The sequence below is a fragment of the Falco cherrug genome, chromosome 1, assembly GCF_023634085.1.
Source record: "Falco cherrug isolate bFalChe1 chromosome 1, bFalChe1.pri, whole genome shotgun sequence".
Classification (NCBI taxonomy): domain Eukaryota; kingdom Metazoa; phylum Chordata; class Aves; order Falconiformes; family Falconidae; genus Falco; species Falco cherrug.
Genome location: NC_073697.1, coordinates 11,184,995 through 11,473,352, shown reverse-complemented (window position 1 = coordinate 11,473,352; position 288,358 = coordinate 11,184,995).

The window sequence follows — 288,358 nt, the reverse complement described above, 5'->3', positions numbered from 1 at the left end:
CTGGGTGCTGCCCATGACTTTGTTCAGTTGCCCACACAAAGGGATCTAGTGAAAACAGAGAACAAAAGGACACCAGTCACCTGTACACCCTGTACGTCTCTGCCAGTTGCACGCAGAAATCTTAGGTACCTTGAAATAGCTCAGGTGGTGTTAGGCTCCCATGTTTAGGCAAATGAATTGAGTTTTCAGTGTAAATCAGAAAGCTTTTTTCACTGATGTAACTTCTCACCCCATCAAGCCAGGAATGTGAAGTATAGCTTTTAATGAAATAGCACTTGAAACATCCTGGAGTGGGCTGGTAATCAGGACTCCAGGATGTTCTGCAGTGACAGATTGAGCTGGCAAAATGCCATATATAACCCCAAGCTTATAGATTCCCCTAGATGCCTATAAACACTGGGTGGTATACTGTCATTTTAGTAGCTATGAAATTATAGCAATAGTAGCATGTTTCTATTATTTTTTTTTTGTAATTCCGCATATAACTGTTGGGTTTAAGTGTCTTTTGCTTTCCTGCTTATAGATCAATTATACCAAGACAAGAGAGGTGAAAATGTCAATTCTTTAGAGTATATACAATAAGAATAAAAGTGCACTCGTATGGGATTTTAGTAAACACTATTTTCTGGCAGAATGAAATTGTCACAATATTCTTACCTAAAGATCAGAAGCATGACACTTTACACTTTGGTAAAAGTATGTCCTGATAAGATTATTTCTTGCATATACTGAAAGGTCAGTCTCTCTCATTTTTCAGAGTAAAGTGCCTTGTATCACCTGTATACCCCACAGCTTTCTACTTCATGTTACCTTTCTATTTTCACATCTATGGGAATGGAATCTGCTTTTCAGTATTCAGCAAACACGCTTCCTGCTGTTTCTGCTGCTGCCTTTGACTTAGGCCCGAGTTACCATGTCTTCTTCAGTGATGCTGAACCACTGTAAGTGTGCTTTGCACTCTGGAAATTCCAGCACAGTTCCCCCTAAAATGAGTTATCTCGCTGTCGTCTTCCCAATTCATTTCTCACTGGAGTTTCAGGTTTGCATAGGACCGTTCAAATTATCGTTGAATACACCAGGATAACTCTGCTCAACTCAGTGCAGTTTATATTCATGCAAAGATGATCAGACTAGAGCTCAGTAAGTTGTTTGTTTGGTTTTTTTGTTGATTTTTTTTTTTTTTTTTGTGGAAAAAACAAGCTGAAGCCAAGTTGGAAGTTGGTTTTTTTTTTTTCCTATGACTGACAAGGATGCTCTACTTCTATGACATCTCCTAACTAATTATTCCTGTTATAACACTGATAACATTCCTCCTTCATTTCATCTTTTATAGGTCAGAGATACTTTTGTTTATCCTCTATCCTCAGTACCTTCTGATAACATGTGCAGAATAACTGTCTGTTTGATTCTTAATGCGCTTGGTAGTTACAGTGTCACTAAGGACTAAACCCTACATACGGAAGATCAGAACAAAGTCTAAATTTTCAGTGAATCAGAGTCGTGCTTTGCTAATGTCAAGGAAGAGAAATGATTGCTCTGTTTTAGATATACTGAAGGAAGATTATAGTTTCAGAATTGCTGTCTCCAGCTGTCTCCCGTTTACAGTCTGTTTTGTTCTTTATTATCTGTATGTTCTGAGTGTTTTTCTCCCTTGCTTTCAATTTTAAACATGGTGCAGACAGCTTACAGCACATTGTTGGATGTGGAGCTTTAAACTGACAAATTTGTTCTTTTTATATCCTCTCCAACGCTTTCATTGGATTTCATGCTTTACCTTTGCAAATATTTGTGAAGATCATAAAGAGATCAGGGAGACAAGTGTTCCAGACAAATGAGACCAGTAAATTTTTTTTTCCAGTGTATGATTTGTTCTTGGTGTAGTCACCGTACATTTTACGAAAAGGAAGGAAGTCTGTACGTTATGGAGCTTACACAGAAGCCAGGATATATAATTTTAGGAAACTTGGTACTGACTGAAGTTACCAAACAATGAATTTGATGAAAAGCGACCACCTGGGAAAGGATCAGTGGGTGATAGAGAGCAGGAAATTAAAACCACTGGTACACTAATTAGAAGCTGTTAGCGCTAAATGATAAGGACAGTTCAGTATGACACTGTAAACGGGTCTGCTGTGATAACACAAGAAAATCTGTGATCGTTGGGTTTGAACCCAAACCTATCTCTGCATCTTGGACCAATTTTTGCTAAACGTTTTCCTTTGTGAAACATATGATGAAATATGATGCTTGATGCAATAGGCTGTATACTTCTGTTCCTTATAAAGGTTACAAACACAGAGCTAATGAAATAAAAGGAAACTGTCTCAGAAAAGAGAGTTATATGGGAACTTCATAAATAAGATGTATAGGCTGGGTTGTTCAGTTTAACAAATTCATTTAACACAAGATTTTCTGTAAGACGGAACCAAAGCAGTCAGGAAGCAGGACTGCAAAATTCCCAGTGGGTAGGGGAGTGACGACAAAGCTGGTGAAGGTGACTTTGTCGGAAGCTGTTGTATCTCAGGGAGGAAAAGAGATCACAAAAGGGAAAAAAACACTGAGGAGCATGGTACTGCATGAAAGATCCAGGGCTGTATGGCAAGGGATGGCCTCAGACAACCAACGGTATAAGAGTTACAGGTTTAAATTCATACTCCTTCCTTTCTTTTCCTTATTCTTGTATTAAGGAAGGCAAAATTTTCTCTAGAAAAAGAATGATATTGGGGGATTTCTTTTAAGATGAAGCTTTTTTAAAGTCCAGGGCATTAAAAAAAGTTTATTTATTAAAATCAATGTACATAAAAAAAAAATAATGTTTATTTCAACTCCAAAATGTAACTGTAAATCTATAAAAATTAGAAAGGCCAAAAGAGAGAGGTTAGAATGGTGGTTCAGGTAAAAGTTTCTGTATTCTACAGTATATGGGAAAGTGCACAGGCAGATGATAAGCTGCGAGGGAAACACAAATGAATTTAGGTTTAAAAACCCTAGGCATTAAAAGTGTTCTGGAAGGAATTCTTTCCACTAAGAATGATAAACGTGTGGAGAAAGTACAACCTACCCTTATACCTGCAGTGAAGTAGACACACGACACTTATCACAGAATTTCAGAACTACACACCACTTTTGTGGTATAAATAAAGAGATAATTCACTTTAACCAAGGAGAAAGGGGAAGAGAGGTAGTTCAGCTGCTGTCTCAATAACTGTAAGAAACTGGCAGCTGAAAAGAGAGGATCTATTTAACAGTTACACCATTGAACAGTAAATTAATCGATCATGGTTAGTCACCTTGCAGCAGTCTGCAAAATGCCTTTGGCCCATCGCTTATGTAGCCACATTGAGATATATTAACCAACAGTAGGCTTGCATGAAATTGTATTATACTGGGAAATCAAAAAACAAAACCTGCTTAAATCAGCTCAGATGACTACCTCTTAACATGAATGAAAAAACAATCAGAAGTCTAAAACTAAAAGGCTGTGTGCCTTTGTTTAGTGACCTCTCGAATTAAAAAAAAAAAACCACAACAAAACCCACCAAAAAACCCTAAGAAAGCAGAGACAAATCTAAATAAAGAAAACAAAAAAGGAGGATGGATTGAAGTTACTTTTTTTTTTTTTTTTAATTCCTTTATTTCATGCAAAAATTTCATGGGACTGCTAGTCTTGTGATTCTTTACTGTAAAACAAATGCCCATAACTATTAAGAACACCTGTGTTGTTGTTTATGATAATACTACTACTAATAATAAAAATAAAAATAATAAGATTAATCCTCTTAAAGTTACAAACAGGTAGCACCTCATTCCTTTCAGGAAAACACACTTAAGTGGAAAAGATACTGAAGTCATGCTGCTACATGCTTATGCTGTGTACTTTTATGCATTCATGTTCTGAAGAAGCTGAAATTTTATTATTTAAAGGACCATCTTTGGAACAAGAAGTACATAAGCCTGTTTTCTAAACTGTTTAACTTTTTGTGACAAAAAGGTACGGTGCTTTTTTTTTTTTTTTTCCTGTCTAAGTGTGGCTTTTAGGGGATCATGACTGCAATCAGAGACCATGAATGTCTGTGGACAGAAAACAGGACCAGCTGGTGCCATTGCCTGGTACTTTTTACATTTTCTTTAGGGTGCTGTTTGGGAGGGGGGTTGGTGGAGACCTACGCATAGAAGACAAGAAACAGAAGTTGTGACTGGAAAAAGACTCAGAATTGGCTACAGCAGCACTCCACCAGCTGCCATTACAATGTGTATTGTGTACATTTGCACGGTGTAGAATCTAATTCAGTTTTACAGTTGGAAAAGAATAGGAGGCAATCACCAAGCATCCATCACCAAACAGCATGATAAATAAGCTGTTGTTTGGATCATGTATTTAACCCAGTCAAGAGATTTGGCCTGGAAAAAAGCGGACAGAAAAGGCAAGATCAAAAAAACAAAAAACCCTCCTATGAAATAAAACAGAAAGACAAAGAAGTATCTTCCCTGCTTCTTTGGGCCACAAACACTGACAGCTATATAGAAGTAATACATGATTATTGTTTATGAGTTTAATCTGAGACTTAAAACTGCAGTAGTGTGAAAGCAAAAGAAAAAAAACCCACCAGTTTTGTGAGGGTTCTTCGACAAGTTTCCAGGAAGGTTCTTAATGTTTGGAATAGTGAAATACTTGCTTATTGGTAATACTTTGAAAATCATCCTGCATTTAAGCAAAGATACAGAGGGACATAAACGTCTGAAGAAAATGAGTCTATTTTTCAAAAGTAACTTCTGCACTTATGGCCAATTTTAATGACATTAGACCTTGACAGATTCAGAGAGGTTGCTGGGTAAGTGTTTCAAAATCATCTATAAAGCTAGCTCCTAAAGGATATGAGGTGCTTATGCATTTTTCTTTTTGTTTTGTGGTACATCTTCATTTGCAGACATTTAAACAAAACTTTACTAATCTAGTCCTATGCACACAAATAGCAGCCAAGCTGTCTTTTAAAATGGCTAAACATTGCACTCCTCTAATATACCCTTACAGAATTTTCAAATAATCCATTTGCTTTTACAGCACACCAATGCCTTTCAATATCTTGCCCTTGATAGCCTAGCTGAGGGTTCAGTTGCAAAGCCGATTACATCAAAAATCACTATATCTGATTTTAGACATATGACTTACGCATACTCCTGGCATGTCACAAATTTTAAGAAACATTAGCCTCTTTTACTGTTAGCTTCTTTTACTGTTATTCAAGTTAGCACACATTACATTACACATGCTGTGATCTAGAAAAAAAAAAAAAAAGCGTATGATTAATCACACAACTCATGTGTTGCATAAAAATGTCAGAGCCCAGAGGGTGCTTATAGGACTCCCTGGCACCTGGGGTGCCTGCTCACTCCTCTTCCCGTGGGCCCAGGAGCCCCACGTAAGCTCAGCCTACAACGTAGGAGTGTTGGTTTCTAGACCTGCTTCCCAGCGTGGTGGGCGTGTGGGTGGGGTGAAGGGGCGCTGGGGTGCAGAGGCGCATGAAACTGTTCCTACCAACTATCTGCTCCACCTATAGGTTTGCAAATACTGCCATTTTTAGTTCTGTAGGCAAAAGAAAAGAAACCTCAAACCTTTTTGGAGGGTGGAAGGAAGCTTTCTGATTCAAAATGATTTCTTCAACTTGAAGTATTTAATAATAATTTCAGAAAAATCATATCTTTGTAAAAAATAGTGCATCTAAAAATTGAAAGGACCACTCTGAAAAAAAAAATAATTAGGTTGTCAAAATACTCTTGGGTTTGCCTATGTGTAATTTCTGAACTGAAGTAATTCTCCAGTCTGAACTTGACAATGATTTTGCTGCTTCTTCTGAAGCTACATTCTTCAACAAACCTGCAATATTTACTGTCACTTTTAGCTGTCTCCCTGATGCGGTTGGGTGTGGTTAGAATGCATTCTTTCCATTATTAAAAGAAACTGCAAAATACGGAGAGATAATTCTCTACTATCATTAGTCTGAAACGAAGGAAATACATCAGATGCTTTCAGCCTTGTGTTTTTTATAAGCCATTACAGCAACACCATGCTGATGGTGAATGTGGCTCTGAGGTTTACAATGGAGGGTGTGTATCATAATCCACATGTCAAAGAAAGTTCTTCAGGATGAATGTCACCAGGTTTTGACTTTAGGAATCTATCTCCAGCTATACCATTGCAGACTCTGAACCCCTCTATATAAAGGCTTTCTATAAGGCACATATGTATATATATAAAATAACTACCGAAATTCTAAGACAAAAAAGAAGGGACTGAGGTTGTAAAGCTGTAAATCTATCTCCTACTCTTATACCATTTGTGTCCCAGATCCCAATCCTTTCCCTTTATCTCGGGGCTTAAGCACCCAGCATTTCCTATCCTACCTGTCCCTGTTATGCCCTCTTTCTCATCCTCATTCCAGTACCTTCCCACACAAACTTTCCCAGCTCGGGCTTCCTTCTCACCAGCGTGCTTGTGAGCTCTTAAATCTCCCCTCGCTCTTTAGCACTTCCTTCCTGTATTTTTGTCCCGTATTTCCTCCCACTCTAACTGCATCCTTTCTCAGTTTACAGCTTTGAAACCTGCTGCAGTTATTTGCTTCCTCCTGTTCTTGCAGGCTGTGTGTAGCTGTTATTCCTTCAGCCTTTTGCTAGCAACACTCTCTGCAAGGGCACTTCTTCCCATGGCCTTTGAGCCAGCCAAATTCTCCTTTCTACTTGGCTCTCAGAAAGCATGCTCATCGCCTGCTCTCCTGGGTTTTTTAGAAATCCAGGCATATTTGATGCTTATGCAAAACACAGGACAGGACTCTGAGGGCAGTAATAGGGAAAATGTCAGTCGGAAGTGGGTCTATGAAGGCTTTAAAACCAGTGAAACTTTGAATTCTTTATCATACAACATCTGCGAATTAGCTGGGTTTTTTTTGTCTCAACAATAATTTGGAAACAAGATAAAACTTCAGGTTGTTAATGATGAATTCCTTTTAATTAAAACCACACTGCTTTTTTTTTTTTTTTTTTTTTTAGCCAGTTTGACGTTCTAATGAATATTGCTGCTATCAAACATGTTCAATAGAATAGATTGTTTACATCAAAAATTAAGATTCATGCAAATGTGAAAACTTTTAATGGAAAATATTCTAAGTATGTCTCGGTCTCCTTCTAGCTATTGGTTATTAGGGATGTTACAGGGAGGATGGGGCTGTCTCAGCCTCGCTGGCTGCTGCTCCTTCTAGGGTCTAACTATTGCAGCAAAAATCTACGGATGTACTCATTGGAGGGTAAGAATAGCACTGGGAAAATCCCTTCTTTCCCCGAGCTTTCTGCTATGGCACGGAACGCTTTGAAAGGACTTGGGAAACTTTGTTTCAATTGCATTAAATTGCATGATGTGGCCCTACCGTTGTAGCCGTTAGGAAGGCGGCAGGCGGTGCCGCCGTGCCCTTACCCCCGGGGCGGGGCGGCTGGGGCCGGGCAGCTGCCGCGGGGGGCGACACCTGGTGGCCGGGGCGAGGAAAGGCCGAGCCCGGCTGAGCCGCGCAGTCCCAGCGCGTATTTCCACCAGCTGCAGAGCAAGGGCAATGGCATGTAGCACAGACTGGGCTGTAAAACGTTTTTTAACACCTTTTCACTAAAGGAGTTACTGAACTTTTTAGTGGGGTGGGTGCTCTTTTTGTTTGGGGGTGACAACCTCTCTGGCATTTGATATAATAAAGTCACAAAATTAATTATATGGTGGAAGAAGGAGGAGTTAGACTGAAATGAGGTGTGTAGCCGATGAAGTCAAGTGTACATATATGTATGTTTTCAAGGCAACTGTCAAACCCACAGGAAAAGGTGTAAGACTGCGAAAAAGTGAAGCAAAGAAAGAAAGACTTAGTTGAAAATTGTTCTTAGGAAAATAAGCACCTTTATTAGAAATTAGAAGTAACTTAAAACCAGAATGATATTTCTCTGAGAAACATAGTTTTCAACATTTTGAAATCTGATAGTTCAAGATTTCTCCAGACTCAGATTCTAATGAAGAAAACAGAAATACCTGAAATTATTAAAGCATTCCACTTCAAGAACTGGAAGATTAAAAAATATATTAAAATATATATTATATAATATATGTAACATTTATCAATATACATTATAAAATATTTTACATATGAAATGTAAGACTGTACAATATATAATATATGAAAATAAGTATAAAAGTACTAAATACTTTATTAAATACAAGGTAAAAATAGAATATTCAAAAGTGAAAAAATACAACTATAAAGTGTATACTTTGTCTCCAATTCCAGATGTTTGCATTTCCTTCAGTTTATATATCAACTTATTTGCAGAGCAGATTGGAAGCACCCATTTATGCCCTACAATGCTTCAATGTTAATAATATGTAAAATGTACAGAGTTATGTGATCTTAGGTATACTCAATACCTATCTGGCTGTGCTCCAAACTTTATAAACTCATCTATATAGAAAAATACCACAGACAGTAATAGTGCTGATCAAATAGCGTCCAATTAATTTAATAATGATCTTTTTTTGTAGTCTAATTCAGCTGTCTATATAGCCAGTTTGATAACGTTTCTTTGATACTTTATTTCACTGAGGATGTTACTGACTGATAGTGTAATCCCTTTATGGTTTTGGGGGTTTTCTGGATAGAAGCTTGTTTGTTATTAATTTTTGTTAATAGATAAATGGCTAGCCAAAGGAAAGTACACATCATGCAATTACAGTATGTTTATTTCTCTGTATTGAGGGTAGTTATGCCACATAATTATCTACATTAGGTGTTTGTAGGACAGTGCCTTTACAGTCCTAATAAAGTAGTCTTAATCTCTTAGATTTATATATTGTATTTGTTACTTTCCCAACACTTAACCACTGACTGCATTGCTGTTTCTATAGTGAAAGCTCCAGTTCGCGAGGATGTATGGCAACTGAGTGCAAATACCAGGCCTCATGTTCCGAGGACAAGTCTATACGACTTTTGTTCTAAGTACGTTCTTTAGATTTGATTCATTGACAGATGTTATATCACAGAACATGATTCAGAGCAAATGACAGCAACTCCATTTCTCTTGACTACTAAAACTATGGGATCAAAGGACAGCACCTCCTCAACCTATAGAGGATGGCATGCTGTTGTTTTCCCTCTCCCTACTTGTTCAATCCTATATTACCAAGCAAATTCATTTTAGATGTCTCCTTATAGTGGAGAAATAAGTTTCTCTATCCTTAGTCGTAATCTTTAACCTTTTTGCCAACTTCTGCAAAGGAAGTATCAGTCTGAATGGTGTTGAGGTTCCCCAAATCAGGTCAATTAACATGAAATACTAGTAGCCAGTATTGCTACTTATGCAAAGTAGCACTACACAGAAATTGCTCCAAACCAAGATACTGAACTATTTCGGTCAGGAAATACTTGGTGTAATCTCTTTGATAAGACCTAAAAATAAATCTTTGGGGATAATTTAGCATATGATTGAGAAACAAAGAAAAAAAAGAAGGGTATTTGGAAATTACTTTTATTATTGTTCATTACTGCAGTTTTCTCTAAGGTATTGACACTTACGATATGTCAGTCGCATTGACTAGTACATGAGTATATTTAGCTGAAGTGATTTTGTAGCAAAAGTGGACCATAACCTCATAGCTTTCATAAATTGTTATCTCCGGTGCTTGAGTGATATCAAATTGAGGTTTATGGTAAACTGGGAACTAGAAACTCCCAGGAAAATACTAATCCTAAATGATGAACTAAAATGATGAACTAAATGCTAAAAGAATAGTTGAGCATATGGAGGCACAATCTTTCACAGAAAAATGCAGGTGTGTGGAGGTGCACAAAATCCTTCCTGGTGGAGAGGTACTAGCCGAAAAGCTGAACTGAATCTGGTTAATTACCAGGTATTTCTCACTTTCAGCACTTACAATGTAGATCACTTCTACTTGCTGAAGGGAAGACTTACAACATTCTGTAGTCTGGGCAGGTAAGAACTCTCCGGTGGATGGACTGGCAGTGGGTTGATGACCTTTTTATATACAAAGACATCCTAAGGACATAGGTGTGTCTCGTATGCATGCCCTACTCCCAAATTTCTATCCTTCGAGCTGCCATCCAATCATGATCCAAAAGTTGAAATTCCTCATCTGTGTAGTTGTTTGAATTCCACCTTGCCACCAAATGTCAACAGGTGTCTGAAGTTCTGGTTCTGAACAATACCTTCTCTCTGACTGACCTAAACAACTTGCGATTTGACTGACATTGCCATTCACAGATTGAACTTCCCCCATTTATCAAAGAAATGTTCTTTTCATCGCAGTTAATATTTATGGGAGCTGGAATGTAATCAAGTTCCCATAGCTGAGGAAATATAAGTTTAAAGACTGTGCAGGGCATGTCTAGGATCTAGCTGCATGGATAGCAAATGTTAGAAAAATTGAATAGTGCTGAAGGCACTGAGAAATGAGGCAGACAAAAAATCAGAACATGCTGAACATGAACATTATTTCAGAAAGGTTTTAAAACAATGGTGATAGTTCAGTAACATAGTTTTTATCCTCACTGTGTGGTAAGGTGTATACATCGTAGCACTAACATAGACCAATCTGACAAGGCACAAGCAAACTTCAGTCTGAAACCATCATCAAACTAGCACACAAACCAATGAACTGTTCAGTGTTTGCTAAAGTACTGTCTGTTGTGGACTACTCACCCCCATGTACTCTGACGACTTAGTAAAGAAAGTTTCCAGTATGTGTCCCCTAGTGATACAGGGATTTGACAGAGAACAAGTAATTGAAATTGAAGACTGGTGTTAGCATCCATTAATCTTCTAAGACAAGTACTGAGCTTTTTTGGAATGTCTTTCTACTTGTATGAAATCAAGTATTTTATTCTGTAATTGGCTATAAATTGTATAATGCATACCCACTTCTCCTAGTTTTTCTAAAAAGATAATCCAAATACTATGCAGTCTAAAAAAATTACCAAGCAAGGCTAAAGAGTACATAATGAGAAAAGACTAAATAATACTCTCATATTCTTGTATTTAAGAGGTAGATGTAGAAAGCAAAGTGGACAAATGGAAGCACTTTTTCTAAATGCAAATATTGATGCTTCCAAAGAGGTTGGTGGAGGAAAATCAACAAGAACCTAGTCATCGGGTATGAAAATTGACAGAATAGATCACTTTATAAGAATTGTATTTTATCTTTTAAAAAAAATCATACAAAACCAACCAACCAACAAACAAACAAATAACAACCAGAGGACTATATTTATTATATCATTAAAGTACTATAAACCCACTTCAGATTGGAATGTCATGCGCTGGGAGGGCAGGGAATAGCACTGGGGCTTTCCAACTAATTTTGTAAGAAGTACCGAAAACTATGGAAAATAAGAGGAAAATTCTGCTATATTATTACCACATAAAAGGTGACTTCAGCTAAGTGTAAGTAGACTAGAACTAGTGTTAGAAAAGTATGTAATGCATAGGCTAACACTTTTATTCATCATAAACTTGTACATTAGGAGCAACTAATGAGGGAATTCTAAAGTGGGAAAGCATTTCTCGTTTAAGCCCTGGATGAATATATACTAACGAAAAGCCATTCTAAATGTGGTTGTAAAGTATTCAAATTCAACACTTTTGTGGAAACAAAAAATTCCACCTGATAATTATTCCAAGTGAAAATGGGAACTACATCAAAATGAGAGTATTTATGAATAGAAAATTAAAGGATCAGCTAAAGTAGTTAATTTTGGCAGGTGTCATGCAGACTGTCCAGGGGGATACAGCAAGTGAATTACTGGGGAGACATTCTGTACAAACAAAAGGGAGGTAATTAAATTGTCATTGGCAAAGAAAGCTGTGGTCACCAAAAATATAAATGTACTGAAACAGTGCCTAGTCAAAATGCATGGGAAAAGTTGTTAATCAAGGGCTATTAAACAGTCATCTGGATATGAAATCTATCTAAAAAAAATCAGAATCATTATTTCTCAGCAGTATCAGTAGAAACAGGAGAAACTGATAAATGATTAGTTACAAATTGCTAGACCTGAATGGTGTTCACACAGAGGTTCTACAGCTGACAATATATCCTGAAGTACACTACTTTCTCCGTAATACAAGGGCCTTTTTCATTACAGATCTGTTTGTATAGCAGTGTGCGTGGTTAAAGGGTGTTGAGATCAAATCTGCCTCCTGTAGGCTTCTAGGATATGCCTAGAGAATAGATTTCGCTGTATGCTTCTGTCTTCACTCAGCATCTGGGAGCAAGATGCTTATAATTTTTCCCCCATCACCTCCACACACACTCTTTTAGTAAAATGGTTCCTTTGTAGAAAGATCAGCAAAAATGAACACTACTTAAATTAGACTGGGCTGAAAGTGTTGGAACAGACCAGAGGTGTGCTGCATCCCTTTTTGCATGCAGTCTTAAGAATAAGGTTTACAGGTACATGAAGCTTAATTTATGAAAGTACTTTGCAGATTAGTATTTCACCAAATCACTGACTTTTTTTATAGATACATAATGGATTGTGCTGAGCATCTTTCAACAATACTTTAATATTTTTGTTACTAAATATTTGCTTTAATGTATCATGTACATTAAACAGTGAATGTTTATCACTGGTAATAGAACCTTTATACTTTACTTAAACACATTTTGACCTGTGAATAAGAGAATCTAAGCTAAGTGACAGGCGAGAATCTAAGCTAAGTGACAGGCGAGCTCTCCTTTCGCCCAGCCAGGAACTTATGTAGTGCTTAGTTAATTAATACACACTCACTTTTTTCCCTTGAAGTGCTAATTAGTAAGTGCCAATGTCCCTATTAAAAAGAAGCATACAGCAGTGACTATGGAAGCCCAGAAGAGGCGTGACTGCTGGAGCCCAAATAAAGAGGACAATGACATGAGAACACATATCCTTAGTTCTCCAGGTGGTGGCAGAACCTTTAGAAGTAGTTTTGCATTGCAGAGCAACTCTGTCCCCTCAAATTATATATATTCGCTGGAAAGATTGTTTCTTAAACTTGAAAATAGATCTAGTGTTCTCTCCCTAAAACCTACTAAGAATATCGAGTGCTTGTTGTGACAGAAGCTGTATCAAGTCCTCTGACTTATTCTTCATTTTAAGCCATCTAATTTTTGAAGAATTGTAACATGTTAGATTAATTCGGCTTTGAACTAAAGGAATTTGATTATGAATGGTTTGAAATGGGGGAGGGAAGGAATAACGAAGAGGGAAATTCCTTTATGTGGTAAAGGATACATTCATCAATAAAAGGTTTGTCTTTTCATGTTAGGAGATGTAATAACTTGATGGCAAATTACTTCAGGGCGATATGTAAAACAGTTTCAAGATAAACCTTGCCTTATTAAATTTTGTTCAGTGTCTGAAAGGCAGGAGTTTCTAAAGTATGCAATGTATGCATAACATGCAGACAAGCTTTTGCTTAGTACAGATTATCTGGAAAGACTTTAAAAGGCACACAGGTCTGCAGCAGCTCCTGTTGACTTTTCATACAATTTAACATGCAGTAAGTCTCTAAAATTAGCAAGGCTTGTTAAGATTGATAGAGATACTTCATAAATCTGTTCATATTTGGGGACTTTGCTGCATTCTGAGGCAGCTGAAAAGCTTTGGCATCATTTCCAGACCTCTTCACATGTCTCTTAGTGCTGCATGGTTCTTAATCTGAGCCTTAGAAATTCTCACTTTCTAAGGATTTTTTTTTTTTTTTTTTGTAGGCACAAATAAAATACAAAAATAAATACATTATTTGCCTATTAATAAAATATTATCCATATTATTCTTCTCTGTATGAAAATCTCATTCTCTGTTACTACAGACTTTTAATTGTTGATACATGTTTCTTGCTGAGTAAGTGTAAATTCCAGTTTGGGGCCAAGTAGTTCAAGGAGCGTGAATTGAACTTTAATCATCTTCCCATTTTCAGTCTGCTACAGTATGTAAGTGTTAGCTATTTCAGCATTATTTAAGATAATGAAGTAGGAAGGTTATGCTTGATGTTTGAGCTAGTTTCAAATAACCCTGATAAAAGGAATTTATCAGATGTGGACAACAAATCCCACATTTTAGATTTGTTTTTCCAAAGGATTAATTCAAAAAAGAAAATGATCCAAATAAAAAATTAAACTAATTTCCTTCCTTTAATGCTAGACATAAAAACTGAATCAGTTCTTCCTTTTGGACTTCCCTTGTAGCTCTTAACACTATTTTAAAAGTGTTTTTCAATTATAGCCAACATCATACTGCCAGAACTGATGTTGACAGCTGGATAGCTTTGCACTGGTATCATAAAATATATATCACTAAGTAATAGGCTATAAAAATAAATTGCTATTCATCTTGCAAAAAGATCAGGCACCAGTGAAGATTTCTATACCATGTTCTGTAGAAACTTTACTTATTTATTGTAGACATTACACCATATAAGAACATGAAGTAATATAAAAAGGGGAGAGGTGTGGGTATTTAGAAGGAGTTCTTCCCAGGAGCAAGCTAGAATGTACTATCCATTCATTTTGAATACATATAAGCAGATTTTTATCTAAGTCAGAAAAAAGGGAATTGAATGAGTGGAAATCCAAAATGAAGCAGATCTGAAAGGTTATTAACTAGATGAATAAGGAGAAAAGTCATATTTAAGTAAAAAAATTACTTTTCCCCATTTCTCTAATACTTCTGACTGCAAAATATATTTTTCACAGGACATTTTCCCACACATTGATTTAAATTTAATCTGTATTTGGTTTTCCAGCAAGGCAAAGATTGTGGTAAAAGTCCAAAATTGTTATAACACCGTTTCTGCCTGACAGGTATTCTGCGATCATTAATTGCATGCCTTTGAAGTAAGTTCCAGCCTGATAGGTGCATTTGAGGAGTTAATTGCACAAATGCAAGAGGTAATTTTTGTTGTCCTTTTTTTTCGGTTGCAAAAATGCAAGAACTGGCTCAGGGAAAAACAATTAGTGTGGATAGGAACAGGAAACAAGATAGTTTTGTTGCTATAGAAACATTACCTTTACTTGCAGCTCCCTTTTCTGTGAATATCCCATGACAGTTTTTTGTTATGAAATAAGAGGAGAAGTTCTCATCTGAGTACATGAAGGATATATCCCTACATTGCAGCTCGTTTGTACAGAAAGTTTCTAGCTATAGAAATGATAAAGTAAACTTTAAACCAGTTTTATTCTAATCAGAAGACTTGTATGCACTTTAAATAACTTTATATTTTCACGCCACTGAAGAAGAGAAGTTTCTCATAAGATACGCTAAGAATTAGGTTACTTTATTACAGACATCCATAGGTTCAGGATCTAAAATCTTGAATCAGTTCACAAGCCTTTTAAAATATCCTGCTCAGATTCAGAACCAAAATATCAACAGTGTTTATATTACTGCCTGAGACAGTTTTTAGAAAAACAGCAACCTATTCAGTTACTACAAGATAACCACCTTCGGTGTATAATGGAACCGAAGATACTACCATTGCTATCTACCTTGAATAAGGGCATTTATATAACACTATAATAAGACTGGAAAGAGCATGTTACCTTTTACAGTATTTATTGTTTGCATATACGGTCACTTTTCCTTATGAAAAAAAGCTGCAGAAATATGACATCTTTTCACTTTTACATGAGATGAAGAATGTGATAGAAACATTAATAGCATTTTTTTTCTGAAAAGGAGAGGGGGTAAAACAAAGTCATCATCTGGATTCCGCTAAATACAATGAAGTAACTGTGTTCTCAGCACATACAAACTGGTATCATAGTATATCACATTATATCATACTATGTCCTAGACTAACCTGTTTGTTAAGATCTTTACCAGAAAGTAGCAGTAAGTGTATCTGCCTTCCTCTGTCTTCCTCCCCCTCCCACCCCCCCTTATTTTTTAATTCCAGAAGTCTGTCTTGACTTCTCAGCTCTCAGTTCTTTCCCTATGCCCTTTATTCAGATGCTGGTTGTTAAAGGGCACAAGAACGTTAATTAAATAACCCTCGCCCACAAGGTTTTAATGTTGCTGTTGTTTGTCTTTTGACTTTTGAGAGCAGTGCTGTAAGATTGTTATCAGAATGGCCTTGTTTTTTCTGCTGGAAAATGCCAGTTTGAAATAGAGGTTTCCCAGGAGGACGTTTGTAGAGATGAAGGCTGGCTTGTGAAATGAAGACCACGATAACCCATGGGACCGTGACCCTACTCTTCCATGGGGAACTGTACTATTAAGTGGGAGTAATTGCCTGTGTGACTCTATTGGCAGTGCCACCATCATGCTGCTTATTGGAAAACTGAAATCTGCTTTTTAGAGTGTCAGGCAAAGGGCTGTACTCTTGGGCTTGAAAGGGTAGTTTCCTCAGAGTTTCAAGGGACAGTTGCTGTGTCTCCTGCTCCCCATTAACTGCATGTGCTGCACCTGCCTCTTGACGCCATTTCCAGGGCTGGGGGGAGTGGTGATAGGCACGGGGCTCTAGCTAGCAGGTAACAAGTGAAGAAAATTAAAGCTCCTGGTTCTCCCAGCTCCTCGTTTCTCATTCTTTCTGCTTACTTTTAAAGTGTGTTCTCTTTTCTGCTAAAAAAATCGGTACAATTTGGACAAATCAGTGTTTTACTCTGCCTGTTGGGGCCGCAGGGCTGCTCCGTGAGGGGGAACCAGCTGGGAGAGGAGGCCAGCTCCAGCACGGCCGTGGCCTTGCCTGCTGCCCCATGCTGCCACACACACACACAGGGTGGGAAGAGAGGTGATGGTGGCCATGGTGCCCACACGGCCCTGGCACCCTCAGGGGATGGGCCCAGCCTGTGGATGCAGGGGCACACTTATGGCCTGCTGGTGCCTGCAGGGCCATGAGCTGTCCCTCCAAACATCGTTGGTAAGGAGGAATAAGCAGACAAGTAGTCTCAGTGTGGTAGAAAGGCCAAAAAAGCCAAACGGTAAATAAGGCCTTTTGGCTTACGATGCTCCATGAAGTCGCTGCCCCATCGTGGTGCTAGCCCTCCCTGTGCTGCCATTTCAGCTGCCATGCAGACATTTGTCTGCCCTGAAACAGAGTCCTGTTAATTCATAACACTAACCAGACATTTATCAACCAGCTAGAGCTAGACAATGTGACCTAATCAAACTTTCAGGCTAGCATGGAAAAGTCAGAGCGAAATGTAATTATTCTAAACATCGCACACGGTATGGGTGTTCTTCCAGAAATAATGAAAGTTATTTTTCTTCAGGAAATGAAAAGACAGTGGACTCCCTCAGACCTCAGTAACAATGGATTGAAATAGCAAACACGGTGTTTAGTGATGAACACAGAGTTATAAGAACTCTTTCTATCTACTACCTGAGTAAAGAAGTAAGTATAAATATTTTCAATATCAAAAAGGAGGGAAAAGAATGTTTCAAGGCTACAAAAGAGATGTTACAGTTTCTTTTAGTAATAATCTGTAAGTATGTTGTTTGTTTTTACAACTGTGAATATTTATGTACACATTTTTCTGAAAAAGGTTTCAATGTGGATTTTTTTCACATTTCTTTTCTGGTTAACACTTGCAGACTTCTCAGATAATTCTGTGTTCACTGAAAGAGCTTTTACTATGACACACATATTATTTTCAGTAAACTTATGAAGCTTTGTAAACTAGAAATGTTAATTATGTAATTGTTAAGCAACATTACACAAGGCAAAATTACGCTAGGCAAACTTCTAGAGAAGCTTCATCAAAGCATGAAAAAGGGAAAACATTAAATAAGTAAAACTGAGTAAATAATATGTCTTTTTGAAAAACCAGCCCCCCCAAACCCTATCAAGATGTCAAAAAATGGGGACAAAATAAAAATTTCATTTAAAAAAATCACTTACAAAGGAATCCAAAAAGAACTTGGTTTGTTAAATACTTAGGGGAATTATTCTTACTTTTCAATGTTTCAGGAGCTTGAAGTTCTTTGTATCTATTCATCGGCATTGTAGTAATAATAAGGCAATTTTAAATTACAGAAAATATCCAGGTTTTTCTTTTGTTCAAGGAAAATTTTTCTTTTGTTCAAGGAAAATTTAGTTATGAGTTATGTTAGGAGGACAAAAAATGCTTACTATGTAATTAAGATTATCTTGATAATGGGTTTCTAGAAACTCATGGTTTCTATGGCTATTTTCATGACTATATCCCACAACAAAAGTATACAATCTCTTGCATATTAGGCATCTAATGTGGGACTTCAGTGTTTACATTCAGAATATTCTTCCTTTTGGGGATTTTACATAAATAAGGAGAAAAATGTATAGGAAGGTACAGGCTGCCATTCTGGTTTCAAAACAAAACAATCACATGAAAAATATTTTAGCTAGGACCATGAAATACAACCATACAAAATAGTACAGCATTTTCAAGAGGAATCACCCTCAAGCCCATGTGTGAGACTGAGATAACTCCAATAATTCTAGGACCTGAAGGTATAAATTAGCTTTACTTTCTGCTTACCGTTTTACCCAGTATTTCCTACTGCCTAATGGTCACATGCAAATAACTTATGTTTATGCCTGGAATTACAGAAGAGATGATATCTAGAATGAAACTATACCCTATACGACAGATTGCTTAAGTAACAAAATTTACTATGCTGAAAAGTTAGCTATTTCACAGGAACGCACATTGCCACTGCCTCAGAGAGCTGCTGGAGTTAAGCATTTTGTAATGTATCTGCTTTGGAAGAGGCTTTCTCTTTGGGTTCGACAAAGTCTGAATCTTTTACACCATGGTTGCCTGCAACTTTAAAACTGCTCCAGTCATACTCTCATGTCTCAGTTTTGTTATCTACTTTCAGGGAGCGATATGAGAGTAAGCTGAGTGGGAAGATTAGCGTCTGTCAACTCCATAACCTAATCCAGTTATTTAGAAGACATCTTTATTCTCTTGAACAGAAGTAAGTGGCATACTAGCAATCTGTGTCACCAGTTCAGGACAGGCTCTAAAAAGTTTGACTGTGCTGTTTTATTTGTAGCTTTCACTGTAAAAGCTGTGCTGTTCCAAATAAAGCAATTGTTGGGCTGCCTAGTCCAGCAGCACAATTGCTGATGTAGTAAGACAATATGGGGTAAAGCCTTAATTGGTGGGGTTCCCTCTTGCTTAAGGACAAGAAATATTTAATTTCAAGGACTGCAACAAGTTTTGCTTGATATTATATGTATTTTGTAGAGCGTTCAGCAAGGATTTTCATTAACATATTTTGTGCCTTACCATAAAAACAAGTATTACACGCTCCTTTCAAAAACAATTCTCAATCTGCTGCCTACTAACCTGTACCAAGAGAAGTCCCCTGTGATGCTTCTTGTGCTGTCAGCATGAACACTGCTATAGACCCAAACATGCCTGAGCACAACATCTTTGAGTTGCGCACCCTGACGTGGGCATGACATAATCCCTGTCTCTACCTCACTGCACATGAATGATCTGTTTTCTTCTCACTATTAAAGACATATGCCAACGGTGCCTTCTGCGTATGAAAAGTGGCTGGCTGGCTGGCTAAAAGAGTGAGGGGAAGTTCAGTGAATGTTTTGCTTAGTCCAACACTAGCTTTAACCACTTGTACATGGCCCAGTAAACTAATTTCAACTAAATGTGTGTCCAAAGTGTGAGACTTTTGCTCTGTATTCCTGTCTTTCCTGGAACAGACAAGTTCTGGGAACCTGCGGCAAGACCCTTTTTTTCCACTCACAACACATTAACAGAATTTTTAATAAGTCTAATTATCAAACTGGGTTCATTTAGAATGCTGAAACTTGAGGCAGGACACTAAGCATGTTTTTAATCCTAGGATGACTTTAAGATCATTTTCATAAGCAAGATGTTTATACACAGCTGCTAGTGGCTAAAAAGAAAGTCAGAAAGAAGTTCCTTGTGTATTCTGGCACAACCAGAATATCTTTGTATTTTTTTCAGTATGAGTAGGTTAGTGGCTTGCACTGCTAAAAACGTCAGCAGAGTGTAAGCAGACAGTCTCGCGTTTTGGGAAATATTTTTGTTAGACGTGAGTGTGAAATTAGAATAATAGAGGATTTATGAGCTTGTAGGGAGAGTAAAAAGCAAAGTCAAACAATTGCTGTGGTAATTGTGCAGTATAGAAAAGGAAATACAGAAATGACGGAAGTATCAAATGCAGCTACATAAAATTTGGAACGTATCTTTTGTATGCAGTGTATGACTGGTTTGAACAGAGTTAGCAAATTACAGGAGACATTTACCCTTAGCAGCATAGCTAACTTTGAAATCAAGATGAGAAAAGATGGTATCATGCATGTCTCAGGAAGAAAATTAAACAATGTCTTATTTCAGTGTTTTATAATGGATTCAGTACTTACGGTATATGATTGCATTTGTGATAGAGTCTGCCCAGTTTTGAAAGTGTCCTAAACTGCAAATGGTGATTTAAGATGCCTTTAGTTTTAGATAAAACACATCATCAAGGCACAGGGAGATTATGAAGTGTAGTATATAGATAGGAAGTAACTTCAATGCCAGAATGGGTCTAGCCTTGAGCTTTTAAAGGATTTTGGGGGTAAAATGGCATCCTTGGAGGGGTTTTTTTCTACTGTGCTTTGGGAAGGTGTTTGGAATGTGCTGTGATTCAGACCCACACTGCAGACTATGTGCTTTAGGACAGGGCAGCTCCCCAAGGGCTAATTCTTGCCAAAGCTGCGTCACGAATCAAGAGAAACCTTAGCTAGTGTGTCCTTTTTGCTATTCCACTGCAAGAACAGGTAGCATAAAAATAGTTCTAAAGCTTGGTGTTAATACCATAGTGTAAGTGACTTTCAAAAGCCAACAAAACCAGGCATCTAGAGACATTTTTTCATGATACGTTTTGCAAGATGTTTTCTTAAACTGTAGTATTAAGCATGGAAAATAGGAATAATTGATTTCTACACCTGCAACGATCTGTACACTTATACATCTGCTGTTACCGCATACTATATTACTACATTGCCACCGAATGTAGAAGTAGAGCAGGAAGGTATGACAAGCATACAGAACACCTATTCTGGGATTTATTCCCTTGTCTAACATTTTCTCATTTCTAACACAAGATGTTAAAGAAATAAAACTGTCAAACACATGATTAATAGCACACTATTTGCCTTCCACACAGAGATTATTAAAAAAATATATATAAAACAAAGAACCATATATCTTAACCAATGTTAGAAAAATCACCCTCTGGTACTCAACACTTTGAGAGACATTTAGAAAAAAAAACATTAGAACATTGCTCAGTCATCAAAATTGGTTGTTTTTATGACAGTGACACCATTGAAGGAATGGCAAAAGCTAGGTAGGGTTACATTACAATGTGCTTGTGAATAAAGAGGTTTCTGGCTTCATGCCTGACTGTCCCTTTATGCTGTCTGCCTAATTCTTTCTGATTTTTTGAAGAAAACCTTTTCAACGTAGTTTTCTCTTACTCCATGATTTACAGAGCAGCCCCTCAGAGTAAGAACATTAGGAAACTCAGGGCCTCAGTATCCATGATTTTAGGAAAACATACAAGTCAAGGGTGGATGTTTCGATTCACTTAATGAAGAATGCATTTTGTCCTAGGGCAAAGGGTTGAAAGTTCCAGTGGTTCTTTGACTTATTTCCTGGACTGAATAAAACCAAAATCTTAAACATAAAAATTCTGTGGAAACAGCATGCGTTCTTCTACATGAGTTTTGCAACACTGTACACGCTAATGAAGAAAATACCTCAGAAACTGGCATATTCCACATGTCTGAACCTTTAGTTTTGTATTCCTTAAAATGTAAGTATTCCTTTGATTTATATATGGTCTGTTTCATGTATTTAATTTTTTTTCTCAGACGTCATTTTGTTTTTAAACTATAAAGAGAAGCATGATTCACATGTATTGTATGAATAAAAAGATGGGATGCTTCAGGAGAGTTTTGATCAGATGTTTACATGCTCAGTATTGTGTGCCTAAATGTATATCCAGTTAATTCAAACTCGAAGATCAGGTTGTACACATGCAGCCACTGTGTTTCTTGGTCTCACCACTTAAAAAATCAGGGAAATAAGGCGTCTGTCTCTGGCCACCATGCCAAACAAAAGATTCTCTGGGTTTTGACTCTGTATCAGCTGCATCTCTTGTGAGACCAGTGGCAAGTCTTTTGACAACTTCTATACTTTGGAATTAATATTGTAATAATTTTCCTACAAAACTTTTGAGTTGCGCTCGTCTATGTTAGGGCTCCATGAACAGCAGCCAGTGATTCATACTGAGGGCCAGCAGGAGTAAACTGCCATCATTTTCCCCAGGCAGCTCTTTTCAGATGTTCTAAAATGCCCATAGGAGGAAAGGCGTGACCAAGTACACATCATTATTTCTGTTTCTGGCCTGCCTACATTCAAGTTACTGTTCAGCTGCTCCTACCTCAATAGGGTTATTAAAAGTGCTGTTGTTAGTCATTAGGTTTGTAATGCGACATCTGAGATTAATGCTTGGCACATCTGGCACTTGAAAGCAATTACACATTTTTTGTATGTGTGCATTCCTTTTGAAAATTTTTAATACCTGTCACTATCAACATTTCATGACAAAGAAAAATATGAAAACCCACTATATTGAATGCATCTGGTTTGTTCCTTGTGACAGGTCAAAACTGGCAAAGGGAATTGTGTACGAAAGCTTTTTCTTTTTCTTCATAAAACAAGCAAATAAACAAAGCGTCTTTCTCTCTGAAAGCTTTTCTTCCATAAATGTTTTTGAAGGAAAGTCATGTTTTTCCTCATATAAGGCAGGGTATTAGCACCAGTTTGATATGTCATGAAAGCAAATAAACAGAGATTACTTGTTCCTAAAGAGAGATTTCTCTACCCCTCCAGGTATTTCAAAATTAGTGGCATCTTCCCTGCTCATATGTCAGATCTCTGGGCAGCATTTGCAGCTGCCCTGGACATGGCGCTTCCCAGCCTGTAACACCGCTTCACCTATAGTATCCTACAGATAACAACATCTGGGCTTGGTCCCTAACCTAGAGGGACTGGTTTTCATAACCCTCCAAAAGAGAAACTGCTACACTGAAGAACCAGATTTCTCCAAGTGGCTATTTCATTTTTCCTGCTTGGTTTTTATTTTTTGTTTGTTTGGTTGGTTTTGTCTGTTTGTTGGTGGTTTTTTTTTTAATGGGATTATACATCTTAAAGTTTAGCATGTTGGTTTTCACATGACTGGAGATTGTGTTTGTTGAGGTAGCCAACAGTTACACATGGCATATCAAATGTTGTTTCAAAATTTTAGTCATCATGTGTTGGTGGGGCTGGCCTGTAGCCCATGCAGTCACCAGTGGCACCACCCTACAACTACCCCTGGGCAGATCATGCCTGTCACAGAGATAAGGCTGCAGGCTGGCGGCACTGCCAGGCCACAGAGCTGCTTATGGGTGTGCTGCAGCAATGGCCCTCACTTCTGGGCTGGGTCCAGAGCATGGTCCCCAGGCCCTCAGCCATGGGGTAGGTGGCCAGGTGGGCTGCCCCAGCCTCATGGTCCTGCCCTTATGGTGGGCTATATAGGCCTGGCCACTGCCTCTAGTACTGCAGGACACTGACAGCCCTCACTATGCATGGACAAGTAAGTACCTCATGGAGGAACCCTTACTGCTAATGGCTGACGACCTACCATCGTTGTTAGTGCACCAATTATAACCATCAGTTTAGTAAAAACCTCATAAACGGCAATTTGAGTACCTGTATGTACTCATGGAAGCAAAAGTAGATGCCATTTCTGTTGTGCTGAGAAGTTTTATTAGCTCTTCTAAGTGTTCAAGAATGCACAGTGGGGTCCCGAAAATGCTCAGCATTCACAATTTGCTCTCCCCATTTCAAATTCTTCATGTCAGTGTCAGCCATTTTTAGTAGCTTCATCCTGCAGAAGTGGAGCAATGCCAAAGCCAAACAATTCCTGTAGATTAAAATTGAAGTGGCATATTAGTATGATAAGAAAAACATTGCCATTACACCATACTTTGCATTTTGTTCAAAAAGGTATTTAGACAGAACATTTCCAGAGTCTGCTCTTTAAGCAAGTATATTTTTAGGACACGTGTTGAAGACTTCTTTTGAGTTGTGAGTCTGGCCTGGGTTTTATGCTATATATAGAGGAATTATAGAACAGATAACCAAGGGTAGGAAGATTATCTTTCAGGAGTTAAGCTTGGTATCTTGCAGGCATCAAAGAGTCAAGGACTGACCAAATATGCAAAGCATTTGTCTACCAGTGCTCCACATTTCAAAACTCTGGTGCCTGGGGACCTTGAGCAGTGAAAAATGGAGGGCTCGTAGACCTAAATTAACACGTTCCACCCAATTTCTCCTTTGAGAGCCCAAGGTTAAACCCAGAAGTTTACTGCAAAATTTCATCTGATTTTTTTTTCACTGTTTTCACCAAGCATCTTATCAGAAGCTCTCAATACCCATGGCTTACCTTTAGGGAAGCTTTTTTTGTTCTAGTTCACCAGTGGTAAAAGATGGGTGTGTATTTATGGGGAGATGCTGAGGTTAAATAGTCCCCAAGAAAAGCTGTTATAGACACAAAGGTAAGTGGACAGCAACACTTCCTTTAGCTTTATTTCTCCAATGCCTTTCATAATGCCTTTCATGTTTCTGTCTTAAAGCCATCAGTGATTTAATAGCAACAGGGGGAAAAAAAAGGAGTATCAGTCTGCAAAGTCAAAGAACATGCCTTAAGTAAAGAACAGGGAAAGTTCCAGAGTCCTTCGATCTCACTATGGTCTTTGTTGTACTTGATTTTACTTGATTGTCATTTAAATACCGTGGTGACTGTTGATAATATAAGACTCAATGTAACAGGTAAATACTTTAGATGTTTCCAACTGCAGATAAATTTAGATTATACGTTTTGTTTCAGGTCTCAGTTTTCTTTTAAACAATGGGAAAGAAAATGTTTTAATGCATTTGCAATTAAATAAAATGCAAATGTTTTAATCCCAACTTAAGAATTCAACTTAAAGATAGTAATATTTCTCAGGAAAGCATATTAAATTATTTGGGTTTAAGATTTCTAATGTTTCTTGAGAAAGTAGGATTTATTTTACAAGAAAATCTTTTGTTGTATTCAAATGGAGCATTTTTTCAAGATAGATTGTAAAATTCACTGGTCACAGTGAAAGCAAAATTGAGCTCCTGGCTCTGGCTGCTAGGCTGAGAGCTGTAGGAGTTAACTCTGTTGATGATAATGAGACTGAGCAGGCAGCAGATGCTCACGTGCCTTTACAATCCAAATCTACCAAAAAAATTCCTCTCACAGAAAATTTGAGGAATGTCTGGCACCCTGGAGATAGTGACAGACTTGGTATAAGCCATATGCCACCTGCTAGAACCATTGTTAAACAAACCACAGGATTTTACAGCACTACATGAAGTTTCTTATTCACAATGAGACTTTGTCCCAGTCCAAATTTTATCATCTTCCCTTACAACAACTTTTTAAACCACAAGTCAGGCTAAGCTGTAAAAATAATGAATCTATTACAAAACTATTAAATTTATTTAAGACTATTTTTTAAGAATTTCTATTTACAACCACCCATGTATAGAAACATAGTGTGTGCTGTGCTGTGTTATTGTTCCTGTAAAAGTTCATATACTATGCGTCTACTGTTTCACATTTACAATTTTAACTTCTGTTTCCTTAAAAGTTTTGCAAGGCTCTGTTGCTGTTTTCATGCATTAACATATCTGATGTGGTTCTGAGCCAAAAATCTATTCTGTAAAATATGCAAGTTCTTAATTGTCAAAAGTTGCAAAAGAATGATGTCTCACTGTAAAGAGGAACACTTTTGAGACATACAGATGTATCATGTATATCTGTGATGCTTTGCATAGTAAAAAAACCCCAAACAACAAAAAGTGTATTTTTCGTGCAGTCTGCAGTTCTGGATTAAGTTGGTATAGGTAAACAAAAAAAAATATCACTGTCCAAAATGCTCAGAAATAACTGATCCTTTCTGAAAAGGGGTATCTTAAGTTATGAGCTTGGAAGCTTCCCTCAGAGACTGTCATTGAAAATTTGGCCAAACATACTCTTAAACAATTAGTACATATTCCTGGGCATGTATGTTTTTAAAAAAAAAACAAAAAACAAAACAACAACAACAAAAAAAAACCAGGAAAAAATATTAGGTGAAGGAAATAAAATACCATTCATAAAAAGAAGAAATATCTTTACAAATAAGACCGTTAATTCCTGTGACAAGATCTAAGAAACTCTTTTGGTTTCTATTGGGCAAGTATAGGGATCTTCAAATATGCACTCTAGTCACCATTTAGGGGAGTGCTTAGAGAGAACCCAAGAATGAAATGGAGACTCAAAAAGTTACGATAGAATTTCACAGTTTACAATAGAGAAACTCATAAGACATGTGGCTTCAGATGATCCAACAGTCCAGTGACATTAAGAGGCAGAAAAGGTTTGAATCTCAGAACTGTGCAGCAAAGGCTCATTAAAAAAAACAAGAGAAAATATCATTTGGAATCACTATGGGAGTCTAGGAGAGTGAAAATTTGGGTTTGCTTCCAAATGGAAGCAAAAAAAAAAAAAAATGCTCAACCGAAGTGGAAGTTCAGAATGTCTCTGATATGGAAAGTCAGGCTAGGGCTAGGGTTTAGTGCCAAGAACACTTCAGCATTAGTGGCAAGCTCGTAAGGTCTTTCAAAGAACTAAACTACACATAGCTGTTTATTATAAATTTAAAGCTTCAGCCAGTTCTGAGTTACCTTAACTAAAAGAATAAACAAAATACTTTGTCATGCAACCACTTTAATTCTTTCCTCAAAGGGTCATGAAACTGAGGTGTAGCACTTGGTAAATACAGATATTTAATTTATCCTCATTTCCCTTATTTAGTGTGCTGTATTAACCTCCCTTTCTATAGCTGAGATGCTGAAGTTTGTTAGAATATCTTTTGCAGGATTTTTTGCCCTGGGGTAACTCATTCAGATTCAGGCTCAGATTCATTTCAGTAGGAAAAGACTGAGGCTTACATATTTTAGAGTTTTAGCTCCAGCATGAAAAACAACCAGTTTTTTTTATAGACATGTTCCAGTCTCAGGGATTTTTTAGTGGTGAGCAGAGAGAAAACTGGAATGAATGAAAATGGGGGGGGGGGGGGGGGGGGGGGAAGTATTTATCTCTGGATTTATTCTCATTTTGAATACTCTGTCAACTTCTTACACAAACATTCTAAGAAGCTTCAGCCCTTGCAAGGGGCTTTTCTTTCTGTGCATGCTTTTTTTTCTTTCTTTTCCGAATAAAAGTGGTCACAATTCTTCTGTTAGAGAAGTTTATTTTGAAAAATGCAGAAGTATAAAAACGTTTATTCTTAGCACTGACTCTATTTCTGAAACATATATTCATGACTATTGCCAACTCCATCTCCAGTTACACAGTTCAGCAAAATGATAACTAAGAAGTGAGAGTGGCTCACTGTAAATAAACCATAGAGCTTATAGCCAGGAAGCACAATGTGGTCAGAAATATGAGTGGATAGTTTTTGAATATATTTAGACTGGCAATGAGAGGATACTATAATAATATTCCTAACCATCAATACAACCAGTTACAATGCAGTCTTTCAGTAGAATAGTTAGGGGGAGAACTCCGCTTATTAAAGATAAAATTGATGTGTTTTTGAAAAGGTTTACATGGTGCATTACCTGAGATAATAAGGTTCTGTTCATTAAGAGACAGAAAGCTCCTCCTAATCCTGTATTTCTAAATACACTTGTGTTTCCTTGTAATCATTCTCTGTTTATGCTAAACAGCAACTACAAAGAATGCGTTTTGCCTTTTGAGTATTGAGGTAGCTGCTGCTCCAAAAGCTTATCATATTCACTTCAGAACATGCAAAGTGATACACACAGCACAGAACTGCAAATCCTATATGTCCATTGGTAAGCAGTGAGTACTTCTGTTGTTAAAAAGTCTTGAGAGACCCATTTTCTAAGGTTTGCTCAGCTGCAAGACAGCCAGATAGGTGCTGACACTAGCTCTCTAGTTTTACTCTAATGGAGATGTTCTGCTCTGCAAAACGTCATTATTGCTTCCATTATATCTCTTCACCTTATACCTACTGTGCAGAATGACTGATTCAGGAAAATTGAACTGTTGCATGAACAGGAAAATTTTTCACTTGTTACCTTCACATCTGGTCATTCACTATAATACCTACACAAAAGAATGTAAAGTTAAGATTACAACTTCAGGATTCAGTAGTGATCTGAGTTGCTATTTTATTCTGAATGCTCGTTCCGCTATGCAGAAAACAGAAAACTATTTCTGGCCTCATTTCAGAAAGCTGGGATTCAGCGCATCAGTTCTTGTCTTGGGGACTGCAAGAAGCCACTCCAGTTCCTCCAGGGAGAAGAGAAATCCTTGGTTAGCAGGGTAGCCTCGTAAATTATCTTCCTCCCATTTTCTTTTCTTTATTCTCTCACGCATTCACAAGATCCTCCCACATTGTTGCTGTTCTAGTGTAGTCCCTGTTTCCCAACTATGGTATCTAGACCCTTTGTTTCTGTAACCACAAGTGATTCTTCCTTTCTGGAGGTCCATAGGGGACTAAACAAGATAAATATAAGTGGGAGAACTAATACAAGAAATTATTTTTCTGCTCAATATGTTTGCTATACATGGTCTTTTAAATAGAAGTGCCAAACATTCTTTTGAATCAGATTTTTTAACATCCAGACGCTGAATTTGCCTGTGATGAATCTATTCACCTTACTTCTGGACTGTGTGAAGTGTAATAAAATAATAAACATTGAATGTTGTATTTCCTTATAATATTCTAGAAGATTTCATATAGTAAGTGGAAACATAGAAGATGTTTATTAAAATGTCTCAACTTTGGGGTATGGTTTCAGTAATTTTGCCTTGATTTATATCTTTTTATCTTAATATGCTTTATTCTGAGTTATTCGCTCCTTCAGAAACTGTGAAATTAATTTTTTTTTCTTTCAGTTGAAGCTATGACAGTATAAAACCTGTTTAAATCAACTGATTTTTTAACTTTTTCTTCCATTTGCAATTACAAAAGCGGTAAATTATTCTTTTTTTAGGCAAGGATATTGAGAAGGGATATTTACCACAGTTTTAACAAAAGCTTTGAGTGATAGAATATAATTGTATTATCTTTGAAACATCTTTTCAGTTGGTTACTAATTCCCTTTTTTATTTTCTTTATCTTTGCAAAGTTTCACTGAAAATACTGAATTGACAATATTGCCTCAGATAAGTAGATGCAGCTTTCAAAAGCCCTCATTTTTCATGTGAGACTTACTTGTCTGAATTTTGAATTGCAGGATCAGGAACTAAAAAGTGCCAGAAAAAAATATATTCATAGCACAGGGTTCCTTTTGGTGGTTTTTTTGTTTGTTTGTTTGTTTTTGTACCAGGAAACTTTTAACTGACTGGAGGACTCTCTGCTGTCTTATGTATTCCTGCCTTTTAAATGGATTCTGGTTTAACTTAATAAAAAGAAGTTTATGTATTTCATTTCTTTTGCAGTAAGACTAATTAATTACTTTAATTCTAAGTCATAGTCTGTACAATAGCCCTTAACAGCTTAATAATTTAAGATTAAAGAATAGGCAGTTGAGTCTAGCTATTCAACGTGTTTGTCGCGGCTGTCATAAGACATCCCTTGAGTGACAGATACATTGCACAACTTCTCTGGCTTTCACGCTTGTTTACAGACTGTCTGTGTAGGGGCTCGGAAAACAGTGAGACAGAGAATGCTCGCTATTAGATTCCATAGGAAATTGTGCAGCAAATAAAGTGTCAAATTCTACTCAGCAGAAACCTGTAGAATGTTACCTAAGAAGACCTGAAGAGTCTGTGTATGTGTCTATACATGAGTAGGGGAAAGAGATGACAATACTGAAATAGGAATTACATTTTTCAACACACTCAGGCTGATGTGAAATTATAGAAATAGTTTCTGATTTTCTGTTAAAGGAGCAACACATCTGTCTGAGACGATAAAATGAAAAAAAATCCACAGAAAAATATTTTCATAATTCTAATCCTAGTTAGCTAAGTTGATTTAGCAACTTCATAAAATTATCTTTTTTTTCCCCAAGATTGAAAAGTTCCTTTTTTTTTTTTTTTTTAATAATGATTGTCTTCATAGGTTATAGTTATAAATATATGCCATTATGTAATATATGTCATAGAATGGCGAGTCTGAATCTCTTCTCTGAATTGTAAGTAGCTATTTCAGCTGCTCCAGCTATGACACAGTGTATCATCTACAGAACATCTTGACTATTCCCTTTCATTGCAGATCTGGGCTTCTGCTAAATTTGCAGTAAAAGCATGTTGAAAATGGATGGATACCTGTTTTCAAAGATAATGAATTCTTACTGACCCCAAAATACTATTTTCAGTAAAAGGAATTCAGAAGTAATGTTCTTACTGATAAAGAAGCACAAAAGGTTTAGTTTGCATATTGCACTGATTAATTCTTGCAACATCATTTAATTCCTTTGGACAAAACCATGAGTTGAAGAGGAAAGTTTTTTTTTCTGTCATCATTGTGCTTTCGCAATCATAATTTTACATTTAAAAGTGCTGTACTACTTCTTTTTAAACCTTCTTATGCTGTTTATTTCAAGCATAAAGTATAATTTTGTTTCTCAGTAAACCAACTATAGTGATAAGAGGAAGACTGACAGGAAAAGATGTGTCCGTCTTACAGATGGTATATACTTCATAATTGAGGGGGGGAATAAAAAGGTTTCCAAGAAGCACAGGAAAGCTTAAGGAAATTAATTCTGCATAAATTAAAAAAAAAATTATTTGTATTTCAAATTTTATTGTAAGAGCCATTATAAAAAATTATCTAAGCAATTGCTATTCACCTTCAGGCAGAGCTAGACATAGCTGATTTAAGTTCAAGAGTTAAAGATAAAACAACATTGCAAGTTCTTGCTAATGCATAAATTCAAAGGCACAAAAAACTTTTCTACGTTATGACCCCACATAGTGGATGGCAACCAGTTTGTTTTTACAGGTTTCTATCATCATTACAGCGCTGTTCAGCTAATAAACAAATGGTATTTGGCTTCAGAAGTGTATTCTCAGTGGATAAACTGGGACAGAACAGTGAGGCTAAGGTCCTTGGGGTTAAACCAAACCACAAGAGAACTAAAATCTCTTATGTCAGAAGGAATACTATAGTTCCTCTTACTGTGGAGGTAGATTACAGACCAGTACTTCCAGTAAACTGTTATTATTTAGAAAATGAGAGTTCCAGCCTTCATGTATCTTTTTGAGAACATACTTTGAAACATACTTTGTACAAACATACTTTGACTTGTTTTTAGACTGCTTAGGTATTGCAAAGACTATAATATCCTTTCTCCATTGCCTTTTTATGCACACACCAGCATAAAGACATATATAAAGAAACTTCAGTGCTGTTCAAAAGAAACACTGACAACCATAATTGAGCAGAGATAGACAAACAGCTTTTTTTGCCACAGGGGCATATTGCTGGCTTGTGTTCACCTGATGCCTCAGCTTTTGGGTTAGATGCTTATTTGTTCCTTGGTCTGGCTGATAAGGTTCTGCATAAAATATAGAAGTGGTAAAGAGTTCAGCTGACTGAGCAGAGCTGTAAGCAGTTACTGTGGAGAACAGCATTGCTAAAACAGGTTTGTTTGGGCATTTTAAGAAAGTTTTTACAGTTGATGGTGAAATATGGATTGCCAGAGGATATTTGAAACTAGGAAAACTTTCAGAGGATGCTGCTAACAAGTTAACATCATGTGATTATTTCATTTCTTCTTTTCTTGCTCACTGGAAGATTGCACGGAGGATCACGAGAACAGTCCCAAATCTGATGTTTTGATTCTAACTGCTTCCTTCTCTTCATTGTTCTCTTATCAAATATGATCCATTATGCCATAAAAGACAGGTCTACATTTCACAAACAGGACCAAACTTAGAAGTTAGCTTCAAATGCAAAGGAGAGTTATGTGTCTGAATTTGCATAGATAGCTGACTTCCTCCAGGTATCTAATACATGCCACCATCAACACTAAAAGTCAAAAGATTAATTGAATTGTAAAATGAAAAACTGGAAAGTTAGGAGATGTCAGATCTAATTTAAAATCTTCTATTACCACATAATGCTTTATTTTGTTCACAATAGGATGCCATAAGCTAGTCTTTGACATCACTGCACCATGTGGGTGCTGTTTTTACCGCCTGAGGGTCATAGTTCTGGCTGTACAGCAGTAACTGGCTGTATGATCCCCTTACTGATTGTTCTGACAGGAGTACATTTTTGCTGAAGATTATGATCAACAGAAGGGGTACAACAAATTTTAACGCCAGGAAATGCTTGTCAGAAGAGGTGTTTCTATACCCTGAAGGCATTCGCAGCCACCACTACTTGCTATCAACAACAGTTCTTAAAGTTTTTCCAGGGAACAGGGTAATCTTTCCTAAAGGAAAGTAGCAGGCAAATTATATCAAATTATATCAGGCTCCTGGTATGTTTTGGAATATTATGTAGTGGAATCATAAACTGCAGCTGTTACAAATTGAGTATCAACGTTAAGAGGACATGATTTCAGACCACAGGAGGCCTGGATTAAAACTGTTTTTTCAAATCAGGTGTCTAATTTTATCAGTCATGGCAAAAGTATCACCCCAAACTTAAAATAATACTTCACTAACATTCATGCTTGTTCATATCTGTGGCTTGATGAATATCTGAATGCTTTTGTTTCAGAGTGATTTAACAGTAGTATTCTTGGTAAATACTGCATACAACTTTTATTTATTGAGCAACCATGAAATGATATAACAGTATGCAGTAACAAATAGCTGTCTTGTTATATATCATAATATATTTCATAGGAATTTGTGTCTTGTAGTAAGCACACAGGAAAAGCTTACAATTTCAACACTCAAAGTAAAAATATCACAGTACGTTATTAACCCTACTTATAGCCGATGAACTATTCCTGAATTTGAAACTAGAAAAAAACTAGAGAGGAGTAGTAATACTTATTTGTATTGAGAAATAACAATTTCTTTGGAGAAAAGTCTTGTCCAATAAGGACATGATCAATAAAAGCAAGGAAGCCTATTTTTCTGTTTATTGTTATGGCCCCAATTACCCGCTGTTCCTCTCATGTTCCTTATTTGTGTATCTGGGCCAGCACATACTTTCTGTCATTCACAGCTATGCAAATATTGACTTGCTAGTCAGTTCAAGCATGCAGAAATGAAATGTAAGACTACTTTAAAGAACATGTTTTTGCATTGGTCTGCCAAATTACAGTCTTCACATTTAATGAGCATACATTTTGCCCTCCTGCAAGTTAACCTTGTAAAAGGGCAGAATCTTCGAGTTGCTTTGTCTTTTTCTTTTTTTTTTCTTTTTTTTTAACTTTTCCTTTTCTGAAGGTCAAGAATGAAATGGACAGACTTTTCAGATCACTTTAATTACAGCTTATCAGTGAGACCTGAAAATGCTGAGTGGCTTTAAAACAGGCCTCTTTACTTACCTTGAGTTTGAAAGACCAACCAGCAATTTTGTTTAGAACAGCCTCTGTAATGCCAGGTTGTAGTACATATTCCAGTTTTCTTATATGGTTGTATGTTTTAATAATCAAGCTTATTTTTACTATTTTTCTGGTGGATGTTTGAAACTGTAGAAAGATGTCAAATGCCATTTTAAATGAAACTTATCATAGGTTACCATGCTTTTAGCTAAGGGAGTGGGGTTTTTTCCTTTTCTGTGGTAGAACTTTCTACTGAAGTAGCTTGTGTTTCTTACAGCTTTATGATTTGATTTCATAGCTTGCTGATTGATCAACATATATCACTTACCGGTACTGCTTTTCAAAATGGTTTGTTCTGTGTAGTAACTTGGTAATGAGATTAAGCGTTTTGTTAACTGACCAGCTATAAGGTTTATCGTTCGAGTGTATTTTGCTAATTCAGCTCTATTTTTTAAGATTTGGGTTTCATTCTTACAGACTGGTTTCTTTATTCAAGCTTTTAACTCTGAGTTATTTAAAAAGCAACTAGAATACTATAATAGTTGAATTTTCAGATGTTTCTCTCTGACAGTATCATATACTTAACTGATTAAGAGGCTAATCTGAAGTACTTGGCTGGTGCTATTTTACATAATTTTTTAACTGAGGTATATATTTAAGCTGAAGACTTTGACATTTCAATAGTCAAGCATCTAGGAAAATAATTTATGAATAAAGACTCAAAGGTTTCTTGAGTGAAATCTCTTTTGTGTATTGATTATATGTTGTGTTGAGAAGTGTTCAGAAAACACAGTCGTACAGTTTCTAATATTAAAATACAAATAACATTTGTAAAAGTACATTTCATAAATTAATTTTTCTATATTAAAACTTTAGAAACAGGCAGAACAGATAAAAGTGATAGAAGAATGACAAGACACTTATAGCTGTTGCTGGGGAGGCAGTTAAGATTTCATTGTATTGAAGAATATTGCCCAAACATAGACCAAATGCAACTAAATATAAAGAAATAATTTTCTCCAAAATATATTCTCCAGACAGCTGGTACTGGGGTTTTTTGCTTCTTTTGTCCTGCTTGTTTCTTAAAACATTTACTTATTTATTCTTTTCATGACGTTAACATCCAAATCAACTGCATCTCACCAATTTGGCTATAAAGATAGCATGGAAGACTGGCAAAGACCTCACTATTGTAATGGTGAACTATATATGTTGCATGTCCTTTATCCGTAAACCACTTGTCTCATCACAGGCGTTAGGCAACATTTGACCTTGGTAAATCCATGTTAGCTGTTCTGAACCATCACTTATTTACATACATGGATATGTAAATATCCAGGGGACTAAGGCAAGGCTGATCCACCTGTAGATCCCTGCATCATCTTTTTTGCCGTTCTCCAAGACAGGCATAAAGTTTGTCCTTCCCCCATTCTCAGGAGTCCCCATCACTGTGACCTTGCAAAAATGATGGAGAAAAGTGTGACAATAACATTAATGAGCTCTCTTAATGTGTTCACATGCACCCTATCCGGTCATGTGGACTCATGTAGTTTACATTACCAAGGTGTAGAGGACTGAAGGCAGTGGGATGATTAACATTGATAACATGCAGCTGTGGCCTTGCCTCAGAGGCAGTGGGTTGATTGACATGGACGATGTGCAGCTGTAGCTCATTCTGCTAAGTGGTTAAATAGCCCTGAGGATGGGGGCAGAGGTGGCTGGATGGGGGAGCAGTGTGGTCTGGCCTGTGGAGGAAGGAGCTACAGCACAGACAGTAGAATCTGACCAAAGGTAAAGCCTTGTTGCAGTCTACTAGTTTGATTGTGCTGCAACACCAGGGTATATAATATCAGAGCTAGGATGCAACATCTCTAGTACACAATTATTGTGCTCTAGGGGGCTGGATTTTCACAAGGCTACAGCAAATCTTTTCCTATAAATAGGTGATAGTGCCTTACTGGCCCTTCAGGTTTTAGAAGTGTATGGTAATTTTGTATTAGATACATGTAGAATGATGTAATGTAATGACATAATTTATGTCTGTGGATGTTGGTATGTGATGGGATAGTCTGGTATTGTAGTTGAGTCTGGAATGAAATTTATCAATAGAGGGTATGTCATGATTGCTTTCTGCTTCTTTTACTGAGTGATGAACTGGCAGTAGCTCTAAATTCAAGGAAAATGTAAGGCATTACTGGTGTACAGGCTATGCCATGGAAATCAATTTTCAATTCTTCGCCTTTTCAACATTATCTGTTAAAACTTCTACAACTCAGTTCCAAGTAAATCCTTATTCTCTAGGAATATTTTTAAGATCTATACATTAAATCATTTCACATATTTGATATATGATTATATGTCACAGCACTTTCAAAACTATCAAGCTGCAACAAGGTCTTTTACCACCACATACCAGCATATCTTCATACCAGTCCCTCTGCTGTCTTTTCCTAGTCTCACCTCAACCAGGGTGCTTGTTCTCTCTCTTCCTTGGCTACCCAACTGCTTAACAGAACCAGCCACAGCTGCACCTTATCTACATCAGCCAACTCACTGCCCCTGAAGCCAGCCCACAGCTGTATGTTATCAATATTAATTAACCCAGCTTCATTCCTCTACAATTATATACAGATGCAGAGCATTTTTAGGATTAATGCTTTCTATTTTATTTCTGTTTGTTTTTGTGTTGTTTTTTTTTTTTGTTTCGAGACAATTGCTCTGACTGGGCCATCTCCCAACAGATATGTGATTATATGCAGGAACTACAATGAGCACAGTATTGAATACGGTAATGAGGTAAACTTGTGGAAAGCTGTTTTTATGACAAGTGCAATTGCAGAAGTATAAAGGAAGACTGAACCTTGTGTACAGTGTCCTAGAGTTAACTGAGATGTAGAGCTAACCAACTAATGGGACAGAATGGCCATCCTAAAGCACGTGCAGGAAGATGAGCTGCAGGGAGATTAGTTTGGTATAAGCTTTATTATTAGCTACTTGGTTTGAGATGTTTTCACATCGCTCCTGGGGGTTTTTAGCAGTTTCAAAAATATTTTTTGTTTTGCTGTTCTGGAAAACCTTAAGTAGCACCACAAAATTCTCTCTCTCATTGTTATTAAATCTTTATAAATACATATAGTTTATTTTTCTCAGGGAATATACAATAATCTTTTCAGTGTCACTATGTAAAATAAATTCCTAGATACAAGCTCTAATAAGTATTAAGGATACCACAAATTAGGTTTACATTGGTGTATGTAGCTTTTATGATTATAGAAGCTACAGAGCTGAAGAATGTAGAGTACTGATGCTTCTTTAAAAACATAAGGTTTACGTACACTGTAAATTACATATTACTTATGTATTTCTGAGGTCTTGTCCTTGTATCAGATGCTGCTTGCACAGTAACGTGCATTTAGATATTTTGACAAAAGAGGAATCTGATTCCCTTGATCTTTCTAGTTTGATACCAAATCTACAGAATGCATACATGAATTATTTATTCAGCAGAGAATTATGATTTATTTTGGTAGGATGTTTCAGGATGTCAGAGAATGACGTAGAGAACTGAGACACAGCAATTGTCATTTTTAATGTAATGTGCCAGGATATGTAGAAATAGGGCAAATAAATACTGAAATGGTAGTACAATCACAAGGGGCATATTGCAAATGGGAAATACGATATTCAACGGGCTTGAATAATTTGAGTGCACAGTGAATGACAGTATCATCTGGTATCTTGATAGTAAAGATGCAGTAATTCAGTGTTGGCTGCACTGTGCTTACTGATAACATTTCAAATCAGACACTGTGTGGCATTTAAGTATCTACGCGCAGGGATTTTCCATCAAGCAATGAAGACAAGCAGAGAAAATCTATAGAAATCTTGCACTGATATAATGGAACTATTCGGCACAAGAGTTCTATAGATTTTTCTATAAAAAAGCATTTATATTCTATTTTTTCCTGTATCTCTCTTTTAAATGTCCACATTTCATGTTTTCAGAATAAACCGAGAGTTTTAATATCTGAAACATGTTGGCATATACTGCTTGAAATATACAGGGCTTTCATATATGCGGCCCCTTGGAATCATCATTGAGATTGGGAAAGAGAAGAACGTGTAATGACTTCAGTGCAAGTGTGCTTGACAGCAACAGCTCTTCAGACACTACAGCTGTTTACCTGGATTCCTACTGTATGTAGGTAAAGGTACTTACCATAAACATACAACAGTTCCCAGCCAATGAAATATTAAGTAAATAGTAATGTGAACACAATGTTAAAATATTATAGATCTCATATACCACACTCCTTGTCAAAGGCCCGTTGTGACAGGGTTAAGTACACATTTACAGGATAGGAGCCTGGGGACTAGTTGCCATATTAGCACGAGCTGGGATGGTCTGTACTTGCTGTTAAATCACACCAAATAATAAACTATCTGAAGCACCTGACTTTTTAAAGGTATCAGTCATATTTTCACAGGAAAGAGATGTAGAGCTTACATCAAGATTGTTGTTGGCAGGTAAACAGTCAACATTATCACAGATTGGTTCTGTCACATAATGTTAAAACCTAGCACATTGAAAAACATATTTTTTCACGAGTAAAATCTGTTCTATCTGTACTTCAGACATAAAATTTTTGAAGCACCATGTTCTCCTTCAGGCAAATGATTTTTCTTGTCTCATTCATTTAAAGTGAGTTAGAAGAATAGCTCATTTATTAATTATTAAAACTATCGGTGAATCCAGACTGGGGAACCAGCAAGGTCTGTGTAAAAGACATAAGTGACTTGAGGCTGGGAATCAGGATGGAATGAAGGGGGTATCCAATGAAGGAAAACTGAAGAAAATTACAGAGAGAGGAAAAGCCAGAACCTGTATATTCTTTTATATAAATAAATCTACCTTAAAGGTACGTTGAAGTATCTGATCATTTTCACTATTATTTTTTAACTTCCCAGCTTTAAGGGATGTGTACTAATGGTGTAGAAATGTAGACGCTGGAGTTAGTCTTCCTCTCAGAGAATTTTTTGTCGGGGAGGATAAGTGTTTTTACTGAATGTTTTCAGTCTACAGAGCTCTTGCCATTAAGTTATGCTATCTTCCATCCACACTTAATCACAGATAAGTATGAGAAGTAATCCATATGTAAATTTTCTGGACTTTCTCCATGCTTCTAGAATCAGTAAATACAAGTCTTGGTGGTTTGGGGTAGGTTTTGGGGTGGTTTTTATTTTTGTTGTTTTTAATAGTGTGAGAAGAAGGAACAGAAAGCATAGAAACACAGGAAAATAGTGTATGTAGGCTATCTATTTTTTCCTCTTTTTAGAAAATATTTTCCCGCTTGTTTTAAAACATACTTGGCATTACAAAATTGAGAATGTGGAAAGCAAAAAAGGGCAGAAGGGAAGAGCTGATATATATTTGGCTTTTACGAAATTTTTTAAGGTTTGAGCACAAAGCAAAATCCTCTTGGCAGGTTACTTTGAAAAAGTTGTACTTCAGTACTAAACATAATGTTTTTATCAGTCCATTATTTCATCTTTTTTGTGTGTGCATACTTGTGCCTGAGGCTTATCTCCTTTTTATCTCATCCCTGATAGAACTGTCAACACTGATCAAGTTTCCTAAACACACAGGAAAATTGACTTGTTCTCAGCTCCACCACTATTGCTTTTCAATACTTACGTATTGTCTGTTTGCTCAGTTACAAGTGCTCTGTCTTCATGGCAGTTTTTGTAAATCCAAGTTGAGTACAGCAAATCTGTAAGGTAGCAAAGAGTATCATCATTCATTCAAGCTTGTCTAGCCAGTTGTGAAAGTCCATCTGCATAAGCTGTGGAGCTTAACTCTGGATCAGCCGGTGTCACGGCCTCCAGCTCATCTCTCCTTATGTCCAGTTTCAGAGCATGATGGAAAGTGACACTGATTCTGTGTCCCTTTGTGTTCTACCAAACCCTGACTTGAACCAGCTGCTTGATTTTCCAGCAGTGTTGTGGTATGGAAAGATTCTTCCTGTGTAGCTCTTACAATTGCAACTGGGATAAATTGTTGGCCTCCCACCCTGCATCTCCCCCCGCCCCAGTACATAGGATGCATTAAGTATTTTCCTTTATTCTGAATAGGTTCTCAGCCTGTTCCATTACCATAGAATCCCAACACCTAAGCCACTTAATGCTATAATACCTTCAAATGGCGTTTTTCTAAGGATTTTTCTGCTAATGCTTATGTAGCAACAGAGATTCTTACGCTCCATGGAAAATAACTGTGACATATGTGCAGGAAAGTGGGGAGAAGGTATCGGACACCATGAGAAATAACAAGTGAAACTCACCTAGAACTTCTTGGTTATATGTAGTAAGGCAATGACTTTTTTCTATAGCTGGATAAGAGAATTCTTACAAGCACAGCAGTGTGAATCTTTCAAATGAAAAATTATTTTATGGAAAGAAAATGAGCAACAGTGTAGTAACATCCTTTTGCTAAGGGCTAGAAAGTACAACTGCATTACATGCTATATCTATATTTGGTATTAAAAAGAACTCGAAGATCCTCCTTAAAGCCTTTTTTCTGACAAGATTTTCATTAAAACCCAGTTCTTGTTATTAAGCACACTATTACACAGTTAAAATTAAATGTCTTGGGGGAAAGTAATAATTTGACAAAAAACCCACCCTTGATTAAATTTCTTTTTTTGCTTTGAATGGGTTCTTTCAAAAGAGAGATTCACTCTGAGAAATAGCATTGTAAGTTAAGCGTGTTTTCATTATCTTACTTTTTTTTTTAATTTATATACTCAGAGGTACCACATGGATATAGTAATTTGAAAAAATCTTTAAATTATTAAAAAAACCATTTGCCCAAAGCTTGTATGCCTTCCTATAACCACAGTGTGTTGTCATCTAATATTCAAGGAATAGATTATAGCAATTGGTCTTTGGCTTGCTAACATTGCCTTTGTTGATAGTTGTATTGACTTTTTTTAAAAAAAAACGAAGACATTAGGATTTAATTAACATTTTCAAAATGTCTTGAAATATCACATAATGTTAGAAAACCAGGTACATTGGACTTCAAAGCTTTTCTTCACTACACACAGCTCTAAAATATTAGACTCAGGGTGTAGAGAGGGGAAACTAACTGAATATAGACTGCCTACTTTAGGCTTACAAGATAGCTTTAAGACGTCATTCTACACCTGAAATGATGGCCAGTCTTGAACTTTCAGAGTAGTCCACATTTATAAGGTGCATCCCTTCAGAGACATTCCAAAGACCTCTCAAAGATATACCAGACTATGTTTGATGTGAGGTTATGCATTCCAAAACCATACAGCACTTTGTAAATCAACGCTTACCTCAATTGTTTCCTTTATGTAAGGTCAAATGTGTTTACACAACCTTACTCATCGAGATTAGGTTTCTTGTTTGTTTTCCAAACCATTGGTCTACAGGGTTTTTTAAGTCTTTCTTAGCTATGTCTTTTTGTTTGTTTGATGGTGGTGGTTGGGCTTTTTTTAGCCTTTCTTGCTACCTATCTTGAAAACAACAGGAACCATGCTGATACTTTTTGTGAAGTGAAACAAAACTTCACAGTTTCAATCTGTTCAGACATTAGATAGTGAATGTAATCCTTTCTGGAAAAAGATAATAAATCTGACTGTAAACTTTTTCAGAAAACGAGATGAATATCCAATGATGATTTTCCTCCAACACAGCTTTATTGTATCTCACCAAACAGAAAATGTGTTTTGTCCCACATGCAGAAAAATAACCATTATAATCTATTAGTGTTGTGCTGCAGTCTTGTTCTGCTACAGAATAATGGAACTTTGTTGCAGAAAATTCCTGTACCAGATGATAATCCTGGTCCATGGTAGATCACTTGCCTAAATTTCAATTTTCGTTCTTACTATTGGTTGTCTGTTAACCTACCTGATTGGAAGACTGTGTGCACTCACACACATACACACACACACACACATGTTCCCTATCTCATGTAAAGTAAAAAAAAGAAGAATAAGAATAGGTGTAGCTCAAATGATCAAGATGCTATGTGGAGATACTGGGTCATTCATAGTAGTCACTGACAGTAGTCACTGATCACGTGAGCCGGGTTTTGCCTTTTTTTCTTTACGACTGTGGTTGGAAAACTTTTTGTGTTCAAAGAAAAAAAACGGTATGTAGTACTACACCAAGCTTCATTCAGAAAGTGGGGTTTGCTGCAGAAACAACAAGCAGATCATGGTCTTTATCCTGAAGATTCTCATGGTTTTAGAAAATTCTTATGGAGTGCCTTGTAGGAGCTTTTCATGTGCCATATGAAAAAAACAGTAGAACAGAAAAGTTGGGTTGCCTAAATATGTAATTCTAACATAGTGAAGGATAGCTGCACTACTTTTACTGTACGGCACAACTTATCTTATGTGCTCTTTGTGGAGCTTGATAGTTCATAGACCAGAAAAAAACCAAACCCCAAACCTAAAAAACCCCATTCAGATTATGAAATATTTGGAACAAGAAAGCTTAAATTCAAATTGCTTTTTCTGCTTTGCATGATTCTTTCTATAGCAAGTATGGGGTGCAGACTTACCTGTGGTGTTTACTGTTCCATACGCTAAATATCATAGAATAACAACCCCCTTTTCTCCTAGCTATGATTAATATCTGACAATCAAATATAAATACAGTTTTGTAATGTTTTGTGGCAAGATACTGTTATGTCAATGAGACTATGACACTTGCAGACATAAATTATTAGGAAAAATACTTGTTCTGCAGGCAAAGCTACTTCTCCTGGAGACTCTACAGCAATTTAATAATTTCCTCCTGTTTGACAAGGGGAATTTTAATTCAAAATGGATAGAAACAGAACGTTTCATAGTCAAGTATCAGATCTGATACTTCAGACTTCAATGCAACCTGAAGGGTTGTGTTGAAAATTAGTAATATTTGGCATACTATCTATTGAAATTAAAACTCAGATTTTGTTAGAAACCGGTGATACTAGCTCTTTGTATCATCTTTACGGATTAGTAGTCTTATAAAAGATGTACTGAACTGATCAACATGATGATCATAGTTAAGAATTACAAGAAGCTCTTGAGATGTGTGAGATCTGAGAAGGATCAGGAATAATGTAAAGTAAATAAGCATAAGCTCTTCCCGTATTGGCCCGAGTATCAGGGAGAGGAAATCAATTCATGAAATTTATCACAAAGGTAGATTGCAGCTCTGGTAAACAGTGTGCAGTGTTTTGCACTACTACAATGAAAGTGGTGTGAAGGAAATTTCACAGTTCCAAGTGTGCATATTGCTAACAGACTTGCCACTGGCAAGCATTAAAGCACTCCCGACCAGCAACAGTGGAAACTAACCATTTGGTCTTTAACATTTTTCCTGACAAGAGCTTACAACCTCGTCACTTCTTCCAAGATGAAAAAATGATTGCCTCCAGAGGATCTGGTTACTTAATTTTTAAAAGTGTCTCACTCAGTTTAAGTCAACGACAGCAAATGCTGTTCGTTCTTATCACGTCCCAGTAAAGCACATTTTTTTTCTTTTTCCTTTTTTTTTTCCTGGAGACTCAGAAACATTGAGACTACAGCTATTACTATTAACAGATAGTTGCTATCTGTTAAGTCTTACTACAATAACTATCCCTCCTTAATGGAAGGCAATGCTAAAATTCTGAAATGTTTGAGTAGCTTTTCAAGACAACGGAAAACTGTTCAAAACTAATGGATTATCTGATGTTTTCTGCCTTATCGTATTTCCAGGTACCAACTTTCTCTTTAAAAAGTTTTAGTGTGCTTTAGTTTTGACAAAGGTCTCACTTCTAGATATATACATATCTCTCTCTAGAGAGAGAATACAATTGCAGTCTAATTGTATTATTCTGTTTACAACATTTATATAATATGTTTATATTTAATATTCAATTGACGAGGTACGGCTGATCATACAAACAGTATTTTTTCTCTTAGCTGCTTGAATATGCAGTGTTGGACAGCATGTAACGGGATGCATCTCCCTGTTTAGAGTTACTCTGTGGCTTTTGGCCACTCTGAAATTATCTTGAACTTTTAGAACCACTGACAAAAGAAAAAAACAAAACAAAACACCCCCCACCTCCCAATTTAAAATTTGCATTACAGTAATTATTTTCTTATTTTACGATGTTAAATGGGGACAAAAACCCCCAGTCAATTATCATATTTTGCTATCAAAAGAACTCAGGAAATGCTACTTCTCCGGTTTCATTTGAAGTTTTACAAGGTTAGTTTAAATCCATCTAAAACTCCTTTTCAACTACCCCAACTCTACAGAATTCTGCAAAGTGACTTCAGAGAATGACACAGAGTAGGACTCTGGATTAGCCTGTGGCCAGTCTACCTAAGGGATGGGCTTTGGAGCTCAACCGTGTGTCCTTGGAGGAAACAAACAGCAAGAGTTTTATAGAAACCTATCTAATGGGACTTGGAGGTCAACATCTTTGCAGCAGATCAGGCATGCTATACTGAGGTTGTAAAATCCTTCTCTCGGAGCCCTTTGTAACCCTGGTTTTAACCAAAGGATATTTCCTAAGCGTTGTTGCAAGGGTCTTTAGAAGCCAAAGTGCAGCTAGAGCCAGGCTTCCCCATGTTTCTAGGTGGATGGATGCAGAGCTAAGGACTTGACTTGTGAGACAAGCTTCTAGGAACCATGACCAAAGGGCAGTCCATGCGTGGTAGCTCTGAGAGATGCAGGTTCCAGGAGACATCCTGGAAAACATGAGTGATAGCATGCAACAACAACTCAAGAATATCTTTCTTCAGCGTAACTGTGACTATATACGCTTTGTGTTTAAGTGAATTTAGCCTGTGTTATTTAATTTGAAAAGCTTAAAACACATGTATATGAAAAATGAAACAAACTTATTGGAACATCTTAGGAAACCTGAGGTTTCATAACCCTTCAAACCCTTCTTCATTCTTCAGCTGATAAATGTGTGACATAATCACATATATGTGATCTTGGAGGAAAAATAAATCATAGCACTATGATGACTACACATTAATTTGCAGTATTGTAGCCAAGTTCATAGCAGAGAGAAGCACATGCCTCTTAGAGGAAGTGAAGGGCTGATTAAGTCAACATTAATGTTATTAACCTACATAAGGCTACTTTATAATCCAGTGACAAGTTCTATTTCACTATAAAACTACAGAATCAATACCAGTTTCAATAACCTGTCAAAAATTCTTAATTGTTACAGATAAATTAAGCAAAAAAAACCCCAAAAGAACCAAACAGAAAAACCCCAAAACAAAACCAACCAACCAATCAAAAACTCCAAAGACCAGCTCAGTCCCCACCAGTGCAGATTTTAGGAAGGTAACAATTTATGGCAATCTGATATTTTTATTAAGAACTGTCACATTTTAACATTTTCATTATGTATTTTCAGTGACTATTTAGCTCTACAGGCACAAGCATAGATATGTTTCTACATAGTGCACGCAGACAAGAACTGAAACAACAGGTATTCAGACAGGATAGAAGGAAAAGCCTTCTCACTTTGGGTACAGCCAAGGAGTGTAGCAAGGAGAGCTTGTGCATTCTTTATCCTTTTGGGTTTTCAAGATAAAGCCCCGAGCAATTTGGTCAGCCTCAAAGGTCACCCTGCTGTGAGCAGGAGGTTGGAGGTGACACCTCCTGACATTCCTTCCAACTTGAATTATTCTGTGATGCTAAGATATATTTTTTTTTAAATGAGATGGCTTGAGTGCTGAGAATATGACACCTGAAAATTTACAGTCCTAAACTTCCTTTGCTAAATCTTCCTATTTGGGCTACATCTTTAAACCAGGACATTTTGAAAGAGTTAGACCTGATGAAAAGCAGAGACAGCATCATACACTCTTGCATGTGTTTGTAGTTTGCATGTTGCCTATCTTTAAGCATATCAAGGACAGCAACCATCTATTCTCACAGATGTCTTCTGTGAGAAGACACAAAATACTTTGCTGGATAGTTAGGCACACCAACTAGTATTTTAGCTTCTTAGAACATAGTGGTGTCTTAATATATAGAAGAAACCCACACATCCAGTTTATACCATTAAGCCTGGAATGCTACAAAAGAATAGTTGTCATGTGATTGCAGTGAAGCTCTCTACTATAGACTACATTGATAATTCTGGAATCACAAACAATTGCAACCAAAAGTGTCAGCTGTTACTCCTTTTACAAATTAGAATACCTGCGATTTTTCAAGCACAAAGAAATGTACAAAACTAATGAAATAAGCATAATGTCTGGGCAGGTCTGATTTTCAGGGAAGCTGATGCAGTCAGCTCAGAAGTTCAATGGGTCTATTCAGCAAGGAGAAAAAGAACTTCCAGAACAGAGGGATTTTGGCTGAGGTAATCCCAGTCTGAGTCATTTGTGACTTTGTAATGTTGCTGTAGTGCTAACTTGGTGACATGGGCTATAAATTAAGGTAGTTCAGATTGTGCTGGAATTATGATGAGGCTATATCATGTCTGTTGTTTTAGGCATATCATCCCAAGTTACCTTGGGACAGAGGCAAGAGAGGGTAAATATCTCTAGCAATTTCCCATACTTTTGTGCTTTTACAATATGCCAAGAAACCTTAGAGAAGCTTCTTGTTTTTCCTTATTTCTTTATATGTAAGCACAGGCCAGGCTACATTCTAACCTTCTGTGAATGGAAAGCACTTTAAAACTGAAAAAGGCTGTGAAAGTCACACACAGTTATTTTGAGTCACAGAGTATAATATTCACAAGCTAGATTAACTTCTTTTTCCTTTCTGGTCCTAACTGTTTAACTCAATATGTTCAACTCTAATTTCATTTAGAGCAAAGCTTTGGTGGGTTCTTACGTTAACTTATTTTCTTGGTCTTCTTTACCTATGTGGCAGTTAGATGTAAGTGAAATTCCACTTTAAGACAAAAATTAAGAAAACATATCTCAATCTTGGGTATGGCCACCGTGGGTCCTCAATTCATCTTATTTGCTACAGTTCAGAACCTAGTGTCTTATTTGAAGGTACAGCCTATACTGTTGTATCTTGTTCCCTGTCTCTGGATAACAATACAAAAGTAAAATCTTGGTTCATACAACATCTTGGTGCACAAGCAAAACAACATTTAAAAAATCCAAATACAATACAACATTTTTCTATATTACTTTCTTTGTACTACTACTCTCTTTTAACTGTAGAGTTAAATGAGATCGTGAACTAGAAAGAATGTGGTTTTATTTAAAAACTTTTAAAAATATTTAGTTCATATTTAACGTGATTTTTTGTCTGTCTTTAAAAAAATAAAAAGCATATATGATAAAGTAAACCTCCTGTCTTTATAAAATCTCCAAAATAAGCACCAATATAGCTTGCTCTAAGCTTAAAGCATGTTCTTTAATACTTCTAAGTAAGGGTAACTAGACTGTATCATAAGGAATACGCCATTACTTTTTAGAAATCATTTTTATTATGAAAAGTGGAGAGTGCTGCAGCTTTTCAGTATACAATGCCACTACCGCAGTGCTGAAAAAGTTGACTTCTTCCAAACAGAGGCTTAGGAAAGAAAATTTCTGTACAAGTGCTGTTGGCTCCCTCCAATGGTAGGAGGTAACTATTGCTGCCGCCACGGGTTTTCTAGAGAAAAACCTGTTATAGATGGAAACGGCTACGTAAAGTACCAACTTTATAACTCCGGGAAATGCTTCATCGGCTTCCTTATTATGCCCTACTTTAAAAAAAAAAATCTTGTGGATTTATGACTTAAAGAGGAAAAAAAGTCATGAACTGGGGATTCTTTTTCTATTTTAAATAAAATCCATTTGAGTGTGAGGAGAAATACATTGATGAAATGTGGTTTTCCACCATCACAGGTGAATAATTTAGAGCATATCTAATGATGAAGTTGAAATTGTGTCTGTTCTATAGTAGATCACTATTACAAAGATAATCTTTTTTCTGTATTTTTTTTAGTCAGTTAAGATAGGACAGTTATTTGCCACCTGTGTGAGAGAGAACTTGAAAAGCAACTTATCAGATCGTTTCATTAAATACTAAGCACGGTGTACAAACTCACTCAAATGTTCTTTGTTACTGTTGTAAGAAATATTTGCAATGCAGTTCATGCTACACAAGATAGAGGGCTTTCCTCATCTCTAAATTTAGCCTCTGGTCAAAGTCAGAATATCAAGCAACTTAATGCCATTCTAAAATGTGAGAACTAAAATCTATATTATTTTCAAAGAACCTCTTTGCTGACAATAGGGGACAGCACTTTATACCACTGAATGTGACTGATGCTACTAAGAAAATACCAGGTAAAATGAGAAAAACATCACAAACCCAATCAGACAAGTGAAGAATCATTTTAGGTAAAGATGATTTTTCTCTCTCTTCAGGAGAGCCTTGCACTACTTGCAATGCATTAATCTTCTCCAAAACTGAACATATTCTATTTAACTTATCAACTCTTGATTAGTATTATGACACAAATTCCTGCTGAGTAGCTAAAATGTGCATTTCTTTATTTATATAAAGGTCTGTGGAACAAGAGATTCCTGAACTGAGAGTATACCTGACTTCTAGTTATCAATATGTAAAAAGTTATATAATCAACTTCTTAACTTACAGGCCTTTAGTACTTTTTCTTTTTTTTTTTTCTCTCTTTTAAATATAATTTTCTTACAGTTGTATGAGTGCTAATATTTGACTGAGGTGTATAGACCATGGTACTTCTGACAGACTCCCAGATGATCTTTTTTGGACGCATATTAAGACCTTGTTAAGCATTGATTACTTTTGTTTGTCTTCGGTTTTGAAGGTTGTAGTGCTATCTTCTGGCTCTCACCGTTCTATTCCAGACTTTTCTCCTGTATACCTTGGATGTTACTGCTCTCATCTGTTTCATCTCCTGACCTCTGAAGGATAGCTACCAACAGATATTTTGTGGGATACTCAAAATAGTGGACTTCATAATAAATGCTAAAATTTGAGTGCTAAGTAATTTACTGTAATATTACTTGATTCCCCTGACCCTTCAATATTTCTTTTAGAAGTTAGTCTTTTCATGCATATTGTTTTTTCAGCTTTTCTTTAGTTAAACTTGCTCTGTTACCCACCAAAGGATGTCAGCTATTGTATTGCCAGCTTATCCAAACGAACAGACTGATGAAAGTGATTCTTACCCCTTCTTCCATATGCTCTTCTCTGCAACAGATAGATGTTTTCTGGCTAGTGTGTTGGGTTAGGGTTTTTATTTTGCTTTTCCTTTGCACAAACATGTTAATGAATTAACCTAGTATATGAAGTCTCACATTTTGCTCTTCAGTTCAGACTGTACCACAAAAGCTTTAACCTTTGTTTCTCAGGCTACATCTTCTCGAAGTCCTTTAGTAGGTTGATTTTCTTCATAGAATCATTTAGGTTGGAAAAGACCTTGTAAGATCATCAATTCCAACTGTTAACCCAGGACTGCCATGTCCACCACTAAATCATCTTGCTAAGCATGCCATCCACGCATTTTTTAAACACCTCCAGGGTCGGTGATTCTGTCACCTCTCTAGGCAGCCTGTTCCAATGTTTCTCCTACTAGTCTTTAATGGTTGGATCTTTTTTTTTTCTTCTATACTGGAAGAACCATAAAAATATTTACTTTTTCCAACTAGGGAAGAAATCCGCTGTCATTACTCATGGTTTTATTGACCTCTTCCTTTTCACAACTGGCATTGCATGTTTACTGAGGAGAGAAATATATAGGATTTATATTAGTATGTTTAAGGGAACAAAAAAAGTTAACTATTCACAGAATCCCTCCAGGAAATAGCTTTCTCTCCTGAAGCTGGACAGAACATAAGATTGATTGCCTTGGATGTCTTGAATTACTTACTCAGCCAAATAATAAAGCTCATAAACCAAATACTGCTGATGACCTGTGTACCTCATACTCAAATTTACTTCAGTTAATGTAGTACAATTTACAAAGCATTTCTGAATGTAAGGAAAAACAAGCAGACAGCCAAAAATCCCTATATTAACAGATCACTAATGAAAGTTGCACACTTCCATGATAATAGAAGCACTACTACAATATGAAGTGTAAGGGTTATTTCTACTGTGTAAATTCCCAAAGACTTATCCTATTAATCACTGTACAGCCATAAAGTAACAGACAATCCTTGCACAAGAAACTACTGTCTAATGTTCCAACAGTGCTGAGGTGGACAGCATCTCTTCAAATGTATCAGCTGTCCCGATCTCTTCAAGCAGCTAGGTATTACTGCCTTCATACTCGAGCTCTTCCTGATGTTCTTCGTGGCAACATCATGCCTTATGCTAAATGCTCTACATTAAGTGTATCTGGTTTTAAAAAATAATATGGGTGATCTCTTTGCTTTTAATGGGTCACATGCCTTTCTGAAATAGTCGATATCAAACTTCTGGGTCCTGCATCTGCATTTGTTCTCCATTTTTAAAACAGTTCCTGGGGTTTTCTGCTCTGCCAGTGTTCCCAGATTCACTGCTGCCTTCTAAAATGTGTTTGAGTCTCCTTCCTTGTTGCTGCCTTCTGTTTTGGAAATTCCCTGAATGTAACCCAAAGGGTTACTGTCTCTCTGATCTCAGATCGTAATTCCAAGACACATTACAGTTACTATGATTCAATTATTAAAAATAAGTATATCCTACTGAGTTTTCTCCCCACAAACTAGCTGATGCTTTGTTCACAGGGTCAATACAGATCTTAACCTCTTTGCCTTGGAAACCTTTGAACAAAGATTATTGGCAGAGTTGTATATACTCACAGCATCTATCACAATGAGAAGAAATGATTGCACATAAGTAAAAAAAGTTAAAATCTTGTTATACAATGGAACACTTTTAAAATCTTCTGACAACATCTTTGCTGGAACAATCACTTTAGTGGGGATTGAATTGCTTAAAAATTGCACAATATAAACACACCTGGGCAGCTGAAAACCCTGATGCAATCTAAAAGCAGTAAAGTTGATGACTTCTTAAAACTGTTGTGAATACTACGCATACTATTACATGAGTCTGTTCACAGAATTAAGAATTCCTCATTTTGGTATATTCATGAATTTATATAACAAAGTGAACATAAGCTCTTCTTTTTTAAATACTTAGTTTCTTAATTTTTAGTTTCTTCAGTTTTCAGTATGATATGAGCAAATTTATTATTGATTGTCAGACTCGATAACCTGTTTATAGTCGTAAGCTTTTACAAAAAAAAAAAAAAAAAAAAGAAAAGATGTATACATTCATTACAGGCAGAATTTTCCAGTTACTAATGAATAGTATAATTCTGTGAACTCATGCACACTGTAGTAGTACTATGATTTTTTTAAATTATTTTAATTTTGCAAACATGAGGTTGCTTGTTAATGGAAATTGCTAAAATTGTTCTCCTACATCACTAAAATTGTGGAACTTCCTGGTAGACTTTTGGAAACAGACAAGAATGTTTTTCTGCATAGGTGTAGTATTCCTCACAGTGTAAAATGCCAAGCTGAGATAACATCGAGATTAATTTCTGCCCTTCTTGCAGCTTCCTTGGAAAAGCATGTTCAGATGATTAAAGAAATTGAAAGACAGATCTATCAAAATTTACTTACAGTTTTAGAAGATATAACAGTTTAGTAGAGAGCTTTCTAGTGAAATTTGATGTTGAAAAGTGAAAACCTTCAAACATTAAATGTTCTGTATGTTCTAAATTTCATGGGAGAGAAAAAAAAAGGTGTTTTAAGTGTTGCATGGAGGTTATTTTGAAATTTTAAACAATAAAAATCCACGGAGTGCTACACTATGTACATCTAAGAGAAGCAGAACTAATGCTTCTGAAACTTAAATGGGCTTTTTGTGGATCAGACAGTTTACTTTTGCTTTTTTTTAAAAAAAGCCAACAGAGCTTTGAGAAGCAAATGTTATGACTTAGTGTTTGTGCAGAATTCCTGAGGAATAACTGTCTTAGATTAGAAAGGGGCTTAGAAGACATCACAGTTTATAATTTCGAGAAAACTTTGTATGTGGGGAAATGACAAAGTTTTGAAGGTCCAGGACTGGCAGATTATTATGGATCATTATGCAGGAAATGCGGTTCTCAGGACAGAAACAGGGCAACTCTTGGTTTCTTCTGTAAAAACTATCAACTAGCACCTATTTCCATATTATTTCACTGCCTATTATTCAGAAGAAGCGGCAAGCAAATTAATAATTCTCAGAATAAAGAATTGCTATGTGTCAGAAAGCTACAGCTACGGAAAGACACGTCTTTGAGAACAGGCACACACAGTTTACTGAGAAAATTCTGTCTTCTGCACATAGCTTAGTAAGGAGTAGAACTAGGGTCCAAGCAGCAGTATAGAGTTGACAAGACATCTCAAAAACCTGCTATTACTTTAACATAAATACACTATTTATAAAGCTATTAAAACTGTTCAAGCTGCAATGTAAAAGTAGGCTCACCTAATTTTTCCGTATCTTTGTAATGATTGTGGTAGCCTAAATAAAAAATAATGAAATCAAATGCCACCTTCTGTTCTTATCTTTGCAGAAGCTGTGACTGCAACAAAGTTGGTTTTGCAGTTCTCTGCTATTCTTTGTATTTGGCTGCCTTAGCAACTACCTGTTCTGCCAAGTTGCTTGTGCTGATAATGTGGAGTGGTTACTGAAGGCCTTAAAAAGGGCTTTAGAATCAGAAATGCCTTTGAGGAGTTGCGGGTATTTTATTTATTAATTTATTTGCTTTAATCTATCCATAGGCAAAGACTTGACTCTGAATGTAAAATTGGTGTGAGGTACTGAGGAGGCTCTAAGATCCTTCCAGGCAAAGGAAGCAACTTATTTCTTTTGAGTTGCCTTGGATTTTTTTGTTATTATTTTCAGAATCTATTCCTTAGATAGATAAGATTTTTTATATGTTCAATTATGATATTAAAAATACAAAAAAATAATACAAAGTCAATCAGGAAAGGTACTCAACAGCCAGCATGCAGGCTTCTAGACAAGAGATGACAGCAAAGGTACAGGTGGAAGGCAGCTGTACCTATCCTGAAAATGCATCTACATTCAAATTTTAGTAAACAAATTCTTCTATGGTTAGCTGGATCATAATACTTTAAATCAGAAATAATTTTTTTGGAGGGAAAAAATCATCAACCACAAAAGGAAAAAAAAACCCACCACCAGCCCAGGTGTGGCCAATGTCAGAGTTTAAAAGCTAATATTTCTGGCATCTGGTGTTAACAGCCATCTTTCTACATCACCAAATTCAACCATTTCTAGCTGAATGTTAAGAGCTATGATTATCTGAATTCTAAGGACAGAATGTAAAATGTTCCTGCTTGTGCAATGCTGATGTTAGCTAATGCTACAGTATAAATCTCTCTCCCTCTCTTTGGCTTCTGTAAATTACTAGGAGAGCTAAATTCTCATGACAGCACTGTCAGAGTCAGACCTGGTGCCAGCAGACCTTTCTCATGCAGTTCTTCAGTCTCACCTTCCAAATGCCATTGCTGCAGAGATGTCACTGAGCTAAAATGCGATATGCAGAGACCTCTAGAGACTGGAAAGCTGAACTACACCTAACAACATGCAGGCACGTTCAGTGGCGTGGAGTAACCAAGTCACTTGAGGAGCTGTAAAACAGACTACAATGAGGATAAGGGAAGGTTCAGACTGTTTTAACCTGTGTGGTAAAACCTGTGTTCTTGAAAGTGATATAGTTTAGCTTATTTTCTTAAAAAGCCAACAAAGGTAAAATATATCTCATTTTTATGATTTAAAAACCCCAAACGAACAAACCCTAAATGCATTAAATTCTTTATGTAAAAATACAAAGTAAAATAAAAGGATCTTCAAAATAGCTGTGACTTCAATTACTATGCTGCAAGCTCCTGAAATTTGGAATTAATTTGTTAACTTATTGATAAATAAGTCTGTGCTTGTTTTTCATTTGCCTGAAGTCTGTTTAGAGGCTGCATTTCTTAACATCGCCTGAGAGATGCCACAAGGTTCTGGTTGAGTTCAGAGGTAATTACAACTCTGAAAGAGACCTTTGCAGGATTGTCATTAGGCATGCTTATAATTCAGACCAATGTGTTACCTCATTCATTTTCCCAGTGGGCAGCTCTTGCTATGTTTGACCATGGAAAAATGTGTTCACCTTGAAGTACACTGAAGCTTGCAGCTAGAGCTGCAGCTTAACCTCTGTGTTGCTGCTTCTGTACTTTTTAGTGATATTCAATTTCTCCAAGCCCTCAGCCATGTGCTGGATAGAAGTAATTGCTTCAGCAGGTCCTTTTTCATGTCTGTCTGACCACAGGGAATTTGACCTGGAAATGGAGAACCTATCTTTGGCCCAAAGTGGTCTTTCACACAATTGTGACGATGTATCCCCTAGGTTTTTTCTTAGGCCTCGATTGTGGATGTACTGCTAATACCAGGTACTGGGCATTTGAAAGTTCTGATTCTGTAGAGGCAGGGCACAGAGAAATTCGTGGGTTTGCTGGTTGCTGAAAGACCATCGTAAAGATCCAAAACTATAACACAGCTACTTTTTTTGCCATTTTCACTATACCCATTAAAGACATGTGCATGTCTAATGCCTGTGATTGCATTATACCTACAATGAAACTTTGAATGTTTATTCTTTGAAACTCTTTGTCCTTTGATCTATTACATGGGGGTTTTAAGCCAAGGATTCTACATTCACTTAAGAAATCAACACACATGTCTAAGGAATGTCCAAGGGAACTAGGAAATTAAAAGTCTTGTTTTTAAAACTGTATAACAAAAAGAGAATTTCACTTTATGATACTTAGCACTTTGTGAATTAAAACTTTATCTTTGTGAATTAAAACTTCATCTTTTTGTCTAGAGAACAGAAGAAATAAGAAGCAGGCCTATTAATGTGTCCTCAATTTCCCCTATGAACAGAATTTCTAAAACTTCTCTCAAAAGAACCTACCTAGAAAATTATCTTGCCAAATAAATGTTGACGATAAAATACATGTGGGAGGAAAACTAATCTGCTGGACTATGTCTAAAATAGTTCACTAGAGTTCAGTGGACCTTTTTCTCCCAGAAGATTTAAGCCTCGCTGAGGGCAGGCTGGTAAGTACTTTGTGGAGGTTGTCTGCCTTGAAATGTGTGAACATAGACACTGCAAAGAGGTAATTTTCATAGGCTTTCAAAATGCATTTCAAGAAATTGTGTGTGTACTGACATCCAAACTTTCAGGGTCACTTCTCTGAGAACACTCGTTTCATACTACCAGTCTTCCTGAACAACAGCACTGTCCTTCAGGAGAGAAACTAGTGTGTTTGATACATGCTTGTAGTGATTAATTGTAAGGTGCATTGACTTTAGCTTTGCTTTGAGCATCCAGCTAAAGGTACCGAAAAATGTGCTCATTATTTTGCACATTTCATCTCAGTACTGATCTTGTGGTTGGTGTGTCACTATCTTTCAGTTCTTGTGTTCACCTATGGTTTCGCCTGTAATGAACTTTAATTAGATGCACTGGGGCTTAAACAAGTTTGGGGTTTTTTTTTAAAGTCTAATCACATGACCCAAAGTTTTAAACTTTTCCCATAAAGTTGACAAAAGATGCACTTGTGGGAATAAGAGGAATTGATTTCCACCCTCCCTCCTTTCCTGCCATTAAAACATCTTTTTGGGGTCTTCGTTTCTGTAAGTTAAAAACAGGCAAGAGTTCAGACTTCAGAGTAGGAAGGGAAGATATCTGCTAAATTGATATTTTTCTATCCTGGTGTTAGCTTTTATGAAATATGAAGGTCTATGGTATAAAAGTAAAAAGTCTGGTAACTCTAAAGTATGGTTATTAAATTTCTTAAAGAAAAAAAAAAAGTATTGTGGGGTTCTTTCTGGTTTGTTTCAGTTGATTCTTCAGAGTTAATTGTCAGGAATAGATAGAGAGTTAAAAAAAAACAGATGAGTTAAAAAAATTAACTAGTGAGAAAGTTAGAAAAAAATGTAAGTACTCATAATCCTGAAAAAAATTAAATGAATGAAACCAATGAATTTTTGACTGGTTTCAGTTCAGGATCAGTTACTGTCCATGTCAAGTCTTTAATAGTTACACAGGGGCTATCCTGCTGGGTGCTCTGAACACCTCATCTGGCAGATGATAAAAATTTTGCAACCAAAAATAAGAAAAAAAGAAATTGAGCTTATCTGTCCCATTTTCTCCAGGTTTCCAGGCCACTGTTTTAAAGTATTTTAAGACAATATCTGCTTTTCTTTCTTCTTGAAAATATAATACTGAAGTTGAAAGTCCTGGTTGCACTTTGTGAAGAGACTAAAGTATCTACCACACTTCTGATTCTTTGTCAAGAAAGTCTTGTGTAGATTAGGAAGAACGGAGTAGGAGTTTCACTTCCTTGTTTAGTCTTTATTTTATACCTTATGTGATTGTTTAAGTAAGACCCAGACTGTAAATAATGTATAGTTTTGGTAAAGAAATCCACAGATCAGTATTTAACCAAGTCACACTCTGCTTGTCTAGGCGGCTTGGACATGCATACATATGCAGGAGCACCTGAATTGATCTGTGCATCTATCTTTTGCCTATATTTCCTCACAATCACTAATTTAAGAAGAAAAGAGGGCATCCTTAATCACCAGCCTATGCTGGCAGAGCAGATCAGAGAGGGGAGCACACTATGACAAAGTGGTGCGAGGGTTTATGAACAGCGAGCAACAGAGGTATGTACGCCTCTAACGTCTGCTGGTAGGATCAGTCAAGACTGAAAGAGGTTAAATTCCCATTCCACTCTTTACTGATTTTCACATTGGGTTAGGCAGACATTGAATAAAATGTGACAAAAAATGCAAGGTGGAGGAAGAAGGGAGCCTTATTCCTTATATTAATAATTAATCCCTAGTCACTAGTCTCAGCAAGTTTACGCGGCTTGTACTACTTCTAGTCCAAAGTCCACTATGTAAAAGGCAAATATTTCTACTGCCACTGCCATCTATCTCTGTCCAGGGAGGCCACAGCATTCTTTTTTGCCAATCCATGCCTTCTAATTTTCTGTGATGATGTATTGCACAGATTTTACTTAATTTAGAAGTTAACAAAGATCTCACTTTATTAAAGAATGAAAATTGACAGTATCACTGAGCAGCAAGAAGTGGGGTTTTTTCAGTAAAAAGCTGTAGATAATGAGAAAATACTGTTTGAAATTTTATAGGTTAATACCTTAAATGCATGAAGTCCATTGGCTTTTGGAACTTCTCTAGAACAAAATTGATCGATTACCTGTATTGGTGGTTCAATTTTTAAGAACGATGAAATTCAATGAATGAGCTGAGGATGAGCACTGTTGGCTTTCAGACAGTCTTTTTGAGAGTTGCTGAAAATAAATCAAGACATAGGTCATTTGGCTTGGTAAGTTTAATGAAGGAGCAGAATTAAAATAAACAGCTCCTGATACATCCAAAATGATGTACTACATGTTTGGCTAGAGTTATGGTGATATAAGCAAAGTCTAATATTGCGGTAATCACGCAGTAAGATGATCATGAGCCCAGTTCTGGGTTTATAGCTAAATGACAAGTCAGCAGGATTGTAAGTTGAACACTGAAAGCTGACTAACACCTATGTCCAAAGTCAAAATGAAAGGGTTAATGTACTGATTATAAGATGGTCACCTCCTTAGGCTGTTGGCATGTCTGGGATGAAAACCATAACTGCTGAGCTAAGGTAGAATATGTTCTTCTCCATCCCAAATATATTTCTCTTAAAGAAACTAAAAGTAAATCTTTCTGTTACTGTTCTATGGCATCACATTATAACCTTTTTTGTAGCCTTTTGGTGATTCTGAACTAGGTTTCTATAAATGTGTTATTTCTTTAAAGCTCAGGAAGAGGAAAATAAATACAAAATACCCTGTGTCTCAGGTAACCATTATGCTATATTTTCAATTAGCATCTCTAAGAGGATTCAGTTCTCAGTTTTAGAAAAGGGATCTTTTCAAGCAAGAAATGCTTTGTTGCAATATTTCTGACTTGCACAAGATTTATTGCTGTTGTATTCTATTCAGATACAGATTCACTGATTTTCATGACTTCAGAAGGTCTTAAGAATTTAAAATGAAAGAAGTTAAATATTTGCAGTGAAATTTCAGGCAAATATCTTAAATGTTTGAGTAGACTGTATTGTAAATGTACCTGAACTAAATGGAATTACACTGTTGGTAGAAAGACATAGCTGTGAATTCAGGTCTACTACTTCATTGTGCTAACAGTTGTCCCAAGCAATTCATCGTAACCTACAAGCAATGTACAAAGGCAAGCCATCAGCAGGTATAAACATAAGTTGTAGTCTTATTGATTGAAGGTTAGGAACTTTTAACGTTAACTATTTTATAGCAGCTCTAAACCCCCAAGATAAATACTTTCAGACACTATGCTGCAGAATGCAAGCTACCTTGTTGGCCACAATACAACACAATTTTTCCCTGTTTTCCCCCTCCACTCTGGTTTCACCTTATAATTTTTTCATTAACACAGGCCGCAAAATAAGCCTGTTTAGTTTGAAACTAAGTCAAAAAATCCCACATGCCATATAGTAAGCACACTGTACCAGCAAAAAGTGAGGTCTGTAAGGCCTTGTGTAACAGCAGTATGGCAGTGACAGCTTGGATGGTCCTTGCTGCCTTGAACCTGTACGCCTTGAGTTCCACACATTTTGCAAGCATAAGACACAGCAACTGCTAGAAGTATCTGCTATGTAATTCCACTCCTGTCCTCTCCTCTTATGCTTATGTCCACAGTGGCCATCCCTTAAGACAAACCTAAGTGCTTGCAATGCCACACTATAGAGAAAGCTATCAGGGGTTTTTTTGGGTAAACTAGTAAGACAAGGGTGTAAGGGTTGATGGAAATATGACCTACTTCTGTTAGCAGGGATGCATGAGGGGTGACCTTTGTTGCTTATAATATTACAAAGTGAATGCACAAGCCAGTCTTCAGGAAAATGATAATGTCTAAATATTTGCAATGATGTAAATGGAAACATAAGATGGGTGATAACGAAGTGGATTTTCCCCAGTGAAAAGCTATTGTGTTCCTTTGGCAGCAGTTGGTGGAGACAGCTTCTTACAAGATACAGACTGGCAGAGATGCTTTCTTCTGGATAAGCTTTTTATATATTTCCTTTTGACATAAAAGTTCTGTCACAAAGTGTGGAGTGGTCCTCCAAGGGTAATTTTGATTTATTTTGATCCAAAAGAATAATCTCAGCATACAGAAATCCATTACTCCCATAGCAGTTAGATTTGATGCCATTTGAAAAACAAACAATTAAGCTAACAAATCATAGAAATGAAACATAATTGTGTGCACTAGGGTTGTCCGCATGATATTATATAGCTGTGGACTTGTACTGTGTTTTGCAAGTCCGTTCCTCATGACAAAAACCAGAGTAGATGAAAATTTTTCAGTTGTATGTACGACTAGGGAAAAGCAGATGCTGCTAAAGCTGTGCACTTTCATGCATGGTCCTTCAGTGTTCTGCAGTAGTAACCCAGAAACATTTAATATTCACAAGGGAGAAATTAACTGAAGTGGAGAAAACACTGATTGGCATATTAATTGTAAGGTTGTAAGGAACTGGATGAATTAGACTTAGCAAATGGTTGCATTGAAAGGCAAGAGTATCAGGCTGCAGGAATGTTACTGGTATAAATCTTAAGTCATTTAATTAGTTATCTTGGCACACAAGAAGAAGGATGGTGTAAATGAAATTTACTAATGACACAAAGCTGGAAGGCCTTGCCTTGTCAGAAGAGAATGAAAATGTCAAATAAAAAACCCTAGAGGAATTGAGTAAGAAAAGTGGGATGAAGTTAAATACTATAAATATAGACTGCAGTTGTATTACAGGTGAGTATCATTCATTCTGCCATGACAGTGACCAATTTAATTTGATTGGAGAAATAAAACATGGTAAGTCTAAAATTCCAAACTTACTGCTTAGGATGGATGTCTAACATTACCTCTCTTTCCAGGCACTCACTTTCCTGGAATTCCTTCCAAATGTTTTCCTATACCCCCTGGGAAAGGGCTTCTTAAGGGTAAAGTGCTGTTCTGTCAGGTGTCTGCTGGGTGGCTGTGGACATATTCGAAGCTTTTAAAGACTAATGGTGGTGGATAAAATCTCTAAGTCTTCCTGCCTACCCAAAACAAATCTAGTTTTGCACTACTGTATGTTGTCTATTCCTCTCACCCTATCTATTCAGTGTTTTCCAATCCAGAAGTGTTTAGCAGTCAGTCATATGGGGACCAAAACTGTATGGCCTCTAGCAGGCTTAAAACGCAAAGAAAAAGTTCTATTTCTTTCTAAAGATGACTAGGTCTTAGGACCACAGCGAGATCTAAATCAACAACCTCTGTGCACCCCTCCACAGCCTAGATGACTTCTGGCAGAACCAGCACAGGTTAATTAATTGAACTGGAGGCTAATTAATTGAACTGGAGAAAACACTGATAAGCATGTCAATTATAAGATAGTGAGGAACAGGATGAATTTTTCTTTAGAAAGTATTAGAAAAAAGGCTCCAAAGTTAACTTGGAAACACCCAAACTTTTTTTTTTTATTTCCCCCTAGAAACAAGTTTTCATTAAAATCAAAGGTACAACAAAACAATTTTTTAAAATGCTATTGTTTATTTATAGATTTTTCCTTAAATAGCTTTGATTTTTTTTACGGACATATATAAAACAAAATGTTTCCATATAGAAACATAAAGATAGTAGAATCAAAGTTCTCAAAACTTGGAAGTGTAACATTTTAGAAATTATATAGATAATACTTCCTGAAAAGAAAAAATTCATGTTATTTCTTGCTAAAAATTTCTTTCTCCCCCTCTGCATTTTACGATCATTCCAAATAATAGCTTACAATTATGTGAAGGTTGTTTTAATGATACTTCATTTCATTACATCACACATTTACATGGAATATGAAGTATGGGGTGGGGGATTGCTGAATGGCTTAGTTTTAGCATCACAGATATTTCTGAAGTGTTGCGTTTCATGTTGTGGGTAAAAACCTGAATGAGAAATATTTACTGCTAAGGTTTGATGAGGATTTTTAAAGAAGAGGGGCATTCATAGCACTGTTAATATGTTGAAATAGTACTACAGAGTACAAAGTATAATAATCCTGTTTACCAAAAAGGAATGCAGAATGTGTAGTAGAGAGGCAGATGCCAGCAGTATTGTAATAATGGGCATTAGGAATAAGCGTGTCTTTTTCTAGTGTGAAACATTTTAGTTTCGTTCTTCAGAACCTGTTATTAAAAGTGTTCCATGAATACCAAAACACTGTCTTCAGTCACTTTTGTTTTCCACTTTTCAATTTATATACTTCACAGGAATTGATTTCCTTCTTAATGAGTCAATTGTAATCAATACTTGCAATGAATTATAGCTGTGTTCTTCAACATTGCTCCACAGAGAGATCTACAGCACACAGAACAGTCTGTTGAGCACCCAAATTGTTTGCAATAGATTACTGAGTACTGTGAACTTACTCCTGTGTGCTTAAGGTCAAACAGTTAAAAACATGAGCTTCACTCTCACTAAGGATTGTAAGGTGACTTTTAGATAACTTCTTATTATACAAACCCGCTATCATAAGTGACACAATGGCTGTCATTTTGAGGTTGGAGAATTAACTGTAAACTTGTAATCACCTCAGCTACCAAGTTTCGAGTGCCTTTGTCCGTTAGCAGGACTTCAGTGCAGCAGCAAAAAAAAATAAAAATTAAAATACCACCACCAACTAAACCAGAACTGTACTGACATTAAGGTCATTCAACAAAATTTCTATTACTTTTAGATCATGTTTTTAAATACTTTAAGATGAAGTAATGTATTTTCTATTGTTTATTTATCTGTCTTGTCAGGGCTCTACTGGAATGGAAATAATGAGACCTTTTCTTTACCTGCTAATGAGAATTATTTGTTCATATGAACTCAATTGCTTTCAGCATCCTTATCAACAATTACCTCTGCATAAGGGCATCTTTCCATTAGGGCCTTTCTTTATTTGTCATCCTAATTAGACTTTTCTCTTCAGAAGGCTTCTAAAAGATGAAAGAATGACATTGACATAATTATCAGTCTATTTCTTTTTAAGAGGCTGCCTTACCCACTAGGTAAATTCAGGTTAACATACCTATTAGTTATTACATATGGAAGCACTAAGACTCCAGGTTTATGTCAGCAAATTGTTGCAGAAATTATTAATATTGTGCAATTAACTCTGATCATTGTTTTCCTAAGACTGTATCTGACAAGTAGAAAATATAGTCTCCTTATTTGCTGATTATTTTCAAAATTGTCAGAAGTTTGACTTCAGATAGCATACAGTGTTTTAGAAGCAGGATATCCCAATCTTGTCCTGTATAAAACCTCTACCATGAGTTAGCAAAGCAATCTCAAAATTTTAAGTATTTTGTCCAGGAAGAAGCATACAGGATGAAAATAGATGAGGACAGAAAACAGTATGAAAAATGCACGCTGAAATTTTGTTTTCTCTGAAGCCAATAGGGAGCAGCCAGTTATTTGATGGCCAGGCCTGTGGAACTCAAGGGAGAATGAAAATGTCGGTGAATCCAGTCATTGGTTGAAGGCCCAGGTAGGTATTTCTTTTTGCAAAATAAATAATCCAGTGGCTTTCAGTAATTTGTCTGGGATTGCCATCAAGCATGCTGTTTTTCTTCATCTTTTGTTCCATTGGAAAGAAACATTCAGGCTGATTTCTCTCTCTGAGACAGGACTCTTAAAAAGACCCTCAAAAATTTAGTAATGTTTTAACCTTGGCAGTGTTGGCTTAACTCCCCAAACCTCCCAAAGGAAATTCTTCCAACTGCTAGACATATTACTGTAGCAGTAACTTAACATACCTGTTGCGTAATCTGTAAAATGCCACAGACCTGTAAAATGCAAACAACGCTCCTGTTTTGAAAAGAAGTAAGAGTACAGTTGGCCTTTTGGAGAATGCCAAACATATCTCCAAATTATTTCCTTTGTGTTATTTAAATACTGTAATCTTTCTAATGTCCCATGGTGTACTACCCCTCTTTTCTTCCACACAGTCAGTTTCTAAAACTCAAAGCATCTCAGCAGCCAGATCTGTCAATACTAATGGACTTTCTGTGTTTTTCTGGGTACCTTCAGCTACCATATAGTTCTGTTTAATTTTTCTACCTTGATAACAGGCATATAAATTAAATATGTAAGCAAACATACAAGTAAAAAAATCCCACTTAATCATATATTATTCATTTAATAGTAATAAGCTTTCATTAGAAACAGATTTCTTTTTTCTTAGTCTGTTAATTATTAATTTGAGCACTTACAGAAATAACTTGAAAAATTATCTAATATTGATTTGTTTCCATAGTCTGCAGAATGTGAATTTGAAATCTGATGCTTTATGAATCGGAATTTAGTAATTTTCCTGATTTTCTTCAGAGCCAATACTAAAATAATACATAACACTGTATTTTCTCATACTTGAACAACTGTAAATACTCTTGAATTGTAGAGTGCCAGTGTCCTATGAAGTCACATAGGAGACCCATACCAAGAGACATAGGTATGTACGAGCCATACTGAGTATGATTACTCAGTATACAATATTTGCTGCCATCATCAAACAATTGGAAGCAAACATGGTCATTCAAAGCGCATAGAACATAGGTAATTTTGGCATGGAAATTTGAGACCTGTAAATGCATATTAGCAGACAGTCCTCCATTCTTCTCTCCACAAACTGTTTTTCTCAAAGACAATAAATATTGTGCACATACCCCATCAAACTCCATGCTATCCTCTTCCTTTCCAGGAAATGTGGACAAAATTTAAACCAGCTTGAAGCTGAGCCTCATTCCTGATTGGATCCTAGGCAATTTAATTTTACAGAGTAATTCCACCCTTTTTGCAGCCAAAGCGTAGTGCAGCTAGCTCTTAAGTCAAAAAGGGGATCCGAAATCATACCTTCCGTCTTACCTTTCCTAAGTTAAGTACATTCAAGGAAGGCATGTATGTAAATTCAGGAAGAGGTTGTTAGATTAGATTGTATATAAAACAGTTCTGCCTCCTCTGAAGATCAACAATTTCACTCGGTTTCTAAGCACTGGGAAAAGCTATTCAGCTTTTGTTGAATTTATAAGTATTGGATACAATTGATAGGTAGTTCAAGATTAAGAACACACAGATCATGTTTAACTTGTCTTTTGAATCATTAAAAAAAAACAAACCAAAGAAAGAAACCAAGTTATTCTGTAATCTCTTGGGATACTTTGATTAGTTCTGCTGACAACTTTTCAACAGCAAAATTGCCCACTTCATAATATTTCTTATCTGAAATTATAGTTTAACATACATAGAATATGATGTAAGATTTATACTGTATGGAGGATGAAGCTATAGAAGTTTAATATTTAATCATAGTTTGATAAATCAAAGTAGCATCATATGTTCATTGTATATATTTATACATGGTCATAAAATACTTTATACTTAATACTGTCTGACTGCTCATATCTTATAACTCTTAAATGACTAAGAAATGGAAAGCATACTATGAACTAATCAGCAGATAAAAACGGAGGTTCCTGTAATATTCTGTTCTGCTATCGTAACAGTTCTATAAAGGTAACTTACCACCTTTTTAAGGAAAATGAGCCCACACATTGAGGCTCATATACTTTATAAGCACCCAGCTTACCTGGACACAACACTTCAACTGTGTTGGCAGAGCTCTAAGCCAATTTAAGGTAGTCCAAGGTACTGCCAGTAAAACCTTCAAAGCATATAAGGCTCTCACATGCTGAAGTGTTTAACCCAAATTTTTAGATGCTCATGTCAGTTATTCATCATGAACCCAACTATACAACCATAGAAAATTAAAGGACAAGAAAGCAAATGTTGCAGCAGTAGCAGAGAATTTTAAAGTCCTTTTTATTTTCCATAGGTAACAGATAGATGAGATATTAACTGTTGCTAGTGAAAGACTAGCTTTTAAAAGGAAGCATATACACTGAGGATATATTTCAGTAAAGATGTATGAGAGCTATGAGTTGGATCCAGTCTCAGGTGTAATAGAGTAGAAAGCAGATGTCAACAGATGCAACTGAAGCATGTGGAAAAAATAGTGATTCTCATAAAAAGAGCAATTTGATGACCCCATACATTTCTCAACATATGTATGTTAAAAAAAAAAATCTACAAAAACTTACCATTGCAACTGTTCCAAATTGCCACCTCCAAATCTTGTCACTAAAAATCCATTTTATTTTCTGTTATTAATTATACTGTATTTAAGACAACTCTTTTGTTTATATTACTTAAAAAGCTCTGGAAAGAGCGCTAAGAGATGTCTGTTTTCTGCTGACCCAGGCTGATATAAAAAATATTATTTGGCAGGAGATTCATATAATATTTTACATCACTCTAAAGGTTGGAAAATTACCATTTTTTCAAAGCAATTCAAATCACATGGCTGATCATTACTAGGGTTGTAAAGTTAATATTACTTTTGAATGAGTGAAGAAGAGGTATATATGTATTACAAATGTATGCCTGCAGTCTTTTCAGTAAGAGTTAAAAACCACTCAGTCCCATAAAAGTGATTTAAACAACAACAACAAAAACGAACAAAAAACCCACCATACTTAGAGTTTTCATTTGAGGTGTGAAATTGAAAGGATTAGCAGGAGGAAGAGAGCAACAGAAGGTATAACTGGGTCACTTTGTACTCAATTATTTTGCTATGTAGGAACAAAACCATGGGATTTCTCAACACCTTTTGCATTTGAGGCCTCCATTGGTGATAAATAGAGGAAGCTGAGAGCAGACAGCTTCATGATGAAGAAAGGGAGCTTTGTCCTTCAAGCAGCACATCACAGATTTCTGGTACTTCTTGCCAAAGCAGCTGCAGATGGATAAAGTCTATATGACTTCAGGAGAAGAATGGACAGTCACTTACAAAAAGGTTTCTAAATGGAAAAAAAACAAAAATATGATCATCAGATTCCTAGAGATGAAGATGATTGGAGGTTAGGGGAATATCAGAGGGGAGGTATTATATATTCTTGCTACCTTCATATTCTTTCCTGTGTTCTGATATTTTTATGATGCAAAAGCCATAAACAGACTTAGTGCATCTTGTACCACCCCTAAAATCTTCCCAGCTGTGTGTGTGCAAAGTGATCAAGCCTGTGTTTAGCAGAATGGAGTTTTACCCCTTTGATTAGATGTAATGTAATCTAGCATTCAGTACAGCTAGGAACACAGATAAATCTTACCTCATAGAATAATAGAATAGCACAGGTTGAAAGGGACCTTGAAAGATCATCTGGTCAAACTTTTCATGGGAAAGGAAGCCCAGATGAGATTACCTAGCACCCTGTCCAACTGCATCTTGAAAACCTTCAGTGATGGGGACTCTAGTGATGGAGCTCCCCAGGGCTCCATCAGGTCCCTCCTGCCCAGCTCTCCAGCCTGCCCAGCTCTCGCTGCATGGCAGCGCAGCCTCTGGGGCATCAGCCGCTCCTCCCGCCTTTGTACCAGCCACCAGCCTGCTGAGGGGACGCTCTGTGCCTTCGCCCAGGTCACCGGTGAATCAGCTGAACGGGACTGGGCCCAGCGCTGAGCCCTGGGCAGCACCGCTGGCCACAGGCCTCCAGCTGGGCTCTGCGCTGCTGGTCGCAGCCCTCTCAGCTCCGCCGTTCAGCCAGTTCTGTCCACCTCACTGCCCCAGTTGAATGTGGTGGCATGAGCATTGCCACCCCTCATGCTGAGCCCTTCAGTTTAAAGCCTGTCTCACCAAGTTGGCCAGCCTCCTACCAAAGATTCCTTTGCCTGTTCTGGACAGATGGATCCTGTCCCTCCCTAACAGGCTATAGTCAAAGAATGTCCCATTGTCACAGAAGCCAAAACCCTCATGACAGCACCAGCCATGAAGCCAGAGGTTGATGTACATTATATTTCTGGCTGCACCCCTTCCTCTTACTGGTAAAATGTAAGAGGAAATAACTTGGGCACCAACATTTTTCACTTGCACCCCTAGGGCTTTATAGTCTTCCTTGATTCTGCCCAGGTTCTGGCTTATGGTGTCATTTCTGTCCACATGAAAAAGTACCAGAGGATAGCAATCCATGCTCTTGACAAGTTAATCATATCAAACGCAGTAACCTTAAACTACTGCAAAAACTTTCAATTGTAATGATCCCAAAGCAGGGCTAAGTAAGACTAAGTTTACTAAAAGAACTTGGAACTATAACTTTGAATACTTTTGTATTACTTTCATTATAATCAACAAAATACCTTTTTCATTTTTGTCCCTGTGACACAATTAGGGTCTATTTTAGCCATATTAACATTTTTAAATTTCATGAACTTTAACATTGCATCTATTATGGAAGGTAAATGTGAAAAAAAAGTGGTACACAAATATCACTGTACTTTATGAGAGGAGGAAGAGTTTATGGAAATATCATATGTTGTTGTGCAGACACTATCTTGCAGCATTCCTGTGGCTGATACATAGATGTATATTTCATTACCAAAAGAGAAGGAAGAACATTTGGTCAGCTGATACTAATGGTCTATCTTGCACTTATAATGCTGTATTTCTCACTGCAAATGAAATAATTCCCATCCTCGTTTTGCATGACTCTTGCACTAATAGGTTTGTCTTGTTTCTCAGTGTGCAGAGGTAACTGGAATGGGCAGATGGTTCAGGTAGACATCAGCCTATTTCTGTTGTTCCCTGATATATTCTTCCCCTCATTTATGTGTTACTGTCTCCTACTGTCCCTACCTAATAGACGGGGAAATTGGGCGCAGCAGGAACTCAGCCACCCTGTGCTTTGACAGTCAGTATTTCCTTTTTGTTTGGGAGGATAACAGTAAAAGGAAAACTTCACTGATTCATGATTTATATGACAATGATAGATAGTTCCTGCTGAAAAGTGAACTATTTATTTGATAACAATGTGCCATCTAATAATAACTCAGCAGGGAAGTGAACTAAGCAGCATATTCATTAGCAAAGGGGATTCCTAACCAAGTGATTATCTGCTTTCCAAATTTTATATTGAAAGCAGGCTGCTGTGAATCACTGTAGTAGCTATCATTACTTGCAGTATATGTAGACAGCAATCCCTATGCACTCTGAATATTTATCGTCATAATGAGAGACCGAGTCATCTGATAATCTCAGTTCTAGTACTAGATATCCAGCATGACATAACCTGTAGAATCATTATCTTTTCTCTCCCTTGCTGGGTTTTGTTGTTGTTCTTGAGGTTTAGGGGGTTTAGGTTTTGTTTTTAATTCATGGAACTGATCTGAATTATTCAAAGGCAGCAATGCAATCTATTTTAGGTGGTTGAGCCAAGTCCCATTTCATGCTCTCTTCAATTTGTATTCTGTTTAAGCAGAACTCATGCCATGTAACTAAATATGAACTGCGTCACAGACAGTTCATCCTTGTAAAGTATTGCATGTTGTTGGGAAAGCTGAAGTTCTAATTTCTCTGAAAAATAATTTTCTGTATTTTATTGGGTCAATAGACAACAAATTCAAAGTATGATACTGTTACTGAACTTAATAAAATTATTATGGAACTATATCAGGCATAATCAGTCTTCCCCATAAAGTTCAAAGTGTAAACTGTAGCCCTGATCTTGCAAAAGCCACCACCTAAGGGTGACATTTACACAGATCTCTCCAGCAGCATTACTGCTGATGAAATCTAGAGAAGTGCTGGAATTTGCAACTACAGACAATAAAATAAACAGCATTAAGAACACTATAGTATTCAGAAATGTAGAAAAAAATGCAGATGTGAAAATTCATGGATATCTAGGGTCACGAACACTCAGCTATGGTGTTTTATAGCTGAAACACAGGGCATACACAGGCTGCCAAGAACACATGAGAAATGGTCATGAATCTGTAAATTTAAATCTTTATACCAACTGAAATGAGCAAGGTTTTCCTCTGTACTTATTTTTAACCCCAGATTTTATTGTTGAGAGGTAGCAAATGAGGTGGTCAGAAGTTAGTTTGACGCGTACAGACAATCACACAATGGCTGAACTGGAATCTATACCAATTTGCTTTCTCCTTTTTTCACTTAATATTAAATAGTAGTGAATAAACTCTTCAGTCACTGAATTAATTTGCAGATAATTTTGCCTCCCAAACAACAGGGTCAGGTTGTTTCAAGATGATTGCATATGACTGATTTCTTTTACTTCAAAAACACACCCGTGATTTAAAACAGGTAAAACCAATTTAAGTCGAAATAAAACTCTTTCCACGCAGCACTAAGTTAATGTTAAGAAATGAAGCTGTATTTTTTTGAAGTTGAGACTATTTTCTTCTTAATTTCAAAACGTGGCTGCCATGTATTTTCTGTTTAACATAATACTTATCTTTCAACACCGTAGGAGAGGCAGGAGGGTAAGGTAATAGTTCATTTCTTAATACTGAAGTAGCTTGTCTCTGATTGTCGAGAGAAAAGCCTTAGGACCAGTACTGCATGTGGCAGCGCTTCTCTGTGTGCTGCATTACAGAATGGCAGGATTTGTCTGTGCTTACACTAGGCTTGGGTTTCACAAAGTTATACGTTCAATTAACTTAAGTAAACTTTTCACTCAAAAGTTTGAAACTGATTGATTAAGTGAATAAATAATCTCTGTTGTTTTCATTAGTATCGCATTTTACTTGCATACTAAATTGGAAAAGATAAACTCGGGAGCACTCTAATGAATTGCTAGGAATATGCGGTAGTTATCTAATGGTACCTTTCTTTTGGAATGTAATTTATCTTCTTCAGTTTAATTGACTTGTTTAGTCAAATATCACACTGCCAAGCAGAGCTTTGAAAAAGATATTTCAACAGTTTGCTAAACTATGAACTCATACATATCTAATGAGACTTCAAAGCAAAGCGTAGTACATGCGTGTGGTGTAGTAGGAACTGTTCCAAACAGAAGAAACTGTTAGACAAGGGTAAAAGAGACTATTCTGTTTTGAAGTTTTCTTGTTATTTAACAATGTATATCCTTAGCACCTTTGAAAAGAAGACACATAAAAAAAAGCTGCAAACAAAGTTAATTCCTTACCATCAAGAAAGTCAGAAACCCTCTTCTGGCCCCCAAATATTTTTCTAATAAAAGAGATTTTTCAAATAATTTTGTGAAAGTTAAAAGAGGAATGTCTCTATTAATTATTTTTTCATGACTGTGGAAGTCTAATGAAGATTTTTGGCTGACATTAACTAATATTTTAATTGTTGTTTTTACATATAAAAAGATATGTCTTGATTATCAAGGAAGACTTTATGTTAATGAGACAGCTAATGAATTTTTGTTATCAGAAGAGTAAAAACACTTCAAAATTAAAAGTTGAAGGAATTACTACGTAGACTATACAGTATTCATTGGGTTTTGTTTGTTGTGACTGACTCCAAGAACTTTAGTTCCCGAGTGCCTTTCAGAAAAAAGGCTCGTCTTTCTTAACTGTAGTGACAAAAAGCTTAAGTCTCAGGATGATAGTTTGCACATTTTTAAGGAAAACTAAGAAATACTTCATTAGACTGTCCTGGGATAGATATGTCAAGGAGTTGACTAAGCAATGAAATTTTTAGAAGATGGGTTTTGCTTTGTGTCTCATCGTTGGGTTTCCCTATACCTAATAAGAGATGAAGTCTGTTCAGCAAGGTATTACTAATCTCTCTCTTCCATGTGTAGTTTTAATAATATACCTGCCATCACACTGCAGACATCCAGCAAAATGTGTGGGTAACATGCTGCAAATATTTCTTGATGGAAGTACTACTCTGTTTCCATTTCTTAAGTCAAGAGGAAGTTGTCCAGCAGATTGAAAAGTTATTGGACAGAAATGAGATACAGCATTTGTATAAACCTTGCTCCCTTAAGAAACCAAATGAAAAATCTTCATACAAGTATGATGGCTTTCATAAGGATTCAATCAAATAAAATATTTGATGAAGCAGTATTATCATCTGCAATGCAGACCTACACCACTATCAGAACTTTGGTTCTTCACCTACTTCCTACAGGGGTTTTGTCCCCTGAGTTAAAAGGTTCTCTTGTATTCTACACTCGGGTATCAACCTTTTGCATCACACTTCACAGAAACAGATACAAGATATTACTTGTAACATTTTTATGTATCAATAAATCCCTTTCAGTTATAGGATAATCTTATGGTCTCTTGCTATCCAATTTAATTGTATATATTTACTTTTAATCTTCACATTCTCTAGTGATGACCTGCATGGATGCAATTCTCACAGATGTAGAGAAGAATTTATCTTGAAGATGTAGAGAAATAAGAAAGCTCTGAAACAAGATCTGAATTGTGTTAATATGCAACTTACTACATTTTAATTTGGAGAGCCTGGCATTTCCAATTGAATCTCCAACAACAAAATTTAGACAAGGTAAGAAAAGTCTTTGATTAAAAGAGGTGAAGGGTTTTTTGTTCCTGTGTTTTTGCTCTTGAACTTCCCCTAAAGAAAAGGAGGCATTAGAATCACAGTCTCCATTGAATTGCCATGCTATTTAATGCAATAAGTGTAAGGGGAATGTGACCGAATTTTCACTGTGAGATCTATACAAATTCTACAAGTAGCTGTTCAGATAAATATGCATATTTTATCATTACTAATACCCATTTCATTTCCTAAGAGAGGGTGGGTGTCGGTGTTGATTCTAATCTGAGCTTTCACGAAAGTCAAGTGTGCTCCGATGGGCTTACAGTTCAGATGTGTAACAGAGAAAACTTCACCTAAAATAAATGACTTGTTCTAGTCAGGAAAAAAATATAATTTCTGTATGTTACATTAAACTGCTTATATGTCCTCACCTATGAAATGCAGGGAAACATAATGGATGTAATTTGGTGAAAGCCAAATCAAGTGGAAATAATGATGCAAACATTGCCAGAATTCTTGGTTTATCCTTTTATGCCTTATAGCCAAAATGCTGAGTGTCAAAAAAGGTATATCTTTAAGAAATAGCAGTATTCATGCTCTGTTCCTGATATCCTCCTGTAATTCTTTATTATAAAATTAGGAACTGTTTTGAATGAGTTTATGAAGAGTATTAAGGTAATCAGTAGAACAAGATAGAAAAGTTAGGTGGACAACATTTTATTTCCATTAATACTTGAGTAACGACTTTTGACTGTTAAATACAACATAAATACTTGGCTTTGTTGAAGTCAGTGGAAGTTTTTCCATTAATACCTTTGTGATCTAAGGACTGCAGGCACAGATCCTATTATGGTTGTATCTGAAAAGTTCTTTCATAAATTTCTTGATGGAAAGTTTACTGTTACACAAGCAAATGGCATTGTGATAGCTGACCTGAATTTATTCTATAAAGTTCTGTTCTCCTTTGAAGTCTGTTAATGATTTATTTTCTGTCACTCCTGAATCTGCCTTAATGCACTATTATGCATGGCTGATGTTTCAGATGTATTACATCACTCTGTGCAAGACTTAAGCTTTATGTTGGCATCAAGTATTGTCTGGCACAATCCATTTAGCTACTGTATTTCAGTCCCTAAGCTTTTGATGAATCTGGAATCATGACTTAAATATTTACCATTTTCTGTTGAAGTGTGTTACAAGAAAGAGATTATGCATGCAGAAAGTGTATGGGGAGTTTGAAGATAACAAATGATACATCAAGCACAGCCTAATGTGGTTTTACTGGAGTAGAAACAGTGGTAATAAATCACCTGCCAATGTTGATAATAAAATACTGCATTGGCCTCCATCAGCCACAAGAGAAAGGTTAAATGTTATTTCTCACAATAACCATGTGGTCTTCATTCCTGACATCTTTGATACCGAATTCTGTCATTATATTCTGTAGAAACTGTGATCTTTATAAAAAAATATTCCATTAAGAATAAAACCTGGTGCTTGCTAACCTCCAGTATCCCTGAAAAACCTTCAGTCATTTTACGGTTGTTGTACCACATAATTGTCTTCCATTTTGGGGTAAGTACAACCTGCTCTGCAGAAGTCAGAAGGTAAAGCCTGGAATTCACCATGACTAGCTTTGGTTGACCTTTGATGGTTTGTTTCATATCCACTAGGCTTGTTCTGCATAGTTTAGTGCTTAAGGCAGTTAAGAATGGCATCATTAACCTTTATGATGTCATTTATTTATTTATTTGTTTATTTATTTTTCTTGTTTATTTGTGAGGTGACTTTTTAGATGCTGTTCTGCACTGGGGTAGAGAGGGAGAGAAATAGGTGGTGCAGGGTTCTTTCTGGATCTCAATAGGCAAGGCCCCAAAACAAATGGCTTGATACGGTAATGGACTGAGTAAGACAGAATACGAAGAGGAACACAGACAGTGAGTAAATCTTATGTACCTTGAGATGCTGGGCACCCTGTGATAGTGCAGCATCTGAAGGAGCCTGGATGGATTTTCCCATGGCACGCTGTGCAGACCAGAGCTGATCCCGTCAGTGGACAGAAGTTCCCCATTTTGATCCTCGGAGCTAAGCTATAGTTTCCCTCCAAGAAAGCAAGCCTATTCCTTACGGATGTTCTCATGAGGACTGGCTGCCCCTGGGGTACGGGCCAGGCCGGCAGGCGGTGCAGGGGCCGGTCCCCGCCCGCCGGCTCCCCGGCTGCCAGGAGCTGCTCGGCGTTACCCTGCGGCCAAAGGGTTTGCGCGGCACCGCGCAGGGCTGCGCCTGCCCGGCTTAACCGGGCTGCGCATCGCTGACTCCTCAACGCGCAATGGTCCCCCGGGCAGATCAGTACAGATGGGTCCTATACAACCTCCCCATTACAAAGAAAAAGAAAAGAAGGCTAACATATGACACCCACTCGGAGCTGAAAGCAAGCTTACTGCGGATGCTGCAGGAATAACCCTTAAATTAGCAGGTGCATGCCGGTACTGTGATATTTAATAAAGGGTCAGGTCCATTTTAGCACAGCTGGCAGTTTTTGGGGACGAGCCTTAAAAGACCTGGGGCAAATTGCTCCTTTGGGTCATATTCCCATGTTTTCACATTTCTGTTTTGGCAGTCTATGATTTTATCACTATAGAGCTTCTATTTACTATTTTAAATGCTTCTGTTCAAATTATGTATGTGTTAGGTTTTCAGCACGTTTTCCATATATTCTCCCCTACTGGTTCCAGGGTCCACATCAGCGACAAACCTGAAAAACAATTATGAGCAGGGTGTATGCAAGAGAAGCTCATCAATCTGTCCTTCGCAGCAGTGTCTTCGCAGTCTGCCAGTTGCGTGTCTATTGGGCTGACCCAACCCACAACACACAAATATTATCCTGCAAGGCGCAACACACAAATTATTCTCCAGCAACAGCAATAAGCTTTTCATATTGAAAGGAATTTTACTGAACACTCGACAGCATTTCCCCTTAATACCGTCAATGATCCTGGAATAGTATTTCCCATAGAGAATGTTTTTATCCCTTTTTCTCATTTTCATAGCTATGATGTAAGGCTCAGTCTGCTATTTCATCTGACGACGCTATGAGCTGCATTAGTAAACTGAGTGAAACATCACATTTTCAATCTTATCTATGGTGAAGTTACTGGAATTGGCATCTGCAGAAAACTGCCCCTCTTCTTTGAAGCCAGACCAGTGGAGTCAAGCCCCCTTTACACTTCATTTCCCAGTTTGCACTACATTGATCAATCTAGCCATCTCTCTATTCCTTACTTAGCTAACAAGGTAATTTAAGATACTTCTATACCCTGATCAGGGAATGAATGAATAACTGTGTATAGGAGAGGGTATGTTCGTGTCAGATGCAGCTGGGAACAAAAGATTAACAGGAGAAAAGGAGAAAGATGAGAAGAATGAGGGGAAAAAAGGAGGCAGCAATCTTTTTTTTGCAGAGTGAAAGAAATGAGAAAAGGCAGGAGAAGAAATGTAAAACATAACACAGGCTAGAAGTTGTTTAGCTTTCACCACAAATTAAATGGAATACATTGGGTTTACAGAGCTATGCAAAATTAGTGCAGTAAATGGACCAAGTCTGTACTATGTTGTTAAAAAGATAATGCAATTGTCTGGTAAGACTCTCAGAGTGCCTGAAAAGGAAAGACCATTTCTAGTTTCCCTCGTCCTTTTATGTTTTCATTCCATATCATATTAGAAGTTTCCTTCTAAAGTATATAAAAGGAGACTGTATCTCTTTAACACCACTCCTTGCAGCCTCCTTCAAAATCCTCCTGTGAGCTCAGAATTCTCATTAGGACTGTGAATGAGAACAAATATGTCATTTTTTATACACACTATATTAGTGTCCATTTTCACTATGATACTGGAAGTGTCTGGCTTTGCAATATTAAGTTTCATTTTGCTAGATCTAGTTTTAGTTGGTTAAACATCAGTTTAAGTTAACAAGAGATTTTTGCTATAAATGCAGTAAATAAAACATTTAATTTTGTCTATTACATTAAGGAAAGAAAACCACACACCCAGCTGTGTATGTTAAAATTTGAGTCAGAATATTATAGTGTCTGATTATTCCTTTCATAGAAACCTCTGCCTACATTTTAGTGAAAAGAGGTGAACTTCATATGTACATGCTACATAATGCGTACACTTTCTGTGTTGAGATTTCTGAGTGTACGTAGAGAGGATACTTATGATCATTAAAAACACATTTTTGATATTTAGTAGCTTTTCTTTAAACAACTAGCTCTCTAGGGTACCCCTAAATTCAAATTAGTTTACAAGTCTTCATGGCTTCCTAATTATGCTTCTCCATTATGTTCCTGATCTCAAAGGAACAAAAATCTTTATTTAAGGAATAGCATTTTTTAAATTTATTTTTTATCTTTTTTTTTTTTTCCCCAAAATACAAAAAGGTGTAGATTCTTCCCTCAAAATCTCCTTAGTCTAACAGGTTGCAAACTTAGAAAGCTAGGCTTTTATTTCACCTGCCAAAGAATCAACTTCACAACATTTATCAAAACATTGGTCTCCATGTTAGCTATGAAATTCAGTTGTAAGAATGTACATTGCTAGAAATTATGGAGAAGGGAAACAGGAAGTTCTGATTATAGTCCTCATTAATAAAAAATTCAAAGGCTAAGCTATTTTTCTTTTACAAAGTTGCTTAAAGCACTCTGTCATTGATCATTCCAAATGCAAGTGTTTTAATGATGCTATATATTCATTCCTGCATGAGAGCAAAAAATGATCATTTTAATTTTACAATACTGATGTCTTTGAAAATTCAGTTTGTAGGATTTTTTTTCTTTCCCATTCATCATATAAGAGAGGAGTACAAGACTCCATAGCTAAGATCTATACTGAAAGCATGTTTGTTTGCATGTGATTTTTCTACCATACTTTCCAAGGTTATTTTTCACCATGTGGATAGATCTCATCTGACCCCTCTTATTTGGCAATTTTATTATAGTTAGGGTCTTTTGACATCAGGACAGTCAAAGTCTGTCTGATTTCTAGTCTTCACGCCTTTCTTGTTTAAAAAATGCTCAAGTATCTTCTCCAACCGGAAATCTCACTGGAAGAGAAACAGTCTGTCATAAAAGAACATTTGTACACATATGTTGCAGAGACTGGATGATGTTGCCATGATCATAGAATCACAGAATGGTTTGGGTTGGATGTTTAAAGACCACCTAGTCCAACCCCCTTGCGTGGGCTGGGACATCTTTTAGTTGATCAGGTTGCTCAAAGCCCTGTCCAACCCAGTTTTCAACAGTTCTGGGGATGAAGCATCCACACCTTCTCTGGGCAATGTATTTAACTGCCATGCTGGGAAATCCTATGTTCAAACCTCATTGTTCAAAAAATGTTCCCTGGTTATTTTAGTGAAAATAACATGAAAAATTCAAAATGATTGCATTATTCACTGGAGGAGGTGTTCTCAGTTTGATCTGTTATGGCGGGTTTTATTCCAGTCCAAGCTATTACTTTATGAATTCTCCTATCATTCCCACGTCTTCCTCTGCCTTGGGATTTTAAGGGCATAACTGTTCAATATCAGCTATTTTACCTAATAAGGGAAACTTTGCTCTGTTTATTTAATTATATATCACTTATAGGAATGGGTACACCAGTACATTGTTTGAGGTTTTTTCTCCTAGTTTTTGAACCTGTGATATTTATGACCACCCTTCCATCATCATTGTCATTGTCATTATTCAAGTTTCTGATGCTGTTTGAATCTGATACAGAGGATGATGTACAATTGTGTTGATACAGAATAGAAGATGAATGCAGTGAAGTGTAAAATGGCTTGGGCATCTCAAAATCTTGCACTGAGACAGCACGTTACAACATAAGATGGCAGAAGTTTCATTAGAAGTGAACTAGGTGTGAGCTAAAAGAAGGGACAAAAAGAGAGGAGGAAAGGGGTGTAGATATGGTAGTTTCTTCACAAGATTCTGTTGTGTCATTTAATTATTTTCAGCTTGTTAGACAAAATATGTTTTACTTATGTTATGCAGATGACATTTGTGCCAGACTTAATTAGTCTATTGGAGTATGTTGCCAGATTTAATCAGGTTGTCAGAATCTAAATTCTCTAGAGCCATAATGTAAACAATTCACAAAACGCTAGCAAGTACTGTATGAAACACTGAAACATCTCCAGACATCTGTGAAACCTTCAGTTGTAAAGCTTCCTGAACTTTTTTTATTTATTTTTAGTTTAGATTTGATACTTAGTTCCTTCTGCAAAATTTGATCAAAGGCTCAAACATTTTGAATAAACATTAGTCTGTTTCCAGGACTTTTACAAGTTCCTGGAAAGAACTTGTGCTTGACATTGAATCCATGCAAAATGTGTTTTTTTCAGATAAGATTTATTCACAGTTTTAGGGCATGTCAAACTCTTAAAGGAGAGACTTTCAATGTTGTCTTTTAAAGAAATGTGAGATTTATTTTGCAGTTACTGAGTGCAGTGCCCAAGATTCAATAGTGAAACAATATTTCTCAGTCCATGAACCTGCCCCAAACTCTTTGTAGTTGACATTATTTACATCCTGAAAAAAAGAAATGTTAGGTTTTGATTTTCTTTCAGAATGTTGGCCACTCTTGTTTCACTTATTGCCATTATTTATTAATGGAGTCTAGCAGCAACTACTGACTGATGGGTTAAACACTTTACACGTAGACTTAAGTTCAGAACTTTGGAGAGTCTGTAAAACTTATAATGATGTTTTTATATTCCTTCTAGAAGCAAGTTTATACAATATTCTACAGGGCATACTTCTAAGAAAACCCACTAAACTTTTCACTAAAGAATTTAATCCCTTAAAACACTACTTGACCTTTTTTTGCTTTCAAACTCATGCCCAGCTACATTTTGGATCAATAATTTATCTGTGGACATCTTCAGCTTATTGTCAGTCAATTCACAAACAGAAAAACAGAGGTAGTTCATCTAATAGACAAATTCTAATTCACTGCTAGATCCAGAGTATCAATGACCCTATACAATAAAGCTATAAACGTTTGTTGTTGGCTTTTTTTTATTATTACTTATTTCTGAAGCAAGAAAAACTGGAGACTTGCCATTGGGGTATAGAGCTGTATGAGTCAGGGCTGCTTCCAACTGAGGTACAAGGGGCCAGAATCAGTGCTGGAATAACTTGGCATAATTTCATTAAATACAAGTGGAGTTGTGCCCACTTCTATCAGCAGCAAATTTGAGAACTTATCCATATGGCTTTCACATTTATAATGGAGAATCTCCCAAACCAGTAGACTAGAGATGGCAAGGATTAATTCAAGCACATCATTTGTATTTCATCAATCTGAATAAAGTAGATCTTCTTCCACAAATGTGTGTGAAAAATATTCATACATCTTTAGCAACTGTTCTCTAAGTTACTTGTTATTAGCTGGATGAATTGTTTCTGTACTCCAGGGGGAAGAGCTTTGCCTCTTACCTCACGGAAATGTGAATGCATGGAATTTGTATAAGATTTAATGGGAAAATGTATGTCTGTAATTCACAATTAGCTTTTATTTGTTGTATGTCTTGAAAACATGGCTGTTGGTTGTTTGGGTTTGTTTGGGTTTTTTTGTTTGTTTTTTTTTCACCAGCCTACATGACTTTCTTCAAAACCTTTTTCTTTATACTTTCTCTCAAAAGTTCGGGTTTTTTTCATCTCATTCAATCACATTTTAAATGCTCTCAAAATGATCAATATGTGCAGAGGTGCTTACCATTCTATAGATTCTAAGCCAACGTATAGCCATGTAGCTTTTAACCAAGTCCATATGTAGTCAGTTTCTCCTTCCTACCTCTTCCCATGACACACTTTGCCTGTAAGTGTGTCACATTATATGTAAAGACAGGTATTACAATTCAGACTTTGCTCATCGTCAAGTTGCAGTGCATACCTTCCAATGTGTTTGCATGTAAGAGAAAACAAAAATGAATTAATTTCTTCTTAAAGGATCTTTAACAAATTGGAATACTATAGACAGTGGAGACTCTCTGTTTCCTAATTGTATTATGCTTCCTAAATATTATGGACTTCGTTGAGTTTATCATTCTTTGCTATCAAATGAGCAAAGATGGGACCTTGCTTATGAACCTATTAACGTTAAAGAGCTGCTGGATGCTTACCTGAAATGGTCCCAGTCCTGTTATTACAGGATTGGTATCCAGATTGCAAGAGCTAACATTACAGTTGACACAGGTTGACAGTTACTTGTTTTCTCAAGACAAAGGGCAACTGACAAAGTGTGTGGAGACTGAACTATATTTTTCCCCTAGAGTTTTCCTGACAGGGAAGGTTAGGACTTGCAGAAATATCAGGAAGATGCTGATTGCCAGAGGATACATTTCCTATGGCTAAAAAGGTTCCTCTGTGTGTCAACCCCATTCTTTTCACAGGTATAATATTATTTTCATGACATTTTTGTTGGTGTTTTCTTTCTAGTAAGGGGACAAAAATATTGATAAAGATTTATGAAGAAATACTGGGAGTTTCTGTGAACTTCCTTTTGAGTGAAAAAACCTCTTGTTAATCTGTTCAAATGCTGTATCTCAGGAGCTGAATTTTGTTTTAGTCATCTCACTATGATGCCAAGTAAGTTATGATCTTGTGATATTGAATTCTTACTCAGTTCTGTATTTACTAATAGAGTTTAAAAGATGTGATCCAGTTTTTTCAGAAAAACTTGATTGCAAAAAGTCCACCTTAATTAACACCAAGTTCACTTTCCTAATATGCTGTAGAGAAGCCCCTTTCAAATAACTATGTATACTAGGATAAACAAAGCCACATGTAAATTCTTTTCATAGATACTTTTATGTACATTCGAAATAATTTCCAAAGTAGAAATTCTTTGTTACATTTATTTTCCCTTCGTTTTGCCAAGTCAACATCTCCAAATTTTAATAAACTTGTACAGTAACCTCTATGAAATTTTTTTTGACCCACTGTTGCTTCAAATTGGTTTTCAACATTCTTTTGCATACTTTTTCATAAGACTTGGTGAAAGAAACAGTAACTGTGAGCTTAAAAATATCATGAAGGTTATCTGCTTGATGGTATTTTCTACTTGTTTCAGAGTTGTGATAGTGTTTCCTTGAGCTCACTGGGGTTTTGTGAGGGAAGTTCATGTAAATACAGCTCCTGCTTGTGACAATGGAATGCTTGAATGGGGCATTGTTTTTGACTCCAGTCGACATGGCAACAAGGGCTTGTGTCATCAAAAAATAACCAGCATCCCCCAGGAAAAAAATATAAAAAGAAGCATTTTGAAGAAATCAGAAGAGAAGGACAATGGAAAGAGGCATAAAAGGATAAGGACTGTACTCAGTAAAGCCCTCTGTCAGACAGATCTTGTTGCAGATACAGAAACTGCATAAGTTGTTCAAGGACTTCCAGAGACACTCTCAGCTAGAGACTCAAATCTTGTAAAGAGTCAGGAAATGTTGTTGCCAAGGTAGACAAAACTCTGTGGTCCCTGTCTGTTTGGAAATATCTGGTCTCTGGTAATTTTAAAATGATTTAATTTACCAGTTCCAATACTTAGAGCTTGAGAGAAAGTTTCAAATCTTCCTTCTGTTTTACTGGAAAAGAAAATAGAACCAAGATTTTTAGCCTTCAGTAATACTGTCTTATTTACTTGGGTATACAGAATATTAGTGTGTTTTTCTGTCTCTTCTGCAGGAACTGTTTTACTTAAATGAATATTCATTGAGACAGAAAATTACTTTGTAACCATTTGTTTAGGGCACCTATGTGAAAGGTGAAACCCTGGACTCTTTTTTACTTTTACTTGGTATTAAAACACTTTATGCAATACGGAGCTCATGCAGAATACCTTATAGTCCATTAGCACTCATCAGTAAAGTGGCAGACCTCAATTTCTGTTGTGAAGCAAGTAAACAGGCAAACATGAACTCAGGTCTCTTTTTGCAAGTTAACTGTTCTGCCCTCTTCTCTGGGAGCACGTTATTTCACATTTTTCTCTGCTTTCGTTTGAAGATTTTTAAACTCTGCTGCTCATATTCAGTTAAAATTCTACAAATCGAGTGTTTAACTCCCATACCTTTTAAGTGAGAAATTCTGAAAGCTGCTACTTCCGTGCTAAGTCAAAACTAATTTTTAGATTTTCTAGTCAAAGACCAAATAGGGAAAAATCAAGCTGTTTTGTGATCTATTTCTCCCATCAGAAGGAAGAGTCATCTTGCAAACCAAAAAGAGGCTTTTTTTGTGTAAGGAGACTAAGCAGGTTGTATGGAAACAGGCAGTATTACAGTGTAGAGGTCAGCTGCCTTTTTAGCTGTATATACCACTTATAAGCTGTCCAACATCTTGACATCAAATATCAGAATTCGATAAATGTACTTGATTAGTTAATACACAGATATTTTAGGTAATAAATGGCAGAACTAGTATATATGATTACAAGTCTAAAGAAGTGAAGGTTGTTGGTGAAAGAGAAAGCAAAAGCTAATGTGCTTTCATATCTTATATAATGTGGTTGAAAACAAGTAACATTGTTCAGAAATTAACTAGCATATTCCAGTAGTATTCCAATTATTGTATAATATTTAACTAAAATAAGTTAAAAGGTTGTGTTTTACTTATTTATATGACTACTGTAACGCTTTTTATTTTAGAAAGAGCTGAAGAAGAAAAAGGTGAATGTTTGGGGGTTTTATAAGCAGAAATCTGGATAGGATATCCTCTAAAAGTAACCTTTTTTTTTCTTTTTTTTTTTTTTTTTTCAGAAATAAGATCTTATTACAGAAAATTTTCTTTACAGAAGTAAGCATTAAAGAAAAAAAGTAACATCTTTTTTCAAGTATGTTCTTTTGAGCAGAAAACATATCTCTTATATGTTCAGTTACATTTTAACACTGCTTCAAGATAATTATGCATTTATATGCCTTTTCCCAACATCAGAAAAATTGGTTAACATTTTGGAATTAAGTAGAGCCCTGTTGTACATGCAGAATTGAAGTCTGCACAGTCTGCTTAAACACCTGAGCCATCTGAGAAATTGGTTTTACCTCAGATGCAGCTGGTTCTTCATCAGCTTGCTGCCATGTCAGGGCACAGCAGGAGCGGGGCTGCTCCGTACGGGGGGCAGCCAGAAGACAGGGTGCAGTCCCTGGGGTCTGTGCTCAGTGGGCACTGCCAGGGTGCTGAAAAGAGTATCTGCCATCTGCGTAGGGCTGGAGCATTGATTCTTAGTTGTCCTATTATGGGATACGCTTCAAGATTTCTTTGGTGTGATGTGTTATTTGTCAATAAGATTTATTCGATCTGTCTGGGTGACATATTTCCAGGTTTCTTACTTCACTGCTAGTTCAGTTACAGCTGTTCTGGGTAAATTGCTGAACTTCTGGAACCTCAAAAAATGGTTTATGGGGTCCCTTTCATTTGGAGAATACTGTTCAGTTACTGCCTCTTCAACCTCGGTTTTTGCCTGTAGAGCTGCCACCTGAAACTCCTCTCTGCTTGTTTTCCATATAGAGCTAAACTGTTGCTACTATTTCCTCAAAACCGAAAAAAGGAATCTTGATAGAGAAAAATATAGGGAAAATTAAATAAAAACAAGAAATATAAATAAAGTGCATCAAATCTCTTTTGAGGAAAGAAAGACCATGCATCTGGATCTTCCAGAAAGGTAGTGGAGGTGAAAGTAGACACAGATGTTCCTAATATGATATTAGAAAGGTTTGTGAATATATAAAACCCCTAGGAGGATGGGAGGGGTGAAATGAGGGATTAGATACTGTAATGCACCTTCTGGCATGGCAGGAATGAAGTCTGTGAGGGACAAAACCAAAAAGGACCAGGAGTTGCCCTGCTTGTTTTATCTGTAGAGTATTAACTGGAAAATTTTTATTTTTATTTTTTTCTTTTATTTACAAAGGGAAACTTGGCACGGAAAAATTTAGCATCTGAAAGATTGTAATATAGTGTAGGGCCTAAGGCAGGAAATATCCCTAAAGCCAATCTGTTGTTTTCCCCGCTCCCTTCAGTGCATCTAGCACAGGTGCTTTGAGTTGGACCACCTGAACAGGATAATTAGCAGATCAGGCAGCTAATTTGAAAAGACCTTCAAAAACCTTTTGTAGCAGATATGGTAGGAAGAAAGAAGGCTTTTGTATTTGTCTGTTAAGTAGCCAGTCAACAGCAATGGAGCTCTAAGTTTATTGGAAAATAGCCTATAAGGTGGGTCTGATTGCTCAAAAGAGTTAGTAGTGGTGAAATTAATTAATTAAGCTGAATTCTGAAGAATAAATAGTGAAAAAAGACTGTGATGTTGGTAAAGCATTGGAAAAATTCAGGTGAAGCTACAAAAAAACTGTTTATGGAGTTGAGTATGGGGTTTTTTTTATTTTACATTGATAGTTACTTTTCAGTTTCCATGCTGACATGTTTGTATGTATGTGTATGTATCTATGTATGTACGTGTTTTTCTAGCTCATAAATGTAGTATGAGGCAGAATGTGAGTGCAAATCTATTTCTTCAAGGTAGAGTTCTGAGGTATGTGTGTTTGGACTATCACAACAAGTATGAGGATGTGTGGTTGTTACCTAATAGCAATAAGTAATGAATTTCAGGATTTTAAAATCCTGACTCAGTTTTCTATGTAGGTTAATGTTTCTAATAACCCAGTACTCTATGGGAAGAATGAGTGCTTCTATGGCCTTTTTAGAGTTCTTTTTTTATTATTGTTTCAAGCCTTGGAAGATGAAGCTTTAGCTAAGGTAGAGGTTTTCAGAAGGTATAAGGGCAGAAAACAGAACCTTTCAGAAAGCTTTGTTTCTTTAACTAAGGAGCTGATGCAGAACTCCCTTGGAGATAATTCTCCATGCTCATTTTCATGATAGTATCTTACTAACTGAGGGTACTTATTTCTAAAAGGCTTAATTGGACACTGCTACTGTGTTGTATTTTGGTGATGTGTATACACTTATTGGAAGAAAATTATTTTTGACTAAATAGATAAATGTTTATTGAATCACTGAGGATGAATCATGTCCTGTATCTGAATCTGGGATCCTCAAAAATCCATGGGTGGGCACTGACGTAGATACAACTTGAAAGCTGGTATTCAGAATGGTTCTTTTGCAAGATTTTGGTAATATAGCTATGTTTCTGAGGTAATAACAATACTGCTTTGCAACATAATACATAAAAATAATGTATTGAACAGTATAAATAGGGGGGAAAAGTATTCCTCTATTCCTTCACTTAAAAGAATTGGAAAGCTGTATTATCTTTTTTCTGAACCTGCTTTATATTTATTATTATTATTTTTGTCTGTTGCTCTGCCTAATTTGAAGTTTTCTGGTTGATGTATTGTGTTGGGGATCACTGAGGGAGACAGGATAATTGAGTTACTTTCTTGAGGGAGAGTTTTTCTTCCTCTAGGAATTAGATTTATGCCTTAGCTGAATTTGGTAGCTTTTGATGTATCTTTATGGTATTAACTTAGAGATGTAACTGTGTAATTTCCTTTAATCCCACATAAAATACTAATTTTGTGCACATCTTTCATCTTTAGAGTGTACTGGATTTATGATGAAAATTGAAGTGAAGAATTTGAATGCCCTGTTTGTTGCAATGCTACCTGGATCCAAGGTAAATCTGTTTCTGTTGCAGTTCAATGTGGCATCATTGATTGATTGTGTCTCATTAACTGTAAACCTGTATTTTCATATTACTGACAAAATGTGAAAGAATTAACTGAAGCAGAGAAGCCTTGGGGAAGAAAGAAAGAGGAAAAACCTTTCTGAATGACAAATGCAGAAGTTACAAAATCAGATGCTTAGTTTACTGTAATAACTATAACATACTTTTTTTTTTTTTTTGTGGTGGGATACTGTCTGTAGAGAGATACAATTTAGAATGTATCTGATAAAAGAATATGTTTAAAAACAAACTGGTGAATTGGCATTGAGTTTGAAACTCTTTTTCTCACTCCTTAACATGTACAGGCTTACTGACTTTTAGTATTCAACTCAAGGTTAGGATTGTGACATTGTTTACACCTGGAGGGATGTCAATATTCCCAGAAGAGTTCTGAAAGTATGCTCTGCACTGTGTTGATGTCACTTAACATGCATTTAAAAGAAAAATAATCTTTCCAGTCTTCTCAGAAGAGACTATATCTCTTTCTCCATCCCTTAATAAGACTTATTGAGTGTTAGTTTAATTAAAACAGAGAGATTACTTAAACAGTGACTTTCAAAATTATTTCAGTTAAAAATAATCCAAGATCATGGTTTATTTTAATACTTTGCCATTGGTTATCACTACATTTTTTCTTACGACGATCAAATATTAGTAGCAATCTTCTTTTGATACTGAAGATGATGTAAAAAATCCCTGGAGTATTTAAAACAAGAGAGAGGTCCCAGCACATAGCGGTGCCATGGAAACCAATATTTACTCTGATATATCAAGAATAATCTGACATCTGGATTTGTCAGTGGTTCAGCATTTTTATATGGGGAAACATGCACTCATCATAGCATGACATGACAATGAAAAAACCAGAATGAAATAAAAGAAACCCCATGTCATTAGACAGAAGCAGTGAAGAGTTGTTGCTAAACTTGCAGTACATGATATTTACTATGGCATTTAGTACAGTTGTGAATGTGTTATCACTGGATAAATCCCTACAGCCAGCATCTTTGTAGTGTGTACTGCTTCAGGGACCAAGAAATGAACCCTCTTTTATGTTCTTTTCTCCTAAGAACACCATGGAGAGTGACCAGTTCTCGGTGAGCCAGGTAGAAGAGAGAGAGGTTTGGGTTTTCTTGCATACCTGAGGAAAGTTGTGCTGTCTACCCTCTGAAATTACTTGTTTATTGAAGGTTTACCCCTGTGGCTAACCAACTGCCATTCTGACTAATATATTTCTACAAAGATGGAAAGCACAGCTAAAGATGAGACTGAAGTACTTGTAATTTACAGAGGAAAGGGAAACTGATGCCTGTCCCCCTGGAAAAGTCTCTGTATAGATTATTTTGACTGGGTTTTTAATTCAGCTGTAGCTGGTGTAAATAGTACTTAGAGTACAGTTCAGGCACCTGCTTAAAAGAGTGGGAATACAGGAATGCAATTTCCTTTTGGACTGTGTGTGATGACAATGAAACATTGTCCCCCTCTAAGTAGTTTCATAAATTATTCACTGTAAAGCCATTCTGATTAGGTTAAATTACAACTACTTCGGCATCGTTGCCTGATGTATTGTAGGTGTGCTAATGTAAATGGTATGTGCAGGTGGTAATAACTGAATAAATATTGTGATGCTGCATGTTATTTTCATTCAAAATGAGTAAACTAAAAATGGTTTTGGTGTTTGTGTGCATTTCTTTTCCATTACAGTATATATCTGTTTAGTTTAAGATGGTGACTGAAGGACAAAATAGGTCAATGGTTGTAGCAGTGTTCTATTTGTTAACGGAACAGGACATGACCTACGGAAATGAGTATTTGAGAAATTTGGCACAACACGAGAAATCAATTGCGCTCAACATGTCCAGTATAGTCCAGGCTCAAGTAGGCTGAGTTATTCTCAGCCCCACATGCTGGTTAAGTAAAAAGAAAGGTCTTGCTTTTCTATGTAAGATGTGCACAGTGTAATTTGTACACAGAGAAGGGCTGAAAACCTTACCTTAAATGTTGTTTTGATAAAAAGTGATCTAATTGCCAGAATAGTCCATAGAGAACAAAGAAAAGCATCTTGGTTGCTGCTTTCTGATAGCTAAATGTAGCAGAGCTATGCCTGTTTAAAACTTAAGATAATGGAAATACAATTTGGATGTTAATGGGGCTTTGAGCAATGTTGTCTACTGGAAGGTGTCCCTTCCCCTGGCAGAGGTGTTGGAGCTAAGTGATTTTTAACGTCCTTTCTAACCTAAACCATTCTACGATGTTTAGACATGCTGACGCTGGCCAGTGCTATAAAGCATAGTCCCTCTCTTGTCTGACTGTATAATGTAAGTAAGCTCCAGTATAAAGAGGAAATGTTAATGTTTTCCTAAATTTTAAACAGTGTAAAAGTGTGCTCCATCTCATAACTTGTTACATTCTTTGCATTATTATCAAATATCTGCTGAAGTCATTGCACAGGGATGTGATTTAGCTGATGCTTAAGTGGAGGGGCCTTTGAAACTAGATGCTAAATCAATGACTTTAACTTAAATGATTGACTCCGTTATAAAACTGTTGGTAGGTTTTCCAAATGATTGACATCACAGAGACTGTTGGTTGTGGGTGGAACTTCTGTCATGATATAAAATTTCACCTCCTGTGTTGTGTGTGGTTTTGTGGTGTTTTATTAAAAAAAAACCACCAACAACTAAATGCATGTTTTCAAGTTGCAAAGCTTTCACATTTCTGGAGTCTGTGTATAACATGAAACAAAATATATTGAAGCTATGTGTTGAATTGGCAGTGAAAAATCAAGTGGCTTGCTTTCAATGTGCCTGAAATAATGACAGGTTTAGTATAAAACTGTGTTTAAAAGTGACTATAGTATTATTAGCTTTAACCTAATATGAAAACTAGGAAGGTACTAGTGATCAATGTGCAGACTAGGTCATTACTTTCATAGTGCCTATCTTTATCAAAGTTTCCTGTACTTAGGAAAAATAAAATAAAAAAAAGGGAGGTGGATGGGTGTGGTGTGTGTGTAGGAGGAAAGAAATGTCAGGTGGATCATGGTACCCTGAGGTTAGGACAGTCAAACTGAATAGCTTTGAATACAGCTGTTTGCAAATTCTTAAAAGAGACCTTTAGCTTTCTCTAAAAAATTTTTTCATAACTAAAAAACTTAATTATAAATCTTTTGTAATGTCCTCTAGGCTTTGATAATTTTAAGCTTCTCAGCAAGTATTTGAATATATTATCTAAATGATGAAACAGTTCCAATAAATTAAAATTGTATTTGCTGTCTGACTTCATGGTATTACAGCTAAAAGATAAGTAGCATAACATTTCATACAAATACATTGATTTCAACATTGACAATCTTTCTTTCACTTTCTTACACATTGTATGAAGTGCCACAGGTTTAAGGTACTCTGCACCTTGAACTCACTAACTTCCGTGTCTAATTATGAATTTATGAGAATAACAACCCATCTGCTGTCTTTCTGTCTTTTGACATTTCTAAACACATAGGTAGGGCTGTCTTTTTTGGTGGTTTTGGGTGGGGTTTTTTGGATATTTTTTTTTTTTGTTATGTATCTGTAAATCCTGTGAAGTGGTGGGGAATCACAAGGTCTTAAGTTTAGTGACTCAATGACAGCTGTTCTTGCTAAAATAAAGTTCTTACTGCTTTATGTGTACGGTCTGGGATTGGGTGCAGGTCCCAAGCCTTCCAGGCTTTTGAGGTAGAGCTCTGTGGAATAAATATTGAGTATAACAAATAAACATCAGGATGGAAGCTCAACAACAACAACAAAATCGTTAATGAAAGCCTTTTTCACAGAAGGCTAACAAGTGAAACAGTTGCATATGATGACACTAAGGAAAATGCCTTAGGGTTTAGTCTGTTGGCCTTCTGTTATCCTGGGTCTGCTAAACCCTTTTCCAAGAGAAGTGTGTGTGACTGCAGGAATTCACCTGCTCTCTGGGTGATGAGTTCTTGTTTTACAAATGAATGGAAGAACCGATTTCCATTTCTCCTGTAAAATGCGCATTATGCCATCCCAAGTGTTTTGTTTGGGTTTTACTGATTTTTTTGGTGGTGTTATTTTTTTGTTTTGTGTGGATTTTTGTTGGTTTTTTTTCCCCTGGCAATATTTAATTATATCAGAAAGGTACTCTTTGAAGCAAATGTAGGCTTATTGGAATTTCTCAGCGATTTAACAAACCATTTCCTCTGAGTGGAATAAAATACAGAGCAGATCTTGTCATGTGAGAATATATTAGTTGTTTTGTAGGTGTATTGGTCTGCCTGTTAACTGAGTTACTAGTGCTGGATATGGGGGTTTTGCCCAAAATGAGATCAAAGGTGCTAGTTCAACCTGTGAGTTCCCAGCTTTAGTCATCCTGACTTTTGGAAAACAGCACAAACCCCTTCGTTTCTAAACATCAGCACAAATTTATCCTTTCCTTATCTTGTTCGCTAATTTATTTTTTTTCAAGTTATACTGCCCAAGCATTGAGAGACAGTTTTTTTAGGACTCTGTGCAAGCAACATGGTAATGAAGACCACTTAAAAGTATCTAGTACTGGGAATGCTTGTGTCCTAACTTGATCTGAGAATATTTGAGAAGCATTTTGAAGTTCATCTGACCAGTTGTGATTAAACTGCATAGTCTGAATTTCTAATATGAGTGGTTATTAACGCTTTTTAATACCAAATCATTGAAATACTGTTACAACTGAATGATAATGTATTAGAAAACAATTATTTTTATGGGCAATTAATGTGGCTGAATCGGGTGAATAAATTGTTTGCTAAGCTTCAGTCACTACTTGAGTTCTCTCTGTCCCTTATTGATTCTTAAGATCTGTGTTTTCCATAGCCGGCAGGTTTGCCTTTAGATTAAGTAGGGGAAGTGTCATTCGTGCAAACAGGATGGTACTTGTGGCTACAAAAGTTTCTTGGTACATTCCCCACGGTTAGAATTGTTCTTATCTTCTTAGTGACTTAACTCTCTAGCAACCATTTAAATCAACTGGTTATTTGTTGACCAAAGGGAATAACATTTTGGCAAAGAAAGCTTTTTCTGTATGTACTACATATGTGAGTGTGTGCATATATGGGTCTGTGTCTCTTAAGAAGAATAGCTTTGATGAACAAAGGGGGAAAGGAAGGGTAATGTGAATGATGGTCTGTGTGCAGTCAAAAAACACAATCTGCTTTGGGTTCCGGCTTCATTACTTCCGAGAGAGGAAAGCAGCAGAAGGAATGAATATGATGTGTAGTGTCCTATCCTGTCATACAGAATAATTTCTGTCCAGGTATTTAGGTTTTTGACTCCAGATCTGCAAAATGATAGAATACACAGAACTCTGAGTGGAGATATACTAAAATTAACAGTGCTATGCTACTAAAATAGGTCTGGAATAAGTAAGATAAGAGTTGCAGTTGTGGTGGGAGGAGCCAATTTAAATTGCCAAAGAGCACCAAACAAAAAAAAAAAACCCAAAACCTTTTGGATGTTTGAATATGCTTGTTAAATTTTCAGTCACAAAATAGTACTTCTTCCAGTCAGGTAAGCTTATGTATTCCTTTTGCCACTATCTTCAATATTTACTCATGGAAAAAAAAAAAAAAATTGTTTATATATATAAAAAAAAGAGTAAATTCATTTGATCTTTGCAGCAGGTACTTTAAAAACAAAAAAGTTTGTATCAACTTTAGGAGGCTAAACAGACTTGTGTGGCAACTGACTATATTAGAACAGTAGTACCACTTCTGTCCTCTTTATAATTCTGTTAAAAGTAATAAGCAGTGCCAACACTGAGTTCTGGGGCTTGGCAGACTGGTATGTCAGTAGGATCTAGAAACTTAACAGGAAAAAACCATTATTTCTTAGCTGAAGAGGATTCTATTTTAAGCTGAGAACATCTTTTCACTTTCTAGCCTCTGTCACTTTACGCATTTTTTAGCTAATTTCCTGTGCTTGATGAGCTGAGGAGGTGTGAGAAGCTGGCTTCTGTAATACTAATAACTGAAAATAACTTGTTTAGAAATCTCCAGATGTATTGGAAGTATTTAGTAATCTGTGCAGGTTTGAGAATTGACAGAGGACAATTTCTGTTTGTGTGAGATTTATAGCATAGGGCTATAAATACTGTAATATCATTGGGAGGAGAAGAAAAATGGTCCCATAATACTCGTGTAGACATCTTCTGTTAAATATCCTAGTATTGCACAGGTAATCTGTTTTTGAAGAACAGTAAACTTATTTTGAATTTTCCTTTTGGGTGAGAGGCTTGCAATAGAGCCACATTTACACAGAAAGCATTCTTTTTTAGCAGTGTGGTTTTATTACTGTGGACAAGGGGTGGGGGTGGGGAGGAAATCAAGATGGCTTTGAAACAGGTGGGGTTTTTTTTCATTTTTATTGTAAGTATCATAATGCTATATGAAAAATATCACCAAGACCTTAAAGTGGAAGGGAAAAGCTAACAGGTAATAACTTTTAATAGGTGAGAATTAAAGTGACTTAACAAACTCCTGATTAAGGTTGTCTATTTAAAAGTAAAAATTCCTGGCACAACTAGTGAATCAAAAGCCTCTAACTTGCAGAGTAATTTCTCAGACCTTCAGGTTGTGATCTGTCTGGTAAGGCTGGTGTCCCTAACATCAGGGTTTTCTTTTAGCAATTCCAGTCTTCCAAGTAGGTATTGAGTTGAAGCTGTTGTAGGACTGTTTTTCTAGAAGCAGTGACTACTGCAATGGAAATACTTTTTACAAAGTATAAATCGTTTGCTTTAGGATAAAAAACAGAAAAGATGTAGCTGGATAAGCAGGTGTTTTGCCAACCTACATGTGGTTAAGAAGCAAGTCTGCTTTCTTAGCTGTCACTTTTCCATAGGTAGTATATTCCTGGATTGAAAGAATGATCCCACTCCTGAGCCTAACTGATCTTTTATTGCTATTTTTACAGTTAATGGTCTTTCAAAGTTTTGGTTCAAACAACTGTAATTTAAATTGGCCACTTTACACTACTTTCCCCCTTTGCTTTCCATTGTCCTTGCCAGGTGTGTTGAGATTTGTATATAGAAATCCTCTCAACATCTAAACTAATAACCACTTATTTCAAGAAACAGTTATGGTGCCAAGAGTAATGAAGCAGTCCTCCTACATATTCATATATGATGCCTAACATGTTTCGTTGTTTTTAAAGCCTCCATGACTTTCATATCTATTACAGGATAAGGTCAGATAGCTTTGTAGGGATAAATTCTGCAAGTGCAGAGAACCTTATGACTTAGATTATGTTTTACAGAAGTCAATAATGCAGCCTGTAGAGTTTCATATTTTTGGGGTAGAGCGATATATACTCATATATATATATGACAAGTCATTGCTGATGATCAGGTTTTTACTCCAAAATTTTTTTCAAACTGACAAATACTAATAAGACATTTGATCTGAGCATATTGGGTTAACATCCTATGGGGAACTGGAAATGTGGAAAGGAAAGCTTTCTTTTCCACTGATGGAAAGACTCTGTAACCACAGGCATTCCACTATAATCAGTCTTGTTTAGTAATGAGGTCAATGGGTGCAGTGAAATTTAAACCCTTCAGGTATTTTTGGAGAAGTGTGTTTAGGTACTGGGATTAGTAGATTGGGCTGTCAAGCAACTTCTCTTGGTTTTGGTCTAATCTACTTTTTGGTTATAGCTAACATTGATACTGTAGTTTTGCAGTGGAGAATCCACTTGTTTTAAAAGAAATTGTTTAAAGCTCTTTGACTTAGACAAATTTTCATTGGTCAAAATTTCTTATCTAATTCCCCCTTCAAGCTAATTAATGGCTTCATATCAATATCCTTCCATGGATGAGAGGAACAAAATCTCCAAGAAGCCTTAGAGACTGGGAAGTGCCAGATGTACAAGTATTGCTAATGGCTCAGATTTGTACTTGTCAGTAGCAAACAGGTGAGAAACTATCCCTAGGAATCCAGTTCCTGTCACTTCTGGCAATGTCATATCACTTGAATTCTGTAACAGTTCCTTGCCAAAGTCAGACAGTTGTGGGTTTACTACTGCTGTGAAAACCTGTGGTATGGCATCTAGTTGCTTGTTTTTTCCTTTCATTTCCTAAAAATTATTCTGTGTCCGAATGTGGAATTTTGGGAGGCATCCATTTTGAAGAAAATAGTAGCAGGTAAACACTTCTTTATCTATTATTTTAGCATGCTTGTTTCTTAGTGAATCGTAAAAATAAAACCAACAACCATACTAACCAACCAACAATGCATTTCATTCAAGCATATTCAATAGTTTTCCAACATGCTTCGAAATTGCATGACATGTACATATATTTATTAATATTGTCAATTCTTACAGTATTTTTAATTACGGTATTCTGTTTTGAACTTAAATATGTTCTTGCACAAAAGACCTTATTTCTTCTCCAAAAATATTTGAGCTGTCTAGTAACTTTCTTTTTTCAAAATAGAAGATCACTCCACCGCTTTGTGTTTGAACTCTTTATTTCTACAAGCACTGAAGGTGCACACTTTTTCTTTTCATATACAAAGAACAATCATTTTGTGACCTGTAATAGATACTTACAGAACAGAAGAAAAAAAAAAAAAAAAAGAAAATGAGGTGCAATATCTCCTGTGAATAGGCTGCAGCTGAACAAAAATGATTTTTAGTCTTTGTGGATGGAGGATATTCTTTAAGCAAAACTTTTCAACAGGGATGGTATAATGCAGGAAGTAGCGACTAAACTAAATTTGAATTTAGGTGTCTGAATTATTGTTGGGGCCTAACTTACCCCATTGTATTAGTAGGAGTAAAACAACAAAACTCTGAAGCTAATTCTTGAAGTAATAGCTTCTCTGTTTCAGAGGAATCTTTCCTAATGGTATTGTTTACTGTTTCCAGTTACTGCCTCTTTCATGAACTGTTTGGTAGAGTGAGCACATGTAAAGAACCAATAGAGGAGAAAACATTGAAAAATGTTGATCTAAGAATTAAGTGTAGGATGAAGTGAAAATACTTTTCTACTTAGAGATGCAAGAAGAGTGGTATTTGGAAGGTGTCACTGTATCTATTGACTTTTTTGCATGTTGTTGTTTATTTTGATAAACTTTTCTTTTAAGAACAATATCTGCATGCATAATAAAGGCATACATTGATTGTTCTGTCCCATTAGAATGATGTATAATTGTATTAAGAATGGAGTGTTGGAATGTGATGGTTTACAACATAGGGGGTTGTAAGCTGTGGTTAAGACTACTGCAGGAAATATGTTGTGATCATTAACCTTTGATGTCAACAGGGGACAGACAAAACCAAGAACAATGCAGCAAAGGCCATGGCCTCCCTCCTACAACCACTACATGGCACCATCAATACACCAAAGTTGCGTGTGAAATGCGGAGGTCTTGTTTTGGATTTTAAAGTGCGCTTTACTTGTGGTGGCAGTTAAAATTTTGACAAGTGTAATTCTAGAATCTGTCTAACATCTTTTTCATCATGGAAATTTAGAAAACACTTAATCACCAAAGCACTATCAGATTGATCCCAAACAAATAGGAGATTGTAGAGAGTGTAGATTCCTAGTCACAAATTTCCTTCCCTTCCCCTACCCTAGCTCTCACCCCTTAACTCTCTAATCAGCAATTCTCTTCAGCTATCTTTGTTACTTTTGAGATCTGTTATTGTTCCCTGTGACATTTGGATGAATAATCCGTCTAAAGTTCAAAGTTTGTCTTGGCTCCAGTTTATCCATATTTCGGGGCTTATGATTTTGGCAATAGCAGTAGATGAATAGGGCTTTTCCAAACAATTTAAAAATGTCCAATATCTTCTCCCTTCCCCCACCACAAGAATGCTTCTGAAAGCTTTATTTACCCTTATAAATAATAATAATAAAGAATACAAACGAGAACCCCTTCTCCACCAAACAAACCCCACAACTTCCAGTGAGTTTCTGGCAGTTTCTTTTAAAAAAAAAAAAAGTGATAAGCTCAAAATGAGTTTTCTTTACCCTAGGTAAATGCTGTTGCAGAAGTATCTGTGTTTGTCAGTCCATAAAGAAATGTTTGGTGTTCTGGTCTGGTCTTGAGCTGAACATCCACCCTATACTAGGCAAATCTTTTCCACAAAGCTTTAACTTTATCCTTAGGTCATTTCTGAATTAAGAGCACTAAAGATAGCAAGTCAATTACCTACCTAGCTAATGAGGTGTGGTGGTAAACACCATGTCATTGTTTCAAGGATACGGTGGTACTTGTGCTCTCCAGAAATCTTGTGTTTCTGAAGCATTCACAGCTTTTAGCATGATAAAGCAACCTCTGTGGAACATGTCAAACACTTTGCTTGCAGCCCTGCACTCCTTCCCCCACCCGGATCAGGATCAGTTTGCAAGACTAATTTGCCAGCCTCAAAACATTAGAGTGGTACTTTCAGTCTTTCTATATAATTAAGTCAACCTAAAGTATTCTCCTGAATTACAGAAAAATAATTTTTACATCCTAGTACCTCTCTGATTTCTTGTCTTATTTTCTCCTCACCACTTCCCTGCCTTGGGACCTTGACAACGACAGACAAAAAAGTCCAGTGAGCTCTCACTTCCCCTGACTCCTGAGAGAGAGATTTGCTCTCACAGGACACTTAAACCTGTGGTTTACTTTCCCTCCAAACCAACAACTTTGGTTTAGAGGGAAAGGGGGAAAAAATTGTGATACATGTAAGTAACATTTCTGAATTCTGTAACAGATAGCATCCAAAATGGTTACAAGAATGCTATGAAGACCCTCTGATGAAATGTATTTCAGGCCTTGTGACTTCATGCAGAGTTTTAATTTACATAGAAGGCATTTATGTTTTCATAAGATTGTGTTAGAGAATTTGAGTACAATGTCACTGCTGACACTAGTCAAGACTTCTTCAGAGGGAGCTCAAGATACTAGCTTTAACATTAAACACATAAGAACATAAGATTTAAAAAAGAATCTTCCAAAGACTTGTAACAAAACACTAACAATTGTAAGTCAAGAAATAACCTTACTGACATCTCTTATACCTGAATACTGATAATATCAAGGTGGCCACATGTCTGTTTCTGGCTCATGATGATTCTGTTAATAGACTTTCTGTTGAATTCCAATACAAAATACCAATTTAGCACCAGTTTTGAACCAGAGAAGAACATTATCTTTCCTATTAATCATAGGAAATCAGACCTTCAATGTATTTTCTATTTAGTACAACTCCTGAACTAACTGGTAGTGTGACTGCCTATGGGTTCTGCTTATTCCAACAGTCAAAATTGAATGAAACCAGTACTGCAGGAATTAGTAAAGTATGCATGATTTCTGTGGACTCCCTTTTTAGGAGTAAGAAGTTCCCCGCAGATTCAGGAAAGGGTTGTAACAAACACTTAGTTTATTTTGCTGAAGTATGTGGCAACATTTTTTTTTTTTTATTCTTTTTTTTTTTTTTTTTTGACTGACTTCAGAATAGAATTAGTTTGCCAGTCTAGGGTAAATCAGCTTGTTGATCCATAATGAATAATGCTCATATGCCTTAGAAGGAACCAGCTCAGCTTTTTCTTCTCCTATGCACAAGGTGCTAGGAAATTGTCTTACGGAGCTACTGGGTGACAGAGTGATTATTATTGATGCTGCAACTTGGTATTTGCTTTCTCATGCTGTGTGTGATATAAATTAGAATACGAAACAAGGAATTATTTCCTTTATGTCGTTACCAAAGCGTGAAAACTATCTCGGTTTCTACTTCCTGAATATACTTTTAAATACTGCATTAATTAGTAATAGTTTAGGTACTTAATCATCAAGATAACTGGAAAGCTATTCTATGACTAAATAGAAAGTTTCCATGTTTGATAAAATATATGAAATTATATGCATCTATTACATGTTTAATAACCATATAATGAATCAGTGAAAGCATTTTCCTACAGTTTTAATACCCAGATTAAAAAAAAAAGCTTCTGCTGCTGTGTCCAGTACATTCAAAAGTATTTATTGTTAATACTTTGTAATGTGGTGTTAAAAGCATTTTTTACAGAAGCTTTGTAGCTCTTCTCAACAATAGCACCTTGTAGGTGGTACTTTTAGTAAAAGGAATTACTGGGTTAGGGAGTCACTAGACATACATTATATTTCATGTGTTGGAAATCTAGGAAATAAACCCCTTCAAAAGGCATACATGAAAGAAATGTGTTGATTATTACTTTCTGGTTCCGTCTTTGAAGAAAAATAATTAAAGTAATAATCATGTGCATCTAAGGAAAGTTCCAAACTTTGTTACAAAGCCTTTATCTCTGTGCGGGACACAAGAAGCCCTTTTGAGCGAGAACAAACACTTAGATATTTACCTACATGCATTGTGTTAACCTGCTCACCAGCCAGCTGGTGTGGATTTGGGTTCCTTGTTTGCATTTATGCTAGTATGGGCTATAAGAATGCATTGTATTTTTTCTTTAAACAGCCATTCTTCATGGTACTGTTGTGTTTTGGTGTTTTGGTTTGTTTTTTGTTTTGTTTGGGCACTATACATGTCACTGTTATGACAGAATGATCTCATTGTTAGCGCACACAAACCAGACTAGCTATAAGTCAAAAGTAGTTGTTGACGCAGATTTCTACTATATTAAAGTTGAATGCTCTCAGTGTTGCAATTTTGTACATATTCTAGGTTTAAATGACTTATAAAAAAATCAGATAAGATAATCTTCATGACAGCTCAAAAGAACAGTTTACATGTGATATCACTTATCTGACCAAAACTATTCAGCCATGAAAGAAAACTAAGAAAACCCCTACCAATGCAACTTTATTTCTAGTATTTATTTTCAAAGCTGGCAAGAATTAGGTTTAACTTTTATATTTGCCTATTGACCTTACATGGAAATTATGCATCGACTTTCTGGATGAAACTAATCTCAGCAGTTGTCCATATGTTTGCTATCCTTGCTCCTGCTGTTAAGAGGTTGAATCTTCCTTTTTTCCAAAAACGAATTAAAACAGCACATTCTGTTTGTTAACAGAAGTTGTGTGCGACTTGAGTGTCCTTCAAGAGCACAGAGGTGATAAAGTCAGTCTTCTCTAGGAAACTGTTAAAAAGTTATGACACCGTTTATGATGGTTTGTAACTTATGTTGCAAAAAGCTTGTACTTTTGTTATAGAACACTCAAGTTAAATGTATTCATTTCTGTCAGAAGTAACACAAGAATGTGGTAAAATGAAAACCTAAAATTTTTTTAATACTCAAATAATGGCTTGAAAGAGTTCTTTTATACTATTACTTTTACACAAAACTAATCTTCAGATGGTACTCGGTGTTTTCCCATGTTGTCATTAGTGTTCTGCACAGTTTTTTATTTGGGTAATCTGCAGTAAGCAGATCTAAATGTCCCTGTGAGGACCTTCTAGTTGTTTAAGCCAGATTTTTTTTTTTTTTTTTTTTATTCACAGAAAAGCAATCAAGTGTTCTGTTCAGCATACTGTTGTGGAGCTGGTCACCTCTTTTCCCTTCCTTGAATTCTGAGGCCTATGAATAATATGTTCCACATCAGCACATCTATGAATCAACTTGAATGTGCCTTACTTTGGGCTCAGTCTTGAAGAGAATATAAAGTAATTTTAACAGGGGTTGTCATTGCCCAATGGAGTTGCAACAGGTCATGATATATGATAAAATGCTGTCTTATTTCTGGGGAAGGAATTAAGGAGAAATAGGTTTCTGGGCATCTTTAAAGCAATGAATCCAGCCGACCTGATTATTACTATTTTAAACAATTCAAATAAACTATATTGTCACACGGTGGGTGTGAAAAAGGTCTTTTTCTAAAAGATATGGAGAACAAGTGTATTAATCCCACCTGTTTTGGTTTTTGGATCGTGGCCATTTCTGATGTGCAAACCTACTTGTATAGAAGGTAACAAATTCTGCGTGTCGCCTACTGATCCTTGAATCTTGGTTTAAGGTGTGATGAATTTATATATATTTTTGAACTGCTGGTAAATGGGGGTTTAGGTCTAAACCACTGTTGGCTCCTACTTTGCATGCTGTTATAAAACTACTGAGTTCTGTAGACCAGGAAAAACTGTTGCTTATCCAAACTCATTGTTTATATTGTTTGTCAAAACTCCCCTGTGCTTTTACTTGCATTAAAATTCAGATGTGGGGAAGGAAGAGAAAATGAAACCTTGGATTTTGTAAGGAAAAACTAGGTTTGGCTGATACTAAGGTCTATGAAAAGCTGGTCTGCAGTCCTACCTGCTCCTGAGTGGCCTTACTTTCCAACAGGCCACAGCTATTATGTACACTATGTTCTTTTTCACTCACAAGAGAGGAAAAAAAACCCAAAACAAACAAAACAAAAAAAAAATCCCACCCAGTTTTCCTCTAACATAGCAGTTGTAGGATTGCCCAGTTTTGTTGTTGTTTTGCTTAGCTTGTAGATACTGAATATTTGTTATGGGATCCTGCAGACTTCTTTTTGGAGAAATGTTATTTCTACAAATGTTTTTAAAAGAAGTAGGCCTTTTATGTGTTCTTCTGCACTGCTAAGCTGACAAATTCTCAAAAAACCTTATTTTTGTAGTAAGAAATTATAAATATAGAAATTAAGTAGCATTCTGATAAATTTCTTGGCTGTCTTATTCAGGTCTTGTTTGCAGTGTAGCACAGCATAGAATAATTCCTCACACACGCACATTGGACGACTAGAATATAAGGCTTGTATTTGGGCCTTCTATTGGTGAGACATGTGTTTCTCTTGAAATATAAATAACTTTTTCATATATCATTATCAAATGATCATAGACTTCATGTAAAAATTGTAACATGAGAAGTCACTGCTACTTGACCAATAGTACTAACAGGACGGACAAGACAAACCTGGAAAAAGCTCTGTCATTAGTTCCTTGCTTGTCTTGCTCCGATCTTCTCAAAACCATAAATCAGATACAGAACTTTGTGGTTTGTCCTATTTTGTCAGCATTTTTATCAGTCAGTGACTGGACCAACATAAAAATTTTGCTTAAACAGTTATAATGCAGGAAGCGCTTCATAAGAGGTTGCTTACAGTTTCACATGAAAAATCCTTTAAAGGGTAAGAGCTCCAATTTACACTCTGGTGACTATGAATGTGTGTTGCTAAGGATGTACGTGATTTTTTTTTTTATTTTTTTTCCCTTTACCCTCTGGTTTTGTTCCGTGTATTGCCTTACAGAAGTAGGACTGTATGTTGATTAATCTAGGTTTGTATTGCGAAACTCTTGATACCTATTTGGCTAGAAATTGGATTAAAAAAATATTTAACAGTATAGATATTGGCAAAACCAGAAGCAAAATATTTCCATTTCAATATGAAGTAATTAATTTATGGAAATAAATGCTTCCAAAGTATTTTAATTCCCAAGAGGGAATTCTGAGAAGATTAGATCTGTGCTTTGTTTAGAAGAATTGTGTGTCTAGTGGTAGCTTTTTTTCTGTTTGTTATGTTTTCATTGACACTGTGATGGACAGATTTCTGCAGAATGCTTTTATGCTGTGTCATCATCAAATGACTGGTGTAAGTAAAGACTGGAATAATTATTTGTTTAAAGCATTGTTTCAGGTTACAAAATTCTGTGCTTTGTTAAAATATGTTGGCAGAAGAATGTTAAGTTCTAGACCGCCTGGAGTGCTTGGTTTCTTTTTCACAAGTGTTTTTTCCAAGCAAAAGATTTTGTTTTCAGCAATTTTAGACAAGTTTATTTTGTTAAATAGGAAGTTATTAGAACTTATTAACCTGATATTCAAACCCTATAAATTTATAATTAAGTTTCTTGGTTCCAGGCATTATTTCACTTCCTTCAGATTGCTTCAGTTTTCAAATTCTATATAAAATACAAATGTTTTTTATTCTTATCCTTTTTCTGTAAAGGTAGATGGAAAATCTGGAAATATTGTTTGTGTATTGGACCTGTTTTATTGTGTGAATAGGTAGGATTACATGATACAAAAGGAATGTTTCTATAAGGCTGAGACTGAATTCCTGCAAGTTACATTTGAAATGTAAACGGGACTAAAATTGGGATTGCTTATAATTCCTTATGCGTTGCAGTAAAGTTCATCATGAATATTTTTTCTTCTAAGGTCACTGTTGCTCTGTTTTTAGGATCACGCGCTTTACAGTGTCTGTTATTAGAAGGTCATATATTTCTGTTGGATTTTAGTCCTTGACCTTTGTCTAGACTTGCAATTTGTTAACTTCTACCCCTTGAATGTTTTTCTTTATACCTTTTATTGCACTCCTATTTTGCAGGAATAATAATGTATGAATATGCAGTTCTATAAAATACTAAATTATCTTTAGTAAGATGTGTTAATTCAGTATACTTTTTCCATCTTAAGTGTCCTGTGTCTAGCTCAATCAGTTTCTTAGAAAATGGAGGAAGGCAATGATCTTTGAGAACTTTGTTCTTTGTTCTTACTATGATAGTTAATAATGTTCACAAATTTGTGTTTTCTGTGTTAGTCTAGGTGCTGGGCTGTTCAGGATGCAGTTTGTAATTTTTTTGCTCTTTGCTTATTTCTTTTATATATTTGGGGAATTTTTTTTTCTGGATGTCATTAAGATGACTGTAACCTGCTGTAATGTGGTTCTACAGTCTCTTATAAAACTAATATGTACATACATATATACAAGGAATGATTAGTCTCCCATCTCAATACTCATAGTCAATATGCTGCTTTAGGTCAATCAAATGACTGCACAAGCATATACATGTGATAACTGCAAATGTGTAAATTATGCATGTGGCTATGCTAGCGTTTCACTGCAACTAACAATTATAACTGACTCCAGTGTCTAAGAAAAGAAATTAATATATGTGTATTACTATCAATTTTGATCACAACCTTGCTGCTGCTACTGCAGCTGCTATTTCAGCCCTTCAATATGAGTGGCTAAGAGCACTGGCCACTAGCAAAATCTGTTTAAATTGTTCATTGTAATTCTGATGTGCCCTTCTAAAGGCTTATTACTGACCGTGCTTGAAGATGATGCCAGGAATTTTAAAACGGCTGATGCTAATTTGGTCTGTTTCTCTGAAATGTTTTGGTTACGTTCCTTTTTCTTCGACTTCTTAATGAGACAAGTATAGTTTGGTACAGTACACTCTGAGTGTGGACTAAGGGCCAGATTTTTTTCATGCGATTTATAGATGGAACAACAGTACTAGCACAAGATCTAGAGGTCTGAGAGCATGGCATAATGGACAAATGTATGGTATCTTAGTCTTTGCAGTACTGGGCCTATGGATAAAAACCCAAACAACTGAAGTAAATATTGTTGTGGTTTAGGCCCAGCCAGCAACTAAGTACCATGCAGCCATATGCTTGCTACCCCCTCCACCCCTGTCCTCCCCCTTGCCATTGGTGGGGTGAGGAGGAGAATCAGGAAAAAGAAAAAACCATGGGCTGGGGTAAGAACAGTTCAAGAATAGAAATAAAGCAGCTAGTTGTCAACAACAGTAACAGTAAAGAAGAGGAGGGGGAGAGAGGAATGAGAGAAAAAAAGCTCAAATACGTGATGCACCATGTAATTGCTCAACACCTGCTGACTGATGCTCAGCCAGTCCCCCAGCAGCAATTGGTGACCCCTGGCCAAGTCCCTCCAGTTTATATACTGAGCATGATGTTTTACGGTGTGGAATATCCCTTTGGCTAGTTTGGGTCAGCTGTCTTGGCTCCACTACCTCCCAGCTTCTTGTCCACCAAATCATTGGCAGAACATGGGAAACTTGTAGTGTCCTTGATTTATAGTAGCACTACTTAGCAACAACTAAAACTTCAGTGTTTTATTAACATCATCCTCATACAAAATCCAAAACCACAGCATCGTACCTGCTACTAAGAAAATAATTAATTCTATCCTAGTTAACACCAGGACATGTGTAGCTAACACTTAATAAAATTTTTTAATAGATAGAAAAAACTGTGGAATGAATAGATCTCTAGAAAGATAAGGAAGAAACACAGATAATATGCTTGACACTTTTCCTAGCAGAATTCCTCTAAACTACTTTTGTGTAGTATGCGTGAAACGTGCAGTCTAGGTTCTGAGGATGAAAGAGTACTGTATTTTATTCTCAAAATAACAAACTAGTAGCAATGAACACTGAACACCTTCAAACTGCCCATTTGGGAACACATCATCCTTCCGTTTGACTGGTATACCTAGGAATGCAGGAAGAGTTAGCCCATTGAGTTTACCTGGCTCTATGAGAATGACAGTAAAGGTATATATTTTTATATTACAAATTCTCACTGCTAGTTGTGGTGATTTACCAGTCCTCATGTCTATCTCAATATATCTGCTCTTGTACTTACCCATTGCTTACTAGCTGGCTGCTTGGCTGTCAGAACTGTAAAATCTTGAAAGCATAACAACTCTTATGTAAGTTGATTAAGACTTGTAGTTTTCTGTGGATATTCTAGGAATTGTTTTATTTGTTTTCTAACGATTTTTGCTAATAATCATAAAGTTGTTTTCTGTTTTTGTTTCTGGTATGTTTCTACTACTGAACTGGATGGAATCAGTCAGAGCAAACTGCCAAAACCAAAGGAACAGGTAACTCTTGTGAAGACACACACGTATATATAAATTAAAAATATTTTTTGTAATCAAAATGGTTGAAGTATGTAGATAAGGGTCCTCAAACTACAGCCCATGGGCCGGATACGGCCCCCCAGGGTCCTTAATATCTGGTCCCTGGTATTTACAGACACCCCACACCCCCGCGGGTTGGGGGGGGGAAACCAAGCAGCTGCAGATGACTGCCTGCCACTTCATCCGCGCGCCGGCCCCCTGCCTAAAAAATTTGAGGACCCCCGATTTAGATAAACTTGCAAAAGTATCTTTGGTGTCTTCCCTGCCCTTAGCCCCATTGTAACTTTACACTGTTTAGTGTTTCAGTTGGGTATAGCCCACAAATTTTCTGTTTCTGGTTTTAAGTTCAAGAAGTTTTGAGGGGTTGTTTTGGAAACAAGTAGACCATCTGAACTGGATGGTGGAAAAGCTGGGATTTCTGTGTAATAGACAGAATTAAAAGAACTGTTTAATCACTGTTCTAAAGAGCCTGTATAAGATGGGAGAAAGAGCAAAATCTCAATATGAAGAACTATGAAGTATATTCTGTTTCAGTGTATGTTCTAGTTTTGACTTAGAAGGCTATAAAAATGTCAAAGTAATACTTTTTGAAATTAATTTAGAGGATAGGTATTCTTTTTGTCACTTTTTGATAAATAACTGCATATTAGAGGTCATAAAAGCAAGATATTAGTAGCAAGGTTTTGCAGATTGCTGTATTACAGTTCAGTGCTGACTTGGAATAACTGGCTTTTTTTATTGTTGGTCTTTTGTGACTGGAAAGTGCCAATGAGACAGAACTTTGCCAAATTACTCAGTTTTGGGTTAGTGTTTTCTTTTTTTCCTGCTCAAAAATATCCATGGAGTACTGCCTTATAATAAGATCTGGCACTTACTGCCACAGGTGCAAATGTGCACCAGTTCCTTGTTAGTCAGCTGGTGTTCTGCCTTGTGCTCTGCACTACCCGGATTAATTACTACCACTAAGGAACACTTCTTCATTTCATTCCTTCATAAGTCTGATGTCTAAGTCAACTTCTGACATAAATATGATGGCAGAGGTCCAATGTTCAATTAAGATGCATCTCTTGGTAACTAATGGTTGAATTCTGTGTTTTGTAGTCAGGGCTTTAAACGTTTGAGATGCTCTAGCTGCCTTGGCTAAATTCCAGTCACCACAGCTGTTTGTCGTCTTCAAGCCTTTGCTAAGCCTTTCTTAATTTCAAGTGCAGTTTTGTCATGGTTGAAGAGGGGCAGAACATACCCCTAGTGTGGCAGATCCTCACATCTTTTTTTCAGTCTGTGTCACTGTCTCTATTAGCATCTTAAACCCACTTTTTCTTTTTGTACCAACAAACTAATGGTTTTCAACAGTTATCTCTCTTGTAAAGAATATCAGATATCTGCTGTGAAGGGAAGTGTTCTCCATTGAACAGAGCAGTCGGATTACTTTGGGTTACAGCACTTATAAAGACTTGAGTGCGTTTTACAGATGTGACTTTTTAGTAGCTGCACACACAGGAAGGATATATGCCTAAGAGGGGAACAAGTTGGCAGCTTCTGTTACTGTCTCAAGTTCCTCAGTATCAGATCACTACCAGATCTTACTGGTAAAGTAACCTGAGATTCTTTTGCTCTTCAGATTGTTGCTAAGATTAAATCCAGCGGAACTTCAAAATAATGAGAAGGTAGAGAGCGAGCCTGAATATTTTTGTTCAAACTTTTTTTTTCCCCTGGTTTATTTGAACATCCTGTCAAGAGATTGTTCCTGCTGATCCTTATTTTCAGTAAGGTTGGACTTCGGTTGCCTCAGTGTCCTATATGGGAACATCTCACTAGTTGGAAATATAAGACCTGAGCATACAGAAGTCAAATATTTAACACTATAGATGTACTGAAGTTCAAGTTTTGGTGTACAATAAATCAATGTGATGGTGTAACATATTACATAGCACTGCCGCTTGGACAAATCCTTGTACTTTATCAGAGATTGTATTTAAAGTTTGTTGAGCTTCATTCATATCTTTAAGCGCTCTTTTTCTTTTTTTTTTTTTCTTCCCAGAAGATTGTGAACTAATCCTTTGGATTTTTTGTCTTTTACCATTTAACTTATGCTAATGCAATAATGACAGATCTCGGCTTAAGATATTGCAACTAGTCAAAGGAATCCAAAAGGTATGTGGACATACATAAAATGGTGAAGTCAGTTTTCCCTTAAGATTGGCAACTGGAGGTTCTGCTGTAAAGGTTTCTCTGTGATGGTGCTAGACATGATAAAAAAAATGACCCAAACACCTATTCTAGGCTTTGAAGCAATTGATGGCTTCCCAAATAAATTTTGGGACTGCTCAAATGAACACAGAAAAATAGAATCAAACTTAAGCAAACTACTGAGATGTCTTTTAGATGTTTGTGCTATCCATAACTACTCATGTAAAAAAAATGGAAGTACACATACTTTCCTGTCTGAAATGCAGAAATCAATAGAATAAAATGAGTTTTCAATTGAATAAGGAATTCTGTATTAAAATATATAGATAAGTCTTCTGGATGGCTTTTAAATTCTAAATTTGGAGGATTACTTTCAGCAGAATAAAAATCAGACAGGAAGGGTTCCTTGTTTCCTACAAAGCTATCTCAATTAAGGTAACATTCAACATAAGAAATAAGTCAGCTTCGAAGGCATTTAAGTCGTATATTAAGACACCTAGAAATTCAAGCTTTTCCACTGCTTCCTCAAACATTCAGGTACATTAGTTTTTTGGCTGGTTTAGAGAACTAAATTTCTTTCTCTTTTAAAATCTTTCAATGCAGAACTTGATATTTGCTGTTAAACCTTTTAATGAGGGATGAATGGATCATTTAAAACTCTTGTCAAGTTTTTGTTGTATGTTTTGGGTCTGAGCTTTACTTGATTCTTTAAAATGTTTTTTTCTTGATCGTTGGACTTGATTTGGAGTGCTTCATGTGGGACGTTGAGATAACGTATGGGTTTAGACCTATATGTGAAGACCTGAAACTTCAATTCTTCCTTATTTGTCTAATAGTCCTTGTTATTTCTTTTCCAGCAATGAGTTAGTACTAGGTACATGGAAGGAAAGAGTTTTTCTTTCTCTCCCTCCCTTCATTCTTTGTATATTGAGGAGACACGTTGTATAACTACAGCATTTGTCTTCATGTCTTTGCATAACTTCCAGTACTGTGCTCAAATATGTGAAATACAGAGCACATTTTTTTTCCCTTTCCCTAAGTGCTCACAACATCACAATACACATCCAAAAAGGCCCTGTGTGATTGCACTAGCATTGAGACCGTTCTAAGTAAATCTGCTTCCTAGAAGTACCCTCTGACTGTGCTATTTTTCAGTGGATTATTATTTCCAATCAGGTCAATCTTAGACCTTCTTAGGTAGAAAATGCGGGGTTCTGATACTAAACATCAGCGATTGGATACTATTGGGTAGAAGAATTATCTAATAAAATGTGTTTGTCGTGGTTTAACGTACATCAGGAATACTTCTTTGTTTGGTACTTAAATATATAACATCCATTGCATGGGTTTTTTTTGCCTAAAAGTTGCTATGAAACTTCTGAGAATAATTTTACTTTGATTTTTTTTCATCTTTAACTTAATCGCTGAGGTCTGAAATTTCAAAAGCTTACTAAGCATTCTGAATACCCAATTTCCATTAATTTTAAATCGATTAAGCAACTTTGGAAAGTTAGCATAAAGGCTAAATCACTCTAGGGTGACATTCCAACTCTGCTGAAGTTGATGGTGAAATCTACATTGACTTGAGTGGGACTAGGGAGTTTCCCTTACGTAGTGGTAGGGATAAGGCTTTAAACTAGTCAAAAGTTCATTCATTTGATAAAAACACTGAAGCCCGTTCTTAATACTAAGGGAGAGAGTATCTGCTCATTTTGATGAGGCTAACTTCATGCTTAAGGAGTAAATACTTTACTACTTTCACAGAATGAGAGACTGAGATAAAGTCAGTTTTGGTCTCATAGTAGGAAAATTTGCCTAGATTTTCAAGAGATACAGTTCTGAAATTGTGTGAAGCCAATGACTCGAAATTCCTTTTCTTTAAATCCGTTGTGGGTGGTTTGTGTGATTTTTTTTTTTGTTGTTGTTGTTTTTGTTGGGTTTTTTTTCCATCTCAGCATAATGTTTAAAAAGAAAGGTCAAATCACCTCACAAGTAGATGTCTGTCTGAAGCTAGGTAGGTAGTGGGTGTGGGTAGAATCACCATGACAATGGAAACTTTCAGAGAGAGAAAAAACCCTATGAAAATTCAAAAATAACTTAACAGGGAATGTCTTTTCAGTTGGTTAACACAAATGTGCTCCCTCTTAAAATTTAGGAGGCATAAATGAAGTAACTTTTGGAGTGATGTAAACTACATATAAACTCAAATTAGTTACTTTTTAATATTTTTTAATAAGCTCCAGTATGGCCAGTATTGTTGAGTAGCAATTTCTGTGAAGTATGCATATTCTTAACATGCCTTCACTAGACCATAAGGGCCACTGAATTTAATTATCTTCTGAAGTATTAAACAGCAACATCCTTTATTGGATTTCCCCTCTTATTGAGGGACATCTGTTTATTTGGAATGTATGTAAGGGTAGACTCTTTCATGTTAATTTTGTGTGACTTACATAGCTCAAGATCATTAAACTGCTGAATAGAAATAATGTTAACCTGTCCTTCATGTTTTATGAGCTTTTCTGGACTTCTTTCCAATGTCTTGACATTTTTAAGAAGTAATAATGAAACAGAAAGCCCAAGTTGACACAAAAGGCCCCCAAAGGACCACACATGGAAAATAAAACCTTCAGTTGCTGGGCTCATTGAAACACAATTCTGTGTCTGTAAAGTGAAAGAATAGAAAGGTAACAGTTAAACTATCCATTAATAATCTGAGGAAAAAATCCTAGAATGACAATGTGTCTAATGAAAGTGCTAGTTTAAAAAGATCGCAACCTCTGTTAGACCATTTCATTTACACTGTACTTCTGTTTGCTCTGCAGATGTTAGAAAATCCTTTAAAAAAAAAAAAGCAACCCTGCCATATTCTTATATCTGTGATGTATCTTTTTATATTAGGATAAAATATTGATAGTGTTCCATGTACCTTACCTCTTTATAACTTTAAAAGCCTGATTTCTCTGCCACGCTGCCTCTAAAAGTTATAATAGTTCTGCATCAAACAGCAATCTGATTACTAAACAAAAGCGTTTCCCTACCAGTTTTCTTGCTTTTAATGCTCATGTAACTAATAGCAGTGATTAGTGAATATATTTTTGTCTGGTTTAGTATATTGGCCTGGTTAGAAATTTACCAGGTGCGTTGGGAGAAATAGTTCAGCTTCAGAAGTAAATTAAAAACATTGTTTGAAAAAAAATAAATCCAATTATCTATGATTAAAAAAATCTTCAAAACTTGTTTTTATTGAATTTAGAAAGCTGATTAAAATGAGGAAATATTTCAAGTGCTACAGCCTCTGCTGTTTTTAAAATGAAATCAATGAAATCTGATTGTTTTTCATGCTTACATGCTTCCATGATTTAAAGCCAAAAATTATACAAGAAAACTCTAGAACAACTTTTTTGTAAGCACCTGCTGGGAAAGTTTTACCTCAAATCTTCTAGTTAAAGTTGTCAATATCTATATTGTTTTAGCTTGCAACTCAAAGATGAAATTGTTGCTTGAAGCTTTTTCCTGATACGTGTGAGATTAAGACTAGATGAGCAGTACTGAAATTGTGAGGAACATTTTTTTAAATCGCCAGTTTTCAGGAGTTTTTCCTTTCCTGAGGTTCTCTTCCTCCATTCCTTTCACTTTATTTTTATGGACTATCAGTGAAGTGCATGGAAATACGGAATTTTTAAGCAATTGAGATGTGGGAAGAAGTACTCTGGTCTACAAATCTTGGTTTCATCTGCATCAGTTTTATGGCCATCAAATTTGCTTCGTTTTCTACAGTAAAATAGAAAACAGGTGCGTTAGAGCTTTGTATAATTATACCCAGAGTATCAACCTGGCATAAGAACTTGGCTCCACAAACATGAAGCCCACATACCTCTGACTTCTAGGAATGCAGACGTGGTTCTGGTACCTGCTTGTAAACTAGGATGGTAGATTCTTTCTTTTATTTTTAAAACACTAATTCTGCTCTAGTAACAAAATGATACTCCAACTTTGAAGTTTTCAATTTATCACAGAAATTTTCTCTTTAGACTTGAACTTTTTCCTCTATTTAGCTTATGAACAGGGATGCTATGGATGAACAGAAAGAATTAAAGCTTTTTTTATAAAAATGATGGCTATCTAAGTTTGTCTTAACAGTTTTAGAATTAAATGTAGCCTGAAAACTATTGAAGTTCAGATGGCTATTTGAAATTTGACGGTTCAAGACTGAAGGAGAATGGAGAATGTATTCCTTCATGCCGCTAGCAATGTCATTAGTTTGTGTGCCAAATATTACTTAAATTTCTTATGAATTGTCTTAGTAATTATAGTTGAAATGTAATGTAATAATTACAAATAAGTGTGTGTGGTGACTTCATCATCTTTGTATTTTAGGATTCAACAGAGCATTTCGTATTACTGGATTTTTTGCAAATCTATTATTACTTTGGAAAGCAATACTGAATCTTTGAACACGTTCCCTGCTGTGGAATTAAAGTTCAGTCAATGCCTTATAATGAATCTATGTAACAAATAATACTTTAAAAAATGTAATAACAACTTTAATTTCTTTATTAAAAAAGTATAAGTTTGTATTTCATTCTTAGTGGTGTTAAAATGTATGACCAAATGGAATGTCTACATGTTTCATGCTGATTTAATTGACTATAGTTGTTCTCATGGTTCTACATGTGTTTTGCACTGAATTTTAAAGATTTTGGAATTATTTTAGTGGTGAATTTGAGCACTGTTGCTGAGGATACTTAGAACTGATCTTGACTAAATCGGAGACCTAAACCAAATTTCTGACTGCACTGTGTAACAACTTTATCTTTCTTTGTCAAACTGAATTTTAGCTAGAAGCTTACCTTCCTACTTGATATAAACCACCATGTTTCGATACAATTTCTCTCGCTGTTCTAGATCCTTCCTCCTAAGGCAGTTAGAAGTCACCTTCCAATTTCCAATCTCAACTTACTACTTTTCAGTTCCTACATGCTTTTCCCACTTAGAAGGCTTTCCACTTCCAAAGTTTTAGTTTTCTAAGGAATTTAGAGAGGCCAAATATTTCAGCCTTTATTGTCTTAAATTTTCTAGGTTTCTGTTGTAAAATATTTGCATTTCTTTTATTATCTCATAACATTTCTGGATAAGTGTCAAATATGACAAACAGCCTTTTTCAGAGCTCTTGCTGCTTTTTCTTTAACAATGCTTCTTCATGATGTATATTTGGCCGTTTCCTGAGAATTTTATTAATCAACTTTGGTTTTCCAGAGTAATTGTCTAGAAAGATGACGGGTCAAACTAGTTAAAAACAAAATGCAAAAGCTTATCCCTTTAGATCTGAGATCAAATTTCATTTTTTCCTTCTCTTTCATGATTTGTATAGGTAGCCTGGATTCCTTTTGCACTTCTTTCATGGCAACTTAATTATTGTCTTGGTAATTATTTTATAGTATGTGATTTTTGAAATTTGACTACACAAATGCTCTGTTAGCCTTGTATTTGTGTACCAGATAATGGCTGATTCACTGTCCCCTCTGAGAAGTGCTTGCTGCTCATTGCTTTCTCCTGCTATACACTTTTATTTTTAGTTTTGTTTTTTCTTTATGGTGATACACATGCTAGATGATTCTGTATGTGATGAGTACATGTGCCAAACACCAGCAGATTAAAGAATTTGCTGTCCTAAATGCTTTGTGTCTTGTCAAGAATCTGTTCAGATAGGGTGTTCATCAGAATAGGCTTGAATTTTTTTTGGAAATCTGTAACTATTTTTGGACAGAATCCAGTAGGCTTTTGGGGTGTTTGAATGTGGTGGAGATAAGGAGAGGAAAGAAAGAAGGAACAAGAGGCAGTAAATTACACATAAGCTGTGGGAAGGTTCATGGAAGGTGATAAAGATGAAGGGAAGGAAGTAGACATTAGAGTTTAAGAGGTTGGAAGAAAAGCAGAATAAATGCATGGGGGAAAATTAGGCATCTCTAATAATGTGCAGATACAGTCCAGCATTGTTTTCCTTACTAACTTTTTGAAAATTTTTAGAACTACTATTCCTGCTGTAGCATCTTAAAAATATTTAATTAGCATATTAAAAATATTTTCTCCTTTTTTTTTTAATTGTGTAACATGCTTTTCAGTGGCCTTTTTTTTTTTTTTTTTTTTTCCCCCGGTAGAAAAAAAAATGCTTGTAAATTGCCCAAACTGCCATTTAAAAGTACAAGGGTTCAAAATAGACCACTACACCCCCCACCCCCACCCCCCCCAAAAAAAAAAAAAAAAGTACAAAACCTCACTTCTGTGATCTGCAAGTCATTTGGAATCCACACACAAACCCCAAACTTTGGAACAGAAGAATTGGATTTGCTTGTTGGAAGTTTAGATCGAATTCAAATTATGCCATCCATCACATGTGTTGAAGGTTATATTCCTCTATTGATGTGTATGAATAGCTCGCTCAATGACAGTCGTGTCCTGAACACAGTTGTTCTGTGGAGAATAACTTCTATCTAAGGGGGGAATATTTATCTTTTTTTTACCAAATAGAGAGATACAGTTCAATATAATCAAAGCTTGCTATGTGGCTTGCCATCCAGCTCTTTGCAATGTGCATAACTGCAAGTATTTGCTCTTTATAAAGCAGTTGTGCTAGCTTAGAAAATCTAAATTTCACCTATTTCTCTCTTGTTTTTATACTCTATCTGGAAGTCAGAAAATATTTTTTTTAGAGTCTGTAGTATTTCCTTTTGTAGGCTTGTTTCTCTTCTGCAGTAGAAATAAATTGTCAAGGGACAGCACTATCACAAACAGGAAAAAATATTGCAGGAATGTGTCTCTTTCATTGCTGCTTCTTCATGGCATGGAAATACTTGTACAGGTCCCTTTCCAGTTTGTCCACTTTTTTTCAGAGCAGCAAAGGATAAATACTTTGACAACTAACTCCACATCTCTGCAGAACGCTTAGCAACAGATGTTTTGAAATTCCACGGTGCTGCATTAGGCTGCTAAATTACAGTATGTCTGTGGAAAGGCAGTGATCTGTAACAGTGAGAGCAACTAACGTTGTAGCCTCATCGCTGCACAAACCCGTAAGTGTCTAAAAATGGGCACACACGTTTTGGTGAATCATGTAAGCTCCCAAGCAGGGACTCCTTCAGAATTAACCAGGAAAAGCGCTTTCCTCCTAACTCAGTGTGACAAATTAATTGATAACGCGTGGTAAATGAAGAACCTCTTTGAGCTCGCTGAAACGAGACAGACGAGTTAAAACAATTTTGCCTGCTACTACAATGCAGTCGGAATGTGTTTTCTGGTGCTGAAGGTTTCGGGCTCTCTCCCGGTGAGCCCATCTCCCGGCCCTGCCCGCGCCGTGCGAGCAGCGGCGGCTCCGGGAGGTGGCAGCATCGCTCCGCGCCCGCCCGGCTCCCGGCACGGCGGCCGGGGTTCTGCCGCGGATTTTAGATTGAAATATAGAAAAGGTAATTTTTAATAAGTTCAAGGTTTAGGGGTGGGGTTTATGTGTGTGTGTGTTGGTTTTGTTTTTTTTTTTAATCTTTAGAAGTCGATATTATTTTTTTCTTCATTTTTATTGTTCTGTAAGCCACCCCTGCAGTGATTTTGCTTTTGATTGAAGACTGAAAATGAACACAATGTGCGTGCGCACAAAATAAATTTCGGAAATGCAAAGCCACAGTTCAACAGTAGTAGTAGTAGTCCTGGAGGATTTTCTGTTTGGATTTAAGTACCCTGTTGTGTAAGCGAAGAAGCAAAGTGAATTGCTTGTAAGAACATATTGCACAGTCGCTGCGTAGCGCTGCTTTCGGCCGTGGGAGCTGTGTGCAGGGGACTCCGGCACTGTGCAAAGCCTGCCAAGGCTGGAGCAAGGGATCTTGCTCTGGCATGGGGGAAAACTAGCGTGATGTCTCTGAGGCTGTCACGCTGAGAAGGCTGAGCCTATCGCTCAGCTCCCAAAATTTAAGGTGGTGAGGCTGCTTTCTGGTTTGATTCCTACAGTCTGATTCACCGGCAATAGTGGTTGTATCTGCCTGTCAGTCCTGACAGCAGCGTATTCTTGAGTAGCAGAAGGCCTTCCCAGTGGGGCAAGCTGCAGCAGCTAAAATGTTTGTTTTCCTTCTGTGTTTACTTAAACCTCACTAAACCTGATAATATGCCTGATACTTTCTTATGTTGAAGGATTAAAAGGAAAAATATTTTTATTATGAGGAAGGCAGGTAAACAGTATACATGAAGCTGTCAGATGAATAGTATGCATGAAGCCTGTCAGCTGGTATTTCAAGAGAAGAAAAAAATGAATAAGGTTTAGAACAGGCAAATCAACACTAGCTCAATAAAATCAACACCTATTACAATATGAGCTAATCTCTATACCTGAGAATAAGGGAAGCAAATTCAAAGCCCGTTACCTTGATTGATGAGGATTATCTAAGGAAGCAGAGCTCCAAGTGGCCTTTTGAAATGCTGAATTTAGAAATGAAACAGTAAGGAAGCATCTCGGTTGTTATTACAAGAGCAGTTTATAGATGAAAAAAGTGTTTCTATGTACTTGGAGAATATTAATGTGAATGATCCTTTTCTTTTAAAGGCCCTTAATAATAAGGTTGCCCCAGACTCAGCTGGGAAGTTATCTCCAGGATGGTGAGGAATGACACATTGTAGGCAGGGGTGGGGAAGGAGAAGGCTTCCAGCCTGGTGCTGAACCAGTGTACCTCGGATCTGGATCTGGTGTAGTGCAGCTGTGGGTGGTGGCAATGATTATGGAGGACACCGACTTCTTAAAAAACGGTAGTGCTGGCATGTTAGTGGACTTCAGGGTGCGCTAGGTTTCTGTCAAGAGGAAGCTATAGTCTCTGGCTTCTGCTTCCCTGCCAGAAACCTAGCACTACTAGCATTTCATCCTAGCACTTTATAGCAAGAACTGACTTCCTTATATCTGCACAGCCAGAGGGCAACTGTAGTGCAGCACTGCACTCAAGAATGAGTAATATCAGTTCAGTTGCAAGACTGGGTTAATAACGTGTTAAACAGAAGTCTCTTGACAGCCTGATTTGCAAGGATTCCTTTGTATATTGCTATTTAATACTACAAGTTTTCATATGTCTTGAAAATTAGACTAGGTGCTTAGTTTGTGGGATTGCATCAGTATGCATGCCTTACCAGACACAAATAAATTCAGTAATTGATCAGTCTATAGATGCTATCTTCCATGCTGTGCAACTGCAATAGCTGCAAATGCCACTTTTTCACCTGTCTCAGGCTAAAACTGAAAAATACACCCTTTTTCTAAACTTCTGAATATAGTAAGAGTAACAGCCATGAGGGCGTGCACATCTGGGAACGCTAAAAATAGAAAATCACTTTTTTCCCTTGGAGTCTTTATTGTCTTAAACTTTTAATTGACCTATTACACCGAAACTAATAAATGCTCCAGCAGTTATTGAAGTATACACCAGATTTTCTTACTGTTTTCTTTCTTCTTCCTATTTTGCTGTTCCCTTGCAGCAGGAGTTCAATAGAATAGAGTCTCAGGTCATCTGCTTAACGGGGGCAGTCCACAAAAACAGTTGAAAGAGAAAAGCAGATCTAGGCTGGTTTGCATTACATTTCTACAGCATGTTTTCCCAAGAAAGTTTCAAGTCTCCACTGCTTCCTCAATCAGTCTTGCCTACTCGGCAACCCGACTACTTTCTGGAATTTAAAGATTAAATGAATTCTACCTAAATCTCCTTTCTGTGTGTAAATAAACGTAATGCATTGTAAACATAGGAGGCAGAACGGTAATTGTTTTATTACTAATGGCTTGAAGACAAGTATTTTTTTTGTTTAATGCTTCTGTAAAGTCAGACCAAAGCAAATTCCTGAAGCACAGAAATCGATAGGTATCGATTAAGCTTTAAAATTCCCATGGAAAACTGTCTTCGAAGAAACTCGGGCTTTTCCTCTTTCTCCCCTTTCCCGGTGGCTCCCCCGGTGCTGTTGAACGTGCCCCGAGGGGCTGCTCGGAGGGATCCGTTCCCGTAGCTGTGCAGCGCGGTTGCCTCTAGGTGGCGGGACCATGTCAGGCTTCGTAGTAGTAACGGAGTTGGTGCTGCCCCTGGGCCCCACGGTGGTCCTGCCAATTGAGCTGCTGCGCAACTTTACGTACGGTGAATAACTGGGGAAGGGGTAGGTGAGAAATAGCCGATGAGCAGTTTGGATGGAGCTCTTCGTGATGCAGCTGCTGCTCTGACGAGGTTCTCCCTTACATGTTCACAAAGCATGAAAGACACACGCTGCTATAATCTTTGCGTGTTACTTGGTTCGAAGAACAGGCTACATCAAGATATTCTAGCAATTAGTCGTGCGTTTCTCACATGAGTGAAAGCAGCGATGGTCGCATGTTGTTGGCATATCAAGTCATGTCCCTCTGAAAGTTTGAAAGAAAAAAGTTTATTTTTTCTGTACAGTAATAGTTCTACACAAGCTGTATCAGTACCACTGCTCTAACACCACCCCTTTCTTCTTTACTATAACAACCATTTACTTCCATCTTGCATAGGTAGAATTAACCTGTTCAGATAACTCATGGATTCTGTTGTGAAAGTGGGATTTAAACCTTTTGGCATTCGACACCAGCTAAAGGATTTAAACAAGACTAGTTTCTTGGTTATTTTCCTTTCACATGGGGTAATTCTGTATGTGTAAAATACTGACACACAGTATCTTCTTCTTTGAGGTGCCCTCAGAATTACCAAAAATGAAGGCAACTAATTTCTCAGTATAGTAATTTGGGAAGCTTGGTTCAGGGTGTTAAGTACAGTAGCATCCCCATTTTGTAACTATAGGTGTCTTGGTTACCATTGAAGGAGGCTTTTTTTAAACTTTTGGAACAGTTTGAAGTAGTAACACTATTTGTAATAGTGTTACTGCAGGCTGTACCTAACATGACTACCGTTATAGGCTGTTTTGAAAAACAAAGCCGAAGAAATTGAGTAATTCAGTAAAGCAATCTGTGAAAGTGGTACAGAAATGCCAAAGTGATTTTGGTAATGTGCTATTAATAGGCATGGGAAGTTCTGAGAGGATTCAAATGTTATCCAGGAATTTGAGCTCTGCTTTGATTATGCTCATGTATTTGTATGATATTTGGACAAAATGACTAACTCATTTGTAGCTGGTATCTTACCATCTTACTTGGATTAAGTTAATGTTAACTCTCCTGATGACTGAGCCACGAATAACGGACTGCATGGGGGTTGTGTGGAAATTGATAAACTTTTTCCTCAGAGATAAATAGTTGAAAATATCAGTTTTCCCTTTCCTGGCACTGAGAAGTCTATAAAGCACAGTAATACTTAAGTCTGTGTAACTTATAGCTCAGTATACTCCTAAAAGATTTCTCGAAGCTCAAATTTATAAATATTTCCTGACAGAACAAATGGAAAGCTATGCTTCCATTTTCAATCTAAAATCACTTCTGGTATCTTAAACAACAAAGTCATGGCTTTATGAAGCCAATTTTCCACGCCAACAAAGAAAGAAATATCTGATGCTTCCATAATAGAACAGCGGTAGAAGTGTTTCTTCACTTCATTGTTTCTGAAGCTTTTGTTGCAGTGGCTTGCAGGTGTGATCCAGCTGGCTAGCAAAAAAATATGGTTAAACAATTGCATTAATATGGTTTGATTTTATGAATTGATTAATGCAAGGATGATGGTGATGAAGATAAGCCTATGTAAAGAAGAAACTTTGATAACTTTCCCATCTATTGTTCTAACATTAATGTTCTCTGTGTTTACTCTTTGCTTCTTATCAACTAATTTCACATTGTTTAAAAATGGTTTCATTTTTTATGAGGTCCTGAATAAAATCGAGACGTAATCTGAAGATAATAGAAAAGGATCATAATGCAAGCTTGCTAAGACCTCAAAGATGGTTGTACATGGAGCACTACCTTTAGCAAGTCCATGGAAACCAAGACCTTTGATATACACCCCACCCCCCTTTGAAATATGTGTATAATATAAGGAAAGCCTTTCTGACATTCCTGGTTTTTAAACTCTTGATGAAATATCACAGAAGTAAATGTGTGAAATGTCCAATTCTTTTGTACTTCTTTTAAATGCTTACAACTAATGTCTGAGACCCTCACTTAAATGGTACTATATAATATAGGAAACTTTTATTCCTATGATGCATTTTATTTATTTTAAGAAGCCAGTAAAAATGCTTTGTTAGCCATCTGGAAACCTTGACTCAAACCCTAAGTTAATTGGAGAAAGAGGAATATGCTGTTTTCCCTGGAAAGAACTGATGTACTTGAGCTTAGAAAGGCAACTACACTGGAAAACTTGCAGAAAATAAGGACTGATTTAAACCAATTTCAATTTCTGTTATTCAAAATTAGTTATCTGTGAAAATTTACTGAGTACAGCCGTTAAATACATAAAGGCAATTTAAGCATTCCATATGTAAATACTGGGGCAGTGAAAGTCTGGTTGCCTGTGCGCTACAAAGTTGGATACTCATGAACTGCCTTTACTACTATAATGGCTGTGCAAGGATAGCAGACAAAAAAAAGCCAAGGTAACTAATATGTCATCACGTTATGCTCAGAAAGAGGTGTGTATTATACTTTAGTGGAGTTGTAGAAGACTGCAGTGTTCCTAAGTCTTTCACTTGCATAATACAGCTTAAAAACAGAACGAAGGGTAAAGAAGCAACAATAATGGTATTTCCATTTACCTATAAACGATTAATTAGTAGGGTGGAAAAAAATCAGCGGTGTACTTAAACCATTAAAACTTTTCTAATATTTACACAGGAAGCTGCTGTTTTAACAAAACAAACAAACAAAATATTTTTTAGACTACAGTCACTAAAGCTTGTAATATTGTTTTACTAAAATGTAATTCAGTAATGGCTCTGTGGTGATTCATTTCTTTCCAGAAATGAAAAAAACCTTACGTAGTCTGCCAAGAAGAGCTGTATCAAACCAAAGTTCATGTTCAATACAGCTGAAGGTGTGGGTAAGGAGGAGCGAATCTTCATTAGGTTTTAACTCCTCTGTCTGCACAGGTGTTTAATAAAAGGACATAGGAAGAAAAGGAAAGATGAAATATGCTCATGTTAATGTCAGAGGATAAACTGAATAGAGGGAATTGCCTTCAGGCAGAAGTGTTTCAGAAGGGCCATTCTGGTTCCATTCAGTGTACCCCCTGAGTATGCTGTGCATCTCGGAAAGCTAAAAACCAAAACAAAAAAGGGGAGAGGGCTCAAGCATTTAAAGTGGTGTTAATGAAGAAAATTACAAGGTGTTTGGGCTGTGAATTTTAATAATTTAAAGGAAAGACTTGCTTAATGGATCTTCCAAGTAACTGGTTACTGTGTTAGTGGTTATTAAATCAACTTTTATATGAATGTTTTTACTACTAGCAGAGTAGTCAGTTTGAACAGTGTTGGCAGGCATTATTTCTAACTGATCTATTCATAAACAACTAATTGTAGACGGAGTACCATACCAGTGTTGTAGGCTATGAACATACGAAGAGCCTTGCAAAGGTGAACTAACAACATCTTTGGAAGTCACAAGCTTATACTATAAAATAAGTTATAATTTTAATTCTTTAGCTGACTACTATGTAAAGGCAAAAGGGTTTCAAACTGGGTCTGAAAACTGTATATCCAGCATTCTTTGCAGCTTGCAAAACAGATGGTATCAGGAATGACAGAGAAAATCTTTACTGAAGTTTTCAAGAGCCAAGTACTTATCCAAAGCATCTGAGGCTATCCTTTCTTGCCTTGCTTATCACATTAGTAGCTCACCACTGGGCTGGAGGTGACATGGAGGAGCTCTGCCCTGCTGACACTTTTATTCACTGTACTTATGTCTCTGTTAAATGCCAGCTGAATGTCATGGCTGCTCACTAGCCAAGCCAGCGGAATAAGGGAAAACCTCTGTCCCCAAGTTGTAGCAGGAACGGCAGACAGCTTTTCAGTGAGGTGCAAGGCTCTAAAGCACAGCATGATTGACAGCTTGTCACTGGTCATGCTGTGTGTGCCTTTAGTACCAACAGTTACGGGATGTGCTGAGTTTACTTACTGCTGATACACAAAACTGCAGTTCAGTGGGATTGATCAGACCTTGTGCGGCTTTTTGCACGTCTGGGTTTTACGATTTTGTTCAGGCAGGACTTTCCTGTTTTCTCCTCCACCCTGAACCCCATCTGTCAGACCCTTTAAAGGCTTCAGGCTGCTATGTAGATGCAATTTCTTACATGGAGTCAGAGGCTTCATTGAGTGCTAGGGATGGCTGATGCTTGCTCTGTTGTCCTTCCAAGTTGAAGTTACTTTACTGCCCTAATTCCATTCAACTTGTCTCTGATCTAGGTTATGTTCATGTTACAACATCATGTTCGTTCCAAGGTGTTTTGTTAATTTCTTGCTTGGCAAATATCTGCCTGGGTTGTTTTGGGACTCACAATAATGTTTGGAAGTGATACTTCCTATGGATTGCTTATGCTGCTTTACACAGTGAGATATGCTGGAGAAGACTCTCGTGGGTCTGAAAGCAGATGGCTCTGAACACCAGGATGTAGCCTTGCTCTGGCATTCAAAGTCTTTGCAGAAGTAGGACAGTAGAAGTAGGAGAGATGGGACAACCTTCATCCTGTGCTGCTGGAGGCAAGTGGGGTGAAGGAGAGGGGTGTAAAAAGTGTTGCCGTGGTGTGCCATGGGCAGAGTTTTAGGCAAAGTTCAGTGCTGTGGCCTTATCTGGCAGGAGCAAAAGGTCATTGCAACAAGATCCTTGGAGGAAGGCACATGGTTTCTGGTCATTCTGAAGAAGAAGTGTTGCTTTCAGTCAGTGAAACTGAATTTATTTTGGAGGATGGAAATATGTAGGAAGCATCTAATGTCTTTTAGACCTCCTAAGCTCATGATATTTTTATGAAATCGAGTAAAATTAGTTATTTGGTAAAATGTAGCTAATTGATCTTAAAAATGAAAACCTGTTTTCAGTTTGCTATGATAAACTAACACTGTAATGGCATTAAGAAAAGAATGTGAACATTATCCACTCCTAGTTAAAATACTTTTGTTCTTGTTCTTATCCGTCCTCTGAGAAAGCAGAAAAGTGTGACTCAATCTGCTTATCTTTTGGATGGATAAACTAGATTCTTACAGAGTGATTAAGTTCTGTTGAGTAGACATAGTAGTTAATTGTGATACCTGATTTAAAAAAAAAAAATAAAATCCCACACATAAATAGTTACCGAGTCCTCCTATATGTATTCTTCTGTGTAGTATCTGGTGTTACTGCTATCACAGAAGAGTCACTGAAACAGCAGTTGTAAATAGGGTAACATTCTGTGTCCTTCTGAGGTAGAGTTTGATTCCCGCAGTCTTTTTTTCCTCAAACCAAACAAACATCAAAGTAATTGTACCTACTTGTTACGGTTAGAATTTTATACCCTTCTACTTCTCCAGGAATTATAAAGAAAATACTAGGACAAAGTGTTCTGCTTTTTCGTTGGGTCTTGATACTGGGGTGTATGTGTGTGGTGGTTGTTGGATTTTTGTTGTTTTTACTCTGAAGGTCTGATACTCGGGTAACTATTTCAATGTATGGGATGTACCAAAATCTAAATAAGAATTTATAGACTAGTTGCAAGGGAAAATACTTTAACTGATGCTGCAAAAAACATGCTACTGTAATCACATTGAAAGCAATGACTGGGGGGGGGGGGGGGGGGGAATTCAGTTTACTATTTTAGTTCACTTTTTTTATATACTTCACATGATAACTTTCTTTTGGACTTTAGAAACACATTAGGTGTTTAACCTGTTCTTTAAAGCTTCTGAAAATTGCTTCTAAAGGCTAAACTGCGCATTTATGAGTGATGTCTTGTCTAATCATCTTACTAAAAAAAAATTCTGGTTCTTGTATTTCTATAGCCTTCAGTGTCCGGTTGGTTTTGATGTCAGCTGAAGGTATTGATGTTGATTTATAGGAGTTGTACATTGTTAGACTCTTGCAGGTCTGCTTCTTTGTAAACCATGTTGGCAACTTCGGAAAAAGCAGAAATGCTCTGGTTTACAGTTTCTTTTGAAAAGATGAAGGCAAAACATTTTCAGTAAAGCAGTATTGTAAATTCCAATCCATTCAAATGTTTATGATCTTCTGAAGTCTTTGAGAAAGTCTTTGTTTGAAGGCAAGGTAGGAATTGTATATTTTGAGAGGGATTCATTTCGAAGTTGATTTTTAAATTTGTCTTTACATCCTGAAAGCCTATAGCTGAATGACTTTAAGTTATAGAGATGTTAAAATTAAGACTATAATACAAATTATTCAATATAAATCTAGATTTAAGAAGCCTCCAATTGTTAAAATAAGAGGTTTTTAAGTACTTCAGATCCCATAACATATTAAGAGCACAGTAGCTTCTAGGTTATTACAAAATGTCTGGTGGCAAATGGTCACCCACTTGAGTATGCTGAGTAAAATTAGACACTGTTATAATACCATGCATGCTGGAAAGAGGTTAAATATCTAACCACTAAAATGTTGTGAAATATTCTAATAAACAAACAAACATGTGGTGCTGTAGATTAGCCTTTGCCAGGTTCTTCCTGTCACTGCTGACTGGATACCAAAGTATGCCAGAGGTGCTCAATGAAAACCAAACAAACCAAATTTAACAATTTGCATTTCAGTGGCAGGGGATCTTGGAGGCAGTCTCACTGAAAATTATCAGTGTGCATCTGTGTAATACCATGGTGAGGAACATTGTCAATAGTATAAAGTACAGCATCACAAACAAGTAATTTGACTTCCTAATTACCTGCTGAAAGTTTTGTTCAAAGTGCCTCATAACAGAAAGCTAACAATGACTTTAAGTGCATGTGAAAGCTCTTTAGAAAAAACTTCAAAAATCTTAAAAGTTTTTTGTACTTTTTGTCTTAGTCCTTTTTAATAGCTTCCTCTTTCTTTTTAGATTTTCTTTAACAGTATTGGGGGTTTTATTTTTTTCAGCATTCTTGGTCTTTCCTTTAGATCTTAACCCCCCACCCCCCACTGTGTTTTGTCTTCACTCATCTGGTTTTAAAATTGTGTGTTTATGTATGTATGGTTAGCACTGAGCTTTTTAGAGAGCATGAGCGTATTTCTTCAGAGAACTCAAGTAGTATTTTAAACTTATTACCCATCATACCTACTTAAACTTGTTGCTCTGAACAGTTCTAATGAAATGCCTCAAAGACATCTTTTTAGGAGGCTTTTGTTTTATGAATCCCTCAATTTCAGGTCTATATTCCATTTAAATAAAATAATGCATCTGTTATCCAACACCCTGTTATTGATTTTCTGAATCACAGGCAGTTGAAAAAAATAGATTATTTTTTAATGCTATTGTGAATCCCTTTCATGGCCTGAAATTTGATTTAAACTGGAGTCTTATACTGCAGATCTCTTAACAACTATTATTTCTAGGTGCCACATGTGTTTTCTTTCTTTCACAAAGTCAAGGCTTTGACAGAATGGATCAAAATGAAGTCATGTCTTCTGTAAACTACATTCTGTGACCATAATGTAAGTTTCTCTTAAATGAGTGTGTTATAGAATAAATGTTTGACTAAAATCAAAAAATCATCCATGATGAAACTTTATTGGAATACTCATTACATCAGGGCTGAATTTTACTAGTCATAGAATGCCATATCCTTTCATTTGAGTGCAAACACCTTTATCTTAAGTGCTCTGCTGTGCACAATATTACATTTAACTAGAAAAGCAACCAGATTTTAATAAAGGAGCTGTTGAAAGTGTTTTATCTGAAAATGTTGAATTTATGAATATTGTTGTATAATCTGATATAGATAGAATCAAAATATTTGTGATGTGGTGCTTTGTTTTGACAGTGAGGAACTGTTTGTGGAAGTAGGTATCCATGTTGACCAAAGGTTCATATTTTGTGAGAAGCTTGGGGTGGGGAAAAGCTGTACATATCATATTGAGCTCTAAATGATGGTTTTTGATTGAAACAGATTGCAAATATGTACTTTGTTATAATGAACATGTAGTTAAATAATCACCTAGGAACGAAAGAGAAAGCTTAGCCTTTATATATATATATATATATATATATATATATATATATATATATAAAAAGCCTTGAAAAATGAAGCTGTTCTTTAGAAGGGGCATGTCACAAGACGGTTAACAAGCCAAACTGAGTGTTACCTTTTAAGTGTGTTTCAAGGTGCAAAATGACCAACGGTCGCATGCATTGAAACAGTAATCTGCTTTTCTTGAGGCATTTTTCTCATCCATTAGTATTGAATTAGCTAATACACGAAGAATAAATCACAATAAAAAGTAAAATACTTAAGAGATTAAACAGTATGAGAGTTATGGAATAATTGTGTTTAAATAAATATGCTATGGCATTCTTTCTGACAAAGATGCGCATTCTTGTACCCTCAACCTGTTTGATTTAAGAGATCAGCCATAACCAGTTATTGCGATTATTCCAGAAATCCACTCTGGATCTTGATCATTAGTAACATTTTCAGGAAGACCAGTGGCAAAAGAAGTGAATGTAATTTGATTGTGAAATTGTAGAGCCTTTGATGAGAAAATGCATAGTTGGCGTCAGTATGCTCAGAGTGCAGTCATTTAGCAAGAATACCTTTTGGTGTCTGGATAAAATACTGAAAAAACAGCGATAGGAGACTGGATGTGCTTCTTACGTATTCTGCTGCTTTAGAGGTGATGCATCGTAGTGGTAGATGTGTAACCAGCATATGCTGAGCATGGCAATATAGAGATAGACCACACAGATTTCATGGGATTATCCTTTGCTTGATACATACATCTGCTTCAGGCTAACTATAGTGCAGGGGTTATATTCCAGGAAGTAAGGACAACGAAAAATTGATTATTAAAGCCAGATTATTATTAGGTAGGTCTGGCAAGCTTATCAAATGGAGTGAGTGTCGGTTTTAAGACTGTAACAGTGAAAAGACTGTCAGTTACTGAGAGCTCCATGACTTTACTAGCTCAGCTTTAAGTGTGTTGTAAGTGGAAGCCAAATTGCACAAATTGTCAGTCCAAGTACATGCAAAAATCCACTTGCTTTGACACTAGGAACTCGTTACTGATAAAATAGGTTGGAAGAAGACAGACTATTAAAAAAAAAAAATACAAATCAGCCACCAATTGCACAGACCTTCAGTAAAGCTTTAGCAGGTTTTAGCAGGGTGATCTTCGGTTGTGGTAATGAGTTGCAGTATATTCATGAATAGAAATTATTCCATTCAACAGGGATGCACTGATTGAGGAAAGACCAGGAAAGTTAAGGAACTTAAGTCAATTTCTTGGCAGGGTACCACTGCTCAGCAGTTTGTCAAGTTTGCTTTGTTGAAAGGCTCTGGAGCAATTTTAGAACTAGTGGCAATTTGGTGAGTAACTTATATCTTACGCTGTCATGCAAGTAGAAATTATTACCATGAGAAGCTGCTAGGGTGGCTTGACTGCATGGTGGTGGTTCTGAGCTGGGGATCTCTGTGTGGTTTCAGGCTTATGGTCAAATTCCAACATCCAGAAATGGACTCTGCTACTTCTTGCAGCTTCTATCGGGTGAATAGGGAGGTAAAGGCTTCCAGGTCTGATGTATTTGTAGGTAGTATCATAAATGCTGCGTCCAAACATTACTACAGTATCTAGTGTGCTCTATGTTTGTTGTAGTTTGGAAATAGAAAAATGTTTTTGACATTAACTTCTGCCAAAACATCCAATGCACCCTGACTTTGTAAGAGAAGTTGTAATAAATGAGCCATAAAATTCAAGAAGCAGTCTGGAGTCTATCATGACAACTTGAAACAGGTATTGTATGAATACTTTTTTATTTTCTGGGGGGTCTGCATAGTTAAAACCACTTCCATTGTGAAAAATCCAAGTGATGTTCAAGGCAACTCTGATCAGCTGAGACAAAGTCAGTTCTGATTCTTTCTTTAGATGTATGCCATAACATATGCCTTAAAAGTTTTAGAGACTACAAGGGCTTTTATGTTAAGAACTGACCTGCTTGCTGACCTGGCGATCCTGTCTGATCGATTGCTGTCTATGTTGAAACATGCTTATAAATGCTGGGTATGTACTGAGTAACAGTTACCACCATAGTTATTTTTTTTTTCTTGCACACATTGAATGGGATGAGCACGAAATGGAGTTGGGAATAGTGAAAATAAATACCCAATTTTAATAATTTATTAAATAAAAGAGGAGTGGTGGTAGAGAAAAAAGTTATGTTGTTCCTTCAGTACAGTTGATTGGACGATTATTGTGTATCTTTATAATCTGCTTTATAGAAAATTCTGGCTTAGTAATTTTTAGTACTTTTACTGGAATGACTGTGCAAACAACTTCCCAACTCCCAGTATGAAGTTGTCCACAAGTCTATTGCTGTTCTTTAAGTCTTGCTCATTTATGTTTGTAACTGATTAGAAATGGAAGCTGTCAGACCAGGGCATTAAAAATGAAGCTGAAACCTCTGGTTGATATGAATATATACGAAATAGATCCCTTTTTTCCCAACTTTGTGTAGTTTGACTACTCTAATATGTTCTGATATTATAACTTGATACATTGATAGGTATTATCTTCATATAGTGGGAAGTTACTTGGGTCCATTTAACATCTTTTATTTGCTTATATTGTTTTGCTGGTTTTAATTAAATTATAAGTAGCGATATTACTTCCAAACTGTTATTTTAGTAACATTCATTAATGCTTAAAAGTAATATGAACATGTAAAATCAGTGGGTTTAAGTTTCGTGTGAAAGGTAAAGTGTTCTAGAACATCTTAGTACTTTGTGGAGAGAGACAAAATTCTTCAAAGTATCATTTTTGTTTAAAATAAACTATGCAAAAGATTTGAAAGCAGGGAACGAATGGGAAAGCATATTTGGTAACATTTTTGTAAGGGAAATGTGTACTTTAAAGCAGTAGTTCTTTGGTGTTATGATTTTTTTGTCGTCTGATGGAAAAAATGTAAAAGCTTTACAAGTATCTGCTGATCGGGTAATCATATCTTGCTCTCAAGTTGTGCTACATAATGTGTTGCTTTTTTTTTTAAAACAGTTGAAGACATTATTTTCTTGCTTTTGAAATACAGTTAGAAATTTTTAGCTATGTAGCAGAAAGCCTGGTCTAGCATACACTTATTCCCATAACGTACCTTGTTCAAATATTACCCATGTATAAAAGCTCATGCTCTAAACCTTGTTTAAGTTTGGTTATAAGTATAGCTGGCTGCATTTTTATACAATAATATATTGTGAAATCATGGGGGTTTTACTTGTGTAATCACTTAGGGTAGATTTTATGTTTAAATTGTTCCTGTGTATATTTGCATGTTGTAAATACTCAGAGAATAGCTGTTGAAAATCACACACGCACACACAATCCTAAACCTTAACACCTTTTTGATACATAATGCAGTTTTCATTGTTTTTTTTATATCAAAGAGAACACAAAATTAAATTAGGTTTAACTCTCTTCCAATTGCCTAGAGACTAGGAAAATCAGCATCTAGGCAAGAGAATACAGGAATAAGGCAAAGCATATACGATGCTTTCTCCCTAGTATCCTTCCAGTCTCCAGCTACACACTGTTCAGAATGGTCTTGACAGGTTTCTGTGTTTTCAGTAATCTCAACTGCATTTTGGTATTTTTTTCCCCATACACGTATTTACATAAGGTTTGAGAGACTGTGCTTTTGGCATGGACAGGACAAACTTCTCCTTTGTTTAATTATGCATTGCATGCACTTTTTGGATGTTTCTGGTACTGCTTCCTTACGGCTTGTTTTGGTGCCTTATATTGGAAAAGAGTAAATTACTCATGTGTGGTGAATGTCTGCGCTGCTTGCGCTTTTACAGACATAACATGTGATTGATTCTTCCTCTGTTTCAATAACAAAGTGATAACAATCCTTCCTTCATTTCAACAGGCAAACAGTGATAGACAAAAGTAGACACCTTTGCAGATGTAGGAGGTGGGGAAAATCCCTTTAGGGATGCTGATGTACCTGTGTGTAACTGCTGTGTGGAAAAAAAAAACCAAAACAAAACAAAACCATAACCTATTTTGTGACTGTTTTTGTAGAAGCATAACAGAATTCATGAATATTCGACTTCCTCCAGTGGTAATTTCATGTATTTTTAGACCAATGATAATAGTTTTCTATAATTAAGTAAAGAAACGGACATGTTTGTGTGACAGTAATTCTGGGAATAAAATTAGAAGGATTTGAAATCAAGAATACTTGAGGAGCTTAAAGGGCAATATATATATTTTAAAGAAAGTTTCATTTAAATGGTTGTCACAATCTTTTCAGCATGATCCAGTTAGTCTGTTTAAGACTAATAATGCTAATGTCCTAAAATGTGCTTAGCAGCAGCAATTCAATTCTTGACTTAATTCTCCTCCTTCTGTTTTTTCGGCCTTATGAGCAATGCATAATAGTAGAGCAGTGTTACACTTGACCTGAACTTATGCTCATTTTGTTTATATGTCCGTGCAGCAGCAAAGTAAACTTGACAGCTTAATTCTATGTTAGGGGAATGTTTGCAGGGATAATCCTATTCATACTGAAGGATAAGGATGCCCTGCTACTGGCTTTGGCCTATAGAACCATTACCTTTAAATTGTATGCTGGCATTATGATCTTAGCTTGTAAACCAGCTTTTGATTCTTAGCAGTTTATTTGTGAGAATAGGTGATTTTATGATAAATTTTCCTAGCCCATGCCCACCATTTTTTTAAAAAAAGTTGAGTTGACAAATATATCAAAAGCAACAAAATCTTCACTTCAGATGGATTACCTGATAGAAGACACATGATACGATGTTTCAAAGCTGTAAATACTTTGGATTAAACTCTATTTAATGACAACAAGATCAGCTTGGTGTGGAGGCCTAAAGATGACGTTTCATGGGCCCCCATGAATGAAGACAGAATGAAATAACTAAGCAGAATGTGCTCTGATTCCTTTCCTGCCTCTTTCTGGTTAACTACTTTACAGGAGCTATACTGGCCTACTGCTTAAAAATTTTGCTGTTACAGGTTAGTTTTTGGTTTTCCTTTTGTTCATTATACTTTCCTGGGGATTCTGATTGGAGGTGGATCTAGTAAGTAGCTTGATTTTTGTGTGCTAACGTTAATACAAGGAAATTCGGTCCTAAGAATCAACTTAAATCTGTAATTTATAGGTAGAAGTACAGAAAGAGAACAGCATGACTTTTCCAAATATATTAATACTTTATGTTCAAATAGATTACTTCCGTTTTTCTTCAGTATTTACAGCTCTTTATTTGGAAAAGCAAGTGGTAATAGAAAGTCTCCTTCATGTAATCAAAAGCTGAAATATATTGCTTCATAAATACCAACAGTGTAACTGAAATTTCATTTTAGTATATACCTTGTGAATATCTACTATGCTGTATGGCTGCAGTTAATCTTATGTAGGGGTGGTGGTTCTCAATTTACAGATGTGGAAATAACAGTAGGAAAGGTTGACGGACTTCTCAGAGTGAAGCAGTAGATGGGGAGTGACCCTCATGTCCATTTTTGTAGTTAAACACTGAGAAAAGTAGGTGCTTGCTAAAGGGCAGATGCTACTTCACTTGGTTTCCAAATGATGCAGGTGAACATGCTACATCCGCGACTACGTTCAGCCAGGAAGCCCGGTCCGGCCCTATTTGCACATGTGTGCAAACTCTGAAGTAGAAGAAAGATATTAACACAATTTGAGTCTTTTGTGGTCACTACTCATAGCATGCAGTATGCTGATATTTTGTTGTATTTATTAACCAATCTATTTTGTACAGCTATGATCCTTGTATTATACAGACCCACCATAGTTCCTGGTTTTCCTAGTGTAGCTGCAAATAATAATATCAAATTCAATTCAATTCGAGCCTCCCAGTCAATCTAAATTCCTTTTAGGTGTTCAGTAGAAAGTGCAAATTAAACCTTTGGCTTCTACCCTGCAGAGACAGTCCAAAGTCTAGGCTTCAGTGCTTTGAATCTCACAAGCTCAATGGGAGATTACTCTGTAAAACTTAAGTACACACTTTGCATCAAAAGTCAAGACTCTCATGTCTACTGCATTTTGAAGTGCTTTCTGCATGCTAAGATAGAAGTCTCTCAACAAGACCTGTATGGAAGAGTTAGTCCATGTTTATTGGGACCGAAGATCTGTTGTGGCTTCATGGTTTTGCAAGGTAAAAACCTCTCTGGCATATAATAGAAGCTTGAAGAATTGGTAATAAACACAAGACCAGTAAGAAATAGTATTTCTTTAACAATCAGTAGGAAACTACTAAACTACGATCAGAGTTAAGTTTTGCCTTGGGATTAACAGTTTCTTAATGTCTAGGAAGCTTTGGGAAGCGGGATGCATGGTAAGAATATTTTCTAATATCTTGTACTAGATAATACATTTTTATTCACAGAACTACTACTTTTTTGGAAATGGGTACTCTCTGCATGGTCAATCCAGCAGCACATGAGAGAAGAAACAGTTATTTCACTAGTAATGAAGTAAAAGTTAAAGGAAACAGAATTGAGAGATGAGGAGGGGGGGAAAGGTATGGCTGCAGTGCATGAAATTATAAACCTAAATAAAAAAAAAAAGTGTAAGAAAGGGATTATTCTTTTTAAGGTCTCTGACAACTAGTTGGTGATGTGCTGCAGACTAACACTTGCTGAATTCCTTTTTCATGTATGCAGTAAGTTTTTATTGTTACTAGCATTGGGATACTACTTTGTGTATAACAAACGTAACCTTTTTCACATTTGTTAAATTTATGCAAGTATCATTCAATATCATGAGTGGAGGCTCCTTTCTTGTTTGAGATAGTACAGTACCTTTAAAGGCATGGATTTAAATAGAGTTATTGCTCTTTTAGATAGTTTTGTCAAAGGGCTAATGACAAATTTTTTATTTTGTTCTTTTCCTAGAAAAAGAATAATATGTGCCTCCTTAAAATGCATATACTGAAGTTGTTCAGCTTTAGTAGTGTACTCCAAACCCCAAATAACTAGGGTTTGCCAGGTGACCTCTTTCTGAGTAAAGATTAGCGGGCAGGTTTTTGTGATTTATTGTGGCTTACAGCGCATAGTAAAGTTTGTTATGGTAGATGGAAAACTATAAGCATGGTGCACAAACTTTCAGTGAAGTGCTTATTTTTATCCAAATGTTTCAGGTTAACTTAACCCCATCATGGAAATTTGTTTTCATAAGGCCGCACAAGATTTATTTGGCAATGCTTGCAGAATATCATTATACTATAAGAATAAAAAAATCAAAACTTTTAAGTTGTGTATCAATGCAACATCACTGCCATCATACTATAAAAGACTAGCTGGAATAATTCTGATCTAATGGGGTGATATCCCTTCTATTTCATGTTTTGTGAAAAGTGCAGGAAAATATGCTTGTGAAAAGAAAGGGAGGAACAATGAGACATGCTTTATATAAGGAAGTAACTTTAAAAGACGGACTTTGTTAACGTGAAGTTAGAAAGAGCTGAGTGGAAATACAAGCTTTTGTGCTAAGCATCCAGAATTTCTTTGGGCCTTGTGAACATGAAGACAACCCTAAAGAGTCATCTTCTTGTATTCGAGACCCACACAAGAACGAGGTAGTATGAGAGAAAGTAGTACAGCAAAGGTGTTGCGATTTGTATGAATTCAGTTATCTGGTGCATGTAAGAAATTATTTTCCCTTGAATAACTTAACAAAGACTTGTGGAATCCTTTAAAATGTTTCTAGCCCTCATTGTTTCAAAGTCAGAAACAAATGTCATTTAAGTGCTAACTGAGTGTAAATCAATACTGTGATGAGTGGTTTGCTGATAGGTGCTCTGTGCAATATGCTAGCCCTAATAGAGTCAGTGCAAGACCCAGATAATCTAGTTAAGTGTGTCTGAAGACAGTGCAGAGCCCATAATGTCCCTTTTCCTTAATTATTTGTTTGACAGAATGGCAGTACCTAAGTCACCCGTGTCTAGGAGTAAAGAACACACTTTCTTGAAAGAAAGTCAACCTGTACTTGAGCTAGCTGTAGCAAAAAGAAGCAGGAATAGGGTAGGTTTTCAGAACCCAAGGTTAATAACAAATATATTTGAAAACCTTGTAAGCTAGACAAAAGGAATATTGAACATGAATACGGCTCCAAACGTTGCACAAACTCAATGCCTGACTTAAAGATGAAGGTATACAGTGCATGCTGGATAATAGGAATATACTTATTTAATATCCTCCTGTTCTCCTTCTGTAGAAGCAGTTTTTTCAGTGATCGGGAATAACCACAGTATCTGACAGACTGACCTCAGTTTAGTGACTTCAGAGGTCTAATTCTTTTCCTGATGAGGTGGTACACTCAGTAGACTGCTTTTTGTAATCCCATCTCCAATAAATCAGTCACACTTCTAAGGATTTTAGAGCACTTCTGTCCAATTTGTTTTATACAGGGAGAAAGATCTGCAAAAATCTCAATGGTATAAAGGTCAACTATTGAAGTATTTTGAAGAAATTTGAATTTTCTCTGGACAGTTGATCTACCTCATCTAGTATTATGAACCCCAAAGTGAGACGATTTATACTGTGGTGATCATCTCCTGTAGAAGTATAACCTCCACCTAATCTTTCTTGTTTTAAAAGCAAAATAATTATGTCCACAGCTGTGCTGTTTGGGATTGCAATCCCTGAGGATGAATTAGGCTTGTGGTGATACCCTGGCTTGCTGTCTCCTTTGATTGGGTGCGGTCACTTATTTACCCAGTGTCAGGTCTGGCATTCACCGGAGCTTTGTGAGTTAATTCAGCACGCTAACCTGGGAGTGCGAGGAAAGGCCAGGATGGGGGGTACCGCTCTCTGGCAGAAGTGACCAGAGTCACTTGAGCAGTAAATGTCGCACTGCTCTCAAGGGAGAAAGCAAAACTGTGCAGCTGGGAGCGAAGAAGAGAGAGCAGGAGCAAGATGTCCTGCAGCACTGACCTGTTGATTACCCCAATGATCCTGGAGGATCTTGTCCCAGAGATGCTATTTTTTTTGGCAGACTGCTGAGCATCAGTCTGTCAGTACCCTGCTGCAGCTCTCCTCTTACGTATATGGGTTACTTGCCCTGCCCTACAGAGAGCAAGTGCAGAATGAGAGAAAATTAGAGAAGTGTTAAGTGCTTAGTCATGTTCAGTATTTACTTTCAATGTTGTTGCGCATATGTGTTAACTTGATGACTGAATTAAGCAGTAACAACCAGAGAATTTAATAGCTGGGGGGGGGGGAGGGGGGAACAGAGTTGTGCTTCTGTGGTTCAGAAGTCTGCAAGAGATATCTTAGTATGGAACAGCTAAAGGGGGAGAGACTCCATGTATTACTCCTGTATCTAAACTGTACTGCTAGATGAAAGGGTTTTTTTTCATGTGTGTGTTAGCTTTGGTTAAACTGTGGGCTAGATGGGTGAAAATAGTTAACTGTCTGAAATCTCTCTGAAATAAGGGTCTTCTCTTTACTTTGCGGGTAATACTAATTGTACGTGTCTAGTATTTTCTTTAATCACAGTCAAGGCACCCATGCATTTGAGGCAGCATATATACAAAATGAGCCTGAAATGTATTTACTGACCAGAAGGCATATGGTGGAGTGGTCCAACAAAACTGCCTTTCCCTGTTGCAGTAATCTGTGACAATAAAACTAGTCTCCAGGTGCTGACTAGATACTTAATCTTGTGAATTTATGAAAATTAAGTTGCTGGTAAACTTAGGTGTATTTAAAGTTTGGGAGTTTTTAGGGTAAAATCATCATTAAAAGAGTATTTATTATCTGATGGTTTTCCCTGTTGCTTGTGCTAACTCTACTGCTTCTGAAGCACTGCTTTTTCACAGCACATCAATGATATTTAATGACAGCGATTTTCGAAGACTTTCTCTACTGCGTGACTATATGTAGTAATTTTGTGTACAGCATGTTCCTACGCATAGTTCTGTCAGCACAACCATAGGGTCAGCTGTGAGTGACCAGGCAGGAAGGCCTTTTGCCATCTTCACTGCTCAGGAACAACGAAACAATCTTAGGGGTATTATACTGTTCCAAAGTATTATGGAAAAAAAATTATTAGTTATACAACAAATTGAATTAAAATTGGAATTAAGGAAGACAGGGATACTGCAAGGTTGGAAATGAGGTCACTTCAAAACATTCCAGAAGAGCGGTGAAATGCAGTTCTGAACTAAGCTCCTTAACAGTTCCTGGATAAGGACTTGTGTAAAGTGTCAAGCAAGATTAAATATTTTCCTACAGTAGACTGAAATCTGCAGGTTTATTTGCTAATGCCTATAATCAGACAGATTCAAGAAACCAAAAAAAGAGGGGACTGAGATGGCTTAAGAGCCACGGTGAAGATAGTGAGAGGGAGGTAAAAATCTGCTTGTCTTGTTTTGTTCAGGTCCTGTGCAATGTAATTTTAAAGTGAACATCTAATCAATATGCAAGACCGTGTTTTAAATCTTCCATTTTTTACAGTTACCTACAACTGAAATTGTAAGAGGTAGGGAGGGAAGGCTGGAAGGGAAAAAGAGAATCGTATTTTGGATCTTTTTTGACACCTACAATAACTGCTTTTTAGTGATTAACACTAGTCATCGTATCTTTCCCTTTCTGAAAAAGTATCATAAAGATCTCCTGCTGTTCCCAGCAGTTTCCTGCTAATTCAGCTCCCTAGCAAAATTAGCAGCAGGAAGCAAGCCTTTGAAATTTCCATCATTTATGAATAGCATTGTTCATTTGGTAAAGGATATGGGCTCCTGCTGTAATTGTTCCTACGTTAAGAAGGCTGCAAGTTATTTTCTTTCCATCAGTCTTAAAAAAAAAAATTAAAATATAATCAATAGAAATAAATACACATATAATTAAATAGTGGATTAAACAGCCAGCTGAGTGACTAGATTTCTTGTACTTTTGAACTCTTCTGATATTTTTCTTTACTCTCTGAGGGAGGACTATTGTGCTGCCATTCCTTTGCAAACACTCGGTAATGCTAAAGTGCTTTGAAGTTGCCATTGGAGAAAATAGAACAACAGATGGAGCATGAATAAACCCACACTGCTGTCTTTTTAATCTGAACAAAAGCAATTTTTCCTGGCAAAAATAGTTAATATTTAATTCCATTTACTTATAGAAGTTTGATCCCAGATGAGAACGCGAATACTGAGGCAGAGCTGTATATGCAACAGTATGTAACAAAAAGTATATGTAACAGGCTTTTTAGTAGGAAGACTGAAAAAACCCTTTGTCTAGCATGCATTATAATAGCTGTGATAGGTCTTGTTCAATACTGATCTGGAGGCCACTGGACCCAAAGGAATCTGTGAATTAGAATCTCAGTAAGATTCTATTACTTTATGGTTTCCATGGTGCAAAGCAAAAGCTCTGGACCTCTCATTTAGTATGACTTTTCTCATGTGTAACTGTTATTAGTGGTTATAACTGAAGCTGCCATTCTGGTAGTAAAAGTACTGTTTGAACCTCAGGTGTATTCCCACTATAAATAAAATATCTGTGTACTTTTATTACCACTTTCTAAGATAACTTTTTCTTTTAGTCTTCAGCTAAAGATGAGATTTTAATGCCTTGTCTTTGGACATGCTTTTCCCCACAGCAATTTTTCTAACAATCCTTATTAGAACAAGCTGTTTCTGTTAGCTGCTTTGATCATCTTGTGGTAAGACTTGGTCACCTATCTCCTTGTCTTTCTCCTGTAGCTTTTACCAAGATGGGTATTACAGACCTTTGGGGGAAGGAAAAATATTGTCAAGTAAGCTTTTTTTTTTTTTTTTTTAGACCTTTTATTTTTTAGAAAATATGGGATTTCTTAGAAAATGGTAATTGTGTTCTTTTACTCTAATGCAATAGCTGGTATTTTTAACACTCAAATCATGCATATTCCTTATCATATACTGTGCTGCCATATATTCATGTGGATTTGCTTCTTCCTCCTGACAGAGGGCTTCATGATGGAGCTGCCCAGTCTGATCAGTACTGCTCTTAAGAAATGAGTGGAAAGATACATGATGAATTACGCCCTACAATTTCAGGCAGCATTACTTATTTCTCAAACTTGCGTAGTGCTCAGGATTTGAAGGGTATTCCTGCCTAATTAGCTCTTGCAGTCACAAAGGGCACGCTCAGCCTGACTTCTTTAAACTTGGTTAGAAGCAAGATGTAGGAAAATCAACAGTCAGAAGAGGTAAAATATGAATAACCTGTGTAAGCTAAATGAATTTGCATGAAGACACTGATGTTTCATAAAAGAAATATAGCAGGGCAGCATGAATAAAAATAATTTCTGCTTACACAGGGTTTATTACACATTCCAGTAGCTAATCATAGGAGCAAATAAGAAAAATTGCCAACCTGTAACAAGTCTCTATGGCTAGACCTCCTTTTCAACGTACTTACTCAAGTGACATCATATCAGCACTTATCCAGGTTCTGCAATGCTGCAATTGTTGCATAGAAAGAAAGGAAAAGAAAATGGGCCCTGATGGGAAGCACCCCTGAGTGCTGAGGGAGCTGGCAGATGTTATTGCCAAGCCACTCTGCATCATCTTTGAAAGGTCATGGAGAACAGGAGAGGTGGCTGAGGACTGGAGGAAAGCCAATGTCACTCCAGTCTTCAGAAGGGGCAAGGAGGACCCAGGAAACTACAGGCCTGTCAACCTCACATCGATCCCTGGAAAGGTGATGGAACAGCTCATCCTGGAGGTCGTCTCGAAGCATGTGGAGGAAAAAGACGTCATTGGGAACAGTCAACATGGACTCACCAAGGGGAAATCATGCCTGACCAACATGATAGCCTTCTATAAGGGAATGACTGGCTGGATAGACAAGGGGAGAGCAGTGGGTGTTGTCTACCCTGACCTCAGCAGTGCTTTTGACGCAGTCTCCCCTAACATCCTCATAGGTGAACTCAGGAATTATGGACTAGATGAGTGGACAGTGAGGTGGACAGAACTGGCTGAACGGCGGAGCTGAGAGGGCTGCGACCAGCAGCGCAGAGCCCAGCTGGAGGCCTGTGGCCAGCGGTGCTGCCCAGGGCTCAGCGCCGGGCCCAGTCCCGTTCAGCTGATTCACCGGTGACCTGGGCGAAGGCACAGAGCGTCCCCTCAGCAGGCTGGTGGCTGGTACAAAGGCGGGAGGAGCGGCTGATGCCCCAGAGGCTGCGCTGCCATGCAGCGAGAGCTGGGCAGGCTGGAGAGCTGGGCAGGAGGGACCTCATGGAGGACAAAAAAAGAAATTTGGTAACCTTTTGAGTCTTTTCTGTTCTGCCTTCTGAATACAAATATGTCTGTATTGCTCCATTTTACCAAGGGGAGTGGTGGTGGGGTGGGAACCAACAAACACCCCCCACCCCCCAAAAAAAAAAAAAAAAAAAACCACAACCAACAAAACCCCAACAAAACCCCAAACTCTTAAAATATTGTCTTAAATCCACATTAAAAAAAAAATATCAAAAAAGCTCAACACAGGAGGGGTGCAAGAGTGACCCGATAGACTAAAACTTAGTCTGGTCTGCCAGCTCAGGAACTGTTGTCATTATCTAAGTAGATAGCCCCTATAGGCATAAGAGAACCACAATGGGACATTGGCACAATGCTAGTGAAAATTACCCTTATAGGAGATGATGCATGCCCAAGGTATTCCAGATTGTTACATACGCTAAGAGTGCATGTTAAGAGGGAAATAGAATGCTACTAAAATAAGCCCTGAAAGGAGAAAGGTATTTTTAAATGTACTATTATGCAAAAAAGTGGAGAGAGGAAGGGTGTTTCAGTTGGAGTTGGACCAGCTGATCCTTGTAGGTCCCTTCCAACTGAACTGTTCTGTTTTGCTTCACTAGCTTAACATATGCAATACACACTTGTTGCACACACCTTTTTGGTAAGTCTTCAGAATCCAGTTAAGCACAACATGGTCCTGCTGTGCCAAGATAAGAATATCAGAAATTTAAGAACATGAAAATGTTATCTACGCAGCATGCCTCTTTTTGTTGTTGCTGATCTCAATCCGTTTTTCAGCTTTCTTACTATTCCTTCAATCGTTCCCTTGAGAAATACATCTAGATTGCTCTTGAGCTAATTTATATGCTTTGCAGCCACTGCCTTCCTCTAATTTATTGTTTCTGCAACCAATTTTGTTTTGAGCAAGTATATGACTTACTGTCAGCTTTCTTAAAGCCATTGCTTCCAGGTTAATGTCAAAGATTTTCTTTAACATTTAATCAGCAATTTAACTTTACAGTTGTCATTGCCTCTTAAGTATCTGAAATGTCTTGGTTATGTCAAAATTTGCCCCTTCAGAGAAAATGTATTTTTATCTTGGTTCTAAGACTTAGATTATAACAGGTTCTTGTCAGATATTTGAAATATGAACCTAGATACTTTCCCACTGAAGGAAAACAAGACGTGTATCTCCACTGAAACATTATGGTGAAACTCATCTGAACAAGCGAGTTTGCATGCGTGGATGACTTGATGTTTTTTATTTTGTTGGGTTTGGGGATTGTTTGGTTTTTGTTTCAGGGTTTTTTTCACCCCTCCTTGTTTTGTTTCAGCAGTGAGTGTTAGCAAGTGTTTACAAAACACTTATATTTGTTCTTTAACAAACTCTTCACCCCCACCCCCAGAAACCAGTGATCTCCACTATCCTTCCTTGTCAAAGCTTATATTTTAAGTGAGAATATTGCCTGAGTGAGAAGCTACCACAGCAAGTCAGAGGGTATGACTGGAGAGTCAAACAACATGGACTTTAGAAGTAGTTTAAATTGACTATTTATTATAGTGGTATTTACTATGTTCTCTCAATTACTGCCAATTATGGTGGCTGTTATTCAATAATGTTTGGTTTTTATGAAGACAGTCTTCATGATGATCGTAATTGTGGTGAAGAAAACTTTGTCCCATTGCAGGTTCTTTGAGAATCTACACTAAATGAAGTGCTTTTTAAGAAAGAGCAGGTATAATACTTTAGGTCACCAGTATTATTTTGCCTTTTGAAAGATTTTTGGGAAAGTAAAAGTCAGGCATTAAGATATTTAGGAGCCTAAATCTTACTGAAAGTCAATGGAACTTTTAATGTCCTGTGTGCCAAAACTGTATGTGAAGAAACTTCAGAATTCAAAGTAATTTAAATTACTTGGAGATTTTGTTCAAGTGCTGCAGCACATCTGTAAAGCTCAGATGTGCTCTTGTTGTAAAATGCTATAAAAACTGTTTGACACTACTTGATTATAATTTTTAAATTGTAGACTCAGACTGTAGTGTTTTCCAAAATGAGGGTTATCATTCACTCTTTGTGCAGTGAGAAAACACGGATAATGTGTTGATCGTACTGCCTGTCCTATAAGGAAAGTCCATCTCATAGGTTCTAGTTGCTCTGAAAAGCAGAAAATAATAGCAGTATTTTTCTTTTTCTCTGAAGAAAAGGGTAACATTTACCTTGAAATATTAATGTTTAATGAGAAAAGTTTTTTGACATTTTCTTTAAAAAGGTAATCAAGAAATGAGACATCTAGGAATTCTATATTTCATTTTAATTTATGAATATTGGAAGGTGGTTTTGGATCAGAGTAAATGACAAAGTCTCCTTGTTGTATCGGGAAATAAAGTACCAGACAAGTATTTTCTATAGAGCAAGGACTGAAAGAAAAGGTTTGTTAGGCAGTTTCTCATACTATTGATTCCAAAATGTTTGTGCCTTGTCTGTTTCACACTGTGACTTTAAATTATGATCTTATGACTCTGTGCAGGTTACATCAATGAAGTAGATTTTTCTTTCATCTTTGATAATAAATGTTCTTTTGGGAAATGTTTTTTTTTTCTTGGATTGAGTGTTACCTAATCTTCTGTAAGCTGAATGTAGACAGAACTCTGTTTAAATTACTATTGTTGAAATTATAAAAATGACAAAAATTCCTTCAAAATTAAGAAGGCACACCTGAATAAATTCTGAAAATCATACAGGTAAAGAAGAACAACTTTCACTTAAAGTTAGTTATAGTAAGGTTAACTTGATTAATCATTTTAAGGTTATAAATTGCATTAAATATTTCAAAAAGATTAATGCTAACATGAAATCTTTATTTCTAAGCTTTATATTACAATTCAGTTGTTATAAGACTAGAAACTTTTTTAGCATATTTAAAAGCCTTTACTAAAGCACACTAAATATAAATTTCCATTTATGTCCTGCATTACACATGTAAGTATAAATTCAGAGAAAATAAACTGGTCTCTTGGCATCACTAATTGGTGGAATATCCATAAATAACAAATAGAGGCTTTTCTTAGACCAACACCTTTCATGGATGCTAAACAGGAATTACAAGGGGACAAACAAGGTAATTTCAAGGTGTTCATAATAAATGTTTTTGATGTTGAGTGTACTTACAAGAGAAAGCTTTTGGAGTTACGAAACATTTGAGTTTCACTCTGTTAAACAGCGCTCAAGCCACTTATTTCTTCCTGTGCTCTTAACTCTGTATATTATTCTTTAAATAGCTGTTATTAAATTTGAATATCTCCTTTATTTTAATACATTATTGTATTCAACTTAAAGTCAGATATTGAAAAATGTATTTATCTAGTACACAAAGGTGAGCCACTAATAGGCAATCTGGTTGCTAAAGAATTACCACCTCTGACTGAATTTTATTTTCAGTCAAATTGAAGAAAAGAAAAAAGAAAAACCTGAGGAATAGAGTAATTCAAATGTGGAAAATGCAGGGTAAAGGATGATTCCTTCCTAAAAAAAAAAAAACAACCAAAAACCAAAAAACCCACCATCACCACAAAACAACCTACAACAACAAAATAGAAAAAAAACCCACCCCAAACAAAAATGCCCCTCCAACCACAAACAAACAAAAAAAACCACAAAACCCCTTTTACTTTGCTTCCTTTTTTATTTCTTCTTGAAAAATTATTAAATAGTAAATAATACAAAAATATATCCCGTGCTTTAAGATTCGGTTTATATGCCTCAAATTCTTAAGGACAGTTTTGTGGTTATAGTAACTGAGTGGTGAGTCGTGTCTGTTTTCTTGTGAAAAAGGAGGAGAAAAAAAACCCCAACCAACCACCTTCTGGCTATAGTGTTTCAGAGGCAGAAATTACTTCAAACTGCAGTTTTTAGTAGCCACAATCCTTTGATGGATAAAAGGTCAGCATGTTAAGAAACACACAGGGATTTGTTAGAAAGGTTTATACAAGAGTATTTGATAAACAGGCGGCACTCTTCTGCTTCAGCTGTTGCTATTGCCCTTCTTTAGGGCTAAATCACCTGTAGGATAAACAATTTTACCTGGCTTTGTAATTTACCATGAGGAATAATACGTCTATTTTCAATAGGAAAGCGTAATTATCCATTGATTTGGCCATTTTAGTTGGCTTTCATGCTTAAGCTTAACTTTGAATCCTAAATCATGATGTGAATGCAAAGTTCAGCTGTCAGTTTTAAGCTTTTCTTCCAAAGAATGAGTGAAGATGGTTATAGGTTCCCAGTTACTGATCCAGAGAAGCTTTTGCAAAGAGGAAATGAAGTTCTGGGTGAGACCATGGAGTGTATATATATATATATATATATATATATATATTATTTTTTTTTTCAGTAGGTCAAATTCAATAGTGTTTTGGATTATCCTTGAGTTTACTTAAAAACAGATTTGGATACTAAATGGACCACAGCTGCAGAAAATAATTCATGGAGTGATTTGAGTTTGTCTTCCTCCTACATTTTGTCCTAATTAAAAATAATTTTACTATCGTTAACCACCACCCCCACCCCACCCCCCAAATCTTAATGTAATTTTTTTGCAACTTAATATCTCAAACCAAAAAGTTTATTGCATTGATTTTTTTTTTTATTTATTTTGTTAATGAAGTGTCTGGAAAGAACTATATGCTGAATATGTGTATCTTAAATCAGAGAAATTAATGGTCTGCCTTCTGATGTATACTATTCTAATACATACATATAGTATGTTGGAATGAGTAGCTTTGAAGCAGCACTTTACATTCATAAAGTGTGATAATATGGATGCTGTGAAGCTGAGCACTGCAGAAGCTGGTCATCTGTTTTAATTTGCCCTTCACAAGAGGTAAACTTCAAATGCTTCACAACTGTGAACTGTATATTAGTAATTAAGGAACCAGAAAATTTCAATTAACTTGGTGTCAGCGAGTAGTATTTGTCCCCTTCTTTGCTCTCCCATCCATCTGCAGCAGTACCCATCAGTGCTGCCAAAGCCATCCAGTGTGGCCGGGGGGCTGGCAGATTCTAGGAATCCTCTCACAGGGAATGGAGAGAACCTTTAGTGCCTTGGTTTCCTGGAACATACAGGAAAATAAGACTAAGCTAATTGCTTTCCGAACACTTTTTCTCCAAAACAAGACTGAAGTCCTGTGTGGCCCCACTGCTACTTACTGGGTGTTGCTGTGTGTGTGTGTGTGCGCGCATGTGTTTGATGCTTGGCCACCTTCTGAGCAATATGGAAGAGGCAAGTTCATGAGCATCAGTTTTGCTAGTGGTTTACCTATGTGTGGCATTTCTGGAGCTGGCTCTGGCTCACTTCATTAGATTAGTACAATATTACGATTCTGTTTGCTGATGCTTAGTAAATTGGGAACAAAGGCTGTATACCAGCAAATCAGTTTTGTCTCCTACAGTATTCTCACTTAATGATTTGCAAATGTGTTTAGACATACTTTAGGACTTGCTCCATTGTACCAATTGCAAAGTTGGGTTTTTTTTTTTTGTTTATGTGCGTCTAAAATGTATGAAAAAATGGACATCAGAGTTACGTTTCAAATTTCAGTTCAATGGAAATTACCTTTAGACCCGTAAAGGAGCTGTTTATTTTTGGTTTGATTTCAAAAAATACTTTTACTTAGTTGGTAACTAGGAAAACAGAAGTGTTTTGTGTTTTGCTTTAAAAATGTTAATAATGATTTGAAATCTATACTTTATCTCTGCATGAATTGCACAATAATCACTCATTTCTCTTTAAACTATGAGGTAGCTTTAACTGTGAATATTGAGAAAAAGCTGAAAACTGAATGTGCATATTTGGTTGAATGATATGTATTTGCACGACAGCAATTTCCCCAAAGAAGGATCTAGTGATTTTTTTGCTGGCCCCTGCCTGGCCCACCCCTTCCAGTAATATGAACTATTGTTTTTGTCAGTCTTCTTGCAATATAATATCCTTTCCAGCAAGAGTTGGCAGTCTTGCTGCAACATAAATTCTACAAGCATGATCAATTGTATTTTAAATGGTACCTTCCCCTCCCCCCCTATTTCTCCAGTTGTAGTCACAAGTATTTACAGAGTGGTATCAGCATTAGCTACAGTTACATTGTCATGTCACTGGAATGTGTGCTCAGTCACTAGGAAAATCTTGTACACTTTAAATCCATGGTTCTTTATTTGCTTTTCACATAAGAGTGAGCGCTCTCTGGTGATTTAGTACATTTTTTTTTTAACAGTCAACTAAAAATGACTTTATTTTTGTGTCATCTAAATATATGTGGCCAATTATATGTCATTTTTTGTTGATAGTTTTGTGGCTAGTAGTTGGAATTACTACAGGTGTGTAGTAAATATTGAAAGCTGAAAACAAAACAAAAGCAAAAAAAAAAAAATGGAGTTATACTTCTGGATAACTTCTAAAGATATCTAATCTGTCTAAATTTATTAACTTCTGTAGTTATAAAAATTGGTTAAAGAAACAAGTGTTTCGGATGAGTTGAAATCCAGCCTTTGAAATGAGGGAGGGGAAAGTAATAGCAGTAGCTATATTGTTTTATCATCTGTTATCTTCAAACACAAAAGGAACCCAAGAGGAAAATAAGGCAAAAACTGAGCTTAAATGAAGAGTGAACCAAAAGACATTCAGAAGCCAAGAAATAACTGAGTAGGCAAGCAGAAAGATCAATTCTAAAATTTCTCTAGAAGTTTTTACTGCTTGGATTATTTTTCCTCTCTTGCTCTGCTTTTCTTTCCAAACCTGTTTCTGTCCTACTGCAAGACCATTGTTCTGATACCCCAGCATTCAGAGAGAGATATAAGACTTAAAAGTTATAGTCTGATCAGGCAATGGGTTGAATGACTCGAGAGTAGAACCCTAAGGCTGTGGTTTTTCAAGGTCGAATGGTGTTCAAATATAGATTTTAAAACAGGTTTGAAAGATAGACTTTAGTCACTACTTTTGCAAAAAATGAAGTGCTATGGTTATTTTACATAACAACAACTTTTAAAATTTGACATAATAAATTGTCTTCAGAAACTGAATTGGCATGGTTTTCAATGTTATCTTTTTTGACAATTGTTTCCTGTATTAACACTTTTCTAAAGAGACTTGGAAGTCTTAGTTTTCAATTTTATTAGAAAAGACTACTTCTAACTTCCTGCAGAACTTAAAGTAGATCAAAAACTTTAGCCTCCTTCAGAGGGTCACTTACCAATAACTAGTGAAGTCAAACTTATCTTCAAACCAAATGAACTTGCTATCAGTAGCCTCAAAATTCCACAGGAATAAATGTCTTATTTTTAATTCTAATTAGCTAAAACTAAACAAAAGGAAGATACAGCAGTTCTCACTGATTGAAAACTAATTATTTTTTCTACTTTTAAAAATTGTATAAGTAAATCTCCTTATTATTTCTGTATCTCTTTTTCTAGTCCAATGTACTGAAACAGCCTTACAATTGCAAAATACATTGTCATCTATATCAGGATTTCTGTCTATCAGTTTATGTTCCTTATTTTAAATTCTGGCAGGACTTAATGGTTTGATTTATTTAATAAATGTTGTTTAAAGTAGGAAACATGCTTTACTCCTACCTATTATCTGTAACTTAAGTATTTATGGCGTTATTTTCTGCTTAGTTTTACACACTTTGGATATGAATACTTGCCAGCAACTCCTAAGACTGTGTAGACGTTGTCAGTCTCGTACTGCACACAAACAAGGAGCAACAGGGGTGGAGGGGAGGGGAAAAAGAGCCTTCCTGGATATCTTCTATAAGCAAAATAACTTTTAATGCAACACTGAATAAACCAAAGTAACCTTTCAATTATTGTTTTCTCTTGTAGTATACATTTGCAAATGACTTTCACCAAAACACAAGTGGTAAAACCGATTGCCTGTGCAGCAATGGCATATGTGTCAAATGTGGCATCTTAAATTCTGCATTGGATTTTATTTGGATAAACCAGGTAAGTTTTTCAATTGATCTTATAATGCCTTCCTTCCCCCTCCCCACCCCGTTTCTCTTATGGATTGTTACAAGTTGCATGGAGGTGCTGTGCTACGGGACACGCAACAGATGCCCAATGTCTGGACAGCTACTTTCACTGTAAATCATTTCTAGCTGAAATCCATGGATTCACTGAGGCAATAACCTAAGGTAATTCTTTTTAGGGAAAAAATATAATACTGTGAAACCTTCTTAGCTAAATAATGAAAATAAAAAAGAGTAAAGAAGGGAAAGTGGTAAAGAGTCCAGGCTTAGCAAGCACTGGCAAGGATCTGGCCGGTGCAGTAAATTACCTGAAGTGGCACTACTTACAGTCCACACGTTTACCTTGTTTCCATTATCATACCTCCAATGGAAATTCAGGTGTAGAACTGTATTCATATATTAAAGATGCCCATGAGGAACACAACGTAAGATCTAGCTTCTGTTGAAAAAATTAGGAGGCCAAAGCCATGAATTATTTTTGTTAAAAATTGTTCCTGTTTATACTTCTGTTTTTGTCTGAACTGGAGCTGCAGGCATTAGACTATTGTCTGTAATAACCTCCACAGACTTTCTTCTTTGAATTTTTTTTCTTTAATGTTGCTGTGGAATGTCTTAACAGGACCAGACAATCGTGGAATGTCTTGTTAGGACCAGATTAACAATTCTTATGCTAACAAGGGACTTGATTTTGTTTGGGTTGTTTTGGGGTTTTTTTATAATTTGGCAAATATAAATGTGTTAAAAAAATTCATTCTGTGCTTTGATGCACTAAAAAACCCCACAACAACCCAACCCAAAAACCCCAACAAAATAGAAAAACTCAATATTCAACGTGGGTTTAGGCCTGTAGATTACGCATTTCAAGAAGACACAAAAAAACATAGGGGTTTTTTTCCCCACCAGCAGCTTTTTAATTAGCCTCAGAAAATTCTGTAAAATCAAGTGGAAAATACAGCATATGTATGTTTTCTCTGAAGTAATCCAAATCGCTTATTTGCAAAACATAATTATATCCCAAAAGACCTTAAAATTTCTTTGGCTTCCCGCATAATGTGCCATTATTGACTTTAATTAACAATGTTTTTCTTGTCTTGATTTGAATGAATCAAAAAGATTATTAGTGATGGCTGACATTTCAGTTCTCTACAGTAATTTTTTTGAGCAGGTTTGCGTCAAGATTTTTATATGAAATCCAAATTGTTGATCTATCCAGGTTTCACTTACATATTCAGGGCTGAGCATCTAAAGTTCTCAACTTTTGTATCTGTTTGCAAAATCTGTCAAACATTTCATATTTGTTTTGCACCTACATAAACCATTTACTACTAGTACAAAATAGCAGTAACTTTAGCCACAGAAGAACAAAACAACATGTGTGAGAGAAATCTTTTGGTTGCCATCTTATGAGAGTTACTGCAAAAACCCATTGGAAGACTTACTGTCTTAAGCATGACAAGTTGCATAATTTCGCTGCTTGTTGTTTTTGTGAGGCTTTTTTACTTTTTTGTTTTAATTCACCTGAAGCTGCAATGTTTCCCCTTTTACCCCTAAGTTTTACTTTGAAAAAGTCACCTGACAGTATAATTAGTTGCTCAAGACAAATAAAATACACTTACACTTGCTGCTTCAGATTATTAAAAAATCCCCCCAAACCAAACAAAAAAATCCCAAAACCCAACAACACAACAAAAACTTTCTTGATGCATAGGAGAGGTTTCAGAAGGTATTGATTGTTTCATTGAATCAATAAACACTGCAGCAATTCTTTTTGTTAACAAATTCTAGTTTTGGCATGAAAATGACAGTTTAAATAGTGACATTTTTAGATTCAGGTGTGGGGGTTTTTGTTGGTTTTGTGTTTTTTTTTTTTTTTTTTTTTTTTTTTTATTACTTCATGTGATATATTGGAAACTTACTGGGGAAGGAGCAGTGGTATTAGGCTGCCTTGAAAGTCTTTGTGGCAATGATACATAAAGATCCTACTATTTCAGATAAAACACTTTTCAAGGAAGTTTGCTGTTAGTGATGTTTCAAAACTTTTTTTGCTTGCTGTCATTGTTAATATTGTTCTGCAAAGCCCAGATAATAAACATTTTGACATATGTTACTTCATGATGTTACCAGTTATAGATGGATTACACTTGAGAGGTATCAGTTCGAGCTCTTATATGGAAAAATGGGTTTTATCCTTGGAAGCAGAGATTAGACTTTCTGGTTTTATTTTGTAGCCAAAAAATATTCTTAAAAATGAAACAAACAGCTCCCCCACTCAACCCTCAAAAACTACAGCCTGTAGGTATGCTTGAGGGAAGGATGCTAGGTCATTGCCTTTTAATGGAAAACTTTGTTATAAATGAGTGTAAAATGGATTATGGGTTCATTTCTATTCTCTTTTGTACAATGAAGTGTTTCAAATTGTTCGCTGCGCTTTGACGAATACCTTCACAATCTTGTGCTATTTCTTCTTTAGGAAAGTGAATTGTAACACCACATAGCCCCTTTATTTGTTGTGAAAAGAAATGATGCTCTTACAATGTAAAAATTAGGAACTCACAACTTTATGCTAATTTAAATGCCAGTATACCATTTTTATGACAAGTATTGAAGGCGATTTTACTTTGGGATACAAAGCTTTCCATGCAGGCTTTTTTCTTGGTGTTTTTACTTGTTTTTTCATTTTTTCCTCTCACTTTGTGTTTTACCATCTCTTCTGTATGTAAATGCCTTTTGCCCTTTTTCCTAGAAGAACTTTTAGGTTAAACAGCTAGTGACTCCTGCTCACATTGCTACAAGTCCATTATTTTGCTCTGGCACCACTTTGATGTCAACTTCTCTCATTATTTCCTAGCAATGACAGGTATGGAAGAGGATTTAGTTTTCATTGTGCCAAAACATGTTGCGAGATGTGGAAATATTTGTCAATTGGGTGAAGTCAATTTTTCTAAAACTTTCAGAATTATATTCTCAAAGAACAAAATACTTTGCTCAGTCAAAAAAAGTAATATTTCTTACCAATGGTACAGACTTCCTTAGTGACTTCTCTGAAAGTGCGTAAAACCTTGTATTGACAGACAACTGTTAGTACTTGAAGGTAAGCTGTCTGTTGTGGCACATATTAAAGCCTTAACCAGTCTGCTAAGCTTGGATACTCGTTGTGATGACACCGTTTTTGTGATGTGACTACTTCTTCTCCAGGTATGAATCTGTGAAAATGCATTTATTCTAGGTCATCAAGTTGGGGTAAGATGGATGGTATTTCTTCATCCCTTGTGCACTGGGCTTTTTAAAACTGGAAATAAGGAGAAGAAGGTTGTCAGTGCCTAATATAAAGTTCAGACTTTCAGACAGAAATTGTCTTCAGTTAGAAGAGTGGAATAAAGGGAATATTGAGGTCCTGACAAGTTAGAAGGGTGTAGAGGAAAAGGTAGAGACTGGTAGGTCTCTTTGCTTCTGATACAATTTTAAAAGGTGTTGTCACAACACAGTGAAATCTTACACTATTCCAGCAAGCCAAATTCCTAGATGCACCCAGTTTTATTAGCTGAAGGTTAGATTTTATGGGATTTACAGTTTTGGCTTAGATATGCTGCTGCTTTCTGCTAGGTGCTAATATATAAAACTCTGCCGTTGCTTTCAGATTGCCATTCACACTGGTTGATTCAGGACCAATGGATCCTATTTTCTGAATATATGTCTGAATATCTCTTTCAGAAATCATTAGCTCAGCTAATGGGAGTTAAAGGGAAAAGCTTAGAAAAAATTGTCAGCTTTGATGAGGTATATGCCCATGTTAAGGAGTATAGTTTTATATAAATTTAATTATAGCTTAAATTTTTGTCAAAGGTGTATAACCAAAGATATTTAAAGAGTAGGCTCAGTTGTTTAGTGTCCCAAATCTTATAGTCCACCTGAGTGAAGAAATATTAAGGTCTATGCATATTTTTTTATATACCATTTCAAGCTATGAAATTAATATTGTGCTTTCTTAGGGTATCATTTAGATGAAGGCAGAACTCAAAGCTGTCTGAACTCTGCAGAGAAAGTAATATTAATTTTTAACCAAATAAAAATCAACCATACGATGTGCATAGTTTCAGGGAGCTTACTCTTTTCTTTTTTACTGCTTGTGGACAAATGAATGTACAGTCTGATCTATAATCTGCAGCCTGTTTCAATTGGTCTTTCTTCCTGTACAAAGAAAAGAGGTGGCAGTCTAACTTCATTTTTTGTGGACAGACTAAATTATTGAGTGCTACTTAATTTAAATCTGTGTAATGAATATATTGAGCTTTCTGGACTCACAAATCTGAATTTCCTGTCCATCTCCTGTATGATTCATTTCCATTTATCTTGCTTTATTTTGCTTTTGTTCTGTTTCCCTTCTTGAAATCCACTGTTTTCTTTTCCCTGCCTTGTCTTTGTCTTCCATACCAGTCAAAGTATATGTCAAATTCTATAGTGATTCCTTTACCAGGTCCGTAATCATACGTTCCTTATTTGCTCTGCTGTTGTTTTCAGAGATTTTAATCTAGTTTTAACTACTTTTTTTTTGTTTGGTTTTTTCTTAAGTATTAGACTCTATAGCACTCCTGTTATGAGGACAGGGAAGCACAGGTACCCCTTCATGGAATAGGGTGATAGTCTTATTAATTCAGGACATATACATTGGCCAAAACTGCATCTTAGTAATCAGTGATTGTCTCGTGATAATAATTCCTGTGGGTTTTTTGGCAAAACTATACAAGAATGAATGATAAGTCCCACTCAAAACAAACTGTAAGAATTTATTTTTAAAAAAATTGTTTCCTTACATTGCTAACATAGGTAACAAATTGGCACTGGTCAGATATTGTGGAATCCCAAGAATGTTAGTCATTTGTTTGTCTTAACTCTCCTGGTTTTATCAGTCAAAGCATTAATGAAATTTATAATAAATCACTGTGCTCTTAAAAAAAATCTGTACATGTGTAATACCTGATACTAGCTGTTGCTCAAAATGAAGAGTTTTGAATTATGTCATTTCATAGGAAGCTTAATCATGTTAATACTGGTATAAAATATATATACCATTTCAGAAACATATTTTGAAAAATCATTTCTGAAATGCTATCTTGAGTCTACCATGACAGTAATATAATTTTAACTACTTATTACTTTAACATAATTTTGCTTTTTGTAAGCAGTTAATTCATTTTAGCCTAGTAAAGACTTTTTACCTTTAAGTCCTTAAGTACTACTTCCTACAATAACTGTACAGGACCACTCCTGAAAATGAATGAAGAATTAAGAGAGAAAAAAAAAAGTCAGATATGATCGCTTTTGCCATACTGTCTCTAGTACATGTGAATAAACATTACAATATGGTTATTAATTACATGACATAGTGTTATTTCCATGGGATCTTTGCCTCATTTAGCATGCAAATTGAACTGCACACAGTTAATGATGCAGCTGTTCAATATTTATTTTTATTTTCACTGTTTAATGAGTGAATACCTCCCTCATTCATTTGTTGCAGCCTTTAAAGATCGTGTTGAATAGGCATGGGAAACTCTGGTTCCCTGTCTCATTCACTACCTATGCTCTTCTGTCTATTGAAGCTGAAATTAGCAGTGCTACACTGATGTAGATGTAGGCTCCTTATGTTTACAAATAATAAATCAAAGGTATTCACTTGTGTAAACACAATTTGGCCCAGAGTAAAAGCAGATCAAAAGATCCCATATTACTTTTAGATCCATGTTCTATTATTCACTGTGCCTCATTGAGTTTGGTTTTGCAAGCTGCTGAGCCCTCAGTCTCGCAAGACAATTCCAAGTATTGGAATAATCACGATGCTATCCTTAAGATTAAGCCAATGATTATTTCCCCTAGAATCAACAAAACTCTGTGCTGCTTTACTTTGGAAGCCTGCTCATAGGGGCTATTAACAGACTTGAGAAACTTACACTCTTAGAGTGAATCTTAGCTTCATGGAAATCAGTAGAAACACATTATGAATGCTCATGAAGGTTCATCCTTGGTCTGAAGAAAACTCATAACTTTGAGCTTTGAAACTAAACTATACTCCTGCAAATTGTACGTGTCTGTTTGAAATGGAAGGGGTAAGGTAAACTGTTAAAATATAATTTGCATCTGAATTTAAGACCATTTCCATTAATCTACAATATCTTCATACAAAATACACAGACCATTTCAGAACTATTCAAAAAAATAAATAAAAGCTCCTTAATGAATGTTGGAATTTCTTATACAATTACATTTCAGAATTGGTTCTGATGGTATGCCCTTTAGCATAATGCTTGAAATATTTCTTAAAAAGCTTTTTCTCATCATAGAAAGTTGATTCTATTGATACTGTATTATTCAGGTTTCTAGTGGTCATAATATGCAGAAGCAAGAAATGTGGTTACCTTGACTTCACTTCATTGATATACATCTGTGACTGTTCTTCACCAAAAGTAAGAGAAACATTCTTTAGTTCAAAGTTGTGTTGTAGTTTGAGGACTACAGAATCTGAATTTTTGTTAAAAACTTCTTAGGAAGTCCTGATGGCGATGCATGTCATGAATGTACTTGTTCATGTTTCTTCTTGGGTTGACATTACACCTGCATTATTTATATGGTAATCTGTTCATGTTCAAAGTGATTTCTGTACTGAAAAGAACAAAAAGAAGCAAAAATAATTTTGTTATTAATAGACATGTAGATGTTTTCTTTAAATGTAGGGTTTTTTTCGATATATTGGTTGTTACCAGGTAGCTGTATCAATATCACTCACAAAGTTTTCTTTTTGTAAGTTTTATATTAGATGTGGCACCCTTATTTGGGATAATTTCCCATGTGTAGCTATTGATTCTGCCAACAGTGAAATTTCTTCAAATCCTATGAATTACTTTTGACATTTTTACACAGGCATAAAACTGTGTTACATTCCTTAAATGTTAAACATCAATTAGTTCCATGTACTCGATCCCCCTGAGGTAATTATACTTGTGTAAGAAACTCGCAGAACAGCCAAGGGCTGTGCGTACTGTACAGTACAATCCAGAGAATAATTGTCTTGCATGGTGGTGTCAGGAAATGTTAAGTGATTCAAAGTTGAATGAGCTTGCTGATGTCACTTACTTTTAAGTATTTCCATAGAAGGTAAGGAAAAGCACAGTGCTGATATCATAAAATCAGAATGGTTTGGGTTGGAAGGGACCTTAAAGACCACGTTGTTTCAATCCCTCTGCCACAGGCAGGGACACCTTCCACTAGCCCAGGTTGCTCCAAGCCCCATCCAGCCTGGCCATGAGCACTGCCAGGGATGGGGCACCCACAGCTGCTCTGGGCAACCTGGGACAGTGCCTCACTACCTTCATAATGAAGAATTTCTTCCTAATATCTAATCTAATCTACCCTCTTTCAGTTTAAAGCCATTACCCTTTGTCCTGTCACCACAGATCCTTGTATGAAGCCCCCTGCCAGCTTTCTTGTAGGCCCTTTTGGGTACTGGAAGGTTGCCATAAGATCTTTGTGGAGCTTTCTCTTCTCTAGGCTGAACATTGCCAACTCTCAGCCCATCTTCATAGGAGAGGTGCTCCAGTCTTCTGGTCATTTTTGTGGCCCTCCTCTGGACTTGCTCCAACAGGCCCATGTCCTTCTTATATTGGGGGCCCCAGAGCTGAACACAATGCTCCAGATGGGGTCTCAAGAGCAGAGCAGAGTAGAGGGGGAGAATCAACTCTCTCAACTTGCTGATTGTGCTGCTTTTGATGCAGCCCACGTTTTAGTTGGCTTTCTGGGCTGCAAGTGTACAGCATTGATGTTCTTGTCCACCAACACCTGCAAGTCTTTCTCCTCAGGGCTGCTCTCAACCCACTCTCCACTCAGCCTGTATTGATATTGAGGGGTGCCCTGAGCAGGACCTTGTACTTGGGCTTGTTGAACTTCATGAGGTTTGCATGGGCCCACCTCTCAAGCCTGTCAACGTCCCTCTAGATAGCATCCCTTCCCTCCATTGTAGTGACCACACCACTCAGCCTGGTGTTGTCATCAAACTGGCTGAGGGTGCAATTGCTCCCACTGTCCCTGTTGCTGACAAAGGGGTCCTAATATGAACTCTGGAGGAAGGCCGTTTGTCACTGGTCTCCACTTGGACATTGAGCCCTTGACCACAACTGTGAGTGCAACCTTTCAGCCAATTTCTTAGACGCTGAGTAGTCCACCTGTCAGATCCATGTGTCTCCAGTTTAGAGGCACTGGTGTTGTGCAGAACAGTGTTAAATGCTTTGCACAAGTCCAGATAGGTGATGGCAGTTGCTCTTCCCTCATCCACCAATGCTATAACCCCATTGTAGAGGGCCACAAAATTTCTCGGGCACGATTTGCCCTTACTGAAGCAGTGTAGGTTGTCACCAATCACTTCTTTATTTTCCACGTGCCTTAGCATAGTTTTCAGCAGGATCTGCTCTGTGTTCTTGCCAGGCACTAAGGTGAGACTAACCAGTCTGAAGTTCCCCAGGTCTTAATTTTTGTCTGTATTTAAAAATGGGGGTTATGGTTCCCTTTTTCCAGTCAGTGGGAACTTTGCCAGAGTGCCATGACTTCTCAAATATGATGGACAGTGGCTTAGCCACTTCACCTGCCAGTTCCCTCAGGACCCATGGATTGTAATTCTTCAGCTTCCTTAGGTGGTCTTGAAACTGTTGCTTTCCTCCAGAGGGTGACTCTTCATTCTCCCAGTCCGTCCTGCCTTTGCCTTCTGTGACTAGGGAAGTGTGGCTGGAGAATTTTCTGGTGAAGACCAAGGCAAAAGTCATTGAGTATTTCAGCCTTCTCCATGTCCTGGGTAGCCAGCTCTCCCATTTCTTTTCCAGAGAGGGCCCATAGTTCCCCTAGTATCACCAACATGCCTATAGAAGTGGGTTTTATTGCCCTTGATGTCCCTGACAGGATTTAATTCTGTCAAGGCTTTAGTTTTTCTAACCTGGTCCTTAGCTGCTCCAATAGCTTCTCTGTATTCCTCCCAGGCTACCTGTCCTTGCTTCCACCCCCTGTAGGCTTCCTTCTTCTGTTTGAGTTTGCCCAGGAGCCCCCTGTTCGCCCATGCAGGCCTTCTGGTGGTTTTGCCCGACTTCCTCTTTGCTGGGACACATCGGTGCTGAGATCAGAGGAGGTGATCCTTGAATGTTAACCAGCTTTTGGGGGCCCCTCTAGATCCCTGAAGAGGCCAAAGTCAACCCTCCTGAAGCCCAGGGTAGTGATCTTGCTGTGCTCCCTCCTTGCTGCCCTAGGGATCTTGAACTCCACCGTTTCATGGTCACTGCAGCCAAGGCTGCCCTTGAGCTTCACATTCTCCACCAGCCCCTCCTTGTTGGTGAGAACAAGGTCCAGCATGGCACCGCTCCTCATTGGCTCCTCTATCCCTTGGAGAAGGGAGTTATCATCATCAGTGAATTCCAGGAACCTCCTGGATTGCTTATGCCCTGCTGTGTTGTTCCTCCAACAGATATTGGGGTGGTTGAAGTCCCCCATGAGACCAGGGCTTGTGACCATGAGGCTGCTCCTGTTTTCCTATAGAGGGCCTCACCTGCTCAGTCTTCCTGGTCAGGTGGCCTGTAGCAGACCCCATTATAATGTCACCTGTCCCTGTCTTCCTTTTGATCCTGACACATAGGCTCTTGATTGGCTCCTAATCCATCCCCAGGTAGAGCTCCATGCACTCCAGATGGCCACTGACATAGAGATCGACATCCCTTTCTCCTCTCCCCTGCTTGCCCTTCCTAAAAAGCTTGTGTCCTTCCATCCCAACGCTCCAGTCATAGGAGCCATTCCACCATGTCTCCATGGTGCGAATAAGATCATAATCCTGCGTTATGTTCTTTTTCCCCTATCCAGCTGAGGAGGGGAATGACAGAGTGGCTTTGGTGGGCACCTGGCACCCACCCAGGGCCAACCCTCCACACTTTTTCTTAGGGTAATGATATATGCTGTTAGTACAGAATTAAGACAGTGACTATCAAAAAAGTCATGCGCTGATGTACAGAGTTACACATAAAGAGTGCTTACAGACTCAGATTAGATAACTCTGATTTTTGGTGTTATCCGCTACCTGAAACAAAATGTGAGAAGAGTTCTTGGGTTTTGAATTATTTTCTTTATGATTTAGTGTCTGTAAATTGCACATAACTGCCATAAAATACACCACTGTGGGTTTTTTGCATGCACCTTAATGTGCGAGAAAGCAGGTTCAGCACGGGTTTTTTGCCACCCTGACACCTGAGGTTTATGTAACATCACATTGATGTTAGAGGACTGAGCTTGTTGCTTGATACATCTTTTCAATACTAACAATAATAAAATCTATTCTGAGTAATTGTCATACTCCGGTTTAATATGGTATGGCTTTTCTCATAATTCAATAGACCAAAGGAATATTATTGGATTAACATGGATGTTTGAAGAAATTTAGTGCCATATGTCAGACTAGAATATTATGCTTTCAGTAGTTTTAATAATGATACACAGATGCTTCAGACTTCCTTTATTATTAGTGTTCACTGAAGATTTGTAGATGTGCTATACTTGGTTTCTGTAAGGATGTTAATTTACCCTTGGTAGTCATAGCCAAAAAATCCTTCCTTCATAGGAAGAGAAATACTGAATGGCAGTATTAAGAAATAATGCCTTGGAAAACCTGATCCCTCAGACTGCCTCTGCCTCGTATTTGCAAGGGGACTAAGACAGCACTCTAACCTGACAAAAGATGGCTGCTGCCTTCACTGTGTCATCGCCACAGCTGAAATAGGGAATAGTGTGTAAAGATGTAGAATACTGGAAAAAAGTTAAGTTTAAAGGTAGTTGAATCCTGTGGGCTTTCTTTGATGGTTATGGAGTCAAAGGGTACTCATCAATGAGCCAGCCTGCAGTGCTTCTGCATCTTCAGGTCCAGGCAGGAGCAGAGTTGCCCTCAGAGTGCATCTCACCTGGTAAGTGCAAGCATATATGGTGGGCTCACAAAGCAGTACAGCCTTTCCTGACATCCACATAAAAACGCTTTCCCATTCTCTGCAACCTTTGGACCTTCAGGCTCTCTGAAATCCTTAGGCAGATGCTGGCCCTGCTTACTCTGTCTCTAGCTCAAACTCTGGGTCTTTCCAGGTGCTGGTCTCCTGGCTAGTCCAGTTAAAGCTTGGTCTAGTGAATCACATGCACCTGCACATGCAGAGAACAGAGGCAATTGTTACAGAAATTGGCTGGTATAGACCGAGTTGGTCAGTGCAGGCCTTGGCCAGGTAAGTGTGCTGACCAGCAGCTGCTTTAGGCATAACATTTCCCCTTGTATCTTCCTTCTCTCCATTTTCCTGCTCTTGTTCCTTCCTCATTCACTGTCACTTCTCCTTTCCCTGTCTCTGTCCCTTCTCCTAAACACCCCATAGGAAGTGGTATACATTCCAACAATCCCCTTAAAACATTATAGAATGTTTTACATGATGCCACAATCTCATTCAACACCCTATAATAGGTTTGCCATAATGAGTTTGCTCTTTCAAATGAGATACATAATAATATAATTTTTCTCCCTACCTTCCTATTGGTTACAAAGCTCTGGCTGGTTCTTTCAAGAAGCAGCCATCAGTGGTGGTCTTGGTTATAGTCTTCATTATCTATCTCCTGTCTTTGGGATTTGTACATCTATCTGCAATTTATTACTTGTCCTGAAACAGAACAAGGTATTTAAAAAAAAAAAAAAAAAAAAAAAAAAGTCAGGATGAGTTTGTTACAATGCTCTGGGTGATGCTCTGTTTGTGTTGAGAAAGGAATGTACTCTGCATAATAAGAAAAGTACTCTGAATAAGAAAAGGTTCCACTGATGGTGTTGAAGTAAAGGAATGTACTCTGAATAATTTGAAAAGAAAAGGTGGGCACCTTAAGGAGATAGGGAGACCAGGAAATCGTTGAACAAAGAAAACTGAAAGGTTTATTTCACCTAGTTCCCACCAATTATGAATGGAATGATTGGGTGTCAAAGTCAAATGAATATGTATGTAAAGATGTTGTAACCTCTGAAAACTGTATAAAACACCTAACTTTTCACTGAGCACTCTGGAGCTAGTTTGTCTGGTGCCAATCGGCTAGCTCCCTCATGTTGCATGAAATAAATAACTTTGCTGCTTAAAGACAAAACTGGTCTCTGAGCAGTTACTCTGTGCCATTTTGACATCAGTCCTATCCATTGCCTCTGGATTCTGTGCTCATAAATGAGATTATCCTTATGCTCCATATATATTTATATCTCTCTGTGTATCTTTACCCTCCCTGTATCCCCACATTCCCCATATCATTACAGTTAAATTGTACAGACATGTCAGTGAATGGTCAGAACAGGAAAATCCACAGTGAGGGAATGAAATAAAATACAGTTGGAATTGCAAAAAGAATAAAGTCTGGATTGCTTGAATAGAGTTCCAACTTTTGAACTTATCTTAATGATGTTATTCTTTTCCCAATAGTACTAATGTAAGATAAAACCGCATACTTTTTGCGGGTTGTAGTCTGAATTTCTGTATCTTAAGCCTCAGAAAGCTCGAGAATTACCTTTTTATGGTACAATTTATGAAACCAATTAAAATAATGCAGTAATGCATTTTACCTTTCCTGACCCATAATGCTTTATTAATAGTACCTATTATTTTCCTATCTTACCTATTTCAGGGGTTCATCTAATCACGTATTAGAAAGTGACCTGTACGCTTCCTTCAGCTGTTGTAATACCACCTACAGTAACTCTGCAGTGCTAATAGTTCCGTACTGATTATAATATTGGGCTTCCAGTATTGTATGGCTTGGCATTTTTAGCATTTCAATGAAGATGATTGGACACCCTTGTAGTATTATTTTTTAACTTATGAAAAGTCATAAGTTCTAAAAGAGGGTTGGGGAAGCTCAGATGCAGTCAACACATTATTATTGCATAAATCAAGAAGCCCCTCAGATAGCTCTTTATTACTGGCACCTTAGCTTTTTCATAACAGACCCATCCATTTATTTGAATAACAAGAGTATAGAATTATAATATTAAACAAAAATTATAACAACCCCCCAATATATATTTATAGGGGATATAATCCTTTTTGTCCAGGACACAGACCAGTATCTATTGAAAGCTGGAATAAAACTTCCCCTGGGGACAAGTTCTCTCATAACTGCCTATTGCTTTGTCTTCACCTGATATTACTGCATACTTCTGAGGCGGTGAGCCCAGGGCACCTCAGATATGCTAATGTCCCTAGTTTGTTGCCTAAGGCAGCCCTAAGACTCTTTCATATTATTTCTATGTCACGAAAGACAGCCAGTGATCCGACTCTATTATGGTTATGGAAATGACCAGTGCAATAAGTAGAAGTGTAGAATAAGCCAATACCTTTTTTTTTTTTTTTTTTTTTTTATTTAAGGAGGAATTGTGAGAGCTACTTTAGGGAAAATAACTAATGAAGGTCTAGATCAGCTGCTGAATTCAAAGTACTGCCTGAGGAGCCAGTCAGCTGATTCCCCCCACCCCAAAAAATGGGGAGGGGAGAGGGTAGACACAGGGTCCATCTTTGTTATGGAGAGTATTTAGATATTTTTGTTTTTCAAAATGCATGTGCTCTTAATCTTTATTTTTTCAGGTCATCATAAGCTGCTTGTCCTATCAAGTTCATTTAATTAAGCATATATTTTCTTCTATTGTTTTGTAGCGTTATGCTCCTAGAGTAGGTGTGTTGAGTCGATCCTCTGAAAATTGATTTTTTTGATCATTGCTCCCAGTATGGAGCTTCTTGCCTAGTGGGAATTGCATGTATGCAGGTAAGTACACTGCAAAAGGGCCTTTTGTCATTTAGTTGCTTACCATCAAAAATTTTCCCTCATAAAATGGTGTGCTTCTCTATGGTTTTAATTTGAATACTTTTAAAGGGAGAAGGTGTCTTTATTCACTGTCACTTCGTGATGTCTCATGTAAGAAATAGATACTAAAAATTATCTGACAGTTTTTGATACAGAATAACTGCTAATATAAACCCTGTCTTCCTTTGTACTTTTTCTTCCTAGTTTTCCTCATGCATGCTTCTTTCATCTTATGGTTCTTCAATGTAACTCTGAGTACTTATTGCCTTAGTAGACCAGAATTTCCCATATACATTTAAAAAAAACAAACAAACGAACAAAAACCCACAAACAAACAAAAAAACCCACACAAAAAGCCCTGGAAATAAATGATGCAGTCTTTCCTTAATACCACAGTAACTGAAGAATTTGAAGCAAAGACACAACTATGTGGTATTCCATTTATTTTGAAAAGTAAACATTACAGAAATGTAAAGTAATCCTGGTATATAGCAAATGCCCAGCTTTTTCTTGTGTTTTTAAAGCCAAATTTAACTTTTACTTGTCATGTTTTCAGATTTGTCACACAGAGGGCCTACCAAACACCAGAGGAATGGAATTTGGATGAAACGGCTTCATTGGTCTCAATTACATGAAGTAATGAACGAGTGAAGGTATTTATACTTAAAATGGGTACCAATAGAAATAGATGGTATGAGACTGCTTTAAATTTTTTTCAATTGTCTATGCCTCATGTTTTTTGCAACATGTGAGTGTATAATTGGCGCCCCGTTGCTTCACCACAAAAGCACAAATTCTAACTTTTTTAACCTATTACAAACTAGGCTTGTGCTTTCAGTAGTTACATATATGGGTAATATAGTGCTGTTTGGGGAATAGTCAATCAAGTGATATAGAAGGAAATCTAAAAAAATGGGTGAACTGTGTTGGAAAGGCTGAGAGATTCAATACAAATATGTTATGAACCTATAGTTATTATTTGATTAAAAAATTGCAAGCAATAGATGGTTTGCTTTGTTATAGCGAAAATATTAATAGAAGAAATGAGAGAATTATCTGGAGTTTAAGCATGTTAGTATATTTGAAAGATACTTAGTTAAATTTGACAATACGTTAAATAGATCTATGCTGTCATTAATATTAAAAAATAATTTGTAGTATTCTATCTGACTATGCAGTGATTGGTGTTTTAGTATTATTGTTATAATTTTCTGTTTTTATGAAAATGCAACGTGGTGATGATTCTTTCTTCAGCATAAAAAAATTATTTACAAGAGTGTCTGATTTATGTAGCACTTAAGTTGTTAAAGGACTTATTTGAGGATTATTTTTTTTTTCTTCTTAGCTAGCTGAACATAAAACCCCCCAAAACTTTTAAGAAAAAGGTCTTCCTGTTACTTTCATCAGATACCTGAGTGTGAAATATTAATGTTGTGTGGAATATTCTCTGTCTCATATTTCTGTCTGCGTTGCAATAAAAGTTAAGATAGTGATATTTTAGTCTTCATCTTTGAGTTCAGATCAGACTTTGCCTTAATGAAATACTTATGTGTTGCTATTATACAAATAGTATAATTCTAATAAAAAAATTCCTGTGCCATGCATTGTATAGACATTAACAGACACTGGTTTTGTCCTTGAAGTTTTTATCACTCGCTATATAAAGTGCTTTATTTGTATGTGTTACAAACAACTGGAAACAGCTCTAGGTCATCACACAATCATTTAGGTTGGAAAAGACCTTTAAGATCATAGAGTCCAACTGCTAACCCAGGGCTGCCAAGTCTACCACTAAACCATGTCCTCAGGTGCTGCTTCTGTACATCTTTTACACACCTCCAGAGTGGTGACTCAACCACCTCCCTGGGCAGCCTGTTCCAGTGCTTGACAACCCTTCAGGTGAAGAATTTTTTTTCTGATAGCCAATCTAAATCTTCCCTGGTACAACTTGAGGCTATTTCTTCTTGTTCTACAGCTTGTTATGTCAGAGAAAAGACTAACACCCACCTCACCACAGCCTCTTTTCAGGTAGTTGTAGAAAGTGAGGAAGTCTCCCCTGATCCTTCTTTTCTCTTTTCTCCAGGCAAAACCACCCAAGTTCCCCTAGCTGCTCCTGATAAGACTTGTGCTTCAGCTCCATTGCCCGTCTCTGGACACACTCCAGCACCTCAATGTCTGTCTTGTAGTGGGGGGCCTGAAACTGAACACGGGATTCAAGGTGTGGCCTCATCAGTGCTGAGCACAGGGGGATGGTCACTTCCTTAGTCCTGGTGGCCACACTGTTTTGGATACAAACCAGGATGCTGTTGGCCGCCTTGGCCACTTGGGCACAATGTTTGCACACATTCAGCCAGTTGTTGACTGCCTCAAGTCCTTTTCCTATTGGTCAGCATTCCAGCCACTCTTCCTCAAGCCTTGTAGCGTTGTGTGGGGTTGTTGTGACTCAAGTGCAGGACCCAGCGCTGAGCCTTGTTGAACCTTATACGGTGGCCTCAGCCCATAGATTCGACCTGCGCAGAACCCTCTGTAGGGCCTTCCTATGCTCAAGCATCATCACTCCCACTGAGCTTGGTGTTGTAGGTTCGGGTGTGGAATTCTCCAAGCAACTGAGGATAAAAAAAATGGACGAGAACTCTTTTCTCTCCACAAAAATAATTCTCTTTTATTGTCGTACTCAATTTATTTCACTGAAGGTGCAATGTATTCAACAGTTTTAAACACTGCTCCATATTTTTCACTGTAGTAAAGGTCTTAGTATCATATTGGAAACAATATTAGTGACTTGTTCCAGGACAAGGTGTGCAGTGACACACAATGGGCTGCCTGAAGAGCTATTGCCTCTCTGGCTTGCTTGGAAAGGAAACTCCAGTTTTGTATTAATTGTTTTTTGTTTTTTGTTTGGTTAGATGTAAATCTATTAGAATTTGAAAGTATGAGAACTTGACAGACAAATTATTATACTGAGTGTGACTTATGCATATTGGAAGATAGCTAACCCAAAGAACAAAGGGAAAAGAATAATAGCTATAGGTCCATCTATGTCCTTTCTATTTTAAAAAAACCCAACCTTTACTTCTGTAAATCCATAGACAAGGTTGGGAAATCAGGCCCTTTTAGTAAAAGGAATATCTGAAGAGTGTACTGACAACTTACTTTTTATTTGTAAGGACTTTTTATATATATATATATATATATATATAATGATATACAATTTACTTTTGGCAAAATAGTTGCAACAGTAGTAGTTCTACATAAGCAACCAATGTTGCTTAATTGGGGAAAAAGCCAGCATAAGATGTCCTTTTGCTGAAGTGTCCACTGAACAAGGGAGGACTTTTTTTTTTTTGTATTAACTTAATAGGTGTAATCTGTTTTGATTTTAAAATAAACTTTGTATTACTTTCTAAAGCCAAATAGATATTAACGTAACAAGAGCTTTCAAAAGTAAAAAAAAAAAAAAAACCAAACAACAAACTAAACCAAAAAAGCAGACTACATAAACCCCCACTTTGCTAGCAACACAGTTTTTCTACACAAAACAAAAAAAGTTTGTAAACAAATCTCTCTCCTCTAGAGATAAGTGTACTTTTCTTTTAGTTAATTGTCTTCAGTAAATTAAATTCCTAGGAGGGGAACATCTGAACTTCAGATCCATGTTTCAGTATGCCAACAGTATATAATTTCTTTTTTTAAAGAGTATCCCACATATTTCTACAGCTTTACAGAGTGTTCTATTGTTCTAAAGTACCGTTCTACTATCTACAGAATTGTCAATCAAAATAGAGCAGCCTTACCCTAAAAGATCTGAAATAATTTGACAATAGTTTAAATTGTTTTAAATATTTTTTAAGATAAAAATGTTTGTAGAGGTTTAGTGAAAGAAAATCTTGCATGTTGTTTTCTTTTCAGGTGAGAGAGATGAACAAGCATCTAAACAATGTGCTAGACAGTGATGCTTTAACTAATGGATAATGTTTATGAGCTTTGAGCCTTTTTTTTTTTTTTTTTTCTTCCCGTCTATTCTTTCTCTTCTGGTTTGAAGTCTGGCAGCTTGTGTTGATCTCTTCATGAAGGAAAAGTTTTATGTGTTAGTCTTGGATATTAGAGAAAAGGCTAGCAAGTTTCATCACTGTTGAGGGAGAAAGAGACATAAAATAAAAGTTCAAAAAATAAAACATAGACAGCCTAACACAGGTTTAATCAAAATCACTGTCTGTTTAGAATAAAGAATTACGGGTTTTTGTTTTGGTGTGATTTCCTACTTCCCGCCCCGCCCCCCCCCCCCCCCCCCCCCCCCCGCCCCCAACAACAGCAACAACCCAGATCTAAAGGTTAAGTTTTTATTTACTCTGTTTTTAAGTCTGTTATTTGCATGTAACTGATTTGATACTCAGTAGTAGCCATAATGGTATTTATAAATACTCATGAAGTGGAGGGTGGACATAGGACTTTCACAACTGGATTTACATTGGGTTTTTTAGTTTTTAGCACTGACTTTCAGCTGTTAATATTTCTTTCTCCTTTTTTATATTCTTATACTTTCTATTATTATAATTATGTTATTTTAATTCAACTTTTTGAACATTTGCAGAAGAGGCCTGACAACTCTCTAGCTCAAAGATTTCCATAAAACAGCACGACCATGGTAAACTAAATTCTTTTGTTTAATTAACAGATATGCTGATGTAGCGGGGGACCAAACAAAACCACAAGATAAAATGTTACTTACGTTTTAGCTTACATCACACTTTTCAATGAATGGAGGATGTACCTGTATTAATTCTCTGTAGTTCTGCTAACTGTGGTTATCTGGACATCTGAGTGGCTCCCTACCGAGCATTAAAGACTGTTTACAAAATCTATCAAGCATAGCTCTTGCTCTTTCTCTTTCCCTGTTTTTGGGAATCCTGTTTTACGAGGCTACTTAGTTTTGTTCTCTTATGTGTGAGCAGTTAATATTCATTTAGGATACAAGATGAAACAAAGCATAAGGTATGGAGTTTGCTAGCACTAGAACTATGTATGTTTGAGTTGTGTTGCAGAGCTATGCTACTACTGCAGCATTTTCTGCTTTCTTTAGTCCGAATCATTAGGTGGTGTTTCACATCTTTTAGGCCCAGCTTATGAATACAGTAGAGGTAACTAATATAAGAGGTCTTGCATCCCTTCCAATGAAAGGAAAAATTCCGTGGACTGGCTTCAAGGCAGATAGCAGCACAGTGATTTGGTTAGAGGCAAAGAGTTGACTCCAGCCTGAGTTTACTTTGTTTGCTGGGCTGTTGTTGAAAACCATAAAATACTTTTTGCTTCTATTGTTTTAAATGTCTCAAAACCAGTTGACAGCTTCCTGCTCTGCCCTGAGTATAAAAGAGAGTAAGCCTCCACATCCCAAAAGAGGAGGAAAGGGCAGAACAGGGTCATGCACTGTACTTTATCATAGTGATGTAGAGAAGCGAGGAGAAACTTCTTTTGTATCTTTGTGTATGCTGCTTTTCCTCTATTTTATCGAGCTTAGAACAAATTCTCTTGTCTAGTTTCAATTTGCCTTTTTCCCTTCTGGTGCCTTTTTTCATTTTTCCCTTCCATTCATCTTTAAAGGAAATACAAGAGAAAGAAATAGAAGAGAAATGTGAGAAAATGACAAGTGTCATGTATTAATTCAGAGGTGACAAAACTAAAGTATTCTTCTCAAGTAGGCACTTTGCGTTAATGCCCTTGTTAACAACAACTTAGGACAGGTTTTTTTGTTGTTGTTTTGTTTTAGAGTTGTTTTCTAGTCCAGTCTAAGATGGATATTCTGGAGAGATGCTTGTACCATAAACTTTGTCTAATATCAGAATAAGTAAAATGCTAATGATCATTTTTTTATTTATGCAAATTGATTTCCTTGTTTTATGTCACTTTCAAGAATAATAAATCAGATCTCCATTAAGCAATACACAGTAGATTTATTTCCTCTATATCAGAGTTAAAACATCATATTTATTTGTATTTTAAAAAAAGATTATTTCAGGCAAGACATGAATTTGTGCAACCTGAAATAGTTGGTATCTGAGCAGTCAGGATATTCAGAGATAACGAGTATCGCGTCTTTGTTTCAGTTCAGTGTCTTGACATGTAAGGTTAACTCTTGGTCTTATTCTGTAGCTAGAACTACTCTATTTTTAATAACAACAAAATAGACTTTATGGTGTGGATTGGGACTGGTTTATGAAATGAAATGGATGTACTCAAAGGATTTAATTGTTTATTTGTTTGGGTTCAATTTTAATATTAAAAAACCCTCCAAACCACAACAACTCTCTATCTTGGTGTCTTTTACTGAATTTAAGTTGTTTACTGAAACCTTGCAGTCTGTCTGCCAAATGCTCCATAGCTTGATGTCTGACTTGCTAGGTGACTTAAAGGGCTTTTACAGGAGCTCTGACTCGAATACTTTTTGATTAGTTCCCATCTTGGCTTTTGGGCTAAAATGTGTTTCGTACTCTGTTACTAACTGTTCAATAACATTCCACTGAAAAAAATGTTTTTAAATTTTCAAACTCAGTAAAGACTGGGTTTGAACCTTTGCTTCATTTACTGATAAGGACAATTTAGATTGCAGCCAATGGGCAGTTACTGTCCTTCATTTCACACAGTCAGGTCTCAAAAGGTGTTCAGGAAGCTCAGAACAAATTTTCAGATCTTGTTTGTTTCTTTTCAAAGACTATATAGCTATAAAGATCTGACATAGTTTATGATATCTGTGAAGTGTGATACAAAACCAAACTTCATGACTTATTTTCAATAATAATTTAATGAAAAGTAATTTTTAATAAGCTTTTAGTCTACATGCTGGAGCAATTTGTATCACTAGAAGGAAAGAGTTCTCTCTGATTCATAAATGCGTACAGGACAGTGTTAAAGAAAATGTATTTTGAATTAAGAAATTTAAAGTGCTAAATGGCAGAACCAAGCCTTGTCCCTTGTTCAAGCCCTAATTCAAGGCTGGTTTAAAACTTAGTCGCGTTAATCAGTAGGAGAATAGAGAAACAATAGACGATCGATTTGTATACACAGGTGCTCTCAGAAATGCAGGTGTTTTTAGAAAAATTAGTAAAGGTGAATAGCGATTGCTTGTTGAAAAACTAAGTGTGCTTGAAGGATTGTGTGAGTTAAAGGAGGCAGAAAGATCAATACCCGAGGAGGAGCTTGGAAGCTAGACTGGAACAAAAATAGGTGAATCAACTGGGACAGTGTCAGGTGATGGATTCACAGAACAGAAAAGATCAAAGGTAACTTCTAAAAACTTTGGACATTGACTAATGATTTGATAAGTCTATATAAGCTATGCTGCATCCCTTTGTTCTCTGCCAGTCACTGATGTGGTGGCCCAACTTGGAGTTGTGATTAAAGCAAGCCTAGTGGTACCCACATCTGTGTGAATTTTTCCTTTAACAATAGAAACTGTTACCTTAAAGTTTTAACCAGATCCTTAACTGTAATTAGTAGCGTTTTACAATTATTTTCATGTCAAGTAATATTAAATTATTGCCTTGTTGTGACATAGAGGTTTATCCTGTTAAGAAGAGTGAAGGTTTTTCCTATTCTGAATGTAGCCCACACACCAACAGCCACCATCTTTGTTTTAATTCACGTATCTGTGCTCTCTGTTTCCAGTTGCCTACTGTTCTGATTTTTGTTTTGTAATGATGTGTGTGTAATTATTGTGAAGATTACAAGGGATTCTTTAAACTTTAAGTGAGCAGTGTTTTTATTTTTTTTACATTCTGGGCATTCAAATGCTGTTAAACATACATGACATCATTGAAAAGTACATGAAAAATCCTATGCTTACAAATGCACATTTAGTCCACTTTCAGAGACTTGTCCATTAAAATAGTGGAATTACTGTATTTGTTGCTTTACTGTATTGAGACAGACTATGATATATGATCACAGTAGTTGTAATATTTTTAAATATTACTGAAAATGGTGGACTTCAGAGCTCAGCACTTTATTGGACAAAAAAATGTACAAATTACCTACGAAACATAGTTGGATTCTAGGTGACGTATCATGCTGGCTTTATCTGAAAATATTAATGTATAATGTAGATATCAACCGTATAAATGCATATTATACATTCAAAGATATATAAATAGCTTTGGCTTAATTTGCAGGGAAGGAGAAAGCTGTAGATCTGGTGCTTGCCATGCTTACAGGCGCATGCAAATTGTAGTTAAAAAACTGTTATCCCGAGGATGTATTCTGCTGAGAAAAGTATATCAAGAATTCTAAGGGGTATTTTTTTTTCCGCAGAACTCATGAACATAAATGGGAATTTTGGCCATCCGTATTATTGGAAAAGCATATTCTTAAAGCAGGTAATTTGTGTGTGCTTTTTGTTTTCTTTCTTATGTTAAATTTCAAGGCAAATTGTCCTGAACCATAATTTAAAAAAAATTGTTTGATAGACTTTCCTACAGTAATGTCAGAGATGTGAAAGTTCAGAGTATATTCTTATTTTTAAGTAAATCAAATAAAATTCAACTTTAGATATATTCTGTATTGCTTACGTTATTGCCATATGACCTTCATCTGTACTTGAAATGGCACTATTTTTATATATGCACATAAACACCACACACCCCCAAACAACCACAAAACAAATAAAAAAAGCAATCCAAAAAACAACAGATGATTACTTTGAACTGGTTCAGAAAGTCTGAAATTAAGACTGTTAAAAGACCTGGGGGAATGGGATACTAAATGAGTGGAAAAAAGAGGAGGCTGGCATATTGGGGGTAGGGGGCAGAGGGGAGAGAGACTAGTGCTCGGACATCTAAGCAAGCTTGATTATAATACACTTCTCGATGATACTAGATGGGTTTGTGGAGGTGCAAAGAGGGTCCCCCATGGAGAGTCGGCCAAGTCACGACAATCACACCAATATGGCTACATGCCGTGCTCACTTTATTAAACAAGCAGGTCATATTTATAACTTAAACCGACCGCTCACACGACTTTATGCACAGGTGATTGGATAAAAGTCTCTGGCCAGGCGGGCGTCCGTGTCGCTGATCGGTGGGCATGCTGCAGGCGCCTGATCACAGTGTGCCGATGAGAGTGTGTTGATCCCGCGGTTCCCAGGACTTGCTCTGCACCTGGCTTCTTGTTTGTGCGTAGCTTGTTTTCTTTCTCACCCTGCTTGTTCCCAGGACAATTTAAGGTTGCTCTGCAGCTTCAACTAACAGGCCTGGGTTGTCTAGCCCGGACAATGGTAACGTATGTCCTCGGTCCTTTAAAAATCCCTCTACAGAGGTGATGTGCTTCAGAATTTTTGCAAATGTATTTTTGCAACCATCCTGAAAATTGGCAATTTTAATGGATTTTAATACTAGCATACTTCCAGGTTTAACTCTTCTTAGTATATATGTTGTAGGATACAGTAGTCGCAGATCATGAAAGTGTTTCTAGACATGCGCGCTGTGTCTGTAAGGAAGCATTCCTTTTAAAAAGGCTTGAGAAATGATTGACCTCAAAGACATTTAGGGAAGATGAGATGTAACTAGAATTAAAGATTAAGCGTGAGAAGAATCATGGTTGTATCGTGAACAGAAGCAGAAAAGCAACACACACAAAAAAAATATGTTTGGTATATTAAGTGATCTACTTGAAATCAATGTATCTTTGAGCAGAATATTCTTTTGTTCTGTCTTTGTATCCTACATGTTTAGCGGTATTTTGTGTATTTGTAGAAAACTAATGTAGCTCAAAATGTGTAAAACTCCCTAAAAGTATCCTGCTTATTTATTCTAGGCTGGATCTTGGGTCCAAAGCTGAACCCTGGAAAATACAGGTATATGCAAGAATCCTATTTTGCTAAGACGTGAAACTGGCTTTCCTAAGCTCTTGATGTGTTTAAAAGGGACAGCATGCCTGTCCTCCTTATGGACTAGGTTGTTTTAGTCTTCTGTAATTTCTCTTCATTGTTATTTTTCCTCTAGTGAAAATCTCTACCTCCCAAGAAAACCAATACCAAGTAAAGGCAGAGTACATTAGAATGAATCCTGTTAAATATAACCTCAGGTTGTGCACTTGAAACGAGATGGATTTTCCAACCTATCATTAAGGCACACTATGACTTAAATCAACATAATGAGCAGTAGTGCCGGAGGCTGTGTCTAATACAACAGCCTTGGTCTAAACATTTTTGTAGTGTACTTATTAAATCTGGCAGCTAAACGAGTATAAACGAGGCAGTAAGAATTATATGTTAATTCTCCTTCTTTGTTTAATGTGTACTAAAGCTAGTTAGGTGATGATTCAAATTAAGTCAGTTTGTGTGTGTTTGGGGAAAGTGCGTAATTGTTTACCTGTGCAAGTGTGCTCTCAAATTCCAGCAAGTGTTCATTTTGGTATTAGTCGTGATGTATTATGAAAATTGTTTGAGGTCTCATTGTATAAAATAATCTTCTATTAAATAGACACATGTATGCGCGTGTGTGCACATACACACACTCATTCTGAAGATGCTTGAAAAATAATCTAGGATTTGATGCAGAACTACATTTTAGTTCCTCAGTCCAGAGTTTATCTTGTTTGGGATAAGTGGAGAACAAATAACTCCAGTATAATGTTCCTGGTAAGTTATTTGAGCACAATCAAAATAATAAAACTGACACTGTTTAAGCTAGTCTTTAAATCAGTGTGATAAACTAACTTACTTAATTACCAGAAGAGGTAACATGAGGTATGACTGTGGAGACTACAAAAAGCTCATGGTCTGTCTAAATTGGTTTTTATTTGTGTATTTCTCATAGAACAATGAAAAGTGAGTTGTCCCGTTGCTGAACTGAGGAAGCTAATAAAAAATAAAAAAAAGCAGTCCACTATCCTGACTCTCTGTAAATGTTAACATCCTTTCTATCTATTACATTTATATCTGTTCAGTCAGGGTGAAAGTTGCTGGGTTTGTTACCTTTGCTTTTGAAGATTTTGAGTTAAGAAAAAAACTTCTAAGTTTTTCAGCAGGTATGTTCTGTTACTGTCTAGGTTGTTCAGATGTTGCCATACCTTGAACAAATCTCCTGAAACTATCTTGCTCTGGAGATCTGGCTTCTCCAGGTCTTAATGGCAGCCTAACTTATAAACAATAGGTATCCAAGTTCTTAAAACCCTTTATTTACATGAATATTTAATTGCTTTTCATAATAATAGAAATATCAATACGTGTTTTCTTGTGTTTTCCTTTCTTACATGAAGTAAATAAAATTCCACTATAACTGCTTGGAAGTGAAATACGGCAGCCCTTAAAAGACAGGAGAGTTTATTGAAAGACAAATTTATGTGTGTGTATATATATATATATTTATTCAGTCTATTAAAGTTGACATAATTTTCTGTTATTTAGCCAAGACACCTATGAAGTATGTAATAATATGCGTAAACATATATACTTATGTCTGCATGTATGTATATATGTTACATGCCACAAGAAGGGAGTGTGTGAGGTATAGTATGAGTTAGGCTTTGTGGGATATACTTTAAGAAAGGATTATTTTGTTCAGCTTATCAAAGGAGTAAAATGATGTGGTCTAGCTACTAGCACCCAGCAAGTGAAACTGTAAATTTCTGGGACTGAGTTGTATTGAAAGAAAACGTGGTCAATCTTTTTGCATGATGAAGAAATGGAAACTTTTAAGACTCGCACAGAGATGTAATAGCATATGATAAAAGGCATTAATGTGTGTGTTCATGTTGAGATTACTGTTTTAATCTGCATATGAAAAAATTAGGGTAGTGCCAAAATTATTATGACACGCTATAATGCAGTTATTAAAGTTATGTACAGTTTATCTGATATTAAATGATATTGCTATTGTAGTTTATTTTCAGGAAATGAGAGAAATATAGCAAGAATTAAAAATGGCATAAGTTACAAATATCTCGGTGAAAACTTACCCAAAACGTGCCATTTTTTAATGAGATTATAGGTAAGGAAAAGCCTAACTCGGTGTTCATCTTGAAAAAATATGTTGCTGACATTTGATAAGAAAACTTGTTTGCTTCTTTCAAGCCTAATAAAATTGTTAACAATACAGGTTGTTAGCAAGGTTTCAGGTACACTTAGATATTGGAATTACTATATCTCTTTGATCCTCTGCAGAACAGCTAAAGGAAACATATCTGATGCAGTCCTGATGTGATGAACAGTTAAACTGCTGATTTGATTTGATATGGTTGGTCTGTTTCATCTGGAACATTGCTGTTCAGATTGGTTAGGTACACTATTTCTAGTTTTTGAACATGGATTTACTCCTGTAGTAGATTCTCCCTAGAAGCTTTGGGAAATACTTTTTTTTTTTTTTTTCTTTTTTACACTGTCTGCATAATGTGAACTTTCTATTATTTATCTTTATTCCTTTGTGTTTATACCAAATTAAGAATGGATGCCTCAAAGCCTTTAGCAATAAATTTGGGTACCAATCTTGTGCCAAGACAGCTGGCAGAATTTCTATTGTCTTTTCCTGAGTTGGAGTTGTTTTTTACCTTCTGTTCATTAACAGCTGTGCAAGCCCTGTATGTACTTAGCTAAACGTATGTGTAAGAAAATAGCCATCTTAAAAATTATATTGGTCTTGAGATTTTTCTATAAATTCTTGGAATTTTATGCTGTTTGTTTGGAAAATGAATGAGAATGGGCTGGACGTGATGTTATGTCTTTTCTTCTTATGTTTTCATTGGAAGTATACTAATTTTTATTTATTTATTTATTTATTTTCAGGTTGAGGTCTACCGTAGGTTTTGAATGTCCTACCATAAGTAACGAGTAGGTAAGCTTACACAGCAACTCCCTTTGGAGGGATGGGGAAAAGGGGCATAGGCTTTATTAGTCTTATGCATTTCAAGTAGTAACGGATGTCATCCACACTTCTGTGAGGATCATTTCTGTTCAGTAAGCCTAATCTAATTTTCTTCACTTCAGCTTTTTTTTTTTTGAGAACAACTGATACCTTGGTAGCATATATACTTAATTGTTGTCTTTTTTTAGATGTCTTCCTAAAGGAACAGAACCAAATTTGGTTGGAAAGATAAACTTTTTCTTTCATGACTTCATGATAGTATTCTAAATTTATCTGTCAAGTGTTTTAAGGTTCCCTTACAGTTTTTCTTCCTTCCAGTGTAATACCACATACTTCAGATCATACATCCTTCTGCTGCTGGAGTAATTAAAGTCGTTGTCCATAATTCTTTTCTTTGTCAGACCATCTGATAGTTAATATATTGGTCAGACTCTAACCGTAATTGCAATTGGCATTACTGTTTTTACAGCTGCTTGAAGTAAGTCACTGTTGAGCCTATAGGGCATGTATGTTACTTATCAGTGGTATATTCCATGAAATCCTGAGATTAAATGTAACTTGTCAATGCACCTGCAATTGCTATTGCCTTTCTAGTGGTATATTTCCTTGTTTCTCAACATTCTGTAACTCTTATTCCCAACCACAGCAGATATGGTCATAGATGTTTTAATGGAACGGTTTTTTGATCAGTCTTCCTAATGCTTTATTATATGACACACTTTCTCTTAAACTGCAATGTTGGATTTGTCACCCATAATCGCCATATAGTTCCAAGGAATAGATTTCTTTTCCTGGTTTGCCAGGAAAAAAGGGTCTTTTTGCCCTTATATAAAGCTTGAGAACAGGCTACCACCATGTATTCCTATTAGGTGTCAAAACCTCTGTCCTTAATTTTATACGGGAGCTCATAGGTAACCTAAGAGAGTACTTTTACTGGGGGATGGGTGCGTGTGGAATAGTAAATTATGACAGTTCTTCTGGAACTCCTGTCTTCGGAGGTTGAAACAGGACTTTATTGTAGCTTGAACAAAGCTTGGAAATAATTTGGCTAAATAATTTAAAAATTCCAGGAATTATTCCAGTTGCTTTATGTTTTCTGCTGTAGACAATTATGTAATAGCTGGCATTTTTGATGCATTTGGCACTGTGCCATCTTCAGTGATTACACAGCCAACATATTCTAGTTTAATTTGCAGCTGGTTTATTAAATTTAAACAATCTTTTCTGACATTTCTACAATCTGCTAGATTTTCAACAAGGTAATATGATCTATTAGCCAAGTAATACTATCTATCGGTAATTAGATTCTCTTTACGTATTGTATTGTAACTGTGTGTCTTAAATTCTTTGTGTGGTTCTTGACATCTTGCTTATTGAACTATAGAATGTGATCTGACTCTGTTCTGTTTGTGAGTTGGTTTCTTTAAACTGTTGTTGTTGTAATACTTTGTTGTAGATGCCACTTCCAAAAGCAAAATATTTTCCTGAGAAATCATGTACCACACATATTCTTTATTTCTGCAGCAGATCAGACCTCTGAGAACTATAACATCTTAACACATGATTCAGGATCTTATTACTGAGTTTTGCCACATTCCTAAAGTGTGCAAAATAAAATGACAAAGTTGTACAGAGTAAACGAGCAATGAGAACTAACTTCACATGCTTTTGAAAAAAAAAGCTACAAATGTCAGTAATCTCAGTGATGGTTTCCATAGAAACTAATCTTGAGCAGAGGCCTCATTGATAATGACAAACCATGACTGATGCTGGTGAAAAAAGGCCTGATTAATTCTGAATTGCTATTTTCAGTCTATGTTCTCTTTCTTACAGTTTGCCTTGTTTATATCCTACTTAAGTTAGATCAAAGGCTATTTGTAGAAGTGATCTTGCAACATAATTTTTTTAAAAAAATATTTATTTAAATTCTTAACATACAAATACCTAAAATCAGCCACAAACCATAATAAACATGAAAATGTTTCCCTCCAGCATTCTTGTCAATTATAAAATATTTATTTTGCAATTTGAATGACACTAGTTCAGAAATACCTTTAGCAGCACATTACATTGTTTCCATATTTAAAAAATATGATAAAAGCACTAACTGATTTTAAAATAAGGAAAATAAACAAAAACATTTTTCATAAATAAACTATGCCATACAACTAATGTATGTCCAGCTCAGGATAGAAAGGAATTTTGCCATAATTTACTCAAACTAAAAAAAAAAAATCCTTTTTGAAAAAGCAATGTTCACAGATTTCATGGTTTTATTGCTATCAGTATTTGAGGAATTAAGTTCAACATGCATCTGTGTTATCTGCATTTGTATCCATAACAAAAACTATATTCTTTACTGACAGAAAGAGAAGATAATTTTTCCTTCAAACTAATTTTTTAGATTTCAATTCTTGGTGTGGGTTTGTGTGTGGGGCTTTTTTTTTGTCTGTTTGTTGTTTTGTTGTTTGGGTTTTTTTTTTTTATCTTGGAAATATAATTTTAGTTGGCAATGAAATAGAAATTAACTAGAATAGCTGGTAGTTGGGTCAGAGAAATAAGCCTTACTCTGTCCCAAATAATTAAGTAGCCTCATGATAATGATATTAGCCTCCAGCATGGGATATTCTTTGCTTCCATCTGTTAAATATGATTTTTTGTATAGTTTGTGGGAGCCAGAGCTGCTAATCTATTTTGGACTCCCTGTACTGGCTGAGCAGCTTCTTTTCTGGTTCAGAACTTTTATTCTTTTCAGAACATTTATGCAGATATTTTTTCATAGCAAAACTTTTGTTGAAAACCTTTTCCATCTGTAGAAATTTATGGCTTGGAACAAACTGAAGTCTCTGTAATGGCAAATCTAAAAATAATAAAATTTAAAGATAAAAATAGCATCTTCTAGTGGTTCTCCTCTCGCATTCCTTCAGAAGACTTCTCTCACATTATCTATTCAGTCTGAAAGAACTGTAATGGAAACATATCGTGCTTTAATGCAACAAACACTTTGCTGGTAGATCATGAGATTAATTTATTGCTATTGAGTATTCTGCACTAGTAAACAGCTTGGGGTAGGTGAATAGTCAGATATGTTCTGCATTATTCCTTACATGTTCATGATACTCAGTTCCTGACATATTCAGTGATACCTCTCATCTAGTAAATCCTTCTGGTTCATACTTACTGTTGTATGCAATATTTTACTCAATAGCGGGTCCCTAGTTTACCTTTATAAAACTAGATTTTTGGTATGAAATAAATAAAATTTTATGCTAAGTTAGGTACTATATATATTATTAGCCCTGAAGGATCAATTTTGATTATTTTTTTTCATTTCAATATAAAATATATACGTTTAAACTTATTTCCATCTTTGTATTTCATGTTAATTTGACATTGAATGTTATCTGCCTATCATAGTAACAATAATCCATCTGAACCAGCATGAATGAATACCAATTATTGAAGTGATTCAAGTTCTTCCCTGAATCTCCTTTGTTGAAGTGAAAGTAGATGCATGTCATAGAACAGGGAATATTAGAAACATTGCAGTCTCAGACACTCACTTTCATACCTTCTCCCTGAATTTGTTTGCTTGCAGTATGAGCTTGGGGAGGGGGAAAAGGTTATTAAATGCACTTATCTGCAGGAAAAATGGTGAATAAATATAAATGTTAATGTAGATAACTTTAGTGTGCTGTTCAATTTATTATCTCTGTACCACTGCTATTGTGCTTGATTGCAAAAATTTTCTTATATTTAATTTTGAACATTGTTTCCAGGTTTCAAGTTGCATTCTATTGTCACATACACATATAAATTTATTTGCATGTATTAGTTTAAATATGAGTGTTCAAAAGCCAACTTTCCCCTGTAACACTGCAGTTAGCATTGGGGAAAGCATGCAGTCTTTTTGTAGAAATAATTTTTGACATGCTGGGTTCTGATTATGTGAAAGAGCAGGAAATGCTTTCAGCTACTGAAGCAGCAGAGCTTAGAGTCTGGCCCATGCAGCCTTAATTGTATGAATGAAAGAAAGGCAGATACAGATTGCTGTAGCATATGTTTGCTGTAAAAATCACAAAGGATCATGTAAATCATTCATCCTTGTGTAGGAAGTTCAGACAGAAGAATAAAGGGGGAACAGATTACTTCACAATCTTACCGGCTGAGGTGCCTTTAGGAATGTTTATTACTGTGGTAAATGCATATTGTCTGGAGTAACCTATGTCCTTTATTTATAACAGAATAACCCATTAGACACCCAAGAAATTTATTTTTACCCCTACTGGTATATTATACAACCTTCTCTCATGTTACACTGTTATGTAAATGTTATGGTTATTTACTCCTATTATCTGTCCTAGGAATAGAAAAGATGCAAGAAGAAAGGATCACCTCTGGACTGCTTTAAAGTACCTCTTTAGTCTTTTCCCTGTGCGTTATACTTCTATGGAATGTAGTCTAATATTCATTGTGCTCTTTCTCTACTTACCATGATAGAATTGGCTTGAGCCCAACTTTTTTTCTTTCTATTTTTCCTTAGCAGAAAAATTAAAGCTAGGAATTTGCAACTCTGCTTTTTAGGAACTTCTGCTCCTGTTAAGTGCAAGCATTGTGGTTTAATCCCAGCTGGTAATTAAGTACCATGCATCTGCTCACTCTGTCCCCCCTCACCCAGAGTGGGTGGGGAGGACAATCAGAAAGGAATGTAAAACTCAAAGGTTGAGATAAGAATGATTTAATAATTGAAATAAGATAAACCCAAAGAATAGTAATAATAATAACAGTTAAAAGAAGGAGAAGGGGAGAGGAATGAAATCCAAAGGGAAGAGAGAAAACTAGTGATACCAGCACAAGTGCTCATCACCTGCTGACTGATGCCCCAGCAGCAATCGGCAGCCCTGGCCAACACCCCCCACCCTCAGTTCATACACTCAGCATGGTGTCCCATGGTATGGAATACCCCTTTGGCTAGTTTGGGGCAGCTGTCCTGGCTGTGTCCCCTCCCAGCTTCCTGTGCCCCTCCAGCCTTCTGGCTGGCAGGCCACTAGAAACTGAAAAGTCCCTGACAAATTCCAAAACACAGCACTGCACTAGCCACTAAGAAAAAATTTAACTCTATCCCAGCCAAAACCAGGCCAGCAAGGCATAAGTAACAGCAGATAAAAGACATTCAAGACTCCCTTATCCCTAGTTTTCCTACTGTTCCCAAATGTTAAAGACAGAGCTTTTAAAAGACTCTGCTTGGCTCAGCCAGAGAAAGAAGAGGAATTTGTAGCAACATGTGAGACTGACTCCAACACATCCATGTCCTCCTTATGGTGGCGGCCCCAGAGCTGGATGCAGGACTGCAGGTGGGGTCTCACAAGAGCAGAGGAGAGAGGTGGAAGCACCTCCCTTGACCTGCTGGCCATGCTGCTTTTGGTGCAGCCCAGGAGGCAGCTGGCTTTCTGTGCTGCAAGCGCATATTGCCGGGCTGGGTCGTGTTGAGCTGCTCATCAACCAGCACCCCCGAGTCCTCCTCAGGGCTGCTCTCAATCCATTTTCTGCTCAGCCTGTATTTATGTTTGGGATTACCATGAACCACGTGCAAGACCTTGTCCTTGGCCTTGCTGAACTTCCTGAGGTTTGCATGGGCCCTACCCTGGAGCCAGTTGAGGTCCGTCTGGTGGCATCCCTTCTCTCCAGTGTGCTGACCATGCCACACAGCTTGGTGTCATCAGCAAACCTGCTGACGGTGTGCTCAATCCTACTTTCTCTTGTCTAAAATCTGTGTAGAACTTTTGGTAGTGCTTTGTTCCAGCTCTGGGCCTTCATAAGCATAAAACCTACTATGTCATCACCTGACTTTCTCAGGATGTGATCAGTGCTAATTAACCTTTATCCTTTCTATTTTATTTTATGTAAAAATACTCCTTTTATGATTTTTTTCAAAGAGGTTTGCTCCATTCTTCTAAGTAAGCAGCAGTTCTTTGAACATCCCTCTGATAACTAAGCCTCCAGACACATCACACTAAGAACAGGCAATGGAAAGCAAGCTTTCTTTGTCACCCTTCCTGAATACCTTGTTATTGTCTTTCAGTTCAAATCTGGAGGTTTTATTTAATTCTTGACCTGTTTTTTTTTAATCCGCTTTGGGTGTTCTTAGTGGGATTGTCAAGTTCTCATTCTTTTGAATACACCTAAAATTTGTTCTTTCAAACATTTATATTAGGTACATTGGTCTTGTATTAGAACTAAATGGTAGACAGAGGATGAATGAAATGTATTTAATTGCTGTTAATCTGTATTGTGCTGTAGCAAATCAGCCTGACAAAAACTCCTATATTCTCAAGAGGTCAGTCCTTCTAAGACCTGTACATTTTGTACTTTTACAACTAGCTCTGAAGAGATGAGGGAGTGGTTCATTTAGCTTACTCATATTTATGGATGTAAGTGCTATCTTTTAAAAGTATTTGGTTTAAGTATACGGTTTTCTTTGAGATAAAAGTATTACTATGAAATGACTGATATTTGGGTTATCCTTGTTTATACAGTACTGTAGAGATTTACAGTTTTCAAGGCAGTTTAGTAGTTTAAGTATTGAAATTTCAAATATTTTTTCTCTTAGTAACTGGAGTATATGTTACAGCATTGTAGGTTATTTGTTACTGAAACTGTCAAAATAGAACTAACACTGCATATACTTGTGTGTTGGTTCTTTTTTTTTTTTCCCCAAGAAATGTTATGATTATCTGTTTTTCATTTGTTACTGTGCTTTCTAAATATTATTAGGATTCGCCATTTCTTGCATTCGCATTTTCATTGGAAAAATGGATCAATGTTCTAGACAAGCCAAATACTTCCAGTGCTTCAGATGCGTGCGTGCCTATCTATACATTTGTGATTTGCTTCAATAAAGTCAGTGAATTCATAAATCAAAAATCAAAGTATATGATTGCAGAATCAGGATCCTGTTATTTCAGGGGACCCTACAGATGCTTTGATAGTTAGATGTATGTGTGCAGAGGAAATGAAGTGTCCTTGTTCTACAGTAAATCTAACAAGTGCTCCAATCTGAATGAATTCTCCATCATGCTTTCTATCTGCTTAGTAGAACTAATAATTATTAGTTATGCTAAAAAAATTACTATGTATGACTAGTTGCTAATAACAACTCAATGTCACAAATTACATTCTAGCAATGCAGGCAGACTAAGGTGGAAAAACAAGATGAGAAATGTTACACAAACTCACATAAATCTGTGCTGCTTAAAAAAATCTTAAGAATGGGTTATGATCATCTATATGTTTTCTTCCCAGTCCCCATCCACACACCTTCCCCCTGCCCCACCCCCCCGCCCTGGCTTAAGTTTCTGACCATTGTGATACATGAAAATGCTAACCTGTAGCAGTAGACTATTTTGCACTACTGCTTGCAGTAAAGATTTTTTCCTCAGCTGTTATGATGACTAGTACACCTGGAAAAACGTCTGCAGAATCAGCAGGACACTCGATAAATATTTTAGATTTTTCATTTTGGCTTATCTCCCATTAGTAAATGATAGTCCTTTTGCCTTCTAAGTAAATGACCTTTTCAGAACAAAGTTCTGTGTTTATGACTAAGATTTGACCCATAGGATCTACTTGTCTAATGCAAAATTAGCTCCTTAGATGTTTAATCCTGAAAATAGTTTCTCTAAAGTGGGAAAAACTTCAGATGGTAATATGACAAAAGCACGCGATGCTGATGAAAAAGTCCCATTCTGCACAGGTATGTGTGAAGAAAGCATGACAGAGAAATGTTTTAAAAATTATTTGATAAATGACAGCGTGATTGTGTTTTTTTTCTGTATAAGAAATGTTTAAGCTGCTAGAACAATATTTTGTTTATCCAATTCTATGAATATTTATGAAGAACTATGTTTCTGATGTACAAGTTTTAGTTGATTCAGAACCATAACCTAATTTTCAGTAACTTTTTCCAAAAATGTCAGTTTATGGCAGATAGGTGGGTATTCTTCCATAATGAAGTGTAGTTGGACTTTCGATTAAAGGAACTCTTACACAACAATCTGCTATTGTTAACAAGGTGCTGGAATTCACAGCACATTTTTTCCTCCTTATGCTCTTGGGATGACGGCTATTTTTTTTTTGTGGGTTGTAGATCTGGTTGGTTTCACTAGAACTCTGCAACACAACAATTGTTCTGAAGTTCTTTTGCCATTATCTATTGAATCATTAGGTCTCTTTTAAGACAGATAGACCTTCTTCTTTGTCTTTGGGTTTACCAACTTTGAAATATTTAGAATTAACAGCATATGTAAAAATGACATGCAGTGCTGATGGGAAGGTCTTACATAGGAAGAGAATGTTTCTTGTTAACTGCCATTAATCTTTCTGAAGTTTTATTACATTTTAAGTGATTAAAGTAATGAAACTTTGGTCAGTACCAAAACACATATTGAAACTTGAAGATGCTGAAGATTAAAACAGTTAATAATAATAAGTTTTTACCTATGAAATTATAAAAATAAATTCTATCAGCCTTCAAAGTTCCTGATTGTGACAGTAGACCAAAAATTTTATAAAATGGAAAGGGTACTTCTATATTAATTTATTTTATAATATGCAAATTCAAATTAATTTGTAGTTAGAAGGGTCTGAACCTGTGTAAAACAGCAAAGCTGATGGGATAAAAGTGCCTCTCAAAGGTAATGTAAAAAGAGGGCATAAAACCTTTGCTTACAGTTCTGGGAGACAGGTGTCACTTTTCTGTATGCTAAAATGGCATCTGTAAAAACACCTTTCCACCTAACACAGCTGTGTAGACTGAAAGAACAAGAGAACTGCCCTGCGTATTTTTTTTGTTACAGATATTAAAAAACTGAAACACCCCCCACCCCACCCCAGATAACATGAATATCTCATTCTTTTGTTAAATGGAAAATATTTGAGCTGTTGAGGCAGACTAAGTTACTATGTAGCAGCCATAAAGTATAATGTAAGAAAAGAATGGAAAAAATCCCAGGGAGCTTCCTTCATTTTCCATTGTTACATGTTCTTTTTTTGCTCACAACAGTTTCTGGCTTTACTGCACCTGAGCACTAAGCCACTCCAGGGAGTGGGTCTGATCGATGGATGTCTTATAAATTATCCAGGTCATGGAGGCTGGAGTCAGCCAGGTGTCCCTGTCCAGGGTCTTGTCTGCCTAGGAGATCTTGTCCAGGGAGGCTTTTTCAGAGATACTCCTTTTAGGTAGGTGGTGAGTTTTTTCAATACCTTTTTGGTGTAGATACCTAAGTGGTTGTGGGACACTAGTTATTGCTGACTCCTGTTCTCCTCCTGGGAGGTCAGTTCGTTATCAGGGATTCTTCATCCTGCACCCATCCAGGTTTCTTTGCCCTGCCAACTACTCCCTATCAAGGAGGTTTGACTGAGCTTATCAGGGATGTCTCTGATGTTCTGCTAAGAGATGTTCTTTTCTTTCAACACGTTTACGAGACTGCCTTTATGAAGAGTGTCAGAAAGCAAGAATACATACATGTTAAGCTAAAGAGGTAAAATGATTCAAGTAATGTTCTAGGTCTGCTTCTGGCAACAATTACTACCTTGTTGTAAACTTTAAGTTTGGGTGTCTGTCCATATGGTGACTGAATCTAAGAGAAGTTGCACTGTGTGTAGAATGTTACCTGTATTTGAGTTTGCAAGTGGAATGTCAGCGCTTGGTGCTAAAAAGAAAGGGAGGAACCCCGTGACCAAGAAAAACACACATTAAATGAAGAAGAACCTTTTAGCATGGGTGAACAACAGTTGAGAGGTGCAACCTTAGCATGGCAGTTAAGCAATTTTGTGCGTTAGAGAAAGGCCTGGATCTGTATGCAAGGTGGCTTCCAGAAGAAGTACTACTTTCTCCTAAGATTTTAATCAGGTCCCACAAAATATGACCCCTGGGCTAAGATCGAGCAAGGTTAGGGTGGATTTTTTTTTTATTTAGGGCTGAATTTACAGGAAACTTGCTGACTAAGGTTAGTTCTTGATTCAGAGAAGTTGCTGGAAATTGGTGAGTTTGTCTGTGTCTGCTAAGGGTTACCAGACTTAGCAAGAGGGTTCAAACTTAAAAGCAAGGATTGTTTTGTAGCTAGATTTAGAAAAGGAGTTGTAACCAGATTTTAACACTTGATATTACCTGTAGCCTCCAAAGTATATTTAGGACAAGAAATAGGTCACAAGGCTAAAGCTAGCTTCTGGATCAGTGTTCATGTCTGCATTCAGGAGAGGATTCACTTTCGTGAAGGAAGCAAAATCCAGGTCTAGGCATGGCAGGATTTTTTTGCATTGGGATTAAAAATTGTAATGACTTGGCATAGCTGCTCATTTCTGTGTCTTTCCCTTTTCTAACTTACTTATGAGGAGGAGCCTAATTTAGAGTTGACAGTAGTTACTGTAGGAGCTGGTGCTGAATCCTGAGGCTGACAGCAGACTTCCATCTTCAGTGGCTGAACCATTCTTCTGAGTTAAATTCCATCTTAAATGGGAAAAGTTTTGTCAGATAGGTAACATTAAGGGTTTTTTTGTCTTAACTTCAAGTTGAGTTAAGGCACTGAATTAAAAATATTTTTACTTTCTACAATATGATTAGTGTAAGGTTTCTAGCCTTAAAAAAATTGAAAAGAATAGCTGTGGCACAAATTTCTCTGCCTAGAGTAACTTAACTGACACGTTCTGTACTACAATTTTGTGATAATTTTTTTTCATTATAAAAAGAAGTGAATCTCTCTGGATGACAATGTCTTTCAAACTCAACTTTTTAACAGGCTTAAAATATGCAAGAAATTCTTTAAAGATTTTCTTTGCATAATTCATATTCATTATTCTACAGCAAATGTTTCTTTCAAGAAAAAAAGACTTATGGAGAGTATGTTTAGAAATTATGACTAAGTCTAACAAATTTAAATATAGATGTGACCAAATGTGCTCTCAAACTTCAGGAGCTTCTGAATGTGAAATGGATTAAATTGCTGGCATGCTTTCATAGACATTGAACATAACTGTCTAAATCTTGGATTTCTTTTTTCTCCAAAAAACTCTTGTAGTGAAGGAGTGAAAGATTGGTTTTGCAACTTCAAGTGGAGCCTGAAAATGAAACAATTTCTTGCTCTGTGCAGAAGAGCTCATATTTAGTCTGAATTGTTTTATCTTCCCTTTATAGTATTTTTGTTCTTTAAAACTCCTTTTCTCGGTCCTTTCTAGTATTTTTATATCCTACTAAAAATGCCCTCTTTTCCATACATTCCCACCTCTCTGGTGACTTACCCTTCCCTTCACAATTCTATAGAGAATTCTTTTTATTTTTACATCATTTTTCAAAGTCTTACGCTTTTGAAGATCTTTTAATGGAAAATGGAGTCCTGTACTGCTTGAGAGTCTGAAGTGGAATAGCAGCTAGCAAAATCCTCGCTTAGCCTGTAAAAATGTGCATATTATTTTTCTTTATTTACTAAAGTTTCCACTCCTGAAGAATAAAAAAAAAAAATAAATCATGAATTTGAATAGATTTTTCCAAATTATATTGGCCAAAATTATAATAATAAAAACATTCTTGAAATGTTAAAAACAATTAGTTTCATATTCTAAGATGGTTCATTCTAGCCAGAATGAACCATTTCAGTGTTTCCCTATCTGACCATGTGTACCAGGATGGAAGAGTATCTCCCCTCTCCCTGTGACAACTAGACATTTTAAATATGGTTCTTCCCTAACTTTACTGGCTTCTGGTTTTGGTGGATTGTTTCAGCATGAATCAGTGTACTATCAAATTGCACTATTATGTTCTATTAGAAACACAAAAATTTTGCTCTACTGTTAAAAGCAAAAAGAGGGGGAAGGAAGCTGAGAAGGCTCAAATTATAGGTAGATTTTTCTGTGTAACATAGAGTATCCCTATTCTGAGTTCATATATACCCCACATTTATATAAAGGTAAAAAAACTAAGTTGGCAATTCAGCTCTGTCCAAGTATCACTGAATCTTTTAACTTTTTTCAATATGTCTTAGCATGTTCTTGTATTTCATTTATAGCTAGGGTGGTAAGGCAGACCAGGAAAACCACTAATTCAATTATATGTAGTAATGGAGTTATGTTCTACTCCTGACTTATTCAAAGGGAGGGTAAGAAGTTTCTAATTAGTGTTTATTCAGGAAGATTTTTGTAGTGTGATTAAGGCCAGATGGTCAAAGCACCTGTCAGCTATGACAGCATAAAAAAGATCATAGATAATTTTTACTTTCTAAATGCTTAACTCACCTGTTCGTACTTTTCATTTCTTGTAACTCTGTGCAGCACATGCCGCTTTAAACATCCAGTTAATATAGCAACTAAGCTTTTTATAATTACTTACGTCAAAATTTAATGTTAATTTAAATGGAAATTTGACAATAAAATTAGTAACACTTTATAACCCTATATATTCTCCTGTATACGAGTCTTAGACTATCAGAATACTTTGATTAATTATCAGAGGTGTTTTTTAATAGATTGGGTAAAAGTAACTTAATACTATTCACGTCTGTGGCCTAAGTGAGGTAAATTTTCAGAACTTAACAGCATTTTATTTAGCTGCCTCATGCTTGTTTCTAAATAGATGCTGTCGCATGGGGTTTTTTTTATGTGTGTGTGAATTTCAGCTTACGTTATCAGAAAAGCAGAATCTGAAAATGTCTTGAAAACCATGGGCTGTTAAAAGAAAGGGAACTTCTTTTTTCTATTTATAGTTTGTCCTCATCAAAGATCTTTTCAAGAGAATCAAATACCTCTAGGTTTCATGATCCATTTATGTGCATTTTGGCCTTGTCTAGTATAAAACATTTTTTAATAGGCCTGGGAAAACTAGAATTGTATTGGATTTCAAAAAGTGAAGAGATTTTATAATGTTATACTTATAAGCATGTATGTACATGTGTAAAAGATACATAAATGTGTTACTTGGAAATTAGGCAGTTTTACATACATATTAAGTGGGTGTTTAGCACAGATTCATAGCAGTCAGGCTAATAAATACTAATTATGTTTTTTTTTCCTTACAACAGGATATATCTTTAAAAGATCTTTAAGGCTTCTGAAATAAGAAGTAGACTACTGAAAACAAAACAAAACAAACAAAAAGAAGTTAGATAAATAATACCTTCCTGTCAAAAAAGAGAAAAAGAGAAACATTCTTGTTTTTATTTGGGGTTTCTTTTTTTTTAGTAGTATTTATTTATTGGTTTATATTCTTCTATTGCATTGAACATTCATCTCTGTTTGGAGTGTTGAAACAGAAAAAGGTCTTAAAATAAAAAGATTAGTCAGGATAAGTTTGGTACAATGCTCTAGGTGATGCTCTGTGTTGAGAAAGCGGTGTACTCTGAATAATTAGAAAAGATAAGGTGGGCACCTGAAGGAGATAGGGAGACCATCAAGTCAGGAAATGGTTGAACAAAGAAAATTGAAAGGTCTACTCCACCTACATCCCGCCTATTGTGAATGGAATGATTAGGTGTCAAAATGAAATGAGTATGTACGTAAAGATGTTGTAACCTCTCATGAAAACACCTAACTCTTCATTGAACACTCTGGAGCTTGTTTGTCCAGTGCCAATCGGCTAGCTCCCCAGCGTTGCACGAAATAAATATTTTGCTGCTTAAAGACAAAATTGGTCTCTGAGAAGTTACTTTGTACCGTTTTGGCATCAGTGTCAGGCTGGTTTTCTTCTGAGATACAACTTGTTATTTGGTTGGTGGTTGGTTTTTTGGGTTGTGGGTTTTTTGGTTGGTGGGGGGTTTTTCTGGGGTTTTTTTTGAGAGTTAGATTTTTGGGGGTGTTGGGGTTTTATTTTTGAATAATAAACATAATAAAGATTAAGGCTTACCTCGTAAATTCTACATTGTGCTGGTATAGTGGCTGGAGAGACATAAATATATACAATGGTGTGTGAAATCACAACTTAGTTAAAAATTCAACTGATGCAAAACGAAGGTAATTATCCATTTTACTTATCCAGCCTCTTAAGCATTTTAAATCTGTCTATTAGGTGCCAAAGGGAATAAGAACAAAACAGACACTCTCCACCCATGTTAAAGTTTGCAGATCACTTTCCAAAGTTGCCATTAAAAGCACAAAAAGAGTTTGAGCAGCCAGGTTTCTTAAATGGCTCCCTAATTCACATGTACTTCCCCCAGCCACAACCTTGGGTGGAGTTTCAGTCACGATCTTTGTTGCTGCTTGCTCTGAAGTGTAGCTTGTTGCTTGCAGTTTCCCTGATCACAGGTAACCTGTCATCCTTGACCACTTGGAAATGCCTGTCCTTACCCTGTCTATAATACTACTAGTTTCACCAAAATGTTTATCCTATCATTCTCTTGAAGATCAGGTACCAACCTGCATTCAGGTCAGAATACTAAGATGTTGTTAGATGACAGTAAGACATGTGGCTGGTTGCTGATAGCTGTTTGTGGTTTGGGTTTTTTTCCCTCATTTTAATTGTATCCTGTTGTTCTCTTCAAGTTTTTTTTAAGGACTTTTTAAACAAAATTGCAAACAATAGGAATGTAGAGAGAGAAATGTGGTTTTATACTTCCTACTATAAAGCATGCAGATGCTTTTACAGCAGGAAAAAAAAAAAAAAAAAAGGTTGAGGTGATAGGAATGCCAATTTTGAGGCCAGGCATTAAAAAAACCCAGTGAAGGCATTATTGCCTCTTGCTCTACTACTAGCAGAAATGGCTTTATGAATTTGAATCAACCATGAATTTGCATATGAAAATATTTTTTTTTATGCTGAGAGAAAAAAACCACATTAACTACCTTTTACAGCCTCTGACAGAAAAATGAAGACCTTTAAGGCTTTCATAGATATCATGTGGACATATGGAACAAGTGAGTAGTTGGTAATGCAAATGAAGATAACAGTGGTTTTGTGGTATTCAGCTAGAGGCAATGTATATCATCTGCATTCATTAAAGTTCAGGGCATCTCTATTTGGAAATAAAATGTCACATTCTGGATGAAATATATTTTGGGAGGATGCACCCCAAAAAAAAAAATTAGAAAAATTTACTAGTTACCCTGCCTTGTCCACTCTTCAGATAAGAGGTGTTATCTAAGTTAAATTTAATATTGCGTTTCAGCTTTTATCTAGCGCTTGCTCATCTGGTATCCTGGGGACTGAAGACTTGCCATTGTTGTTCTTCATCTTCCTGACAGAAGTCCTTGCATTTGAGAAGGTTAGATTTCAAGTTTAATACTTTTTTGTTGTTGTTGACAGATTTTGAGCAATCTGTACTTTGTGTGAAATTATTGCCAAACAGCTTCATATCTGTTCATGATTTTCACAGAATCCTGTCTCATTGAAATTATGTGTAAAAGAGGAAGTATGTAAGATTATCTATTGCGGTAACACCTAACACAAGAATTAGCACTTTCGTATTTGTTCTTCTATCAGTGATTCAGTCCTTTACCACTTCATTACATTTCACTAGAAAGCAAAGTGTAAAGATCTTCATGTACTGTGCTGATTTAGTGCTGGTAGAATTTCTCCTTCATAGTTGGTCCCAGTGAATGTAATTATCTAATAATGTTCTTATGAATAATGAAAGAGCACTTCTCTAACTGTGAAGTGACATATTTTGTTATAAAGTTGGTCTTGGAATCTACAAAGTCAGTTTATTCATGGACAGCACGTAGTGCAAATGAGATTGCATCGATTTCGGTCACTTAAATTATGTCCAATTATTAGCCAGGTAGATTAACTTTGTAGCCTTATACCTGTTCTCCTACTTCTTCAAATTGTCCCTATCTTTGCAAAATTATTTTCATCAGGTGGTAAGGCATATTCTTTGACTTAGTGCCTGCATTGCTATTTCAAATACAGGCTATTACTGAAGTTTATATATGTAATATATATGTGTGAGGTATTGTGAATACTGAACAAAACCTTCCATATATTTAATGTGTGATTCAGAGGTCATTATTACAATAAAATGTCCCTGATTTAGAAAGTAATATGGGCAGCCTAGAGCTGAAAATTTCTTGCAAAACTAAGAGAAATTGTAGCAAAGGTGTCTCTGACTTTAGTTTTGTGAAGCTGCAGATTAAACGAGTACGTGGAATGTGACACGGAATAACCCTTCTGGTCTGTGTTTGTGGTGCAAAGCTATCAGTATCGAGTATAAATGTAAAGTTTGTGCCAGTAATACTCAAACGTATGAGGGAAATGTGGACATACTGGAGAGAGCCCAGCAAAGGACTACTAAGTAGGTGGTTAAGGGACTGGAGCATCTCTTGTACAAGGAAGGGCTGAGATGGCCTGGAGAAGGCTCTCAGGAGTCTTATCAATGTGTACAAATACGTGAAGAGAGGATGCAAAAAAGATGGAGCCAGGCTCTTTCCAGTGCTTCCCAGTGACAGGACAAGAGGTAATGGGCACAAACTGAGGCACAGGAGTTTTTTTCAAAACATCAGGAAAGACTTTTTCACTGTAAGGGTGACCAAGCATTGGCACAGATTGCCCAGAGAGATTGTGGTGTGTCCTTCCCTGGAAATACTCAAAATCTATCTGGACATGGTCCTGGATAGCCTGTTCTGGGGTGATCTCATTTGAGCAAGTGGGTTGGACCAGATGACCTCCAGAGGTCCCTTCCAACCTCGATTATTCTGTGATCCTGTGTGAATGTCCTTAAATGACGAGCCTGGGTCCTGTCTTCAGGGCAAAAGTCAGATTTATTTCCTTCTTTGGGTTACTCAGAGTCAGTTTCTGCCATATTATATTACACGGTGTTGTATATGACATGGTTTAAGATCAGGAAAGTAACCCAGAGTGGAAGCAGGAAATGAAAGGATTTTTTTTCACTCTCCCTACAGCAGAATTTTAAATTGAAAGTTCCTGGCTTATTTTTGTACTGCTTTAATTTGCTGAGAGAAGCTGTGAAATCACCTTGGTTTGTGCTAGTTTTGCTATCCATCTAGTTAGTGTATCAAGGTCGTAGGTAACTGATCTGAACAGGATGGAGGGACATGGGGAAGCATCTCTCAATGACAGTTCAGTGGTATAAGTTACATAGAGTGCAACTTAAAAAATTAAGCAGGCATACTTTACCATAAAGCAAGGAACTTTAAATTCCTCTGGTTTTATTATACTTTTACAATAGATATTGCATAGCTTGAACAAATAAGTCACCTTTACAATTTGAATTCTCCCATGTTTGTGTAATAGTCTCATAGTCTCAGAAGTAATGAATAAACCATCTACCCTTACAGCTGTTACTGTGAGCCAGGTGTCATGGTTTAACCTCAGCTGGGAGCTAAGCCCCACACAGCTGCTGACTCTGCCCCAGTGGGACAGAGGAGAGAATCAGAGAGGTAAAAGTGAGGAAACCTGTGGGCTGAGATAGTTTAATAGGTAATGCAAAACCCACACATGCAAGAAAAGCCAACCAAGGAATTCATTCACCACTTCCCATGGGCAGGCAGGTGTCCAGGCATCCCCAAAAAGCAGGGCTCCATCATGTGTAATGGTGACTTGGGAAGACAAAAGGCCCTAAATCCAAACATCCCCTGCTTCCTTCTTCACCCAGATTTGTAAGGTGAGCATGATGCCTTATGTTATGGGATATCCCTTAGGTCAGTGTTGGTCAGCTCTCCTGTGTCCCTTCCCAGCTCCTTGTGCCCCCCACCCAGCTGCTCGCTGGTGGGATGGGGTACAGCGCAGAGAAGCCCTTGGCTCTGTAAACGCTGCTCAGCTGTATATGAAAACATCCCTGTATTATCAACACTGTTTTCAGCACAAATCTAAAACATAGCCCCATACTCAATACTGTGAGGAAAATTAACTCTACCCCAGACAAAACCAGCACACCATGGAACTTCACCAGAATATCCATACATGACTCAGAAGGCGTTTGATCTGAAGTAATTCTCAGTCTGAAGAGCAGATTAAGATGCTTCATATTTTATTTGCATCTTCGGTTTCAACAGTGTCGTTTCTGACCCTTGGGGAAAAAAAAAGACCTGGAAGTAATAATTTTGAAGCCGGCAAATGTTTATGTTTTGCTTTGTGGCTGCTCTGAACAAAACCCTACAATCCTTTATTTAACCTTCCTTTCCAGTCAATAAGATTTTTTCCTGTTCTAAGGGTTCTGGCATCAATCCAAGTATTAACATTGTACATTTCATTAACAAGAAATTAAAATGAAAATAACTCAGAAATATAAAGTAAAAACATCTAAATGTAGTGTGTCTATGAATATATATACACACATATATACAATTTAAAATTTGTCCTTATTAGGAATAAAACTATTTAAACTTTTCTATGAATTATGCTTTATATTTAACTATTTCCATGAACCATTGCTAGTAATGGGTGGATCAGGATTCAGCGCTCATACTAGTAATTCAGTCCCAAAATGATGATGGCTCAAAGCTTTATATTAAAAAAAAAAATAAAAAAATAACAAACTGTGGTTCCTGTATGTTCTCTGCCTGAAAGGAAAATGACATCAGTTTTAGGTTCTTAATGTACAACGCCCCCCATCACTAAATGCATCTTTCTTTTAATAGTTAGAAATCATTGTGCAGGTTTGCATGATTGAATGGCTAATACAGGCAATTCAGTTTGCAAGTGAAATATTTACTTTTTAAAGAAAAAGTAAAGGAAAAAAGAAACTTTTGGAGGAATGATGAATGCTATTAAAAAAAATGCGATGAAAATACAGCCTGGACTTTTTTCCTTGAATGTATGTGCAACAAATAAATTTTCATAGTTCGGACAAGACTGTAATAGTCTAGAGCTGATTTTTCTTCAGCAGTGTGCACCAACAATTTTTGTGTCTTGGCTTACCATTTATTTTTATTAAAGAAGGAAACAATTTTTTTTTTGATCTGTGCATCTGTCTGTGAGAAGAAAACTCTCGGGAGAAACAAACAGTAAAGAAAAAACTAAGCATTAATGATCATGCATTGTAGCACAATTTTTAAAGGCATTAGAATAAAAGAATTAGAAAATGAATAGAACTAAAGCTTTTTTTTTTTTTTTTTTATTAGGTCCCTAATTCAATTCTGTTACATGCTTTAAGTGAAAATAGAGGCTGTGATTGTATCTTAAATACAGAGGAGAATATGAGTCACTTGAACAAAAATATGTGCTTCAATGGCTCTTCTCATTATTTGCCAAGTGTTTGGATGGCAGCGTTTAATAAGGAGAAGAGATAAGAAACTAGAAGTTTGCAGAAATGTAGCACTAGTTACCATACTATTCAAGATATTGCTGATTCAGTTTCATGAGTACTTATAAAAAATATTCTTGGTGAATTCACTTTTTGAATCTGAAAACTATCATGTTTATTCACGTATTTCATTGTTTTGCAAGAATGTAAGCCTATGCATGGTACAAAATCACCCACAGTTACATTTTCAGAAGCTTTGTGGTTAAATGTCCAGATACTTTAAACCTATTTTTTGCCATTTCCAAATGTTACAGAGCATTTATACTGAAGTATATATGTAACAAGTAATTTACGTTATGCCAGGGTGACTCTAATGCACATAGATACTGCCTTTGATGTGAAAATTGGAGTTAGAAGAATTTCACTTGAGATTACTATCCCCTCCAGTAGCTACAGAACATGATACATTATACTCCTTAAAGGTGTGACAATTTTCAGAGTTCAGACTATTGTGTAATGACAAGAGGTATGAGAATTTTATTAGCATATATTCCTGAAAAAGGAGTGACATATAAAAAAAATGCATTTATAAGAGCTGAATTTCAAGGAGTGGCCTGTTCAATATGCAAATTCTTGTGCTATCTTACTGTTAACTGTAAAATATGAAAACAAATAATGAAACTTTTCACAAAATTTAAAGGAAATAAATGGAACATACTTTTTTTACTTGTGTTAAATGATATAGTATCTCTCATGCAAATATATGAGAAACTGGCAAACCTCTTTAGGAATACTATTGAATGTATTACGAGGAACAGAGGAGTAACCTTCCTTAACTTGATTCTGTTTAGTGGTACTCTTGGACTGGTGGGTCTTCGTTTCCTTTTTCAGGTGTGCATTTCTCTTGGAAGGCTTCCTTCACTCCCCGTTCCTCTAAAATTGTTTCGGGCCTGCTGCTTTTTCTTTACATGAAATCTAGAGGTCTGAGAAGAAATATCTCTTTCCATTCTGTAACTGAGACAGCTTCAATTTCTTTCTTCATAGTTTCTCGAATATGCTGTCTCCATCTTCGCTGGATCTGTTGATTACAATGTGTCCTGCTTTCAGCTGGGATACAGCTAAATTTCTTCTAAGTAACTGGTACAGTGCTGTGTTTTGCATTTAGTATGAGAACAATGTTAATAACACACTGATGTTTTTAGTTGCTGCTAAGTAATATTTATACTCAGTCAAGGACTTTTTCAGTTTCTTAGGCCCTGCCAGTGAGAAGGGTGGAGGGGCACAAGAAATTGAGAGGGGACACAGCCAGGACAGCTGACCCGAACTGGCCAAAGGGATATTCCATATCCCCATAGAATGTCATGCTGAGTATACAAACTGGGGGGACTTGGCCAGGGCCTTGCAGTCGTTCCTCGGGGACTTGCTGGCCATCAGTCAGTGGGTGGTGAGCAATTGTATTGTGCTTCACTTGTTTTGTTTGTTGTGTTGTTTGGGTTTTTTTTCCTTTTTAATCCTATTCCTCTCACCCTCTCTCTCTTTTTCATCACAATTATTACTACTATTGCTATTATTATAATATTTAATTTTATTTAAATTATTAAACTGTTCTTATCTCAAACCAGGAGTTTTACCTTTTTCCTGAATATCCTCCCCATCCCACCGAGGGATGGGGGCAGAGTGACTGAGCGGCTGCCACCTTGAACTTTTGAGTAGGTTCATAAATGATTTTGTGTTGCTTTTGTGATATCATTTGATGGTGAGGAAGGGAAATACTCTGTAGATCTTTCTTATCTTCTACTCAATAGCATATCTGTTGCTCATTCGTGTTGCAAAAATAAAGAAAGGAAAAAAAGTTCTTTGGCTGTCGAGTGCACAAAAGAGAAAACGCTGGAGAAAGAAAAGCACGGATAAGAAGAGTGTCAGGATAGCAAAAGAGAAAAGCAAATAAGATGCTTGGAGGACCTTCCTTTACAAGAACAGGAATGAAGTACAATGTAAATAAAAAGAGTTGGAAAGCCAGATTTAACATTAAAATCAGGAAACTGAACTCTTTGTGGGGCTCTGTGTCCCATAAGCATCAATAGGTGCTTATAAAGAATGGAGGACATTGACAAGGAGCATTACTGGTTGACTAAGGAGGGATACACCTGACAGATGAGGAAAAAAAAAATGTATCTTCAGTAGGTGAAGGGTGGCACACTCAACACATGCTTCTGTTGAAAAATCCTGAACTGCTTTGCTTGGTGGTCTACTTACACTGGGTATTGACCTTCAGTTTACGGGCATGTTTTCAGATTAAAACTTTGTGCACGTTAGCAGCAAACAAATATCCTATTCCTGCTGCTGAAACTGTGGTGCCCTTAAAACTGATACTGTTACCTTAGCTGAAAAGAAAGGAGAAATAACATGAGCAATTTGATAGACTTCCATACTTATTCTTTTCCATATTTACATAGTCTTCAACCTGTGGGGAGTCCTGAGATCTAAAGAAATAAGTATTTGTATGTAAAATTGGGGGATTACATGTAGATTGAATACATTTAGAAAATGCAGTGAGCAATCAGTGTGTATTTTCATTTCTAATTCCTAATTTATAATATGAATCAATGACTTTTATGCATTACTTTGTGTCTGTAAGATCTTAGAAATTGGTCTTATGTCTTTACCTTTTTAAAAACTGTATTAATACCCTTAAACGTAGAAACAGATATTTTTTTTTAACCTGATTGTACCTCTAGATGGAAATGTCTTTTCTTCAGCTATCAAGTTACTCTCAGTTTCTTTCTTATATCTAGTGATTATTCTGCAATTGGGATCAAGTATCACATTTTGTCAATATTTGTAGAGCACCTAAATCCAGTAAATATCTTCCTACATGAAATCTAATCTTAAATTTATATTGATCTTTGACACATTTATGGTTCCAATCAGCCTACTTGCCTAGATCTCTGATACGAAGTTCTTTAAATACGAGATGTGTACAGAAAATATAAAAAGTACATTGTGTAGGTTGTTTACTAATTTCTATTACAATGCTTTTATTTTTTGTGTACAGAAAAGTAAGAAGCAGTGTCGTGCAAGAGACTTTTCTAAATTATGCTATGTTGTGATGATAGTATCTTTACATTCTTGCTACCCTGGTTTCATTGCCGATTGTTTCTCAGAACCTTCTTTACTCCATTTGGTAGCTTGTTTTCTCTGTGTTTAAAACTGCTGCATGGAGGAAAGGGCTGGGAGGAAGTAGGAAACACAATATTTTGCTCTAAAAACATGTCAGCTCGATGGTATTCATCCACGCATTTCTAAGTACATTATGCAGTGCAGTTTGCGAAGTTTTGTGTGTTACTAGCCATGGTACAGCCCAGAAAGTGTGATAGTTATGGATAAGGATTCCTCAGAAAGCCTTTTATAGTACAATTTCGATATTTAAACAAAGATGCACTGTGATAAAGTGTTTATACTTAAATTACACAATGAGATTTTACATGCTTTAATGAATTTTCCTAAGGAAAAATGAAACTTGTGTTGTGCAACATGAAAGAAATGAAGGTTAGATCATAAGTTCTTCCTGCTGTGCTTGGTTTTTCTCAGGCTGAATGTTAACAACATGATTAGAAGTGCTAAAATTAGCAAAATAAATTGCTAGAGTGAAATTTGCATGGGAATTTCAGGAGGGACCTTGGGCATGGGGTGTGAGTGGGGAGGGCCTGGATAATTTTTCCAAAACAAGTGGAAAAGTAAGGACATATCAGAGGAAAGACTGACAGTGTGAAAAGTCAGAGAGAATCAGTGTTTGTGAGAAGCACTTTTTAGTGTTGGATTCAGTGTAATAGATTGCTTTTGTTGTTCTTACCATTCTTCTATCCTGAATGAATTACAATTCCAAGATACACAGCAGCTGTTTGTTCCTCCAGCTCAGGAAAAAAAAAGTAAAAAAGAAAAATAAACCCTTGCTGTGTTGTCATAGTAGTAAAACTATATTGAAAATATGAGGCAAAGCAGATAATTTAGTCAAGCCTGTTTTCACATTTGAAAAAAAAAATGGTTTGGGGAGGATATGGATTTCAATTGTCACAGGTGGGGTTTGTTTTTGTTTTTGTTTTTTTTCATGAAATGTAAGTAACAATTATAGGGAAATAAAGTTTCTGTTTTGGCACTGGCAGTGTTCAAAGTCACTGTTATTCATGATTACAGATGCCTTTAAGCACAAGGCAAGCCCAGTTACTGAACTGGTGAGCAGTACTTCCCCAGTGTGACCAGTCCCCGGCTGGTCATGCTGCACGTGTGGTGTCAGCTTCTGCTGACGGATGTGCAGTTTGCTATCACTGACCTTTAGGCGCAGTAAGCACCCATGGTGCTCCCATTGGAGACAAACATGTCTAGCAAGTGGTACATTCCACCATGGTCCAAATTACATCAGTGAAGTTTTACTGAATTCCTTGAAGGATGTGTTCTGGGAGGGGGATCTGAACTTCAGCAGGGTTCCTTGAGGTTATAGACTATGAGATGAGAAGTTTTCAAATGTCTTTGTTTCCTCTTCAGGCATTTGTGTCAATGTTAATTCCGGAACAGATTCAGTTTTTTTATGGAATGTTAGGAAAAGCCTTCTCCTTAATTATTTTAATAAAAACCAGCATCTTTATTATTATTCTTTTGTGTAGATTTTCCTGTTGTTCCTGAAAGGTGGCATATTCTGCTGAACTGTGCAAGTGTTCAATAATAGCACAGGTAGGAGCATTTCCTATGTAGCAAAACTCATTGGATCAGATACTTCTACATTTCTTATGATTAATAGCATAAGAAAATTGTTCACCAGACAAAAATGTTCTTTTAATTTTCTTTAAGTTATTACTTAATGTTAGGGTAACTGAAAGTGATAAATCTGTCACTAACCTAAATGAATAAACCAGTTTTTCAATAGTCTTTGAGATTAGGTTATTCGCAGAAAACAGGATAAATTTTTGCTCTGGTATAACTCAAAGCATTTTTGGATTGCTATAGGTTTTAATGCTTGTGTCATTTACCAGTTAAGTATTTCTAAATAACTTGCCATCTGGTCTCTACTGGAGCATCCAGAAAGGCTATTCCCATTGAAATGAGTTAGATACCCATGAGCTCTTAGAAACAGAACTAAAGAAAGCTTAAACAGAGCCATGAATCCTAAGAGCTTATGAAAAAGGATTTAAAGTCTTTCTTTTTTGTAATTTTTTAGTTGTTCTATTTCAACCTCATTTGAAAGCATAAATAAGTTAAAAACAAATTCTTCAAGTTTCATTGCTGTTTTTGTCATGGGGCATAGATATTTAAAGTACAGAAAAATTGTTACTGTTTAATAGCTCTGTACTAACAAAAAAGAAAAAATATATATACATGAATAAATTTATGGCTGCCCAGTAGAGAAAAATATGTCTGTTCCTCAGCATTTCAGAAGAATTCATCTGCTGTTTATTTGCCTAAATCTTGTTTTCTTTCAGAATTTGAAGTTCATGATGTTTCTGCTACAGGTTTGTACTTGCATAACTCCTTTTATATATCAATCTTCTTTTTTTTTTTTTTTTGCCGGGGGGGTGGGGAGGGTTAGGGGAGTGGGGTGTTTGAAGTTTGTTTGTTTGTTTGTTTGTTTTCCTATAAGCCTTACAAAACCCTGGGAGATAGGGAAGCCTCTGCAATTGTGGGTGGATAAACTGAGAGAAAGAAATCATGGATCTTGCTTAAGATTTTTTTTTTTTAAATATATATAAAAATCAGTAGCTGATATTCTTTCCTCTGATTTGCAATACACAGACTTGCCTTAGGCTTGTATTTACAATGTGAATTTTTTTCTATTTCTAAGTGATCTTCAAAGGTAAGCATCATCATGTTTCTATCTCAAGATTTAATCTTACTGTCATATGTTGATTCTTTAAAAGACATATTTTTTTTAACCAAGTATTGCTTTTTTAAAAAAAGAAATTGAGCACAGAATTCAAGGTAGGGATAAGTTCTTGTGCAAAAGAGTAATGGATTTTAAGAGATACTGAAAATATCACTTATCAAATATACTGTGAAGTCTGTGCACCTGGAAGTTTCTCATAAGGTTATATTGGCTCAGGTGTATCATTCCACCAAACAGATCTGTAAAGAATATAACTCTTTGAGGGTAGGAGACAAATGTAGTTGGCTGAAAATCACTTAAGTTGCTTCTGTTAGCAACAGATGTAATGCAACAATAATTTTACCAATATCTGTTTAAAATTAATATCAATTGAATATATTCATGTTCATTTTGATATTTTATAAATGTATTTTATCAACTCACCCTAACTTTCCAAAGAGACTTACTGTGTTTTATCAAGTATCTCAACAAGTTTTTCAGAAACCTTTTAATAATACAATTAATGAGATACTTCGATATGGCTCTCTAGTGTATTCAGAGAATAGTGGAGTACTTAATCTTAAATGGGTAAAAAAGATTTGGAATGGAATGATAGACAGAGCTTTGATCCTTTAATATTGTTCAGATGTGCACATTAAATAAACCATGGAAATCTTTTCTGTGCTCTAATTTTATTGTATTTATATGCCCACAGCTAACTCTAAGCTTTTAGTGTGTCCTTTCCACACGATTTCAGTCAGAAGGATCTGAGATTTAAAATTAAAATAAAAAAAAAATATATTGGTAATCCAGTTTGAGGCAGTTGACTGACAAAACTAATTAACTACTTGAAGACAATATTCAAGGATAAAGACTCTAAAACTTGAGAAAAAGAAAACTGTCACAAAAGCAGTAATATTTGTCAGACAAATTCTGAATAATATTTTCCATTTAAAATTGTACTTCCATTAGAATTTAATTGTGCAAGCAATATATGTAAATAGCCTTCTACAAAAATGTAATCTTTAGAGCACACAAAGCTTTAATCAGTTGCCTGTCTCCTAAGATCTAATTAACAGCTTGACAAAACATACTTTCTTAAAACCCATTAAGAGAAGACCATTTTGCTTGCTCAGATCACATCAATGATGAATGAAATTAATATTTTACTAACTTTTGAAGATGCTCATCTCCTACAGGTTTCTATAGCACATCCTTTTTAATCTTTATTTCTAAGGGGAGGAAGAGATCTAAGTTGTTTGTTATCTGTAAAATCATTGGTGACAAAAAAATACGCAGGCTTGTGGACCTGCAAGCGAGAGAAAGGCCATAGTACAGAACACAGTAAGATTGACTGGCTGTGATTAGTATTAAGTAACATCCTTTCCTTCCATGTATAGTTTCTGTAATCCATCTATCTACAATATTACAGAATAATAATATTTTGTAGATGGGAAAACAGATGTACTCAGCAAGTGACCTGGTAAAATCAGGCATGTAATGTCAGCCTCCTGTCACAGGTATCCTTGCTGCTGTTGGCTCTTAAATTAGCAGCCAATGAAATAATACATTCCAGTATGTGTATGTTAACATCCACAAAACAGAAACTGTGAGAGTCATAAACTGACCTTCTTTTTCACCGGTGACTTGAAATAGTCCGCTTAGCTTTGCACTGACCACTGAACACCATTTCAGATCAAGGACTTCTCTTCATTGTAGAATTCTTAATAATTCTGTTTCTCTAAATGTTTCCTTTCCAAAACCAAAGAAAGTATTTCTCCACCACCCCCTTTAAATATACTATAATTGATCCTAGTAGAAGAGAATGATAGCAGTGTAATGAAAGAAATAGTAACTATTTGGTTATTTAAAATTATTTCTATGAAAATAATGATTAGCTGGACATCAGAATAAGGCCAGTGGAAAGTATTTCTATTTAAATTAATCCTCAAATCAAGAAAAATGAAAACACAAAGGCTCATTCAGTAACTTGTTGACATTCATATTTCAGAATCCCAGGACATGTTAGAAATTTATGCACAAATAAATGCATCCTGAGGTGCATTTTAATTGATTTGTTCATTAAGAGAGTTTACATTTAAAAATAGTTGGACTCAACTATTTTAAGGGTCCTTTCCAACTTGAATGATTCTATAGAAAGACCTATACAGTTAAGCAACGTACATGTAACTGAACAAAAAGTGTCACAAGTGTAACTCATCATAGGATTACTGTAAAATGATGTGGTTTAAAATATTAAATGTGTCTTCTGTGTGGTAAAACTGATGTTTAGATTACGAATGCTGTTCTCTAGAAAACAGTAAAGCAATAAATTGCACATTCTCATTTATATTACTTCAGTATTTATGACACATTACCACTGGTTGCTTAAACTGTGGAGTGATGCAAGATGGGACAGACAACAAGGCAATGAGTAATATAGTTTTGCTGTAGAGTTACTACATATAAATAAAAAACCAAAGGCGAATGAGATTACTATCCAAATTTTCATTAGGTGTCAAAAGTTGGGGAATAATAGAAACTAAATTGTCTTTAAAATGACAAATGCTCGTGTCGCTGAGATACAGTGCATATCTATGTTTGCTAATAAAGTCGTATTTTGTATTTGTGATGGGCAGCACAACCACTTAAAGTGGGAGATCTCTGCATTGGGTTTGTGTGGCAGGGGGACTACAGGGGCGGCTTCTGTGAGAAGCTGCTGGAAGCTTCCCCCGTGTCCGATGGAGCCGATGCCAGGCGGCCCACGCTGGAGCCGGCCGGGCCTGAGGGGCTGCGGTGGGGGGCAGCCTGCCGGGGGTCCCGGCTGGGGCAGGGCAGGGTGTGAGGGGTCCCCTGTGGGGGAGGGGGCGGCAGGGACAGCGTGTGGGGGCTGAGGTGACCCCTGTTCCCCTGCGCTGCTGGGGGGGTGGCGGGGGAGAGACGATCGGGAGGGAAGGTAAACCCAGGAAGAAGGGAGCTGTGGGGGGAAGGTGGTTTTGAGGTTTGGGTCTATTTCTTGTTACCCTACTCTGATCTGATTGGTAATAAATGAAACTAATTGCCTCAAGTCAAGTCTGTTTTGCCTGTGGCGGTAACTGGTGAGTGCTCTCTCCCTGCCCTCACCTCAACCCAGGCACTTTTTGTTATTTTCTCTCCCCCTCCCCAGGTGAGGAGGGCAGGGACAAGGCGTCTCTGGTGGGCACCTGGTGTCTGGCCAGGGTCAGCCCACCACAAACTCCAAATTAGCTTTTCATTATTTTAATGGAAGAAGGTGGAGAATGAAAATTAAATGTTCAGTGGGCCTGTTATATAGATGTATGTCTATATATTTATAATACATATGCAGGGATATTTATATGCTTAGCCGCTGTGGGGTCCAATAGCTGCTGTAAAAGGAACCATGGGTCTACATGCATTTCAGAATGTGCTTACGCACAAAAACGTATATGCATATATATATATTCATACCACCCTTTCAGAATATAATCAGAAGACAAGGAATACATAAGAAAGACACATACGAGGCTTTGGGATAGGACTATAAGAAAGTAATGGGTACATGTTTGTAACTTGATAGCTAATGTTAAGAATAGCAGGCAATTTTAGTATTTGGTTTCTACTAGGGTTTGTAGTTTCAAAATTCATGGTGTCCAAGGCAACAAAGTAGGTAGCTAATACATTGCAGTAATTTTTAGTATACGGTATTCACTTTACTCTCTATTTTTAACAAGATTAAACAGCATCAGCTATGTAACATAAAAGCTTGATGTCCTACCAGTCCTATTTATTTACGCAGTAAAATAAAGAGAAGTTTATTAGGAATGAAATCACTTAATAGTTGCATTTACAACTACTGTTAACTTTTTCCATAAATGAAAATTACTGCTACTACTTTAGCTCACCCATTTCTTTTATGTTATGATGCTTTCTGAACAGGGTTTGTTTATTTCAAACCTACTGGGATACAAGGAGAGAATAGGGGCAGGGGAAATAAGGACAAATCATATTAGTTATGAATCTTACTGCTTTAATTACTCAGCATGACCATGTAATGCTGTTTTTAAGTAAATCTCTGCTATAGAAGCATTAAAGGAAGACTGAAGTCACAGGACAGAGAACTGATGGTATTAGCAAGTCGTACCGATAAATTGCTGAGAAAAAAGCCAGCTTAAAGTTGATGAGTAATGAGTAATGGCAGAAGGACAGGGGCTACCTTAATGTTAACGAGACCATTGAGACAGGTTTTATGGATCAAAAAGGTGTTCAAAGGTTGCAGAATGACTGGGTTTGCTAGTTGTTTTTTGGGTTTTGTCCCCCCTTGCAGTGGGATTTTCTTTTGTCCTTTCTAGCAGCTAGGTGGAAGGGATTCCTTAGGGCTCACCTCCTTGGAGTCCATGGGCCTCTGGGCAGATCTTTTTGCCTCTGCAGCCTCTCTGAAGTGTTGGCAGTTCTTTTGTACCATAACAAATCGACAAAGGGATGTAGTTGTACTTCACAACCACTAAAAGGCCTGTTTTCTCATTTCCCCCTTCCTCTCTGTGTGCAGATTGCCAAAACCCTTCAATATATGCAAGTAAAAAGACTTCTGCATTTGGAAAAGCTAATTGCATTACACTTTTTGTAAAAACATTTGGATCAGCCTATCATAAAAAGTGCCTTTCAGAACAAAACCCTAGGTAAAATTAATCTCCATTCACCTATTGGCACTCCATCTGAACAGAGTGGATCAACCAATTCTTTAGGGTTTAGTTGTTTCTTCCCAACAATTTTGGACAATGCATAACCTTGAGGATTCCACCATATTCTGGACTACTTTGTGCTTCTGGAGAAAATGTTTAAGTGGTGGCAAGCCCCTAGAGATGAGGCAATTTCATTTTCAGTAAAAATACTGCCTCATTTATGTTCACCAATAGCCCTCTAATTTCTTTTAGACTCCCGCTTAATTTTCTGAGATCCAAATGATCAGCATTTTAGAATAGCCTTTTTCCCTGTAGAAGAGAGAAGACTGCTAAAGGCACAGAGGAAAAAAAGATGACAACTGTCCTGGGGGATTAGGAAACTAAGATTAGTATAGGTATGTAGGAGGACTGGAAATCCACAGTTGCCCTTGCAGAAAAGAAATGCTTAAGGACTCATCTAAATATTATCTAACTCAGAACCTAGCTCTGAAGTGATGTCTACATGTTTGTCTATACATTTTGTTGCCTCACTTTATCAATTTATACTACACGCTGATGAGATACGTTTCTCAGTATTCAGTCTGTTGGGTTTTTTCTTCTGTTTGCTTCCATATTGTATCTACACATAAATCTGTGATATGAAAATGGTATCCTGTAGACACTGTGCCCTTTGTTGCAGTTTTAGGGATCTACTAAATGACACTAACATATTGTGGTGTTCATTTCCTGGGAGAAAAATCTTGGTAATGGTAGGAGAGGGGAAGGATTAAAACACAAAGAAAAAAAAAAACCCTTCATGCTTACATAGGCCCATTCATTCACATTTACTAGCCTACACCCGCATGTTCAAGGATTAAAAAGGAAAAATAAAATGAACATGGCCCAGCTCTAGCTCCATTTGCCCTTTGTCGTGGGAGCTGATTATCTGTGCAGATGGTCCCAGCCCAGTTCAGAAACAGGAGACAGGGATAATATAGAAATAGCACAGCAGTGTGTGGGCATATAAGCTTAGGCTGGTATTGTTGATGTAAGCAATACTGCAGTACTATTGATGCCTAATAATTTTAATATTGGATATATTTAAGATTATAATATAGTCATGCAGTGGTATATCACCTGTCATTGAGCCAGGTCTTCTTTTCTCTTAATATTTGTTAATAAATGCAGTAAAACTAAAAATGCCAGCTCTTGTTCTTCATGGGTTATAAGTTTCTAGTATATATTTACACTAGGAAAGGATTTACGCCATCCTTGTTTACTTAGAGATTTCTGTGAACACTTCAGTAGTCAAACTAGATGGTAATCCGTAATAAAACAGCTTGAATAAAATTTTCAGGTGTAATTTCTTGAAAAACATAAATTCCTTTTGTTATTGAAGTGCATGCCTGTTTTGTAATGACAATATGGTGAAGTGCAAACTACACAAGCTTTAATTTTAATGGGAGAAATCTCAACATTACTAAGGTGTATGAAGTTACTAATTTAGTAAATGTTTTATAGATCTCATTTAGATGAAGGTTTGTTTTTTTCCTTTCACATTGATTTCATTGCTTGGTTCCTCATACTTAGCAATATGATCAGTAACTTCTATGAAATGTCTTTTCAAGAAAAAAAAAAATCATTTTCTTTCAGAGTACTGCTTTTCTTCTGAAGCTGACCCAAGAAAATCTTGGCAGACTCTTGTATTTGAAATCAGAAAAGATTAGCTTTCACTCCCAGGCTCACCTGGGAGAAAACATGAAATTCTTAGCAGTTTGTGTGTATGAAATACATATATTTGGGGAAGCAAATGTATTTAGAGCAATAATAATCCTGTTGAAAACACTTCCTCATATTTGCTCTTACTTTAATAATAAGCCAAAGAAGAGTTTAAGAAATCATTTCTTTTTCTCTGCAGCCTGTTTTAACAAAAATCCTTAACAAGTTTTAGTTTCCTATGTACTAAATGAAGCAAGATGTATTTAGTTTCTATGGGGTTTACTTTGTAATTTTGCATTCTAGATACATTTCTGAGTGTGCGTATTGTTTTCTAGTGTATTTCTTGTATTTGTTCAGGTTTTTTATACATATCTGTAAATAATAATTATCTGAATGTATCTTTACACTTATTTGAGAAATCTTACCTCTGTGAAAAATTATTATTCTAGCTGAAGATGGTTATTTTAAAATGAAGAGTAGACTTTTATTTTATTATTGAAGTAAAGACACTCGAGCCTTTCTTGGGATGCTTGACCAGTCAGTCAAAGGTTATTCTTCTAAACTGATAACTTAGCACATTCCGTTTTGAAATAGGCATTTGTACTGCTATTTCTAGCAATCTGAAGTTCTTTTTTCTGTAATCACACTAACCTAAGCCATTATTTTGACAGCTTTCTATTACTTCTATTTTTTGCACTCTAGCTGTTATGTTAGTACCCACAAGTACAAAGTCTCATTTTTCTAGGCCTTTGTGAGATCTATAGATAATCTACCATTTGAAACATGTTTTTTTCATCATTTTTCTAAATTCTTATTACAGTTTACATTTCTTATATTTGTCTAGCTCTATAAAACCGTTAACTTTAACAGTGACAATTAAATAGGGAATAATTAGACCAATAGTGAAGAACAATGACAGACCATATTGTTAAAGTGCTTGCAGGGGCATTACCACAGCCCTGAGAATTCAGGGAACAAAAAGTTAAGGCCATTTCAATGGGAAAAGTGAGTTAAGGCAGGTAAATAGTCTCCAAAGGCTTTTTCAACCAGAACATGAAAAACACATTCGTAGAGCTGTCTTTGCTCTTTTTCTTTCCGCTTCATGTCTATCCTTTTGGTTAACAGTATCTCCACACTGGTGTTCTGATTTGGATGGATTTTCATGTTTAATGTTGTCAATTATTGAGTTGGAAAAGAAGGCTGCTATGATCAGGAGATAGAGAAAGACTTCAGTGACAGCAGAAATCGGGATTAAAGAGTACCCATCTGCCTGAAATCTCAAAGCCCTCACTGAAGCTGGTGGAAATGTCTACATAACTGGAAATATATTTTCCTTTCAAAGAAAAAGAGAGTAATTTTTTTATAAATTGCCCCATTTTGTCCATAATCTTCACATTTTTAGTAAGATGAAAGGAGAGTAGAATGGTTCTACTAGGCTTTTGTAGCTATTAGAAACAGAGTAACATAAACACAAATCTATACTACTACTTTTATCAATGAATGCAAGAGGTAAAAGGAAAAAAAGAGATGGATATCTCCCATACTCATAAGATGTTAATGAAAGATTTAATTAGCAGTAGCTAATTTGTTGTATAACAAATCAATTACTCTCTCCTGCCCTTTCCCTTGTGAACCTTTTAAACCCCCACAATTAATTAATTGAAATCTTTTGTCACTTAATCATTGCCCTAGAACCCTGAATTATCCTGTGATGTAGCAGAGTAAAAAGTCATATTTTTGATACACGCGGGATGACCCTTCTAGCTTGAATTAATTTACAGTGGTCTTAGAGAATAATTTAGAACACACTGCTGCTTAGTTTGAAATGTGAAGGGAGCTTCTCGCTGATATGCTTGTTGATATGGAAAATCGATCTGTATATAAATACATATAATTTATACATATTATGTAGTTAAACATAGTCCTAAGGATTATAATGTCACATATAGTATACAATACATACTTTTTTCCCGTATTCATCATGCAGCGTGTGTTCTTTGTATTTATGTATGCAAAAATACCTCAGTATTTTTAATCAGATCACAGAGGAAGAAACATCTGGGCTGGAAGTGCATATGAAGGGGACAACACTGACTCAGGGCAATTCCTTAATTTTGGAATGTGTTAAGAACTTAGCCATATTTTACCTTATTTCTCAATGTCTTCCACTTCAAACACTCATGAGTGTTTTGGTAAGTGTCTTATATGCTGCATATTCAAAAGATAATCTGCTTAAATAATGAAGTGGGGAATAAGGATATGAATATTTGACTCTGGCCTACCACAGGGTCCTAGGTGTCCTTGAGCCACTTATCTTGAGCTCAGCCTTTGCTTGTTCACGCAATTACTACATCTGTAAAAATAGGTCAATAAATCACCAAAGTTAATTAGGATATGCTGGATATCTTCAGAGAGACACTGTTGTTATTAATAGCTATCTTTTACTATCTTACCTTTATTCTTAGTTATGGATTAACATGCTAAACCTGTAATTTCATATAATACTTAAGGTGCTTTCCACAGTTACCGTAGTCCTGTCTGAAATCCTGACATAAGAGAACTGCAGCCAGCCTTTCCCCAAAGGTCAGCAGATGTTTGAATTACTTTTTTTGCCATTAAGGTGACAGTGATTATAGTATCTCTGCTGCTCGATATGTGTGTGTGTAGGGTTAAAATACACTCAAATAAAAAATAAAAATTCAGAAATTAGTAATACATATTTATAAGAAATTCATATTGTTGACAAAGTTTGTTTTGACACTTTTTATAAAAGCACAGGTGTGTCATAAAAGCTTTTGCATTGAAAGAAATATGCTCCTTAGCCTTGATTGGGCTGTTCTTTTCTTTTTCTTCTGCCTTCTATGAAGCACATTCCATATTTAACAAATTATCTGCTCAAAAATAATCAAGATACTTACAAGCATTCAAGTTACCAAAAACAATCCAAAGACTTTCTGCTTGTTTTGGTTTTCATTGGTGTCTTAAAAGCACAGAACAAATTCTCGCTTCACTGTAGTAAATGCACTTTGATTAATATTGTGTGCTGCATTTTTATATGTAAATTTCAGATTGTGTTCTGAAATCTGCAGTGAGGACATGCTGTTTGGAAGGTCTTGGAGATATGCTGTTTGGAAAGTCTTGGAGGAAAAAAAAAATGTTTTGCTAGAAAAGAACTAAACTAACAGGTGCCACATCGACACAAACAAGCGTTTGAGCTCTCCTGCATCAGTTGCATAGCACCTCCTTTTCTCCAGCTTGCTTTTTCTTGTGAGGAATGCTGTAATGGAGAGCAGAGAAATATCTTTTCGACAAAGGTCACTTGACCAGTGTTAAAAAGTCCTTTCTTTCTGCCACTTGTCTAAACTGCAGTCATATCTATACCAAAAGGATTTATGCTTTACCATGTCAAGAGTACCTCTTCTGAGCTCGTGACTACTTGGAAAGGAATTTCTTTAGAAAGACTGTCTACAAAGACAAATGTGGAAAGGGACTAGACAAGAATGTCAGTGTTCATGAAGTAATTGGGTGAAAGAACCCCAGCAGTGCTGTTGACCTGGAGTAGCTGGCAGATACAGACAATCTCTTAGCTTTCATGTAAAAGACCAGACAATCTCTTAGCTTTCATGTAAAAGACCAGACAATCTCTTAGCTTTCATGTAAAAGACCAGACAATCTCTTAGCTTTCATGTAAAAGACAATTTTTAAACCTAAGTTTCATCAAGCTGTAAGAAACCTGTTTCCTCCTGGTAGTAAAATCAGAATGATGCACAGCATCTGTGATTGCTATATGAGAGATTTCCTGGGACTGCTAAGCTAGAATTCACTTGAAAGGGAATGTGCTAAAGCATGATTTCTGTCAGTCAAATTATGCACAAATTGTTTTCAATACTTTATGATACAAATGTAAACATTTTGATAAAAGTTGATTTCCTTTTTGGCAGATCTTTTTATTCCTTAAAAACAGGATGTTAAAACACAGAATACTTCTTCAGCTTCACATATTTACTGTAGCACTTCATACACTAATATGGGCGTTTCTTCATGCAAACAAGGCAATAAAAATAGAAGTAATTAATTCTGAAATAAAATGGCTTTCAGATTAATTGACTGACTTAAAAGCAAGGCATTAATAAAAGTACTAAATGACAGTTCAATTATTGAGAAATGATATATATGTAAGTAAGGACAAATGAACACTTGGTTCAGAAAGTTGACAGCAGTGCTTGCTTTAAATTTTGTTGGATTTTTTTTCTTTTTTCCCCCACAAGAATGTGATGTTAGAATGTTAAATATGGAATTGCAACTTACCACATTTAAGCCAATGATCATATAGCAATATATTAAAGTTTCATAGTGTTATTTTTAATTTAAAGCATCCTGCTGGGCATTATCCTTGTATTCGTAAAAGGAAATGCAAAGGATTATTGTGGGGATAACCAAGTCAGAGCAATCTGGGATATCCTTGAGAGCTGAGAATAAATATGAGGCAACTGAACCATTAAAGAATCAAGTATTAGCTGGCATAGATTTTATATACATATATATATATATATATCAAGCTTGTGAGCCTGCTGTTTTCTATTCTTTGTGGGTTTTTTCTTTAATTAGCTCTGTGTTACAATCGCTAAAGATACCGGAATAAAAATGTTACTAAGCAGATGTTGTACTAGAAAATAGGTCCAGTTCATTAAATGTTTGTCTCATTTAACTGATTGATTATAATTTTCAAAAAAAAGTTATTTAAAAAAGACCCACAACTAGTGCAGACATGTGAGTTTATTCTTCCTGAAAACAAACATATTTCACTTATTAAAATTTAAAGCTAAGATACTGACAGTTTATAAATGATAGTCTGTATTCTTTTTATAATGATACCAATCCATCTATATGAAAACTCATAGGGTTTATGGATAGTAGATAGCATATGAAGTTATTGGAGAAGATGGGAAATGGAATTCCTGAATTGCAGAGGCTTGCTGCCTTGCCTGATTTGTTTGCAATAATTTCAAGTCAAACGTGCTTTTTATGAAACTTGTTTTGAGGCAAGTTCCACTACCTTTGTGAATCCTTGTTTTCTCTTTTTTACATGTATGAAACTAATGATCTGTTTCTCCACTGGATGCTTAACATTTCTATTTTATCTCTTTTTTTTAAAGCTTGTCATAATGCTTTGAAATATTTTTGAGCCATTCTTGAAGACAAGTCCAATTTGATGGTCTGTACTATGATATAGCAACCCTGAACAAAGCTATGAAATGGTATCCCATGGACTTAACAGAGATCCACAGACAAAATCTATAGCTTTTACTATGCTGCTTTTATGTCATAACTCTCAAACAGCTCCTACTGGAAATAGTCAGCATGAATTTACCCAAGTGCAAATAGTGCTTGACCAACCCAGTCGACTTCTGTGGTGAGATAACTTGCTCTGTGGATAAAGGGAGTGCAGTAGATACTGTTAGCTTTGATCAATGTACCTGCTCTTCATTTAAGTCTCCCTTGGAAATTTTAGGTTGTGATGATATTCAAGCTGCCGCCTTTGCAGAAGCCATTCTGTGAAATATTCTGGGGAAGCCTAAAGAATATTTTTAACATTTTATGTAATTATCCTCTTGGCTTTATTTTTCAGAGATGAAAAACCTGCACTGTCAATATACATACCATTCTTCTTGAATTTCAAGTGCAAGTTTTTGTTATTACATAAAGGATGCCTTTTGAAATCTGTAATGAAGTTTTCTCAAAGCACTTTCCTCAATGATAAATATTGTTAACACCTTAAAAATAGCTCGGTTTTGTCTGTATGCCATAGGTCATGAGCTAATGTAGGCCCCATAGGACAACTAGACAGAGGCTTGTGTGAACTCAGAGGGTACTTTTCAGTGTGACAGTGTTGGGAGAGCTGGAGAATGTGTGTTATATTCTTTTCTCCTTTGAATTATTTTTTCTTTAACTCAGCTTTCTCCATGCAATAGTTCATTAAATGTCTGAATCTAATTCACAAACGTATTTCTATTCACAGTATGTAAGTACAGAAATATTCTATGGTAATATGCTAGGAAAGATTTGTTTCCTTGTACAACTGGTTTTCTTGGCCTTATTGTTGAGAAGTTCATCTAAATTATCTCAGTGAATTTCTTTGCAGTCAGCTGGAATATAAATGCCCATTCCTATGTTTATGGAGGAAAAAAATTGAGAAACTTTTGCCTTGACACTTTTTTATTTGTCCCCACCGCTGCCTCATAGTCACTCCACTGCCACAGTCCTTCACCTCCTCCTTCTGGGTATAACCACCCAGCAGCCTAAAGGGTATTAGCTCTCATCTAGTTTATTTTGTCCTTGAATCCTGACCATTTTGATCAGTCCTTGGCCTAGAAATCACTCTAGTGCCCATATGTCAAGGCAGTTTTTGTTGGACTTTGCTTACAGTACAAGGCAGCTCACCTAAAGCTAACCAAAAGTGGCTATCAATGACGGATATAGAGAAATCAAAATATCTGAATAGGTCTTAGATAAACCATTGATGTTACAGTTTAAAGAAAGTAACAATGATTGAATTTGTGTTCTCTCCTGAATGAAAAGGTTTTGGTTCTTGGGAGGAGCAGGGAGGAACCTCAAAGACTATGTCCATTTCAACCAGTACTTCCAAGTGTCGATGTCATCAAGGAAAATAAGTTTTCAGGATCTATTTCTTCCTTTTCTGTGTCATGCCCTATAAGAACAGCAAAGTAAACTGCTTTCACAGTAATTTGAAGACTCCAGTGGTCTTCATTATAGGCAGATAGATATAGATTTTGGATGAAAGGATAGAGCAGCTGTAGCATCTTCATTCTGAATTATCCTGGTACTCGGCAGGGAGCAAGTCAAGCTGTTTTCAGAAGTATTTTGTTATATGTTCTTCATTTATGTGGGAGCTAAGATCTTCAGAAGTAATTTATTCTTTGTCTCAATGGCTCTGTGCTTTTATTATTGGATTTTTGGATGGAAAGTAGCTCTTAGTAGCAAGAATGTTAAGTTACTGTACTGTGCAGTAGTCTAGAGGTAGTTCTCAGACCCCAGCCTTCTTGCACCAGATCTCCTTGCACCGAACTGGGAATAAATTTCTGACTTCCCTGCCCCCCTCCCTAGCGCCCCCCCCCCCCCCTCCCCAATATGTGTATGTAGATCTTTAGAAAAAATCTTTTTAACTGGTTGCATTTACACTTTACTGTGCGAGACAAATGTGTGTTATTACCAAAGGCAGTGGCATCCACTTCAACGGCTGCTGTTCAGTTTGGCAGTGATCATGATTCAAAGCCATCAGCTGTCACAATTCGGACTCTGGTGTATTTAGTGAAATCAGTGACAATTTACATTAGTACATCAGACTTTGAACAGCAGCAACTAAAGTGGTCAAATCATCGTTTTTTTTATTATCAGTTTCTCTGCCTTTTGCCAGTAACCTTTGGCTGCAAACTTTTAAATTTAGCCTAGCTTACATTGCGAGAGTTTGCAAGAACCATTCTGATCTGTCGCTCCCAAGGGCAGAAGATTAATTAATTTTTAATAATAGCAATAAGAATAATAGAAAGTTAGTCTAGTTCTACCATGGGACACATGACATGGCTCAGAATAGTTTTCAAGTAAGAAAGCTGTTTCTGTAAAAACTGGAGGGCAGGTGGTTCCTAGTGGAAACTAAAAAGCTGATTATTAATCCATCTTTTCTAATAATAAGACCAGCTGAACCTTGTATGATAGTGATTATAATGGGCATAAAATGCACACCAGAAATTACACTTTAGAGTTCGATGCTGAGCACAGGTAAGAGAAGCAGTAATTTTTGTATGTGCATTCAACTTTCTAAATGTGGAAGGAACATTATTTGTCATAAACCACAGCATTAAAAGTCTATGTATGTGTTCCTTTTCATTGCTTCCATAATATCCCATCTTGATTACTTTTAAAAAAATTTTTAACAGTACATTTATGAAAGTAGTATTCCTTGCTGAATTAACTGTTTCCAAGGACAAGCCTCATCTCATTGTGCAACCACTCATTCCAGTCATAATGATGTACATATAGATTAGTCGTCATGCCCAAATTCTAGCAACATGTCTTGATTCCATCAATTTTATCAACAGTGGAAGGAGATGAAAAAGGCACAATGTGATTCCAATGGTATTATTTTAACCCTACATATTTTCAACTACATTCTTACTGAAAACTATCACAGCTCTATAGCAAGCTACACAAATATGAAACTAGTTACACTGTTAGCAAGACAGCTCTGTTTTATATAAAACATTTATACAGCTTATTGTTGGGTTTGAGATGCAGTGATATCTCATAGTTTAACTCAAAATTATAACTCCTAGTTAATGTTTAAAATTTGTGGTTTATTTGCTTATGTATACATTTTGGATTTTGTCTATTTGTGATATCTCAAGTATTTTTTACCCCCAAAATTTCCAAGGTCTGTTTTGAGATTTGGGATTATTTGTCTACATGCAATGAATAATCATACATTTATAAACATATACAGTATTTGCATTAATTTAGCTTAAAATAGACTCAAAAGATAAAAGTAATTATATTCTTTATGAAAAATCAACATATTGTGGTGTCCCTTTACCATTGGAAACCTCATTCTGGACAGAATAATTTTGGTGTGGCCAGAAAACAAAACAAACAAAACCCCCAATTACATTATTATTGCTGTTGTTGTTGTAAAGAATTAGTTCACTTTAGATTTTAATTTTAAAAATTCCCTCTCCACATCTGTTCTGGATCAAATCTGTCCTGGTTCCTTCTTGGATGCCTTCCCAAAGCTGGATTTCTGTTTAGATTGCATTTAACAGTCTGCATGTGTTTTAGATGGCTTTCCATACTTTTTCTCCATTCCCAGTAGCAACCTTATTTGTTTTGTATCTTGGCTTTGGTTCAGTTTATTTTTGAACAGTTCTTGTTCTTATTTATTTCATAGAATCATAGAATCATTTAGGTTGGAAAAGACCTTTCAGATCATCATGTCTAACCGTGAACCCAGGGCTACCAAGGTCACAACTAAACCATAGATCTATGCATTTTTAAAAAAATTCCTGGGATGGTGCTTCCACCACTTTCCTGGGTAGCCTGTTCCAATGCTTGACACTCTTTTAGTGAAGAATTTTTTCCTAATATCCAACCTAAACCTCCCCTTCAAATTGCAATCTAAAGTCTTGAAATTTAATTTACAGAAGAAGCTCCTGTGCCTGTCTATGAATAACAGTCAATCTTCCTTATTAGTCAGCCTTATGATAATTATTTTCTGTTGTAGTATGTAACTAACACGTTACCTATGTGTTTTGTAAGTAGCCTACTCAATGCTTCATATGATTTTTGTAAATATAACTCAAATGTTTCGCTAGTAAAATCTTTCAATGAATCCCTTGCATAACCTGGGTTTTCTTATGTTTTATCTCTATGATGATCCTAATTTGATATTTTGCTGCATACTATAGCCTATTATGAGAGCAATTGCTTTAGCAAAATTTGAGTGTCCAGAAGAAATGGACAACATTTGTGAATGGAGTAATGTCACTGATTTACATTTTAATTATGAAATATTAGTACAAAAAATACATGGTGCAAAAAGTGTCTTCTGAACCTAATTGCATCATGCAACTAAAGATTGATTGGACTCCTGTTAGTGACTAGCAGAACATAGATATTAGTAACTAAGTTGGTTCTGGTTTTGCTTCAGGGAATCTATGTTAAAGTCATAGTTAAACACAATTTCCATCTGTTCTAGCCTAGCCTATTTGTAGCTGACCGAAACATGTGAATGTCCGCACCTCTTCACGTAAGCACAGACTCTGACCTAATGTATTCACTCTTACTTTGGCATTCCCTAATTTTTTATGCTATTGAAATTTTTACTGCAAAAGGTTGCACGGAATTATAAAGTTATAAGTCACTTCACTATTTAGTCTTACTTCTCTGCCAGATTAATGAGAAACAAATAATATTCTTTCTTCCTCGTCATACTTAATTTTTTCCCAGAGCATGGTTGCATGATAGTTTGGAAGGGCTTTTACAATGGTTCATGAAACATGCTCTGAATGGTTTTAAAACCTACATCTTTCCAAATTTTGCAAGTGAACAACATATCTGCAAGCTTGATTTGTTTTTATTCTTTGAATTGAACTGTTTCTAAAGCTAGTACCTCTTAGTAGGTGACAGATGAAAACAAATCCTAAATTTTACTGGGCCAGATGAAGTTTGATACCACAAGGCAGCTCCATATCACATAGCTGTTCAGGATGACAGCCCAGACTACCTCAGGGCATATCATGCTGTTATGTTTCATGACAATTTTGGCCCAAAGATTCAATACTGTTAGCTCCCTTATTCTGATCTTTTTACAAAGTGAAACAATCGTGGACTCTATCACATTGCCTTGATCAACATTTTAAGGTGTGGCGACTTGTTTCATTTGATTTAAAAATGTGGTGAGAAAAGACTTTAAGTTCTAAGAAACAAAATACATCCTTCACAAAAAGTCACAAAAGGAACTCCATTATTCGGTGTGAACAGACATAACCAACCATTGACTTCATCCCCACTAGATCCTTTAATGTTTTATGCTGTTATTTCATGTACTGTATAATTATTATAAGTGATCCTCAAATATTTCACTTATTTTATTTCAGTTATGTTTTTATATCTCTTAATTTCTCCAAAGCATTTTTCCTCTGCTTTGCTGCACTACAACGAGCTGCTGTTGAAAATAAAAAATAAAATTGAATGCAATTTCTTCTTTCTTGTTCCCAGGTATGATAGTAGCAATGACAACAGTCACATACAAATCCATAAAGCCTTCTAAAAAACTTCCCTACTACCACCCCACATAATGCTTTTTTTTCTTATATAGCTTTTGGTGGGTTAATAAAGCTCACTTTATTTTTCAGCAAAGTGTACATCTCTAAATACTTGAGACAGGAAGATTTAGGATGGTAATGACTCATGATGGGAATATTGGTCCTGTGAAGGAAAATAAGCTGTTAGAAGAGACAAATACTGCCTAGTTCTCACTAAGTAATACAAAAAATTGCAGTTATGAGGAAATTCTGTATCCTTTTTCCTCATTGCTGTTCCACTGAGTCTTGCATTTGACAGCTACAAGAGTCAATTTTTCACATTTTCAAAGGGAATGGTCAAAGTTCAGAGTCTTTGAATTATACTATGCTGGGGGTAACATTACCTTGAAATAGGATTTTAAGCAATCAGCAAAGTAAGGTAGTCACAAGCCAGATGCTATCAACTTGCTAAATTGGTTAGGACTGATTAAAGAAAAATAAGAAAACCCCATGTTTTTTGGTTTGAGGTGGAAACTGTGCAAATTGTTTCCTGTGTTTAAAAAAGAGACCATGTACCAGGGAAAAAAATATGGTAAAAGCAGTCAATGTATATGTTAAAACCCATGCAAGTTATGTAGAGATCTGTTACTGTCAGTCACTTTTGCTTATGCAAGCTTCTAAACAAAACAGACAATTTCTTGCAGGGACAAATAAGATTAATCCACCCTTCCTTGGATGAATTAGGGAAGGGTAATAAACATTTTGAGGGTAGTGGAAACTGAGGAGGAAGCAGGACAAAGAACTTCAGTGAGAAGAAAAAAAAATAGAGGAAGGCAGGCACCAAGTCTAGAAAATGATGGGAGACAGTTCATGTTATTCCCAGAAAGCCTGAATCTTTATATTAAGTAATTTGTAGGAAATTGCATATTAGATCAAATAAGTGACCTAGTTTGCCTGGTACCCTTCCTTTGACAGTTTTCAGTTTAGGTGACTTCTACAGACAAGCCTGGAAACTAATTCAATTAGAAGTTGATAGATGCACTGAGTCTTCACATCCCTTAATTAAAACTGCACTTGCAGTTTTCCATTTAGAGTTTATATAAATATATTTTGTTATATATATCTGTGTGTATGTATATTTATATGTATAGGAATATGCATGTGTGTATATATGTATGTAGAATGAACTGTCACATAATCCTTATACCACAAAACAAAAAGAAGATATGTGGAGAAGCACCCTTCTATGCTCTTGTTATCTCACAGACCACTGAATCAATGATCAATTGTCAATCAGACTGAGCTCACTATTGCACATTTCTGTGTTGTCTGAAGTACGGTCAAAATTTCTACTGTATTATTTTTTGTATCCACCTGCCTTCTCTGTTTTTTCACTGTACTTTGTACTTTCTAAGCAAAGATTGCCATTAACTTTCTTCAGTTGTATTTGCCTCTTTAGCCTTTCTGTGTGAATTTCTCCTGTAGATACTCCCATTTAAAGATGAAACTGCAGGAAGGGTAGAAAAGTGCATACCAGATGGTACCTAAATTAGACTGAGCAGACTACTACGTCAAGGTTTAGCAGCTATGTCAGGATTTTGCAGCCTCTATTTTCACAAGTTCACTATTGCTGACAGAGACACTTGAGACAGAAAAATTTTGCGTCACAAACATGAAAAACACCACCCGTGGGATGGCTTTACTAAAATAACAAACCATTTCCCCAGTTTTCTTGTATAAGCTTTTACCTTACAATGGCGGTTCCAAAGGTAACAGAATGTTAGTCATTAGATGTAAACCAGCTTTGTATGCCCTTTCATTATCTACATAAAACACAGTATTACAATAGAACTGAAAAGGTAAACCATTAACTATTTTAACTCTGCATTGTGTTTGCTTGTATTTAGACTGCTTTTTTTCTTACTCCTTATTATAGTTCACCCAGAAAATAATCTCTTTGCAAACCAAAGTATGCATTGTATTGGTGGGATTTGGATAAGTACATATTTAAATAAGGAAACGTAATGTGGTGATGGGAAAATGTTCTTTGTTTGAGAGTAAAGAATACGGGCAATCATTGGAACATATGGAAGTCCTTACTTGATTAAAAAGCAATAGCTGTGTTTTATTAGACTGAAAAGAAAAGCTGGTGCTTGGAAAGCTTTTAGTTGGGGTCTACCTTCCACTGTTCACATCTGGAAAGGTCCTGGGTTTGAATGCTGAAAGAGATGGATCGTGTGCAACACAGAGTAATTTACAATTGAGGTTAGTAGCAAAAGAGGCATAGTAGTTGCATTGAACATGATTTGCTAAAATCCAGTTGCTGGGTATATTCCATTTTTGTAGCTTTTCCAAGAGTGTTGGAATAAGCTTAGTACCTCCTACTGCTGTGGGATTTGCTGCCTGAAACTAAAACAGGGTGGTATGTTCTGGGCTTGGCATGAAACTACTCTCTTTACAGCTATATTTTTACAGTTTAAAAGACAGTTCCCCCAACAATAACATGCAGAACATTATCTCCCTGATAAGAAGTAGATAAACAGTGAATAGAGATAGAATAAAATTGCTTTTTCTCAGTCTATGAAAACGTACTAAGGAAAAAAAACAGGTTGATTGCCGACTGAACTTAAAAACATGTAATAATAGTGAATAATAGTGATATAATAAAATGGTCATATTGTGATTTGTAGCATTATTTTGATGACTGATGCATGCAATGACTTCCACTGCTGTCTGGTATTTTCTATCAGTGATGTGACCTTTGCAAGGCAGGCTGACAGCTTTATTGAAAGGGAATGTCTAACCACATATGTATTTTTTTCTTCCATATGGTTGTAAGCACACAGTTATTCAATGCACTAAAATTAGGAAAAAACCCCAATGTTATTATCTCAGTATGCAGTTTCTTAACCGTTAAGAAACTGAGAAGAAAAAATTTTAACAAGGCCTTAAAGGAAAAAATGTAGCTTACTGTATACAAATTTGTAAAGCACCATTTGGTTTATGGAGTTGGCTTGGGAAATCTGGTAATACCCACAGAAAAATGGTCCTTTATTAATTAAGTTTATCATCAAAACATTGAGGAGTCAGGCAGGACTTGAACTATATTCTTTCTTCTTTTCTAGGTCTCAAATACTGGGACTGGGCTTTATATCATGACCTGTGTAACATACGGTTCCTTTCTAGCTAATTACTGCTTTTTGAGATAGCTTAGTAAAATAGCAGGCATTGAAACCACCTTTTCCTGCATAACCTACTGATATAGGCATGTGAATACCTCCAGGTGAGCCAAACTGTTGTATTTTAATTCTCAAATTTCATAAATCTTTGGTCCTATCATCATATATCTGTATTTTTCTGTAATCTGTAATTTTTCTTTATAGGAAAAATCTACACTGTGTAAGTCACGCATAAAAATAAGTGGATACATTTGGGGAAAACTGTGAAAATTACTTGTTTTTATTTATTTATTTAATGTAGCCCACAGTCATAAATATTTCAAATGTTCTTAAGTATACTTGTAGTTGGAGGTATTGCACAGTGCACTACTAGTATCATGAAATACAGAAGCGGAAAAAGAGTTGAAACACTTGAATATTCATTATTTCCCATCGTAACTACAAACAAGGCATGAATAAGTGGCTACCCACAAAAAAAAAAAAAATATATATATGTCTACTGAAAATAATTAGCAGAATAAATTGGTTAAGATGGATGAAATCTAAATTTAAAAGCATATTTTAACTGTTGCTCCCTTTTGGGAGATCACTTTGTTCAAAGTTCACGTACCATTGTCTCTGGGGCTAATACAAAGCAACCGAGGAGGTGTCTCGTGCATAGACATGCATTTTTAGCCTGTCAATTCATTACTGTATTTTTTACTTTCCCTTGGAAAAGTATTCTTTCTGTCACAGCCCCTGAGCCAGTCTATGTCAGTTTTATTTACATCGAATACTACTATTTATTCAGAACTACTGTGGTTGACTCTGAGGATTGTTCAGACAATAACTACTTCACATATTATGAATGGCAACATATGGATATTTACTGCTTTTAACACAATTTTTGGAGGAATGATGTCTAAATTAAGAAAAAATCAGAGATACTAATCACAAGGATTTCTCAGTTTTTAAATTATGGTCTATTTTTAATACATTCTTTAATAGCCTCATTTAAGAGTTAGTGATAACAACTATGCTAATAATGTTTGGGTCCAAACACCATGTTTTAAGTCTGAAACTTTCCTTTTTGTCCATTTAGGTTGTTTTCTGTGTGTTCCTTTACATGTTTCAGCACTGTCAGTCTGTCTGGGGGTTCCTTACAGGAATCTGATAGCAAAAGAGGCACAGTAACCATTGCAGGTTCTTTCCCTGGGTCTTCCGTTCTACAATAAAGAAGTGTTTTTGTCAGCAGAGTATAACTTAAGAATTCACATTCTGAACAAAGGAATAAATATTATTTTTTAAAAAGAAAAAGACAAGTATAAAAAAATGTATCTAAATTAATTTACATATATATCTGTAATACTGCTTGTAAATAGAATTTTCACACTGTAACAAAAAAGCTGCCTGTGTCTGATGACTGTGTGAATTGTTCTGATACTGAAGGTTGCTAAAAGTGCTGCAATACAAGTTGTTATATGTAGGGAGGGACAAAATTCCTGTCATTGTCGCATGTTTACAAGCAGATTCCATTCTTGAATAGACAGTACTTCTCTGTCACTCTCCCCCGGCCTTATAGCTTGTTAGATGAGTCTGGGATGTTAATCCTCATTAAAATACTGTGAATGAAGAGTAGCCACTCTACGTTTTATAGACTAGATCAGTGATTAGCAGAAAAAGTAAGTGTATTTTAATCCCATGATTTAGCCAAGAGCTGGGAAGGAATTGTCACACTACCCCTGATCTCCACCACCTAAGGAAACTTTGCTATTTAAAATATATTGTTGAAAGTTGGTGGGCATTTATTATTTACTTATTTTGAGAACATTCTAGACTATTGCTTTTAAGGATACATTGATTTCAAATAGCTGTCTTCCTCAACTTCTCTGATATCCATTTTCCAGAATGTTGCTTCCTTGAATAACATGAATGCAAAATGTTTTGGTAAAATTTAAATTGCACAAGAATTGATTCATAAAGATAGTTAGGTGGCAAAGACTTGCAGAACTGATATGATTTGCTTGAATGCTTGATGAATTTCTGTACCGGTGACAAAAGATCGTCTCTTTTCCTAAAAGTGTCTGGAAAGAGTGTCAGAGGTAGAACATGGCAAGTTTGGAAATATGCAACTAGGAGCTTTTGAGTAAAAGCTAGAATATATTCATAACTACCAGCTTGATGCATCAACTGACCCTCTGTGTGGAGGATTTAGCTTTGATTACTCAACTTTTTGAGAATATTCCTTGTTCTTTGGAACAATTAAGTTGAATAAAACATTGTTATAACTAATTGAAAATAGCTATTGCATGTGTTCTCTCAATTTTTTTATAACATTATTTATAATGTATAAATATTTTTTTTAATGCATATACAGGCTTGTACTATGTGACATTTCATGTTCATAGTGCTTAAAATTGTTCTGGATAAGAGTTTCTTCTTTATGTTAGCATAACCAATATAATTTACAAATACATTTGAAGAACAGGTCAATGTTAGGACCTGCTAACGCAGGTTAATTTGCTTTAATTGATTAATCTTGCCAGGTAGATGAGCTGTTCTTTCTTACAAGGTCCACAGCTAATTTTCTTTTCAGTATGTGGCTGCTGTGAGGTATACTTGGGGTTGCACATTGTCATTGATCACATGAAATCTTCCCTGATTTCCTTTGTCAATGTTGTTTTGTGTGTATGTTCATGCATGCAGATGGTTGGCAGTTGGGTCTCTAACATTTAGATGTTTCCATCTCCTAGAACTTATCCTGAAGTTGTAAACTTTGGCTGGTGCACAGCATTTAATGAGATTTGTTTATGATTTATGCATGTTTTAATGTCTGACAATTTAATAACTACATGCTACTTCTCTTCTACTACATAATGCTGAACAATAACTACACTTGAAGGTTTGTATTTTCTGCATGTTATTAAAAGGAAAGGTATGCCTTAAGGCGGTTTGTAATAATTCTGCAGTCAAAGGCAGAAATCGGAAGGGACAAAACTGGTCTGACACTGCTTTGGCTCATATGAAACAGTAAATGTATTAACTTTGGTTCATTTGTGAAGTAGACATAATTTGGGATTAAATATTACAGTGTATGTTATCAGGGTTTACTTACTTAACTGGAACTGTGTGAAATACTGAATAATAAAAATGCTCAAAAAGTACTAGGTTGTGTTTTTTTTCTTCTCTCTGTTCAGGCATTCAGTACAAGTTGTTAAACATATAGTCTCATTGAATTTTGCTCTTGCACAAAATGAAAAGTTTTAAAATCTGATTTAAGATCTATTATTACACTTATTAATATATATTTGACCTATTGGAAGTTAATTCCGTTGAATTTTAAAGTGAAATAATCCCATCAGATATCCTTGAATTAGAAAAAATCCTAAATATTTGCTTAATTTGGAGGAGGCTTTTGAATTTACATGTCTACGCTAGGAATTTTCTGACCACAGGGTCTTACTACTCAGGAAAGAGTCTGTCTTTTTCTTCCTTGCCTTCCTGTTTATCTTGTCTTTTCTTTGGAGAGAAACACCCCTATGTGTGAAGGTCCTTTTGAAAGAAAAAGATATTACTATTTTATTTGTTTGCAGCCTCCCATCTTACCATCTCCTTTTTCTTTAGGGTATGTTGAAAATCTGTATTCTCAGTACACAGATTGAGGGCTTTTACGGGTTTCTTTTTTGTTGTCTTTTATTTTTCTTCCTCCTAATAGCCAGCCTTAGTTCCAGTGAACTTGGCCTTTTTCAAATGGAATAATAATCCTCATGAGAATTTCCTACTAGATCTGCTGCTGACCCCAATGTACATATTATCTTTCTTGATAGTGAGATGGGAGCTGACTACCTTTGAAATTAGCCAAGAATTTAGGAAAATCTAGCTTTTAAGTAACTTTGCCTAGCAAACTACCTTTGGCTTTAAGCTCCATACATCATGAAGTGCTTTTTTGGTCTTGGGCCAGGAGACTCAGCACCATGCGCAATTATATCATTGATTCACTAGTGTGCCATTATTTCTTTTAAGGCTAATGTCATAAATCTCTTCATACTTTACTGCAGATAACAGGTAGCAGACTCCCTTGACTCTTCTCTTTAAAAGTCAGCAGAAGTTCCCAGGGCTTATTTGAGCTCCCCCAGTGACATCTAGGCTTATTCCAGGAAAGACAATACATCTTAATATCTCCAGGATCTTGTAAACGCAAAAGAAAATATATAACATGCAAGCTGCTGTTATTTCAGGGAGTTTCATATATTTTATGCGCTTAAAGGCTTGAGCAGCCACTTGATCGTGTAATTTGACCCTCCTGCATATTTAATGGCCAGGGGCCATTAAACTGCTCCCAGTTACCCTTGCATTAAGCTCAATAACTTATGTCTTGTTGCCTGCAGGAGTGTCTAGAACAAACTTATTTATTTTTCAAAACTTAATGTCTAAAGTTAATTTTCAAAACTACAGTTAGCTGTGAGCTGCACAATTCGGCAACATCCACTGAAGGACTGAGAATATCTACCTTAGCAAGAACTAGAGAGCCAAGACTACTGCAGATATTTGCACTATATTTTTAGATTAAAAATAGGATCATGCTACAGAAATAAAAAGTGGCAATTTCTGAAGTTCCACCTAGCAATGACACAACCCTCTATTTCTTTCCTCTTTTATAGGCTGTTACTCTTATGACTGTCCATACAGCTAGTCTAGATATAACATCACACAATTAGTTGACAGTATTTCTTAGCTGACATTCATTCTATCATTGTTCCGATAACTGAAGGACAATAGTGTAAGATTAGTCTAAATAACAAAATAAAAATCCTCGTACCTACTTTTTTAACATGGCTGTTGCTGATTTGTTGTCTTACTTGAGGCTACTAGTATGTGGAAACACTTTTAAATTCTTCTATAAGTCCAGTCCTGTTCAAAGTAACATCTGTTGATTGTTTTCCTTTGATTTAACAGAATGCAGGGCAAGATTTTCCATTTAGTTTAGCTGTGAATCCTTTTTACCAATGAACTACTTCTACCTTTTAGAATTTAGCAGATTAAATTTCCATTTTGAAGTACTAATCACTGAAAGTTAATATAGAGAAATAAGACGTTCATGCCCAAAGAATTCAATGGACATAGCACTACTGAATGGTGATTTGTTTGCTTGGTGGCTTATTAGTTTGTGATGTTGCTTCATGAGAAACCTTGTACTGATTATACTGGGCATACAGCACACAAATGTGTGAAAGGTTACACTACCTATGCATGACGGTCTATTACGAAAAGTGACCAAAAGTCTTGTCTGATTTATTTCAGCTTTACTGATAGAATTTGGTTCATGTAACAACATACCAAAAAACATAAAGTGCAAGTCTTGTAGTTGTTAACATGCGTTTTATAGTTTCATTTAATTCAATTTTGGAATACAGTGCAAAGATGCATTAAGATTGCTAACATTTTTGGTGCCATTTATAACTGTACCTGATAGTGTGGCCAGAGTTTCTGGGTTTTAGTGGTGGATTTCCTTTCCGTATACTTGTTTTCTTTCTGTTTCCCTGCTTTCTGTGATCCCTTTTCTTTTATTCGCACTGCTTTAAGGAGGTCATTCTTATTTTTTCCCAAAGGCTTAACTTGTATGCATTTTGGATATGTTTGCAGAGTACTTATTATTAACGTTAACAGTTTGGGCTAGTTTTGTGAGATTTTCAGCTTTACCTATAATCCTGCATAACAACTTGCATTCAGTCCTAATTGCTAAAATGATGTAAAAAAAAAAAAAAAAAAAAAAGAGAGAAAAGAAAAGGCTACACATAAAAAACCAGTAGCAATAGGTGGTCTTATGATTTTTATGATTTTAACTTGTCTAACTTGTTATGAAACCACTTATTTTTCTCTTCCCCTTTCTTTGTTTTGATTATGGATGTTATGAAAGCTGCTGTTTTATTAGCAAAGATAGGATAAATACATTATTAATATTTTGCTCTCTCATTGTATGTTTAGAGTTGACAAAAGAACCTTGCTCACTACTGATAAATTTAACCATTTAAATAATGGGGGGGCGGGGGGGGAACCCACAGAAAGTTTGTAACTAACTAGATTTTTCCATTCCATAAAATGTTTTCTGTTCAGCGCTATCAGAATAGCCCATGTTGAAATTATTCAGAAAAAATTAAACAGATGATACACCTTAGATCATTTTCCGGATAATCTCCAGGCAGTCACCTATGAAGTGGAAGAGTCAAGTGATACTTCTGTATTCTGCGTGACTGTAGGTGAGCCAGACAAGGGAATTTTGCACTTCCTAAAAGCTCAACATAAAAAATGAAGGAGAGGAAAAAAAAAAAAAAAAAGAAAGAAAAAGAAAAAAATCCCAATCAAAAAAACAACCCAGCCTGAAATTTTAGGTTTGATCTTATGTAAAGTTGAGACAGTCTTTTGCTTCTGAAAACTATAATCAAACCTGCTAACATTTCAAATGCAAAATCCATGAATACTTTTGCTTGCAGGCTGGAAAACTGTATTATTTCTTGGAAAAATATGCACTGTGAGCATGTATCTAGTAACAGTCCAGTGGCTCTGATCCCCAAACCAAATCTAAATACACACAAAAAATAGTTCTTAAAAAGAGGAATAGCTTTCTGTTGTATTAAATTAAATTAATTTCACTCCACTGGGCTTTAAGTTCTGTTCCTTTATACTGCGATGCAAAAAGGCACATGTGCGTTGGGCTATTGAGATTTGTTTCTGCTGATGTCAAAAGAATTTATATGCAGAGGAAACTGAAAAAAATTGCTTAAATACAGTAACATATAAAATAAAAATATGCAAATAGGTACATTAAACTCTATAAATCATAGTTAATTGGAATGGGTCTTGCTTTAATTTAATTAGATGTGGCTCTCTGGCACTAATGCCTAGAAAACATTCTGGTCTTAAGGTCATTGTTTCTATAAAATGCTAATGTTCTAAGGGCTTCTTCCATTCCAGTTGTCAGTACGATCATTAATTCCTGTGGTTTATAGGGTTAAACACTAGGAACTAGAAAACAGTTTGGGGATTCCTCCTATTCTAAATTTTGATTAATAATAATAATCCTAAATTGGGTACAAGTAATTCCCGTTGTTTCCCCTGAAGAATGTAACTCCATGTCATTCAAGTGCTCTTTACCCCAGAAATATTTTTCAATAGAAAGAAACAGTATACTGGTTAATATGTTTTTTTAATTTATCTTTCATTTTCTCATTGTCTAATCAGATTTCAAACTCTCAAAGACAAAAGCCATCTTTGTAAACTAAGCCCTAGTAATAATTATGCCTCTAAAGAAAGTATTTGAGTATAACAACAGCTCAAGTAAGCATTATTTCTTTTCTTCCCCTAACTTGTCTTTATATGATATAGCTCTTCCATTTAGTGTGCGTGAAAGAGTATTTTTCTTGCTAGTTATATCTGCTGTCACTTGTGCACATCCAGTAAATGTAGAATGAAGGTCACCCAGTATGAGCGAGTTGACTCATGTAGTTAGGTTCACAAATTAAGTAGAAAAAGAACCTCACAGATTTCCAAAACTGGCTCCTAATACTGCAGATGATACAAGCGGTAACGTCAAAAACTGGTGCAGATACAGGAGAAGGTAAGGTTTCAAGATGAAAACTTAACTTCAGATGAGTTCAGTTTTGTGCATTATTAAAAAAAAAAACAAACCCAAACCAACCCTCAATTAGAAGAAAAACAACAGAGGGTATTCCATGCTTATTATGAACTTCCAGATACTGATTACTCAGTTGAAAAATGAAAAAATTACGTAGAAACTTAAAATCCTACAAGCTGTCCTAGGACCTATCTGTTAAGTACCCACAAGAGGCCTAAACACATTCAACCAATAAGCCAATTTTAACAACTCTTTGAATTATTTGAGACAGGATAAGATCAATAAAGCTTACCAGTGAATATTCTTGTTTTGTGATTCGAAGAGCTGTGGTCCAGTTATAATGATTCCATTGTATTGTTCTAAGGTATTTTTCTTTGCTTCCAGTTTGCAGTTTCACTCTTCCTATGCTCTTTTCAGATTATTTTGGGATGGTGTGAAGGTAAATAAAGGCAAAGATATTTACACTTCACACTTCAAAGAATCCTTTTGCCTTAGGCAGAAGTGAAGGAGTACAAGATGCAAGAGAATGCTGTAACTGCAAAATTTATTTTTAATATTTTCAATAATATTATTATTTTTTCTGGGAACTGCCAATATTTTTTTGGGGAAGTAATAATTGCCGCCTTATAACTGGCAACTGTTTCTGGAACCATTGTGGGAGCCCTATTGCCTTGATTTTCCTTAAGAGAGTGCAGAAAAATGGTTGGTCGTGTTTTTTGGGTTTTTTTGTGGTTCGTTTGGGTTTAGGTTTGGTTTTGTTTTTGTTTTATTATTTATACTTAATTTTGTGGTTTCCTTCCTCCCAGATTTTTTTTCTGTGGATCTTTTTCTTAGATCCAGTACAATTCTATTATGGCTGAGAACTAGACCATCTTTTAAGCAGGGCTTCACTGGGCTGAAGATAGTGCCAACACCATGACTTTCCTCCATGCCTAGGTTTCTAGAGAACTTGATGTATCCTAGGTAAGCTTTTTTCCATATAGAATGATAATATGTCTATATTGCTTCTGAGAGATCCGTTTACAAAGTGTGATGGGTTTTTCAGGGTAAAGGCTGACATTCCTTTTCTTCAGCTGTTTGTAGTTTTTTAACTTAATGAATAAAATAGTACATCATTGTATTGTATATCACTAATTGACACGCTAAAACTAACACAAAAGAACAAATCCTTTTAGTAGCACTTCTTCCAAGTTGACTAGTGCTGCTTTGTGCCCAGTGTCACCTGACTGATCTGCCCTGTGTCAGAGCTCTGTCTCTTTGATGGGTGCACACTTTGGTGGAGGTGAGAAGTGAAGAACTTGGAAGTCTGGTTGCTGGAGAGCAGCCCACTGTTGCATTAGCTCACTTGATGTTCTCCATGATGTCAGTGTCAATGAAATCAAGCTGGAAAGAGAAAAGTTTCTGAAAAAGCTGGACTCTAAGAATGGAGTAACTCGTCTTTCTTTAATTCCTCTGGCAAGCATGGAACTGTAGATGTGAAGCATGACAGTATGGGCATATGAAAATCCTATTGCAAATATAGAAATTTAGATCAAAATGTGCTTGTCTACGTAGCGACTACCAATGTTGATGGCAACTATCTTATGAAATAAGCATACATATTTGAACATAATGTTGATGGCAACTATCTTACGAAATAAGCATACATATTTGAACATAAACACATACTTTGAGAATTAATATCTAAAATAGTTTGTTGTAATACGAATATGTCTATTTACTTTCCTCTAGGTTTTGAAGCTGAACACAAGGTCGTTGTAAAAATGTATGAATATCATTAGCTCATTATGGAAGAAAAAATATTTTCTGGTTAAACTTAACAGCAAATAATATTTACTTTCATCACAAAATGGGCATCTGTCTTCATATGTAAAAGTGCAAAAAGTAGTTTAAGTGTTTATGGCCATTATAGCAAATAGTTTTAAAGTATTGATTTTTGTCTGTTTGTATACTTCTATATCATTTCAAACTAGCTTTGATGATAAAATTAATAGTTCACATGAAAGTCTATTCCAGCAGATCTGTTGCAGTAATCTTATATAGTAGGATCAGGTCTCTAGACTGTCACAGTCATTGTTTCATTTCATCATGACATTCAAACACATAGTCTCAACAGAATTTTTCTGTCAACGTGATGAGATTGTTGTGACATCTACTAAGGCCCTGAAGTTTATGCGAAATTGGCATTCATAACATCCTATGAAGGGACTGTGGTATGCACTTAGTGATTCTTTCTAACTCACTGTAACTACTTTGGCCACTGTACATCAAAGGCACTTAAAATTGTATCTAAAAATGACTTTAGCTATTTGAAAACTTCATTCAAACCCATCAATATAACTAGCAAGGCTATCTGCACAGATATGTGAAGCTGGTCCTGGCTTCACATTTGTTTTGTCTTAACTTAAAAAAGGGGTAAAAATGGATGTGCTATGTAGAGGAAAGAGGTTTATTTGGAAGTGTGTGCAGGGAGTATCGACATAAGGAATGAGCAGTGTAAATTGGATAACAGATTATGTTCCCTGCTTTGCTTTGCTAGGACCAGATCTGAAGAGAAGCAAGATAGTTCTACTTCTACCTTTATGTTAAAGCAAGCATAGTTGAAGAAATTCCAGAAAGACTCAGAAAAGCTATTAGGCCAAAGCAGAAGATAACCTTTTATGCAGAGAAACTGCAGCTCTGGAAAAAACATGTTGTAAGGAAGTCTCATTATTGCGATGCTGAGTTGCCTGGTGGACCCGAAGTTTCACCTTTATTCTCATATTATAATTTAAATGCTTTCCAGATTGCAAATCACTCCATGCTGGCTTTTTGGATCCTTTGACTTTATTTTCATAGTCTGTGAAGACTGTCTGTCCCTTGCTCCTCTACAAGGCTTTCAGTCCCTGCTTTAGACATCTTCCCTGTCTCTCCCTGCCTTTCCTTCTTGTCCCCTTTCATTTCCTGGGATCTGTGGCACATGGAAACAGTGGCTCGGTTGCCCTCGGGAAAGAAGTAACGGCTCTGTGTTTCCAGGCAGTACCCAGTGAAAAGCAGCTTCTGCCCAACTGTAGTCTTTAAGAGAGCATAACAGTGACATTTGGTTACTGTCCATAGTTAAGTACAGTAACTACTGTGTGCCTGGTGGAAGTACAATCTCTGATATTGATATCAGTCATGCTTCTAAATTCATGAGTTCAGGTTTTAATTTTAACAATTTTGAGTTTTTCATTTCACTTAAATCAGCTTTATTTTTAAATACAGTAGACTGTATGCTACTGAAACTTTAATGACTTCTCTAAAAACCAGTCCTCTTCTATTTAGGGAGAAGCCTTTTTTTACATATGTATAGAACAACTGAAGACTGAGGTCTGCATCTGGAAGAAAATGCTGATCTTTTGAGATAGTTATTATGCTTAGTCTGAGGCTTAACAGCTCTATGTTTACAGGCTGTGACAGAGCTGATTCCACTAACCTGCTCGTTGACCCAAAGGCAGATGGAAATGATATTAGTTAGTTGTATGAGACTGGCTACAGACACTGATGTAGGTTTGGTATGTTGGTGCTGTCCTTAGAGTTCCTGTAAGCTGTGGGAGACCTATGGCTCTGATTTCTGTCTTGAGTTTGTTCAGTCCTGTTGCAAGAGAGGATTCTTACTATTGACTCTGGAAGGGAGAAGGATTTCATATTTACTTTTTCATTCAGGAATGTTACCTTCTAGCAGATGACTGCATTAGAAAAAAGGGACTTAGAGATATTCTTTGGCTCTGGATAATTCTAGTGCAATACTGGATTGCAACCTTAATGAAAGGTCAAAGCTGTTATGGATGGATTCATTTAGTCTTCTACTGAAATCAGCAGAAAGACTTCAGTGACTTCACAGGAAGCTTATCTAGTATAACAAAGTCTTCCTGAGAGGTACTATACTGGTCTGGTTGAAACCCACCAATTATATTGTATTTTGCTGCAATGTCTGGGTAATGTTACAGTTATACAGGCTCTCTATTTAAGAGCGTGCTCCTAAAATTCAGATTGTGTTGTTAGTACCATTTTCACTAAGCCTAAAATGCATAACTAATATAGTAATTATCTGGTTTAACAAATAAGAGGGGCTTATTTTGACTTAAATTCTTGTTCCACAGTAGCAGTGATTTGCATTAGACTATGATCTTTGTCCCCCAAGTAGATAATCATGTAAGTAAAGGAAGGGTATTTAAGCATTTTCTTGCATAGAGAAATACAAGCTCTAGGACAGTCACTCTTACAAATACACTTGTTCCTAACTTTTTCATTATTCTGGAAGCATCCTGATGTGAAGATAATCTGTAATAAATCTACTATGATTTTCTGTTTCAAACTAGTGTTTTTCTCGATTCAAGGGCCATGGAAAAACTAGTCATTCCATTGTCTTTTCCTTGTTCCTAAAACTGCATAAGATATCTTTGATTTACTTCTTTCTGAGGGCATCCCTGCCTGGCAATAAATAAATACATCTCTGTTTTAATGCTATTTCTCCCCTTGGGTGTCTTTCAAATGCTTTTAACTAGAAGGGATTTTGCTGGAGTAATCCATCAATGCTAGTAAGACCTCATTCAAATTGTGGAGGCCAGTAACAGCAACATGACTGGTTCTGAAGGAGGTTAAAAGAATGTTAACCTTGCATAAAGCCATGTCTGTTTCCCATATGGATGCTCATCTAGGTTTGACAAGTTTAATTAAAGAAGCTGAGCAGAATTTGGAAATGTTCCCTTTAGTTTCCTAACAGTTGGGGAACAGTTTGGATGTAGATAAAAGCATGTGCTTCAGTTGCAGAAGACGAAAAAGGAAACAAAGGAGGAAAAAAAAAACCCCACCCAAAACCTAAACAAAATCAAAAAAGAAGCCAAACCCTTTTCTGCTGTTATCTGCAAAAGAGTCATTTTATTAATGCTAATATAAAATTATAAAAGTTTTTTTCTTTCTTTTCAACTGATCTAAAGATAGAAGGGAAAACCAAGTAGCAGGCAATGAAATTCACGATTTTCTCCAGCTACAACTCTGATTTTTCAGATTTAGAATCAGACAGTACACTCTTTAGAGAATCAGACAATTTACTATATATTTTAAAAAGTAAAACCCAAAAAATAATCTGTTGCTGAAGTGTCAGTTCAGAAATAGTTAAGAGCTTTCTGAATAGTTCTGAAGGGATCAATTATTGTGTCCCTGGAGTTTAGCTATAAAACAACTAAAGTGGAAATCTGGAAAGGGTAAATACTATTTTGCATGTTCTTCTTGTTTTAATATAGTATGTGGGTTTTTTCAGTATTTTATTCCTGTATTATAATGCTGTTTTGGACTGGATATTTATGTTCAGCTTGACGTATATGTATATTACTGCTGTAATTTATTACATAAGAATGCTTTTCAGCTATTTTCTTGATAAAAAGACTGAACAGCTGGACATACTGATAGGTCTTTCAAGGAAAGAAAGTATTTCGTTATAAGTAACTTTTAGGTATGTAACTACTTGGAGCTCAGTATCTACTGTTTCTGGAGAGACTTAGGTGCATATCCATCACACCTTGCAACTCGGTGCCGGGCTGGAGGTACCTGAGTGAACTCTTGAGGTAGTTGATATGTCAAGATGCATTATTACAGCAATATTAAGGAGACAGACTTTTCTCCAAGAAGTAAGACGTTGTTATTCTCATACCTGAATACATGAACTGTTCCTTACCTTTGCACTGAAATAAAACAAATGCAACCACCTAACCTTTTCGTTTGGTCACTGGCCTGACAGCAGAAATGCTCTACTCAGTCTACATCATGCTATTACTGTGCATGTATCTCATAACAAGGTGTCGCTTCATGAAGCAGGTGGAAAGGGAGGAGCAAAGGTTTTCATATGCTTGTGCAGAAATATTAATTAATTCCAGGTGAGATGCTGTTCTAACCATTGCTCAAAGGGGAGCGTTGTTCCAGGTGTGAGTCCTCGCTGGCGCAGCTGCTGCAGGTGGGGTAGGCAGAAGAATGTGGCCTTTTGCGACTTGCCCATGGGACGGGTGCTGAGCTGCTCAGGCTGAAGTGTTTCATTTCCCAACACAAAATTGAGGCAGCTAGGAGTTCTGTATTAAAAATATTGCTGCCTACAGATTCCTAAAACTCTTCTTCAACAATAAAGAGAATTCTCTGGACCCTAGGACATGCTTTGGTAGCAGTAAAACCAGATCAGTGCTGTTTAGCAAAGACAGCTTGTGGAAACAAAACAGTGGTCACTAGAAGTGTTGCTTCATCATTGACTCTGTTGAATGTTTGGGAAATGGAGGAGGAAACGGACTGGTAAACTAAACCATCCTTCAAGCTGATGAATTCTCCTTTTTGAGCTGATATTGTGATCTAAGGTGAAAAATTACAGCTGCTATGGTAAATCAATCCCATTGGAATTAATTTGGGAAATTTTTGGCATTAATTACCTTGTTTCTTGTTAGGAGCAAAATAGATCACAACTAATTTAAGTAATAATTAGTAACTATTCGGATGAACAGAAACCTTGACATATGGGGATGTATCACTGCAATCCAATATTTATAAAGTGCTGGTTTTACATAAATAGTGAAATGTGGTTGTTCCCATGAGAGCTATTTTAATTTTTTTCTACTTTAATATTTTAATTAATAGACTTGAAATTGTAATTTGTTAAAATGCTAAGAAATGAAAAATCTTTTTCTGATTAATCTTGTCTGTTAGTATACAGAAAAGAGGAACTAAATTTTACTATTTTTCTGTAAAAACCCTGTCAACACCTTAAAAGCACTCTACTATCCACACAGCCCGTGCTACCACTTTCCTCTCCATTTTTTTGAAGCCATTTCTGGTGAAGAAGGCTGGGAATCACCTTTTGAAAGTACCTGTATTTATGTGTGAAGACTGGGAGAGGAATAAAGATACTGTTTAAAAATACCATTCTTGTTTCAGCTCCCATGTTCTTCTGTAATTGCTTGGGAGATTTAGTTGGACTTTAGGGAACAAAGACTATATTCATACTATGCATTGCAGGCTGATGTGAGCTGGCTTCTGAACCAAAATAATTCTGACTGTATGAGTGTAGCACTGAGCTAAAGCATAATAAGCCCTGCTGATAGGTTATTGAATGTTTTGAAGTGGTAGCCAGGGTTAGGTCATACATATACAAACTACCATCATTTTCCTCCCTCCTTTTCTGTTCATCTTTTGGATCTGGTGGAATACTGTGCATTTCGTGCTGTATGTTCTGAGGAGGAATGCATCAATGAGTAATTCTTACTGCCAGGAGGTGCCAATTTTGGTGTCATCCTAAGAAATACTTATCCCAGGGTTAGTCCTTCTATTAGCTAAATTATTTGTGATGCCCCTAACATGTGAGGACTTGTAGATACCCTCAATCATGCAAAATATTGACATAAACTGCATTTTATAAGGTATTTAACTACCTGCAGAGGTTCAAAGGACCCTAAATAACTACATGAAAACATGTCCAAGACACACATAATTTGTTTCTCTATCCCCTGAGGTTAGGAAAGGCAAAATTTTTGCTTCTGTTTTGGTTTTAAGCTGTGCATGACTGCAGATTCATGCCTGTGTCCCCTCACTGGTTTTATTTTGGTTTGGGGTTTTTTTGTGTGCTTTTTCTTTGTTTCTTTCCATGCCGACTGAAAGCTGGCATACCACATTACCCTATAATTGTGGATAATTGGGTTATTTATTTAAAAACCCTTAGATGGTAGGAGGAAATAATATCTGTGCCTATATGAGTTAGAAAACTGCCATTTCACTGAAACCAAGGTGAGAATTTGTTTCTGGAATACCAGTGAGAACTGAGCCACTGGATAATTGAATGCCTTTTGAGATAAAACCAGACTAAACAGCTTTAAGCTTCCCTTTACTTGTTGGTGCCTGCAGTTCTGAACATTTTAATTGAAGTTTTTCTTTTGTTCCACATAAAAGAAAGGTTTGTCCATCTGTTCAAAATGAAATGCAGTTTTGTTTAAAAGAACACGTTTTGACGGTTGCACTGTAGTGTATTATTTTAAAAGCATTTGGTCATATCCTGAGTTGGTGTAAAATCAATACTGAAATTAACAAGAACTATACACCAGAAAAGAATCTAATCTATTTGCCTCTTCCGCCACCGTTAATTTATGGGAGGGACAGCATTTAATAATATCCTAAGGTAAGCAACACTATTTTGTTTATCATACAAGTGATTGTATCTGTCCTTCTTGATCTGTGAGATGTGGAGCCTTAGACACTAATTAAAAGGTCTGGCTTTGCACTTGATGTTTCTGCTTTACTTTCTCTGCCTTCAAAATAGGAATATGTTAAGTTGTTTTTTTTTTTTTAAAAAAAAAAAATTTATACAGTTATTACAGAGTGGAATTCGCAAGTCTAAATACCAGCTATTCTTAAAATCTATCTACTTCAATTTCTTTGAATTTGAGCATTTCTAAACTTCACGGCATGCAGAAGAATGCAGTACACAGATGACAACACTAATATTTAAACCTGAGCATCTGAAGGTTGGCTTTATTAATAAAACATTCTATCACCAAGCAACTGAATGCGTTTTAACATCCTTTATCAGATGTCCAAGGAAAGTGATGAATTCTGAAGAAAGTAAGATGATGTTGTCACTGTTTTTAATAAAAGACAAATACTTCAGGGGATATGTTTCTATTTCCTTTCTGATAATGACTAAGTTCTTGCACAACTGTACAGAATATAATGAGCTATTGAAGGGTATTCAAAGTTACAGCTGCAGTCATTGAGGACATTTCCTTAAATGAGAACTCTAATATTGTATATAACTGATCATAACCTATGAAATCTTAGGCTGAAGTGAGTTTTTCTTTGGAGCTGGTCAGTATCATTGTGGCTGTTGGATAGTACTGACTTACTTAAGATATATGGAAGGAACAAATCTTTAGTACATGTGAGAAGAGCAGAGCCAAGAATAAGAAAAAAATCGATTCAACTAATAGTCACTAGATACTCAGTGGGTTTAAAGAGGTTTACATTCATGTGTAACATTTACTTTGTTAAAGGCTGTAGAAAATATACTGTATATATGATTATTAATATTTAACGGCATGACTACATTGATTGTGTTACTTGTGGGCTGACGATAATAGAGGACAATTAATTAACCCATTAATTAATCATGAAACAGTGATAAATGGAGATGTTTCAAATAAGCGTTAGGTAAATCTCAGTTAAGATATGTCTATCCGAGAAAATAAAAATGGAGTACAAATATATAGAAAAGATGAGGCCTTCAAAGCTGTATCTTCTCTTCACAGAAAATACTCAATTCCAAAAAAATCCAAAAAGTTTAAATAAAAAAATTAAGAATTCTAACTATTATAAATAAGATTAATAGGGAAAACAAAGTCTTTCTAGCATCTAATAACAATTGACACCAGCAGTGTTTTCATAGACATATGTACATTTAATTTTCTCTTGATTTGTACAAAGTACTTCCATGAGATTTGCCTTGACTCATCCTGCCTGACCTATTTGCCTTGATCTCGATGGACCAGTATTAACTATTAGATTCATTTTAGCTAATGCCTACTTTTGTAGTTAGTAAGAATTGACTACAGCAGCAGACAGACCTTCAGTTCCAAAGTCTGTCTTGAGAGAAGAAACCTGGATGGATACCTCACTGTGTGTAATGAAAACTGACTGACCTGTGGCAGAGAGCATAAAACCAAAATCCTTCTTTCATTTGAAAATATGGATGTCCAGAAGCTTCCGAAGGCAAGTTGTTGTTCTTCCTGTTTTAGGCAATTAAGCAATTGTACAGGAATAGCTCAGCAAGAAGAGGAACTACAGAAACAGAGATATCAGAGAACTAAAAAAATAAGTATGGTGTTACATATATACATACATACATGTATACAATCAAATTTATTGTCTAGCTGAATGATTCAAAATACCTGTAGAACAAAGGACACACTCTCCTGCTCAGAGCCTTTCTCCTTCCCCTAGAATGCTGTGTGCTGGTAGAAGTGGTTGGGAAGCTGGTCCAACTCTATTTGATGCATGACATCCCAGAGCCAGGGAGGATAGATACAGGAGCATTTCATGGCAGCTGGGAAATGTGCACCTAGTATCAGGGACCTTTGTTTAATGTAGCTCTTCTTCCTCGCTGCAGCCTCTTTTCTGATCTTTCTATCATATGAACCAAGGGACTTTTTGATCCTATCTAAGACTATCTTAATCTTGCACCTCTGAAATGCACGTTTTCCTATCATGTGACCTGATGCAGCGGTGTGCCTTTTAACAGTCACTTGATTCATGTTATCACATCTCTTGGAAATGTGAGTGTAATCTCTTGCCTCTGAAAAATGGTACCATTTTAAAACTTAGCACGACAATTAAAACACAAAGGACTAGTTTTATTTTTATGCAAATAATGGACAAGAAAAGAGTGCAGCCTGTTTAATTTGTGGTTAAAGATCCTATTCTTTGGGGATGTGCTAGTAGAAAACCTGTGGAAGTGATAACAGGATTAGCTTTTACACCAGCTGCTGCTACTCAGTGAGAGAAAACCAGTTCTAATTCAGTATATTTCTTCAGCACTTAAAGCATTTGTATCATTCAACCTGGCTCCCCATAAGTCTATTCCAGTTCCCTTTTCACTGAAATTTAAGGAAACTTCAAAAAATACTTTTCAAAATGTCTGTATTCATAGAGCTGATGAATCTCTTCCTGAAATGTTACATACTTCTTTATCACTTCAATCTAAACTAGAAGCAAAAGTCATTAAGACTAAATATGTTTTAGGAAGATATGTCTAGAAATCATTTATTTCAAAAAAAAAAAATAATTGTCCTCCTTTCTGGCTGCTCAGCTGGAAACTTTGTGTTGAAAATCAGTGAGTTAAGGGTCAAAAGTAATGTGTATTGCCTCAAATAAAATTTTTAAATACATTTGCAGTATAATTTGTTCTTTAAATTAATTGTTTTAAGTAACAAGAATTACTGAAATAATCTCTTACATATGTTTTTTTAATTAAGACTTTTAATTAAGACCTTTCAATATATATATAAATATATCTTGCTGTCATGCTGTAGGGAGTAGATGAGTCTGAATTCTTGTACTATGTAGTAACTCCAATTGAATTAGTTTCTGAAGATTGGGGGGAGCACAAGATGAGAGAATAAATATTAATCTGGGAAAGGAAAAAAAATGTTAGAGACCTTGGTAGAGTGACAGAAGAGCCAAAGATGGAGAATGAGGTTTGGTGGCTGAGAGAGAGATTGAGAAAGGCTCAGCCTGTTTTTTCTCTGAAAATAGGCAATGGAGGATGATGAATAGTGCCAAACTGACATAGTAACAGCATGTTATTGATTCATAACAGTAAACGCCTTCAAAAATGGAATTATCTATTATTTACTTGTTGAAATGTCTGGACTTCATAAAAAGTAAAACATTAGAATGGCACTGGTTTGAGAAATATTGCTACAATACTTAAAATTTCAAAACTAATATTACGAAAAAACAGTATTGATTTCAATACTGTGGAAATACTGGAAAAAAAGAGGTAATAGTAATGAAACTGGGCTATTGAATTTTAGATATATTTTCACTTGTAACATTCTTCTGCATTTGTAATATTAAGTAATGATAGTGACCTCATTTCTGTCAGAAACAGTAGTCTAAGGATGTACCTGCAAGTTCCAGAAACCAATGCAGGGAAAGCTCATGAACTGCACAGTTTCCGAATTCCTGTTCCCAGCTGCTTCCCTTGTGGATACAAGCGTGTAAATATGACTAAAATGTCAAACATACCAAGGTTAAATTTGGGTCTTGTAATGGTACTACAACATTACTTCAGGTTGCTGTTACGCTTGGGACTTGTATGCATCCCTGCAACCATCTGTCTACTGAACCCCACCTACTGCTTATGTGGTGTATGTGATTTCAGTAGTAAAATTCACATGGTTAATGTTTGTGGAATCCAAGCAGATCTGTAATGTAGTCTTAGTTTGCTGTTTTCCATCACAAAAAAACCCAACACCACCAAAACCCCCCATCCTACCTTTATACTTGATGGCTTCCGTATTCAGAGTCATTCCCTGAGCAAGCAATTTGGTGAAATGTAACATCCCGTGGATTTTTGCCTCATGACTGAGCCTAATGGTGTTTAGTGTGCTGTGAACTACAAATGAAATTTTCCCTGCCCTCTTACAAAATTTATAGGTCCCCTTGGTAACTCAACTCCTTTGGTAGAGAAGCCAGAGAAAATACCTTGGAATGTTTAATGAATCTGTAGAAATTGAGATCTTTTGAAAACTAGGACTTCTCTCAGGTTAGTCTTAAATGTAAAGGTGATTTCAGAACTGCTAGGGAAGGGGAGGACAGACTGATTTACATTTGAACAGTGTGATCAAATGTTTTATATCCTGGCCTACTGTTTAATTTCATGCATGTGCAAAAGTCCTACTGATTTCAAAACCTGGAAAATGGCCTAGGGAGTTAGCTTCCTTATCTCCAAATTTGTATTTATTGCGGGAGATAAAAAATGGCATTTCAATGCAAACACTCAGCAAAACACGGGAAAGTAACTTTACTTTAATAAGCCAATTATTTTCCTATTAATTAAATGTGTATTGATTGTTGCAAGAACAATTATTGAGTTTAGCAAGTATGAAAGAGATTAATCTAGTTGCAATCTAATTAGTTGAGAATTGCACGGGCAATACAAATACATAATTAGAAGGAACTGCACTTGTAAAGTTAAGGATTTATTAATGAGAAATGCTCTAATTGTATGAGTACATATTGCAAAATGCACATAAGAATTCAGGGAAGTAACAGTTTCAGAAAACTGCTAGTTTGCCATCTCTCCAGCTGTCTGAAGATTACACCTACATATGTGAAGAAGACAGTGAGACAGGTATCAGCCATGCTTATAGCCGAAGTCAGTATTCAAACTATTTTTGTTTAATAAATAAAAAGCGGTTTACCTACCACTGAAAGGCTAAAAACCTGCTATAAAGAACAAAAATGCTGCACTTCCAGTAGATGGCCAAAGGAGAAAATAGTTTAAAAACTGCCTGTCATTAAAACATTGTGTTCCCTCTTGCAGAGTAGAGGGAGTACAGCAAAGAAAAGCACAGGACAGCTGGGATTTGTTCTGCCAGAGGATCTATGCATGTGAGAAGTCTGAATAAAACAACCCATTGAGAACATGTGTGGAGCAGAGGGATGAGCAGTGCAGACTGAACAGGGCTGAATGGTCCCTTTTCCTTCTACACATACACAGAGCGCGCTCATGAAAAAGCTTATGATGTAATTCTTAAATGTTATTAAATTGAAATAGTTTCACTGACAAGGCTGAATGATTTTTATAGAGGGATTTTTAAGAAGATGAACCATAAATTTTAGTGATGCTGGGCAGTATTTTACAGCTGTATAGGCCAAATGAGGTTTGTGGGTCATTTTGAAGCCCTTGCTAGCTAAAGAAGGCAGGCAATGTGTTTAACTCTATTGTCATTAAAGGGAAAAGAACTGTTGAGATGTGTCTCGTAAAAAACTGAGAGAAATTTGGTGAAGCATTATGTTTAGAGCAAAACAAAAACAATCAATCAAGGAGAAAGGGTGAATCAATCTTGTGGCTGCAAGATCACATGGAAGGGACTTAAAATGTCAGGTAGTTTAGAAGAGCTGTAGTTAAGCATTTAAACTTTTCCAGGGGTACTCAGACAAGAGCTCGTATTATAAGATGCATTTTATGGTGTTTTGGTTTTTTTTTTTTCCTGACAGAATTAATCTAGTTGTCTGGTGATCAGATGCAGTAGAAAGAAAAATGTAGACGTAAAAAGAAAGTAGAAAAGAATTCCTTAAAATTTTGAGCACATTAATGAAAGAGAAGGTCTTTTCTCAAATGTATGGTATAGAAAACTAGTGTATTGATGAAAGACAAAATATAGTAGATAATAACCAGGAAAGAATTTGCTTGTGCCTGAATCCTGAGGAAATTTTCTTCAAGACTGCATTTTTATTACCTTTTTAAAACCAATATTTGTTCATAAAGCTTTCCAAAATGTGTCATAGAAATTCATTAGCCCTATTAGTAACTGCCTTTCAGAACATACAACAACAAAATAACTTGTTCAAGGTCGGAGTGGATCAATAGTGTCAGTGGGGATCAAATCTCGTGAACTCCGGTTTTAGTTCTTTGCTTCTGTTACTAAGCTGTTTCCCATCAATTTCTTCGGATAAGACAACTCAAAGCCAGTCAAATAACTGTGCATATTTCATCCTTGCTTCTCCTTTGTACTCTCTTCAAACATATTTATTTTGTGAAATAGAACGAAACTCCATCTGTCTCAATTTGTTTGAGTTCTCTCTCCTTCACACTCTTCCCAATTAAATATTCTAGGTCATAGGCTCACTGCAGATTACCGGCTCCTTGCCCACGTCTTTCTCCCCATTCACAGTTTCAGTGCTGTGAGAGCAGGGGGCAATTAGCAGCCTTCTGCAGCAGCTCTTTCATCCGCTGAAGACACAGACTGTGCATTACTGGCTTTTAGAGTGAGAACCCCAGTAGTGCCCCCTGACCTATCGCTTGTGTGTCAGTGAAAGAAGCTGAAACAGCTGTTTCTCAGAGGACAGCAAATGTATCAACAAAACACTTTGTTGAGATCACTACCTCGCACAGATCTAGCCTCTGTACCTAGATGTGGTAAATAAAGGCTATTTTGGGTTGACAAATATATAATAACTTGTGTGTAGAGATTTGTAAAAAGCAAAGTTTGTTCTGTACCACTTCAGTCTTTTCAATGTGTAGGGCCCAGGAAAAGTTGGTGTTCTTTTAGGTCAAGGAGATGTGTTTTGCAATGTCTTCTCTTAGGGTAAACTTTTTGAAGGAAGGTGGGATCCCTCTGCTCTGGAACTCTGTGTCCTGACACAATTACTGCTCTCTCTTCCTCTTTTCTTTCATTTTTTCCCCCTCTGTTTCTCTTTTCTACTCGTGCTTTTTTGTTTATTAATCTAACTTAAAAAAAATAAAAATATCCCAAAAGCATATTTCTGCAAGTCTTATGTTATACTTACTCAAAATTTATATGTTTCTCCAGGTATGGGCACAGAGTGGTGGGCTTGCAAGCAAAGATTGTACGTGTAGATTGTTGCATTTTTGTACTATAATTTAGAAGTCCCACCAAGAGGAGGAGCAGAAAGCACTACCTTTCAAATAGCTGTATTCTTATATTCCTTTACTGGGATTTTAACGGTGTTAAGTTAGACCTCAGTACCATTACCTTCCTTTCTTATTTGATTGGATTCCCTTTTTTTAGCCGTCGCTGGTCTAGGCTAACACCTACACCAGAAAAGAGCAATATTCAAAGGATGAGAAACCCCGAAGCAAACTATTCAACATTCAAAATGTATGTATTTGTAGGAAAATGGATGAATAAGAGGGAAGAACTAGGCAAACTATTGCATTATAAATATATTGTAAAGTATTAGCTCTAGCTAATGTATTAACCATTAACAACCCAATACTGTTTATTCATAATATATTTCAGTGAAAACCAAGGAAGGGATCTTGTGAGTGTCTATTTTTAGGACAAATATTGCAATTATGGAAAGAATATTTGATTCTTTTGGCATGTGTTTGAATAACTGGTTTAAAGAAATCACCTCTCAAACTTGATTGATGCCATGTGATATGGTAAAGTAATAAAAACGTATGTTCAGCATATGCCCATCTGCAAAAATCCAGATCCAATTTTTGTATCATTTTAAACCACAAAATCTCTTAAACCTGTTTACATAGGAACAGGTTATTTGATTCATGTGTGTGTTTTTTGCAGGCATTTGTTAGGGAGGAAGTCCAAAATGAGAGACTGAAAGGTGTGCATTTCACAGCGTGAGTGTCTTGTAAGGAGGTAAGAAGCTGGTTTTTAAGCATGTAGGTAGTCAACACTTTGCTTATAGTAACAGGGACATGTATTTCCATTTCTGGTTTCCTATAGGCACAGTAGAATGCTGTAAACCAAGGTCATTATAGTACAGGCTATAGATTACAGGAATTCAGTATCTTTCACCTGGGAGTTATTATAAATCAGCTATTGTTAAATGTGATAGCTTAACCTTTTTGAAAATCTTATTTGTACTCCCCAGAGCCTGTGGTGCCAATTTAGACTAACTGTTGAAAAACAACCATGCATATTTTCAAGCAAATTAAATTCAAGCTGTAAAGCCTGAATCAGAGTTCTTTACAAAGTGGTTGGACAATAGAAATTTTCATTTTACTTGAATTTTCACATTGCAATAGAAGGTCACATCATATGTGATTCATGGCATAGATGGTTTTGATATACCCCATTACCTTTCAAGACTCCCTGGGGTAAAGTGTTTAAAGATTAGGAAAGCTCTCTAGACTAAAAAAGCCTATTAATCCTGAAGACTTTCTCTGGTTGGGAGAACAGCTGAATATATAGAAATTTCAAGAACCTGTGGAAGGCAGGATAAAGCCCAAGACATATGTCATGCTGAACAGTACATAGCAGAGCTATTCTAATCTGATCACTCCACACCCTGGGAGTTACAGTAAGTGTATAGCTCCAAAGGAAGATCGAACAGGCACACGTCTGGGGTAATAGTTTTGGATCTCCCAATTTAGACATAGCTAATGTTGCCAATCATTTTCTCTGATACTATGGAAAGTGTTTGCAGGATTCAATCCATATCTCAAAAATTGAATATTGATTAACTTTATTTGATAATCCCCCCTCCCCGCCCTGCCACAGTTATTCTAGTTCCGTTGTTGAATGTGATATCATGAGGCTACAGACTGTAATGTGTAGTTAAAGTGAGTCCCGACGCACGCAGACAGAGTTAAACCTTCTTTCTTAATCATCAGAAGTCAATGTGCTGCTCTAGCACTGGAACTGTTCAGGGCTATAGGACAGGAACACTGATGAACTGATAAATACAATGGACAAAAATAGGACAAACCTTCAAAGCATGGAGGGGAGACAGAATACTCACTTTTTGAAATACGTTATGTTTAAGAAATCTTCACAGAATTTCATTTTGGCCCTAAAAGTCCAGGATATATTTGTTTGGAGTTGTTTTGTTTGATTAGGTGGGTGTTTTTTTTTAGCAATCTGTTTAACTGTATGGAATAATTTTGTGTTGTATCCTCCCCAGAAAATATTTTAGGTAAGAAACTGTAAACATCAAGACTGCATGTGTAGCTGCCACTGAATATTTGTGCTGCTTGTCTGAAGGGTACAAAGTAGTGAATTTATGACGAAAATACCTCAAAAGATGCCATGGTAAGCAATGCAAAATGTGTTTTTTAAAATCAAGAAAATAGATCAAGCAGAATAAAGCAGACAGAACCTTATATTTGTGACTTAACTCAAGGTGAATACATCTGCAGTTGAAATGGTAATATTAGTGCTTTAGGAAATAAATGAATGAAATATGTAGTAAGGTGTAGAAATATATTTCCCTGTATTATATTCTGACTAATATCATCACATACATAAAGTAAAAGACATTACCTGTCACTGGGTTTTTGAGTTTCGTTTTAACTACTAGAATGTGAGAGTAGTTTTAAGATGTTTTTAAGAATGAACTGATGAGAATACAGCAGCTAGGTAATCTTTTTTCAAAAGTATCCCTCAACTTAAAAATAAGATGTAAGAATTGACTTCTGTAGTTCCTTCCCTCACTTACACAGAAGATATTTTTTTTAATTTTATTTTTCTCCACTCCAGTTGTTACATTAGAAATTGTTATGATGTCACATGTCATTTTGGGTGAAACAATTTTTTTTCAAATTACTTTCTACACCCTGAATGCAAGCTATAGTCTCTTTAGTTGACTTCAGTTACCACCAGAAGAACACACATCGTAGTGTAGTGCACCTTGCTTGAGAGTCCATTGCTACTTAAAGCTCCCTTTTAGGTTGGTGAGATTGTGGATGATGCCATGTGAATATTGCACATCTAGTTCATCACTGGCATTCAGAGCTGAATTTTTTTTATGTTTGGTTATGATTTTTAGCAAAGCTATTTGCTGCTTTCATCTTTGCTTTTGACTTGCAACATTAACAAGGAGAGTATTTGTGATATCTATTGCCAAACAAGTAGTTTTGAAAATAGATGCTGACTGGATAGTCCATGCAGCTAACAGATGGTCTTGTAACATGTTCTTTTGAATCACTAAAAAAGAAAAATAGGTTCACTTGAGCTTCTTTCTCTCAGCAGACGAGCTCTATGACAAACAATAGAATCCTGCTGGTTCCTTAGTCAGTTGAACAAATACATTGTCTGCCTCTAGAAGACAAGGAGAAAGACAAATTTCCTAGGAAAAAGAGCCTGTAGGTGATATTTACTGTCTTAGTCTAACTCGGTGTTCCTGAGAAGAAAAATTTAAGAGCACAGCCTTCAGTACACCTATGCTATTGCAATGCTATATTGTTAATATTTTTTTAAAAATTTGCGCTTTTGAAAACACTGATTATATATAACAGAGCCTGCACACAATTAATCATTGTCAGCCGACAGATGGCAGATGAGTCTGAAAAATATTCTCTTTATAAACATTTTCTTTTGATACATTCACATTTTCCATACTTTATTGCTTTTCCAGCCTTCAAAAAGAGAATTAATAAAAACCCAGGATCTTTTCTTTTTAAAACGTCAATCTCATCTGCTGTTCATAGTCTGTGGCATGAACAGCTAGTTACTGTGTTACAAACAAGATGGTAAAAAATCTGGATCAACAAATATAGAAAATACAAAAATTCCCTGAACCTAATTTTCCCGTACTAAACCCCATGAAGTGACCACTAAGCAGTAGCCTTCTAAAATGAGTATCTGATACACTGTGCTTTGGGAATACTTCCTACTCACTTTGCTTAAGTGCCAGAAAGCCCTTCAGTGACAAAATTATTTGTCATCTGTTTTGCCCCTTTGTAAAATCTTGCTGAAATAAACCTGTCCAGTTATTTAAGTGTGCTCAGTCCTGAGGTCGTTTGCCAAGTCTTGAATTCTCAGTTTCATAGTTAATAATTTAGCTATGGCTTAAGGAATGCAATATTTAGGGTTTTACTTTTGTATACTTCTATTTTTAATAGAAGAAATAGGACTTTTGAAAACTTTTTTGACTCTGAAGCTGGCATCTGGACTTTAATAAGCAGGATATCCAAAAGACTTCAAACTGCTTCTAAGGAGATGGGTAACTTTCAGTTGATTAAAGCATCCATTTGTTATTGGGTTATTAAAGATGTCATTTGCTAACGTGAAAGGGCTTTTAAAAAGCAGTGTTTTAACAAGTTCACTCTATTTCTTTTCACAGACTTGATCAGTGAACTTCATCCATGTATTGGCATAAATTGACAGAATCAAGTGAAATGCATGGCAAGATGTCTGTATTGATTGGCAGACTTGGCCTGTGAAGCTATTATGGGCACACAGTGAATTTGCCTTTCAGAAACTGATTAGCATCTTTGCAGCCATAAGCAGCTTGATGAGGGCTAATGTGAGGAGGGAGGAGGTTCCAGCACATGTCCTTGATGATGTAGGTATATATCTATTGATTTCAAAATGGAAATGACAATGTCAGTGTGGTGTATGTGTGCTCTGTGTAGCAGATAAGGTAGCCACATTCTCTAGGGAGAGATGCATGTCTCTTCCTTATTTTGTCATCTATTTTCTACAGGTTTCTTATTCGGTTCTGGGAACAAATTTTAATAGTGAAATACTTAGGAATGTAAATTCAAGAAACAAAATTTCAGCTTCATGTGATGGCAGCTTCAGAAGATATTGGAGACAATTTCAGAATGTAATACTCATAGTAGAGATATAAACATGAATAGTTTTCTGTAAAAAGGTGCAGATGCTACAAAAATGTAACCTGCATTTTGGTATCAATGATGTTTGTTTTGTTTTCAGAAAAATAGGAAAAATAAGTTAATTAAATTAAGCCTGTAGTTCTGAAATTTTAATATTTGTGTGTGTGTATGTGTGCTCTGAGATTGCTTCTTGTTCTGAAATTACTTTGTATCTGTTAGACATCTTTGACATACTGACTGCATTATTCTATTTCCACATGAATTTCAATCATTGTTTTAAAGGAGCAAAAGTCTTCTACTCCATACTAAGAGTCCACAAAACAAACCCTCCAAAGCTAGAATAGATTCAGCTCCCCAGTTTTCATCTGAAGTTCATTCATTTCTCCTTCAAGTTAAAACTTTGTCTTGGGGAGGGGGGAAAAAAAAAGCACCTATATATAAAGAGAATAAATCCTTAATTACTAATCAGGGAGAGGAGACTCTTGAAGGAGATATCGGTGAAAAATAAATACAATGCAATAATAAATGCACTGAAAAATGACATTGCATAAGCAATGCAAAGAGAAAAGAAAAACATAATTAGGAGATTAATCAAGGAGATTCATGATTGTGTATTTTTTTCTAAATATGATGAGAGTAACGTTAACATTTATCCAGAACATTTTTCTTAGTGTCATTTTGAACTGAGTGCAGTACTTTGTACGTTGTACAAAATATATCCTATTAACCTTTCTCCCTTTCTAGAAAATCAAAATGATCCTTACTTTTCTCACAACCTCTGCCAAATGATAGTTTTACCACAAAAGTCTGCATTTCATAGGCTTGGCCCCAGTTCAAATGACTGACCCCAAAGAACTTTGCTAGGAGTGTCTAATTTACCTAAGAACTTTCTACCATAGGCTTTATGAAAAACTGTAAAATCAATACTCTGATGACTCATTTTTCCAGAATCTCAGCATACTTTAACCTTTAAAAAAGCAGAGAATAAAAATAAAAAAAATAATAAAAGACTGATGATACAGATCTTTGAATTCTTATAATAAAGAAAAATGCATTAAACCATTAGGAGATATATGGACATGTAATGTGAGAAAACTATGAGGAAAAAGAATGCATTAAAGTAGCTTCTCACTATTTGCTGAAAATTGTTCGTGGGATAAATAAGACAGTTCAGAGCATCTTACACTACGCTAGATACATCTCAGTTATGTGACTGTCATATTAGTGTCAAACTAACATCATTTTCCTCATTTTTATGTAGCTCAAATTTGACTTGAGCTATGTTGTGCTATATTACAAATCGGAAATTAGAAAGGCATCTAGTGCTGCAATAACTGAGTTTGGGGAAGTTGTTTGGTTTCGGTTTTTTGTAACTATACGTGAAATACAACTGGCTACTTCCAGCTCTACCATCTTATACTGTGCACGCATTCACAGCAGAGTAAAGGGAACATTAGGCAGTTGAGATGGCGACTGTCTTATCTCTTAGAGCAATTTGTTGTTGAGTAAGAGCTGCAGAGTAGTCTGAGAGATCTTGTGGTGTCCTACTTGCTTATTACTCGTAAAGATAAAATGGCACAAATTATTTTCAGCTTTATTATTTCTGTTGACAGTCTGGGAAATTGAAATTAGTTCTTTCTATTTTGGCCTCCATCCATATGTTGAAAGTTCTTCCTCTTCTTCATGGCATGTTCGCTAGTCACTGGCTTTTGCAACAGGAAAGGATTATAATTCTATTGCCCCAGATTTTCTGCCGGTTTTGCAAAACAAAGTTCAAAGACATTGTTATATGCTGAACTTTTTGTGGTTTTCCCATAGCATCAAGATTAATTCAGATGGTAAATGTTGCATATGAACCTTTGCAAAGGTTAAGATTCTGATTTCAGAATACAAGTTCCAGTAATTGGAATTTATCCTATAAGTTATTGCTGTTCTTTTCTATGAAGCTGTGGACTTTAAAATATCATATTTTTCTCTGACCCCACCCCTCAAAAAACCCCACATACTTTGCAAATCTTATGGCAAACTTGAACAAAATAGTGTTAGCAAACTGTACTTACATTTTCTTACAGTAAAAAAAAATAAAAATCATGATTATCTACATGTAAACAAGTGTTGTAAGAGTCTGATTATGATTATTGCTCTTCAGTGCTTAACATCTCTCTACATCTTATGGTTTCTCCCTCCACTTAATCCATTTACCTTATTTTTATGCTACATCTTTCTTATTAAGATGAGAGATTGCAATGAGAGATTACTTACTACTATATTGCCCATGTCAGTATAGCGGCCAACACCATAGTATTCAGCCTGTCTGGATGCTAAATTACTTATCAAACCTGGGCTTCTAGTGAATGACGGAATGTATATTCAGTTGCTACCTTCCAGCTTTTTTATCAGCTAAGGCAAAAGTCCCACAGATGACAGCCTAATTCGCTGTGCAGCCCTAATTCATCCCTTGAGCATAGTCCAGCCTACAGAAAATGCAATCAAGTAATTAAAAACTGTATCAAAATGCATACACGCAGGGAGGGTACAGGGAATTAAAAATCCACAGTGTTAATTCTAGCATTTCTTCATTTTTCAGTGTTTGACTTTGCAGACTTCATGATCTCTTAACAGAGTTTTTGCATGTAACTTGCAATGTTTGTTAAAAAGTAAATTGAAAAACTCGGACTGGCTATCATGGGGAGATGGTATAGAGGCCCATGCAGCTGTCATTTAGAGAGGTCAACAGTTCAGAGTTCTTTTTATTCAGCTAACAAGATTTATAAGCAGCAGAAGTTGTGGATTTTCACCCTTTATGTAGATCAGCCACAAGAGGAAGGTATGGTGTGATTTTTGCCAGGGGTTTCTATATAGTATTTGCTGATAGGAAATGACACTATGTAAGAATGGTAGGTTTTATTCCAGATTTTCTATATATCCAGTCACCTCTCCCTTTTGTGCCAAGACTGAGTGCTCTAGCTCTGTGGTTCTTCTCTCTCTTTCCTGAACTCCTGAGTTCCTGTTCTGCTCCCTAACGTGTAAGATCATTAATTTAAAGAGTTAATCATAAGATTAGTAATTTTAATATGTTTTGCCTCTGCCCTTTAATATTTTAATCTGACCATGACTATGTATACCAGGGGTGCAGTCCGCCTCTGACTTTAAAGGCTCTGACAGGGCCTAAGACCAGAAACAAAAATAATAGTATAGGTGAACCACGGTATATGAATAGATAGAAGTAGGCAGGAAGGTACTTAAAGTCCTGGCTTTATTTACAAAAGTGTTCAAGTGGAGTGTGATAAACATGTATCAATACGAAATCTGTAAGTTTAATATTGTTAAAGACTGGTGGGACTGCTGAGACTTTAAAGGAATTCATAATCCAAGGAAAATCACACCAACATGCATTGTAGTGGCAGTGTTACAAGGATCAGTATACAACATGTCAGAGAGATTTGGGCATAAGGTAAGATATTTTTTCTTTCTCAAAGTGATTAAATAATCCTTGTATTCATAGTAATAGTTGCTAAAATTACATGTATACAAAAGACAAAATGTTTATACTTCATGTCCTTCTAACTGCATTTGAATTATTCTCCTACTTTTTAATTTTGCCTTTGAAGCACAATATCTGACCTTGCTGTCCAGTAGAATTATAGTTTAAATGAACACCCTGGTAATTCTTCATGGATCCCTGCAGGCTTTCAGTTAGAACTGTACGTCAGTGCAAGATGCAAGTGCTGTGTAGTCTACCAGAACAGTGACATTGGAAACTGATTTTATTTTAAGCTCTTTCTTAAACAAATGATTACACTTGATTTAGAATTTATTGAATCGATGATTGTAAGCAATGTCAGAATTTTCTCTGAAAACTGTCTGTAACTTACTGAGGAACACAATAAGCATCTGCATGAGTATGCAGCTGTCAGACTCCAAGAAGAAGAGGTGTGGCGTGGCAGAATAACATTAAAATAAAATTAAATCTAATTGCAATAATTATTATGTCAACAAAATATTTCTAGATATAGCCTTTTACCTAAGTAATCTGAAATGCTAGAGGGAGAAACAAGTCTTTTTTGTTAAAATAAATACTGTTTTCCTGACCTAGGTCTTGCTTTGTGGATCTTCAAGTATGTAATAGCCCTCAGGGGAGACAGCACTGTTCTTGAAACATGTGAGTCTAAGGCCTGTAGTGATGTTGAAAGGAATGACAGACAGATGCCTCTTTGTACATTTGAGTATAATGCTGTTTAAAAGAAAATGCAATGTTTAAATGGTCCCTGGTCGTCTTTTTGACATATTCAGATTGTAGTCAGCTCTGCAGGGATATTTAGCTGTCTATTCTGTCAGACAGAAGACTGAGAACTATACAGAAGTTAGCAGAAGCCACAGATGAAAATTGCTTCTTCAATTACATGATAAGTTCTGTTCAAAAGAAAATATTGCATTCCATTTTCAATTTTAAATGTGATGTTTCCTTTCTGTTCCCATCCTGCCAGACTCTGCTGATAACCTCCCAGCTGGAGGCTGTTATCAATGGGAAGGAGGTCAAAGACACTGATCCCAGAAATGGGCAAAAAGCTTGGGACACTAAAGACATGACATTATAAACACCCTTCTTGAATTAGACTTAAAAGTAATGAGTCCTGAAGGTTAAACTTGAGCACAAAATACATTCTACTATGAGTATGTTTGAGTGAGGAGGTTTTTGTAGTAGTGACAATTGTTCGGTACTGTTTCAAGACCTGCCCTAGTGAAGAACCGGGACTTGCTTCCTACACAAGAGTACAAAAACATCACAAAATTACCGTCTCTGCATGTTGTAATGATGAAGCAACACTTGCGTTGTAATAACAAAAGTATTATCTACTTTTCCTTTATGTATGTCGTATGTTAGTTGTGCATTGGTTAGCTAAAGAATTCGCATGAATTTCTGCCGTGGAGTTGTGAACATGATGGTTCCTTAAACATTTATCACTACTATGAAAACATATAAATAACTTGCTCCAAATAACTTTTTCCCTTTCAGGGAAGATGCATTTAAGAAGTGCATATCTTGGGGTAAGTCCTGAAACAAGGAGACAAAGTGTATGAAAGATATTGTCTGGTTTTAATTTCATATGCTTATTTTAAGACTAAAGAGGAGCGAATGGGACATCTGCCTCAAAAAGTCCCTGAGCCGCTCACAGTTGCGGTTTGGATAGTTGAACATGGGGAATCATCGCTAAAACCTTGCTCTGTTCTTGTATTCTTACTCTAAACAGCGGCTGCCTAGTTAGGTGCATCATTTTTAGTTTTGTTTCTCAAGGTCATGGTAGATATGTATATCGAACAATATGTATTTCTGTAGTTAAAAGAACAGAAATTTGATTGCAAATTCTATCTTTCATCTTCTAAAGGAAAGTTTCTTTACAATCTTCTACATGATCGTTCATTGATGACAAGAGTTAATATTCCTAACAGAACCATAGATAGGCATTTTTCTCTGTCAAATATGCCAAAATCACCAACGTAGTTTAAGAGTTTTTGTATTTTAACTCAAGTTTTATAGAAAATTTCTTCACTTCGGAGATTAAATTTTACATAGTGACCACAATGACAGCATTATCTGCAGGGGCAAAGAGGAAATGCTCCACTAGTAAAGAAAACCTTGAGTTATAAGAACAGCTAAGGGCAGGATGGAAAAAAGTTCATTAATAAACTCACAAAGAAGTCTGGGTTGTGTGTCTCACCGTTCAGTAGAATTGCATCAGTCACCGTTCACATCCCTGTTACCTAGTACTTCATGACTGATTCACTCCATTTAACATATCATCTTCAACATTTGACTCAACTGACTTTTTGGTGCTTTATACAGCAGAAGTGTGAGGCACAGGAGCAAATCAAAGTCAGAAAAATATTTCAAAGTGGTTTCTGTTAGCCCAGATTGCCAGCTGAGCATTATTTTTTTAATGCATAGAGGCTAAACTGACTTGTGAGGTGGGACTTTTGTGCATTTATTATAAGGCAGGTTAAATAGTGTCTGTTTTAAAATGTGTACGATCTTTAGCTTGTTGGCAGGCAGAAAGGTTCCAGTTCTGCCTGTAAATGAAAGGAACTAGTGTTTGCCAATTAAATCAAGCAGCTGTTTCACAGACAGTATTGCTAATAGCTACCAACTAAACACCAAGCTGTTACTCTGGATTGTTTAATGAACTGCTTTTAATACATAGTAAATGCTAACCTCTGTATCTCAATTTATTGAGCAAGAAGGGAGGGATATTTAAAGGCACATTTCCCTTCAAACTTTTGTAGCATCTGTAGGAACCGACTGTGTCAATGAAGCACAGGTATTTGGGACTGACTCTTATGCTGTATAAATTCATAAGCAATCCTGGAGAGAATAGTGCGAGTTAAATTGGTTTTGACAGTGCATGAGAAAAGTCACCACAATCTGAATCACCAGGCAGTGAGTGTATTTTTCAAGCTGAAGGAGATGTTGTAGGCATGTTATGTAAACTCGCATCTTGTATTTTTCAATGTTAACTGCACAAGACTGATGATAAAATCAAAATTAATTTCTTGTTGGATATATCAGTGTATGAAACAGGTTTGGGTGGCAAAATTAATAAAGGTATTGAAAACGATGAATGGATTTCAGCTATAAAACACGCAAAATGTGTATTTTTAATTTATATATTTTCTTTTAATTCAATGTTTATTTTAATATTTAAATAAATCTTATTTCTTTATTTTTATTATTTCCCACCCCACCCCCCCCAGGCATAATCTCTGCTGTTGGTTCTTCATTCTCTGAAGGCCTTCTCTACATCAGTCCTTCTCTGAGAATAAGCACAAGGAAATGAGGCATCAAAGCTATCTCTGCTTCAAACACCTTAGGTAACTGGTTCAGTGCTCTGCAAAACAACATTTCCTGTGTAGACATATATTATTTGAAATCAAACTCGCTTAATACTGATGTTCCTAATAACAATCTCTTTGCTTCTCAGCTAATGGCTTTTTAAGTTTTCAGTGTGTCAGGTTATAATCAGTCACCATCTTTGAACCCTAAACATTGGTAGTTCACCCAGCTGCTGGCATGTCTGCAGATGCTTTTCTAGAGGTAAGTGTAGAACTTCTGAAGAGTCTTAGAATGAGAATATTCTATCTTATTAAACTTCAATTGTCCAGAAAATAAGAAATCTATCTTGTGACAAAGTGATAAAGTTGAATTTATAATTTGAATCGTAAATATTCTGGGAAACAGGAGACTGAGCTTCAGCACAAAAAGGAAGCACACAGAAGCTGAAAGCAGGGAGGGGTTACCCAGGAAGAGTATAAAGTCACTGGGCGTGCAAGGACAGAGTTAGGAAAACCAAAATTTAACTACTCATGAAACTAGGAAGGGATGTGAAGGGTCACACAAATTGCCTCTGTAAGTACATTAGCCGCAGGAGAAGAGAAGAGGAAAATGTGGGCTTGTTGTTCAGGAATGGCAGATGACTTGGTGATGAAGGACATGGAAAAGATTGATCAGTTTACCCTATGGGGAGAGGCTGCAGGAACAAGCCTTGTTCAGCCTGGGGAAGATTTGGCTCAAGAGCTGATCTTGTCTTTGTCTACAGGTTTCTGATGGGACTGCATGGAGAAGATGAAGACAGACCCTTCTCAGAGATGCACAGGAGGCAATGGACGTAAGCTGAAACACAAGATATAAGAAGCGATGATGCCTTGCATGGTTAGTGTGTTTGTATTTTTTTAAAAGTTTTTGTGAGGACAGCTGCCAAACACTGGTTCAGGCTGGTCAAATTGTTCAATCTCCATCCTTGGAAATACTTGGAACTTGTGTGGATATGGCCTTGAGCAACCTGAGAAACCTTGGAGCGAGGGAATGACTTAAACCTCTAGAGGTCACTTCCAACCTAAATTTTGATTTTGTGATTGTATGTCCGGTAACACAACCTTACTAAATCCTTTTAAAACTCTGGAGAGTCTTCTCTTAGAGCCTCCTATCTTCCAGCCAAAGTTGTCCTCTGAACTGATTAAAAAAGAATGCCAGAGAGAATGCTTTGGTTATAGAGGATGGTGTTGGACCATTCAGATCTAGTTTCAGATATTATTTTTTTTCTCATATCAATGCCTATTACACCTTCAGAAACAATTTGGTTTGGATTTTTTCCTATGTTTCTTAGAAGAATTTCTGAGTTGGTGAAACTGCCTACAGAGAGAGCATCCCTAGCCCAACCTTAATTCTAATGCTGTGTTAAAAAGGTCAGAATATCTTTTTATTGATCTGACCTGCATTTTACAGACACTGTTACATCAGCTTAAACTGCAGTTAGTCTTGCTTGCTATTTTCTATGGCTAAGATTTACCTAAACCATACAGAATCTGGAAGTAAATAGAATTTTTCTTCTTTCACAATTTAGAAACTCAATCAAGCAATGTTGAAAAATATAAGCAGCTTTCATTTTTTTTCATGTTATCTAGGTCTTGTGCATCCCTTAAGAGCAGCAGAGGATGAAAAATATAAATATTTCTTAGAAACCACCTTATTTTCTTTCCTTATTTCCAGATGACATCTGTCTGTAAAAGGGGAGAAAACTCAAAAAGACATGAAGGAAAAATCAAGGAAATTTCCATAGACCTGTTGCAATCAGCATCCCCTGTGCTTTTTTTGTTTTGAGTAAATCACACTAGAGAAATTATGCTCTGGGGGGGGGTGGTGGGGGGTGGGGGTGGTGGATGGGTGGAAAAAAACACAAACTAAACACACAAAAAAACCCAGAGATACAAACTTCTGACTTTACAGATGGTTGTTTTTCTTAATTATATGGATAACAGTTTAGAAATACCTAATTGGTCATGCTTGACAAGTAATAGCAGTTTTCCAAGATAAACAAATGTTCGCATTTTTCATACTTAATCAGGGAGTTTATGTGCAAAAATGACCAAATGTATCATCTATTCTAAGCCTTCTATGTTATTTTGTAATAAACCACCATCTGTACTTTGATTTTACAGGATCTGTGCGTGATGACCACAGAATCTGATTATATGGCAGATGGGTTTGGGGAAGAAACTAGATTTTAATTTTTTTTTATTTTATTTTTTTAAAGTAAACTGCAAAAGCTCACTTCATTAATTTAGAGATGTCCCCAAAGCAAGTTTATTTCTTTTTTATCTGGCAGGTAGTGCTCTGAATACTCAATAACTGACACTCTTGCTTTCCTGTGTCTTCCAAACTCATAGACATTACTTTGAGTGTATTCACCTTGTGATATTGTGTATGTTTCTGTGCTGTATGTTTGCTTATTGGTGGTTTATTTTCTGAGTTATTTAAGTTTTACTGAATGAGCTGGTCCATTACGGTTCGGCTATTAACTCAGTCGTATGCTGAGTTTTGAAATTTAGCTTTTTTTTTTCTTTCTAGTTGCTTGTTTTGTGAAACTTCAGAACTCTGCAGGTTTTCTCTTAGTGAGTAAATATGCCTGAAATAACTTTTCTTTACTAACTTTTTTGGTGGGCAGTGCTTTCACACCAATAGTATTTCTGGCTTTTGTTATTTAGAATGTTTTTGCAACATGCTACCGATGGGGCTGTGCAGGGAGGGAGACCTGCAGCAGAGGGGTGTGTGGTACAGCTCTGTCCTGGCTCCCCACAGGTCAAGGTGTGATCGTTGTCCTCCTCAGAAGTTCAGCCATGTCTCCAAGGCAGACTGGGCACGCACCATTCAATGACTCTGATTCTAACCATGTGTAATTTAAGAGCATTTAGGCAGGAAGGCAGTGAAGAATACTTAATGCAATCCAAAATCCCACCTTTACCTTATTTCTCAATAACTTCTCCATTCAGGAAAAGTCTTAGCTATCTCAAAGGAAACAACATGAAAGACTGCCTCCCCTCCACACCCCCTACCCCCCCCCCCCTCCCCCAACTTTCTGCTGATTCCTTCCCCACATCCAGGAAAAATGGAATATTGTGAGTGAAGCTGGGAGGATATTCAGCAACAAACTCTCAGCAAGTCTGAAAAAAGTATATGGTGACCTGAAAGTCACTTATATTATCTTTCTACACATTTTTTTCTGGCCTTTCTTCCTGATAGTTCTCAGTTTAGCCTTTAAGTGTTGCTCTGTCTAACTTGTGCATTTTACTCCAAACCACTTTAACTATATACTTTCCATGCTTTCAGGGAGGACAGCTGACACTGGGATAGAAGTTAACAAGGTTCCATGTGATAAAAAAATGTGGTCAGTGGAAAATCCCAAATGGGCATAATCCTGGCCTGAATGAGCATGAGAATGTAATTATTCTCCACTGTCATAAGCTAATTTAAGCAGATTCAGATAGTGAGAAATGACAAGATTGGAGTGGAAAAGTATTTTACCATATTACCAGATTTAGAGCAACTTCCAATTCGGCTGACTTTTGAGAAGCAGTCTATTTCCAGGCTATCGCAAGAGCATCTGCTCTTGCTTCTTGTGCCTTACAGATTTGCTATTTTAGTAGTAATGGATATGAAGAAGAGACGAAAACTGTCATTGAAGATATTCCCAAAATACTTATGAGGATAGCTGGAGATGCTTCATTCTGTACTGGTTGTAGATTTAATTATTTGTGTGTGTGTGTGTCCTTCCTTTGATTGGTTGCTACCTTGCTTTTAAATCAGGTTGGGTTAGTTAGATAGTCACAGCTTCAAATAATTGGTAGAGTAATACCTTTTGTTAGGGAACAGAAGAAGAAAGATTAATTATACTCCCTAATTATTCCTTCTCCTGAGGGTTACATGCCCTGTCTGAGTTGCAGGTGGGAATACCCTCTTCTGAGGTACTGAGGATGAAGCACCAGGAGAAGAAGAGATTCTAATATCTTCATCCACTTGCACTGTTTTTTTCTGATTGTCCTGGGGCCAGGAGGCCTCTACATCCTGGGAATATAAAACGTTGGAAAGATTTGCTTCAGACACATGCTTAGAAAAATAGAAATATATTTGCTGAACTTTATGAGCTTACTGAATGTTGAGAACTGGCTAGAAATAATTTCTTGAGAATAGGCTCTCTCCCAAAATTGTTTGTACCTACTATTCCAGGTCATGCTGGAACAGCTACAGGCATTAGCTTTATTGTGATATTTCAGCACTTTTACTTCCAATCTCAGCTTGAATTAGGGAGTATAAATGTATGCAAAATGGAAATTGGCTGGTAAAAAATGTATCTTGTTTTACTTCTTTGTTTGAAAGCTTTTAAAGTTCAGTTTGGACTTGTTTCAATTTATGGGCGAGAACTTGTGTTGCTTTTTATTACAAAAAAAATTCTGTATTTTTCTCCTTAACATATGGAACAAAAATAAAATATAGAATGAAATATTACAAGACAATATGCAGCGATATAAACAAAGTATATATAAAAATATATAACAAAAATTAAAACGAAATACCTTATTCCTTATACTGAGAAAAACCTTCTAGAATTTTTTATATATATATATATATATAAAAATGTGTGTGTTGAACTTTCATAATGTGCAATTCAGTATTTCCCAGTTCAAAAAAGGAAAAAAAAAAAAGTGCATACTAATCATGGGCTGATTCATATGCTGGCTGAACCTCTTTAAAAGATCCTTGGTTTTTTCTTCACACATAAGGCTACTGGCAAAGAACTGTTGTAGATTTCAAATCCAAGTTCTGTATTCATTGTCTTCCATTAGTAACTTGAAAGGATTTAAAACAATTAAATCTTATCATTCTAAATGTTTGGGATTAGGCAAACTTTTCCCAAGTGGATTAAAACCATTGAACAACATTTAGATATTTATCAAAGCTTGAATCACCGTGGAAAATGCCAGAGGACCAAGCAAAACCACTGTTGTGTTAATATACACTAGAAAAGCTTGAATACGATCGACTTGATAAGGATTGAACAGTTAGCTTGACTTACTGGATAGCATTACAGAAATTCTCTTTTTAGATGTAGTAAGGAAAAGAAATTAGTGTGATGAATATCTATCATGGTTTGGAGAGGTGATGTCTGTTTAACACATTTGCTAGTATTTTTTTATGAGATTGTAAATTGACAGGCTCAAATGTTGATGTTGACTTCTGCAAATCATTTGAGATTTGAGTTACTGTTGCATGACATTTTGATTAAAAAATTACCACTATAGAATGTCAATATACCTTCAGTAAGTGCATTTTTCATAGATTACGATAGGAAACCTTCCTCCAACAATGTTTCCAGTTAGATCCTTCAACAGTCCATTCTTAGCCTCATTAAATCAGTATCTTCCACACTGATTTATAAAACATATAAAAATAATTACGTGTAATGTTTCTCCATCACATCAAAACTGGTGGGACAATGAACAAAAAAAAAGTATGTACCAGCTGATCTATATTCTTTAGTAATATATACTCCATTAAACATTATGGCCAAACACAAAGTCATGTATCTTAAAGAAAATGTAAGCAGTCATTTTTGTGTGATAGGGACAGTTAAAAAATGGAAGTGGTATAAGGCATTATGTATTTATGTATATGTATGTGCATAATCATTATATATACATTTTATGAAATAAAATTTAGTTAACTCTGGACATAATCTTTAGGAGTACAAACAGCAGCATATCAAATGGAAGACAGCAGGCAAAGATACTTCATTGTATGTGACAAGGTAAGACAACTACTAAAGATTTTGTGGACATCCAACATCCACAGTTTTGAAATGAGATGCAAAGTTAAAAAGAGAATTATTAAATCCTCTTTAAAGCTGGGGGTGGGGGCGTGGTGTGGGTGGATGGAAGCAAGCCTTAGTAGTGCCTGTCTAAAGTGTTTAGATCTGTTCAGTATTGCAAAGAGTTATGTTTAGCCTTGATCAGCAAATCCAAATGTTGACATCCTTATGGGTGGAAACTTCTTTAGGAAGTTTCTGAGAGTTAAGGGATGGTGCAAAGACTAAGAAAAGACTTAACAAGATCTGTAGTGGATCCACTTTTGGGGACATGAAAATAGTCAAAACCAGAAATCAAAAATTATTTTTCCATAGTGAGGAAAAGTAGTTTGGCATAAAATAAGAATGCACTGGAATATTTTGAAGTCTTCAAGACCTTGATTATTTCTAAAATATAGTCTCAAGGTAAACCATAAATTCTCAACTAAATAGAAAATGTGTGATGCATCTGAGCAATGTTAAGACTTGGTTCTAATTGATGTATATTCTGAGTTGGTAAAAAAACTCAACACCCCCCCCAACCCCAAACCAAACAACAAACACCCCCCCCCCCCCCAAAAAAAAACCCAAAAACAAAACCACCACAAACCGTCATAATGCAATTTTGTGATAATATTAAATAAGTACAGATACACTCAGAAGGTAAAGAAGGCATAATAGGTTTCTGGTTTTTTCATGACCTTTGAAAAAATAATGAAGTAACTTAAAATCACAAAATAAAAGTATAACTACAGATTGGAATCAAAATTGTACTGAGTATAAAAAACCCCACCAGATTTCTGGTCGGGACTACCTCCCTTCCAAAACCACTGTAGGTTAGCAGTCGGAGTAAATTATGTTCTGCGATGAGCAAGTATTTATGAACTTGAAATGCATTTGTGTTTCCTTGAAGGGGACTCTTAATTTCCAGTTTGTTGCCTGATAAAGCTATTTATACAAAAGGTCCTTTGTATTTAGTTAGCCTGTTATTTTCATTTGACAGAAATAAATAAGAGCTAGAATTTATTAATGGTAAATCACTTGAGACAAGCAATTTTTACTCTAAGAGAAAATTTTAAAATGCATTCACAGTCTCTTCCTCTTTTGCCATCACTTCTTGACCCTAGCAATCTTAAAGACTGATGGATGAGATCCTTAGCTGAGCCCCTCAGAGGTGCAGTATAAGTCCCACAGCACAGGGAGATGATGCAAGCCAAGGCTGTCAGTTGTACAGCAGGGGACCAGAACCCCACGTACCTGTCTTTGAGATGCTCATAAACTGATTTGAGCTGACAAGAAATCCAGCAGGGTTAAGCCTCTCTGATTTCATCAGTAGCATTTTATTAAATCAAATCCTCTTAAATAATATCTGTTAAATAAATATCTGTTTTCTACAGGAAAGATATGCTACTTACATTACCCTGGAACAGGGTAAAATCCATGTAATATGAAGGTGAGATTTTCCTTGTGCAACATCTTTGTCCCTCGGTGAAATAACATTGACTGTTGAAGTGTCACTACAAGAACCCTGGGTCTGCAGTCCATGGCAGTTAAGCAGTCTTTGGCTGCTTTTCATCATTTCATGCATTTCATTAAAGGAAGAAGCAGCAGTTGCTGCCTTTTCTTTTGATCTAATCATACTGGTCACACTATTATTCATATTACTATTCATAACTCTGTGTTTTATTTTGAAATATTTTAATTTATCTGCAGAATGAGACACTTCAAAGGTGATAATGACTCCCAAACTAGCCCATTGTTCAATGTGACACAGAACATCTGCAAAAAGACATCTCTGATCCTAACCTTATACAGCTGTGTGCCAAAGCTAATAAACCTGCCTGAAGAAGCAGAGGATTCGCAGCGGTGTGTTTCATCATGCTTTGTGGTGAATACGAAACTTCGTAGAGGATCCCAACATTTATCTTCTTTCAATGTATTCTTCCTTGTGTTTTCATCTAAAGGATGTAAGATGCATTTCAGGTATGTGAGTATTAATTATATGGTTGCACCGTGGATCACATTGACAGCAGCTGCTGCTTCTCATACTTGTCTGGAACGAGTTAATGGTACAAGCTTTGTAGGTTACCTCTGTTCTCAGGGTTGTCATATTACATTCCTGATTTTTCCCCACTTTGACAAAAGTTGTTCTAGATTAAGATGTCTTTATGTGTTCATATTCCTTAAATACTGGCTCTCCTGTTGTGTTAGTGTTCATCTGACAGTATCCCAACTGTTGCTTGCAGGCCGAGAGATTTTCCTGAGCTTCTAAAAGCCTTGCCACACACTGCACCAAGAGATCATGCCTAAAGTGGCTCCTTTTTTTGAACATTAGAATCATACAAGCTGAGCGTTGCCATTATCTCCCAATTATTCTTTCTGTAGAAACTAAATAATAAATCGGTAGACATCCCTGGCAGATTTTTATTGGTGCATATATATTGTCATCGAAGTTTCACTGAGTTCACTGGAGCAATGGTAGCCTACGTGGATGATGATCTGTTCCCACTAGTGGAAACATGACAGGCTACTGCCACTGATATGTTCATTTTTCTATTGCTGTTCAGTCTGAGCAAACATGACTTGCAAGAAATGCAGGAGAAAGTGATCTTTAGGTCATGTACAGCTATTTATTGGTGTGGGATTCCTTTCCCTAAGCATAGATGTGTAATGAGTGACATTGTAGGTGCCCTGGTGTGTCCAAGCCATCCATGTCAGGCTGGCCAAGTATCACAGGGCTGATAATGAATCTGCATCCTTCCAGCAGGGCATGTAGAGCCCAAGCAGAATACACTGTAGGATATCTAAACCAACAATAAATGTTTCCCAGATTCATATGAAATATTATAGGTTGGCATAAAAACTTCATTCTATTCTCAGAATTTTTTTCCCGGTTTCTCTGTTTTTATATTATATATTTTTCCCGGTTTCTCTATTCCTCTGTGTGCAAAATCATAGTCATAAGTTTAACAAACAATCAAAACGCCAAAAGCAACAGACTTTGGCCTCTCCTACCCTTAATATATGGTGTTCAAGATTCCAGAAATTTAGGAATCAAAGAAAATATTTCATGAAAGATATTTCTTCTTTGTTAATCTCAGAAATCTGTGCTGTCACAGATCTGACTCTTTAGCTCTTACTAACTCATAGAATTAGTCTTTGACAAGCCAGCAGATGGTTACCAATATTTTATGCTTTTCCAAAAATCCAAATATAGTTTCTTTGATCAGTATTCTTATTACTATGTTCAAGTTTTACTGTTATAAGTGTTGTTGTTTTGTAAAAACATAGTGGCTGATATCATAAAAGTTGCTCACACATGATTTTAAAGAATTTTTTTCATCCTGTTTCTTGATTTAAACCAATATTTTAAAGAGAAGTTGTCTTGAACCAAAAACTTGCCTTCTGTAAACTTTCAAATCTTGTTAAAAATTAAGTTCTGAATTCTAATCAGAAAGTATGTTCTGTCCTATGTATTTCTTGCTTAATACGAAGAAAAATGAATGTTTCTGTTGTCTGAACATGACATAGTCTGAACCAGACATTGTGTTGATGATATTTTCATATATCATTTTGTACTTTCATATATCACTTTGTTCTTTCCAATATTATTTTTACCTTCAAACATATTTTTTATGTTTTGGCATCTAAAGGTTTAAGGTTATTCTGAAATTCTTCTTTTCCGTTCTGCATAGCACAAAATTTATGTAGTGAATAGTTCCTTCTTACTAATTACACTCATTTATTTTCAACATTTCTGTCTTGTAAAGCCTAGTTCAATTTTTTTTTTTTTTTAAAGGGAAATAGAAACAGTATGTTTCAAATACATTTTGATGCAATATGTCTGTATGAGATGGGAGCTGTATGTGTTCCTGGATTTTAAATCTATGAATGCCCTGCTTAATCCTTGTCCAAATTACCTTATTGCCTCTTACTAATGGTTTGTGGTAGCCTAGCACAATATGTCCTGGTCTTTGGCTTGGCTATGAAGGTGCTACTGCAATACAAGTAAGTGATAATGACGATGTTTTAAAGCTACTCCCCTTGCTGAGCTTAACCTATAACATCCTATTTCTTTAGACACAAGGCCAAGCTATTCTGCACTAAATCAATTCTTCCTCTCGTTTGAACCTTCTTAAAATTCTACATGGAGATTGCCTGTTAAGTCATTACAAGGACATATCCCAGAGTTTTAGGCATTTGAAGAAACACAAGGGAATAAGGGGAAGCTTGGTACTTGCCTTGATATATTTTTATTTACTGATCTGTTTAGTTCACTTAATTTATGTCAGATAAATCATTTGAATTCTTTTCAAAGATCAAGTGAGGAAAATGTCATAGCATTAAGCATAAGTATCCACTTCTTCTTAAAGGTCTTGCTGTCCCTAGGTACATGCATGTAGAAGGTTCTTGGAGACAAGAATGTACCCTTTATTTCAAACTCCTGTTGTCTGATTTTTACAATATTCCAATCTTGTTTATATTTTAAATCAATTTACACAAGCGAAGATTAGCTCCTTCAGTTAAAATAAAGATTGCTGAGATAAGCAGTTGAAAAAGAGGTATCTGTATCTATGTAGCTGAAAATATAGATTATTTTCTCCCTCTCGTCAAGACTGAAGTCACCAGGTGGTGCTATTATATAGTATTGCAAGACCTTCTTCTGTAATTTGTTTAATATTTTTTTCAGGAAATGCTGTATATTCCCTTTGCCTTACAGTTGAAAGAAGCTACAGCAGCACATTGACTGGTGGCTTTTAGTTTAGGAGTAGAAGGACTTTGAGGGATGTGGGCATTGGTGGCTAAGACTGTCTTCCTCTAAAACATATTTGTATTCTGTTTGTGGTTGCCTTTGTTCCTGGTCTGGAATAATACATAACTTGATATGACATATTACACGGGTCTTTTTGCCCCTTGAACCACAAGGAAAACAATAAAACTTGGCAGTAGGTCAACAGTTGTGTTAGAAAACAGTTATTAGAAGGATAACTATCGTATTGTTTGCATGGAGAATAATATCATGACCTTGAGGGGAGGAGGTTATCCCTTTAAGAAAAAGTCTTCATGGTTAGTTTCCTTCTTCCATTAGATTACATTAGAGAGAATAACCATTAGAGTAACTATTCTTTCAGGTGACATTGATTTAGATTTTTATCAGCAAAAGCAATTGGAATCATACAAATGTAAGGTAAAAAAAAAAAAAAAAAAAAAAAAAGAAAAAAAAAAAGAAAAAGGTAAATAGTCATTATCTGCCAGTACATGCTGTAGCATAATAGTGATAAAGAAAAATACCTTAATGGGAAGGTGGCCATCTGGAGTTTAAGAGAATAATGATTCAATCTGCTTCAAAAGATTCAGCAGGTTTGACATAAAAAAGTCTTATTAGTGACTGAGATGAGAATCCGTTATCACCCTATACATAGAATGTGAATGGTGCTACTTACCTCACCTCATTAGTATTTTAACAGCAAAGACAACTATGTAAACAGAATCTGATTGCGGGGGTGGTGGGGGGTGGGGGTGGGGGCGGGGATGGGTGATGGCGACACACGACTTTTCCTGGTAACTGTTTATATTTATTTATATAGATCACATGGACGTGTGCATTTCTTTTATTTATTTTTTCTTCCCCCAGGATAGGCTTTAGTTTTGAAACAACTTCTGGTGGTGGTTTTCTTCCTTTGATAAGGTTTAACTGCCACATTTTGTACAAAGTTGAACACAGTCACTTTTCAGAATACCCAAAATTAATGGTGTAGCTGCATGATGATCAATATGAATAATGTCCCTCCTTATTGCACGTTTTTAAGTAATTTTTGTAATGGTTAATGCCTTTATGCTTGGTGACTCTGGTAGGCATGAGAAAAGTAGCTTAGATACACCAGTCTTTTCTTGGAGGATATCTAAATAATTGGAAATATCATTCAGATAAACTTTAGTAATAAACACTTATTTATGCTTTAACTGTAATTTCAAAATGTCTTAAAATTATTCTGAGTATGTAACAATTGTCTATATCAGAAAGAATAAGAACTTACAATTTTCCAGGATCGTTATTTTTGCTAATTAGTTATGATAAAGCTTGACAGTTAATGCAGTTTAGGACATGGCTATGTTGGATGGGCTGGGATACTGGTCCAATGCAAAAACTGTTCTTGGGAGAAATCAATTCTTTATTTTAATTTGACTGACCTATTAGAAATTTTTTAATATGGGTAATAATAAATAGAAAGGGTTACTGCCAACTTTAACAGTTTAATAGTGTCTTCATGTATGTTGTGTTGAAGAAAATACTTCACCAATTGTATTTCGGTGTTATACTAGATTACACTCACTAAAATGTACTTTTAGTTCACATCATTTTCATTAACCTCTTGGTACTACATTTATCTCCACTAGAGTCACATTATACAATCAAACCCATAGAAAAGCATAAACAGAATATTCTAGAGGTAGAAATGAGTAAGTCATATAAGAAAGGACAGATGTCAATGAGAACAAATCTTCAATTTTTTTAATTTTTTTTATTTATTTTTCTTTTTGCTATTCACCAGTTTCCTCTACCTGGGCATTTCTTGCTCTTCTTTGCATCTCTATATTGCCTTCCATTCTGCTCTAATTCATTAATACGGGGAACCTGAAAACAAGCTTATGTTTGCAATGCTAAAAACTTCTTCGAAGATATGAAAAGAAGCACAGGTTTGAGTAACATTTTGATCTAACAATGATTTTACAGTACTGTTATTTCACTTGTTCCAATGTCATCGTTAGACTTTCCCATTTCAATCCCCATGTTTACATTATGAGAACTGAATCAGGTTCTCTGGATCCTAGAGAATGTTTCCCTTTTGATGATTAAGTCATTGCTTTTTTTTTGCCTTTTTTTTTGCTTTTTTTTTTTATAAAAAGCACACATCACTAGTTTTCAAAATGTCGTTTTATTTTGAACCATATTCCTGAGTTTTATGCTGCAACACTTTGTTCTGAACCTTGAATGTGTGACTCAGAAATCATATCCTACAAGGATTTTAATGAGGAGGAGGTTGGCAAAGTGTATCACAGCAAAGGGGAATGCTTGCTGAGTAGGAGAACAGTTACATTTACGTGTGCTCTTTAGCTGTCTGAACACAGAAAACACTGGTAAGATTATAAATACCTTTCCCCAGCTTTATTTCTTTATTATAATCTCTGAATAAATACATGCTTCAAGATGTCACAAATATGTTTTTCATCCTAAGAACATCTGGGAGACTTGTCCTGTTGGGAGGCACTCCAAATATTTTGGGTTTAAAGGAAAATACTTTCAATATAAGAATAGTATTTTATATGTATAATAATTTGTGGTTCACTTGAAATCCCTTTCTATCCTAAAAGAATGAAAGAGGTGTTAAAATGAAGGACATGAACTGACTGTGGGCTTCTAGAGACATCTAGAAGAAAGGCGGTAAAACCACTGGAACAGGGATTTGGAATAAACGTTATTGTTGCATTCTTGATATTTAAGATTTCCTAATGAAGTGAATGGAAATTTTAAGTGTGTACAGAATGGGAGACTAATAGCAAGTTTAAGAGAAGATCCAGCTGGAAGCTGTGAAAATTTTGGCAGCACTGAGGACAATAAGAGCACAAGCTAATGCTGTGGGAATTGAAATATATTCATGTTTAGCCCTTACTGGAAGTAGCGTAAATTTACATGTGGTGAATTTTATTGTCTCTAGTATATTAATTCTGTTCTCATGTTAAAGAATTCCTGCTTTTACTGAGTCAGAAAACACTGTGCTTTGTTCTCAAGACATTCCATCTCAGTATATTTTTATTTCTTTAGAACACATTCTCCTCCATCTACCTCGCCAATTTTTAATGCAAATTTTTCCTAGCTGAGTTACATCTTGTATGAATCTAGTCCTAAAAAAGGCATCCAAATATGAATAAACAAATAAGATAAATACTATCTATGATTATTTTCTATCTATGAAGAATATGATTTCCCTAATGATGTTACAGCTGCTATGAAGAACCATAATCAGGAAATGAGAAATAGGCCAGCAGGGCATGTAAAGTTGTCTAGATGAAGAATAAAGAGAATTCAGAACTTCAGATTAAAACTACTGTGAAATCACCAAATATATCAAGATGTTTACTTTTCCTTTGAGAGGATGTATATGGAAAGTAAATGGCTTTCCAAATATCTAACCAGACCAGTCTAAATCCACATTTCTTGGACTAACCTGACTTTCCTATAATTTCTAGTTTTACCTTCAATTTGTGACATCCCAGATGAATCTCCCAGTCCCTGAACTTTTTGCTTAAGATTGAGTCTCACTTCTAGAATGAGCTCAGTATTTTGTCAGCCCACTTTCCTGAGACATCTTGCCTGCTGTAGGTCGCATTTACAAGGTGAGGATCTCAGACAGTAATTGAATCCAGAATTCTCCAAACTTCTCTTTCCTGCTTAGTGTTTTGTCTATCCTTTCTCACAATGCTGCAGAGATGAGCAAAATTCTCTTTTGTAAGAGGAATAGGGAAATAAAAGGAAGTGTTTTAAACCATGTTTTCCTAACATATAAATGGGGACTAGAGTGTACATCCACAATTACTTTTAGCAATACTCTTTAGCATAATATAATATGTTAATAATGTAGTTTAAATCTGAACAAGTCCTAATAGAATCTTGGTTTACAGGGCCTCTGAAATACATCTCTGCACCTGTAATTTTATGTCTCTTTAATCTCCTCTATTGGTTTAAAGCCAACACTTCACTGATTATAAGCTACAAGTTATGCATTTCTTTGGATTAAATGAGGTGGTGGGTTTTTTTAGCAGGAATGAGGCTTTTCTAAAAGAATAACATAACTTTATCTCAGAATTATAAAATAAGGCAGGTTCCCTTCTAGCAATAAGGGATAACAGGTCTGTGTACATTCATTTGTATTGCTGATTGCTTGTCAAGGCCAGACTTCCCCGAGATTACCAGGATACGGGGCTGTCATCTATGGAGTTAGTCTCTGCTGAGATAATAAAATAATTTAATTAGTCATATTAATTAACACATATCAAAACATATTAATATTAAAACATATTTATATCACTATGTAAATAGAAAAATGCAGTATTACTTGCTTGTTGAATCACAGTTTTATTCAGTATGAATTTCAGTTATGTGGGAAAATTAAGATCTTAAAAAACAGAACAGAAAAGAAAACTTCCCCAAAGCTTTAGTCTGTATTAATAAATAGTAAGAACGAAGGAATAGTTAGCTAAAATTTAAGAAAGTTAATTGGTAAGGGCTCATGATTATCAGAAAATAAAATGCAAAGAACTTCATAAACTTATATACATATCACTAAGATACAAATTTATATATTATGACATTATACATATCACTAAGCTACAGTTACATATTATAACATTTCTGAGCTAGAGAAATAATAACTAAAGATTAAATATGAAACTAAAAGAAAGCCTACCATTAAAAAAAAGTAGTGACTCTTTGGAGTAGTTATAATAATAAAACAGATAACAACATGCATGTTAATGAACACCAATCAATTTATGTTCTTGAATCTACTTTGAAGGACATCACATCAAGAATGTCTCACAGAACAAATGACAATTACCTGACAGTAGTCCTTTCCCTGGAGGGAATTCATATCTAAACCAGCAGAAGTATTTGTGAAAAACAAAAGAATTTAGCATACAAATCAAAATTAGGTGAGGAGAAAAACTCATATGTGATGAAATTACTTTCAATGATAACAGGAAAAAAAGCAAGCTAATAGGTTAGCTGGGGATGAGAAACATATCTTGAAATTCACAAAGGAAAAACAGTCTGAGTTTTCTTGGAATTCAGCTTATACTTTTTCAAGGCTGAAGACAGAGCTGGTTTATGTTGCTTCTGTGATAACAAAGCAAGATGAAAATATTTTTTTTCTTATATTTTTCCTTTTGCTTTTTATGGTATTCTTTTTTGAAATCCTAAAGAGATATCTTCTAAAGTAACAAAAAGATCCAAACTTGTCAATACTTAAGATTCATTTTGCTCTTTACCTATGCACAGTCCCTTGGACTGCAAAGGAATATCTGTGTGTTAAATCAAATGCTCATTTAGATAACTGCAGTATCAGTGATTTAATCTTGTCTGTGTAGTTCACTAATGGAAGATTCACTTAGAATACAGATGTAATGTGCTACTACCATTACATGTCAGTCTTGCGTTGACGTGTGCAGTGAATATGTAACTAGTGAGAGCATCTAGGAATGAATTGTTATTGTATAGCACTGTACTATATCTGACACTGTTTACAGTTTGTGTGGTCCACAGCCATGCTGGGAAACCCTGGCATCCAGCTTTAATTGTTCCTTTCCTCTGATGCAGCAGGTGCCATTAATTTTTAATCAGCTGGCTCAGATAAGTAGCCAGATCCCATAGTCTTAAACCAAGAAGGCGTTTTATGGGCCATTTCAGCAGGCTTAGCCAGGTAGTTAGGAATTCAGGACCAAGTTTAAAACATCAGTAGAAAAAATTATTTAGGGGCTTTGAGTAGGACCGTACACTTCTGTGAATGCAGCCATAATACATTTAGTCAAATAACTGAAATATACTTCTGTGTTTGAAATAGTTTACTAGGACAAATATCCAGTTGTTACTTTGTCTTGCTTTCATACATATTTGAAATGTGAAGATCTTCAGAGGAGTAGATTTGGGTGTTTGTTTGGGTTTTTTTTTTTGTTTTTTTTTTTTTTCCAAGTAGGGGTTATCTGTGTACCAAAGCGCAAAAGCTGTTTTCACGTTCTCTCAAGTAGATCATAATACAATAGGTGAAACAACAGGTCTTCATAATTGCCCCAGTGAAAATAATTTATGATCTGAGCACAGCTCCCACCAGGGAGCTCAGAATATTTACTGTATTTGTTACTGTATCAGAAGAAAAACCTTATGGAATATGAGATATTTCTGCTACATTCAGGTTTGCCTGGATATAGTCTGTCTTCCGAGCACTTCATTTTTCTGTTATATGTATTGGTAAATATATAGGTCACATTTTTCAGAATTGCTTAGGAGCCTTATGACCAAATTTCAGCTGACTTCTATGCCTTGGAAGAGGGATTAAGTTTTAACTCCTTCAGACCTACTCTAACTCTAAATGTTATGTTGATCAATAGAGGAAAGATTTTTGAGGTATCATTTGACACTAGAGTAAAGACTGAATGATTTATTGTGATATAACATGTTTATAGCTTTCTGTAAACATGATAGAGATTAAATAAGGAAATGGAGAGGGAAGAACTGTATTTCTGCCTTAAAGAACTTAAGCATTCATGGGGACTGACAGGACTGAGATTAAGATGCCTTCCCTTGAATTACTGGAAGCTAACGAGTATGGCCATCTTTTCCATTTACAAATCTAGATCCAAACTCTTTTCTCCAAATAAATGGTGAGAGGAAGGTTGGGAATAGGGGCAGCTTACAAAAAAGCTTCCCACGAAAATGTTCAAAAGTTATATCTAACCTCAAGTTTCAATTTATTAGTTCAATGTCGTGTTAACTGAGGCTAATTGGGTTTGGTTTCAAGAAGGATGGCATCTGCTTTATTCAGAACATAGGCAGAATGTGCTCATGTCTGCCTGCCAGACTCTATATATCCATATTAGACATCTTGAAGACAGTATCCTATACATTTTTTGGCAAGTGTAGCTTTTCTGCATCATTAGTGAACTTGTTGAGTCGGTACTGCAGAAGCATTTTCAGAATCAGTGGTGTTGCATTAATCCTTTTCAAAGCAAAACACCTGGAGCAGAGAACACTTTAAATATCTTGTTTAAACCTTTAATTTGAATAACTAAGCAAGATTTACCTAGTGCAGAACTCTATGTTGGCATCCTGAACGTGTGTGAACTTCACAGGGTATATTTGATTTTTGCCACTTAGTGTGAAGGTGTACACTGGGAGAACTGACTTCCATTTGATAGTTCCTAAGGGATGCTAAGCATCAACGCTCTCCACTAGCTTCATGAGGCTTCAAAGTGTTCAATAACTTCAGAATTATGCTGTTAATGCAAACACTACAAGGATAGATTGATTAGTCTTTCATCACCAGTTAAGTGTACTATGTGTTTGTTTCCTTTTAGGAAATATTTACTTATACTTTGCTATCAAATATAAATATATAAGAAAAAGTGAAAAAGACAGATATAACTGTAAGGTCCTATGGTCTTAGACACACTCTTTGTAAGATTATATAGGATTTATTCACTGTTAATTCTCATTTATATTAGCTGGGTTCTCAGGATAATTTGCATGCTATATTGCAATTATTCCACTAGGAATTGCTTTGATGGTAAAATTTAAAGTTAATGTATTTATTCAGGTCATAAAAAGAATCAGCAAACTCCAAAATGCATGCTGATAAAAATTGTTTTTAATTTAATTAGAGCTGTATAAGCTAAAAATATCTTATTGATATGTGCATACATTGAGATATGTTTTGGCATAGTTATAGGTGATTGTATTTTAACTTGTTTAAGTCTTTTAACTTTCTTAAAGTCCTATTAAGATAGGAATGCTGAGAAATTAGATTGACCATAAAGAAAGTCAAGATCTAGAAAGAGTAGATGTATTTATTTTACTTAACTTTTATTTATTTATATAGTTTCCAAGCTGTAATTAAAGTATTGCTGCATTTTATAGCAATAAGCTTTTATGAAAGGCATATCTGAAGAAGTGAAAATGACCTTACCTCCCAAGATAACAAGGTACTATAAATGAGATATACTAGAAATGTCAAAAAAAAAGTTTCTACTTCCGCAAAACCTGACTGACACTTTAATTCAGGATTTACTGTGTCTTTTATTTTTGTTATGCCTTATTAGGCAGAAAAAAAAAAATCAGAAGAAATTATTGCAAGGCTGCAGAACTAAACTATCTCCAGAAGTTAAGATTCTTTTGCTTTTGAGTAGATTTTGCTTATATTTGTATCAGCTCTCTGTATCTCTTCCTGTAATTAAATTCATATGGAAACTATATAACCAAAGTAACACTATACAGGATGACTCAATTGAGCCAATATTTTAACATTTTTTGGTGTTTCTAGACCTCTGAATCTGTAACCTCACAACTTATTGTGAAGTGTGGTATTAGTAGCAATAACATACTAGGTGGTTATGTCATGTACTTTAGAAATATTGACATGATAGTGGTCAATCAAAAGCTTTTACCAGTACGGTGGAGATCCTGAGCTTTACACTCTTGGTCTCCCTTCTGAAAGGTTGTGGGTATTTTCCATCTACCCTTCTGACTACTGAAGCCTGATTTCTTGATTTCATCTTTGGTTGGTCTTGTGCTTCAGTCTGTGTATGTGAATCTTGCTGATTTATTTCACAATGGCATCTCAAGATCTCATACTTTTTTGTTGCTCACACTTGCAAACTCACAGCTACACCCTGTTCGTCTTGCATCTTTAGTGGTGTAATTGCATTCCTAGACTCGGTGGCTGTGACCTTTCTCTGATTCAAAAAGATGCTGCTAGAATTAGCTTTTGGAATCATTGCTGTTTCATCTTCTATTGCTCCTTCTCTTTCAACTGCTTGCATGCAAATTTCTTGTCAAGTATTCAGTCCTGCAAATTTAGTTATCTCCGTTCAGATGCTTAATCTTTCTATTAAAAGGTGGGCACATTTCCATCAGTGATGCTCCATCATTATGGCCAATGCTCTAGCTTCTGAAAAGCATGTTTGAAGTTTCTCTGACTCTGCAAAACCCCATAATTTTCCATACATCATGTCATCAGTTTATCCTTTTCTATGCCCAAACATGATGCTATTTCTGTCATCATCCTACCACACTGCAAGCTAATCATGACTAGGGAGGAGGTAAGGTTGTTTCACAATTCTAGCAGTTTTATTTGTCTCTGTACCTAAAAAACACGCTCAAATCCCATTCAGCTTTCATATCAGAGTCCTTTAGCATATTTTATACAGTTTTCTGTGAAACACAGCTCAACAGCCTCTGTTTTCTTCACAGGTTTTTCAGATGAGTTGGATTTCAGTATTTTTTAGATATCTTCATTTGGGATGCAGTGAACTTTCATGTGCATCCGTTATCAGTAAGCAATCTCAAAGTACATTTCTTAAAGGTGGGATACTAACTATGATTATATAATATTTCTCCTTTTTGTCAGCAAGTATTTCAGGAGCACTTCAATTTCGAAATATCTTCATGAGGTAAAAGATTCTGATATTTAGTTTCAAAGTTGTGGAAATACTTTTTTCGGTGATGCTATTTCAGGGATTTTGGTTTTAATTGACTTTATGCTAATACATATATGATATCTTACTGTCCAAATTTATATATGCAGTATGTTCATTTATGTATTTAAATGTAAAACATTTATTATACTATAGAATGTACAAGGAATTCTTTTGTCGGTGGTGGTGGTGCAGTGCTAAATCATATTTGCCTCCTCTCACCCCTCAAAATTCTCATTTTTAAAAAATACTAGACTTTTATTCTTGCAATAGTTTTGTTTTGGTTTTTTGTTCGGTGTTTTTATTAATACCAGAATCTTCTGGAGAGCAGATTCCTACTGCTGTTCCAATCCTGCTGGTTTACATTTCCTTTTCTCTGCTTATGCTGGCTTTGTTTCTGAGAAGAATTATGTTTTATTCTACAAAGGGTTTTTTTTCCATTGCTGAACCCTGCACAAATGTTGGCAGATAAGCCACATTCCCATGTATGATCTTTAAATTCCAAGAACAGAGAGCTCTGAGAAGTTTCTGTATAACTATATTCAAGACTGTGAACACAGAAAGGGTAGAAATTGCTTATAAGTGGCAAATACGCAGTGGTATTTTTTCTTTGTTTTTCCATTAGAATTCAGCACAAGCTTGGAAATAATAATTAAACAGCATTAAGTACTACTGGCAAAAAAAAAAAAAGAAGTCTGTTTTAAACATATTCTACACATTTAATTAAAGAAACTCTTGCAAGAATGTGGAGTCCATAATAAAACATGCCTGAATGTAGCATCTGCTTAAAAATTCCACAGCTAGGTGCAAGGACCTGTTTGTTGTAACACTATTTGTCAACAGTTCCCATAAAAAAAAATAAAAAAATAGGGGCAGGCAGGTAGGTGATGTGAGTCTGCACCCAGGTCAGTATAGCATCACTTTCTCATACTGGATGGGTGATTTATTCACAGAAATCGACTTTGTAAAGCACTTGCATAGCATTTGCCTTCAGTGTATGAGACTTCACTTTGTCAATAGTTTTTGGTATTATTATCTCTGGCAGAACAATAACAGACAATTGGCAAGAAAAAAAAGCCAGCATACTGTTTCTTGTAGAGAGGAAATGGCTCCTATAGAATGTAAGGTTTTTTTTTTATTTCATGCACTATTCCCCAGATGCAAAATAAATATTTTAAAAGTTTGTACTGCGTTCACGCTCCCTGGGTACTTCTGCCTTACAGAAAAGTGGTGGGTTTTTTATCTTTTGTTTTGTTTTTTTGTTGTTGTTGTTGTTGGTTGGTTGGGTTTTTTCTCTCTCATCACTTCTGTTACTACTGAATTACTTGGTCTCTGTTTAAAGCCTGCTGCTTTAACTGCAATGTATTTTTCCATTTTTTGTAAATAAGATCTGTTCTGGTAGATTTTTCTTTTGCTGCTTTACTCCATTGTACTGTGAAAAGGAAAGCTACACATAGTTTTACTAGCCTACAGCAAACTTGGAAGTGTTTCTTAAGTATATGATGTTGGAGAGATAAGATAAAGAGGAAGAATGTCTGATTTTATGAAAGTTAACAGATTTCTTTGAATTTTCCCAGATGCTCAATGAATAACTAAGTAGAGATGCAAATTTACATAAATCTGAGGGACAATTAGGAAAAAAAGATGCCTCTTATTTTTATTCCATTCCCTTACCTTCATAAGTAAGATGTTAGAAATGTAAATTCTAGGTGTATTAGGCTATCCAGAGAGAAGGGGAAAAATTTTTATGTTCAAATAAGTATGAGGAATCATCTTTTGGAGCCGTATTAAAACCCAATAAAAGGAATGCAAATCTATAGGAAGGCATTTGAGGTGTTAAACTACTGCAGAGTTCTAGGGTCAAGTTGGTGAATATGGAAACTATTTAGAGAAAATTAAAGTTGTGACTCTGAGTTATTACAGTAAAGATCTTCATTAGTATTTCTGGATAATTTAAGAAAATTATCTTCCCTTTTTCAGCGATGTTTTATTTTACATATGAAAGAAAGACTGCCTTAACACAAAAATTCCTTTTTTATTCTCTTATAAACTAAGTACAGTTAACAAATGCTTATAATATACTTCACAGCTGCTCTCGTGACAACGCTGACATTGGGAATTTAGAGATGCCAAGAAAATGTCTGAACATATTTAGCTTTAAAAAATAAAATTATATGGATAAATAAAAAAGGCAAAACCCCACCCTCAAAACAAAATGAAATCAGCCAATATATATTCCTTTATCAGCCTGACGTTGATAGGCAAATAGTTTGTATTTTCCAAATATATATATATGTATATATATTCAAAAATATCCATACTGCTCTCTTACAGAAAACAAGAAATACTTTGTTACCTCTGCAAGTTATCTGGAAATGTATATTTTTGTAGTATGTTTCTTAGTATTACAGTTTTAATACATTGATTTTTCTTCTAAAGACCAAAGGAGCAAGAAGCTCTTCTCTCTTAACAAGAGAAAGAAGCTGACATGACAAGACTAGAGCCTTATATTTGACAATAAACTAGAGCCTATTATTTGAAAATAAGTATAGGCATTAAAAGAACTTTTATTCTGTTTTAAACACTGTTAAAAATAGATTTATTGATAGCTTATGAAAGTTTATTTTTTATTATCTTTATGATTGACATTGACAGCCACAAATGCAACAAATGAGATAATGAGGAATGCTTTGCTATTTGCAAATGGAATTAAAATCTGAACTAGGACTCTTCATCTTTCATATTAGAACGACTTACACTTTGTAATTGATTTGGTAACTCTCCCAATAAATTCTGCTGACAGTTTAAATAAGGAGTTACTGATGTCTTCAAGTTCTTAAGTTCACCCTCTGGAAATTATATGTGTGTGTATATACTTAGCCAAGGTTTATCAAGAAAAACACCTTTTTCTGTGAAGAAGGGTAGATGATCTGGAGGCCTGTTCTCAAGAAGCTATACAGTCAGGGAATAGGTAAAGTCTCTGCCATCATGATCTCACTGCTCTTCACAGGCAGATTACCCTGAACTAGCAGAACTGCAGTGCCTACCCACAGAATGGGACTCCTTCCCTCTTCTGCTTACCGAATCACAGGGGCTCGGTCACTGTACCGCAGCTGACTTCAGGAAAATAACTTGAACAAGTTGTAATGGATTCAGTACCTGAACTTGTAGGTTTTTTAGTTCTTACTGTCCTGAACGCTCTTCAGAACGAGTTCTTACATTTGTTCTACAACAGATTTCTTAGTCGTCAGTACTAATAATGCCCTGAGCAGATATTCAGGAGATGAGACATAAGGTGCTCGAAAGAAATTGCTCCGTTTTCAACAAGGTTCAGATATTGGAAAAAAGCCCTGACAAAACCCAACCAAACAAATCTGTTTACTAGAAGATGTGTAGCTAATTGTCATTCTTAAATCCACAGAATATTTTTGTTGAATGAAGGAATGTGAATTAGCAGTATGTCAACTGTCCAACTCTCTTGGCTCAGATCCATTCTTTCTATACAGTGAACCACAGCAATTTTATCACGTGTGATGCCTTTGATCAGTCTGAGGACAGTTTTTTCCCCTTAGAAGTGGAATATCATTCTGACAGGTTTTTAAGTTATTATTTGTAATTTCTGATGAAGTACCCTTTTAGGTTATAATTAAAAGTCATTGAAATTCAGAGATACTTATGAAGGAATTGATTTTTTTTTTTTTTTAATATTTGAGTCCTCCAAGTACTTCATAACTTGGATTTTCATACCATAGGACACAACTCAGCATGTATTTACCTCATAGTCAAAATAGCATCTTTTAGAAGAAAAAAATGTCATTATAGAAATAGTGGCGGCAGACACCATACTATAGTTTCTCTTTTTTTATTGGTAAATGATTTAATTTATTTAATTCATCAACTTCTGGGGCTATTGATTGAAGTGCTAATTCAGTTAGAGCTATAAAATCCCAGTGAGGCTAAGGATTTCGCCAGGATAAGAAAGATACAGGCAATCTGTAAGTTGGATTTGCCTTTCCCAAGTCACATGATGTACTTTACAAAATGACTTCATTTTGTTTTCATTCTATAGGAGCTAGAGGGCAACATTGTTTCAAAAGACATTGCAAAGGTACATCACAAACTGCAAGGTTTGAGCTAATAAAGTCTCCGTTTTGACATCTTAATTAAGATACTTGCCTAAGACATCATTGTATGAGGTCTGCTTAATAGGGGATTTTAAAACTGGTCTTTTCATGTCCGGCATCTGGGAAGGATTTATGACACTTGTGGATTGGATAATGCATAGGATATTCAGAATGGAAGATATATTCTCTGGCCAGTGATAAGGAGAAAGGTAATTTACAAGACAGTAAAATTTAGTGAGGTTTTTCACAGTGCAGGTGTAGGATGAACAAACATCCAACAAAGATTAGAGACATCTAGGCATTAGAAGTGACCATAATTAGGTGAGAGCTGCTTTTTCTTTTATACAAGTGATGCTTATCTGGAAATGCAGTGGCCTCAGAGTTGTGCAAGCTGGTATCATGCTGTTTACTGCCTGACCAGAGTGTGCTTACTATGGTTCTGAATCTGGTCAATGTTTTTGGGGCAAAATGATCTAATGGATAATAATTAATTAGTTTGTCCATTTAATGGATTCACATAGGTACTATTGTGATTTGTTCTGTCAATGTGTGGGTAGCTGTTCTTGTTTTATTCCAAAGCATGATTTAATATCTTTTTTAATGATGGTCATAAAAGACATTTTATGGAGCTTGTGGAGCTGGCAAAATGTATGTAACCAAGAAATTCAGAAAGATGAAATAAAAACCTCAAATAAAAAATAATCTCAGCATCTAGCAATAAATTCTACTGTTATGCATTTAGATGCCAAATGCACAGTGGCAGTTCAGTTGAATCACTACTCCATGGAAACTGAGCTCAGAAGTTGTATGACTGGATCATCATGTTCCACTTGGAAAGGAAATAAACACTTTAAAAATCAATCCCCAGTTCTGAGCGGAATAAAACCTGGAGTTGTAGAAATTATCCATATCAAATTGCTTTTCAAGCAAACTTTTTTGAAAATATTGACTTGGGGTCCAACAAATCTGCCTATTTCTTCCTGTTTTATTTTATTTTTTTCTTTGGAAATTGGATTCTCAATGAAATTATTTGATTATATGAAGCATTATGATTTCAGCATAATGATCGGTTGTACTCAGCTACAGTCTAAGCAAAAAAATGTTATGATCATGGTAGCTGGGTTATAGTTGCCTATGGTTGGTACATTTTAATTCTTGGTTAAAACACTTTTTGAGGTTTTGCTACAAAGTGCTACTGAAATACCTAAACCAGGAAATTAGAACAATGTCTCCCTTAAAGAGAGAAAGTAACAGAATAAATAAAAATGTCAAGCTGTAATTTAAGATTTTTTTTACCTCAGTGTCTTTTACTGCTTAGGTATGTAATTCTGTATGCATTTGTAGTGGATTTTGAGAGTATTAGAGGGCTTAATATGTTTTTGTTACTTGTTAATAAAGACCTGATACAATATATAGTAATATTACATTCTTTCATGCTCTAAATATATTCAAAATATGAAAAAATAAAGGTCTTGTTTATTCTTTATTGATAAATGTGGATATACTTGTGGCAGCTGTGCAGAAAAGTATCATTGAATTTTAAAATGTGTGTTCTATGTGCATATTTCTGTCTTAATGCTATATCTATAAATATATGTGTATACATATCTATATAACATCTATATATCCTAAAGCTGCAAAGTTATATTTCAACAGTTGTCACAATTTCAGAGTTGATTTTGCTTTTCTTCACTTGCCTGACCTGGAAACTGTGTGATAAAACTTAGAATCTCGGTCATCCCATGTCCTTTATGTAATCTCTTGCATGCTTTAAGTGTCCCTGTCTAATTTGCTCCAAAGTGTCTTGTAAAGACTATTAATCTCATGATCACCCCGAGTTCTATTCATCCCTCATTAAATTAAGAAGTTTAATAAGTATATTAATTTCCCTGCATTTTTCTCATGCTGAAAAACACAATGATGTTTGATATTATTATGTTAAAGAATTGTATTTTAAAATAGGAGGAAAAAAACCTCCGAAAACCCGGAATAACCATGACTCCATTTGTGCCTGTACTCTGGTAACTGGTAACTTAACTTAGACAGGAATGGAATTTGGCCCACAGATCTGAATGGATTTAGAAGAAAAGGAAACAAAAAGTAGTATTGAGTGGCTGCCTTTACAAACCGGGAGGGCAATCTATTTGTCGCAACCTTTGGAATGATTCATTTACATCTGCCATCAGTGCTCCCGTTTTCTCCTCACACTTGTCGAGCATTTTTGTCAGTAGTTCTTCTGTAGCTCACTTTCTTTTCTTCCGGTTCCATGATTAATTCATGTGAAAGTGTACTACACATAACACTGTCCTGGTGATAGCTTTTCTGTCTCTAGTTATTTCTGGTTTGAGGTGTCTCGGCTCCTACTCAGATCACCTTGCTGGTTGGCATCCTGTCGGATTTGCACTAAGAGATCAAGCATGAAGCATCAACATTGGCACAATTTGTCTCTGAATTATGGACTCAGTATAGGTTCTGTTACTTAATCTCAGCCATTTATAAACTCAATGAAGTGCCAGTCTACCATCAAATGTAAGAAGGTAATGCCTGTCATGTTTGCATGGAACCATGAGTTTTAGGTAAGCTTTTCGCCCTGTGTCTGATATTTGTGTAGTACTTCTATGAAGCACACCTGTTACCACACAGTTTTGTGGAAGCGGTTATAAATAACTGAAAGTTAGATTTAAAGTACAGCTGAACATTTGTTCTGGTATAAAAATTATGTTTTGGGACTTCGGTTAGGGTCCGTTGAGCATTGTTGCTGCTGCAGTTAGGATACCAACTATAAGGCACCATCACAGTGCATGCTTTGAGGGAAGTGCTTTTGAGACTTCAGTCTTTTTGACACTGTTCAGGCATCAGGTAGTATGTCCACTGTGTCAAAGACATTATATTGCAGTAAGACCTATTACCTATATGTAACCTTAAAATAAAACTTGATGAACATAAGCAGCAGATACTGTATTTCTCTGTTTTCTAGATTAAAGATTGACCCCGTGCTTTTGTATGTTTAAAAATTTTATGAGAAAACCCCAAATTTTTAAAATGTACTACTAATCCTGATGATCTATTTAATGTAAATAACAATGGCTCTAGTTTTTTAATCTCCTCAATATGAATTTATTTTCCAATAATCAGCTTTGTCTAAATAATTCTGTTGCTATGAATAGATTTTAAGCCCCTCTTCTCTTGGAGCAGAAAATGAAGCCATCCAAGGTGAAAATATTTGAGTCAGGCTTCTTTTTATGGTTTTCTAAAATAAATAAAAGAAGTAGTCATCATCTTTGCATATTAGTACTTTTAAAAATAAGATTGCCGATAGGAGAATTAGATGCTGAATATCACTTTTTCTTTTATATTTCTTTTCCTGTTAGTACCTACGCAATGTGAAAGATTAATTTTGGCACCTTTCAACAAGTACTACTACTTTTTTAAAATTTTAATTATTTTTTTTTTCAGTGTCACGTAAGTGGATAGAAACATAAAAGGAGAAGTCAGTGGATATCTTTTCAAGTGAGAAGGATGTGGGATGCACATGTGGGGTCCCACAGCTTCACAAGATATAAATGCTAATTTCATATCACTTCAGGATAGATCTTAATGGGATATTGTTTCAAGAGTTGTAGTATTTTCCCCAAACATTCATTGACAGCAAGAAAAAAGTGTGATTTTTTTTTTATTTTTTTTTTTTTTTTTTTTTTTAGATCTCACACTAAAATCTGCACTTTAGCTAATCCTTACCCATGTGTGTTCAGTTCTCCGATCTTATCAAGAAGGGGTCTAATGAAGCATGTTTTAATTATACAGCTTCCAGTTCAGTTTCTGATGGTGCTCAGTTGGGATGACATCGAGAAATATCCTTTCATAGGTTTGTTTAGGTAAGTGAAGATGAGATTTTTAGATTTACAGAACAGAACTGTGATGGTTATCTAAAAGAGTAACTCCTTGCCATGCCTATCCTGTTCCCCCTTTATAAAGGTCACTTTCCTGCTGTAACATTTTATTTCTGAACTGAAGCACAAAAATACTACAGTTTTGATAATGTAAATCAAGGTGCTTTTGTAGTTAGATGATTGCAAGCTTGCTGTACCTTAAGTTAGTACTCTCATACTGTCACCCTATTTAATAATTTTCCCTATCCAGTTAGAGTATTTTCATGTTTGCTTTTCCCTTCTTCACTTGTCTCAATTTCAAGCTTTTTCCTTATTCCTCTGTCTTGCAATTTTGCACCAAAGAATAATCAGAAAATTGTAACAATTTTAAATAGTTCTCTCATAATTTCTTAAAATATTTCTTTTAAATTAGCCTGACTGTAGCATCCCTGTGTCATAAAAACACTCAGTATAATCTCCTAATCTAGAAATTAATATTTAAGAATCACTGAAGAATTATTTATTCTCTGTTATTCTTCAAGACCAGAAGTCTAGTGACCTTATCTATTTGCTTCTTAAACACAAGCATTGCGTCCTGGAAACATGCCCTTATTGCATACTAATTATGTGCTTTTTTTTCAGCATGGCATGCAACTATGAAAAATATTTCCTTGTAAAATGATTCATGTGATGTGCAATTAAATAGCTACATAATAATTACATAACAACACTAAATTAGTATGAGTATTAGGTATCATATTGATCTATTACTGATTTTTAGATTACTTGCTACCTGAAAATCCTTCCCTTAAAGACTAACAACATGTAGTGCATTTTCACAGTTCCTCAAACCTGGTAATTCCTTTCATTATATCGATGTTGTTACATGGGAATCGGGTGGGGAAGGGGGTAGGGGCAGTATTTTCATGGAAATATTCATTTTTGAATGTTGCTTGTTCCACTAAATTGCTTTAGGTCTGATTTCCATTTCCAGGTGAAAATACCGTGTGGGAAGTTTCCCCAGAAACAGTGCCCAGACGCAGTGTTAATGTAAACTGTGTAGCTCCGTTGATTCAGTAATATTCTTAGAGTAAAGCTGAAAATGGTTTTTTAACTTTCCTTTTGTGACTTGCTATACGCAATTGGTTTGTTGTGATGGAAAAGGGAAGGTAGCATGGCATCTCAACTGTTCCGTGAGCCGAGATCTACAGGAGACAGGCAGGTTGTGCAGAACTTGAGCCAAAACTGGGGAATCCATTTGCCGAAATAGAGCTCTCAGCCCTCTGCACCTTCCTGTGCCAGGGAAGTGCTGGCAGCAAAGCTGACCCCTTGCCTTGTTCTCTGTGGTTTCAGTAGGGCAGCTGTGCCATGTGGCTCATGAGATGATGATTGCAGTCTCCGTGTGGGCTCTGACTACTGCTCTGTGAAAGATTAGCATCTCCGAGATCTGCGTCTGATACATAAATTATTCACGGGACTATGTCACATAAAGGTATGACTAAGCTCATCTTACAGTGTTGACTTCAGTTCCTTCTTCTGTTACAAGAGGACTGGTGATGGTTACATACTGAGAAAGGGGAAAGTATTAGCACATGATCATCTTTCCTCTCCATTAAGTTTATGCACTTTGGCTTCACTGTACAATGCACAGCATGGTGGAACAGAGACTCCTATAGAGAATGCTGTTACTCTTGCGTAGCCTATACCACTGGTACGGTTAAACATGCTCGCATAAATTTTTAGGAGTCATTTACTGCCTTGGAGTTTGCTAAAAAATTTTTCAGATAAAGCAGTGATAATTCAACACAAATTTCTCCATTAGCTTATGAAAAGTTCCTGACAAAAACCTTTTAAACCAGTAAATTCAAAATTAAGCTAACATTCTGTCCAGGGTGTATTATACCAAAAGAAGATAAAAGAACTTGAATGAATTAGAGATGGAATGTCTATACTAATTCCTGCGTTTCTAATTTATTTCACTTTGGCATGCATTAATGGTTTTTACATTTCTGTATTGAATTCTTCCATTGCAATTTTAAACAAATGAACTCTATTTTATGGAAAACTATAAACTTCAGCCTACTTATGTCATGATCATAATGGCTCCTTAAAGAAATTTCCAGGGTTTTTTGTTTATGAGATCTTTATTTTGCCCATTTCCAGCAATACTTAAGAAATCTTATTTTTCCAAGAATTTAATGGTTTTAAGCATGGCTTATTAACAGTCAGTTTGAGAAGTTATTTCACAGTAGAAATGGAATTGATGCATGTAGTGCAAACTCATAATGTCTCAAAGCCAGGTTTGAAAGACAAGGTCTTCATTCGCCATGTCTCTTGAGTCTTTATAGACCTGTTGATAACACTTGACAGTGGTTTTCTGTTCCTTTCTTCTCTCTTTTCATGTTAAAAATTGATCATGGGGATTTGCATAAGGAACAGAACTCTTTCCAAGTGCCAAAGAATGTATTGATAATTTATCCTATGCCTGTATAAAGAAAAAAGAAAAAAAAAAAAAGTTAAGCTTCAGTTATATAGGGGTTACAACAAAAGCATCCTTCATCCATCCAGATCTATTAGATAGAAAATTATTAGGGTTATTTTCCACCTAGGTCAAGTCACCTCAGCAAAGCCATTGGGTTTTTTTTTTATTTAATCAAAAGAAGTGAGTTATTTTTGCATCATTCTCTTGCTTATAATCTCTAGATAACTGAAATGCTATCAATGATATTACAGACGTTACTTCAAAGCTATTTTTTGTGTTCACAAACAACTAACCAAAAGAATAACAAGGGCTTACCAAAGCAGAGCTTAAACGCAGGTTATGAAGGCAGGGGATTTTTTTGTTTGTTTGTTTTTATCTGTGGCTCCTGGAAAAGAAATGGAAGATTTGATTCCTCAGCTGGGGATGCTTTCTGAGGATGTGCTTCTCCATTTCAAAGGGCATCTTGAGTGTGTCAGCAGATTGTATTTGATGCCAGTTTCCATGCAAAAAACCCCAACATCAGAGGTCACACAAGTGTTTCCTAAAATGCCTTTCCATGACCCAAAGCCTTTCAGCTTTGCATCCGTAGGCAATGTTTATAAAGACAGTGCCCAGCCATATGGGTTTTGTGCACGTGCTGTTAGCACAGAGCTGCTTCTGCTCCTTCATTTCTAGTGCTTGCAGTCATTTTTACATGGAAAAGTTAGCTCTGAGTTAAGCAAGGAAGTTGCCAGACTACAAAATGTAGGTTTTCTGCTGAACAAAAAACTGGGTGAAGTTCCCTGCTGTTCTGCAAAACCCCTGAGGTGATCACCAGCAATCCCTCAGGCCCTCTCTGCTCTTCTACTGATAAAGACAATGAGTGATTTGGCCACCTGCTGATTATTTTGCTGTTTGATTTGCTGATTCAAGGGGAGGGGTTGTTTGATCGTTCTTTTCAAAATTTAGGTTTATTTTCTACAGTTTTTGATGGGAATGAGCCTCCTCCACAAGTAGTCTCTGCAGTCCTGAAAGCTTTCCGTATTCTTAAGCACTGTAGGACCTTTGCTTAATATAGGAATATTTTAAACCTGCCACAGAGGTCTCATGTTCAGGCAATACGTGTACAGTGCTGAAAATGCATCTGCAAATAATGCTGTGTAAACTATGAGATTTTTCAGTGAGTCATTATTGTGTTTGTTTACCATTAGCAACTTGCTAACAAGAACAAGCAGCACATTTATGTGAACTATGCTCATTACACGTCAGAAAGGGAGAGAAATTTTTTGTTTTCTCACAAGGTTATGTTTTCCATGCAGTAGCAATGATGTGGTGGTCTTTGTAAATGTTGGCAGTTTAATAACTGTTTCTAATTTAAATTAGATTTTCACTTAAAATTGTGATAATCATTGATATTTTGGGCAAAAGAAAATTACCATTGCAGATGCATTACTCATAAATACAAGAGGTATTATATGGTGAGTTTCCATAAGGTACAAATGTCTTGTAATTAGATAGAGGACATGCTTACATAAAAAGCTGTAGGCAAATGTTTTCTACTCATTTCAGCAGAAGACTTTCCATCAAGTGGGAGTTTACTGAAGTGAAGCAAGAAAGAATTTGGTTAATCATGTTTTACTGAGGGGTACATACAAGTGGTCTTGAAATGGCAGTTTCACGTACAGAGGTGCTGGATGCATAACTCTTTAAAACCCACAGCAGATTTGATTTTCACAGAAAGGTAAATTTATATTATTAACTGTCCTATGTCAAATAATGCTAATGATGAATAAATGTGCTCAGAGGCAATATGTGGTGACTGGTTTTTAAATTATTAGTCTGTATTATTACCTGGTAAAAAGTGAGAAAGGAATTGTGAATGTTTTTATAATTTCTAAGTAGCAAACTGCGTTCCAGTTGTTTTCTCAAGCATTTTAATTCCCTTTTCCGAACCTTGATACTCATTCAGGCTATTGGAATTCTTCCAAAAATTGGTTACAGAGGCATAGATACCTAAAAAGATAAAATAATCTACAGGGCAGGCAATAAAATTCAATGTTTTGCTTGCATTCCACTTCTGTACTGTTATAATCACTGCTTACCCTTCATGCTATCAGCATCAGTCCTTGTTTTGGGTAAAGCAGCGAATAAGAATTCTAACATTTTCTATTTATTTTAAACTCTGTGTGGTTTTGTGTTCATCCAAGAGCTGAAGTTTTTGAAACCACCTCAATCGAGAAAAAATTTAAGTGCAATTTATAACTTCATGCAAAGATTATAGTTAATGGAATTGGACTTTAATTTATTCAACTATATCATGAAAAATATACATTCAGCAGAACATTCAAGGTAAATATTTTCTTTTAAATGCTGTTTCTCTTTTGTGTGTTGTTGTGTTGTGATTTCTCTAATTTTATTAAGAAATGGTGATGCTATCTGATACCTCTCCATTTTCAGTTTAGATTACAATAAAGAGATCATGCTACTGATAGTTCCTTCCTTTCAGGGTAACACTGTTAACTGTTTTTGTCTTCTAGCTGCTTGACTTACACCAAACAAGCAATAATTTCTGCAGCTGTCCAGTGGGAATTGCCATGTAAGTAAATTTGCAAAAGCCACATTAACTAGACCAGTGCGCCACAGTATACCATTGTTAACATGTTAGTGTGCAATTCTTTCTTCCATGCTGACTAAACCAAAACATTACACAAAACAACCTGTACCATAGTGACAAGAATCACATGGAGTTACAGTGACAAATTTTTCTGCTGTCAAGAATATAATGCAAATATTTTCAAAAGCCAGAGGGGGAGAAAGGAAGAGGGGTGGCTTATCCATAAAAATTTTCCATAGAAATCAAATTTGTTAATAATAATTCTGTTGCTTTTTCTTTCCGTTGCTTAAATACTACTGATTAAGTTTATATTCAGGAAGTCTAGTTCAATATTACTGTGGGAAAATTTTTCATAGATTTACTATATGTTGCTGGATAGGATCAGCAGTCTACCTCCTCTGATGAGCACCTTGTTAATCTTTGCAGTGCAGTTGCTGGACGAGCAGACATCTAATGGCTTAGTGCAAAGTGAAAGAGCTTCAGGAGGACGAGCTGGGTCCTCTCATGCCCAGCACCCAGCCTGGATGCTGTGCTCTGTTTGTAGAAGGTAAAATGTTTTAAATCCTCTCAGAGAAAAGAATTGAACGGTGATTTCCAAATTACTTAAAAGTACTTTAACCGTAAACCTGTTTGATAAAAAGGGAAATAGACACACATATAACTGACAGTCTTTGAAATAAAAATCACTTGTGCTTATGACAGGTGCAGAAAATTTCAGCTCTGAGCCCCAGGTTTATGAAGGTATCTCTGTATAACTATCCTGAAGAGGTATTCATTTTAAATAACCCCCTGTATTGGTGTTTTAAGTTCAGCCACTCTTCATGTTCACTCTTGTTAATCCTATTTTGAGGCGCCTAACTCTCCTAATAAATTATGTAAGAAACCTAAAGCCAATTTAAGGATGTGAATATGTTACAGAGGCCAGGTATATATGAGATATGTTGTTATGATAGCTCTGCCTCTCTTCTCTCTGATTATTAACACATTTTTAATTTGAAGAAAATCTTTCTCCAGACTCCAGTCGTTTTAAAAGAAAACTGATAACTGTTTAAGGGCATAACAGTGGCCTGTTAGATTACAATTTAGTTCACATTTTTGTTTTCTTTTAAAGATTTATTGTGCCAAGAAAGATATTCCTTTATCTCTGGCTATCAACATTGTTATTTGCAGGAGAAAACCATCATAATTTCCAGTCTGGCACTCACACTGTTAAGCTCAATAATGAGCAAAAGGAGTAGAAGAGAAAGATTAACACATTGGGTTAAAAAACCCTTTTGGGGAAAAATCTAAACACGCTTTATAATTTTATGTATTTACTGACTTCAAAACTACTATGTGCTTACACAGTCCTACAAACAAGTAAATCCTATTGATAAGTCTGCCACAGAGTAGTCCTATATTCTTCCTACTAGATGGTCCTCTCTTTTGTAACAGATAGGGGTTTCCATTTTGAGATTATGTCTGTAACTGTTAATGGTTAAGAAAAGGGGAAGGGAAACGGTGATTAGGGTGGTATGTCAGTACACCCTAATGAAATGCCATGAATGAATCAGTCTTGCTTCAACAATTAAAAAAAAAAATAAAAAAAAAAAGACAAAACCAAAAAAAACCCCCAAAACCCCACCAGCTAAATCTAAGGCAAATTTATCATTGACTTAAGCCATGTCATTGTGCATATCCACTACTTCAAATTTGTAATTTGGTAAGGGAAAAATGCAGCAGCTTGTGGTGTACATGAGGCCAAACTTCATGGTTACAATGATCATCTCTAAATAACTTGTGAATCTATATGGATGAATCATTTTTCTTGAGGTTTGATTTACTATACATTTTTTTGTGAAAAACAATTCTTAAAACATTGAATAAAATATGAACTTGTCTGATGCCAAATTTCTTGAAACCAGTCATTAAGATTTACTATTTCCATTATGAATAATGTCCATTATAAAAGAAGAAAAACCTGACTGTAAGGCAAGCATATATTTTCTGTCATAGCACAGCAGTTTGTCTTCGATGACTGATGTTGTTTGCAGTTTGGGAAAGTAATAACAGAGAAACAGCAAGTAAGAATTGTATTTTTAGCAGAAACTCATTGTTCATCACATAGATTATTTTCATTCTTTGATAAAGTGAATGCTTATTACTGTCAATAGCGATGACAAAAAGCCAGCTGACCTCTTCTCATAGCTGAATAGGACTACAAATATTGGTGAACAAATCGTAATATAAAAATCACTTATGACAGGCCTCACTAAAATGTGTATGTCATGGCATATGTTCTGAAGAAAACCTTCATTAATAAGAAGCAATTGTCTCCTTTTTAATGAGAAAAAGTTGGAATGGGGACGTTAGATACACACTGAAACATATATTTTTCTTAAAGTCTTTGAGAACACAATGTAGTTTTGGCTCATGAGTTAGCAACCTCATGAGCTGGCAGCAGCTCAGCTCCTCTGGACATAGGTTATAGGTGGCTTTAATTCTTCCTTCTCATCTGTTCTCATTCTCCTGTTCACTTTTTGTCTTAAGAGGAGCACCTTTCCATCGCTTCTTTCTCTTCTTCCTGCTCTGTTCAGAGGAGTACAGCTACAGCCAGCAACTAAATAGACATTTCCTCCTAGCGTAGATACTTGAAGCCAGTAATTAAAGTCCAGTCTCATTTTCCACCCCCCACCCCCACCTCTGCATTGTTTGAGGAACTGAATTGCTGATGACCCTGGGGAGCCTGAATTGCTGCTGACTGCAGGCAACTAAGAGCTGGCAATATTCTCAACTTATTTTGTGACCTTGGAGGGCTCTGATCACCTGCTTGAGAAAAGAATGAAATAAAATATTTCCCTAGAAGAAAAAAGTCATTATCAAAGTAGCAGTAATTTTCTGTGCTGTATCCCATTGGAGGAGTCTGTGACGGGTCCTCATGTGCTTGCTTGCTCAGTCTTAGGGTGCTGGGAACTCTTATGTGCGGGAGGTGACTTGCAGGATAGTATAACACCACAAGAACAAGGAAAGTTCCACACCACAAAGCAGAATTCACAGTCATATATTTCCAGTATTCCTTTTGCCTTTGGTCTTGCCTGCTTGCTTTGTCTGTCGTTGCAAAGCCAGGGACTGTTGCCATCTCATCTGTTCAACTCCTTAGGGATCGACTGTGCTTGTCAGAGACTTGTGGTGTCACTGTGCACAGCTTAAGGTAGGGGAAGAAGCTGAATGAGAGGACAGACAGCAACAGTTCTTTGTGCCCTCTGATCTTCCACCTCCAGTCCCGGTCAGTCAGTCCAACCCAGGGCTGCTGCAGACCGCAGTCTGTGCTGCCCCGAGGTGCCTGCAGTGGCCCTTGGGAAGGATGCAGGCAGAGCTTGTCAAAATTAACACAAGTACTTCCTTCCCAAATACAGCTTGGAAATGAAAGAACGGGAGCCCAATTTGTTCTGAGTAATGCTGCAGATGTGTAAAACATTCTGCAGCTAAAAAAGTCCTCATGATAAACCCCCCAGAACTAGCACTCTAGGACTGAAAACACGAGGCGCAGCGTCAGGCTATATTTCTACTCTCTCAAGATAGCGCTATATACTGTTACAGTATGTATAAGCTGATGAAACTTCTGTCAACCCTACTATGAAATATATGGTGGTGGGGTTTTTTCTCCACATGGTTTCTCACTCACTCTGACAGTGGAAAACCTTGTCAA